General features: G+C 43.6%; 3 protein-coding genes across 4 annotated transcripts; 1 reads left to right on the top strand and 2 right to left on the bottom strand.

The window, feature by feature from the left end:
• Positions 1 to 69,018: 69,018 nt before the first annotated feature.
• Positions 69,019 to 114,115, bottom strand: PDXK (pyridoxal kinase; the record flags this gene model as incomplete). Its single annotated transcript, XM_082497594.1, has 11 exons — positions 69,019 to 69,569; positions 70,310 to 70,376; positions 70,956 to 71,092; positions 72,579 to 72,690; positions 75,998 to 76,043; positions 76,864 to 76,949; positions 79,100 to 79,146; positions 81,087 to 81,170; positions 84,134 to 84,238; positions 91,434 to 91,488; positions 114,023 to 114,115. The coding sequence occupies 11 exons, from the start codon at positions 114,113 to 114,115 to the stop codon at positions 69,457 to 69,459; spliced, it is 945 nt and encodes a 314-aa protein (XP_082353720.1). The 3' UTR covers positions 69,019 to 69,456.
• Positions 114,116 to 129,764: 15,649 nt separating this feature from the next.
• Positions 129,765 to 153,568, bottom strand: RRP1B (ribosomal RNA processing 1B). The gene is made up of 16 exons (XM_082481440.1): positions 153,421 to 153,568; positions 148,325 to 148,407; positions 147,334 to 147,391; positions 146,520 to 146,605; positions 145,336 to 145,397; positions 142,977 to 143,106; positions 141,458 to 141,522; positions 140,748 to 140,911; positions 140,125 to 140,216; positions 138,358 to 138,455; positions 137,853 to 137,872; positions 137,309 to 137,434; positions 135,778 to 136,505; positions 133,108 to 133,251; positions 132,312 to 132,378; positions 129,765 to 131,193 (listed from the first exon to the last, which is right to left on the bottom strand). Exons 1-16 carry the CDS (start codon positions 153,551 to 153,553, stop codon positions 131,003 to 131,005), a joined length of 2,247 nt encoding a protein of 748 aa, XP_082337566.1. The 5' UTR covers positions 153,554 to 153,568; the 3' UTR covers positions 129,765 to 131,002.
• A 301-nt stretch (positions 153,569 to 153,869) lies between these two features.
• HSF2BP (heat shock transcription factor 2 binding protein) lies at positions 153,870 to 190,370 on the top strand (the record flags this gene model as incomplete). 2 transcript variants are annotated; one of them, XM_082498781.1, is made up of 8 exons in its annotated part: positions 153,870 to 153,905; positions 156,288 to 156,435; positions 161,189 to 161,292; positions 165,436 to 165,585; positions 170,000 to 170,138; positions 172,268 to 172,385; positions 181,212 to 181,315; positions 190,162 to 190,370. In XM_082498781.1, the coding sequence occupies 8 exons, from the start codon at positions 153,870 to 153,872 to the stop codon at positions 190,368 to 190,370; spliced, it is 1,008 nt and encodes a 335-aa protein (XP_082354907.1). The 2 variants fall into 2 exon arrangements, with proteins under 2 accessions (XP_082354907.1, XP_082354906.1); XM_082498780.1 differs by having other exon boundaries at positions 156,285 to 156,435.
• Positions 190,371 to 264,527: the final 74,157 nt, after the last annotated feature.

The raw sequence follows: 264,527 nt of genomic DNA, 5'->3' as shown, positions 1-264,527 counted from the left end.
AATAACAGCACATATTCCCTCATGAGTGGCTTTTGGGATGAGACACAGCTCATAAGTGTTTCTGCAGGCAGCACAGCGTCAGGAGCCCTGCTATTTACAGACTTTTCACAGGCTTGGGCAATCGTGGGGCTTCCCACCAGAAACTGAGAGATTCCTGTGCCGCAGTGCGAAGCGCAGTGGCTGGTGCCACTGGGCACTGCTAGACACTCGCCTGTGCCAAGTGTGGATGCGGGGAGAGCCAGGAGACGGGAATTAAGTCCGGCCCCTTATTACCGCGCAACAGCTACCAGCACTCGGCATGCCTCGAATGGGTGCTTGGAAGTGGGAAACTGGAGACACACCCTGGGATGGGACTGGCTGTGCTGGGACCAGCCAGTGCTGGCTGCATCCTCGAGGGACGTGCAGGCATTGTGAACCCCGTGTGACAGGCTCACCACAAACCAAAGCCACCCTCGGGCTGGTGAGGTGCGGCAGTAGCTGATGGACGTGGACACTTTAGCAAACAGACCTAAGTGAACTGAGCTGCGCAAGATGTCACTCCAGACCAGCCCAAAGACTTAGGATGAAGACAGCTGCATAGTGCGCGCACTAATTAATTTCATCTGAGATTTGGAGGAGAAGAAAAATTACAGCGGTGCTTGAATTATCCATCTTGTATCATTGTAGTGCCTTGCAGTATACATTACGGGCGCTCGTCAAGGGAGAACAATATGCCATTTGTTTATGGTGCATTTAAACAATGAATATTTGTATTAAAATTTTCTCTTTTAACTAGAAGTATAAGCATTTTTGCACCATTTGTCAATGATGGGATGACATCACCATAAAAACATGGATTACTGATAAACTACTACAAAGAGAAAGTTATCATATTTAAATCAAGCCTGGAAATGTAGATGTCTCCAACAAAGCATCTTTAGAATTTGCTGCCTTCAGTGACACCAAGAGCTGAAATTTCCAAACTTGTCTCACTGACTCTATGACACTTAAAGAGTAAAAGCAGCAGCATGCTCTGGTTTTGCTGTTATTGCATTGCCATCTCAGCAAAATTTCATAAAGAGAAAATTTTTCCCATGTTAAAATTGACAGTGTCCTCAAAACATGAAACAGAGAGGGGGAAAAAAAAAAGAAACACATGGCAAGATATTAAAATCAGCAGCTGTTCAGTACTGGAATAAGTGTTGTTGAAAGTGTCGTTTACTAGGGCATGTAGTGATAGGGCGAGGGGGAATGGCTTTAACTGGAAGAGAGCAGGTTCAGATTAAACATTAGGAAGAAGCTGTTCACTTTGAGGATGGTAAGGCACTGGAACAGGTTGCCCAGAGAGATTGTTGAGGCCCCATCCCCGGAGGTGTTCAAGGCCAGGCTGGACGTGGCCTTGGGCAACCTGGTCTAGTGGGAGGTGTCCCTGCCTATGGCAGGGGGGTTGGAACTCCATGATCTTCAAGGTCCTTTCCAACTGTAAATCACTCTATGATTCTATGAAAGATTTTCTTATCCAGTGACTGAGTAAAGTCTTGACAAATTCATAAAATGTGAAGAAGTCCAATCACTTGAGCAATTAGAACATCTGAAAAATATGTTCTGAGGTTTTTAAGTTCGAGGAAAGGAGCGGGTAGTCTTTGCTTTGTTTAATAATTTAAATGCAGACAGGTACCAGTGAAGGTTCTACAGCAAATAAATCACAAATGTGAAATATTGACTTCCACATTTTTTAATGAGTTCCATTCTTTATCAAAAATGCTTGGCACAAATTAGTACCAAATCAACTTTCTTTTTTACTGACATATCACTCGGTACATCAAGAATGCAAAAATTAAGTATTTGGATAAATGTGTGTTAGACTAGGTAATTATTTTAGTAGGCACATGTACAGATTCTGTTTGCAAGAAAGAATTATGAAGCAATGTAAAACTATATATGATTGCAAAATGACCTATTGTAATAATTGTAATGCAATAATAATCAACTTCTCCAAATGAAAAGAGCAAAAAGATGAAGGAGAAGAAAAGCTTAAGATTGATCAGTGAACATCCAGCTATGCCTTGAATCATGATTGAAATGGCTACGGATTCAAACTAGAATAATTGAGTACCACAGTTTCCAATCTATGAAAAACTCTTGCCTCTAAAAGGGAGCTTTTTCTCCTCATACGGAATATGGCATGGGAATATTTCTTGCAGCAGAGCTTTTAAAACGCTAAGTGTTGAAACGCTAAAGATAGGATACAACACCTACACACACACCCCGAATGATTACACACGGGTACGTCTCACCTGGCTGGCAGCTCCTCAGTTACTCTTTGAGACAGAAAAACATACGTAGACTGGGGATGACCAAACCTCATCCCCCGCCTCGTGGGCAGCCCAGCCAGCTTCTCGCCTGCAGGCTACGAAGCACAGCCCGGGGAGCCAGCCGGGACCCAGAAACAAAGGCTGAGATGCCCACGTAGCACGACAGCCTGCCCACCTACCCCCCTACTGCCACAGGGAGCCACGGACTCGCCCGAGACTGCCTGCGCAGGTTGGGTTTGCGTCACGCATGTGACAAAGCAAGAGAGGAACGAGCCGGTGATGGCAACCTCTTGTGCCTTCCACCCGGCTCAGCAATTTCAAGTCACGGCTGAAAGCTGAGCTATGTGCCATGGCTCCTGGCAGCTGAAAGGGCATCTTAGAGGTCCAGTGCTGTGATGCCATCAGCTTCTCTCAACTTATTTAAGTGGCAATAAAACACAAGGGAGAAACAAATCCTTCTGGTCTGGATCCTGAAACTAACAAAAAAAAATCATCCTCCTAATGTCGTATATCAACCTGCTTTTGTTTCACATGTGTACAGACCAGCTTTCCAGCCTCAGCACTAACTGTTGAAAGTACTAAGGAGGTAGAGAGTAAAAGTTAACAATAAGCCTGATATTCTTTTTTTCAGATCCACAAGATATTATTTCCTTACGATAGATTCTGCCATGTAGTTTACAGAACAAGTGCTGATGATTAGCATGTTTGATAACAGTCTGAACATGGGTTTTTTGGGAAAAACAGTAGAAGTTGCTGTTTCCAACTGGGAGACAGCTCATTAAAAGACATGAGATCAGCTCAAATTCTGCCAAGAGGGAGAAACAAGAAGGCAAAAAGATCCCAAGGTAGTCTCTTACTAGTATGGATTATTTGCTTTGCTTTAAATTAAAGACATATTTAACAAAGAGGTTGTTTTCAGTTACTCTTTGGAAACTTTAAAAAGAAGTCTACTCTGCTTTCTATAATTTTTCCTTGGGTTTAATTGCCCAGGACTCCTGGGTTCTGCTGCAATAGCAGTAGATGATACACACCAATATCTCAATGCTTGTTTACCTACCTCTAAGCTTGGGATGGTCTTCCTAGTTTTCAGTGGGTGTTAATTATTTGACTGTAAAGTATAGTGGGACAACTATGCCTGAAAAATACCTCCTGTGCCATTTGATTGCCTTTCAGGTAAATTCTCCCAAGCCTCTCTAGTGTGGCAACCTCACTAGTTAAATGGAAAGGCGACCCTAAATTCACTCAAGGATGTTCAACGTACTGAACCTACCCTCCCCTGCTGCTTTTCTAGCTGCTGGTAACTGGCTTGTCTCACCAAACAGTGTTCCACAGCCGTGACCCTGTCACTGGTTCATGTAGACAGCCCTTGCTTATTGGGGAGGGGGGATACAGACACTTTCTCCCAGTGGATGTCTGCATGGAGGTGTTTTTTACCTCAATTTGCTCCTTGTGAGCCTGATTCGACACCTACTAAAGCAATAGGAACCTTCTCACTGATCAGGATTAGGAGGTGCAGCAGGTTTGGGCTGCTGGGGTTTGGGTTGTTAGTTGGCTTTCAAAGCTTCACCAGTAATGTTGGGCTGTCAAGTGCTGTACCTGTGTAGGGAGTTTCTGTCCGTCAATGTGAGGTGACACAGAAGACAGGAGGTTTGTTTAAGTTGTGCTTTGAAATGTCACCTATAAGAAAGAAGAAGTATCTACAATCTTGAATTAAAGGTTTTCTAAGCTCACCGTCTGAAGATCATATGCATTTATGATCATAGTATATAGATATACCTAACTATTGTCTTGGCGGTGTTAAATTTTATAGCTGTTGTTTTACAAAACCTGCTGTTCAAAGTAGTCTGAAATTATTAAGTCAGGAGTTTAAGGGCAGTTTTTCTCAGAAAAAAAAAGAAAACAAACCCAGCAAATGTGCCGCAGAATATTAGAAACAATTAAGACAGGCCTTAAGAAAGATTAATTCACTGTAATTGCCTTGTCAGAAAGAGGAAGAGATTGTCATGTTTGTGTCGTTTTCTTTTCCCCTAAATCAAGAAATGGAATTAAGTGAAACTGATGCAATCACAGCTCCGACTTGGCCATGATCTTGCAGCTGTGCCAACCAGTGACAGCTGTAATCTCCGCCGTGCATACGGCCATGGCGCAGCGCAGGGAGGGCTGGAGGCAGCTCCAAGGAGTCCTCTATTACAGCTCTAGCGTGAAACAGAAGGGGAGGTTGATATGATTTCCCTAAACATTTTCCCTTGAAATCGTACCTGCTGTCATTCTGAAACCTCCCTACCAGAAACTAGTGTTCTTTACAGTCCTTACAGTGAACATTTTTTTCTTTTTAAAAGCTCTAGGCAGTCATTATATGGTACAATTTCCGTAGCGCCGCTGAGGTGCCTAAGTCAATTCCTTCTTTTTCCTCCCTCTCTCCAAAGAAAATACCTTCATTTTCCCTCTTGTCCACTTGTCCCTTTCTTTCTTCTCCATGTTGTATATACTGAGCACTTTGCACATTATATTCTATAATGTGTCATTACAGTAAATACAAAGTGTGTATGGCAGTTTTCCTTGCCGTTTGCCTGAACTCATCCACTAGTTAAAATTAAGATAAAGCCTATATTAAATGGAAGGGCAAGAAATGCTGTCTGAGCATCACTGTCATCCCAAATTCAAGGCAGAAAGGAACTAGTCATGGAAAGGGGGCAGGGAGGTGGTCCTGGCAGCCAAGGGGAAGAGGCGGTATTTTGTGAGGTAAGGGGTGAACAGAGGCCCACAAGCTGTGGGAAAATAATCTGGGGAATCTGCACAGCCAGAAGACATTATTAGGAAGCAAATAGTAACTGATGAGACACTTGATCAAAGACAGTGCAGAGTGATGTGGGATAAAATTGTGGACGATTGCTCAACAGAAACCATGAAATAGTCAAGTCTGCTTTCAAAACCGCAATCCGGCTACCCAAGGCAGACAGGCAATACTTGTTGGGACGTTCAGTCTAAGAAAAAGGAAACCAACATCTTGCCCAAGACAAACACAGAGACCACAGAAGTAGTGCTCTTCCTCTCCTGGGACTGAGCCTCACAGTGTAACTCAGAGCATACCGCCTTCCAAACTTAACAGGCAACTCATTTGTAACAGCGCACAACAGCTTTAGCATCACAGCCTCACGTGACACTTAAGAAATTTCAGGAGTTTTGGGGAATTTAGGGGCTACTGAATGAAAATAATTTCTGAATTAGGAACGGGAGCGCAGCCAGCCAATGGCTCTGGAAGTGATGCACACTTAGCAAGTGTGATATGGACCGAGAGATCCAGTTTTGATGCTCCAGCTTGTATGCAGACAGAAACCTGTGCAGTCAGGGTGGCCTCATAGCAGCAGAAGGAAGACTTGTCCTCAAAGGAAGTAAACCTGACTGGTTTACTGACCATTCAGGGGGGCAACATGGTAATGACTAATGGGAAAGAAGAACCACCAAATAAGCATTGGTTTAACACAAAATCATGCCTGAAGACAAATTTAATCAAGACACCAAAGACACAACAAGAAGAATGTCTTTAGTTTCCTATATATCAGCACTTGATGACTGGTTAATAAATAAGATTTGGGATTTCTCAAGGAGCTCAACCTGTTTAGCTTAATAAGGAGAGAGCGATAATTAGATCATAGGCTGTAAATATCTATCTACATGGGAACAGAAATCTGATAAGCAAGGGCTCTTCCATCTACCAAACAAAAAAAGTCCAATTGACCAGCTGAAGCTATAAACTCAAACTAAAAAATACATGCAAAATCTGAAAGGTGAGGATAGATAACTATTGCCAAGCTATACTAATGTTGGATTTCCCATTTCTGGCAATCCATTAGAAAGCTGTAGCAATGGTTATGGTGGATTTCCTACTTCTGACAATCTTAAAATTGAAAAAACAAAAGCTGTGTTTGTTGTTTGTATGTTTGCAGTTTTGTTTGTTTTGGTTTGTGGTTGTTTAGGGGTTTTTTTGAGTGGGTTTTACCCAAAAAAGACACGGTTCTAACAAGATTTTGGGGAAGATGGATTGTGTTGTAGAGATACTCACCCTACATAATCAAAACTCCATGTGGTTTATAATCTGCAAACCCACCTTTTGTGCAAATTCATCCTTTCAATGTGCTTAGCAAGGTCTATCATGGGTTAAAGGGGTAAATTTCTGTGGGAACTGCTTGTCAAAATATTGGCAGCCCCTCACTAAAGCATCCTTATTAAATATAGCTCCCTTTGAAATTGCAAACGTGTGTGAGAAAGACCCTGAACTGTGTAGACCATCACCAGTAAAATTACAATGTTCTGTAGAGATTTTTCTCACGTGTATATAAACAGAAAGAAACATAAATCGTTCAAAAGACAAAGGAGAAGATCTGCAGTTGAAATAAACTGTCACATCCATCTAATCTATGGATGTAAACCTGGTAGTTTACCGAGAATTGCTCCCAAATTCCCACCTGTCACAAATAGATAGGCTGGGCTAAACAGACCATAATGTGAGTAACAAGAGAATAGATTAAATCAGACAGAGGGCGAAGGGAAGGCTAAAAGCTTGATAACTGGGGTTCTCGAAAAAGAAGAAAAGTTTCAGCAGAGACTGGCCAGTAGCTTAACCCGGTCCCAGTAGAGGCGAGTACAGCTCTAGCCTCCTGCAATAACGCGTGTGATGCAGTTGTGCAGTAAGATGCACATATAGCACTGCCCGGTCATGCGAAGTGGGAACATATCTGGGCTCTGCCTTAATTTGCAAAAAATCAGGGCTGAGATCCAATAAAAAGGAGTTTTCTGCCCCTGTTTTCCCCTCCCCATCCCAGGCACGTAGAAGCACGTTGCTACAGAGTCTAGAGCCCCAGCGTTTGGGCAGCCGTGGGTGACCATCGCTGGCATATGAAGTGTATCTCCACATATAAGAATAGACTACCCTGTAGGACTACCAAGATATGGACTGTGCTCCTTGGGTTATTTCTACACCTTATTTTTTGCAGCTTTTCAGAACAGTACCAGAGTTTGGCCTTTTCTCTTATATATATATATATATAAAAGGGCGTGTATAGCCCTCTTCTTAATATGGATTCAGTCAAAAGCAAACCACTCTTAATTCTGTGGGAAAGAGATTTCACATCTCAATTTTAGGCAAACTGATTTGAAATCTCAGATTTAAGTCACTTTCCATAAGATTTGCTTCCAGACTTGAGGCATTATTGATTGTGCAGCAAGGTTCAAAATCAAATTAAATACAATAATTTGCTCCCAGAAAAATTATGTACAAAAGAAGTAGCTGTTTCTCTAAGTGAGTCTCCTAAAATTTAAACAAAAAAAAAACCACCACCTCCCATTGCTTAATAAAAACTCTTCCCATCTGACAGAGTCTTTGTCTCTCTAAAGAGAATTATTTTTAGCTTTGATTGTGAAGAATACTAGTGGAACAGCTCTCGTGTGAGTCACAGCAGGTAAGCAGCAATGCTAAAAACGTAGCTAGGATTTTTGCTAGGTCGCTGGGATGGTAGTGAAGGTGATGTTGTGTCACCCAGGAAGATATAAATTATGTACTTTTTACAAATTCAGACAAAAATGTGATAGCAGTCAGATTTTGAGAAGGAACATTTCCACCGATTGTATCAAACCCAAGCTCATTTTCTACCCTAGTAGAGTCTGATATATTTTGGGATATTTTCTTACCAATCTTTTTTCACCTCTCCTAGGAATATAACAAACCAGTCAGCTTACAGCATTATACATCAGCAGCCAAGGAGAGAACAGGGAATAAGACATTTCTACCAGCTCCATTTGCAAAACTCATATTAATCAAAATCGAGCACTGTGGTACTTTTAAGCAGCCATGGCTGCTGAACCCTGGAGCTTTAACTTGTCGTTTAAACAGCAGGGATACTGCTTGAGTAAGCAGTCGTGTCTGAGCTCTCCGTAATTTAGGAAAACAAAAATGTGAAGTCAAACTCCCCTTTTATTTCCCTTATTCTGTCTCAATTAGAAAGGCTGTGATTCCCAGGGTGAGATCCTGCCGAGCAATACCGTCATGGTATTTGCTTTTCATTCAGCACAATTAATAGATGATTTGCAGCAATCCATGGTGGTGAGGGCGAGTCACAGAATGGTCAGGGTTGGAAGGGACCTCTGGAGATCATCTAGTCCAACCCCCCTGCCAGAGCAGGGTCACCTACAGCAGGTTGCACAGGACGGCATCCAGGTGGGTTTTGAATGTCTCCAGAGTGGGAGACTCCACAACCTCTCTGGGCAGCCTGTTCCAGTGCTCTGCCACCCTCAAAGTAAAGTCCCTCCTCATGTTTAGATGGAAGAGTCCTTCCCCGCTCACTGCCCAAAACCTTGTCCCAGGCACCAACCCTGTCTCTTGGGGCAGAGCATGTCCCCTGAGCCCTTGAAGAAACGCTGGCGTTAGTGTCAGAGCCATAATTCCCTAGGGATATGGGAAGCCCTGCCCCAGCCGCCACAAAATCCCTCAGCTGAGAGGGTTCCCACTGCGGGCAAGGGACAGTCTTATTTGGAGGAAGCCTCAGCAGGAGAGCATGCCTTTGGGACTGAGCGTATGTATAAAGAGAAAGAAAGGTGAATCAATGAACGCAGGTGAGATAGCTGGAGAAGGGATGTTCAAAGTGGACAGAGGAATGGGTGGATGAGGTGGGATGGCATAACTGTGACATATAAAGAGATAAAGAGGGAGGGGAAAATGCACATGGCTTTTGCGTACAACCAGCCCAAGCCCTTGGCATTTATTCCCCTTCTGTCCCAGCTCCTTTGGGCTGTAGCCCCAGCCGGGGTGGTGCGGCACAGCCAGGCAGAAGGCAATTAGACTTCCTTCTGCACACCAGTGGGGACTCTCTTTTTCGCTTTAGAAAGCACGCTCTCCAGGGCCTAAATTAAACTTTAATCTACAATTGAGCAGCACTATAGGGGCTCTGCTCTCGACTGGAGTATCTGGGAATTACTGTGATGTAAACAATAATTTCATAATATTAATGTAAGCCTGTTGTCAGATTGCAGAGTCGCATATTGCCATTTAACATTCCTGGCGTAAGGTTGCTTATGCATAGTCTTGCAGAGGGTTTAATTGGGAGGGCTAGACAGCTATGAAGGGGTTACTATGACATTTCCTCTGTGGGTAATATGGGTTCCACTGCCTACAACCCAGTAGATCTCTATGGAGGAGCCTACATTAAAATTGGCTATTGTTCAAGGCTCTTCAGAGAATTTTCCTGCTTTGCTTTTTAAATGTGGACACAAGAGAAAAGGAAAAAGTGTATCTGAAAAATGTCACTGTCATCACTTGCGGGAGTATTTTTGCTTTCATTTTGAGTAGCTACACACTATTTTGCTCCTTTGTAAAGTAGTTTTAAAAAAACACATGCTGAAAAGGGCACAGAGTGCTTATTTTCAAGTATTACTAGTTACTACAGAGAGCTTATGATTTCGATAAACTTCCCAGGTGAAACCTTGCCCTTACAGCAGTTAGTAATAACTCAGGGCTGAGTTTGTGGGGCTGAGTGGAGGGAAAGAAATCTGGTGGCCTGATATTATTGGTGTGTCCTCTTTTCCTGAGCTACTATTTCAACACAACCAGCATTGAGCAAAAATTCTAAGCAAACCTTGAATTGATTTTTGGTCTTACACTTGAAGGTCACAAGTCTCGGTTTTGTTTAGTCTGCACATGGACCTACTTCTAAAAACAGTGGACTCTTCCCACAAGTTCATCTGGTATCTTATCTCTGATGTCCAGGAAAGGAGCCTTCCCACTACTGCCATAATGCTATGTTAAGAAGGAGGTTTCGTAAGGTATTGAGAGTGAAAACTGTACATGACTTTGTTAATTAAAAAACAAAGATCTTGCACTGTGTCTATTAAACAAAAAAAACCCCAAACCCACAAAACCCCAAGAAGGCAGCATAGGTCATCCTCATGCCAAGACGCTGAAGGGCTGTGGAAATCAGAGGACTCCAGAGGGCACCAAAGCTGTCTTACTGTAAAACTGATGGATGTCAGAATTATGTACATTGACCTTTTGCTTACCTATTATGATGACTTTCTGTTGTTACCTATCACGGTGTTGCAGATATTCCCAAATTTGAGTAACAAACTAGAAATTCATGCTGAACTGCAAAGACTGCAGCAGTAATCAGTGAGATTCAATTTCCACACTTCACCTGTTTTGCATTAAACTAATTTTGCATTAAAGTCATTTCTGTGGCAGGTTAATTACTTTTTTTTTTCCTTTTTTTAATGAGTTAGTTCAACCAGCTTGCTAAATTATCTGTGCATGTTCCAAATTCTGCTTGTTTACAGCACTGAATGGACAACTCCAAAAATGCCTAGCTTAATTTTACTGTGAGTTACAACCCCCTCGCACGCGCTAGCCCTCGCTCCCCCCAAGCCTTTGACAGAGTAAACAATTGACTGTGGTTAGAAAATTATCTTTCGAGATGTCTTCCCAATCAGGAAGTGGCCAACCACACCAGGACCTTACAGTCAACAGTGAGCAGGACGTCGAGGAGCTTGACAAGACACAAAGCAGACCAGAAGTCAGGCAGAGTAAGCCCAAGAGTCTGTGCATGCAACATGACGGGTGGCTAAAAGGGGAGTCAGTGTGAGCCAGAAGTCGGGAGCTGAAGGCACAGGGCTACGAAGGGGACGGCGTCAGGAGGAGGCTGGGGGGACGAGGCAGGGGCAGAGCAGGGCAGAAGCAGGAGCCAGCCCAGAGGTTCAGGTGCAGACGCAATCGGGCACTGGGCTGAGCAGCCGCAGGCCGGGGCTGTCACCCCAACTGGCAGCTGGGCAAGCAAAGTCCTAAAAGCAAAACTCCCCGACAGCCCTCCGAAACCACACTGCACACTGGTCGCTTGGACAAGGCCTGACAGAGGCCGGTGGCTTTTATGTAGGAGGACCCCATTTCCCACCAGCTCCAAAGGCAAGTTTGTGGTCTGTAGAGGAAAAGGGGGCAGGAAGCTGGTAACAGCCCTCTAAGCCCAGCAGACCCCCTGGAGAAGAGCCCATCAGCACCATTAGCCATCCCAGATAGCACCATTAGCCATCTGGGGAGTGACAAATTCTCTTGCTGCCCATCCGCTGCTCTGAATATAAAGGTTCTCATTTCACCTTCACCATCTTCTTTCTCAGCAGAGCTTTGATAAGGGGAACCAACCTTTCTGGGGCTATGGCTGGGCAGTCCCTGCCCCACAAGCAAAGGGGACAGAGGAATCCAGGTCCTCACTTATCTTGGCCTTCCCTGCAACCACTGAGCTGGAGGACTTTCTCCTCAGAGCACGTAACTTGAATTATAGAGGGTTTTGCAAACAGGAATTTTTGTAACAGCAATCCAACAGCCCCTGGTGAAGGCCTTCAGCGTAGAGGAGACAACTCCACTGCTCTGTCCCAGCAAGAAGAGCAGCAGAGAGAAGAGGTATCCAGAGACCAAAGCTGAGGAGTGCCTTGTACACAGGCACCGGGGCTTGGACTGCGTCTAGTCACGTCTCCTCTGAAGAGCCAGAGTGAATAAAAGCTGTCCTCTCACACTCAGGAAAAAAACCATAGCATATATGCTTTGTCTGCTCGCCAGTGGAAAACAGCAACATGATCTGAATAGCTAGGAAGACTGTGGAAAGATAACCGGGGAAGAAAAGGATATAATTTGTGTTCTTCAAAAAAAGCCAGTCTCCTCACTCCCTTCTTGTGTGGTAGGTGTTAGTGGTAGACCTATAGCCACACTGCTCTGCACAAGCCCGTGAAAGTCCATCTCTTTTTCCTAATGTAGCCAGTCTCCTAAGAAAGATGAAAATGCAGTAACTTGTACCTGGGTCCAAACCCGCTATCCTACTGCAAGCAAGACAAACCTTACTCTGCAAGAGCTAGAGCAGTGTCTGTGCACTCGTAGACAAAACTTGGCAATTTTCAAGACCAAATATCTCAATTTTGCTGCGCCTCTGAGTCATAATCCTTAATGAGGTACAGGCTGTGTAGCTGCAGCTCCCTGAGCTGACATTAAGGAAAATAAACATTGCTCTGGGAGAAGCAGAGCTGAGGAAGCTTAGTTTTCTACGGGCTTGCATCCTACAACCCTACTCTGCTTTTCACACGGTATCCCCTTCTTCCTTCCTTATGTCCCCTGTGATTCACCCTTTCCCTTTTATTTCTCCAGCCCCCTTCACATCTACTAATCACTGCAGCCCATGGATGTGCACATCCTACCTCCAACCTCTTGCCATGGGCCCACAATACTAAGTCAGAGGCAGATTCTGATGTGGCCAGTCCCAAGCCACAGATGTGCTGATCACTTGGGCAGGATCCATCTGCCAACTGATTGCTCCACAGGTCAGACAAAACCAGTGACTGCTGGTGCATACCACAATCTTTCCCAAAGAGGGGCACATAAGGGAATTTCAGTATCTCTGTGTCTTGAACTCATGTCTCAGATTTGGATGATACCAGTCAGTTTTGAGAGGGGGAAGTGACAGATGGTGCAATCTCATGAGCTTAAGGACACCTGTCTAGAAAGCATAAGTAGTTTTGCCGTTGTGGTCATGCAACTGGGCGATGCCAAGGCCCAAGCCTACGTGACATTATCTAGCCAATCTCTCTGGCTTTCTTTGGCCTGTCTTCTTTAAAGATTCAGTGTCCATATCAAAACCCCCAGACCTATGAGGCCATGGTTGCACTGTCACTAGCAGCACTGCTTTAAGCTAGCTCGGTGCTCCCCAGTAGAGTTGCCCTCATCCCCCTCTTGTAACCTCTGTCGTCTTATAACATAGGAAGTTCCGTTCAAATACACGGAAAAACTTCTTTATGGTGAGGGTGACAGAGCACTGGCACAGGCTGCCCAGGGAGGTTGTGGAGTCCCTTCTCTGGAGATTTTCAAGACCCGCCTGGATGCAGTCCTGAGTAATGTGCTCTGGGCAATCCTGCTTTGGCAGGGGAGTTGGACTAGATGATCTCTAGAGGTCCCTTCCAACTCTGAAACTCCGTGATTCCATGATAACAGCCCCTCAGGCAGGGCCGACTCAAGTGTCCACACAATCGTGTGAGGAATCAAACCTGGAAGCTGATCTGACTGCAGAAAAAAAAAAAAAAAAAAAAAAGAAAGGCAAAATGAGGTAGGCACAAGTGGCCTGGGAGCAACAGAGTACATGGCAGTAATTGCTTAAGCCAAGGAGTCACTTGTCAAATGTGCCCTGAACATAGGCACCCAATCCTCAGAGGTCAGGGAGGTAAAAGCCGGCCTAATACTGGCATTGGGCATTTGCTCCAAGTAAGAAAGGATAGCAAAGGTGCCTCTGAGCTGCAAGCACCCCTGCGCTCCGACAAATCCCTTAGCTGTGAGTGGCAGGGGGCAAAGGAGCCCTGTGCAGAAGCAGCTGGCACAGCTCATCTGCCCCCTCCACACGCAACGATAGCAAAGCTCACTCTGACAAAGGCAAAGCGACAACGCCACCACATCTCAGTGACTGAAAAAATATGAAAACTCAGCATGTTAGCTGTCCTAATGCAAACCCTGTGCTGTCCCTTAGGGGGGAAGAAAAGCAGCTGCATTCCCACCTGATTTCAAAGGTTATTTCCACCCAGGGTTTTGTGCACAGAGGCAAGCAAACAGCAAGATGCTGCAAAGCCTTCATCAGCATTGCATTGTGCCCAAGCTAACAAGCCTAACCGAGAGACTGAGCATCACCCCAGGCTCATTGCTGCAGCTCAGAGCATGAGCAAACTCACCTCACATCAGTCTGCCCAAAAAAAAAAAAAAAAAAAAAAAAAAAAAAAAAGGCTGTGTAGACACACTCAAGCTTGGAAGCTCAGCTTACAGAGCCACTTCAATCACTGCTTATAACAGAGGTGATTACCCTCAACCAGGGGTAAAAAAATTGAATTGATGAACCAACAACAACAACAAAAAAACCAACACAAAAAGCCCAGGGGCTTCTTAAAACATCTACTGGAAAGTGGTAGGGAATGTCCACCACCAAGCAAAAGTTACTCCTCTGTGGAGGTCTGTAACAGAAATAAGTGTGGTCTGAATGAAAGATGATTGGAAACGTGTGTGTGAAAGCACCAGAAAAAACAGCAAAACAAGGGTTAAAAGAGCAGCCTCTGCCAGTTCCCAAGGACAAACTGACATCAATGATTTACAAAGGAAGGTGTTTATACCAAGACCAGAAGGCCTGTGCTCAGATAAAGCCACAGCTGGGATGGTTCCTCAATAGCAGATCCCACAGGAGGAAGGCAACAAAATTTCGGGATGTTGCATGGGCCGTTCCTCTTGACGGTATCTCTAAAATACCACAAGTGTGGAAGCACAGACAAAAGCACAGCAGATTTTGCTAATGTTCACGAAGGATGGAGTAAGCAAAATTCTGAGGCAAAAGGGTGAAATCATAACTCTTGGCTTCTAACGGGTATGAAAGGCCTGTCCAAACCCAATTCGCCATCACCGATGAAGAGGAACTGCTAGCCTGCATCCCTTCTTCTCCATGTTGCACACAAGTGGTCCTTGGACAGACAACTTGAGCACACCCATCTGCCTCACTGTGCGTGACTGCAATGGGGTATGAGTGTAGAGGGTGAAATCTGGCCAAGAATGAGTGTGAGTGAAATCAGGTTTTTTTTAGTATAAAATCCCTTACGTTTCCATAAGACCTCACTTTGGCCTCTGCTGCACTGGTCTCCTATACCCAAAAGTGTAAAGGCAAATAAATAAAAAGGTTCATAACTCTGAGACCAAATATGTTCACCAGCCAGCCCCCTCACTCATAGTTTTATGCTCTCCTAAATGATTACACTTACCATCTGATTTTTATATCAGCACTTATCTTAACCTATATCTGGAGTATCTGAAGAGGTAAAAAGGGTTTAAAAGTGGAAAGGGTTTAGAAGTTGGCAACTTTCCAAGTCTGTCTCTTTCATCTCCCAGGTCTTCTCTTCCTTCTGCTGCTTTACTGTAAGGGGTGGTCCATGTCCCGTGTTCCTGATTCTCCTCCCTAATCTCAACTGTAGACCACTGTGTTTGGGAACTGTCACAGCAATGGAGTAAATGATCTTTTTCTCCTAAGCATTTCCCATTTCTGCCTTCATCTGGTGACAGCAGCAAAAAAGGAGCTGCAAGAAGCCAGATTTCCATCAAGATGATTGAAGCATCAGGCTGTGACCTGTCAAATCCCTCTGAAACCTTCTTTTAATTGCCTCTCAAAACAAGCGCTTCCTGCAGTGTCCCTTCTTATGTTCAGTTCCTACTCTGTTTTGACCTGAGTCTTCCTAATGCTTACTGTAATCTCCAATATCCCGCGGTAGTTATACAGAAATCACGAACCCCATTTCTCGGGTTATCGGTCATTTCTCTCCACTTAATAGGTACAGAGTAGTCCTAGATTCAGTGGTTCCTCCCTGTTCTTCCGGAAGTCGAGATTCAAGGTCATTAGAGAACAACTACCATCTTGCTGGGCATCTTCCCATCTTTTAATGCGAGGTGTGAAAGGGCTTTTTCCACAAAGTGGTTAAAGCAGAGACATGGCATAGCTGGAACGGGACAAAGGTATTTAACAGAGCTCAGAACTTATTGAGACAAAGTGGGAGATCTCCCCACCTAGGACCCACTGTGCTGTGCCCAGCTGCTCACCAGGGTGACCCACAGCTCCCCGGGCTCTGCACAGCTCTTCCCCTCTCAACTCCCACTTTAGGATGATCCAGATTTAACCACCTGTCTCCTCTTGTTGAGACCTGCGCTGTCTCCCCCTTCCTTCCTGTTCTCTTGAAGACCTCCACGACCAGCTTGAGACCCTGCACAGTTTCCTGCCCTCTTACCTGTAAACTTAAGCTAAGGGTTTTTCTTTGCTGTCCAGTGGAATACAATAGCGGGAAGCCGAGCCAAAGACTAGGCAGAAAATCACCTATGTGACTCCTTATTTGTATGCCTGCTGGGAGATTTTCAGCCTTATATCTGCACTGCAGCTTCTTGGAGATAAAATAGTAGGAGCAGGGAAAAAAAGTCTCCTGATTCAATCCCACCTTTTCACAGTCTTGCATTGTCATTGTGTGTAATTGAACCCATCAGTGACCCCCTTTACCTACCGGTAAGAAGAAACACATAATATATGTGATATTTGGTTTGCAACCAGCATGAGCTTGCAGAAATACGAGCAGTCTGGCTAAGGAAAAGTCTGTGTAAGTGCAAACTTATGGTTCACAGTAGTCGGCGAGAAGAATTGTTTTATGGCTTTACTTGCCAGGTGCTTTGTAGAAACAAGTTCTGGCTTTGAAAATTGCTGCCTCTGCTCAATAAAAGTGGAGTATTTCTACCACAACAATCATAGGCCTTCCAAAAAGACTGGCAACTTTCTCATTTCATCTTAAATATTTATGTATGCATGATAGTACATCACTTTAGAAGAAAATTATACGTTTTATTAAATAACGGTACAGCCGGGGCTCAACTTGGCCAAGGCATTAAAGCTAATGTCTCCACAAGTGGAAGACACTTCTACCTACTTTTATCTGAACCTGTGCAAATTCTGGAATAGTTCAGCTATTCAATAGTGTTACTGAGTTCTCATAATCTGTATCACCGCAGTCATCTCTGGTAGCTAATGTACTTCTGGCTAAACAGAGCTCTTTTTCCCTCCCATATTATTCATGTTATATGGAAGAAAAAAAATAACTTTGCACTTCTCCAACAACTTTCAGAAGGTGAGAACTCCTCTGAGCTACAAAAGACAGAATCATCTTTTCAGCACTCACATTTCTGGAATAATAGGGTGGATATATTATTTCTTGCAACTGTTCTACACCATGTGTTAGCAAACCCACACAAGAGGAAGTTGCTTATTCAAAATACCAGAGACGATGCAGGCTTGCTGATACACTGGGAGGCATGTCTTCTATGTGTGAGAGGTTGTTCTTTGTTTCTTTTTTTTTAACTGCCAAGTAACGTTTGGATGCTAAATGGAAGAGGTCTGGAGGGAGTGTTTTCTGCAGCTGAGTTGTTAATAGCTTTGCAATTGTAGAAATCACAGCTGATCTGCAGCGAATGTCTACAGTAGAGGGTCAGTGACTTAGAAGAGCCAGACCACGAACATGCTCTGCCTCGTTCCTCTGCATGTGCTACAAAGAGCAACAGGCTACCCCACATAGCTTTGCAACCCAAATCAGTTTTCTCTCATTGTTGACTCACACCGGTGTTGCTCAATATTTTTTACTTAAAAAGCTTCTTCACTCTTTGGGAAGAAAAAAAAAACAACAAACAAGTACCTGGACAGGATTGCTACAAGGACTTTTGTTTCGAGCAAAACTAAAATGCACCTATTTCCCTTTCCCCCGCTTCTTTTTTCCACTTATTGGAATGCATCTTTGTGTGCATATTTTATTTTACTTCAAATAATCCAGACCCTTTCCATTAGTTTTTGTGCCACCTCAACACATTTTAACACCAACCAGTGGCCTGGGCTGAAACCACTGGTTTATGCAATTTGGCCATTTCACAGTTTGGACATTGAGACTATTAGAATATTTCTCAGAAAGAATCTCTGCAAGCCTCTTGCACTTCTCTGAAGAAATGAGTACTTGCCTCCCCCACCTGTCATCAGCATCACAGGAAACTTTCCCCTAGACCTGCTGGGTTTCATTTGTGATCAATTGAACTGGTACCTCAGTCTTCTCTTACCACAGAAAAATCATTATTCTTTGTATAATTGTATCCTCTGAAGAGAAGATAAATGTGTTTTCAGGTAAGAAAAATTAAGAGAGAAACATTACATCATCTCAGAGTGTTGTCGCCATTAAAGATAATTTTGTCTTCTTTAAAATGCATCAGAGATTAATCGAAGCCTTGAAAATTAGCATCTTTGGCATGGGGCAGGGGGACCAATCTTATTGTTTAGACTTAAAAAAAAAAAAATAAATCCTGCAGAGCAGAGGCAAATCATATGCAGTATTGCTGCCTGTTATGGAAAACCTGAGCCATTTCTGCCAGCCTCAGGATCCTGCTGAGCTGGATAACGCCAAGCAACAAAGACACCAGGCAGGAACTTTCAGACCCAGCAGGGTCGACTGCTCTGCTGTCCTATTAGCCAGGTGGGCGAAACACTAGGACTGCTTTCCTCCTCTCTGGAAAAGGAAAAAGCTGTGTTATCACATTTGCCAACATGTGAATGCAAACCATAAAACTCCACACTTTAAGTGCTCTTATGAATTGATGATGGCCTCTGTGGTGTGCAGTCTCTTCTGACAGTTATTTATTCTCCAGAGCTGCCTCAAAACGGATGAAAAGAAATCAAATGTGAAATAATGGTAAAACTTTTCTGCAAAGTTTTAAGAGTCTTGCATAAAGGATTCCTGAAGCACAATGCCCCCAAAACCTAAGGCTCTCACAAAAAATCCTACTATTTTAAAATCACTTCTGTGGGAGAAGGGAAAGAAAGACAGACAGATTTAAAATACCCTTGAATGAGAATTTTGCCAACCCTGAGCTAGGCCCAAGAGCAAAACCCTGTGAATGAGATACTAATGGGACTTAGGTGCCCAAATGTGAGTCACCTGTGACTGCAGCACTTACCTTCCTGTCATGGTTTCAGCCGGGATGGAGTTAACTTTCTTGCTAACAGCTGGTGTGGGGCCATGTTTTGGATTTGGGATGAGAGTGGTATTGATACTGCACTAATGTTTTCAGTTGTTGCTGAGCTCTCAAGGCCTTTTCTGCTCCTCACGCTGCCCCACCAGTGAGCAGGCTGGGGCTGCACAAGACGTTGGGAGAGGACACAGCCGGGACAGCTGAGCCTGACTGACTAAGGGAATATTCCATGCCATATGACTTCATGCTCAGTATATAAAGCTGGAGGAAGAAGAAGGGGGGAAATGTTTGGAGTTGTGGTGTTTGTCTTCCCAAGTAACTGTTACGTGTGATGGAGCCCTGCTTTCCTGGAGATGGCTGAGCACCTGCCTGTCCATGGGAAGCAGTGAATTAATTTCTTGTTTTGCTTTGCTTGTGTGTGTAGCTTTTGCTCTACCTATTAAACTCTCTTTGTCTCAACCCACGAGTTTTTTCTCACTTTTATTCTTCCAATTCTCTCCCCCATCCCAACCAGGGGGAGTAAGTGAGTGGCTGTGTGGTCCTAGTTGCTGGCTAGGGTTAAAACACAACACTTCTGCAGTCCCACTTGCGAGGCACAGCACCTCACTCTTCTCTGTGTGTGCCAGTCTCACAGTGAGATTTGTCCTGGGTGGATTTGTAGGAATTCTCAGGATGGACACGTAGGAGTTATTAGGAGTTAAGAAAGCATCCCTGCTTCCCCCTTCAACCCAGCCCATTGCCTCCTCCCGGCTGGTCAGTGGCTCTCCCGGCAACCCTCCTTCAGCTCCAAAGCTGCAGTTTTCTGTCTAATGCAGCATCGTACCCTGCGGCACTCCGGGTAGGCCTGCTGCCTTTCCCTCGGCTGGGGCAAACAGCCGTCTTCCCAAGACAGCTCTCTGGGTACTGCGCTATCACGTACCCGTGATGAAGGCTTTGCTATAACACCATTATGCCTCTTATCATTAAAACAAACCACCTAATGTCTTGTGCACTGTAAGGTCAGATCAATAGGTCCTTTCTTTTTGTTTTGCCTTTGCCCTGAGGCAAGATGTTCAGAGTTCGTGTGCCATTTCTTCACCCACCTCAGACACCACCGTTCCCAAGGTTTCTTGGAAATAAGCATGCTGAGCAACTTCTAATTTGCTTTCGTCTGAGAAATGATAGTCTTCTGCTACCATTCCCACTAGTCATCCTGCTTTTTCCTTATTTGTATTCCTCACTGGTTCTGCTGAGAACAAAAGCAAAATATTCATTTCATTTTGGTGACAAACTGGCTGTATTTATTTCCATCCTACCCTCACCATGTGACAGCCCCACTTCTTCACTTTCCTGATGCCTGAAGATTTTTATATTGCTTTTGCTGGGTTTTGTTTGGTTGGTTGTTTTTTTTTTTTTACTATTTCTATTAATACCCTTTGCAGCATCTATCTCAGCTTGATTGTTGGCAATTTTTACTTTTTTCCTGTGCTTCGTTAGTGTCACACCATCAGTCTTGCTGTAGGCTGTCTGTTTACCCTTAATGTCTATCCTGTGGTTCTTCTTCTCCTCTGATGACCTTAGCTTTTTCCCAAACATCTTTCCCCATTTACTTGGATCCAAACTCCGTGATGTCATTAAACCAAAGATGCAAAAATTTTCAAAGCCCACTCTGGAATTAAGCTTTTAAGCACACCAGAACAGTCAACTTCACAAAGATTGGCCCTTTAAAATAAAAAGCATTGTTTATATGCCTGTTATTCCTTTCATCTAATCTGAAGAAATCACTTGATCCAAAGTTAATTTCTAAAACCGGCAAGTTATAATATTCTTATTTTTTACCGAATCAAAACTTCAATGTATCCACACATTTAATTAGTTCAGTGGCTGTGTGGGAAAGAATAGGCCAGTTTTCACTTGCCGGAGTATCTAGATCCTACTATAATAACCAGCGTGTACTTTAATCCGGCAGGTTAGCAACAGTTCTCAGTAGTATTAATCCAGACATTGCTAGAGAGACCATTAGCTGCATCCAGGTCTAAACCTGGTGATAATTATCCTTTGGGTCTTCTCTTACAAAGCCTGAAAAGTTATTCTGACACTTTCCTGCATCCCTATAGCGATTAGGCTTCATGCACGGCATAATTTCTCGCTTCCGTACTTTCTGTCCTGTTGCAGAGTATCTGTTTTCTTCCTGTGCTCACTTTGGAAAGTGATAACATGGCACCTACACAGACAGCACCGTCCTAGTTGTTTGTTTTTCAAGCAACCCTAATTCCTGCCTCACATATGCAGATTTTTTTCAGATTCAGGTCAGACCCTTGCCAGGCCTACGAGTGCATCTTCTGAGAGTCACCGAGACTGGAAACAGTCCTGCTTGCTCAAGATTCATTTTTTGGTCGGCCTCTGAAGGTGGAACAGAAGAATAGAAAGGTTACTTTATGATGGTAGGAGCAGAAACAATTCCGCCTTTGGTCTGCAGTCCTCTTGTAGTGAACTGCAGTGAAAAAAGGAGGTTTACTATCTGTGAGTTTTGCAAAGCTATAAAGATTCTTGTTGCCCTTGAGCATACTAAAAAGACTTCCTATACTGTTATAATTGTGCTGGTATTTGCTGAAAAAAAAAAAAATCTGGGCTAGAAAAAGCTCTGAATAATGGCTCTAAACCTCATTTGAAACGGAACCGTTTCTTCACTTTACAACTACTTTTCTTTGGGAGTTCTCTGTGGGTTTGCGTATTAGATTGAAGTTCCTCTAGTTCTTATTGCATACAAGTTTGCTGATTTCTTATCATATTAGTACAACTACATCAGTTCCAGAACTGCTCTGGGGGAAAAAAAAAAATCACTGTGGCTGCAAGCACTCCCAGAGTTACTGGAGGAAAGTCTCCTTGTCGGGCTTATATTTGTTTCTGGGCATCCCACAGTTTTTACCCTAGATACAGCTGGAGTCACAGAGGTCTTAAGAGACAGAACTGAGATCTAAGAGTTCAAACCAAAACTTGGTTAAAATGATAACCTGCAGTGTAGCTTGGGAACCCATCTCTTTCTGACTGCTCTTCACTCAAGATTAGCCTGGTCAGAAAGCCAGTCAATGCCTGAAAATTTATGTTTAGGCCTGGACATGTCACAGGAATGACTTCTAAATGCTTTCAGTACTGAACGGCTCAAGTCTGCCTTTCCTTGAGCTGAAGAGAGTGTCACTCCCCAGGAAGTCGTGCTGAAATGAGTAGGCTACTGAACGAATAAGGCACTTTTTAGAGTAAGAGAAAGGAGGACAGAGAGGGGATGGATGTCGGGGGCCTCTCTCCTCCAGCACTGTTTGATCAGTCATACTTCAACACTGAAGATACCCTCCCATCACTGATTTTCATATAGTTAAATAGTTTTCCACGTACCCTAACTACATCACTCTCCTTACAGGCACTTCTTTCTGAATGGAGATATAAGGTTTCCTGCAGTAGGCAATCCCTGACCTAGAGTGCTTGTTGCACGTGAACAACAAAAATCACCTTTTTTTTCTCCCCCTAGACTTTTTTCCAGAAAAAGGAAAGGTGGTGTTTTTGTTGTTTCCCTTGTAAGCCCAGCAGCAGATTTTAAGCCTGAGAGCCACTAAGGGAGAGCCCCTACTCACTTGTCAGTACCACAGAACAGTACCTGCCTCACTTGCCCACCTACCCACGTGGTAGGGTTGGCTTTCTGGTGGGATGTCCCATCCTGACACAGGTGACAGTTCCAGCCTTGCTTCGGCACACACTTAAAGCAGCAGAGAGAGCAGGGCAGCAAAGCCGTGTAATGGTCACAGGCCGTGCAGCTTTATCGGGCATGCAACAGGAGAGCCTGCAAGATGGAAAGAGGGTTTGGAGGAACAGGACAAAAAAGGTGGACTGAATTCTGCCTTGTGCTGGAAGAGAGACGAGTGAAAACTTTCTTCCCGGTCAAGGAAATCCACTAGTCCCCTGCCGTGAGTTCAAGCCAATATCCTCTGCTACCCAGGATGCAGGACACCACCATAAAACATCCTTGCTCTTCTTAGGGCCACAAAGATGATCAGAGGGCTGGAGCACCGCTCCTATGAGGACAGGCTGAGAGAGCTGGGGTTGTTCAGCCTGGAGAAGAGATGGCTCCGGGGAGACCTTATAGTGGCTTTTCAGTATGTAAAGGGGGCCTTTAGGAAAGATGGGGAGGGACTCCTTATCAGGGAGTGTAGTGATAGGACGAGGGGTAACGGTTTTAAACTGAGAGAGGGTAGATTTAGATTAGATATTAGGAAGAAATTCTTTACTGTGAGGGTGGTGAGACGCTGGAACAGGTTGCCTAGGGAAGCTGTGGAAGCCCCATCCCTGGAGGTGTTCAAGGCCAGGCTGGATGTGGCCTTGGGCAACCTGGTCTAGTGGGAGGTGTCCCTGCCTATGGCAGGGGGATCGGAACTAGATGATCTTCAAGGTCCCTTCCAACCTAAACCATTCTATGATTCTTAGGCACCTCCAGAGAGGGGCCCACCCCAATACCCAGCTAGCCACAGGACCTGATTGTCAGCTAATTTTGCTTATTTTTTTTACAGATGGCAAAGTGAATTTCTGTGATTGGGATCCACAGTGTCTCTGTAGAAAATAAGGTTTTCATCCCTATGGACATATGTACGCTGCATGTTTCAGTGCAGCATAGATGTATACAACCTACTTTTACACTGGATAGCGTGCCCACTCACAGCACAGAGACTTGCACAGGTGGCTACACCCTGCTTTCCAGAAGAAGTTAGCTTGGGCTGCGCTCTGTGCCTTCAGGGTGTTAGATATGTTCTGGCTTGAGCTGCTTAGGTATGACCAGATCACACTGCAGTGGGCAGCGAAGACTCACTAGCTGAACCTTTTCTTCCCTCTTCTTTTCTCTCTTGGACCCTTCCTGTGAACTATCAATGAAGAGCAACGCACAACGCACAGTCCTTGCAGAGGAACAGACTTTGCAAACACAGATCCCCCACCATCAGCTGGAACAACCACTCCAAAATACTTAAAGCAACTTTTTTGTTAAGTATGTAAAAAAGTAAAAGTGTTAGGAATAAATGTTGTTATAAAGCTGATAAGCATCCTAGCCACCTGCTCAGTGTCATTCCCTCTGCAGCATATCAGCCCTCACCCATTTGCTTCTGCCCAGTTTTGAATTTATATGTATCCACACAGTCAGAGAAGCACAAAATTTAGCTTTGGATCTAAATTATGCGTTCAGACCCAAAATTTTTCATAAAGATTCAGTGGCAAGAGGAGGAGCTCAAGCCTTGAATTCAGGATTCAGAACTGCATTTGGCTCTGGCCGAGGCATGAGACAGGGCTTGATTATTGCTGTTCTTGTCCTCCTCCAACTTGCAAATCAGTCCAACCTCACTGTCTTTCAGGATTTCTGATCAATTTGCATGTATGTCGCTATTTTATTTCAAAAGTCTCAGCACTGCGCAAAAAAATCCCAATTTAGGGATGTGGGAAATGACATACAGACAGATTAAGTGGCTGTTTCTGCCACAGTCGGACTGTATGGTCTTAAACAGCGCTGTGTCTCAGCCTCTTCAAAAACCGCTGCTTACATGACAATGCTTCATCCCTTCCAACTATGGAAACCGTCATCTGATTTCAGGAGACTGAAACAGCACAGATAAAATGTTACTGAGTGGAAAAAAACCCTACAGCATGAAAAAAACAAACCCAGACCACCAAAAAGGAAACATCAACTTCATGACTACACAAGATAGCATCTACTGACCACAAATTACTTCAGCCACTCTGCTTTGCACATGATTTCAGAATAGTGTTCTTGCTTAATAAGAGTCGTAAGCCACTGAACCTTAACAGAAGCAATCAGAATAATCTCCTATTCTGTGGACAATCATCAGCAAACGTTTAAATGAAAATACTTTGGGCAGTTAGAGACTCTTCCTTAGAAAGTGTGTTCCCTCCTTACTGGGCAGAAACAGCACTGAAAATACCCAGGCAAAGCAGCAGTAGCAGCTGAAAGCTGCAGCATCACCGACCCTGTGAATCATGACTTCATGGTAGTGACAGTGCTCTGAGCAACTCAGCTGTCCTGCCTAAAGCACCGCTGAATTACAAGAAGAGGGAAAAAAAAAACCCCAAACTCATTTTCTTTGTGGTCCTGCTAGGAGCGATGGGTTAAGGTGCGTTTGGCTGGGATGCTCTCCGAGTGCACTGACGTGTGTGGCTCTCATACTTGTTTGGGGCAAAGGGCTGAGTAACTAGCTGATGTCTCTGTGAAGGGCCAGCTGCCGAACACCGGCAGAGCAAATAATCACTCCTTATTCGCTTCCTCCGTGGTGTGTTTGATGTTGCATACCTCTGTCATATCTTCTCTCTCTAGCTGTCTCTAGCAGACTGAACTGTCCCTGACTTTTTCATTTCTACCCGTACAGCAATTGCTCCGCAGCTCTCCCCAGCTTTGCCACCTTTCTCTGTCTTTTCTGGTTCTTCTTACATCTTTCCTGCGATGAGCAGGGCAACATGAACCTTTCAAAATGGCAGCGCACTGTGGGTCTACGTAATGGCAAAACACCCCGCTTTATTCTCTCATTTCTTTCCTGCTGGTTTTTAATTATCCATTTACCTTTTTGACAACTGCTGTGGATTTAGCTGAAACACCAAGATATTTTTCCTCGGTGGTAATTATTCCGGCCCCACGCCTCTGCATGGATAGTTATGTGCACTGAAGTTAAATGAACTACTCTGCGCTTGATAACTGACTGTCGGCCGCTATTTTATTCTCAAGCTATTCAGTACCATGAGATATTACTGTAACTCTTCCCAAGCGGTTTTGATTTGGATTACTCCATGTCACCCAATGTTATGGGTAAATTTTACCACCTCCAATGAAAACAAATTTTCAGGCCACTGAGGAGCTGCCCTGCAGCCACCAGGCATCCCTGTACGTCCTTGAGTGGTGACCTCGCCCTGTTGTGCAGACTGACAGGTATTCCCCCCCTCAGTTTCTTGTCTTTAAACTGGTGGCTAATCCATAGGACAACCTTCACCCTTACGATGACTTGGTTGATTTAAGGAAGAGACTTCACCCGAAGCTTTGAGGAATCCAAGTACACCGTGTTTACTGGATCAGCTTCATCTATGTGCATGCTGATTCTCGCAAAAGAAACTAACACCACATTTATCAGCCATGGTTTCCAGGCTGTGCTGACTCTTCTCCATTATTTTGTATTTCTCCATATGTCTACTAATTCTCTTCTTCATAACGCTCCTCACAAATGACCCTCAAATGAAAATCAGATTTATGAGTATGTAGTTCCTTGGGTTCTTCTAGGGACCGTTTCAGAAGTGGGCATCACATGTCCCGCTTCCTCTAACCTTGAGGCTAATTTAAGCAAAGCCAATTTAAGCAGTGGGCTATTCGCCACAGTTAATAGTTTGGCAATTTCATATCAGAGCTGCTCTGAAACTCCCGCGTGAGTGCCATCTGGTCCTATTGATCTGTTGTTATCTGTTTTATTGGTTTGTTTTAAAAAGGCTTTTAATGTCACTTCAGTTTGAGACCTTTCATCAGACTTGCCCAATTAAAGTTTTCAGTATAGCAACTCCACTGAACTCCTAAATTGGAGCAAACACCAATGCAAATAATCTGACTTTCCTGCCATTGCTTTTCCTTCCTTTTACACTTTGATCATTTATCAACTATACTGAGTTTCTACCAGCCACCTTCTGTTTCTGACATATTTGAAAGATTTCTTATTAGTTACATGCCTTTACTGTGCTGCTACCAAGAACCTTTTTATTACCTATTGCTTTGTTATGTTTTTACATTTCCTTTCCCAGAATGTGTATTCTTTTCTGTTTTTCTCATTTGTACCTTCCCCTCTATTCTGCAAGATATCTTTTTTCTTCTGGTTTCCTTTACTTTGCTCTTTACCTGTGCCAACTTTGAAAGTCTTTTTTTCCACACATAATATATCCCTACTCTGAATTTTCAATGTGTCTTTAAACGTGTCCATGACATCTGCAAGCATTTTACATTTTTAACAACTGTCCTCTTAATGTCTAAAAAGTTTTCTCATTTGTACGTTTGTGTCCTCTCTGAAGATCTACGCTGTGGTCTTTGTGATTTGGGGTTTTTTTGTTCCTGTGGACTTTCTGCATTTGAGTGCGCTGTGATCACTACGCTAAAATGCTTGGGTGATACTTCCATCGACAGCAACGCTCTTCTCATGGCTCAGGTCAAAACCAGGCGCTGTTTGTTCTCAGTTGTGCTCTCTGCCTAGCTGCTGCAACAAGCAGTTATTTATGGCATCTGCAAATATAATCCCTGCCTCATACTTTCTCGTATCATTTACCCAGGCTGCAGGACATCGCCGAGACCTCCAATCTCCTTTGTTTTCTGCCATTTCATGCTTTTTCATTACCCTTCCCATTCCTCAGTCAAGGTCACCAGCCTGGTCAGGTAGCTGAGAGCATCCCCCTGTTCGATATTCTTCCCTTTTAGGCACAGTATTTCAAACCACAGGGATTCTCCGTTACCTGTACGTCAGATGACTTATTTACATGGTTTCACTCCAGGCTCTTTTTAAACACAAAGTAGCACAACATAATCTGCAATTCCTTTATCGGTAGCAGCCCACAACTATGCTATCCTGTGGCTCAGCTTATTTTCCAAGTATTTTGCATCAATATCATCATTTAAAAGTCCGCCCATTTTAATTTTTAGCCTCTAGCCATATAAATTTTGGACTTCCAGCTTTTATAGAAAAGCCAGCATATATCTGTTCTTGGCTTTGATGATCAAGGTTTGGTTTTGGTTTTGGTTTTGGTTTCGGTTTTTTTTATTCATGACTGCTCCTTGCTGTCTCCCTCATTAAATTAATCAGCTTCAGCCCAATCTTTTTTTGTTGTTATTTCTCCCAAGTAGGGATGTAATTGAGCACTGTATATGGTCAGGAAAGATCTTCAAGTAAATTGACAGAGCTACAGGATGTTTGCTCACTGATGTCTAAAAAAAGCTGGAGAGCACTCTGCCAGTCCCTGGCTCCTGCAGTGTGAGCTGTTACAGTTTTGTACTATTACTTATTAATTAGTAGCACAGAACTGGGCAAAATCAGTCACGTCAAGAAGCAAACCAAGCAGGATAGCTTTTAAAATGCTCATGCTGTATCCTCAAAATGGGCTACTACTGAAAAATAACTAACAAAGTATAGATGTATCCCGATGTCTGAGCTCCCAGCAGCAGAGCCGAAGAAAACCTGCAGCTGCCTGACAGGGACACAAGCAGAGCCAGAGAGCTGATGGTTTGACAGGTCATCATCCTAAACCAGAGTCGCAGGGCTTGCTCTGTCAGAAAATCTCCCAGAAGTTGGGTCACCGAAAAATAGAAAGGATTAAGCTTCCAAGAAACCCCATCACAGAGCACTTTCTATCCTGCCAGGTCTCATTGCTCCAGGCTAAAAACATATTAATTACCCTTACATGACAAAACCTACAGATTTTAACAGATTACTTTCACTACGGCAGCAGGAACTAGTTTTGCGCACCATCTGTCGCATCCCCGCCTGTGTGTCAGCCTGCTGCAAGCCATCATTAACGCGTTGTCATTATTCACCTTTCAAGTAACAACAGCGGCGATGACCCTCCCACTGACCACGAGCCCACTACGACGGGGGCTGTATAAACACGAAATTATAATGTCAGCCTCCCCCTCTGCCCCTGAAGTTTGCAAACTGTGAAGTGTGTAGGCCTTTTTATGGGTCAGTGTATTGCAGGCACACAACGCTCTTCAAATTATCCAGCTCGCTAGCTGGCCTTGACCAAATTCAGCGTGGGATGCAAAAGGCCCTGAGAAACTCATCGAGTGGTCGGGGTGGTGGGACCACACGAGCGCTGCTGTGGTTATGCGCAGCACCAGCCAGCGCAGAGCTGTCTTGGTGTGGTTACGTCGCACCCAGCTGAGCGCACATGTACTCTCCAGCCAGGTGACGCTCCATGGTCACACACGGAGGCAGGGTGAGAGAGGGTCCGCGAGCATGACTGACAGTCGCCTTGGCAGACCAACGATCTGTTTCTCGTCGAGTTCATTTTCGGCAAAAGAGATTTTGCAGAACAGGGAATGGATGCGTATGTATTTGACGGGAACAATTCCTTATTGTGAGGAGAGGTATGGGGAAAACACATGAAAGGATGTGTGTTTATAAACTACTGAGATTAGGTAAAGTCTACCAGCAAGTATCAGGGCTCAAAAAAATCCATTAAAAAACTCAAAAGGTGGCAATAAGACAGTTTTCTATGGAGAAAGAAGAAGAGCTGAACCTGTACCTTAACACTTTTTTTGCCTACCAGTAACGAAGCAGTTCCTCCTTCAGGCCCAGACACTTGTGTGAGCTCCACAGCATGTGAGATTACTGTCTTTTATAGATTAAAAAAGGACAGAGGAGGAAGAGTAAGGAGGGGGAAGAAATAAAGGAGCTGAGATGAGGTCTTCTTATGCCACCCATCCCTTGATAAAAATTCCTCTGTGAAGAAAAAACACTGCCCAGGAAGATCCTGGCACAGAGCTCTTCTGGAGCTGTGTTGCCCACAGCACAGTCATGGTTTCGGGTATGGTACAGTCTGTTAAATGCTTTACTCGCTGCATTGCTGAGACCCTTATCTTGATTTACTAATGGGTTGTGAAGACTTTCTTATTGATTTCCCTTTGCCTTTTTGTTGTATTACTCTAATACAATAGTAAAAACATTAACTGTGATGGAGTTGCTAGCGCAATTAATATGCTAGCAGAGGAAAGAGAAGCCAGGCTAGAAGAAGACAAAGCAGACCTGGAGCCACCAAAGGAGCCTGTTGAGGCACCCCTATGGCTATTAGTGTTTACTTTTCAGACTCCGTGATGACAGGTGGGAGACACCACAAAGCCTGGAAGAGGACAAAATACAAAAGACGAAAAGAGAGAAGCCAGGGACTGGCCAAAACTTCACTTTACTGAAATGAGCATTGAAAGCCTGGAAAGAATGTTACAACCCTTTAAAGACAGAAAAATCAGGAGGCTGATAAAAAGAAAAGAATACATACATTTGTCCTGGTTTGAGCGACATCCTGGTTTGAGCGACACAGGATTAATTTATTTTCTAATGCTTGGGAAAACTGCACTTTTAGAAGACTCCAGTGCCTGAATTTGTGAAAATATTTACTTTATAGCCCGCTGTGGTATGTGGGTTTCAAGGTCTCAGTGTTTTTGTGTTACCCAGGTGCAGGGATGAGGAGGAGCAAGACCTGAGCACTTGACCCACGCTGGCCAACAGGATTATTTCATACCATGAACATCACATTCAAAATAAATTAGAAAGTTTGTTGCCCTTGATGGCTACGATCCAGAGAACTTCTTGCCCCGCTGCCAGACCTCTGAGGCCTTCCCTTCCTCCTGAAGCCGCAGCACTCACAGTGTCCAACATTTGCTGTCCCCTGCTGGGAGTGCACAGCATCCTGCTGATAGAATTGGCTGAGTGTAATCCTTATATGGTTTATATTGCTATTGGGCTCAATAATGGCTCTTTAGTATTATTAATGTTAATTATTTAGTCTTATCCTATTAAATCTATTTATATTTCAACCCTCATGTTTCCTTGTTGTTCCCCGATTCCCCTTCTTGGGTGTGCAGGCGTCATCGGGTGATAGAATAATTCTCCAAATGACAATAAATTGCTGCGGGTTTCTCAAACCATAACAACATTTTTAAATCTCAGAGCTTTGTATCATAGCTGTGGTTGTAGAGGAACTGTAAACCAAAAGTTTCTTAATGCCTGGGTGAATCAGTACTGCCGACACCGAGGGACAAAGTAACCTCACATTCACTATGTGCCTGGGGGGAGGTGGGCTACCAGGCTGCTTCTCTATCTCTAAGATGCCAATATAACCATCTTTTGTTGCTCAGTGAAGTCCTTTCCCATGCAGACCCTGCACAGAGCACAGGGTCAGTCTATAAATTAATTCCAAGTTCTATTCTTTTTCATTAAAATCTCCCCAAACACCACCCAGCTCTTATTCTGTGCAAAACACAGACAAAGGAAAAGGCAAGGGGACATCCCATTTGGGACAAAGGAGACAAATCTGGGGCAATTAAAATAGACGCCTTCCTCCATATGAAAGTCTAGCAGCTAATCCATACCAGCAAAGGTGGAATCGGAAAAGAGGAAGAAAGAGACTTTTAGAGGGAGACAAATAAAAATAAAGCAACATGCTGCAGTTATTGAACTATCTGACCAAATAATATCAGTTTTTCCCAGACCAATTAGTATTCTGTTCACCTCAAGTAGCAGTAAAAAAAAAAACAAACAAACAACTCTGACGTCCCCTCCACTTCAAGCTCCTTTTGGCTATTTATAGCACCTCCGTTTTCAAGAGTGCACCAATTACAACAGTCCTGCCACAGCCTTCGTATTTCGGTGAAGTCCCGAAGAAGGGAAGCCGACCAAAAGGGAGCATGAAAAATCCAGCATCTTTTGCTGGGCTTGACCTTATTAGTGGCAGGTGTATTTCATACCGGTACTTTTCTGAGATAGAGGATGCTTTGTCCACAACCTGCAACACAAAGGAGAAGAATCACAGAATCACGGAATTTTCAGAGTTGGAAGGGACCTCTAGAGATCATCTAGTCCAACTCCCCTGCCAAAGCAGGATTGCCCAGAGCACATTACTCAGGACTGCATCCGGGCGGGTCTTGAAAATCTCCAGAGAAGGGGACTCCACAACCTCCCTGGGCAGCCTGTGCCAGTGCTCTGTCACCCTCACCGTAAAGAACTGTTTCCGTGTATTTGAACGGAACTTCCTGTGTTCCAACTTGTGCCCATTGCCCCTCGTCCTGTCACTTGGAACTATTGAAAAGAGCCTGGCTCCATCCTCCTCCAAACCAACCTTGAGATACTTGTACGCCATAATAAGGTCTCCTCTCAGCCTTCTCTTCTCCAGGCTAAAGAGTCCCAGCTCTCTCAGCCTTTCCTCATAAGGGAGATGCTCCAAGCCCTTAATCATCTTAGTTGCCCTGCCAGAAGACCTGTCCACTTTGTTTTGGCTCAGACCGTGCTCTCCAGCTCTTGCTGTCCGTAGCTAAGCCCGTCTGCAGGCTGCCAAGCGCAGCTGATGGGAAGCCACGCCAAGGCAGCTGCTCTAGAAGTCTCCATGCCTCCCTGTTTCCCTTTTCACTTCGCCACACAATCCCCCCGGCGTAGGGCCAGGGCAGATGCTGTTGAAGCTTCTTTGTTAAAATAAAAATAAAAAGAGAGCTCTGAGAAAGGTGGGAATTTCTTTCTTATCCGTATATCCCCAGGCCAAGAGTTGGAAAGTGTCTCGAGAACGTAACCGAAAACAGTGCAGAGTTTTGTGAATGCAGGCATGGTGTACAGCTTCATTTCATGAGCATCTTTGTTCCTCAGAGAAAAGCAGCAGATATTGATTATGGGCAGCAACAGTTTCCACAAAGAAACATAACTTTTCCTTTTTCTGACTTTTGCATGTTTAGAACTGACTTCTGTAACTCACAGGCGACGAGCCTTGCTGTAGGACTGTGTGATTCAGGGTATACTCACTTTTTTTGCAATGTTCATTTTCACTGGGGTGGGAAACGTGCGCGTGAACACCTACAGTCTGCAGACCTGTGAAAATCAGTTGCTCATCAGCACGACATCCTGCCTGCCTTGGAGGATAAAAAGGTTTGCAACAACAGTATATGGACTATGAGGACGACTGCTGCTTCTCTCCTACCTACAGTGCCCAGAGCACCCCCAAAACCTGACTGCATTGTAGTTCATCTTTTTAATGTCAGTTTTGGGGGTGGCATCCCAGTCTTCACCCCAGGAGGCAGCTCTCCCAGGGAGCCTCAATAGAGTGAAAACCTGTAAAGATCACCACAAAATATGGAGCAGCAGTTCCCCAGATGTAGTATTTGGCAACAGACTTCTCTAGCATTTCAGCTCACTTCAGCCCAGAAAAATCGTATTCCTTTCACCAAATAATTGTTAATTTGATAGCGCTTCTTATGCTCACTTCATTCAGCATTTTGTGTGCTGTTTATTTTAGAAAGACATTCTTCTGCTCTTGGCAGATGGAGAATCCTGTAGCCGAATAGTTCTGGATGTTATCCCAGGCCTTTTTTTCTCCCTTTCTCATTCTCCTTCTTTCCTACATCTTCCCCAGATTGAAGCAGGCTTTGCACAGATTTGGAGGATTTTTAATTTCACAGTGTGTTTGAAAAATAAGAGTGACTCAGGGGATACAAAACATACGAAATAGAGTTATGACTTCAACTATAAAATTTTGAAAGCCAATGCCTTCTTATGCTCTGCCTGCATTAATTTCATTCAACAAGTTACCGGTGTTTTCCTTCCAGCTATTCCTACAGATGCCTTCCTATCACAATTCCCAAGAAGGAGCGTAAGTAAATGCATGAATTCTGAATTATTTCCTCTTCTGCATTTCCTGAGACGGCCTGTTGTCCTCCCCATCACTTCCTTTCACCCCCGTAATGGCTAACAAGACCACCCCTGGGCTCAGAGCTAAGCCTGCAGACAAGGCTTTGCCTGACTTCAGTTTCTAGTCTGGTGTTAATGCCTGTAAGGGTAGAGCACACTGCAGGTACGTAGGGGCAGTGAATTAAAAACAACTGCTGTAGCTTTAGGCTTGCTGCAGTGACAATGGCTCTAACTTCTTCATTTAATAACTTCTGCGTTAGGAGCCAGCTTCTTATCTCTTGCAAAGGGACACGTCTCTAAGGCACTCGAAGGAAAGAGTCTGGATTATCCCAACTGAGCAGCTCTGCCTGTATTTTACAGATCAGAGAAACAGCATTTTCTTCAGCTATTTTGCCCCCCTTTTGTCTCTGTAAATTTCCTTCTGGCAAACTTTCCCTCTGCCCACCTTTTTAGAGCAACTCAATATCTCACACATAAAGATATTATTGAATGTACCCGTGCCCATCTCAAATTTCCCGTGCTCATTTCCTGAGACATTCCTTCTGAATGTCTGTATTCCATGCACATTTTAAAATAAAAGAAAAAGAAAAAAGGAAAAGTGAGAAACCATTTACCCATCACTTCAACATACCTGACTTAATGCCCTTCTCACTCAGCTCACTGAGGTGAATATTCTCATCAAACTTCCTAAAGATTTACTACAGACAAAACATTTTTTTTTTCTCCAGCTAACTGACTCTCAACATAACAGCTTTTGCTTTCACGTTTTGTTACAGAGAACAGCCATGGCAAATCAACCCATCTGGAAAAAAATAAAACAAAATGGGGAGGGGGGAAGGAGAATGTCCCAGAAGGACCAAGAACCAAGACAATACCTTTTACTTGAACACACGCTATTTTTAGCAATGTGTTACTGCCGTTTGGGGTCCTCTCTGAGGGACTGCATTGTCCAGTGCCTGTTTGGCACTCCAGTGAACACAAGCAGACATGTCCTCCAGCGTCTGTAACGGGAATCTTTTGCGGTCAGCCCCTGCATCCAGGCAGGCTGATGACCCAGCAGTGTCCATGCAGTGCCCTTCCAGTGTCTCAGAGTCTTCTCCCCACCTTGAATGTCATCTGTTTCTCCAGCCCCGTGAGGGGAAGTCCCACAGACTGACCACAGGCATCAAACTGAATGCCCAGAGGCCTCCCAGAAGTTACTTTAGTGACGGTCACTTATTTGCCCCTCATAGTAGTTGACCAGACCTGACTGCAGGCTGAGTTGTGGCCATCTGGCTTGCGTGACATGACCATAATGCTGTCTGTTAAAAATCATACTGTGCAGATATTGAAAACAATCCTTTCAGCACACACGGCAGGCTCTGCAGGGGCTGTGTGATTACCACCAGCAACCTTCTCCTCCTACCTTCTACACCCCAAAGAACTCGTAAAAATAAAAGGTTTATGAAGTGAAATGAACACTATGATATCCTTTTGCAGGTAGGCGCCCTCACACACCTGCCCAGATCCCCCCTTCAGAAACAGGTTTCTTCTGAAGGGACATACACAGTTGCCCAACAGCCTGGGACAGCCAAGACCTTAGTCTGCGTTTTCCTTCTTTTCCTTATTCCCCTATATTCTCCTACAGGATAAATTAATTTCCTTTTCCTCTATCTTGTCCGTTGCGAATGCACTGTCACAAACCCATGGTATGAACAGCAAGGGGTGACTGGTCCCCTGCCCCGGGCCCTCTGTTAGGGCCTTTCTAGAGTTGCAGCAGGAGGTAGAAGAAAGGACAGAAAGCAAAGCGAGAAAAAACAATGATTCGGAAGCTACCAGTGACCATCACCTGAGGAAGAACGGGGAAATGCAGACAATCAAGTCGCTCTTCAGAGGCACACTTGTGAAGTACGTTGCGGTGGGAGCCCTGCCTAGATGCCTACAAAAGTTGGATAGGAAGGAGGGCACCACCAGGGCAAGCAATCATGAGGCATTGTGAGGACCAAAAAAAAAAATAATACCCGCATGTTTTTCGCTCTATTTTTAAATGTTCTGTTCAGTAGTCTGTAATTTTAAAAAGTGCGTGCTACGCCATAGGGCCATTGGCTGGCAGTGAGCGCCAGACACGCACTTCCGCTGGGCTCTAAGCGTCGAGGATGGCTTCGGTTGTGTCTGACTTACCAGCCACAAGGGTCACAGTAAGGAAGAGCTGCGGAGTCACAGGAAACGTACAGGTAACGCTTCGTAGAACAAGATACCGTTTACCGAGGCAGCCTATTCAAGAAGCCAGCCGAAACCTGGCAGTCCAAGATGAATAAAAGGGGTGTGTGACCCGACTCCCCGTGCGCAGCCACGGCGCGCTGGTGCAGAAGAGACAGACTAATTGGTTCGTTTATAGAAAGCCAGTGTGGATCCAAGTCCAGGGAAAGGACGTGTAGAAAATAACTTGCGACTATTTTAAACTTAATGCTCGGTTCCCCGCTTGCTGAGCAGCGCCCGGATGAAAACAACCTTACTCCTGCTGCATGCTGCCTGCTGAGGAGCACAGCGGGGGGAACCCCTGAAACCAAACAATTGTTTCCTTGAGCTCAACGTTTCATGACAAAAAGTAGCAACTTTAAACACATTGTGTAACCCTCCTGTTTATTCCTGCCTTTTAAATTTCTCCAGGCGTCTTCATCTGTGGCTACTCCATTGATTTTAATGCTGGGAAAAGGTGTCAGAAGAACAGCTCTCGAAAATTACATCCCTTCTATGACTGGAGAGCGGTACCTGTGTAGCCTCTGCCTTCCAGTGCAAGATCAATGAGCTTCCCCAAAGATGGATGAGAACCACCAGGGCTAATGAGGGTGGCTCATTCCCTCTGCTCACACGCTCCTTGACTTCTTGCCAGAGATTAAAAAGAAGAATCGCACTGCAGCTCTGATAAATGGTTTTGTTTTTTTTTTTTTTGTCACACTGCTTTGTTTGCTGATGGCTAAATGCAAGAAGCTCAGCTGCTGGAGCTTGCTGTTGTTCCAGGGAGTCAGGCCCCGGGTTTGCTTTTGGCAGCCAGGGCAGCCCGAGGGTTTTCTTTCCCAATGACGGCGTGGGAGCTTTCTGGGAACCACCTGAAATGCACATGGCATCCACTTCACCTTGCTAAGTATTTTAGTAATGGGAAAGAGTATCAAAAAAGAGCTCTTTCTGATGTTTTGTAGATTCTTCTCAGTTACTTATATAAAGATTACTTTACCTGATCAGTCAGTCTTGATCTCTCCTGCTTTAGACCAGCATCCATTGAAACAATCAGTTAGGTGGGAACACCACCAAAGCTTTGCCTTTGCCTGGAGCTGTGGTTACGGACACTCACGCAGAGTTTCTTGATCAGGTCACTGGAGAAATTCTCTCCTCCAAAAAACAAGAAAGTGCTGCTATTGAATCAGAGATTAGGAAAAGTTTCTGAAAGCATAATTTGATTTCCCATTTTGAGTATTGACATTCTTTTTTTTAAAAAAAAAAAAGTATTGCAAATATCTTCTGATGCATACTTTCAAATCTTAGAATTACAGTTACTTCAGTTACTTTTTGTTTTGGTTATCACTCACCAGGGCTGAAGTTGAATTAATAAGAATAGGATACAACATTTGCTATCCACTTATAGTTACAGTACTATAAGCAGATATCAAAAGATATCAAAAGAAAGACCAGCTGTCCAAATGAACCACATATGCACCCTTGATCAGTTCATTTTAAAGTACATGTGAAATGTAATCTATATGTTTCATAATTATTTTCCACACTGAATAGAACTTTAACATGCTTTGCATTATTTTAACACGACCTGACTTGACAAAAGGTAACTAAGTGGTTCAATATTAAAATTATGTAGACGGTATTTTCCAGCATACTTACCCACTTTCTGCTTGGTAGTGAGTACATTTGGGTTTTTTCCACAGAAAATTTTTCTTATGAAAATAACATAATTTCTTATAAAATGCTTTGAGTTACTTGTTTCATTTCAGAGAAATGTGCAGACACTGAAAATAAATGCATTAAAAGGAATACAAGTGTTAAGGTGAATATGGAAGAGTCAAGAGACATCCAGAGACCTGCATGCAGACACCATCCTAGGAAATATGAAAGGCAGTTACACAAGTGACTTAAAACTTAGAAAACTTTATAGAAAATAAAACAGTTTTTATAGCTCTCCTTAACCAGCCTAATGCCATAGGGACGCAGTGGGCCATCAGTAAATGTCATAAGGCATTTCTGGTGGTGGCGAATTTTATTTTGTTTCAGTTAGTTAGCTCTCCTCCTAAAGAAAAATGATTTTGTACATTGAAATACCTCAACAGTATTAAAATATAGCTCAGCGTTCTGGCCTCGCTAAATCCAATGGCAGATTTCCACGCCAGTTTATAATAGGACCAATATTTCATTTCCAGATAGAAAATAAAATCTCTTCCACTTTTAGCAAGCTAAAAGCACCTCTGGTTTGACTCAGACATTTTTAGGGACCTAGAAGATTAAAAAAAAAAAAAAAAAAAAAAGACCTCAGGCAGATACTAGTGCATCAGATTTATGCCACGTGGCAAAGCAGTGAACGCAGTCTGTTATGCCCGGGCCGTGTCTGAGGCTGGCGCTTGAACTGCCGTAAACTCTGCTTATTCCCTCATCCACTGATGAGGCTCCTGCAGCATCGGGGCGCTGCAGGGGTGTCCCACGGGAGAAGAGGAGGGTACCGCATCCCTGCATGACCAGCACGATGACACCCTCCTCCCTCGGACTGAGCAGCCGGAGGTTCCATGGTGGTGGGAAGGCGCTAGCAGAGAGTGGGAAAATGCGGGATAAGCAGAGGAAGATCAGAGGGGTAGGGAGGGATCGGCAAGGAAAGGCGAAAGCGCTACATATCTCGTTTGGCTGAGTAAAGATGTAAAACTCTTGCAGCTATTTAAAGCACAGGCTTGGCGGTGAGGGAGGGGAATTGCGCGTTTCACTCCGAAGGACGGAACATAAGCCAAGTCAGCTAATCATAACCAGAGTGAAACCCGGCGAAGCGTGGTGCAGGCTCCCCGGGGAAGTTTTTGGAAATACCGTTCTTCAGGAGTTAGGCAACGCCTAACTAGGCACGGCATTGGCCACCGCAGCTTTGGCAGCTTCGGCAGCTTCAGCAGCCACCAGGGAACCGCAGGGGAGAAGGGTGGGCTTGGGAGGGGGCAGGGGCATAGGCAGAAGCAGTCAAGATGAAGCCTTCACATTTGCTAGCTATCAGCCATCCGTGGGCTTCTGCATCTTTATGGTTTGCTCTGAGAGCCAACACATGGGTTGGGCTTTTAAAGAAAAAATATACCAAGAAAAAAAAACTTTTCAGTACATGAAAGAGAAGATGTGTTATTAAAATATGACCAGAGGTCACGGTAAAAGGCGTTTCGAAGCTGCCCAGGCTGTCCGGCTGTAAGAGCAGCCAGGTTTCTGCAGTGCTGCCCTTGCGACTGTGACCAAGGCACTGAGGGCCAAGCGGAGCCTCTGAAGCTCATTGTGGGCAACTTGGCAGCGACGGGCGCTTTCTGGCAGGTGAACAAAACTCTTGCGGTTGGCAGGCCTCTGTCAAGACTGTGGAAGTAGAGAATATAAAAAGAAGGCTGTTTTCGGATCAACCGGAGACGGGGGGCTGCGCTTGCAGTTGAGCCGCCGGTGGCCCATCGGTGGGGGGGGAGCTGCTTCCCTGAGGTGCTTGGCAGGGGACACCGGCAGAACCGGGCTGAGACATCCGCTCTCTGTGGAGCCAGGACGAGGTCATCACGCATTATTACCAGAAAAGTGGAAAACCGACGTGGGTCTTCCAAAGTAGCTGATGTGCCGTGAAACTAGCTATGAAAGTACTCTTCGTTTTACCTACGACTCGGCAACAAAACCTTTTACTTTAATCCTCTCATTTCAGGGTGCCTGGGGTGAAAAAATGAGCTCTCCTGAGAAAAGCTTCAGTTTAAACAGATTTTATGTCAGCTCCATTGGGCATTTAGGTCCGGTTAATTTCTTATAAGGTGAGAACATTTCCAGTGACACCTGGATTCCCTCTTTCCTCCCGCAGGCACACTGTGCCCGGTCTGTGCTCTCATAGTAAAAGTTTAGAGCAGGTTGAAAAAAAAAATCACCTGCAGACTTCTGGGAGAGGAAGCAATCAATCCTTGGTTGAAAAAAAGTATTTTCTTTTAATGGCAGCCTTTCCCCCAGCTGAACTCTGAAGCAGTTAGTGGTAGTCCTCGTCCTCAGCTGGCTCAAGAATGCCTCCTTCAGGGCTCTCATTTCCCCATGAGAAGGCTATATCATTGCCGCTACATCATTTCTCTGATGGCCATCATAGGAAAGGCTTGGGTTTTCATCACAGAGTAAAGCAGACCAGTATTAGGCTTCTGGATAGATCCAGCACCCCAGTCTTTTTTCATCTGCTGTCCTTTTTGACCAAGTGAGGTGCTCAGGTTATTCTAGTTGTGAGAAGAAACAGAGACCAGCATCAGGTGACTTTGATGTCAGCTTATTTGTTGACAAGACCACACAAAGTCCTGCTTTGACGGAGAAATCAAGTTTTCCTGCTAGCTATGCTAGATCCCCTCTAGCCAGCATCCTGGCCCCTCCCAGGACAACTCTTTGGGTCACAAAAGCTTGTTCAACCTCCTTCAAACTCCTTTTCACATACTCATATGCGTATACTTACACATCCTATCCCCGGAATAATATTTAGCTAAAAGAAAAGTCTAGCCAAGGCATTAGGTTCCTCAACATTTTCCTTGACTAAGCCCATCTTGTGGACCAAACCCAGTTTTCCCAGTAAACTCTGGATAACAGTGTTTGAATTCAGAGTCAACAAGGTATTTGATCTGTAATGACACTCAGAAGACAAAAGGTCTAAGCTCTCCTCTGAACTTCCCTGTTAATGAGCACATGCATCAAGAGGCAGAGAGGTGGCCCATGCTACCTGCCAGACTGATTGCTGCTGCTAATGAACAGCCCTGATTAAAAGCTGTTCTTTTCTGTCCATAATAGTATTCTGAAGGAAGTTCCTCTAGTAAATTAGATCTTGAATGAAATGATCATTAGAGGGTGTAGGTTGTTAAAGTATATCGTAAAGCTGCTAAAATGGGGGTAGAGTTGAAAGTACTTCTAATTAATTTAGGGCTGAATAGTCCCTGGGATGTCAAAGAGATCTGTCACTATCCCCCTCCAAATTAAACCTCCAAGAAACAGGTGAGAGAGGCATCAGGATTTAGCAGATAACAAGTGGCAGGAGGTAATTAGCTGCTCCACTTCTAAAGAAAAAGCAGCGGAGAGCAGTGTGCATGCTCACACCAGCGTGCAGAAGGTGTGCGGGTGCTGACAGCTGTGCTGCCTCCGCTCGGGCTACCATGGGCTTCTGGCTTCAAAGCCTGCCAGTCACATCCAGGGTGCCAGAAGGCTCCCAGCGGCTGACCGGGGCTCGCAGCGCTTACCAGCCCCTTGGATTGACAAGAGCGATACAAAATAAGACACTTGAAATGGTAACGAGCTGCAGACCTGACGCTATCTGTAGGTACAGTGTAGATCTAAGTAATTGAAGACAGCAGTACCGAGGAGCTGTTCAAAACAAATTCAAAGCTTTAGGAAACCGTTGGATTGGGAGACGATGCCACTATGGAGGTGAAAACCATCAGGGAAACAAGAGAGGGTTGCAGGAGAGGTCCACTCCTGCCCCAGACTGCCCCGGGTGAGCTCTTCATGCTGGAATTGTTGTAGCTGTGCTTTTCCATGGGCTGCAGAGATGGGCAAGGTCACTGCTGCCCGTAAGTGCTGACATGGCTGAGCTTTTCCCCATGGGAATTGCTCCATGAGCAAAGAACAAGGGAGATGTTGAGAGAGGCAGGAGAGGAAGAGCTGGGAGCTGCTGGTTAGCAAGGACCAGGAGGCTTCAGTGCCAGGCTCACCCCGAGGAACGTGATAAAAGCAGAATAGGGACCAGGGGGCGATTTGTGAGGCTTGGCGCAAAAGGCGGGCCGAGGCGCTGTGACAGCGTGCCGTGAGGGTTTCCGTGCGCCGAGGCATGCGGCTGAGAAAGGGTCTTTTGCTTGTAAGGGAGCCAGGTGAAGGGGGTGTCTCGTGAACTCCATGGTTGTGCAAAGGAGAGAGAATGGAAAATCAGGAACGACAACTGCCCTTCCATTCCTCAACACGGCCAACACAACCCCATCTTCTCTGTGCCGGTACCAGGGGTGAGGAGTGAGACGAGTTGGTACAGACTCCAGAAAATAAGCTCCTCATCCATCACGCGTGTTGGAGATCTGAGGCAAAAATGCCTAGATTTTTAAAGATTTGAAGAAAGTAGCTATCCTTGTATTTCAAGATAGCCTCTGGGTTACAATGGAAGCAGCTGGGAGCCTGCCTGAGTTGTTGGCACAGCATTATGTTAAGGAATGAGAAAACAGCAATATCTGTCCCACTGCAGGCAGGGAGTGCCCCTATCCTGTGGTCCTTTACCCAGATCAATCAATCCGGTTTTACAGAACAGAGGAAAGTTACTTGCCTTGCACTAATTATTTGGATATGTTAATAAGTTCCCTGTCATGGCTAGATAATTGCAGGAAGCATCCAAGACTTTAAAAACTGCATCTATAAAACCAGATGCTTAGTTAATGAGGTCTTCAAGAAACCCAGCTAACAGTAATTAAATAGATAACAAGTTTAACATTTAAAAGCACCAATTACTAATTTCTTTCCTTAGCAAATTGTTACTAAATTAGAAATTGCCATTGCTTTGCTCTGTGGATATTTTTTAGCTCAAATTAAAAACTGGGGGGAGGGGGTGAAAAAAGCAGGTCACAAAGCCTTTATTTGTCTCAGTTTTCAGTGTGGAGGCAAAGCAGGGAAAAGGGGGAGGACAAGTCAACATCACTGAATTTGAAGTAGAGTGATGAGTACCTGGACACGGAGAGGAGTATGTGGAGAAGATCAAATTAAAAACTGCAGGAAAGTATTACAGTAGATTGGGTGGTGGTGACTCGAGGAGAGCAAAATCTAAGTGCTCCTTATGGGAATTACAAGTGACTGACACCGAATGCATCAACAGGCAAAGGTGGTGCCACAAGGAGAGAAGTCTGGGACTCCTCTGAGGCTGGAGCAGCAGGGAGGACTGTTCTCTGCAAGACACAGCAGGGCATTTGGTTGGTGTCAAGGTTTCAATCCCCTGCCCCGATATACGCATTTTCCACATCACCTCCAGCAACTCACAGACCGTCTCTGACTCAAAAGGGCAGCTGTGGAAAGGGGACATAGTCCCTTCCCAGCTCACAGGGTGGTACAGCATTTTTGGGACATCCACATACCTTGGCAAAGCAGCAGGGTGGGCATGGGAGAGCAGAACTATAAAAACGAAGATTTAAAATCTTAAAATCTTAAAATATATCAACATTGCAAGAATGAAGAACAGCATTAACACTGCTCCATATTTACAGATCAAAGCAAAATCCAGGAAACACTATTTTAAAGGTTTTTTCCCCATTTTTATGATGTAACGTAACATAAGGTAACGTAAGTTAATGTAAGGGAGACCAGTGACAAGTGGCTTTTCTGAGGGGTTGGTATTGGGATCAGTGCTGTTTAACATCTTTGTCAGTGACATGAACAGTGGGATGGAATGCACCCTCAGCAAGTTTGCCAATGACACCAAGCCGTGTGGTGCGGTCAACGTGCTGGAGGGATGGGATGCCATCCAGAGGGACCTGGAGAGGTGGGCCTGTGCGAGCCTCATGAAGTTCAACAAGGCCAAGAGCAAGGTCCTGCATGTGGGTTGGGGCAATCCCAAGCACAAATACAGGCTGGGAGGAGAATGGATTGAGAGCAGCCCTGAGGAGAAGGACTTGGGGGTGTTGGTTGATGAGAAGCTCAACATGAGCCAGCAAAGTGCGCTCGCAGCCCAGAAAGCCAATCGCATCCTGGGCTGCATCAAAAGAAGCTGACTTACAACAGCGTTTCCTAAATCAAATATGCACAAACACACACATAGTTATATAGGTTAACCCATGATCAAGCTTTTTCTCTTTTTGCAAATTGTAGTAAATTATTGGCACCAAGCCATCTTTGAATCTCGTGAAATCTAACTGTAGTGAATGTCTTGCTCTTCTCCTTTGTCAGCATTTGTCAGCAGACGAACTTTGAACCCTTCTTCCTTGTTGGCACCTATCTGCAGACGATCTTTGAACCACGTGAAATTGACCCTGAGAGGTGTCCCAGTTCAGGGGGAGATACTGAATCACAGCTTGCCGTGATCCCGGAGAGCCTAAAGGGTCTCGCTTCGGATCACTATTTATAGGATCATGAGACAATTGACTTGGTCAGTGTTTTTCCATTTTGGCCACAATTCTTGTCAGGTAATTCTGGCAGTTTCCAGATCGGGCTAAAATCCAGGCAGCAGGAGTTCCAGGTAGTGTTAGGGAGTGCCTGGTCGTCCCAGCTCACTGCACTTGTAACCAAGACAAGAACACGATGTTGGCTTACCCTGACATTGCGACATGGCTCAAGGGAGGCTGCACCACCACGGGGGGACAGAGTTGTTTCTATGAAAGCATCTTGGAGAACCAGAAAAGGCTGTACCTTGCTACTGCTAGTAATAACACATTTAGAAAAAAAATCTTTGGTGAAGGAGTCTGTCTGTAGTTGTCTTCCCCTGTGTCATCAGTGGAAGCTCCTGCTGTATAAGCGTGGGGGAGCGGGGCTGCAGGGCATTAACACCTTCAGCTGGCATCGCTAAATGCCCTGCACTGCAGCAAAGCAAGAGCTGAGCTGCCCTCCTCTGTCTCCTCTGGGGGCCATCCTGGCTACCAGGAGTACCCCGTGAGCTCAGGCATGCCACCCCGCCTACCCACGCTGCCGTTTGCCATGGGCACGTGGACTTGCTGCCGCAGGCTGTTCTTACAGAGGAGACCTTCCACGCCAGAGATGCAGCTGTGGCTCCTGCTGCTGCGGCCACTGGAGTAGATGCCAGAACCTGGCATCACGCCTGCCAGCACCCGTTGCTTTCTCTGCTCCTTACTCTAAACACAGTCTCCCCTACTACAAATCTGGACTGCTGGCACCATCATCAAGCTCTCTATATCTGTGCATGTTGCCCTGTCCCAGAAGCTACATGGCCACCACCAGCTGGTTGTCTAAAGGAAAAATTTGACCTCAGGCCCCAAAAAGTACAGGAGTCATTCTCCATACCACTTCAGTGACACTAAGTGTAGACAGCTACAGCTATTTGCTAGCACAGAGCAACATGGAACCACACAAGCTCTCACCAGTAGGTGAAAACAGCAGAAAATTTAACTGGAGGGAGCTTTAGCAGGTAGACAGAAAACCTGGCGCAGGAGAGCTTGTGGATAGGATACCACTGTTAAAGCGCTTATGCTTAAAGTACTGCCTGTGGTACTGTATCGATCAGTTTAAAGTGAGAATTGTCTGGTGTTGGTGATGCTCTGCAGCACAGCAGGTCCAGGTGCTAGCGCCCAGCCATAGTCACTATAACTCAGTTATACTTATCAGCTCCCCAAGTTCTTTGTGCCATGAATAATTCTTTAAAACTGCTGGGCTTCAGTTTCCCACGGTATTGTTTAGCCCATTCCTGGCTCCTTGCTCAAGCATGGGGTTAAACATGCTCATCACCTCAGAGCACAAGAGAGCTCAACAAGGTGAGAGAGCCCTCGCTCCAATCCCAAGGTTGGTGTGAAACAGCACCTGAACCACTTGCGTGTGTTTGAGTGGGCAGTAAAAGAATAGCGGAGATTTCTGTTCACTGGGGAGCGTCATTGTAGCTCCTGAGCCGAGCTCGCTGGCTGTAGCCACAACACTTCAGAGAGGCAGCACTGGAGGTACCTTCCACGTGCATGCATAGGCATTGTCAAGATGATGCGCACTGTGGCAGTTTCTGGCTACTCCATCTTCCCTCCCTGAAGCTTATAAATGATTTCCCTAGGCTGATCCCATGGTTCTGAGGTGGGGTGGGAGCCTTCAAGAAAATGGTGAAGAAAACCCCAGTCATTCAATAATGAATTAAGACCAAAATCAATTTATAATCGTTGAGATCATGAGTTAACACCTTGAATTATGAGTAATTTTCATAATGGAAAATACCTTACACTTCTTCTTTCTCAGCCTTTCCTTGGCCTTTTGCAAGCCCACACAGTCTGTGTGGCAGCTAATTACAATGGCACTTTGGGATGCAAAAAGTATAAAAGGGCTTTCTAAAAGCCAACTTCTGTCTTGCTCCCCAGTACCCTCATGCTACGTTGCAGCTCCTGTGCTCAGGACAGCACACAGAACCGTAGTGTGTCCTCAAAGTCAGTGCTTTAGGATAAGATCCGTTAATTGCTGAATTAAAACCTGAACTTCTTGTCTACACAGCACCCTCGAGATGCACATTCCTGGACTGCCACAGTAGGCACCAGCCACGTGTTGAGATTTCCCATGTGGGCTGAAGCTTTAGACAATTAAGTGCATGCTTTACACATCAAGGTCATATTTGATACATAGGCTCACTTAAGTGAGCTTTCTCAAAGGAGGGAGGAGAACCTTTTATTTTATTCTAATTTATCCCGGTTTTCTGCATCTCTATTATACTGACAATTTGCTACAATTTGCTATTTTTAAATTAATTTTCTATAGTCTTGGGTAGCTTCCTTGTCAGCTCGTTAGAGTCCTTTTATATTTTTCCCCTCTTTGCTCCCTAGGACTGGCAGGAGACCTCCAAAGGACATGAAGAGTTTCTCAGGGTCAGATCAACACAATTAGCCTGTTCTTCTAATGATAACTCTGGATGGTAAACTCTGGGCCCAGTCAGTAACAGTTCTCCCACATGCACCAAAATTTAAAGCATTTAATTTATCACTTGCACCTGGTCCCTTAAAAATGTGCATCCACCATATATTATTGAAAGTTAAACAACAAATTGCAGTGAGAGCACCCAACCTGGTCTACAGCCAAACTCTTTCTTCTGAAACACAAGGGCCTCCAGTGCCTTAAAGAAATTTGCTGCATATGGCATGAAGGGACAATTGCCTACGCCTGCATGCATATACACGCATGTTATTGAGGTACCGGAGCATCCCAGAATCGTTAGTACAGTTATGAGAGGCAAAGTGTATTCATTTCACAGAAAATCTGAGGTCACAGAGTTGTTACAGTAGAGCAAGAGATGGCTCCAATACCGTCCTTTATGCCAAATACCCCCTTTAGCCACCTATTATGGGTAATAACAAGAAATAACAAGAGGACGGGCACAGCAGCACAGAGCAGTCCCTTCTGGCAAGCTCGTCTGGCCCGGCCCAAAACCTGTGCCCGCACAGCTGTCCTTAGTTTGCTGTTCAAGTGAGGTAGATCAAACCCTGCGGAGATGAGCATCCCAGCCCTGACAGGCCCAAGGGGGGCATCCCAGGGCTGACCAGCTCTAGTTTCTGCTCTACAGCTCAGAAAAATGCTCCCTTTGACTTCATCAGGCCCAGGAGACACCTCAGGAGCATGTTAAGGACAGCAGCAGGACTGGACCCCGTATGGGAGAAACCAAACTTGGGCCACCAGTCTGCAGTGCTCAGAGGGAGACAGTCAGCAGCTGGAGGCTCATTTCCTCTTTCCCCCACTTCTTCTGGCAGGGGAGCATAACCCACCACTGCTCCCTCTGTCCATCCGTCTGTCCCACCTCCAGCACTGTGGGGTCAGAGCCCTGCAGAGTGGCAGCAAGATGTCCATCTAGTCGGTTGTTCAGCTAAAACCTCTCTCCCCATCACCAGTGAGTTGAACTTACCTTTTCATGGCTTTTTCTCACCTGTTTCCTCTTCCAGAGCGTGACTAATGCCCCGCAACCTGCTGCCTGCTGATGGACACCTCGGTCAGTGGGAATCAAGCAGAGGGTCCTCATCTGCCTTTTCAGCAGTTGAGCAGAAAAGCAAACCGAACCTCAAGAGCTTCCTGAGCTCCCGGTGGAGGTTAGTACCCTGCCAGCAAGGGCGGGTGGACCTGCGGAGGGTGGGTGTATGGACAGCCTAAACCCCACCTCAGCATGGACAGATGTGGCCCAGCACAGGGCAGGATGGGAGAGGGATGCAGATGGGGGACAACATGTCCTGCAGTGTGCACAGAGCAGCCGGGAGGAGAGGGCAGGCAGCCCCAGCCTGAGGGCTCGCGGTGAATCTGCACAGCCATGCCACCAAACCCAAAGAGCGGGGACCTGTTTGACACCTCCTGTTCCACAGCAGACAGTGAGCACGTACCCAGCTCCGTCCTGCCTCCTGAGGAGCAATCACCGACCCTTCCCGAGTCCCCTGCAGCGACGCTGCTGTGACTAAACCTCCAAATGACTCTGGAAGTAATATAAAGGGATGGAGTAAACCCTGACCACAGGTGGCAGATTTAAGTGCCGTAACAGTCATAGGGGTGTTGGGGGGACCTTTTGTCCTTTCACGGGCTGAAGATAGGAGGATAATATCTGAACAGCTGTACGATGAAAATCACCAAAGATGGGCAAAGCCAGGATTTCCTTGAGAAAAGAGGCATCAGACTTGCTCACGGGCTCTAAAACAAAGAGGGTGAGGGATGGCACCCCGAGCATAACTTGACACCACGAATCATCCCACCGACTGCCGTGTTTGCTTGCCTGCTTGCAAATCCCTCATCTCTGTGATGTTGAAATGTCTTGCACAGAAGTGAATTTAACCCAAAGCTCTTCTTTAAAACACAGTAATATTATACCCTGTCTACAGACGCAGAAGTACATCTACATACCCAGAAGCAAGGAGGCACAGAGGCACCATTGACTGCAGAAGATCACACAACTATTACCTTCACAAAACCACCAGAGCAGGGCACCACGTCTCTGTTTGGGAAGAGGCAGGAGGACACTGAAGAGCCTCCTGTGGCACCTGGGATGCTGTGTGGTGGCTCGCAGGGGCAGCTGTGCACCTCCGGCAACAGTGTTTGGCCGTGCACCAGCCCTGCTCTGCTCACCAGCCCCTGGGCACCTGGCGAAGGGTGAGAGGAGATTGTGGTCTGAGCGCTGGGTCAAGGTGAGGTGGAAGAGGGAGAAGAGTCAACAGAGACACGCAACACAGATTAAAAAAAGAAAAGGTGGAAAAATACAGGAGGAATAAAAGAAGGAAGAAAAGAAGTAGGAGGTGGAGGGGCAGAAGGAGCTCCATCCAAAACCTGACTGATGGCTCCAGGGTGTGGTGGCATGGGAGGGAGGAGCTGGTCCCGCAAAGCGAAAGCGGGAGACACTCTATTAGTCATCACTGGTAAACATCAAATAAGTATCTGCCACTTATAAATAAATAAATAAAAGTTTTAAGAAGCAGGTTTCTTTTATGAGGAAGCTTTAAAATCCTTGCTCCTCTGAAAGCTGCTGGCAGGTCCATGCTCCCACGCCAGGCTCAGCTCACCCCACAGACACACCTGCATACCTGCTCAGCGTTGTGGTGGGGAAGAGCCACCAACTTCTCAGGGGAAAACTCACCAGCTTCAGATGAAGTACCATGTTTTTGTGAGACTTTGGGAGGGAAGAGAGAAAGGATAGGTGGGGATGACCTGGGACAGGTGGGAATGACCTGGACATACCATTTTTATCATGGATGGAAAAACCCCACTGTCCTCACCTCGCTTAGGAAGAGTCACCCAGCGGGGCTGCTCAGAGGAGAGTGGTGGCAGTGGTGTCACCAAGCACTGAGCCTGGCCATGCTGCCTTCACTCTGCGGCCTGACCAAGGTATTTCCAGCCGAGGTGCAAGTGCAGCGCTGCCACGACAGCCCAGGGAAATGCAAACTCCCTCCACTGCTTCATTTTCCAAAGCCATTAGATACACCATGATAAAGGTAATTTTCTTTTGAACACTTGGAAACAAAGCTCCAGCTTTTTTTTTTTTTATTTTAAAACTGCTTTTCTCTTTTTTCCCTTTTTTTTTTTTTTTCCCTCCTCCATTGCATTTTTGTCTGGTTAACACTGTGGAGATTTTCTTTTTTTTTCAGATTTTCCAGTGCACCGTCCCCTTGTTTCAAAAGGTTATTCCCACCCACCTCCAACAACTCTGGGTTTCCAGGTTGGGGTTATCCACAACCCTCCATCTCAGGCAATGAGAAGCACCCCTCGCCTCAGGGCTGAGCAGCCCAGTGTTTGGGGGGGCTCCCTGGGGGTCTCCGAGAAGTGGGGAGCAGAGAGGGAGAAGCTCCCCAGGCTCTCCCTGGGGCACCAGGACCAAACCAGGGAATCCATTCGCCTGCTGGGAGCTTTGCAGGGGCTGGTTAGCTCAGGTCTGGCAACCATCAGAGCACGTTGCCATGGCAAAGGTTAAGCCAAACATTTCCTACCTAGCTAATAAATCAGCGGCTGCATTATTTCTTAGCTATTGCATCATTATTATCGCATGCCTGACTCTGCTCTGCAGGAACCCATATTTAACAGGCAATAAAACAGTCCCTGGGGAGCGCAGGGGTGAGTCAGCTCCACCCAGGCTCTCTCATGATACTCCCCAAAGGCAGGACCTGGGGGACAAGTCACCTCTCTCCTCCGGGGTCACCCCAAAATCACCATGTCCCTGGTCCCAAAGGGAAAGGCGGGAACAACCCACTCCTCAGCCCTATTTATCTGCCTGTAAGAAGCGGTGGTCTCACTGTCTGTCTTCACGTGAAATGCCAGGATTGCTGCAGAAAAAGCCTTTATGCTAAGAGTCGACACCAACCACCACCACCACCACCACAAGGCCTCCCAGCGAGCTAATAAGTACCCCACAAGCAGCTGGAGGGTGAGGGACAGGCTCTCTGCTGGGTGTCCTCCTGGGCACCTCCCAGGAAAGCTCCTCAGCTTGCCCCAGTGGAGGGAAACAAGCCTCTCAGAGATGCTTTGAGGATAAGGTCCCAAGCTATTTCTTAAGTTTCTGTGGTGGATTTACTTAAAGGCCTTCATATCTGTGCTGGCTATTTTGGCTGCTGAACTATCTCCTTGCTCAGAAGGTGCAGGAGCCCAAATTGTGCCAGCGGGGTAAAAAAAACCCCAAGTCTCGAGAATTATTCATTTCCAGGGAATAACATCGGTGACCTCTAAAAGTGGGCCTTGGATTATTTTGGCACGTTTGCTCATGCTGGCAAGGGCACCTGTTCTTTTGTAGTACTAATTTAGCAAAAAATTGTTTAAAAATTAAAGGCAAAATTTTCACCTTTACTAGCATTAGTAATGGGGTTTTTCTTGCACTCGGGCAGGTTTGCTGGATCAACGGCACAGCTTAAAAACCCCAGCGGCAGGAGCCCAGGCTGGTGATACCTTGGTGGGTTAGTGCCGTGCGTACCATCACCCCTCAGCACCTGGGACCCAGCCCTGAGGCGCTGAGGACTAGTGACGGGGAGTGTTCAATTCCTGCCCGGCTTCCCTGCAGTTAAGGTATTGCTAAAAGCAGGAGATTTAATTGCCTTTGTCTTTGCAGGCGCAGCTAACGAGCATCATGAATAATGCCATGGCTTTCCGGCCCTCCTGAAGCCATTCACCAGACCTGACTCATAATTCAGCTCCATTCAAAAAGCTGTCAGTGCTGTGTATTACCCTTCTGCTCAATTTTTACACGTGTTTGCTTATTACCCAAGCTAGTCTTTGGAATAAAAAGGGGACGAGGGGGTGTGGAGGTGGTGGCAGTTTTCATTATGACCTTAAAATTCCCCTTGGTTATGTGGCCTGCAACAATCTTCTGTTGTGTTTGAAACTAACCTTACCGACCAGAGGGAAACTGGGGGGGGGGGGGAAGAGATCCACCATGTTGCTATGCCAGGGCTAACCAGCCTGCTCTGTGGAGAGGACTCGGCTTTGGGCAGCCGCGGTCTGTGGCTGGGACAGGAACAAGAGGACTCCAGCTCCTTTCACCTGCAGCAGCGCTCCTGGGGCACCAACAGGATGAGCAGAGCTCAAAGGCAGAACATGGCCTTTCTGCAGCGGTTAAACTCCCTGTTCAAAAGCGGAGTTACATCCAAAATTACTCCCTGGAGTCACACCTACCGCCTACGTCTTTTCCTCCTTTCATTTCAGGGCTTTAAACTAGATATGAGGGGGGAGGGGGGGATAACTGAGCCTGTTAGGACTAAACTCAAGGGAAACATGCCAGGGCTTGAGGGATGGTGGACTAGCATGGACTCTACCAATTCATTTCAGAGAAGTGATAGACACCTAGAAATTACAGAAACACCTGAGAGGGGCCTGGTAGGAAATGGGGCCCACACTCACAAAAAGATGTTGAAACCATTAGCTCATCTGAAGTGCATCTATACCAATGCACGCAGTATGAACAACAAACAGGGGGAGCTTGAAGCCATGATGCACCAGAAAAACTATGACATAGTGGCTATCACGGAAACATGGTGGGATGCCTCACATGACTGGAGTGCCACAATTGAAGGCTACAAACTCTTCAGGAGGGATAGACAGGAAAGGAGAGGTGGTGGAGTGGCTGTGTATGTCAGAGAATGCCATGAGAGCTCAGAAATTAAGTATAGTGATAACAGGGCCGAGAGTGTTTGGATTAGGATAAGGGTAAGTAAAGGTGATATCGCTGTGGGAGTCTGCTATAGACCTCCCAACCAAAGCAGTGAGGTGGACGAAGCCTTCTATAAGCAACTGGGACAAATATCGCAGTCGTTTGCCATTGTACTTGTGGGGGACTTTAACCTCCCCGATATCTGCTGGGAATACAACACAGCAGACAGGGAACAATCCAGGAGGTTCCTGGAATGTGTGGAGAATAACTTCCTCATGCAGCTGATAAGTGAGCTGACCAGGGAAAGTGCCCTCCTAGACCTGCTCCTTGTGAACAGGGAAGAACTTGTGGGGGAAGTAAAGGTTGGAGGCAGTCTAGGGCACAGTGATCATGAGATGAGTTCTCGATCCTTGGAGAAACAAGGAGAAGGGTTACTAAAACTGCCACCTTAGACTTCCAGAGGGCAAATTTTAATCTGTTGAGAAGACTGCTAGACAGAATCCCTTGGGAGGATGCCCTTATGGATACAAGAGTCCAGGAAGGATGGACATACTTCAAGAAAGAAGTCTTAAAGGCACAGGAGCAGGCTGTTCCCACGTGCTGAAAAACAACTAGGCGGGGAAGGAGGCCAGCCTGGCTAAACAGGGATCTTTTGCTGGATCTCAAAAAAAAAAAGAGAGTCTATGACCTTTGGAAGAGGGGGCAAGTCTCTCATGAAGACTATAAAGATGTAGTGAAGCTATGCAAGGAGAAAATAAGGAGAGCCAAAGCGCAGCTAGAGCTCAACCTGGCTGCAGCTGTTAAGGATAATAAAAAATGTTTCTATAAATTCATTAATAACAAAAAGAGGATTAGGGGAAATCTCCCTCCTTTATTGGATGCAGAGGGAAACATAGTTACAAAGGATGAGGAAAAGGCTGAGGTGCTCAATGCCTACTTTGCGTAAGTCTTTAGCAGTGGAACTAGCTGTCCCCTGGACACCCAGCCTCAAAAGCTAGGAGACAGGGAAGGGAAGCAGAATGAGAGCATCATGATTAAAGAGGAAGAGATCAGTGACCTGCTATGCTGCTTGGATGCACACAAGTCTATGGGACCGGATGGGCTACACCCAAGAGTGCTGAAAGAGTTGGCAGACGTGCTCGCCAAACCGCTTTCCATCATTTACAGGAAATCATGGCTAACTGGGGAGGTCCCAATGGACTGGAGGGTGGCAAATGTAACGCCCATCTATAAGAAAGGCAGAAAGGAGGATCCAGGTAACTATAGACCTGTCAGTCTAACCTCCATACCAGGGAAGGTCATGGAGCAGGTCATCTTGAGTGCCATCAAAACCCACATAATGGGCAACCAGGGGATCAGGCCTAGTCAGCATGGGTTTATGGAAGGCAGGTCCTGCCAGATGAACCTGATCTCCTTCTATGACAAGATAACCAGAATATTGGATGAGAGAAAGGCTGTTGATGTTGTATACCTGGACTTTTGAAAAGCATTCAATACTGTCCCCCATACGATTCTTGTGGAAAAACTGGCTTCGCACGGCCTGGATGAGCATATGATCCACTGGATCAAGCACTGTCTGACTGAAAGGTCCCAGAGTGGTGCTCAATGGATTTAAATCCAGCTGGCGGCCGGTCACAAGTGGTGTGCCTCAGGGCTCAGTGTTGGGACCATTTCTGTTCAACGTCTTTATTGATGATCTCGATAAGGACACAGGGTGTATCATCAGCAAGTTCGCAGATGACACCAAGTTAAGCAGGAGCGTTGATTCCCAGGAGGATAGAGAAGCTCTACAGAGAGACTTAGATAGATTGGATCATTGGGCCAACATCAATGGTATGAGCTTCAACAAGGGCAAGTGCCAGGTTCTGCACTTGGGCCACAATAACCCCATGCAGCGCTACAGGCTTGGGGAAGTGTGGCTGGAAAGCTGCCTGGCAGAAAGAGACCTGGGGGTTCTAATTGACAAGCGGCTGAATATGAGCCGGCAGTGTGCCCAGGTGGCCAAGAAAGCCAACAGCATCCTGGCTTGTATTAGAAATAGTGTGGCCAGCAGAAGTAGGGAGGTGATTGTGCCCCTGTACTCAGCACTGGTGAGGCCACACCTCGAGTATTGTGTCCAGTTTTGGGCACCTCAATACAAGAGAGATATCGAGGTGCTGGAGCGAGTGCAGAGGAGGGCAACGAAGCTGGTGAAGGGCCTAGCAAATAAATCATGTGAAGAGCGGTTGAAGGAGCTGGGACTGTTTAGTTTGAGGAGGAGGAGACTGACAGGAGACCTCATCACTCTCTACAACTATTTGAAAGGACACTGTAGAGAGGTTGGTGCTGGTCTCTTCTCACAGGTAATTAATGACAGAACCAGAGGGAATGGCTTCAAGATCCAACAGGGTAGATTTAGACTGAACATTAGGAAAGAATTTTTCACAGAAAGAGTGGTCGGGCATTGGAATAGACTGCCCAGGGAGGTGGTTGAGTCCCCATCCCTGGATGTGTTTAAGAGATGTTTAGATGTGGTGTTGGGGGATATGGTGTAGGGGAGAACTTTGTAGAGTAGGGTAGATGGTTGGACTATATGATCCCAAGGGTCTCTTCCAACCTAGACAATTCTATGATTCTATGTTTCATTTTGTTCCCCCTCGCTGCCTGGTCCTGACACAGCTCCTGCGTCCTGCCAGCTTCGCTGCCTCCCCCATCTTCAGACCACTCGGGTGAGGAGCGCTGCGATGGCTCAGTCTCTGTGCCATGACAGCAGCATTCAAACCCGCAGAGGAGGCACCAAGAACAGCATTTGCCACCCAACTCTTGGCTCTCCGGGCCACTGGCTGGCTCGGGGAAAGACTTGACTGCCCCGGTGACCTCCTGCACATGCATGAGATGCTCCTTTTTTCAGGAGATACTCCTTTTTGGGGGACAGGTGAGAGCCGTGTGTTTTGCATCAGCCACACAGATTCCCCAAGGCTGGCATGCCCCCCCCCCCCCCCCCCAGTGGTATTGCTGGCATGGGGGAGTGGGGTGGGGCCAGGCAATGGAGAGAGCATGTGGCAGCCCCCACCGCGGCAGAGGGACCTGCTGGAGGTTCTGCTAGATTTCCCCAGGAGGTACCACTCTTCCAAACTCTTTTCTTACTTTGCACATGCTGCAGTTCTTCTAATCAAATTGCAAAGGATAATAATATGGAAGGGCCACTACTTATGACAGAAGGGAGCTCCAGCTGGTGTGGTGCCCCATCCTTGAGGACAACAGGGCTATGAAGAGGACAACAGCTTCAGCACTTCCCCCTAAAACATTCAAATCACAGTTTCAGCCCCTTCCTCTGGTTCCCTGTCTCCGTTCCCCAAAGCCACCAGGCGCCAGGGAAAATTGGGCCGTGCTCCCTTCCCCTCCGCACTCACTCCAGCCGTCAGCTGGAGGAGCCAGCCAGGCTGGCTTGACACATATCTCTTCCAAAGGCTGTGGTGACAGCCTGCTGCTGTACTTTAGGCACAGGCTGGAGCACGGGCCAGTAGAGAAGGGCACCGTCACCCAGCGATGACAGCAGTGCCTGCAGGGGCAGCACCGGCTTTGGAGAGGGAGCATTTCAGGAGGACCCCAGGGTTAGGAAGGTTGAAATTTTCTGGCTGGCTTAGACTGGCGATAGTGTCCACGATGAACACATAAAAAGGGACTTTCTAATATGTATGTATGAGAAGTATGAAAAAGAAGTATGAGCAGTATGAGAAACAGACAAGATGAACTGGAAGCTCTGGTCAGCTCCCAGAGCTACAATATCATTGGTATTATTGGGACCTGATGGAGTGAGTCCCATGATCGGACTGCTGGGATGGAGGGCTACAGGCTGTTCAGGAGGGATAGGCAGGGCAGGAGAGGAGGAGGTGTTGCACGATATATAAGGGAGAAGTTTGATTGTAGAGCCTTTACAGTTAGTGATGATGTGGTTGAGAGCCTCTGGGTGAGGATCAGGGGGATGGAAAACAAAGGAGATGTTGTGGGTGTCTACCACCGATTGTCCAGCCAGCATGTAAGCACTGGTGAGTTATTCTATAGGCAATTGGGGGAAATTTCTGGATTGGTAGCCCTTGTCTTTATGGGAGATTTCAACTTCCCAGACATCAACTGGGAATATCACACTGCTGAGATGAGCAGGTCTTGAAGTTTGTAGCAGGTAACTTCTTGTCAGAGGTACTTAGTGAGCCAGCTAGGAAAGATGTCCTCCTAGACTAGTTATTTGTGGATAGAGAAGGACTCGTGGGGTATGTGATGGTAGGTGGCTGCCTTGGCCACAGCGATCATGAAATGGTTGAGTTTAAAATTTTCAGTGTAATTAGAAAAAAGGACAGCAGAGTTCCTACCCTGGACTTCAGGAGAGCAAAATTTAAGCTATTCAGGGAGCTATTTAGCAGAGTACCCTCGGAAACTGCTTTTGAGGGCTTAGGAGTCCATGAGTGCTGGTCAGTCTTTAAGAACCACCTGTCAGAAGCACAGGAGCAGGCAATTCTGCTGTGTCATCAAACAAGCAGAGCAAAAGACCAGCTTGGCTGAACAGGGAATTCCTCGTGGAGCTGAAGAGGAAAAACAAATTGTATGATCTCTGGAAGCTAGGTCAGACTTTGCAGGAAGATCACAGAGCTGTGGTTCATATATGCAGGGAGAAAACAAGAAAGGCCAAAGCTCAATTAGAGTTGAGACTGGCCAGTGTCTCAGATAACAAGAAGGGCTTTTTAAAATATGTTAGTAGCAAGAGGATGTCTCAAGAAAACATTAGACCAATACTTGCAGACGATGGTCACCTGACTAATAGGGATGAAGAAAAAGTGGAGGTTTTTGCCGCAGTCTTTAATAATATTGATAGACCTCAGGCTGCCTGGTCCCCTGAGTTGGAGGACCACGAGTGCAGGAACAGTGACTTTCCATTTACGGACACTGCTGTAAGGGACCAGCTGTATCAGCTGAATGTTCACAAGTTCATGGGGCCTGATGGGATTCATCTGAGAGTACTGAAGGAGCTAGCGGACGTTATGGCAGGACTCCTCTCAATCATCTACCAAAGGTCTTGGGAGTCTGGGGAGGTCCCTGCTGACTGGAAGCTACCAAACGTCATTCCAATCTACAAAAAATGCATGAGGGAAGACCCAGGGAACTACGGACCTGTTAGTCTAACCTCAGTTCCTGGAAAAAAATATGGAGAAAACTATACTGGGTACTACTGAAAGGCATTTAAAGAATAACGTAATCATCAGGTATAGTGAACATGGGTTCACAAAGGGAAAGTCCTGTTTAACTGCTTTTGATATCTTTCTGTGATAAGGTCACCCGCCCAGTGGGTGAAGGCAAGGCAGTGGATGTAGTTTTTTCTGTAAGTAAGTAAGGCTTTTGATACTGTCCCTCACAGCATCCTTCTGGACAAGTTGTCCAACTGTGGCATGAGTGGGTTCATGGTGTGCTGGGTGAGTAACTGGCTGAAGGGCAGAGCTCAAAGGGTTGTAGTGAATGAGGCTCCATGGGGCTGGCAGTCACCATCAGCGTTCCTCAGGGTTCAATGTAGGGCCAGCTCTGTTCAATGTATTTATCAACGATGTGGATGCAGGATTTGAATGCACCATTAGCAAGTTTGCTGGTGATACCAAACTGGGAGGTGCTATTGACTCTCTTGAGGGACAAGATGCCTTGCAGAGGGATCTAGACAGATTGAAGCACTGAGCTACGATTAATGAGATGAAATACAACAATCCCAGATGCCAGACCCTGCACCTAGGATGGAGTAAGGCAGGCACAAGTATAGATTGGGAGAGGAGTGGCTGGAGAGCAGCCCTGCAGAAAAGGATCTGGGGGTGCTTGTGGGTAGCAGTATGCCCTGACAGCCAAGAGGGCAAACTGCATCCTGGGGTGCATCAAACCCAGCATGACCAGCTGGTCGAAAGAGGTGATTGATTGTCCCGCTGTACTCAGCACTGGTGCAGCCTCACCTGGAATACTGTGTGCAGTTCTGGGCCCACCAGTTAAGAAGGCTGTGAAGGTCCTTGAATGCATCCAGAGGAGGACAACAAAGCTGTTGAAAGGGTTGGAAGGCATGTGCTGTGAGTGGCTGAGGATTTTGGGCTTGTCTGGTTTGGAGAAAAGGAGGCCAAGGAGCCACCTCATTGCTCTCTACAGCTTCCTGAGAAGGGGAAAAGGAGGTGCTGAGCTCTTCTCCCTGGTATACAGTGACAGCATGTGCGGGAACAGTCCAAAGTTGCACCAGGGGAGGTTTAAACTGGACATTTGGAAGCATTTCTTTCCTGAGAGGGTGTTCAAACACTGGAACAGGCTTCCTAGAGAGATAGTCGATGCCCCAAGCCTGTCAGTGTTTAAGAAGCATTTGGACAACACTCTTAATAACATTAACATTAATAACTTTAACTTGGTCAGGCCTGAAGCGGTCAGGCAGTTGCACTAGATGATCCTTCTAGGTCCCTTCCAACTGAAATATTCTATTCTATTCTATTCTATTCTATTCTATTCTATTCTATTCTATTCTATTCTATTCTATTCTATTCTGTTCTGTTCTATTCTGTTCTATTCTATTCTGTTCTAATATTTTGTTCTCTCCCATGATGATGGATGTAGTCAGATCATTAGCAGGGAGACACTTTGATCATTCAAGAGCACACCTACACCCAGAAGTAGCATTCACAAGGTGTCTGGATTAGCCATGTAAACAAAATTGAATAAATCACGGCTCAAAGACAGGATCAGGAAGGCGTTTAGCTGTCGTCACATCTCTCCTCTTGGCCTGCCATTCAGGAGACCCAACCCAGCAGCAGTCGGCAGGCTAGTCCCCCTTTTGACGCTGGCCTGAGATTTACTGCCCATTCTTACCACATAATTTACAACCAGTGAAACTTCAGCAACTGCAAACAGAGGTTATTTAAATACCTCAAATCCCCAGAGGAATCCTCACCTTATTCCTCACAGTGAGGTTTTGAAATGCCCTGGGCACAAGCAAGATTAAATACTTTCCTTCTGCGTTTTAGGTGCTCATCACAATAATTATTTGAAATTACCCAGAGCCACAGGAACTGGGGGGGCAGTTGGCAGTTTATAGCAAGGCACTGCATTGGGGAAGGAGATTTCCTTGTGCGGGATTCCCAGGAGGAAGGCTCCCATCCATCCGGCGGCAGAGGCCACTGCCGCATGCTGCAGGTGACGGAGGTGGACAACAAGCAGAGGAGAGGTAACACACAGCAGGATGTGCACAAGGCTCAACCTCTGAGTAAATCACAGGAGGCATTTGCGAGGGTGGCAAATGCCAGCATGCGAATCCCACAGTTATCATCTTCAGTAAAGCTGAGCACTCCCACTAAACTGGGGGAAGAGAAACATCATCAAAGGAAACAAAAAAAATTTAGGAAAGGAAATGTATTTTATTGAAAAAAAAAATTACATTTCACTTATACACCATGAAAATACCGAGTTGTGTGTTATTTTCATAAGAGGTTAAGACTTTCACAAGAAAACCACATTCTTTATTACAGCGTTACTCTACAAGATGAGGCTCTGGCGGCATCTGCACTGGGCATTTTCACTAAATAGTAGAGCAGGACTAAATGTGCTTTGGGCAAAAACCCTAAATATTGGCCTCTTCCAGATGCTACTCCCCGTTGCAGACATGGCATTCATTTGGTCAATGTTGATTTCTGAATTAGAGACAAATCTCAAATTTTCTCTACTGACTTAGATCTTAGGCAAATTCACAGCTATCCCTCCCCTCCATTTTTAACAATCTTGACTTGTATTTCCCATTCAGCCAGGTAAAAGCATATTAAAACGGCATATAAGCTATCACCCTCCCATCTTCCAGAAAGAAAGCAATACTGAAAGGGATATATTGCACTAACAATCACTAACAGCAAATGACAAGATCACTGGATGGTGCGAAATTCTCCAGTGTTTCCTTCCATCATCAGATCTCCAAGCAAAAGCCCTACAGTTTTCTTCCCTAGCAAGTCCTGTATCAACGTATAGCGCATATTGGGCACATGACTCCACGTGCTGTCCCGAATGCAGGCCACGGGACAGGGGTGCCTGTCTGCGGGTGGTACCCCAATGCCATTTGTCACAGGCCTATGTATCACATAAGGCGTGCTACGCTCCAAGCCAGCTGTGCCAGGCTCTATCATGTTGCTTGGCAAGGCAGCTTCTGAAAAATCCTTTATGAACGAGAGACCTTTGGTGTGGTAAGATTTAAAAATCTGTGGGCAAAAATAAATACTAATGTCCCTTAAATTCCCAGGTAACTTCCCTTACTTATTTACTTACTTACATATGTGATTTCTTCCTTACTTAAAGGGGACAGGGAGGAAAAGAGCCAGACCTGGACAATTCTGACACCATGCAAACGCTGTGAAAGTGGAGTTGAAACTTTCTCCACCTGGATCTTCCTACTATGTTCCCTAGTTAGAAAACTGCTTTATTCTACGCTATTTTCTACTCCTCTAGGCACAAGCATCACATAGATCATTAAGAATAGTCACACAAAATCTTTTAGTACTATAATGTTTTTGCGATACAGGGCATAGGGCTGGATTGAGAACACCAAACTTGGATTACTAAATCTTCTTTCAAGTACTCAGCTGACAAAGACTTGTTTTCTTTACCACTATCAGCTTTGCAACTAGGTTCTGCTCACCCAGCATCTCACTGCCAGGAAAAGAGCCAACCCCATTCTCCCCTGTTTTGTCCAGCTGCATCTTCCCACCCTCTCCCAAGCAGCAGCACAAATGCTCATGTGTTCCCAAGATGAGAAGGCCAAGGGAACTAAAGGAGATGAAAACTTCAGGGGTTTTGGCTTGATAAATTCCCCATTGGTTTTAGCTCCTTCATTTCACCCACTATGGGGACAGGCAAGTACCAGGGCCAGCACAAGTGACGGAAGAGGAAGGTTTGGGCGCAGTTTTATGGTGTAGCTGAGCCGGACAAGTTACATCTATCATAGGAGCTGATAATTCTCTGCCTTGCTTTTCCGAAGAACAAGAACTTAGCCTAAATCATCTGAATAATTCTCTTCCATGGCCTACAGATGAAGTCTAGGGAAACTACATTGCTAAACCAGGTTCCTAACCAGGGAGGAGAATGAATACCTTGCCCCTTAGACGGCAGCCAGGAAAGCAGCGTGCTGTTCATCACACACTCTGAAGTGCCTACAGAGTTGTGCTAAACCAGAGCTTTGGTACAGCACTTGGAAATGAACAGCCCAACAACTTCACACAGCCCTCATCGCCCACTTGCTCAGAATAACTCCTCCGCATTTCCCCCACGGGAGGGTGCAGGCAAAACCACCGCGGGTATATTGCGCCCACAGATTCCCAGGGGAGGAAACGCCAGGCACAGCGAAGCATGCAAAACATAGCCGTTCCCTTCCACAGCCTCTCTCCTCAACAACGCATTATTAATCTCAGTGATAGTTATCTTGCTAACTCAGCAAAGCAGAAGTACTTTTTTTAACATATGCAGAACTCAGGAACTCTTAAGAGAAAAACTTCTCATAAACTCTCCTCTACTTTTTGCAGTAGTGATTTATTCAGAAGTGCGGTGAGGATGCTGCCACATTTCTTAATAGAGACATAATAAATGATGCTCAGTTTTTCCAGATTACCAACTGTTGTGGCAGGAGCAGCAGAGGGCATTCAACAGAGGGCCATACTCCACAAACATATTTATGTTGCAGACCCTTGCACTTTCTAGAGAGCCCCTAAATGACAACGAAAAAAATAAATATGTATGGACGGTTGTGCTTTAGCCCTGGTCTCCCATCCATAAGAAACAAAGACTCAACTAAGTACAGCAAGATGAAAAAATCACGCTCTGATTTTCAAGCCTGTTAACAGCTTGCCTTTTGGCTGAATGGGATTTTGTTGGTAGCTCAACTCTTCTGAAAGCTAATGTATTTATGAATTTAAATTCAGATCACCCTACTAAAATTCTTCACATTATTATAACTGACCAAAGTACAGGGGAAAAAAAAAAAAATCTTTACTTTCTCCCCATTAGCCTACTCATCTATATCTGTTGCAGGCATTCAGCACAAGCTATGACGTTAGCTCGGCCAGGTTCATAAAATGTGAACGGCTTAGTTTTATCCCAGTGTCTTGGCTTCTCCATTTATATGTTGCTGTTAAGCACTTGTAAGTTCCCCCAGTCTTATTTAATTAAATAAACAACTGCCTTGCCTATTTTTAACCTGCCCTAGATGTATTTGATATTTTACTCCAATGCAAAATTTAAATTTCAGGCTTATGCCACAACTTACCTAATTCTGTAACAGACAAGGTAGCAATATTTAGGGTTTTCTTTTTAAACAACGGTATCTACCATCCTATTGCGTCCCTCTACAATCAAGCGTACAAGCCTTACTGCAGAAAGAATACAACACGTAACCGCCACCCAGAAAAATACACAAACACTACAAAAGCCTACAATTTCATTAGAAATTAAATCATTTGCTATTACACAGAACTTCCCTGTTTTTCTGGCATAAAAGTCATTGAATTACTACACACGCCTCAAGGACAATCATTAAGATGTGTAAACATATAACAGGTCCACCTAGTCAGTACAAAGCACCACACAAACTTGAAGTACATAGAAAGTTTGCTCATAAATATTTCTTTGTTTAACAATTCAGCACTAAAAAAATATTACTTAAAAAGGCATCTTTTATTAAGTTATTCAGTTTGTCCAGGGCTGGTGGGGTTGTACTATCCCTACTATATTACAGCCACCTGACTCTCTTTCCAAACCGTTTGACTTTTCTGGAAGAAAAGGCTATGTGTGGCTGGAACCCAAAGCTTCAGCACAATCTATAAAAATAGAATTCTTTAAGACCTTCTGCTCACATCCTGAAGGCCTACACAGCCAGCCCCCAAATTCTGTTTCCCACCCCCGCCACATTGCAAATAAAGCTTCAACATACATACACACACGCACAGAGAGTACACATATTACACTCTTCTACACACAGATTTTTTTCTAAATAGCAATGCAACCACAAGGGCTATAGGGTAAGGAGTACATGGGATTTCAGTGGTAACATATGGCACAGCCTTCTCATATTGCTGGTTTTCTCTGTCTGAATCATGTGCTGCCTTATTCACTGCCCTGCAAATTGTAGATTTATTATTATTATTTGCACTGTGGAGGCACTACATCAGGAATGCGTGCTTATTGAGGAGCATACTCAGGAGCACCCCATTTGTCTTGAGGACCATTGCTGCTGAAGTAGTAAAAGCACCAAACTGGTGGCTGGTGGTGCTGGGGCTGTCACCTGGTGAAGCAGGCGGGAGCTTTCCCAGGCTGTGGAAAGCAAAAGCACATTCTTCCCTTCTGGAAAATGTGATAACGAGCTTGGGCTCTCCTGATAAAGTGTGCTGACAATAGCAGCTCACTTGCATTCTGCATTCAACGCTCTTCATCGGGCACTTAGGGTGCACTCCTCCAGTTTCTGATTGAACCTCATGGATTTATCTTAAATCTGCTCCTGCATGCATGTACAAACTCGCTGTTTTACACATTTATTTAAAAGAGAAGAGCTATTTTCAGGGCTGTGATTGAACATCTCAAAGCTTAGTTTCCATGGTTGATGTGTCTTTAATGGACGTGGTTTAGAAAACTGTTCAGCAGTAGGCTCTCACCAGAAGTAAATGCCTTTCATGAAGAACCGCTCTCTGAATAATCTTATCCTGGGATTCTAATAGGAATTGAATGACTAGTCAATGAGCCAATAAGGCTGCAATGGGCTGTAAAAGAAGGGGTTGTGTTTCCATTTATGAAGAAATATTTTGGTTTCAGAGTGACCAAAATTTGTAACATGTCTCTGCTTCTAAAAGTATCCTTTAAATGGGCAAGGACCTTTATTCAGGAGAGGTGGCTTTCTGTAGTCTAAATATAAGCCAAACTTCTCCAGTGGGCATAAGCATAGTGACTTAGCATCTTCCCCAATAACCAGTGCACTCATGAAACTGGATACCTGCTCTCTTCCTCTTGCAACACACTGCCATAGCAGAGATGCTGTAGAGTGCTCACAGAAGTACTTGTTCTGACATGCAGGAACAATTGTTTCTTACTGGATAGTCTTGTATGCTCTAACTTATGCAGTAAGGTAAAAACTACTCTGTGAAGGGGAGCGCAGCTAAACGCTGCACAAGAAATAGACCTCAAAGTGAGCTGCGGTTCTTATTCCAAGCCCCTCTTCTCACCTTGTATGCAGGAATAAAGAGCACAACGCAGAGGCCCTGCACATGCAAGGAAGAGGCATACAAGAGCACTGGTGCAGAATGTCAGCAGTTGTCTTCCCATGAAACTTGAAAAAAAAAAAAAAATTAAGACAACAAGGATGTTACTTCTACATGCCTACTCTCTTACAATGAGATGATTACAGTCCACAAATGTGTGCTCTTCCATTAACTACCCTTTCTCTCTACTAGGATATAACTAAGGAAACCTTTAATTACATCCACCTTATTCAGCAAGACTATCAAACTGTTCTTGTTCTGTTTAATTCTGAAATGATTAACGTATTCAAAAATAGGATCTAACAATTTGTGTGTGCACGGTATATTAAATGTAGATACTTTTATTACAATCTTCCTTGCCATATATTTTAAATTAAAATAAATCAATACAATCACCGTAACAGTCTCAGACAACAAATTAACACCATCCAATCAATACACAGTTAAGATACCCAAAATGGCAGTATGAGTAGCTGGAAACCTTGGTCCTCCGGTTATTTTGTATAACACATTGATTATAGATTTCTCCCACTTATGATAAAAATCAGCAAACAAACAAACATTAATGTTAACAATTTATACTGCAGATTTCTTAAATGTTTTATATAGAGTATGAATAGCATTGACTTTAGCACAATGTCTTTATGCCCGTCTCCCAAAGAGGTACATGGGAATTTTAAGCACGTAGAGACTAATCTGGGCCCAGAATAGAGTAGATCGTCTGTAAACAACTTCTCATCTCTCCTGCATGATGGCTCCACGAATCAGTGCACTTGCAGTAATCAAAATGGCTGACCACATACACTGCCAAGTTCATTCCAGAAAAAAGGGATCTAACACAAATTACTTCCATTAAGCAAAAAGAAAGACTGGTGGAGAAGTCAACTGGACACAAACACAATGCATTCACTACTCCCATGCATACATATACTTCAGCATTAGAAGCATCCTTTGCTGCTGACTTCACACGTACACATGGGTGTACGCAGGGCACTGAAGCTGGCAGTCCCTAACTGGTGGATGCTGGAATGGGTTACAGACACCTTTCATGCTGTCATAACAGTCATGGAAGATTATCCATTAGTTATTGACTCCACTCTCTGTGCTAAAGTGCTTGTTCTTCTGTAATCAACTGGGACCTAAACTAGTTTAGACTATTTTTCTTTACCTAAGGATCTGCAAGTGGATGAGAGAACCCTGGTAAGTCTCCTCCAAGCCCTTAAATAAATAGTGGGCAGCTGTCCAATACTGAGACACTTTCCAGCTGCAACAAAAAGACTCTGAAATACAGATATTATAAGCAGGAAGAGAGGAGGGAATAAAAGATTGGACAGGACTGTGATGAGTCTTTGAATTTTGTTCTGCAAACACTATGAAAAAGCACTGTGTAACTCTGAACACATAAAAATGCACCCAAGTATGTATACCTTGACATTTAAAAACAGCCGTTAGCCTGTTGTGACTACAAAACCTTAGCTACAGAACATATTTACAGATAATTTCTCACGTTTGTTCCTGGCAAGGGATGTTAAGCCCAATTCTTCACTGAAGACATAAGCCTGACCTAATTTAGATCAGGTCAGTGGGAGTTTAAAACAGGTACCACATGAGCAACTCCCAGGGACTTAAGCAGAAGCAGGTAGCAGCCCATTGCTACAGAATCCAGCTACTGCAAAATGTGAACTTTTACAAATTCAGCACATTAGTATCTTTTTTTGTTTGTTTGTTTGTTTGTTTTTTAACACGGATATGTCACAGATTCTAAGGAAGGCCTAAATTACTGAACTGATCCATTCTTTGAAGCAGTGGGGGGGGGGGAAGAGCGGGGGGAATCACACCTGACAGGTATAAGCTGCTCCAACAAACCTATCACTTTCTTTTTTATGGCAAGATCACAGTTCATTGCCATTTACAGATAAAACCTTGATTGCAAGGTAGCTTTAAGTTTCCTAAATTCCAAGCTTCTTTATTTCAGAGAAAACCAGCCCTTGCCTTTCTCTCAATTACCTTGTGAAAGTCTTTTTTTTTTTAAGTGGCAAAAAAAATTGTGCTGTCTCACACTTACTGAAAGGGCTTTTCTGTAGTACATGCTTACAACAGGTAGTGTTTCTTTGACAACAAATTTTGACAATGCATACTTATTGCTGCTTTAAAAAAAAAAATAAAAGGCCAAATTTGAGCTTTTCTTTCCTGTTCATGCCCTGATGTGAAGAACTGAAAAACCTCAATTTTGCACTGCACTAGTACAGGGATGACCACCATATGGCTCTCAATCTGGCCCCCTGTGGCTCCCAAGCCAGGCTGTGAGGCCATGTTATGTGACTGGCAATGAAGCCACTGCTGGTGCAGGGTGCTGGGCAATCCACGGCCCTGGCTGTAGGAGACAGTGCACCAGGAGCCACTTCGAGAGCCAACTGTGCTGGTGCCGAGAGACCGTAGAAATCAAGTGTCATTTACTGCACGTGAACTGCTCCTGGGATTCATCTAATTCTTGGCAATCTGAAGGACACAGTAGAGGTCTCAAAGCTTGGCCATCTGATGATTTTTATATGTGACCCACAGGGAGCTGCAAAACTGGATACAGCTGAGTGAGGGTGTCAGGCATAATGCTGCAGTCAACCATGATATGTACAGGCAGGGAAGTTCAGTGTGTTGATCCCTTCCTCCCAAGAGGATGGTAGGGAATATATGCTTCCATGTCAAACAGTCTAGTTTTAAAAGATAAATAAACTCATAGTAATGTTGGGAATATGGTGTGCAAGACTTCTTTAACCAATGCTAGAAACAGTTAAAATCCTTTTGTGTTCAACTGTTGAAATGCATCACCAGCTACAGTATTTAAATATCTTTGCTGAAAGTAACTATCTCAAAGAAGACAATTGTATTCCTGGCACAACTGTCCAAGCAAAAAGCAGCTCATCTAAGAAGGGGGAAAATGATGGATACTGAGCTATTTCATAGCTTATATGGAAGTTCGTGTCTCAGGAAGAAAAAAAAAAAAAGTATTTGCACCAATTTAAAAATACAGCACTGCAAAGAAAGGCAACTTCTTGTACTTCACAGAATGGTTGAGGCTGGAAGGCACCTCTGTAGTGCATCTAGTCCAACCCCACTGCGCAAGCAGGGTCAAGTACAGCAGGTTGCCCAGGGCCATGTTCAGTCAGGTTTTAAGTATCTCCGAGGATGGAGACTCCACAATCTCTCTGAGCAACCTGTGCCAGTGTTTGATCACCCTCACAGTGAATTACATTTTTTTTAATGTTTAAATGGAATTTCCTGTATTTTGATTTATGCTCATTGCCTTTTATCCCTTCACTGGGCACCACAGAGATAAGCCTGGCTTCTTCTTCTTCACCGCTTCCCATCAGATATTTATAGACACTGTTAAGATAGTTCATGTCTTTTTACATGTTGGATATCAGCCATGAGCTCATCTCTGTTACTGACTGCTAATTTGAGCAACTGTTCACATCACCAAAACTATTATTGCTAGCAAGTTATTCCATGGCAGTGGTTACTAAAAAATGTGGCAGAAGAGTCATATTTTCTAGGTCATTTCTGTTTTTTTTTTCCCCCCCTTAAAATTCTCAGGTCATTTTTTTTTTTTTCATTTTTAATGCCAAATGCATGAGAGGAAATAAAATTATTATTAGTTATTGAGAGTGAAAGCCTGAAGTTTGCCTCTTACATTTACTGCAAAACGTGCTCATCTCTTAAATTTCATTTGCTTCACAGATACTGAAAATGAGGGACTTAAGTGTATTATGAAATCTTACGCTATGAAAAAAATCTATTCAGCTAAAAATTTGCTTTAAGGATAAATTACTCTTCTACTTGGTGAAACTAGCTAACTTTTACAATAGCAGAAAATTCACAAAAATGGTGGGATAAGTAAAAACTTCAGTGGCTAAAGCAATCTCCCAAATGAGCTCTTCTGGGGACTCCCAAGCTATGCAAGTGACACTATCCATTAGGCAGCTGTGACAAGGAAGATACAGGAAAGGTATCTGGGAGATACCCAAGAGTGAGTTTCCTGAGCATACTCAGGTAATCAAGAAAAACTCAGCCCTTTCCCCTAAAGCAAATTTGTTTCATGTGACTGCAACTAGAAATGCAGTTTTAAGCTCCCTGTGCAGTCTGAGATGAACAAAGCTCATCACCTGAATTTGGATTTAACAACACAATATACCTCATCTCAGCAAGAAGCTCAGTCCCACATAGAAATCATAAAGTAGTACAAATTGTCAGTACCTGTCAGCATATCTGCCCTACTGGTATAATATGTGGCTGTGATGTAAATGATGCTGAAACTAAGAATCCCATTTTGAAGCCTTATGAAGCAGAACTTTGAAATAAAGATGCATTAATAACAATGCATTTCCGTCATCTCTAATCAACATAGGCTGCAGACTTACATTATGAACAAATTAATTTTGTATGTTTCACTGCATTTCGTAAACATATGTAACTTACTAAACCAAAAATATTATTTTGACCGCATTGTGTCATTGATAAGCCTGCCAACAGTGCTCACTATTGGTAAGTGGAAGTGCCCTATGTAGTTTGTAAATACATCTACCCATGAAGAACAAACTAGCCAGCTTCCAGGGTAAGAGCTGCTTTCTCTTTTGTCCTTACAGAACGTTTGTCCTTAGTTAAAAACTAAACAAAGAATCAAACCTGGCCTTGGAGGTAGAACTACAAACTTCTAATCAGTGCTATTGAATAAAGATACTATCTTATTAATGAAGATGCTTCTGGAGCAGCTTTGGGGAAAATATCATGTGGGCGTCCACAGACATTAGAAATAAGCAGCCAATACCTGCAAAAGCTGAAACTGTGCAGCTGTTCATAGACAAGAAACAGGAGCAGTTATCAGTAACATGATTGACACCTCAAGGTCACTTCAGAGTACTTAAATGCCAAACATCTTCAAAGTACTCCTACACACAACCAGCACTTTGTGTGTAGTTTTAACCCTGCTTAGTTTCATAGCAGCTGAGATACTGAATACCAGAGTAGGTAACCAGATATCTCCAGGAAAAGGGAGCACAGAGACAGCTCCATTGGCACGAGATGCCATCTTGAAACATATTTTCCAGTCAGTCAAGCATTCCATCAGCAAATTCACATCTAAAGTCTTTGGCAAGGCAGGAACATTGTACTCTCTTGCCCTGGGTAATTACACAGACGAAGTGAATTTGACAGCCATTTTGATACCTGGTAATATGCTTCAATGCACACTAACCGTTTCATTTTTAAAACTGAGCAAGGCCAGCCCATATGTTTGAGAGTGGATATCTGCCTATGCTGGGCACTATTTCATGAAGTCAGGTTTCTGTCACAGATCTAAGGCAAATATTACAATTTACAGGAAAGAAATGAGGACATCAATACATTGTGCGTTATTGGAGACATACAGCCTTTATAACACGGTGGCTTTCACTATGATCTCTGGGTTTTCTATGTCCTTTTTGCTTTGGACCATTCTTAGTTCCAGCTGGGCTGAGTTTGGTTTGTTTCCTTCTCCAGCTTGTGCTAAAAAGATGACATCAGAATGTCATTAAAAACAGCAGCATAAAAAGAAACAACTTATATTGTTCTGTTATCACACTATTTTTCCTACCCCACTCCCCTCCCCAATATCTCTTACTACTCCCTGCTAAAGGCTTCCAAGGTGGAAGATACAGGTCAGTACTGTGATTTCTTATCATCCCTGTTCTGCACCTCTCTCCAGGAAAGAAACACAGCTCTGCTGTTATTAGAAAGTGACACAGACATGCTCTGAGAACCCACAGATCCCATCTGGATCTCCTTAATAACTGAAAGACATGGGAACTCCAAGAGGAGAGAAGCTGAAAAAAAACTGCGCCTCACATGGCCAACAGAGCAGACAGTTTATTATTAGTTGATTAACCCCTCTCAATACTGCACACATGCACTCAAAGGGAAAGTGAGTGAGCTATACTTAAAACAGAAGCTCTCTTGCATGTCAAACTCAGCATTTCCTCAAGTTCCTCCACAGTCAAGGGCAGTCAGCATGACTGTAGTCCCACTACAAGCTAAACAGTGACATCTTCAGTCGGCTGTTGTCAAAAATAGGCTTGGAGGACACAGCAAGGAACACACACTGACAAGACCAGCAAGCTCTCATTCTGTAAATTCTGGCTGCTTCTGCACGGAGGGCTGCCTTTCATCAGGAAACCCAGAAAGCTCTTTGAATGTTTCTTCTGACGCAAATCCAGACAGAACAAGGGAACAAGGCAATAATTAATTACCTTTTGCACTCTTAATGGTCCTTTGCAGAACATGTTGCATGGCTGACACAGTCTTTTCACATGCCACCTGCATTAACATAATATATTCAGGTTTTAGCAAAATTTCAGCTGCTTAGTTTAATATTATTATTTCAAAAACATTGCTATTAAGAGGCAAACATGACTGACAAGACACAAACAGGATGAAAACTATGCAATGCAGAGTTTGGGGAAAAAAATTTAGACTCTTAACTCTCCCAGAATAGGTATTAGAAACACCCATACACCCATATTGAGGACTCTATGTGTTAAGGGAAAGAAACAGAAAAATAGATCTGATGAATGATTTTCAGTGCTTATTATGAAGTGAGGGTAAAAAAAATATAATTGCAAACACGCATGCAGTCTCTCTCTTTCTCTATGGAGAGAAGAACATCTTACTTGCCAAAATTACAAAATCCATGTAACTAAAATGTGATTGTCCAAAGTTGTACAAGCTAAAATGTTTTGGAAAAAGGGAAATTAAGCTTTTTTTCCTCTGAGGTGAGGAAAAAAAAGCCAAAACAGAAGAGAGTCTTTAAATAATGTCATAGATCAGAAGTAATTAAAAAAAAAAAAAAAGAAACATAGTATGAACTTGCAGAGAGACTAATAACTCCTCCCACACCTTCAAATTGTTTGGATGCTTATGTGTCCATGCCAAAAGCATAGCAGCAAACAAGTCTCCTGTTCCAACAAAGACAGCATCCACTTTAGGAGACTCCACTCGAATTCTTTGCGTCATCTTGGTTCCATCTGCTTTAGCTACAACACAGACAGAGAGTTAAGTAACAGTCCCACCAATTAATACAATAGCATTTACTATAATTTAAAAGTGATCACCAGATCTGAATTCTTATTTGTTTGGAACACAGAGATGCTAAGGAGTATTGTAAACTTTGTACCAGCTCTTTTAAAAGGTGCGACCTTTCAAAACTTTGCCAAGTTGGGATAGCATTTACAACTTATATACTGTACATACTTCACTTAAGAAGGAGCAGGTAGCTAGCACCTTCATTTTCATGAAGTATTGAGAGCCACCTATTTTCATTTAGAGAGCAGCAGCAGCTTGCTCAGGAAACCACATATTTATGGAGACTGACGAATCCCAAACCATAATTCAGAGTATCTCTGGGTTGCATGGAGGCAGAAGATCAGCAGAGAATATCTGATCCATCTGCCGTATTGTAAACACCATTGGAACGACCAGACTTATTCCAGACCTGGCATGTACTGAGTGCTAAGACCCACTGACTGATTCTTAGTGGAATCTGTTTTAAATATCAAGACTTTTTTGATCTCTCAGCAGTCCAGAATGTGATGCCCACATTTACATCCCTTAGATGAACAATGAAACAGGATCATATACTATCCCACATAACTATGCCCTTCTCAGGTAAAAACAGCCTGCAACAGTCCAAACACACAGTGAATCTTGGTGACCATATAAAAGGGGATATGAAGAAGCACAAGGTCATTATACAACCTATCAGGGGAGGAACAATCTGCTAACAGGACAGTATAACTTTTCATAAAAGCATTCAAAACATTCAAAGTTCCTGTTTTATACCACTACTTGTCAGGGCCACTACTAGGGTCTTTAACAGCCGTGATCAACCTCACCTGGGACATCCTCCTCCCATGCAACCTTTGCCCGCTTGCCCAGGAGCTGCATGGAAGCTCAGGCGTGGGCGCAAGCATCCTTGCCTGACCTATGTTGTAGGTGTACCTGTGTACGGCCCTGCTGTCCTAACTTACTGATTGGATTTTCCAGATTAATCTCCAACCTGGCTTGTCTAACCTTTCTCTGATGATCACGGAATCACGGAGTTTCAGAGTTGGAAGGGACCTCTAGAGATCATCTAGTCCAACTCCCCTGCTAAAGCAGGATTGCCTAGAGCACATTACTCAGGACTGCATCCAGGCGGGTCACTGGACTGTCAATGGTACCTGCCTGCCATCCCCACCTCTGTTCTGCTCACCTTATTCAGATACTGTGGGCCTGTGCCCTGTTGGTGAGGGCAATGCTCTGCCTGTGCTATGATCACGCTCAGCTCCCAGCACGTCTTCCCTCATGGAGCAGCTCCATTCTTACCATTCTCTGATATTACTGTAGGAGAAGAAGTTCACTTAGGAATCTAAGCCCCTTCCATGCACTACAGATGGGTCTGATGAAACTACTACTTAGAAAGTAACTGAAAGCACAGAACAGGTTAAAAGAAAGCACAGTTAAACAAAATTCATTACTTACTTTTTCTGTGGCTTCCCAGAGCAATTAGGTAGTCATTTCCTAGAGGTGCCTGTAGATCTGAGCTTGTGATCACCACAGTCTCTGGTCCCATGGCATGGAGCATATCCATTACCTTTCCATGGGCAAAAAGGCAGGAATCAAAGACTGCAATGTGTGTTGATTAAACTTCGCGTCATTCACAGTACTGAGGATTTTTGACAAGCACTTTACTTGGCATCTTTTGTAAAGAGAAAAAACAGTTTCTACTTAAAGAATTCACTTGAGTTAGGGGAATTAATTTGAAATAGGGGAATTAAAACATCTGTATTTAAACGTACACACTTGTTAAAATATACAAGCATCTCTGTAGTATCTTTGGATGCTCCTCTGAAAAGAATATCCTGTTTCAGCTGTGATCAGAATTGCTTTTTGCATCATGTTTTCAGAACGTATTATCAAAAGAATAAGAGAACAAATACAGAGACACGTGTGCCTAACCTGGCATCTTGAAACACTTGCTAGAAAGCCAATAACTCCATGAGCCAGCAATGTGCCCTGGTGGCCAAGAAGGCCAATGGCATCCTGGGGTGCATCAAGAAGAGTGTGGCCAGCAGGTCAAGGGAGGTCATCCTCCCCCTTTACCCTGCCCTGGTGAGGCCGCATCTGGAGTACTGTGTCCAGTTCTGGGCACCCCAGTTCAAGAAAGACAGGGATCTGCTGGAGAGGGTCCAGCAAAGGGCTACATAGATAATTAGGGGATTGGAACATCTCTCCTATGAGGAAAGGCTGAGGGACTTGGGTCTTTTTAGTCTAAAGAAAAGAAGACTGAGGGGGGATCTTATTAATGCTTATAAGTACTCAAAGGGAGAGTGCCAGGGGGATGGGAACAGTCTTTTTTTCAGTGGTACCCAGTGATAGGACAAGAGGTAATGGGCACAAACTTGAACATAGGAAGTTCCATCTTAACATGAGGAGGAACTTCTTTCCTTTGAGGGTGGCAGAGCACTGGAACGGGCTGCCCAGAGAGGTTATGGAGTCTCCCACACTGGAGACATTCAAAACCCACCTGGATGCTGTCCTGTGCAACCTGCTGTAGGTGACCCCGCTCTGGCAGGGGGTTTGGACTAGATGATCTCCAGAGGTCCCTTCCAACCCTGACCATTCTGTGAACTCCAGGTCATGAAGTCTTATTTAGCTACTACTTTAAGACTTAGCAAAAATGAAGAGTTAAAGAGCTAAATCAGAGGCACAAGTGTGTCCGTCTCAATCTTTTTTCTCATTCTGTTTCAAACCCCAAATTACACCTGCAAATTATGTACCTTTGCAGGTGTATTTCTATTCCGTGTTCCTCACTTAAACTCATTAATACTCTACTTCCGACATCACAACTAGTTGCTACAGAAGTGATTTTGATTTCACAGAAGAAAGAATGACTTCAGTAATGAGTTTAGCATAAAACACACATAAAATATTAATGCTCCCACAAGAGTTTAACTAAAAATCCTCTCAGGCTAGCTATGACTCATAAGCAGCTGAATGATAAGGACTTATTTCTGCTATTTTTTAATTCTCTATTGCTTTTCTTTCTTGTCTAAGCCTCCAAGTTTCTTCAACCATCAGAACTCTTTGCACAGACATCAGTTGGGTTTTAAAGAAACAGTAAATCCACCAGCATATACTGACATAACCAACCAGTGAAGGAACATTAAACTCAATTTCATTTCTCACAGTTCACCAAGTACTTAATCAACAGTATTTCTAGTTGTAGGACTTAGCCCCTTCTACGTTAATATGACATCATATTTAACTTTTTGTTAGAAGACTATACTGTTGTCACTAGTCTTGTCAAAGAAATTAATGAAAGCATGTCACCATGGAAATTGATGACAGAATTCCTACCACCTCCCCAAAGGGGACAAATTCCAGCATAGATTATTACTCAGAAGGATAGACCTACATATGACAGGTAGCTGGGGAGACAGATTAAAGCATAATATCCTGCAAGCAACTATTTTAAAAGTGTTTCCATTCCTAAGTATAATTCCATCTCTTTAGATGAGATTTTTTTAAAACCCATCACAAATAAGAGCTATCACATGAATCAGACAGACTGTCAGAAAACTAACTTGTAAAATTGTTTAGCATATGCAACGTGTTTGCATCTGAAATACGTAAACTTAAAACTAATGGCTGCTCAGTTAACACTGTTGTTCTCAAGACTGTGATTCCACCAGTGAGGATGAGAATAGAAGAACCAAGTTGCAATTAGCAGCTAGTGGCAGGAAGCACAGTTCATCACCCTCGCCCAGCACAGTGGGGTAATGTAAAACTGGAAGGGGAGGAATTTAAAAGAGCTGAGATCTTTAGAGCTGCTTCCTGCCATGTAGAGATGGTAATCAACCCATGTTGCACGAGGTTGCTTGAGGAAAAAAAAAAAACAAACATTCGCACTGACAGACCCCAGCTACTCTCCAGGGTGCCACTGCAGCTCCTGTTTGTTTAAAGATTTCGTGTTCCATTGAAGTCCAAACCAAATTGGAAGAAATAACATCAGTCCATTATGAAAGCACTTGACTAGTCAACAAAACAAACAGTTCAGCCCTTCTCAAGACACCAATAAAACCATATTCCTATTTTGTCATTCATCACCAAGCCCTGCAGCTTTTCCTTTTCTTCAGTTTGTGTAAAAGGGTAGATTCTTACACCTCACTGCTGTATATCTGTGCTCCATCTAACATCTCTGTGTGGCGATGACAGCAGCTGTCAATGCCGTGGATTTGTGTGTCTTTCACCAGGAAGTACCTGAAGGCCATCACTCCCAGTCTGCCTTCTCAGCTATGCAATCTACCCTTTTGCAACCCAGGTCTCATCCCCTTTGTGTCAATTTAAGGAAGAGAAACAGAGCAACAGCAAACACTGTCAGGAAGAGATTCACCATGTATTCAATCAATCCTTGTTCGAGTTTGCTAGTAAGCTTTTACTTGCAACGGTCTCTATGGGAGAATAAGGAACAGCTGTCCCAACGCTTAGCATTGCTGCTGCACGACTCACATATGGACAGCAGAGGGAGCGACTCGTGCAGGTTTCCAATGCCCAGGTTCACCCGGGATTTTCACCCCAACCAGTGCATTTCCACAGCGCTGACAGCGTGTGGTTACTTGCCATGTGTTCTGCTGCTACCCTTCTTACACTGCAGGAAAAGAAGCTCACAGAGTTCTACTGTAATGCCTTTATCTGCAGTTCTTTCAGGAAGTTTCATCAGAAGTCTGACACTAGAGCACAAACTGTTTTGCGCCTGGAGTGCACAAGCTTTAATGATAAATGGAGAGAAAGGATAGAGGCCAAAGTGACTTCAAGGTTAAAGACAAATGGCAAACTGCAGCATTGCTGGGAGGAACACAGAAAGAGGATCATACACATCCTACCCCTTGCCTACTTACCTCTAAAGCTTCTTTTTCTGTGTGAATCTTTCTGCCCGTGAGTAACCTGAGAATGAAACAGAAATCTTAAAAGAGCAGAACTTCTCCAGTCAATGACTACTTTGTTTACCCTCTGAAAGAAGGAAAGCTTGGACTGCACCATACAGGCCTCAATGGTTTGTAGCTACATGCTCTGTCGTACCAGACTGCTGTCTTTACAAGTTATCTGCACACATACAAAGTTCTTCTGATGCAGACACACATCAGTCCTAACCTGCCTTCTATAGAGATCCCTATATCATAAAATTCCCTCAGAAGTGTCTTCTCTCCATCTCACATGTAGCTGCTTCCTCCCCTTAGGGGGACAGCCTGTGATGTATCACAACAGATCATCTCCTGACCAAAGAGTCACAGCTACGTAGACAGGATGGGCAGGAGGCATTTAAATTCTTAACTCCTATGAGATGTTGGCATGGTGGTATTTCTGAATCTAATTTTGGGGGTTTGAGTCAAACTATTTCAGTTTTGATATTCTGACATATAATAAAAATCTTTCTAGGAATGGGTAAGGACAGGGAAGGAAGAGTAGTTTTTCAACCTGTCCTAGATACAGGCCTCTGGAGACAACAGTAAGTAATAATGAACATGAGAGACCAGAGAAAACAAGAGAATTCCTTTCCTCACGTGACTCCCAGATTTTTTATTAGTTTCAATACGGAACAGTTGGAGGTTTGCTGAAAACCACCACTTGAAAGTAACAGCTAAAAAATGAAACCCAACACATATATACATAGGGCACTGTATTGAGACAAACAAAAGAATGGGTATCAGTCTCCCCTGCTTTTATCCCCACTCTTATTTGGCTATAAAAGGCAATAAGTACTTACTCAGCTTCAAACTGGTTAGGAGTAATTATATCAGCAACAGGTACAACTTTGTCCCTGTAGACTGGGAGGAGATCCTTGGGCACATACTAGGGGAGAAGAAACGGTACCAAATGTTGTCAGCAGCATCTGAGATGTGGGACTACAACTCTCCTTCCCTCAACTACCATTCATGCTGTCACTGAGTAACCTGACAGCTCCCTGTGTACAGCAGTAACTAAAGCGGCAGTGCATCCTTCAGCTGGTGACAGTACAACCAACAGCCCTTCTGTCACTGGAGGTGATGGAAGCACTGCTAAGCAGACAGGCCTAAACTGGCAGTATTAAAAGGAAGCAGTGCCTGGATGAAGAACTTTCAGGTGACACAGCAGCATGAGGAAATATAGTGTCCCAACACAGGGAACATGTCCTTACCTCCAAAAGAAACCACTTTATTGTTGCACCAATAGTACAGAGGCCCTTCACTACAGCAGTGTGTGCCCACATTCATTGTGTTACATCATGGGGCTTAGGAACAAGTGATGTCCATGCTATGTGTTATTTTGCCTCCTTCTATCAGTGCAGTATTTCTAGGGTGTGCTGTACATCAATACGTGTGAATGGAAATCAGATTTGTAATTTGTTTGGTGCAACTTAATCTACAAAGCAGTTCCAATACAGACATTAGAAACACTTTGCTTGTGTTGCACCCAAGTCTAACAGAAGGCTAGCATACTTCACTGCCTGCAGAATCAGCTCTTCAAGTAACGAGGGCCAATGCTCCCCTTTCTGCTTGTCTGTTCCATCTCTATCCCATCTTCATTAGCTAAATACAGCCCATCAGCAAAGGAAGACTGGTTGTCTAAGCAGGTGACATACACTAAGACATAACAGGAGCCCACCAGCCTGTATGCTCTTCAGACTCAAAGCTGAAAAGCATCAGCTGTTTTGGCACACACTCGGCTAGGAGTACAGGGGTCACCACACCTTCCTGAGTCCTGCTGTAAATCAATTTAACAAAGCCTTTTATTAAAGTTCATTGTTTACTAGTAGCTGATATTTTCCAGCAGAACCACATTTGCTAAATCAGGATTAATACCCCGTGAGTGTATGCATGTGCCCACGTGCTACTGTCTCCCATTCCAATTGTATCAGCAACAGGAACAAGCCCACCACAGTGCTGACCACTAGGTACTACCAGAAAACCCGTCATACTGATAACTGAGCTCACTCATGCAGCCATGGTGAAGTGATGATGTCACAGGGACTCTGCCTTGACACAGATACGCCAAGACTAGGTTGCGTCTAAACCAGGGCATTTTAAATAACGATTTTATTACTTTTTATAGCAGGAATGAGTTGGTAGGTTGCATGTTAAATACTCTCCTCTTCTTTCATCTACCTTATCACCCAAAAGGCATAGGCAGGCCCATGGTTATGACTTCTCCCAAGAGCTAAAGCTTTGCAAGGTGACTCTATAGCTGTTAGATCTCTGCCTTGTTAGAAAAAGCCAAGGGCAATAAATATTGCAATAGACGTAAAATGAAAGAATAGAACACAAAAGCAATGGCAAATTTATTACTAAGTGCTACTTCATGTGATGTTTTATGAGCAGGTAAACTGTAAAAAGGTACAAGGACAAAGAGGAATTCATAGTGTATGACTAGCTAAGGCAGAAGAAAACATAAAGTATCATTATTGCTGATGTCTTCCCACATTGCATTTTTACTGAAATTATTTGCTAGTTTTGATCAAAAACAAATGGTTCTTTGTTAGTATGCAGTCTGGTATTGGCACAAAGAACCTTTCTGTCACTGATCACAACCCAATGCCTAACAGCTGTTGGATCTCACACAAAATAAGTCATCTTCATTTAGGTTCAAGTGGTATGTCAATTCACACAATCACTGACAAAGCCAGCCAGGCTACCAGCCAAAACAGAGCTCCTGACAGAACATGTCTCTCCAGTGAGATGAGGAGCAGGAGCAGGGTGATATTTTCCTGTGGACAGGGTATGTATTCCACCTGTTGTCTCCGCAAGGGTTTCGAAATAATCCCAGGGCTATGCATCCCTCATTCTTCCCAGACACTAAACTCATACAAATACAGGAAAATTAAGTACAAACTTACTTGATGCTGGGATCCAAAGGCACACTTAGGTAAAGTAGCTTAGTTTTGGTGTTAAAAATTAATGATTTTTTATACGTCTTTATATAGCAAATATTCACTATACAGAGAATCCAAACAGATAAGTACTAACCATAGAGCCTTCTCCATTCCATTTGTCACCCATCACTGGATCACATACTGTAACAGAATAAATCTAGCTTTAGAAATGGGGTACAGTCATAGAGACCCTGGTGGGAGGGAAAAGTTTTAGGTAACAGTAGTGGCTATGTAACAGCACTGAGCACCTGATAGCTTATATACTCTCACAGTCCTTGCAGCACACTCAACCCGAAATTTGTAACTGGTTGCTGCAAATTCTGAAAGGGCAGGCCACGTGTCTCAAACAAAAGGTTGAAGTGACATTCTCCTGCCTGCTTCCACGTTGTTATATTTGAAGGTGATGAGGATGAGAGGGTCTGACTGCTGGGAGTAAAGGAGCTTTTGTTACTGAAAACGCAGACAGCCCTCCCCTTCACTCCCCAGCCCAAAACTCTGGAACAGGGGTACAGTGGGGAAGAAACATGGGAGAAGCTAGTAACTGTGAAGAGAGTCCTACTTTTACATTAGCATAAAAAGATACATGCCAAACATACATACCAAAATGCTGTGTATATACACTAAAAAAATATGGGTATTACAATGAAACAAGAAGAAAATTCATGCCAAAGTACATAAACTCAGATTTGGTGTAATATTATTAACATGCATTTGGCACAGATTCTGAGTCATCAGCAGTATTAACAACATATTCAAAGTGACCTCAGTTTCAAAGTGAGGATGGAAACAGTCTAGCTTTGTACCTTAAAAAGAACATTGTTCATTGTATTACAAGAGCTTTTATCAAGATAAAAAACAAATACAAATCCAAAGGTATCAAATCAATGTCCAAACAGTTTTTAAGGAAGTTTCTATGAGTAAAAAGAGGGTAATTTGTTTTAGATTTCAAAAGCATTTTCCTTACTTTATAATCTATTTATTAAACAGAAAGGATCTTAGAAGCCTAGCTGTGTTCTCACCATCTGACCACTTCCTTCCTGTTCTATACAGCTAGATGTTTCTTTCTGCTCATACTACAAGAGTATTCAGCTTTCACTTACTAGTACAAGGCTCTGGAGAACCTGACAATGCAACAGTCTTAATAGAGGCTAAAAAGCAACAAAACCCAAGCTCATAAGATATCTCTGCTAAGTTTTTCTAAATGAGAAACGTGCTTTGTTAATTTTGTCAGATATCACACTCTGCAGTATTACATGTTGCAAATCCTGCAAACCATGATAGATGTTTCCTGACCACAGTTTAATGAACCTGAAGACGACAGGCTCAACCCATCATTCACAGCTTTTTATCCCACTAAATCCCCACTGACTTTGCCCTGTCACTCAAAACATTTTGCTCAATTCAAGCCTACGCTGGTTATGTTCAAAAGTCCTGAAACAGTCAGAGAGTCAGGAAGGCAAGCGGAGAATCTTTTCTCACAGGTTTAAGCCTGATGTGACACGTTAATGACAGCAGTTTCTAGAGTCTGTTGCTCTTCAAGTGCTCCTAGGTAATCTTAGAAGAGGGGTACCAGAGTTAAAAAAGCCTTGGAGCTTAAGCTAAGTTATGAAGCTTATGAGGCACAGTAAGACACTTCTTCTGGGATGTACCATGAAACCATGGCAAGGCAACACAGGAGAGTCTATCCTGGTTTTGATTGACTCAGAAACCAAGGAGAGGCTTCAGCTATCAGCACTTACAGCCTGTGCCTCTGAACCACAAACAGCAGCAGCCAGCTGGGATTTTACAAGCCTTTCTTTGATACAGACAATCAGTCCTCAAGGCGCATTCTCCTTTGGAGCGCATAATGCAAGAAACATACTGAAAGGCATAAAATCAGAAAGATAAAAAACCAGCTCCCTCAACACTTAAGCAATGCTGAAATAAAACTTCACTGGAGCCTCAGCTGGTCCCAGCCAGATCAGAGCACAAGACGGTTGTGAAATTGCTGGGTAACATCAGAACAGCGTTTTCATCCTAGAATATGAAATGATGGGCATATACAATGATGAAACAGAAAGGACTGTGATACGCATCCTTACCATATACTAGGTTAGAATTCTGTTGTTTCAACTCCTGGACAATATCCACCACCATTGCAAGAAATGATGTGTCTCTTGTGTACCCTTTGGAAAAAAAAAAAAAAAAACCAAAAAAAAACGCTTTTGAAGTTTATTTTCATGAAGGCTTTTTTTTTATTATTTTGGATAGGAATGTTGCATACTTCTCATTCTTTGGAACAATGCATTTTTAGAACAAAGGTGTTTTATTATTTCATTCAGGAATAACAAGTAGAAGACAAATTCAGACAGTGCTTGCACAACTACGAATACAACCCTAAAAATCCATTTACTAAGTATGCTATACATGAAAGTTTCATAGAACTTCAAAATGCTTGAACATATATACAAAAAAGTCAGGCTGAAAGAAAAAAAACTTTCCTTTTCTTCAAAAAGGCAGTCTGAATCAATACTATTTATCATGTAGTAAATAAGAAATATTTTAAATTACTTTTCTCGTACTCTGGTTTGAAGCAGGTTTTTTTATTATTATTATTATTATTAATGTTGGTGCTGATACAGTCCAACACATTAATGCAATGGCAAATTAATCTTGCATATTTTAGAGCAACAGCCAATATACCAATCAAATTTCTGGTTTTAGGCTTAGCAGTGAAATAAGATGAAAATAAGTTTTATTATATCTCAAGACCCTAAATCACAATGCTAGCACCACAATATTCTTATTTAATCATTAATTTCTTTATTTTATAGATGTTTCTTTATATATATTTATTTTATGTATTTCCTTTATTTACAACATTTATTAATTAATAATTTGTTTTTCATTTATTTTAGTTCATTTAAAAGCATATTTTTGGCAAGGTAGCTTCTTCAAACCTTCACCATGCAAATGTCCACTCTACCGAATATTTTAAAATACATTTTGGAGATTTTTTATTTCTTTTTTAACCCGCAAAATGGATCAATTCTTAGATGTTGTAGAGATATGGAAAAAGCTTCCAAGATTTCTTTTGCCAAAATACTTTATGTCTATGAAATGCAGATGATCAGTCAAAAAAGCTTAGCAAAGATTTTTGTCAAAAATGACCTGTGATGGTAGACTGGTTGAAAAAAAATAGAGTATGGTTAATGTTATTGACAGAGGTGCTTAAAAAAAATTACACTGAATTGGAGTTCCTCTCTTACCTTGAGTGTTTTACTGTAAATGAAACAAATATACAAAGATCTACAAGTAATTAAGTCACAAGTGTTAACAAAGTGTTATTTTGTATAATCAGCCTAAAGGTAACCATTTCTATCTCTGCCAGGATACCTACAGTCATCAGACATACAATTACAGTTAAATCCCATCTGCTGACAAATTAATTTGTTTTCAGTTTTTGAATAATCATACCCCGGTTGTTGGAGGTACAAAGTACAGTTATGTACTATAGTGAATGGCTGCTCCTGTTTGAAGAGAAAAATCTGCCCTGAAAATACCTGAATTTTAAGTTCGGCCACAGTGCAACTGAACAGTAACACACAGAGCGTTATTAGATCTTAGGAAATTAGTGCCATTTCAACCCATGCCTTCTTTTCATTCATACACTGAACCAGATTTTTAAACAAACACAACAACACACTGACCCACTACCCAGAAATCCTATTTTAAAAGGCATGTTAATAAATATTCCTTTTTTTTCCCCTCCAAAATTTCTTTATGCTGAAGATTTCCATTTTCCTTTCTACCATTTTTAATCTCTTACATCCATTTTGCCAGTACAAGACAGTGACAGGAAAGGAGTTGGGGTCTCTTCCAAGAGTTGAAAGTAAAATAAAAAAGGAACATTTCAGCTAAAAGAATACTCACACATTATTTACAAATTTTGCATACTAACTTCTCCTGAAAAGTCCTATAATACAGTGTGCTTTTCCTGGAAATGTCCTCTGTGTGAGTTCTTTCAAGGAAGGAAAGCGTGTTTGTCTATTTCTCAATCACAAAGAACCCATTTATACTGAAATTAATTTCTTAACTTTAGTTCAGTCTAATTTCTATTTAGTTTCCTTTACTTTGGAGATATTCCCTGAAAAAGAACTGACAATAAATCTACAGACGTGCCACACCCTTCAAGCCAGAATGGGGTTATAATCCACACATAAAGTCTCCAGTTTTCTCTTTGTATAAAGCACTTTCCTACATGTGGAAGCCATGAACTCAAACAAATCTGGTGATATATTTCTGTTTACCTTTAAGAAGTCACTGTTCACTGCTATAAAAAATTGATACTGTAATCTAAACCAGATGCAGAGCTCTTACTGACATGAAACCCAATCTGTTATCTACATTTGAGAAGCAGGAATTGGATGAGAAGCAGTTTTTAATAAAAACTGCACATAGAATTTCTTATTTCTATAAAGCATTCTACAAGTAGTTCTCTTTGCCTATATTTATAAACACTTTGCACCTAGTGGCAAGCAAAGGAAAATACTGCACAGTCACTACATCCTGCAGAACGGCATCCACTCAGGAGGACCTACACATAGTAACAAGAACAAAAAAATCAAGAGATATGAGAGTCAAAACCAAAATCCAACCCTGCTTATACTTTGCTCTGTATCCAAAGCACTACCCCTTAAAGATCAAGTAGATAAACAAGGGCAGACAACTCTGCATAAAATCATGCTACTGTACTGCAGAGTACTAGTACTGCAAATTTAGTAGAAAGGGTTAAACCCAAGTCTTCATAGTAAATTTTTAAATGATACTCTGACGCTTCTCATCCTTTTTTCAGTAGAGGCACTCCCAAAACATTAATTCAGCCTGTACATGATAGGCCTGTATAAGTCTGTAAACTATACAAGAGGATCATTTTACCCACCCAATCACAACCTTCAGGCTGGAGAACACTGGCTGTTTCAAACTAAACAGCGTGAGCAGTTGAGACTATAATATACAGATGAAATCGCAGGAGGAGTCAAAGGAAGGAAAATTTAATAGCTTGGTTTGGAATAAGGAGGGATATGGCTTATATACTTTTACTTTTGCTTACATCTCATGGGAACTACAAGGAGCAAGCTCTTCTTACCTGTGAGTACATAATCATACCGGTTGACCTTGTTCAGCTTAAGTCCTTCATACAGTTCATGAAGTTCATCTGAATTTAACACCTGACCCTTCCAGTGAGCATAACCTGCAAAGTAAATGCCAGATAATTTTTCATGAGCTAGATTTTCTATTTAGGATCACACATACACTCGCAGGGACCGTAGCAGATATAAGCACCAGAAAGTACTTCCACCATCTCTTCTGTGAAACACTGTTCCCAAATAAAAGCTGCTGTCAGCAGAACAGTTAACGTGCTCAACTTCTTAGCACTGCTGTTTCCCAAAGGAACTGGAGTGACTACACTGCAGTTTGAGACTGTCCATTTATCAGCAAATCGAGCAGAGCACACACAAGGTCCTGCAAGTTTTCCCATGGAGCCTATACAACTATCCTGTGTGGAGGGGGACAAACGTATGTTTCTAGACTTCACTGGTGAAGGTTGTCAGTGTAATTTATTTCTCTTATTTTATACTAAAAAAAAAAAAAAAAAAGAAAAATATTGACAGCTAGATGACAAGCTTAAACAGGCCGGATGGATCTGTCTGGACGCAGGCATGCAGCATTGCTGCACCCATCAGATATGGCAGTCACTGGGACCTGCATGTAATGAATAGAGTGCCCACAGCAGGACGTTGCCATGAATACTCTTTAAACATACAGTCATCTGACAGATTTTCTTCCAAAAATAGCACAGTTTTAATGCTAAGGATCCTGGAAGACGCAAGTTATTATTGGAAAGACACTATATACAGACAAATAATATCCATACACTCTTACCTTTGAATGATCTCTAAGAATTACAAGCCAATATTCTTGGCTGAGAAGCGGATGGAAGGTGAACTGATTTCAGCAAACAATGGACCAAGCTCCATAAACAGTTGTTGAAAAAATTTAAGTGCATCTTGTACCTTGTTATCAAAGCCTGCCCATCTAGACGACAGCCATCACTCCCTTCTATATAAGAATGGGCCTTCCGCCAGGATAGCAGGTGAAGCACCCACAATTTAACTCTTCCAACTTCCATAAATTCAGAGTTTGTTAAAAAGCTTATCTTTTTATTGACTGGAATTAGGAAAAGCGAGATGTTAAATGAGGTACCTTCTTCCACACCACCCCCGTGTGAGGACAATGGTAGTTTGTTTATTTTAACTTCTGTTCTTGGAGTCAGAAAATTCTGTGATAAAAACTGTTGGCTCTGATTACCACTCTAAACTGTGTTATTAGAGTAACTGCCAAAAGGTGCCTAGAGCCTAGGATAAGCACATTTTTCAGTTTTCCTTCTTATGAATGCAAATACACCCACAGTAGGGTGAGCAGATGGATCATTTTGTTCTCCTCAGCTCACGAAGGCCTAGCCTCTAAAACACGACTCGCTGCCAGCTGGCTGGGGGACTGACTCACATCAGCCACTACAATTCTCTCCCTAGCAAATGCTTTTTAAAAAAGTCTCTGTGAAGAAACGGACAAAGTGAGGGATTTCTGTATCTTAGGGTTGTAGTTCCATTGCAGAACATAGTGATACTCAAAACGGCAATGCCTAACACCTGGGCACACGTGTAGCCCCAAGTATATGAGTCCTTTTTATTCCACTGTGCCCATCAATGAAACTGAGTGGAGTTTTCATCCAGAATCAAGGTCAGCTGGCAAAAGAGCAGTCATTCATCTTACACATGGCCATAAAAAATAACTATGAGAGATTGTCCAGACAATCTAGATACTCTCGGGAGCCATTCCTACAGAGGGATCCTGTACACTCACTATTTAAATAAAAGTTAACCTTCCTATGTGAAGCTGTCTTAAACAGCCAACACACAGGGTCTGCGTCACACTGAGCTTCCAATGAGGGAGGGAAATAAATATGGAAACAAACTGTTTGGTAGCAGCCCAGCTTAGCTCAGGAATTGGTAAATTACTTACATGGGGCAGGGATATTATCCAAACTCTGTAGCAATGACGTCTAAGGGTATTTAGAGGATCCTTTTTACCACCTGCTAACACACGTAACAGAACCTAAAGTCTAATCACACAATAGCTGGAGAAAAAAAAAAGCCCTAGGGAAGCTCTCGGGGAACTTCCAGCTATTCAGACTGAAGAAAAGGGGCAATGCCTTCACTGGATCTGCAGAGTACCATGATTTGACTAGGAGTTGAATTATGTTTGAGTAAGAAGAAACAAACAAAATCAAAACTGGCAGCAAGATGGAAAGCACCCTAAGCCCTTTACCCAGGGTAACTTAATGTAAGCTGATGAACACGGGGCAAATTCCACAACCCTGCACTTAACCCTGCTCTCCTGGTGGAATACGCAACCAAAAAGTAGCTTCTGTAGAGGGACAGAATAAAAAGCCAGCTACTCATGTTCAAAAAGGGTTTCACTAACTGAAGGATGGATACCTTGGGGTCCTCTTGAAAGAGGAAAGGCAAAAAATCAAGATAGATACTGTGTGGTCAAAAAAACACTGCATAGCCATGAACCCAAGGCTAAGTTAGCAGGGAATGCCAACAGCAAGCTTAAACATGTGAGGTGCAACTGCCTTTAGGGAAAAGCATGAGTGGTTGAAGTTAAGGATGATAATGAGGAATAGCTGTCTTCCTCAGCTAGACATAAGAACTTGGCTGGCAATGCGCACATTTGAAGGCCCAGAGCTGCCTTGCAACGCCTAAAAGAAAGTCAGCTTCCTAGAAATGTTATCCCTATACCTACACCACTAAATACGAATACCTGAAAAACAGTGAGAGAAAACTTAAAATCTTCTGTTTAACTGTCCACTTAGTATAACTCTTACTCTGCAGTAATATTTCCACTGTGCCACTCTACAACACATAAGTTCAAAGTCTCACAGTACCTGGCTATTTGCACACATTATACAAGAACCACAGCCAAGGAAACTAAAGAATGAGTTTCAAGTTTGTACTTGGCAAAGCAACTACATCTCATTTGGAGACTACAAAGCTGGTTAGGCATAGCAGCTGGATCAAATTATTACTCTTATCTTCAATATTAAGGTGAGATCTTGGCTTGTATTTGCTACAGAGGAAGAAAGCTGAGTCGTCTTTGTTTTGGTTATAAAACCACCAAATAATTCCCCTCAGTGCTTGACTGAGAGGGCAGAGAGACCACTGCAAATCATGATACACAGCTCTCCAAACTGCACTTGGCTCAGACTGACTGCATTAGTCTCCCAGATTTGTAATAGTTTTAAACACATAGATGAACATAAATATTTAAACATTTTATACCCTTTCTGCTTATCTGTGCTATGGCCTTTTATTGCAATTAAATGTTATATATTTACTTTTAAGGAGATAAGGGAATGAAAAACAGGTAAGATATGATGCCTCTTGTCACTTATCCCTCTAAAACGATAAACGTATTTATTAGCCTCCAAGGAAATGTCTCAGTTCATCTGTATGAAAAAGAAAAAAAAAAAAACAAAAAAACCACAACCAAGAGAGGCAGATAATACCGCACCAAAGATGAATTTACATACTTTTCTTTCTCGCCTTCCTCCACTGGTACATTTTTTTTTTCTCCTTTGGAATGCATTTATAAGCCTCTTAATTACTTTCAAAAACAAGGAAGAAAGAAAAGAACAAAAATCCCAGGCATACCAGAAGGGAAAAAGCAAAACAAAACCCAAAACAAAAAACAAACTACCATTTAAGTATAGCAAGGCATCTACGATTTCTTTGTTTTCTAAGCCAGAACATTCTGTTCTGAGGCTTGAGTTCCTCCTGTGGTGCTCCCTGCAAAACTATTCCAAGTGGCTTCAGTAACCAAGTATTTTACATGGGAAAAAGGAAGAAAGATCCAGTGTTCCAGGCACATGATGGGCAGGCAATCTGGTCCCAGCTGTGCCACAAAATTCACATGCAAACTCTGGCAGACAACCTGGCCTAAACACATGACTTCATCTTCAGCTACCAGGGGGCCTTCAACAAAACTAGAAATACAGTACTGAATTCTCCATTGGACTTTTTACAGCTGGTCAGTGTGGGAGTAAAATACTACCGGTGTTAGGCACGAGTGGAGATCTTTTCTTTTTGTCCCACACTGCACAGTTGTGAATGAGTGCATATGGGTGGTAGACTGTGAAGAATCGCATCAACGAGACATAATTATAATTTCTCATGCATTAGACCTACCAGCCAACCCAACCACCCACTACACACCCACTAAGTGGAAGTCCAAAAGTGCTTTGCTTAAAAATAAAAAGGAAGAGAAAAAAAACGCAGGCTATTTGTTCCAGAACAGTTTCAAAGGTAGGATTTGGCTGGCAAAGTAAGTACATTATATGCTTACCATTGACCTACCAATTAAAAACAAAAATGAAAATCACTGAAGAATTAAAAATGCACCCCGCAAAAAATCGATACAATAAAGAAAAAATCTACATTTTCATTTTTTGCACATCAGACAATGAGATGCTTCTGCAAACAATACAGTAAAATAGAATAAAAAGCACAGAATCTTTGTAGGTTGCATGACAGCTTCTTTTATTTGTACATGAAGCATTATGCCATTCAAGGGTGAGTCACTCTAATCATAAAAGTTCTTCACTAAGCAACACGACAAACTGTTCTCCCAGGGGGACTGATTTTTTCTGAATTTCAGGATTATCAGAGCCTAAAGAAAGCTGAATTTTCTGAGCAGGAGTCAGCAGAAATAGGCCCACGGTATCTTACTAATTTAAAAACAGGGGGAAAAAAAGCAATAATGATTCCCCAATGAAAGCCTGTTAGTCATAAATTCTCTCTGCGTTTTATCTTTTGCTGATAAGACCAGGTTTAAAGACAAGGATAAGGAAAGAAAGCAAGCCATGTCCGAAATCTCACACACTTTGCTACCTGTGCCCCCTCTAGTATGTCACATTCTTTTAGAAACTGGAGTTTACAGATTTTGAAGCAAAAATTTGCCCTTCAGCTTTAGTGATGATCACAGAAAGGGTTCTCATAAGAACCTCATAAGGAAAATCAAGTTATCTTCACCATTTCATGCAGCACGATTGCTGTGTGTTGCCGCACTGCTCCAGATGCAAGCCACAGCCCAGCACGGCAGTTTCTGTTCATTAATTATTGCAGTGGCATAGACAGCACGTACATTAATTTGCAGGTACTAATGCAAGTTTGTGTACAGGTATGCGTAAGTGTTCAAAGTGGGAAAGTCTTTGTATGAGGACACCGGATGTTCCTATGTGCCTTTCTCAAAGAGGAGGGTGCAAAGCCACTGGGCTTAAATCTATCCTTCAATTTAAGAACGGGTAGAAAGGATTTAATGGATAAACTGCAGTGTTAGAAAACTAGACCTGTCATAAAAGGGAATACATGCCCTTCCTTTCTTTTCCATTCCTTCCTCTTTCAGCCAAATGACTGGTACTTCTAAATATAATCTCCTTTTACTCACATTTGGTAAGTGCCAAACACTTCCCATATTCCCATTTTTTTCTGAAAGCTCTGCTTCCCAAAGTCATGAGGTTGTGCAAATCTTTGAGTTTTTTTAACACATTTACTAAGACAATCAAGATTACAGAAGAAAAAACATGTAACTCCTAAATATCAGGAGATAAAGTTCCATATAATTTAAATATTTTAAAGACTCATGATCTTTGAGACGTTTATGGGTGGTATGTTCCCTTAGGTTTTCTTAGAGGAAAAAAAAGTAGTCAGTAATTTGTTGTTCCCTGTACTATCTTCATTGTCTGCTAAACTTCAAATGAAGTGCTGGTAACTTTTCTTCAGCTGTGATCGAAAAAACAAATCTTCCTTCTTTCCTGTTTTAAGAACCTGATCATCCTGTTGGTAATTTCCCTACCTTCAGACACATTCAGTTTATCATCCAATAAAACCTCTATTAAGCTCTTTTAATGCCCTATAAAGCTGATTTAATCTTGAAACTGAAAGCCAACAAACGACGGGTGCTCATCCATTTTGAGCGCTCAGTTATTTCACGTGAAGAAATTTATTCATTTCTAGAAGATTACAACAGTTTTACCCATCTATCAAAAACTAAACAACAAAAAATGCCAACCTCCAAAACAAAAATACATTAAAGAAACATAAGTCACATTTAAGTATTTCTTAAAAACATGAGAGAACCTTTGTACTGTGCCAAAGGGTACAAGCAAAATAAGCAGCTTTTTGCCTGAGGCAGGAAAGACCCCCACCCCTTGTTTAATCATTACCTTTCTCGTGCCTTTCCACAACAAGCAAAGATGGCTTTCTAGCTACCTTTGAAACATTCATTTCTTCTTCCGACAGTGACACTAAATTCCTTCCATGATAGGAACATCTTATAACTTTTTGAAAGCTGCATGGAGCTCAACATAGTAAGAGAGATCAGAGGCTTCCTGGTCTGCTCTCTGTTCTGATAATTAGCAGTTTATTAATAGAGCTGTACCTGTGAGATACTAGGAAGGTATCTCAACTTTTGTCCTTTTTTTTTTTCTTTATCAGAAACAATTTTTGCTCTTTTTGAAGATGTTGAAGTCAGAATTTATTGCTGGATTATTTTAAGACACCCTTAGAATTTCTTTATCTAGAGTAGATCTCCCCTCAAACAACCTGCCACCACCATGACAGTAGACGTTCTCTACTGATTCAAAAAATAGGAAGTTACTTGGAGCTTTTTTATGGGTGAAAGGTATTGCTAAAATAAACATAAATTTCATCTTTCTTTTGAAAAATAAAATCCTCTAACACTGTGAGTGTTAGGAAGTGTGAAAGAATTATGTGAGGGCATCTTGTTCAGGTTTAGAAGCCAAGTAAAAATACACCCAAATGTATTAACACCCCATCCCCTTCCTCCCTCCAGAATGTAATTTTAGGATACTTGCTAGACATCTGGGTGGGCACATAAAGAGAGGTAACATTGCATCTAGCTCAGTATTATTCTGATGTTTGGGTTGGGAATATGATTATGAGTATCATAGGGCCATAACACATGGAAAACAGTACAGAAGAGTCCTCTGTTCACAGGCCTGCCTGTGTAGATGGCTGTATTTGTGTTATTTCACTGTCTGAGTTAATTAGATCACTGCCTAACAAAAGAAATTCACACTCTGAAGTAGCAGAACAGGATATTACCACATCATATCGTGCCCTAATCCCAAATCCAGACTTCTGTGAGACTTGAATCAATACATGAGAATTACAATATCCTGAAAATGTGAGTGAAAACGTAAGACCAATGTCGTTTCCACTGTCATGTGATAAGGTGAGCCACACGCTGAGTAGAGCTCAGTGACTGTGGAGCAGTATCTGAAGAGACATGTAAAATTTTACCTGTGTGGTTTGAAAACTGGACAGAGTTCACCGTATCAACTTCAAATCCCAAAACCTGTAACAGAACACAGGAATATTTCTTTTACTAACACAGCTTTGTTAATACATTGTCAGTATCACAAAACACAAGAAAGGATTCTTGTTTCCCAGTGCATATCTAAAAATCTTGAGCACTGTTTTAAAGTGAAAGCTGAGTCAACATACATGCAACATAAACAAACAACGCAGTACTTTCATGGAACAAAAGTGACACTGGCCACAGCACCAGAAAAACAGAGCTCTGGATCCTCAGGCTAGAGTTCATCTGGGGATAAGGATGGAGAGGCTGGTCCGGCATCAATAACTGAAGCCCTGAAGAAAGCCTTGGCTAGTCTTTCTTGGCAAGAAAAGCAGTCTAAATTTCAAGGTACTAAATTAATGCAAAATATGGAGGGAGGATGCTGCTTGTATTCCAAAAAGCCAATCTTTCTAAAACGAGGACAGAAGAATCTTAAAAGGGATCAACGTTACGAGACATACTTGGATGTCACAAGCAGCTTATTTACAACTAAAAGACAAAAGAAATCACAGAGAATTAATTTGGGGCATGATTAGGCAATCAAAGGGTGAGAGCTCTTAAAAACACAAAGCTAAAAAAGCCTAAAGCATGCTCCAAAAGCTACCTGCTACGTTGCATTACCAGCAACCCAAATATTGAAATAGCCAAGAATTTGCTAGTGCAATCAACAAACAAGGTCTTGTTGCCCAAAAAGATATATATATGGAAATAAGAGCATCAAATCAGGAGAAAACTAATGAGAAATTTTAACCTGACAGTACCTGCTTAATACAAACAGGCATTGCTGTTCAAGCCAGTTTTAGACAGTTTTATCTACCACGAAAGAAATTCTAAGGCAAGAATGACATAACAGTCTGACATTTAATATTTGTTTCCACATCCTACTTGCTCTGAGTAAGAATTCTCCTCAAAAGATGAGCTGCTATATATGGCTCAGTGAGTCATACCGGGAGATAATAGTAATGATGCATCGCTGTTTATGATCCACTTTCAGGCAATTTGCTGGGTAAAGGGGAGTGAAAAAACAAAGCTTTTGCCAGTCACGTTTTTCATCAAGATGCATGCCTCTCCCTTTTTATCACGAAGGCAACCCCTTCACATACATTAAAAATCTTTGGTGTATGGTGCCAGACATTAGGTTTTCCCTGTGCATGTACTTTCTCTCGCACATGAAAGCCGTTAAGTGATAAGCCCCTTATTTCAAACCCTGGGCTGCTACAAGATGGAGGTACGTGCTGCGATGGGTAGTTCCTTCTGCCTGCAGGCACTGTCCTTCTGTCATTTTACAGCTCAGAGTCCACAAAGGTCTTCACAGGACAAGTCTCTTCTTTCAATATATAATAAAGGTTTCTGTTCATTCCTAACCAGGAAGCAAAGTAATCTTACATGTTAATGACAGACAGACTGGTGAGCTGTCTCAGCCTGATCAAGTTAGAATTAACTTCAGCTTCTACTCTTACCCCAGTTTCTTGATTCACCTTGCTGCATTTTATTTTGAAGACCCAGGAATTAAAGGGGTGAGAACATGGCAATACTGTTACGACCTTAACCTTGATGTTTGCACATACTCATCAAAGAAATAAATGCAAATACTGCCTCTAACCAGACTGTCATCCCATATTCAATTCCTCTCCCTGTAATGAACAGACCTAAGAAGTTCTTATTTTCTTCAAACATCTTGGCAACAATTGTGAATGAATCCATTTCTGTGCAATATTTACATCACATCTCTAGAACTATTCAACACCTGACACTACAGAACACACTTACTATGATTTACTAACTAATCAGGTTTACACTTATTGCTTTAGTGAAGAAGAGCATGCACAACTGCTTGTAGGGAGGGCTGTTTTATAACACAGATAAGCACTGTACCAGCTGATGGTCACCAGAAAGAGCAGCTCTTCTTTACTGTCTCCAACAGCACTAGCGATCATTTGATTTCTCAACAAGCTTTTCTGTAGGATTAGGGGTTTTTAGTTTGTTTTGGCCAGTTAATCTGCTTCAACCAGCAGAAGGGAAAATACAAGGGAGGCCACCTCTCTTGATGACAACTCGGTGTCAGGTTAGCTTAGCTGGACATTTGGAGAAGGGTTAAATAGTGCTTTTGAATAGCTGAGGACAAGTCACAGACAGCTCAAACGCAGCAAGGAAGCTTGATATTCTCACTTTTCTCATCAGTGCAAGACAGGCTAAAAAGCCTTGAAAGGTCTCCTTAACAATCACTTAATGGTGTTACCTACTCTGTCACAGTTACTAATTTGCCCTAAAGTTTTGTTTTGAATAAACATACATGACTGTAATCCAACACACCCAATTACACAATTCTCTAGTTCTGATTCAACCCTCAAAATAAGCCATGGTTCCCCTACTCCAAGGAATTTCCTTTTACAAAGATCCTTATCAAAACAGAGAGCAATTAAAAGACATTAAATGTCATTTAAAAAACAAAGTATAATTAGAAAACATAATTAGCACTACCTTTGAAATGCGAACTACAGATGTTGAGGTCTAGGCTTAGTATAAAGTATTAAAATAATCAAAAAGAATGTTGAAGTCAAGTTCAGCCAGTATGTGTTCTACCCAAACAAAAGGTTAAATAAATCTTAAGTGAAAGTTAACTACCTAATTAGAAATACACCGTTTTCATATGTACAGACCTAGAAAACTGAGATCAGAGCAAACATACTGAATCAGACAAATTATACAAAATAAAGTCTCTCTCTCATATTTGTATACAAAAGTACCAAATATCATCCAAAATTATGCAATTAGCTGGATATCAACAATTTTTTCAATGTTATAAGCCAGTAAGAAACAACCTTCCCTTTGGAAAATGACTAGAAAGTTCAAATTCAACACAGGACTAAACTAAATTATTCATATCAAATTTCTTGCTTGTTAATATGAAACATATTTAAATTACTTATTTTAATTCATCGATTTAAAATAAATCTGCTCCAGTTATTGACGTTTTTCTACATACATAAACAAACCTCCTCATGTTTCTGAAATAAATGCATATATATACGCACCAGTTCAATTGTCACCTCAACACCTTTCCTTATTTCATAAGCAATCAAAATGTTGTAATTCAGCAAAGACTGCATGTGAAACAGTAAATAAAGTGAGACCTATACAGTAGTTTTGTGGCATTCAGTCAACAGAAAACAAATTCAAGCTGGTAATGGCTTATCATAGTTCACTGAAGTTAACAGTTGTCTCTATGCTTTGCCCAAAAAATACAGCAGAAGCCACAGGTAGCACTTTGCCGGGTCCATCCGTGTGACAAATGCCTTTATGGAGATACTGACAGCTATACTCCCTTTGCACCACTTTCCCTTTGCTTCCTGAATATCTTTGCATATTGGTCTGCTATGTTTGCAAAATAACCCAACTCTGGATGTTAAAACTGTCATTTTTCTGTGTGTGGATGCACGTACGTCTTCCTTGCACCTCTGTGTAAATACAGTGAAGGAAGTCACTCCATTTGGATTTTGCCTATGTCAGAACTAATGCCTTCAGATCCTATTTGATTAGTGTGAAGATTAAGCTTACTAAGAAATGCACAATAATGCTCTATTTATTGCTTCTCCATACCAGCTTGTATATAGCTTATTCCTGGTGTTACTTTCCCTGCCCTCTATAGAAAGGGTCCTGTGGTGACAGTCCTGCCTCTGGTTTTGGAAATGCAGGTTGCAGCAGATACTCTGCATGTGTCCAGTGCTCCAACTGCCAGAGACCACACAACTCCTACATTACCATTATCCCCTGTTTTGGATGATCTGGTCTCTTATAGGCCCTCCAGTAGAGAGCAATTCCTGGTTTCCATGCTCTCCCTCTGCTGTCATGCTACATTTGCCCACAGAACTGCAAATCTTTGACAAATCTAAACCCATAGCCAGTTTGGGTAAGGATGCTAAGCACTCTTCAAAGGAAAAAGATAACTGAGCTCATCCTAAATCTCTGGGTTTCCAGTTTAAGCACACGTCAAACAATGTTCTTCTTAAGAGCCAAACCGAGGTTGCCTATATCACATTACATTGTGACATTTACTGTGACTGAAGTCTCAGAGGAAAATGGGTAATTCCAACATATTTTTTTAGTATCTTCAAGCAAAGGAGGAAGAACTGTTACATTTCTAAAAATAAATCATAAAACATCAAAACTGGAGGAGTTTCATATTTGGAAGGCGTGGCTGGCAGGTCTGAATGACACATTTCAGAAAAACATTTGGAAGATTAAATCAAAATACACACACTGGAGCAGAACACGTTTGAAGAAACAGCTAGCATGAAACACATACGCCAACATTATGCATGAGATCAAACTGGGCTTAGTTCTTCCTCACAAATAACTGAAGGAAAGGGAGAAACGTCATATAGTTCTTCCCACAGTGCAGAAAGCGCTGTCCCAGCCTGGCAAAGAGAAGGTGCATCACCCGTGCAGGCACCTAGTCTACATAACTATTAAAATGCACATCTTCAAACTAGCAGGTGCTCAAGGGAAAAATCAACACAAAAGAAAGGATGAGACTTCAAAATACATGGGCAACCTCTAAAGGTGCTGGGTCTTTTTGGAAAACTGGACCAACAGTCTAGTTCTCGTAAAAGCACAGAAGTAATTTAAACTTATATCCAGTCACCAAACCTCAAATACGAAACAAAAAAAATGGATCTCCTTCAGGATTCAAATTTTACAAATTATACCAATTGCTCTACTAGTAGAACAACCTAAAGGCCTAGACAGACAGAAAATGTTTTGGGTTACATCAGTTGTGTATAGCACTAGATCTCAGTTCTGGTTCTCCTCTCAAAAATGCAACTTTTTGAACTTTGACAGTGTTAACATGAATTAAGAGCTTTGTTTAAAATTTACAGTCTCTCTTCCTCTCCCTTCCAGAAAACATTTTAATCATACATATACTGAAACATGCTACTTTTTCACCACAAAGAACAAGTACCTAAGGCTGTTAGAAATGAAAGATTACAAATATACATTTCCTTCAAGAGGACAGCCTAAGTTATGCCTGTTATGTAAGGCGGGGGGGGGGGGGGGGAGGTGGTTGTAAAACAACAAGATAAATAAAACTATTCCACATTATGGAAAATTGTGAGTGTAGCAACAGAGAAATTCACAGCAAGATTTTGAAGCAAATGCCACATCTTAAATTCAGTTTTAATGACTGATAAGCTTCATGTTTATATTTGTGTAATCAACTTTATGTACCAATGATCTGGAGACAAAAGTACTAATTTTTACCTCCAAATCCTATTTGGTGTCTGACTGTTAACACCACTCGAGATGGAAAACTAACTTAGCTCTGCCTCAGCATAAATATTAACATAAATTCTCATTTAATAATTTTATTCACTCTGATAAATGCTTAGAGAAATGTGAAAAGCTGTTACTGAACTGCTTCTGTTTAAAATTTGTATTGCAGTTTTACTATGCTTCTTCAGGGGAAAAAAATAAAATTTCAAAAGTATCACACACTTTCGAGTACTCAAGAAGTTCTTCTTTTTTCTTGCTTGTATCCAGTTTGGAATAAAAAGAAGGGGTTTTTTTTGGTTTTTTGTTTGTTTGTTTTTTTAAAAAGGTAAATATCTTAAATCTCCAAAGTGTGCAAGAGAAACTGCCACCTGAATTACACAAACTTCTGAACAGAACTACGTTTTATTGCTTTCCTGGGTACTAAACATTTGAAACAAAGAAGACAAACATTTTCCAATGCATTATATGTACATATTTAGAGAAAAAGAGGTTTAGAGGGGGCTGAGAGAGATGCTGTGGAATTGCTGTCCTTGGAGGTTTTCAAGACCCAAGAGGACAAAGCCTTAAGCAACCTGGTCTGAACTTAGTGCTGTCTCAGCTTTGAGCAGGAGGCTGTACTGAGGACCTCCCAAGGCCACTTCCAGCCTGGGTCACTCTGTCTACACACAAAAAGCTTGGCTTTACCCATTGTAGAAGTCCCTGTGTAAAATTACACAAAATATTATCCCCTGCTACCCATCCTAAGGTTCCAGTTATAAATATTAAAAACAGCAGCATGGTATGTTTACACTATTAATCATGCCAGCTTTGTCAGTAAAGATAATACATCCTTCACTGTTAAATGATAAGTGAACCAATTTAGCTGGAATGTTTGAGTTTGTACTTAATTTAGACAACCTTAGAGAACAATGACCTAGTTCTACAAGAATGAAATTCAATTAAAAATATCTTTCTATTCTGCAACATGGTCAGTACATATTTCCCTCATTGGGCACTGTGTTTATGTCTCTGGTGGCATTTCATTTTTAAGGTTTGAAACTAAAACCACAAAGCAGTTCTGCAGCTTAAGTTAGAGGAAAAATCTGGAACGACCACTGAAAGGCAGAGTAAGGGAAAAAAAAAAGGTAGTGTGAGGAAGAAAATAAAGAGATTGTATAAAAAACAGACTTTGTAATCTGCATATATGTTTATTCCATAGTATTTATGTCCCCTGATACATGTTCACAGGTTGCTATCTGTATTTCATGAAACAAAGCCGAGACCTCCATCCAAACTCTCCAGTTCCTTCAAAGTTCTTAAATTTGGAAAATGTTAGCTTTACCATACCAGAACACACCAAAACCAAATTTCCCAAGTGAGCCCACAAACCAAACTGTTTGTAAACCACAAATCCAGGGAAAATATCAGAGGTTGAAGTTGCAAATCAAGCTCAGCCAATCATTCATACAAATCATGTTATTGTAAACACAAGGTACCTGATTTTTTATATGCATAATTAGAGCTTCACTGTCAGGTCCGAGCTACAAATGTGCCACAGGTGAAAATCTCACTATATAATTTGTTTGTTCTGATCTCTAAAAGCTAAGTTTATCTCTAAGGGAAACAAAGTTTCTTGACAAGAAAAGGGCACTGGCTAAGAAGAAAGAAGGAACCAGATTCTGCTAACCAGGAGAAGAGAGTATTTGAGAGTCCACTTCTGAAAGCAGGATTTCACTTTTATGCATCTAGCTCTCCCCCAAATAAATGCAGCATTGTATTATAACACTTAACTTCCTTGCACTTCCAACTCTTCTGCTCTGTAGCAAGATACTCACTTTCTAAACAAAGTTTATGGAAAAGGGATGACTCAGTTTCAAATTAATATTCAAATGATGAACCATCCAAGCCATGTATGTCCTGTCCTCCAGACTGATGAATTAGAGCAACATAGCAGTAAATATTAAGAATAGTGAGAAGAAGGCTAACACAACTAGACAAGTGAACCGAAACCATCCAGGCAGAGCCTAAAAAGGCAGTATGGTGAATTAGGCGCAGGATTCCAAATCAAGGATTCAGGTATGTAAACTCAGCTGTGCTATTGATTCTTTTTCCTTTAGTAGGCAAGATCAACACACAGGTATATTTTCAAAAACAATCACTGATTTCAGCTGCTTTCCTACTTAATGACTAAATTGTGTTGCCTAGGAATGATTCACAGTGTCATGAAACCCAGGCAGATCTCACTGCTTTCACTTAGAAGTCATTATTGCAAGCTGGCTCAGACTCTGACCTACGCTCCACCAAAATCTCTTTCCTGAGTTTAGAGCAATTGTCTCTGCAGAGAAAACATGTCCTTGTGGAGAGCCTGAGAACCAAGGAACCATGACAGATATTAGGATGTTGCTTAAAATCAGGTCTAAAACAGCATATTACCCTCATACCTTTTAATGTATGCACTCATCCTCCTGGTAAAAACAAGCAGTTAGTGCTACTGAAGGATTTCTCAGCTAGCTTCACTCTCAAACAAGATACGTAGTTCTAAAACACAAGATCATCATAGTCTGACCTCCAGATCATTTTGTATTTCCAAACCCTTTCCAACCATTGTGCTGCCATTTAAAGAAGTAGAAGGCAGGCATCTGGAGAACATGGTCTATCATCCTGCTATCTTAAACATAGCAGTACTACAGATTTCAGTGACATAAGTTGTAAAAAATAAATGCTGTTTTCATTACTGCACATCTGCCTCCTTAATGCATTAAAAATACAAGTCTTCATAGAGCCGTGTGAACTGGACAAGTGTTATGCTCATGTGAAACCATATTATCAGTAAACAGTGACAAAGACAGGACACCATTACTCTGCAAAGCATTGCACTTAAACTAGTATCACTTGAACTCAGATGTAAAAGCCAATGTCCTGTTGCTCACACACACCATAAGAATACAGCTAGGAACAAGACACTGGTCCTTCCCCAGCTGCCAAAGAACAGCTTAAGGAATTTATGATGTGCAGAGTCAATTATACTGCATTATATGTACTCTGTGTGCTGCCATGATCTGTACAGTACTGTGTAATATGTGTGGTCTTGTACTTTGTTTTTCAGAACACAGACCATGCCACCTGCTGCTGCAACAACTACAACACACTCAAAATACCTCTGTTTTTCTCAACAAATTAATGGGTTTTTATGGAAGCCTTCCAATATATTCAAAACAAAATGCAGTGTTTAATTTTCAAGTTAATGGAAGCACATGACAAGCCTAGGGGATCTACAGAAAGGAAAGAAAAAGTCTAAGTTTCAAGAGCCAGTCAAGCTTTCCAAGTAATAGGGAAGTGCTTTGATTTATTACTTTTAAAGCATGCAGTAGCATTTTAAAAACAGAGGTGAACATTTAAGAGCAAATCCTGTATCTCCAGTATATACACAAAAAATACAAATAAATACAATTTTTTATTAAGCTTATGAACATATGAAGTTTATCCCTCCACAAACATCTTAACTGTGACTATGAATTCTAATTTAACATACTTAATAGTTGCCTAATTACGGCCTCCTCTGCCTCCACAAACACCATTAACATAAGGAAATTCAAGAAGGTGAGTTGGCGTAAGGCACTTGAATAAATGGATCTAGGCCAAAAAAAGAAGCTAAAAGCAGACAGGTATACTAACAGAGTGTATCCAGTGCCCCACGCAAGGGGAAAGCATCTCAAAAGTATTAACCATAGCCCACCAGAGCCACGATGTTTGTACTGAAAGCAAAATGGTTGCCCTGCTCAGGACTGCACAAGGCACACTGATTAACTTCAGAGGGCCTTTATGTGAGAATACATGACAGCAACGCAAAGCCAAAGGCTTGAAGAGCCCCACTATATGATCGTATTTTCCTCCAGAAGCCCTCCCTCCTCATCCAAATTTAGATCACAGCTAGCTTTATTGCTGTTAACAGGACATATATGTGGTAGGTCCTACATGAACAGGAAAATTGCTCTTGTAGCACTGACAATGACAGACATCAGTCATAGGACAAAGTTTTATAGCGTAAAGATATAAGCAACGGGGGTTACAGAGACTTAAAAAGACACAATTTATGAAAAATTTTCAAGAAATCTTGTGGTAAGTCCCCAAACTGCTGACTTTTAACAGAACATGTGCATAATCCAAACTGAATTAGCCAGTAATACCTGTATTTGTCTACAATTATCACCATATCACATAAACCAAAACCATTCCATCCCTTCCAGGGTTTTTTTTTTTTTAATATATTAAAAATGAGCATAATTGAAAGTCATTAACAGAATTAACTTTAATGCCACAGTTAAAATTACACTGTCAAACAAGGTATTTTGAGTTTTGGGGGTTTGGGGTTTTTTTTGCTAAGCAATGGCATCACTACTATCCAAAAAGAAAGTCTCTGTATCAGACCATGAAACACTCTATGTACCCAATGCATTACAATTGGTCTGCTTGTACGTGCTGATGTTTATGTACGACAGTTTGGGATTTTACCTTACCCAGACATCACTCTAGTTCCAGTGAACATCATTGCTCCACTGTATTCCTCTGGACACAGAACAGAAACATATTTTAAAAGGCTGAATTTTTGTAATCAAACTAATTTAGAGGGGGAGAAAGAGAAAGCATTTTGCAGTTGCAGCTTGCGCCTCTCACCATGTGACAGCTCTGTCACTTAACTGCATCTCCTCCTATTTGATACGGAATCAAAAAATATACCTTGTACTGGGCGTAGAAAATTAGAACACAAATTCAGTTTGAGAAAAGGGACTTTGGAAAAAGAAAAGGCATGTCCTGGCAATTAGTGAAGCAGGCATAATTGCTGGCGTGGGTTGATAAACCGAACTGAAGCTGCTATTGACTAACCCTATCTCTTTTTTTCTCTTTCTTTTAATAAACCGTACCAAGTAGATAATGAGAACACTGTACATATAGCTGCATTTTAGTGCAGCATTTGACAAAGCACTGCAAAGAAAAATCATTAAGATACTGGAGATATTGTGCCAGGGTAGAAATACAAAGACAAATAAAGTAGCTTAGGAACAGGGATGCTGGAGGTATTGTTGGTGATTCATTAATCTGGAGTCAGGTGCCAAATAGGCCACTTCAAATTCAGAGGTTAGAATTATACAATTACAAAACAGACCGTAAAAAAAATACAGCAGATGACCTTGAGATAAAAAAAAAAGTTATTTCACCAGTGCCAAAGACAGACACAGGAAAGGTTGTAACAGATACAAAAGAATAGTATTTGGATAGTACCTGATACTTTTTAAAAATGAGAGAACTTTATACTCTTTAAAAAAACTACGAAATACACTATATGAAGACTATACAAACAATACACACATACACAAAAAGATAAATCAAAAACATACAAACAAACTACCTGGTTAGAACAGTTCAACCTCACACTGGAGAAAAAAAAAAAAAAAAAAAAAAAGAAAACCCATCAAAAAACCCACCCTGACAAACCACAAACCGCCATGTCTTTCCCTACCTGAACGTAGCTTTCAACTCAACTTGTACTCTCAAGTCAGACTCCACACATCTCTTAAACTGTTTTCTTTCCTTCCCAACTTAGCTTTCCAGTTAGAAAAGAACATACATGAGAAGAAGCTAGGCGTGGAGGAGTCTGGGATATTCTGTATGTGCTGTAGCCACATTTATTTGATGCTTCATGGATGCTCTATGGCCACAAGTTCTCAGACCCAACAACAACTAGCCCCACATCAGCAAAAACAATACAAGATGATCACCTCAGGTAGCCTAATGCCTGTTTCTTGAGTGACACTCCATTTTCACCTCTGATCAACTGCATACTCATTTTCAGGATTTACAAGCCGATTTCAGCACTGGACACCACAGAGGACATACTAAAGACTGGAGCAGAAACCAAATGCCTCTCTCTTCTGCAAGAACAGATAGCAATTTTTGTCAAAGTGCTCTGGCAAAATTGGTACTTTGTGAGAATTTGCAGATGGGCTGATCTAGATGTAACATCATGACCATCTGAACAGAAAAGACTAGAACAGCTTGAGACTGCAGTTAATTTGTTCTCAAATAGTTTATTTCTTGATTTTCTGAAAAGGCTTGCAATAGAAGTACACATCTGAAACGCAGTTAGGCCAATTTCAAAATTGGAATAAAAGTGCCTTAAAGACACTCCCCCTTGGAGCCACAGAGACACAGAAATGCTTCAGAGCAAGTACCACCAGGTCACCCAGTTTTACCTACCACCCTGACAGACTGACTGGTATGCACTGCTAACTATTCAATGCAAGATACTAAGATGACATAAAATACACGCCTTTATCAAAATTCCCTCTAAGGTGTTTTGTTTAGCACTAAGAAATTCCTTGTTATAGATTCATATAATGGTTTAGGTTGGAAGGGACATTGAAGATCATCTAGTTCCAACCCCTCTGCCATAGGCAGGGACACCTCCCACTAGACCAGGTTGCTCAAAGCCCCATCAAACCTGGCCTTGAAAACTTCCAGGGATGGGGCATCCACAACTTCTCTGGGCAACCTGTTCCAGAGCCTTACAACCCACACAGTGAAAAATTTCTTCCAAACATCCAATCTAAATTGACCCTCTTCCAGTTTGAAACCATTACCCTTCATCCTGTCACTACATGCCCTTGTAAAAGGTCCCTCTCCAGCTTTCTTGTATGCCCCCCTTCAGATATTGGAAGGCTGCTGTAAGGTCTTCCCGGAGCCTTCTCTTCTCCAGGCTAAACAAGCCCAACTCTTTCAGCCTGTCTTCACAGGAGAGGTACTCCAGCCCTCTGATCATTTTCGTGGCCCTCCTCTGGACCCTCTCCAACAGGTACACATCCTTCTTATGTTGGGGGCCCCAAAGCTGGATGCAGTACTTCATATGGGGTCTCATGAGAGTGCAGTAGAGGGGCAGAATCCCCTCCCTTGACCTGCTGGCCATACTTCTTTTGATGCAGCCCAGGATGCAGTCGGCCTTCTGAGCTGTGAGCACACATAGCCAGCTCACGTTGAGCTTCTCATCAACCAGGCTACATTATTGTTCTACATCATCGGCATTTTTTCATAGGCTACTCAAACAAACAGCCTCTTATGTCTGCAAGACGCAGATGCTCATCAATATTACTCCATGTGTTACACCAGTTCAGTTCCAGATCAACCTGATTAGAATCAAAAGATTTGTGGTACAGCTGCTCTATTAACCTTCCTATGGGCAGGAGGTCATTCCCTCCATCTGAGGTGGGAATCAAGTGACAGATCTGCAAGACACTGATTTATAAGGGCTAAGGTAATGAAGGACAAGCAAACAACAGCTTCCGTTTCCCCTTTCATTCCTCCCACTAAAGTACAAACACAAGAAAAAAATAAAAATGAGGTGGTGCTGTGGGTGTCTGTCTGCCTTCCACCCAAGAAATACAATTTCCCCCCTACCCTGAGACTTTGTTTACCAATAAGTAAGAGTGACTTCAGATACTAATTTCAGATGGAGGAGTTACAGTTCACATATTCTTTTGAAGAGTTATAAAATCTGCAGGTTCACTGCAAATCTCCAATCTATCTTCTTCATGCTGCTTCCTTCTACACTTAGATGTAATTTGACAAAAACACTATACTTGTCACTGCAAACTCCTGCCAACTGGAATCATGTGCAGTGCTACACAAGTAAGTTTACAGACACTGATTAGGAGAGGCAGACACACACAGCAGCAATCGGTCCAATAGGCATGGACTTAATCTCATGTTTATTTTAGTGAATGAAATGGGTGAGGGGGGAAATCCCACAACACACTCTTTTCCTTTCATTTTTATTTTATTTTGAATCCTGTTGTTAATATTTTGGATAGCTAGCTCTCTAACCTCCAGCCTATTAGCAAGGTGTAGCACCACATTATGTACATCTGGTGGTTAGATAGAGTTATCCTACATGAAGGAGATTTGTTTTATCCAACGCAGATGCTTCATTTGGCCTTCTTAGGTAGACAACGAATGGATCCCACTCTCCTACCAAGGCTTTAGATGTTGAATTGCAAGATAACAGATGCTTGTAAAACCAGAACAGGAAATAACTCCCTGAAAGAGGCACCACCTTGTGTGAAGATCACAACAAGGCCCCAGCAGGGAAAGAATGAAGCTTCTAGAGAACAGTTAAATGTCTCACCAATTCCTTCAGAGCAAGGAAATGTCTTAGATAAGAGCACACTTCGAGAAATGTTTCCTTCAGTGGATGCCAGGTACAGGAGCCTGAGGCTTGCTCCTGCTCTGGCACCTCAGTTGCACCAAAAGAGCTGTCTGCAGGGCTGTGTAGGGAACTAGATCAGGAAACTGACTCACAAGATAATCAAACATTTTCTTCTTTTCCCTCTTTGTCAACTTATTTATAACCTGGATGGCTTCAGAGCAATTTACCACATGGCCTCACAAAATGACCTTCCTCGAAGAGTTGAAGTGGACAGCAAAATAGTGCAGGTGGAAAAATTGTGCTCTAGGCAATCCTGCTTTAGCAGGGGAGTTGGACTAGATGATCTCTAGAGGTCCCTTCCAACTCTGATGATTCTGTGATTCTGTGAAGAACCAGCTGGTGGTGGTAAGGTCAGAACAAGTTTCTCAAGCTGGCTTTGCTACTGAAACTATACCCTAGAGGATAGGTGACAATTTAAAAATATCTCAAATTTAAACACTAAGTTGCCATACATTTGTTTGGTTGTTGTGTGAATGAGCAGAGGCACAATGTTACTTCCACTAACTACAGTGAGAACAGAAACAACCATCCCCAATATAAAGCTACCATCAATATTTGACTACAAAAGGAATGAGCTGTGACACAGGCTGTTAGCTTGTGCGGGTCCACAAACAGCAACAACAAATAATTAACGTGATGCAGGAAATACTATCCCTGCTGGCCACAGTTTTAACCATTTTTTAAACCTTTTTTTCCTATTTCTGTTAGCTACTCAGAGTGTCTGATAGTTTCCACAGGTAACTAGGTGCCCACCCCTACGAGCCAGTGGCTGTATTCTGTGAGAAAAGCGAGAGTAACCACAGTGAAGAGCTGGATAGATAGAAAAAGAGTTTTTCTTCAGCCTAAACTTCTTCAGTGTTACTCATCACCCAAAACAAATGCTATAAATACATGAAGATACACAGATTCATAAAAAATACATATTTTATTAGATTTAGGCCAAAAATTACTAAATACATCACCATAAACTCCAGTGTATAGTTCTGCAAAAATAATATCAAATTTTGAGAATTTAGCCAACATTTTCTGTTATAACTTATTTTCTTTTTCTTTCTTCTTCCAGAATATGGGGACAGAATTACCTCGTACAGGAGCTGTGAACAAACACAGTGAAATTCAGGAAGAAAACAAATAATTTAGTGTTAAAAATAAATAAACAATAAAGTAGAGAACTATTAAAGGGAGTATGAAAGAAAAGATACTTGGCTTTATTAGCCAGCAATCTGCCAAGCTAAGTAAGAGAAAAAAGCTTGCCTTGTTCCAATATTGTGATATGCTATTCTTGAAGATTCTCCCCTTCAACTTATTAATGTCATTGATAGCTGTGTCATCCTTGCTTGAGATTTCCACACAGCTCCTCTACTGAGAAGTAAAACATGACTGGACCCCACAGTGGGGAAAAGGGAAGCAGTTGTGAGAAGACTGGAAAAGGTTTTGCTGGTCAGAAAAACCATTTACTTCTGTTTTTGGGAATAACTGCATCTACAGATCAGAAAGTAACTCTCCAGCTTTCACTTTGCCACAGGGGAGAGACTTACTATTTTCCAGTATGTGCTCTAGCACCTCCTCAATCCCACACATCCCTCTGACAAGAGGTGCTTTGCATTCCCAAGACAGCAAAGTTAAATCACCATGGAAGGATTTCTACTCAGCCCAAACTAGTCCATATGCTTAAAATTTACAGAGGATGACAGAAGGTGAAGTGAGGTTTGGGGGGGGGGGGGGGGGATGGTTGGTTGTTTTCTTTTTTTTTTTTTTTTTTAAAAAAAAAAAAAAAGTTTTGGTATTGCAGTTCTCTCTCCTGGTCTGTGGATAATTATTCCAGATGTTAAGGGAACTGGAGCTCAGAGGTGTCACAGATGAATTAGCATCAACAAATGAGAGTCCTGAACAAAGGCCTGAAAAAAATCAGGTAGCTCAGCATAGCCAAATTTCAGTTCAGTAATACTTTTTGCTATGACAAGCTACCCCACTGCTGCCAAGCCACAAGATGAACTAGCCTGGCTTCTGTTGGGGCACGTATTATCAATCAACATGGATCAGCTTGGCATGTTTCAAATTTTACTGTCATCAATTATTTTTTTCCCCCTCTGTAGATTACTATACAGCTGCATACTCTATCATACACAGTAATTTCAGAAGAATGGACATTTTATGTACCAGGACTAATGTCCGACTGCTCACATTAACCTTGCTTCATCAACTCAAGCCTGTTTTCCACACAACACAAGCAACTGAAGTGGAACTTCCACTTGCATCTTCTCAGCCTAAATAGGCTAAAAATACCTGCCTGGCATGTGTTCAGTCAGCCATGGATAATGTTGTATCCCATACCTAAAATGGGTAAGTACGCTCTTCAAGGAAAGGTGACCATCATTTTTAGATATAAATAGAGAAAATGCAAAGTAAGAGACAAAAGTAAGACACAACACTCTACTAAAAGGCAGATTTTAGAGAAGTATCAGTAGCTTTGTATGTCACCAGTTTTTCCTCAAGTGCATGTCTGTACCTCATACATACAATTAAAGATTCATTTTAATATTTCAAGTTATACTTTTAATACATTTCAGTACATTTTTATATATATGAAATTAACTTGAAGCTCTTTTTTTTCCAGAAATCATTATTGACTTTGTTATCTGTCCTTTGTTTATATAGAAAGAAAATACTGTCTCAACTGTTTCATTTGGAGCAGAAATAAAACATAACAACTGCAAGAACTCAAAAAATAAATTAAAAAAAACCCTTAAGAATTAAAGATAGAACATAAGGCCATTTCCTAATAAAAAAAAGCCTTAAGCAAGTAAACGCTTGCTACTGAGCCTCTTGAGTAGCTGATATTCTCCACACAAACAGTGCAAATCCACCTTTAGGCAAAGTTTTCCATTCCTTTAATAAGATTTGCAATCTGTTGACAACTTTTTTTTTTTTTTTCCCCAAAGAAAATGGGTGGATCAGGGTAAGGCAGTTTTGCTTGTTCTACAGTCAAATATTCGCACATACTTGAAGACATCAAATGGGATCCTCCTTAATCTTTCCACTTTGCTGTGTTGTGTTAAATCAAAAGATTACATTTATGTCAAAAAAAGTGTGCTACTATTTCTTCACTACAGCACACACTCCAGTGTAACTATGATGTGAAATATCGGCCTATGCATCTGCATAGTTCCAATTTTCATAATGTACTATGAAAACATTAGCAAATTATAATGATAAATGTTTACAGTGAATAATGATCATCATCTTTCTAAAAAGTTTAAAATGTCAACTGGCTCCATACACACACTGCAAAATAAATTTTAATGCATCTTACAATGCTTTTTTCAGCTTTTCAACTGTCATATACAACCAACCTGTGGGAACATTTCTCAGCACTTCTGTATTTTCATGACTATTTTTTGTAATTTCATTACAAAAGCTTATTTAACAACTTGTTATAATTAAAGTGACTTGTAGGAACAGCTATGGATAGTACTGTCACACACTTAGACTCGACCTCAGATGATGATGGTTCAGCCAGCCCCGCTCCCTGTTTACTAGAGACTCTGCCCAGTCCTGTGATTTAGAGTCCATAGCACATCAGCAGTCCTAGCTGCACCTCTCTTAGGCAGATTGAAATTAATTTTTCAAATTGAGTATTTTGCATTAGTAGTTGAAAAGATTTCTGTAAAAAGTTTGTAAAGAAATTTGGGATCTCTTAGTTTACAGCGCTACACAAACATAAACTACTATTGTTAAGTAAAAGTGAGATTCCAGTATTTTTCCCAGTTCTTTACCTCAGTTTAATCTGTCTTCAAGCAATGTTAAGAACTCAGTGACACACTTTTTTTTTCTTTTGAGGAATATTCCACTTTCTTGTCCTCTCTCTCTCTCAGTCCTTTCCTGCTCGCCTTCCAGCTTACCATACAGGTCAAAGGTCCATCTCCTACAATCTTCTCAGAAGTTCAAAGTTCTCACAACACATCCTAGAGAGCCAAAGCTATCCTTTCTTCATAGGTGGGTTAATCTGGACAAGCACTTCTGGAAAGTTTTGGTACAGCTTTTCCCTAGAAACCCAGATTGCCAGGTGGGGAACCACCTTATTGTAATCCAGAAGGTCCTGAGTCTTTTTCAGGGCCTCACCTTGCACAAGGTATCCATCAGACTTTTGCAACTACATATACTGACATCCACATAATAAGAAAGTGCTGTTTAAATAGCTATGAATAAGCCTTCCAAGAGGGGTTGCGAGTTGTTTTTGTTTGGTTTTTGTTGTTGTTGTTTGTTTGTTTTTTTAAATAACTTGTTTACATTTCTTACAAGAACAAAAACAGGGGCAAGGAAAAAAAACCACACTTCTGCAAGCTTCATTTGAAGTAAGAACCTAGAGCCACAATTCTTGTTTCATATACGTAATTTAGAACAATCTTTGGATGCTACAGAGAGCAAATACATTCTTTTATCTTTGTATTTATTTTTTGTTTAAGGGTTAGGCTTTTTCAGCCTTTGACCTGTAACAAAAATAAGGGTTAGCCAGTAGGAACATCTCTCACTGTGATTCTGTAAAGACTTTTGATTGATTCATCCTTCTTCTGACTCGTGTAATGAACACAGTAGAAGTAGGTTTTGCAAAACAGAGCATGCAGTCACTTTAAATAAAAGATGCTCTTTATGTATCTTTCTGTACAATACTTAATCCATTTGACTACATCGTTCAACAAAAGAAAGAAAAAAAAAAAGCCTTAAACTTTTTTTTTTGCTAGGGCAGCAGATAATCATTAAAGATAGGTTGATACTGGGTTTGGTCTCAGCATATCAAAACAAATGATATTCTTGGCTGAACAATGCAGTTCAAGATTATTCTTAAACATCAAAGAAATTACTGTCTCTGCTGACCAAAGTTGTTTTCCCATCTTTTTTACAATTAAGAAGGAGCTAAAAACATAGACTTACTGTTTCTTTGGCAGAAGAGAATTGCTGAGGAATAGTCTAAGAATAAGAATCATCTGCCATTTTTTAATACCTGAACAGACAACTATTTCCATTCAGCAAAAAAAAAAAAAAAAATAAAAAATCATTCCAACAGATTTCAAAAGGCCATCTTATCCTGTATTGTAGAAGCTGTTTGATTCATTCTCCAGACCCAAATAATTAATGGTATTTGTCCATACTTTTAGCTCCATCTCCAAGGTAAGCAGATATAAAAGGAAGTCAAGAATTAAATACTCAAACCCGAGAGATTTTCTTAAATTCTGTCAGTGTTAGGGCAGACAAAGAAAAAAAAACAAAAACAAACAAACGAACAACACACCATAATCACGTTCCATTAGCATTATCAAACAAGGTAAGAACAGAAAGTACACAACTCTGGATCTCATTGTTACCTATACATAAACAAAGATCAACAGTCTCTGGCTTGGAGACAAGAGTATAACCTAGTCTAGGGGCAACCAAATGCTAACGTCCAGTGCCCAGGTGACATTGGCTGGGATTTTCTCCTGTCCCTTCCTTGTACTTTTAAACCTCTTTCTTGGAAATTCATAGACAAACAACTGAACAGACAAACCAAAATACTCATTCACAAGAGCTGGTATTATGATAGGTATCGCAGGTGTATCTTAAATCTATCCGCCTATCAAAGTTTTCCTGATGGTCAGAATTAAGTACTTCTGCAGAACAGAAATGAGCTTATGCTTGTGTATTCACTCTGTGGTTTGAGAAGGACTGTAACTCTCTGCTTGCCAGTACTGCACCCTTTACTTATCGCCACATTCTACCTACCTAGAAGGTGGGGCAGGAAAGGTAAGTTAAAGTGATATTTAAAATTAACAAGTAAGAGATCCCTCTAAGGAAGAGGACGTATATGATAAAAGTAATGTTGAATGGCATGGTGAAAACATACATTTTTATCTTATATCACAAGAACTATGACAACTGAGTCAAGTAGGAGAAACATTCTTTGGTGTTTTAAAACAATTTATCTGACTGACAGTGGCAACTCCCTAAGTTAACGTACATCCTACCACTCTTCCTCTCTTAAATGCTGGACAATCCTAAACCATTTGCTGATACCAAAAGCTGCTCAGGTTACACAATTGTGAAATAACTTATGACTGTTTTAAAAATAATTTAAAACCACCTTCAGAACTTTTGAAAAGATAGTAAAACCATGTAAGTAAAAACTTTAAACTCTCGACAAGGCAGAATTCAAAGTACAGCTGAGGACAGTTCACTTCCTGGCATTTTGCTACCTGGAAAATCCAGGTGTGCATCTCCTCTAAGACCTATTAGTTAATCTAGAAGCTCAAACTACTTAAACAAATGTATTTTAGGCTGCCCAGGGAGGTGGTGGAGTCGCCATCCCTGGAGGTGTTTAAAAAAAGGGTAGATGTGGTACTTGGGGACATGGTTTAGAAGTGGTTTTGTTAAGGTAATGGTTGGACCTGATGATCTTAAAGGTCCCTTCCAACCTCAGCAATTCTATGATTCTATGAAAGGGTTCTAACATTTCTCACTCAGCTACATTACTTACACTATTATAACTGCTGTAATATATGGTTTAACTCTCTTTTGCTGTGTTTGCTATATAGCAAACATTTACCACATACTTCACAGAGAAAGTGCTTCCACACACCTACTTTTAAAATACTTTTTAAATACTTTAGCTTTTAGTGTAATGGAAGCCTGACACAGCAAAACCAACTGGTTAAAAAAAAAAAAAAAAAAAACACACTAAAGAGTTCTCTGCTGTGCACAGTGCTATGCTGGCTACCTCAAATAATAATAATGTCACAGACATACACCAAAGATCATTCAAACATGACTGATGTTTTTGCAGAAGTCTGCAAACAGCAGGTGAAACCATGTCTGGTTTTCTATTTGGATGCTGCTGTCCAAATGCAGATTCCTGAACTGTTCTGTCAGGATTTCAGCCCATCGGACCTTACATGTGCACACACATACACACACACACGTATCTATATACATCTTGCCTTGCAAACTCAATACCGATAAGCTCAGAAGGAAGCCTCATTTAACTGTTATTGGTTCAGAAGACCAAAGTAAAAAAGAGAATAGGAAATAACATAAGCATGCCAGATTTGCACCCACCCTCAAGACTAGCATCAGGTTCCATTTTCACTTATACAAAAAAAATAAAAAAATGAAGAAACTCGGGTTTGTAATTCCTTTCCTTGTTTCAAGAAAACATTAAAAAGGAAAGTTTCACTTGGTGGCACTCACTACGTCTGATGTTCTAGCAAAACCAGGGTTGAAATAACTTTTTAGCAAGCACAGCTTCATTCAGGGTTGCCTACATTGGATTCAAGTGCAGCCTGTAGTGATAGGAATTCAGTTATTCCCCAACTATCTTTCCCCCCCCACCCCAGCAACTTCTTTTTATGCTATACACTGAGCAACATGACACAGTGCGAGTGCGACAGCCTCCTAAACAGAGCCCAGCTAAAACATCAGTAGGACTTTTTAACTACAATAGTATTTTATCGTGTCATAGTCAAGGAACTAAAGACATTTCACAGTAACCAATCTGCCAAGTCATACGAGACACCCATACAGAGGCTCATATGCCACAGAAAGGTTGAGTTACAGAAGAGTAAAGAGAACCTCCGACACAGAATTAAAATGAAGACAACAGTTCAAGAGACCAGAGATTTCTGGAACAAGTACTACTGCATGCCCTTCTGCTACCACAAAAATAGCTGGCGGGGGGAAGGAGGCGGGGCGGGGGCACAATTTAGAGATCATTCTGTTAGGAAAGGAGGAACAGTTGGCCTGCAGATCATGACAGCTTTTCAGGCACTGGTCTCCACATACAAAATCCATGCATTGTGGAAAAAATCTGTGTAAGTACATCACCCTTCACCACATATTAATTTTTAAGAGAGACTTAGTTACATTATAACTGGATGGTGATAAGGGGGTGTGATGTTAGCTTATTGCAGGCCTGGTCTCAAGTGCATCATTTATCAGAGTACACCATCTCTCATGTCTAGTCAAGCGAGATTACACCATCGTTTGTTAAGCATGTACCGAGATAACCAATCTCACAACACACTGTGCTCTGGCAATGGGATTCTTAGACAGCAAGCTTCGTACAGCCACACATGTGTCAAGGAACAAAGACTTCTTGTCTTGGCCACAAATTAGCCCTTTATGATACAGGCACCTCACAAGAGAGAACAGCGAGACGTATAAAGGCTCACCCAAAGCACACCGATGTTTTCCCCCCATCAGCTAGACCTTAGCAAGCAACTCTGGAGTCAGCACATGACAGGCATGAAGGCCAAGATCCAATTATACCCTCAAGCCCCGGGCCATGTAAGCTAGTTTCTCTGGCCCAGCCTTGTACAGTCATTAAGTGGTCCTTATACTCTACTACCTCCTCCCTACACCCTCAGAAACCGAGGGTTGGGGAGGGGGGTTTCCCCAGCTCCACCACCCACGAGCACTAGCAGGGCTTCCCTTCGCACCAGCACAAGGCCACCGCTCCGCCAAGCCACTCGCCCAGCTGCCCGTCCTCAGCGCGGGACACCCAAACCCCCGCCCGCACCCGTTAACGGCAGCGCCGACAGCCCGAGGCAGGAGCCGGGGCACGCGCCACGCCGACGAGCACGGGCGCCCGCAGAGCAGGGCGGCGCGCAGCCCGGCAAAGCCGCCCCCCCCCATTAAGCCCGCTCGCCGTACCACAGCCTCAAGCCAACTGGGAGAAGACATGATGTTTAGCGGGAGCGCCGGGCCGTGCGTGCGCGGAGGCGGCGGAAGGCGCAGCCGCACCGGCCCCAGCTCGCCGGGGTGCGCGGAGCCCCGGGACGGTCACCGCCGCCGGCTGCCCCCGCTCTGGCACCTGAGAGGGCGCCTGGGCGGGCTGCTCTCGGCCGTCCCCTGACCTTACCCCGCCTGGCAGGAGGCGCCCGCCGGGCAGCCCCGCCGTCACACCACCTGCCCGGCTCCCCTCGCCGCCCCGCAGAGGAGGCACAACAGCAGGGCGGGCGAGCAGCGGAGGGGCCGCCCGCGCCCACTCACCTGTAGGGGGAAGGTGGCCGCCTTGTTGCCCACGTAGCCGCGGACGACGTGGCTCTGGATGGATAGCACCCGACACTCGCGCTCCGGCTCCATGGCCGTTCCGCTCCGCCCGCGCCGGGCCGAGGTGGCGGCGCCGGCAGTAGGAGCTTGTGAGGAAAGGGGGGAGGGAAGGGGCGGGGCGGAGCGCGGCAGGCGTCACGCGCTCACCCTCCCCTCCTGTCACACACACACACACACACACACCGCCTCCCGGCGCGCGGGGAGGCGGGGAGCGCGCGGTCCCGCGGCCGCGCTGAGGCCGTGGGGGTGGAGGCCCTAATGGCCGCCTCCGCTGTCACTGCCCCGGGGGAGGCAGCAGCGGCAGCCACCGCGGCGGGGGGGGGTCGTGGCGCCCACCGGCGGCACCTAACGCCACTCCCCTCCCTTTCCCTTCCTCCGGTGCTCTCACTGGAAGTCCCGCCGCGGCTTCCCCCCCCGTGCTGTCACGCGCCTCAACGGCCGCCCCTGCCGCGGGCGCCGTTGCCGCCACAGGCGCCATCCCGCAGGGAGAAGCGGGCCCAGCGCCTGCAGGGCTAAGCCCTCCTGCCCCCGGGTCGCCGCCTCAGCCTCCTCCGGCGAGCAGGGTGCCGCGTCCCCTCGCTGATCGTTCGCAGCGGGAAGGCTGTTGTGTCGTGAGTGTACCGTCTCGGCCCCCGCCCCCGCCCCCCCCCCCGGTACTGGTGCCCCCGGCCGGCCCTGCGCTGAGGCGCTGCCAGACACCCACAGAGGCACTGCTCCGGTGTCGCCCACCCCTCCCCAGCACAGGGCCCCTGGTACCGCGGGTACCGCAGCCGCCTTGTACGTGCTGGTGGTCCCCGGGCCAGGCCCCACGCCCCTTCCAAGCACCACGTAGCCACGGCTCACTGTAAGGGTGTGCTTCCCCTCCCCTTTTTGCCCCCGGCGCCAACCTGACCTTTATCTCCCATAACCTTGCTCAAGCAAGAACCACTCATGGTGGTCACAGTGGTCACGATGAGTGCATCTTGTTGTGGTGGCTCTGTCCATCTCAACGTGGGTGGTTTCAGGGAGACAGATAACACATTAGCCAAGGGCTAACTTGAGCAATGCTGGTACTGTGGCCCATATGCAAATATGACTGTAGGTCAATCATCTTACTCTATAAATAGTGGACAGCCCAGTGCCCATGGAGCTCTCCTGCATGGCAGCAAGCTGCATGCCAGGATCTCCCCTTGAGCAGGGACACCTCTCAAGGTTACTTCTCAAGATTCAGAGATTCCTTGCCACAACAGATCCTTGGTAAGTGACTAATAGCGTGCTAAACTTTGAAATCTCAGTTAAGCGATATAAAGGATTGATTGCGCATATATAATCTGTTAGACATATTTAGACCATTGACCAAGTCTGGGACTAGGATTGGATCTGCCTAGACTCCTCTCTGAGAAGGAGTTTAGAAATCAAGGGGGTCCTTTCTGAATTTTGACTCAACAGGAGGATCTCCCTGACAGTTCTGTCTGACCCTGTCCTTTGTGCAGGAAATAGCCAAATGTGCCTTGCTGTCAAATCTTGTTAAAACACTGTAACATTTACCGTCAAACTTTGTTAAATCCCTGTTTTATATCAATAAATGTATTGCTGCTCCTCTTTACGATTGAAGTGCATCACTCCATCTGCAACACCCACACACATGGACCCCCCTCGGCCCACTCTCACATGTCACACCATCTGCCACCGTTGCCTTTCTCCTGCCCTCACTGGAAAACACCATAGCACCTGACACCTCAAAGCACACTTCCAGCGCCCATAGGTATGTCCAAATGTTGGCCAATACACACAGCATCAGCCACCCAACCCTCCCATGCCACCTATCCTGTGTGATAACCACCATTTGCCATCCATGCTCCCCCACACCACAGTGCCACCATACCTGCCCCTCTGTGTACTGGAAAGCCAAGAGTAGTGCACACATCCTGACAGTGCTACAGCTTCCCCCCATCAGGTGTCCAGAAAGCCCTGTGGAGCCATGGACGCCACAGGCAGCCCCATGCAATGTCCTGTGGTGGCACACTGGCCCAAGCTGCAGGCGCCCTGACAGAGCACCGCCCTCGCAGTCAGGTTTTGAAGTGAATACAATTGTATGTTATTGACACACAAAAAAAACCCTTCAGAGGGCTGCCAAAGAATAAAAGAAGATGTGTTGGCTGGCAAGTGCTACGATACATCAAAACTCTGCGGAGATATGACTTCATAACGTGTTTGGGAATTTCATCTTCCTCTGGCCATTTGTCATTATTGACCATCACAGGTTCAGTCAAAGATTCCTTCAAAACAAGAAATCATGCCCAATGCCTCTTGTTCTTTTTAGTGGATAGCTTTAAATTGACTCTAGAAATAGCGTGATTATTTCTCAGCAATGTGAAAGCGTATTTTCCTCATCATAAGTAATCTGTTGGAAAATGAGGGAACATACTGTTCTCTTTTCTGTCATCACCCCAGTCACAAAACTTAGGGCTTGTTCTAGGCTGGCCTTACTACTAACAGTTTTTCCATCACCCATAAAGGTAGGTATTTTTTTGAATTGTAGAAATTGGTGCATCTCCTTGAAGTACAGCCAGGGTCAGAACAATGAATGTTCTGCACTATGTATGTTGGGAATGATCTCCACCATGTATGCTCCAGATCCAGCAGTCTGGGAAAACATTACAAAAGAGCATTTAACACAAGGAGGTTATCTCAAGGGGACACAGGTCTGGATGGCAGGATAAGCCAGAAGAATTAGAGCAGAGGCGTATATTGGGATATGATCTTCCTCAGTTTCTGGTCACCTGTCTCCATTCTCCAGCTGCAGGCTCCTTGCCTGCTCTACTCCACTGAGTCACTTGCCACATCCCTCAACCTGCAGGGTTCCAAGTCCTAATTTTCCTCCTTTCACAATCTTAGAATTCTTAGAGCCAAAGCTGCTTGCCACGTCTGTTACCTGTTTCATATTCCTCACGTCTCTAACTTTTTGTGCCAGTCTTCCCTCTTATTTTTCCTCTGACTTGAGCTATTCTGTTTCTCTCCCCAATAACTCCACCATCTATCCCCAGCAACTCCGCCACCTGTTCTTTCTTTCCATATTTCTCAAGTCCATGTCCTTGACTGTCCAGTCTCAGTTTCCAATCATTGCTCTTAACATAGTGTCATTTGTCTCACCTTCCTCTCCCGCTTCAAATTCCTTGACCCATTCCCACTTACCACTCTTCCCACCAATACATCTTGCTCTCGTCCAAATCAATCAACCTGATTGAGGTCGACGTTTTCTGAATGCACGAGGGAGGACAAGACAAGGCTCCCTGCTTCCATTTGCAGTGCTGAGAACAGGCAGGATACAGTCCAGACTGGCATCTGCAGGTCAAATCTAAAGAAGACAAAACTTTGAAGAATGTAAAGAACTAACAAATCTTAATAGAGCATAGACAATTACATTTTTTTTTCTTTTCCTCACAAAGGCTAACAGAAACGGGTTGCATTTGGGGCTGCTTTTTGTATAAAGAAAAACGTATGCATGCAGCAAGCCATACGTCACATCCATATGCCGCTCCTGTGATGCACATCCAAAGGACACAGCCTGTTGTGTAATATGTACCAGTACCAGATACACACTGCAAGCAGTTAACATGAAACCTGCTTACAACTTGTTCATTCAGCCTAAAGTCCTACCACTGTTTTTCATTTAATAGCAATTGCTGCCTGTGTCCTGTGCATTTCAAGGGAGTGGCTACTGCATATTATTTGGGAGAGAAGGCATCTGTGCCTCCATTTTGCTGCTCTTAAAGCCTCCACAAACATGATGCAACAAATGCTGAAATGCTATTATCCCGTGCTTTTCCGTACCTCTTGACATGCTGAAGAATAAAGTTTCTTTGGCCTTCCTGTAGCTTGGAGGGCAATTGTTGGAATACAGATGTTGTCCTTTTTTCCTGCTTTTCCTCCCTTCCCCAGCAATAGGGCTTAATGCTCCACTTTGACCTTGTAAGCATATAATATGTACATACTGCGATATGTTCCTTTTGGGGATGACTCAAGAAGATCTGTTTTGTGGGTTTCACAGCATTGTCAGGTGAAGCTGGGCCTCAATTAAGATAGTTGTGCAATGACATTAATGGTTTGTCTCTGTAGTGCCTATGCCAACTGTCTCTTTCCCTTCCTGATAATAATATACTGTCCAAAGAAGATGCCAGGAAGTGCTCTGGAAGTCTCACATTGCAGAGCACAGCTGATACCAGACTGCTTGTACACCTAAGTGAGAAAACTACAACATGGGTAGCAATCATAGAATCGAACAGACCTTTAAGATCATCAAGTCCAGTCGTTAACCCAACACTGCTAAGTCCAGCACGAAACCATGTCCCTCCCTAAGCACCACATCTATACCTCTTTTAAATACTTTCAGGGATGGTGACTCCACCACTTCCCTGGGCAGCCTGTTCCAGTGCTTGACAACCCTTTTGGTGAAGAAATTTTTCCTAATATCCAATCTAAATCTCCCCTGGTGCAACTTGAGGCCATTTCCTCTTGTCCTGTCACTTGTTACTTGGGAGAAGACACTGCCCCCCACCTTGCTACAACCTCCTTTTGGGTAGTTGTAGATAATGACAAGGTCTTTGAGAGCAATAATGCTGAGGCCCTTTGTAGGAAGGCAGGGAGTGTGCAAATGGAGAGCTCTGCCTTCCTCTGCAGCTGCCATCAGTGAGAGTATTTGTTATAAGGGAACACATGCTGTTTCTCCAACCCAGTGGAGAAACCCATTCTATGCGGGATTGCTACCTTCTTCCTAATGTTCTGAAAGGTCCAACAAAGGCAAGTACGCCTAGCAATCCTTACGCTTACCCCAGAGGAACATCTGATGTCTCCCTTTATACTCTAAGCTGTGACATTTGAAGTCTTTTTCATGGATTAAGGTATAGAATGTCCATACAAAACCAAAAGTAAGCAAGGGGGTGACTCAACACTATCAAGCCCCACCATTTTTCAAAAATGGGGGAACCTATATGTCTATATGCTAAAGAAGTTGCCACAAGCAAAATAAAGACCATAAAACAATTCTTGTTCCCTTCCAGAAAGCAGCTCATCTAAATGTGAGCACCCAGTTTCTGAGCAATGTTTTTTAACAAGCTTTGCCCTATTTATTCTTTAAGAAGTCAGGCCCCTCCCTCATAAAAATGAGTGTGTGTCTCAGAAAAAAAGTGAAGCTAGACTTCAACTCCATAATCATCATGCATTCTACTATGCTGTCCTTCTCTGGGCTGTTCTGTTTGAAAAAAAAAAAAAAAATTAACTCCCAGGTACTCCCCCAAATCTGGGGGTCAGGAGGACTATTGAAAGAGCAAATAACCATTCAATATGTCACAAAGGGCTTCATTAGGAAAAAAAGAAAAAGGCAGACCTGGTTAGATCAAATGTAGGCAATAGAGAAGCTGTCCTGGGATTCCTACTGCAGCTGCTTCTGTAGTACTACTGGGATGATACCTTCTCAAGCTCCTGACCTTGTAATTGGATGGTGCGTGCAGTTTTATGGTTTATTTCTTAAGGTAACCTGACCTCTTAAACCAGTTCTCCTCAGTCAGAGCAGAATATTTTCTGAAAATCATGAATTTTGAATAGAAGATTATCATAATCCACTCCTGGAAGTGTTCAAGGCCAGGTTGGATGAGGCTTTCAGCAGCCTGGTCTAGTAGAAGGTGTCCCTGCCCTTGGCAGCAGGGTTGGAACTAGATGATCTTTAAGGTCCCTTCCAACCCAAACCATTCTATGATTCTATAATTTGATCAAGAGAGAGGATAGTCAGAAAGACCACAGTTTATTAACAACTGACAATGTTTCTTCCACAAATGTTCCTTGTTCCTCCTTTGCTCACTCCTTCTACAACTCCCTTAAATCCTTCTCGCATCTCCCCCATTTGTCTGCTCAGCCTGTCAGTGCACCAAAAAGCAATATACCTTGTGGCAGACCTGGGGCAATAATGCACATGACAGTCAGCCAGCCAGCAATCTTTACCTACTTTCTTTGCTCCTGGACAGACAGGACAAACATCTTTACAGGCCATTTGTTGCACAGGCTGTTGCCTTCCTAGGTCTGTGTTGTTACCCTTTGGAATTCCATCTCCCTATGCATGAAGAAATCATAAGATTACAGTGAATAACAAGCTTAACATGGGTCAACAATGTCACAATACTGCAATAAAGGTAATCAATCACCTTTTGGACTGCACAAACAACAATATAGCCGGCAAGACATATGAAGTAATCCTTGCACCACATTCAGCTCTGGTAGGGTCTCTGGTGGAGTTCTGCCAAGTTTTTGGAACATTTCATGAAAAAACAATGCGAAATGTCATAAGAAGGATGCAAGGCTTAGGACACACAACCTAGAAGGAAATGGTTTCTTTAGCTTAATGAAAGCTCAATTCGAGTAACAGTCTACAAATACATAGAACAGTTCTATGAAGGAGCAGAAGGGAATAAACTGATGTCCATAATGGAGGGCTTACCTCCATTAGGCAAAGGATTATGAAAAGCACAGGAAGAGATTGTTTTGGAAGACTGATCAGTTTTTATCTTCAGTTAGTTTGTTTTTCATAACTAGTGGAAGAAATATTTTTATAAATATTGATCGCTATATTTAAGTTTGTCTTGGAACGAGGGACAGACTGCACTAACCACCAAGGTCTCTTGATGTCCAGATTTTCTACATGAGCACAACAGAAAAGATACGAGGCTGCCAAGAATACGACACAGTCAGCTTGATAAAAGATGCATAGAGGATCTTAAATCAGATTCTATAAATTGTATATGGATTCTCTAAATCATCATAGGCATCACAGAAAATAAAAGTTCAAGGTTATGTAAAAGTTGTGTCAATAGCCTTTCCTTTTCTCAACAAGTCTTCAAGACAGCAGAATTGGACCATTAGAGAGGAATAATTGTGCACTCCCCAATCAGAAGACCATCTGTATTTACGATACTGATTTTTGCTGGTCAGTTGAATGTTGGCTAAGACAGACTGTAAAGTACCGATTTATTATTGTAATAGTAATAATAAAGTATGAGCAGCATTTGATGAAGGAGGGGTGTGTTGTTCCTGTTTCAGACCAAATTTTCACTTGGCCTATATTAAAATGATTAATTTTGTCAGGAATTGTCAATAATGGCAGAGAAGGAGCCATTTTCTCAGCAAAGAAAAGCAGATTATTGAAAACTGATCTTGCCATCAAAGCTCTTCTGCATGGCAGAATTATAACGGCCATTCTAAACCCTTTGACAGGCAGGTGAGGCTGCTGTCTCTAGTATGAAAAGAGCACCCATCAGTGCTGTTTCTCCAAAACCTAGCATGAAATAGAACTGCAAACTAGCAAGGTTGACACGCTCTCAACTTTGGTGAAAAAACAGCCTGCAGAAAAATTGTTGGACTTAAATTTATATTGACTCCACTAGCAATTATAATGCTGAGAACGGTAGTCGTAGATGCATTGGAAGAAACAGTCCTCATAACAGTCCTCATAATGAACATGGTACATGTAGTTCTGTACTCCAGATCCAATCATGCATACTGCTGGGTACTCCCTTCTCTTACAGCCTTTGAAACTTGCAGAACAAGGGCCTGTACGATCTTTCCCACATCCCAAAGCAGCCTGGCATTATAGCCATTTAGAAAAAAAAGAAGTCTTTTCATATATTAAGAGATAACACGATCAGAAGAGTAACAGTGGGCTATCCATTCCCTTACACCTCTGACTAAAACTTGTTCTCTATCACTGACTTGCCAAAACTCCATATATTCTGTGCATTTTTGCAAAATGGGGCCTCAGGGAGGAGATCATGCAACGTGTCAGCCTCCAAGTGTCAGGCCCAGTCTTGCAATCCTCATGTCAATTGTTTTATTGCAGTAAATGGAACTGCTCCTGTGAAAAACACGCAAGGGGCCGGGAGTCAAGCTGAGAAACAGGCCAGTGATAACAAAGTTGTTTTAAAATGCCGTATCACTGTCACAGGTTATCATAGTTGAACAGCACAGTATAGCATGGCATTCTTGATCCTCATCTCCTTCAGAAACCTAAAACCCCTCCTCTTTTTAAAACAATGCAAGACCCCTCTACTGTGAAATTCTAAGCAGAAACACCCCTTATATTAGTACAATTCTCATTAACTGTACACAAATATTTTGGTTGGTGCTGATGCCTGCATGTTTTGGTTCCAGTGTCCATTTAACAAAATGGTTGAAGTTGATGGAAAGGAAGCAGAAGGCCTCCCTTGGTTGTCTAAGGGAGCTACAGTGCATAGATAGGATCAGCTTGCAGTTTTGTCCCGAATGCTCATGCTGATGCCCTCAGGATCCAGTCCTAGCTATTGTCTATTACCTAATATTGGGAAAAACTAACTCATCATTATCAGGAGTTTAACCCCAGTTACCCCTTTTTGTCCTTGAATAACCATTCACCAGCATTAAAGGGGTAGCAGAGTAAGCGCACATGCCTCTGCCAACCAATGTATTTCTAGCAGCAGACCAAAACCCTGCCCCGGCAAGCAAAGAGGCAGGAGATGCAAGCAGTTTGGTGTGATACAGCACAACGTGGCACGTGGTCATGATAACAGCTTTAGAGAAATGCACACAAATGTTTTTATTTTGCTTTTGTTTCATTTTGAAGGCATCTGGGGGAGAAAGAGGCAAGAAATCAGTGTTATTTCATTGCTTTTAATATTTTGATTTTGTAGACACTTCTGCACCTAGTTTTTAATATTTAACCTTGAAAATTGTTTGATACAGATTTCAGATCTGAAATGCCACACTATGTATATTTGTTTTATAAGACGTGGTAACAGCTGGAAAAGAACAAGGCCTTTCCTGGCAGTAGGAATAAACCCCTCGGTCATGAACTGCATCTCTCAGCAGTCTGTCCTGTGCGTGTCTTGCATCACATGCTGTCGTCTTGCAGTCATGAGTCACTTGCTTCAGCTCCCACTGCTCGGGGAAATCAGCTTGGCAAAGCTACCTCGCTACACAGCTTATTCCCTGGGGAAATGTGCACACAAAGCAGTGGGAAGTCGGGCCACTGCTGCGCTCAAAACAGAACGGATTTGCATTTGAGCTCAAGCTGTAGGGAGTACACACTAAATTGACTAATACCACATCTATTTCTAGTCCTGTTACCTGGGTAATGGTAATTTCATTTTGTTATTTTCCTTCAGTGGTTACAAAAAGATTTTCTACTTTAAATTAACCTTTAAAAATCTGAATGAAGTTCAGTAAGTTCACAAACTCTGTATTTCCATTTAGTGTCATTTCACTAATTACCAAAATAGAGGACAGATTTCAGGAGTCTGAGAGATGTTAGTTCTGTTCCAGGCTGGAAATTCCTTTCTAATTTGCTCTTGAGTTTGCCTGTGCTGTTACGGAACAATTTTCTGCACTATTGTAGCTTTGACCATGGTGAATAGCAGCAACAGCTAACCTAGGTAGTTCTGAAGGTCTCCTGGTTTTTCTTCTTAGTACAAAGCGATAGGATGAGGGGGAACAGCTTCAAACTGGAAGAGGTTAGATTAAGAATAGATATTAGGAAGACATTTTTTCACTCTGAGGGCGGTGAGGCACTGGAATAAACTGCCCAGAGAAATTGTGGATGCCCCATCCCTGGAGGTGTTCAAGGCCAGGCTGGATGGGGCTTTGCGCAACCTGGTCTAGTGAGAGGTGTCCCTGCCTATGGGCAGCGGGGTTGGAACGAGATGATCTTTAAGGTCCCTTCCAACCTAAACCATTCTATGACTTGATGAAAAACATAATGGCAGAGCAAAATTAGAAGACATTAGTGGGACCACGATTTCATACCAAACTTTCATCAGGAGTTTCAGAATAAGCCTAGGTTTGCTAGATATAGCATTTACTAGTAAAGTAAAAAAAAAAAAAAAAAAAAAAAAAAAGAGAGAAGCCTAAGCCCCTCATACACTCCTCCAGAACTGTAATTCACATGACTAGCCAAAGTTACAAAAATTAAGAGTAAATTAATCATTAGCTTCCATGCTTGGAACATGAATAATGAACAATTCTTTTCTGGAACCCAGCTTAAGACCCTCTCAGTGAACAGCAGCAATCCAAAGGCAGTCCCCCAAAACTCTATCAAAAGTAAAAGGGATAAAATGAGAGCGTAAGACTACGGACCATTAGCATAACATGAGCAGCGCAATTATGTGCAAACCACAGAATCCGGACTTGGGCTTCTGGAAAGGGACGGTCAGAAAACAATGTTGTTTTGGACTCCTTTCAGTCTCTCACCTAAGAGAAAGCAAGATGCTTCATACAAGTTTATTTCTTATGAGGACCTTTCATCTTCCCAGACTTGGTACCCTGGGACTAAAGGAAAGAAAACTTTTTGCATAAATTACTAAAACCACATAGTGAAAAACAGCCAGCAAGATACCGGTAGGTTTGATAGCAAAGATATTTCTCCAGGGCACCTAACAACCTCTATATTTAAATAAGCTAAACTGATACAGAAAAGATATGAAGATTGCATGAGATAAATGGACAAGAACTAAAAGCTGCCATCTGGCCCTGGCAGATACATGAGCCGCCTATCATTATCAGCAGCAATGGTTGGCTCCTCAGCCAATTAACATCGTTCTCCATGGCTGCTTAGAAATAATCACCAAAAATGTCTGTATGATGTGGAAGCCCTAAAAATGCCGAGGGTAAACTGCAAATTCCGGTGCCTGGCATTACAATACAATATAATACTTCCTATTCTCGGAAAATAACTGTGTTGGAGTTCAGGCCCTCAGTGGCCAATTTTGCAGCCCGTGAACATCAAACAGCAATTTCTTCCCCTCTTGCTGTAAAGGGCTCCTGAATGGATTTCTAAGAAAGAAACAGTGGGCACCCTCTCTGCTCTGTCAGTCTATTTGAAGGCAGTGCAGATCTCGTGACTGATTCCCGTTCTTCCTTTCAAAGGGATTAATGACGGGGAAAGACTTGAGGGCTTTCTTTTCAGAAACGAAATTACTCCATGGCAATACTCTGCAGAGACAAGTACATGTTATTGGATTATACAAATGTTTACAGTTTCAGCCTTCGTTTTATGGCAGATGTCTCCCAGATGTTTACCATAGTGGCAAAGCCTATGAAAATGTGGCTCAAGACTGGAATGAGATCTGCTGCCTAAAAAATTAAGATCGTGGAATTCACTTCCCTGGAGAGCCTTGGCACTTCCACTTTTTTTATAAATCTGTGTCAAAGAGCTAGGATTTAATCAGGGATTCTCACTACATACCCACTAGTTTGAAAAGAGCAGAATTTCCTCGCCAAGCACTATTTTACTATTGTATCTCCCTCTGAGCAGTATCACAGAGAATGATGCAGACTGGAGCCTGACCAAGCCTTGATTAAACTAAAGCTTTCAATGGCAGAAAAATTCTAAGAAATTGTGAGCCCAGAAATCTTGCTGGACTTTGGGGAGAAGTCTGGCTTTTCTGTTATTAAGAAGGTCTTGAACTCCAGTTTCTGTCTTTTTCCCTTCTGTTTTAATTCTATGTCTTTCTGACCTTGTATGCATATTTTTTGTGCTGAGTCTTACATTCACCATCGTGTTAGTCCTGTTAGTCTTCAGGGAAGGTGGACCACAGAAACAGTGACAGCAGCTTTTCAGCAACAAACATTGCAGGAATGCAAACAACAGACAGTTTCCAAGACTGCAGAACTTGTACACAGAGTCAAAACCACACAGTGTGCAGAATTCAAACCTTCCACGGCTTTACTTTGATTATGCAAGGCAAACATCTGAAAGAGAAATGTAAATAAGAAAGGGTTTAGCCTAGGAACTGTGTAATTGCACTGGGTTACATGTTCTATGTGGAGCATTGTAAAATCCTTGTGCTGAAGCTACTGGAGTGTTTGTGGGTTTTTGTTTTTTGTTTTTTTTTTTTTTTTTAAACAAGTCTAAAATTGGCTACTATCTGCTGGTGTCAAATCCAAAATGTGATATTTCAAAAGAATGGCATACAAATCCTGAAGGAATGATGTTACTAAAAAGTGTTCTTCTCTGTTTAGCTCTCCAAAAGGACTCAGCACACAACTGATTGTAGGAAGGATTTTAAGACTATGCCTTAAAGCTCTTCTCCAAGAAGAAATGTCCAAAAGACTTCTTATGTAGGAAAGAATCTAACAAATGCCTCCTTTAACATTTGCATATTTTTTCTCACCCCACCCACCCCCCCCCCCCCCGGGATAAAAGAGAAAAAAATTCTTTCAACTCCTCTTACCCAAGTTACATTTTGTATCATCTGGGATGCAGCCATTACAGATGCCTGACTGCAGCACAGTGGTCAAATATGCTGAATTTATTTTAGAGATAACAGAATTATCATGCTAATAATTGTATCTGTCCAAAATATCATGACAACTGTTGCAGTGTTATGTTGAAGTAACAAAATCCACATGCTTTTTTTTTTTTTCTTAATAGAAGCTTCTCCCCAGGAAGGGTTGTTCATATTGTTCAACTTCTAGTTCTGCGACAGACTACATTAATTTTGAAAGAAGCACTATTCTCCTTGATTTGCATGGTGGGAATAAAATGTAAAATATGTTTGTGTTACCGTGCAGACTGTTGTGCAGACAGACATTTTCTGCCTTCTTGGAAACGCCAGCCAGTATGGGTCACTGAAATGCCACTCCAGGTCCAACCTGCTTGCATGGATCCCATGAGGAACAATGAGGGGCACTGAATCCTACCACGACCGACTGGAGTGTGTTCAGGGCAGGCACCACAAGTTTTGCTGTACAGCGCTCCACCAGAGTGACCGAGACCCTACACAGCACAAAGGTGGCATAAGGTACTGCAGTAAGTCATATCTTGGCCCTGTGGCTAAACTACAAATGGGGATTTCCATCTGACACCTTGTATAATAAAAACACATGCAGCACTTAATTTAATTTAGTATGCTATCCCTACGGTCTTCAACACTGTCAACACATACTGCCATCTAGAAACTTAGATGTGTGAATTATTTTAAACATATAACAAGAATGTAACTTTTACAAGACTTTGTTCTGAAGGAAATCTGTTTTCATTTCACCTGAGGATTTGTTTTAATTTTACTAGTGCCACTGCTGTGGATAGGTCACTTTCCTTTGTCTGAATAAAGTTTTTTGCATTCCTGAAAATTCTTTGCCTATCAAGAGAACATGATTAATTTTTTAATTGATCCTGTGCCTGTCAGTACCCAAGATGGAGATGCAGTACTCCATGTGGGATTTCTGCACGTACGTAACTCTATGTGGTGAGCTGCTGCTAACAAATAAGCAAACAGCTTTCAGACTGTCCACCTCTTACCTACTACCTACTGTGGCATTTGCACAATTATATCTTTGAAGTACGCATCTCACTGCATTATCACCTCAATTAACAATTTTAATTGTCGAGGAATGATAGCATGTGATCTACTTGTTTCTCCTGAGCGATCTTTCAGCTGCTGGTATCTACTTTATGGCCCAATTACAAAGGTCAGAAGCACAAGCTGCATGAACAGGTGCGTCCCATCACAACTCTACCGACTTTTGACATGCATCCCAGTCTTCATCAGGTTTGGCTATTTATACAATTAAAATAAAATAAAATAAAATAAAATAAAATAAAATAAAATAAAATAAAATAAAATAAAATAAAATAAAATAAAATGAGAGAGAGAGAGCACATGCACGTATGCAAGCACTTTGTACTTTCAAGTGGCCCCCCGGACGCTACCCTCCCATCTCCCACCCCCTAAATTTACAGATTTCCCCAAAATACAATGTCCACAAAAAAAGATGGTTTATTGGGCTAGACTAAATGATGTAATGCTTAGACACTGTATTTGTATTAACAATGCTGTTGCAGAGGTACATAAAATGACAGACGGATTTTTATTTTCTACCTGTGATTAAGTCTAAGCACAGGAAATAAATGACAAAAAAGGCATTTGATGCTTTCCAAGTCACATAGCTTTGATAGGCTATAAAAAATCTCGTATACCACATAATTTAAATATAATTTCAACTTTTTACCTTGCTGAATTAATTTTGTGCTTTTGAGTTCTCTTGAAGCTATAAAGAATTATAAACTATTAGAGCTTGAGAAGTACAAAGTTGATCAGATTCATAACAAAAATGTAGAGACAATCATTACAAAATACTGTCTTTTAAAAGGTATGCCACATTAACTTACTTTGACTCACAGCATGACTGGCAGCTGCAGAGCTCGAATAACACTGTGAAAAAACCTATGGAGCGATATCAAACAGGTTGGATCATTTTTTCTTTTCTCTGTTCCTATTGATACATCTCTCCGTACAGTACCACTGTATCTGTGCAGTGGATAGCCCAGATGTCACATTTATCTCTCATTTTTTTTGTGTTCAACATTTATTGGAATTGTCACTATCCAAACATTTCGGGTAATGTATTCAATTTAACCCAACAATGCCAATTAAACTGCATTGACAGTGTTTGGCTTTTGTTTGTAAAGTTGTCCTGAATGAAATTCCAGACACCACTGAAGACAATACACATGACATACATACATTTACAAAACATTCCACCAGTTTCATGGCACAGACGGATTATGCATGAATCCCAACAAGCAATCACACCACTAAAATTTTTTGATAAAAAAAATGGCTGCCATTTGTGCCCTCTCCATTTAGCGCTGTGGACAACAAAATATTTGGACAAGCAACAGGTTCAATGGATCCACAGCCAATAGAAAAAGATTTAAATACAACCATTTAAATACATTTCTATAACAGGTTATATGTATTAAAAACAAAACCAAACAAAGCCAAACCTCAATGCATTCCGATCCTCTATTTTTCTGTGCACACCAGATCCACCTACTGATTGTTTGCATCTATATCCTTGGAGGAATATGGCATCTTCAACTTAATGCATTAACAACCATGCACATACAAATGCTTTGATGCGTATTCCACAAGAACTTCTTACCCACAGTACAAGATAAACAGTACAACATATTGAACAGCCTTTGTTAAATCCTAATTACCATTGTCTTGTCAAAAAAATGCATTATGCTAATATACAATGAGATTTTTTATAAAAAAAAAATAAATGAACAATTGCTCAAACAGCAAGTATCAGATGTATTCTCCAGAGTTCTTTACTGATCAAATGAATACAAATTAAAACAAAACCAAATAAAATTCAGTCCTTTATTTTAAATGAGAACAGATGAGCAAAATGACCTTCTGGCAGTACCACAAACCATGGACTGTCACAAACTCAGTGCAAGAACTGGCACGGATAAGAACTGAGCAACTGAGAGCAACCAGCAATCTACAAGTACACCAGTATTTTGAAGAAATTCCAGATGAGTCATGAAAGAGCAGTTTCACTCCGGTTGCTTACAGGGAGCGATCTGGCAGAGGTCAGCATCAAAGACTGGTAAAAAGTAGTACTGAAGTATGCAAATACATTTTGTCACAAAATTTAATTTTGCTGGCTGAAGTAGCCAACTGTTCACCAGTTATCATAAGACAAGGTAAGGAAGCAGACCTACCTTCTCTATTATGGGATCACAGAAGTAACCGGTGGGAAGCTTCATGAGTAGCTTTGCTTTGGCACCAGGTTGTGCTTTGAAGCTGAGCTCTAATGTAGAGTTCTGCTGCAAAGGCTCTGCCTTATTCACATAAGCAAAAACTCTCAAAGAAAGATTTAACATCTTCCAACCGTATAAAAAATGTTTTTATTTTCATTTGCTCTCCCCTTCCTCACAGTTCCCCCTCAGAATACATTAATGGTCTCTCACAGAAGTACACCGCATTCTTTACTAAAGAAGCAAAGAAGAAACAAAACATGCACAGTAGCAACAAAATATCCAAGTAAAAACTTAACGCAAGGAAATGCTGCAGAAAGAATTCTTCTGGTTCTACATCAAAACCAAAACCAAGCTGTCTGGGCTGTAAAGTTTTACCCTGTCTTGAGAGGCACCAAAGCTTTTAGAGAGAGACGTGTGTCCTAACCAAAGATGCACTACACCGACTGAGCTCTCTTCAGGACAATCAGAGGTTCATTCACTGAATGATATCTGAGTTCTCGTAAAATGTGGTGACACCAGCTGCTAAAGTAGAAAACGAGGCGTCTTGTCAGACCTTCAGGAAAGACAGCAGCGGGGGTGGGGGGAAGACATGCAAATATCAAAGATTTCTCCTGTGCAAGAGCATTATTTCACTTACAGTAAATAGAAGAAGCCAGCTTACGACATGACAAGCGTAAGCCAGCTTTGGCACTTGTGTTACTGAAAATAATGTGGTGACTGTTCCCAACTCAGCAGGCAACCAGCTGTGAAGGTTTATTTGCAACAGTGACCACTTGAGCAGCTAGGCATTTCTTATCCCAGGGAAAGCTTGCTTACCCAAGTCCAGCTGTTATTAAACAGGGACACGAGGTAATCATTATTTCCAGAAGAAGGATTAACAGGATGCCAAGGGTGACACATGAAAAATGACGGGGTAAAATTTTAAAATACACTAACAACTAGGAGGTTTAAAATCTACATTGTGTTTTTCCATTTTAAGCCCTGTCCAATGAAAAACAGTTTAATAACATGAAGTGCAAGTTCTCTTTAACTGGCTCAAAAAAAAAATAAATCACCGGAACAATCAAACCCTGAACATTCCTTAATTAAATGAACAAGTCTCTCTGGAATGACATGGGCGGAGACCATACTTTTTGTAGACCAAACCTGAGCAGAGATCAGATTTTGTTTCTTTTCTGTAAATATACAAAACAGGTATTTCAAGATACAGCTGAAGTGGTGTCAAAATTGCAATGACCCAGGTCACAACCAGAATTTTGTATATACAATTCGTATTAACTTAAAAAAATAATGAAGTTCAAAATACCTCCAGAGAACATTCTAGGTTAGCAAAATGTCCTGTACAAAAGTAGGCCACATCTGTTGGTTTAAAAGAAGTCCATAGCAGTTGGTCTCTTCTTAGCTGATATAGTAGATGGTTTCTTCATTTGAGGCTCTCCTGCTGGGGTACCTGTGGGTGACTTTAGCACCCCATGACGGGGTTTCTGTGCAGGATTAAAAGCCACACGGGAAGGTCCTTCTGGGCTCACTAATATACTTTTGTCAGTCTTCTTAAACTCTGTTGAAAACCAAGCAAACAAGTTAAAAGAAATATAACTGCTGGAATAACTGGGCTTCTCAATCAATTGTGGAATTGCCCAACCCCGCAAGTCTGCCCTAGATCTCTAAGTCCATCACTAAGGATCAGAAGCCTAAGACTGCAGAAAAAAAGGAGAGATGGTGGAAAAGCACATCCCTTAGCAGAGTCACTTTGAGAATGGGTTCTGTTGCACAGAGGGGCTGTGAACCATTCCTCATGTTTTAACAGGCAACCAGAGACTCTGGGCTTACTTCTCAGAAACAAATATTCCAGCTATCCTGAAGATCACCACACTTTAGTTTAAAAGATGACGATGGGTAAGAAGTGGGTCTACTCTGACTGTTAAAACAGCATTGCTCTAGAGACTATTTGTTATCCCTTCTGCTGGCGGGTAGGCATTTTTTTCTCTTTGTGCAGCTGTGCTACGTTAAGATAAAGATACATAACTAAACCCACTATTGTCCATTTGAACTTGGCCTATAGCACGCCTCAGAGAGTTAAAAAAAAAAAAAGGCAAAAATGAATACATGGAATAAACTTTTATGCTATGGAGTGAGACATTTATTTAACAGGGAAAACACTGTCTGCTTACAAGTGGGATCCAGAAAAGAACTGACGTTTATCTACTCATTACCATTAATAAACCACAGGCAGCCAAGCTGAAACTGAAACTTTGCTATTAAACAGCCTGAACTCATCAGCACCTTTGTCCTGGGAAACAAAAGTGAGCAATGAAGACTGTGAAGTGCATTTATTTCCCTAAGAGGTGCCCTACAGAACAGGCAGCTCAGGAAGGAGAGTCTGTCGCTCTGCTGCACTGTTTTCTATCCATAAGGCTCCTTCTGCAAGTCAGTAATGCAGCGCCCTGGAAACATGCAAGTCTAGCTCTTGGGACAAATGTCCTAAACTTTATCATCTCCTCTGGACAGGAACTTGAGGATGGTTTATAAATTATATACAAACACTGAGACAAAAAAGGATCAGAATCATCCTGTTTCAGAGAGGTGAAGAGTATAGGTGTGTATCAGTGCATACAGCTTCCCCCTTCCTCGGCGACAAGAAAGACTGTGGAGACACACAGACATATTTAGACTCACCAGCAGTCATGTTTTTATTCAAGCCAAACGTGACTTTTTTTGAGCTGGTCGACTGCAGCTTGTTCAGCTATAAAGTAAAATAAAGACATGATATAAAATAAGATTTCTGGGTCCATGCTACAAGTTCTTTTACCTGCATCCCATCAAAACCAATGCAAAGCAGCCTACTTCCTTCATTTGATTTAGAACCCCCACAATCTTCTAGCAGTGACCCCTGCGAAGACAGCACTGTTTTTCTAGCCAAAAGCAAACACATTCCATTTGTAGAGAAATCACGTATTTTCCTTAACATCATTACGTAATTCAAAAACAAACAAGAAGACATTTGTGTATTAAATACACTGGCCCCACTGCGCTCAGGCCTCAAAGTCCAAAGAGGGCTTGAAAAGATATTATATGTTAAAAAGTTTTAGAAAAGAGGGGAGTCTTTTGAAGCCCTGTACTCTTGCCAGCCTCCACAAGTGGGAAGAAATGGAGGCTCAAAGTCCCTTAGCAAGTCTGAAAGTCAGCTTATGCTTTTGATTTCTTTTGTCCTTTCAACAAGAAGGTATTTCTGAAAGCAGGGGAGAAGAAGATATTTTAAAGATGCCTACGACTCATTTTCTGAAACTCTGGAGCCATGCGTGACTCTGTCTACAAGGAAATGCAACAGCATTTCCAGTTTTATCTGCCTGTTTTAGGAAACTAATGCAGAGTGGAAAAGACAGCATGAGAGAGGTCACGTCCTTTGCCAGGGCAGGTAGCTTGGGAAGAGACCCGTTCCCAGACTTGGCTGCTGTCTGTGAGATCACATTACCTGCATGGATGCCCTGGTGGAAGAGATGGTGCTTCTGGCTTTCCTGAAGAATACTGCCTTTGGTACATTTTTTTCAAATTTTACAAAATCACTTCCTGGTTTTGCTTTCTTTTTCTTTAATGGTGATAGAGCAGTGCTGCTTTCCTATAAAGGAGGGAAAGGAAAAAATGCTCTCAGTACAAAAATACTGTAGTTAACTATACCTAGTACAGTGACCAGCGTGCAGAGCTTACCACATGTGGCTTCTGTAAATATTGGTACAGCTGAGAGACAGCTAGTTGGTACTCACATAAGCTAATCATCATGGTTAACTCTCAGGAGTTAGTTTTGCAGTCAGGATGACTGAAAACAGAAGTTTTAGCAGGCTCTGTGCTGAACTAGGAAGGCCATTGCAAAAGAAAGAAAGAAGAACTTGTAATGCATTTGCCTGGCTTGTAAGAGTGCAAAGAAAGATATTTTCTTCATGATCATGAGGCTGCCTTACTATTGACCCAGCTCTTCTGCACACAAGTGCTGATTTTTTTTTTCTTTGCCCTTAAGCAAAATCTCTTCTGTGGAACCTCTGGATGCATAAGAAACACAACTAATGAACAAGCCCAGCTTTAGGCTAAGATGGATACTGGAGAAAAAAAAGTGGAGTATGAAGTTTGTCTATACTATCAGAAATCCAGCTATCGCGAATTTCTACTAATTTGCTGCCTCACATTCATATGGAGGATTGTCATTTAAAGCAATCCTCTCCAGCACAAGGCAATTCTCAGGACCTGTAGTGGCAGCGCCGCTAATGAAGTGCACCACTCCAGAGCTTTCCAACCTGTTGTCTATGGGCCACAGATATCTGTGGGCTACTGTTGAGGGGAAGTTCAGCTATGCTTCACAGCAACCTCCAGATGTGAAATTCCAAAAGCATTTCGCAGTTGTGCTGTGGAAAATGCCCAGGGGATATGGTCCCTTTTGATTTGACAATCATTTCTATTTTAAATAAAGTAAAAAAGCAGAAGTCTTTTAGCTTTCTGAATTCTGGAGACAACTGGGAAATAATGCTGAACTTGTCTGATTTTTCCCCTTCTCCCCCTCCTCCTTCCTCTCGATAATTGAAGGTAATTCTTTGGAAGTGTGTGTTGTCTTTGAAATCAAGAATCAAAACACACCCCTCATGATTTCTGGGCACAAGACCAGTATTACATAATTAAAACCAGGAAATAAAACAACATGTTATTTTTCAAGCAATGAAAACAAAATTAGCAAGCCAATTCCCTCCACGTTTGTGCATTTTTTTCTTTACCCTGCCCTCTTCTTTCTTATACCAATACTCTCATTCTCCTGACTTGACTCCCAAATTTCTCTCCTTGTTTCCATTCCCCCCCTCCCGCTCAACACACACATGTACACACAGCTACCTGGATTGGACAAGAAATAGCAAATGCTATAGTTTCTTTGGAATTACACTTGGGAAGAGTGGCCCACTAGCCCATGCGCTGACTGGTCAGCCAGCCAACAGACAAGTGCTGGTGTCATGCTGCTGCCTTTCCTTCAGCGGCTACGCTAATTTGCGCCAACAACTCATTTCCCTGAAGCTTGCAGGAACTTCATCTTGAATCTATTGCACATCTTTGAACCTGTTGATCAGTTGGAGCAGAGTTTTACAAAGAGAGATGGGGGTGGCATAATCATATTTTCTTAGAAACTAAGCTTTTACAGAGAAAGAAAGACAAGGTATGCAAAAATGAATATTTAGGTAACAGGAGAAAAAGCAGAAAATGAGCAGTTAAAAGAATTTCAGTGGCAGGAGAGGGAAGAACCCCTGCACCCTCTCTCTTAGCCACAATCCCAAAACTATATAGTACAAAATGCTTCCTGTTTCTCAAATCGCTAAGCAAAATCAACACTATTCTATTTATTGCCAAGAAGAAAACGGGGGTGGGAGGTAAAGGGGAAAAAAATAGCTTGTTCCAAAATTGCAAGACATAGATTTTTGAAGATGACTACAATCAGACCTTCCTAGCAAAAAACCACAGTATTGTCTTTATAAGAAACTGGACCATTCATAAATGTGATCATACAGCCATTGATGACATTGAAGGTCACAGTGTCATATTCTCTGTTCATTCTTTCCCCAAATACTTTCCCCATACAGCACTAACAATTTGTTTAAGATTTAAGAGAAGTGAGCCAGCGAAAGAAGACACCATTGGAATTACTGTGGGCAATTTCACAAGGAGCTTATATTAAACTAAGCATGTGCTGCTGCTGCTGAAAAAGGGATGTTCCATCTTCCCATTCTCATCCTTTTGCCAAAATACACCCTTTGTGAACATGCTGTAAACTCATCTAGAGACCCAATGCAAAAGAATAATTAACCCAGGGACCGAAAAAAAGAAAGAAGAAAAAAAGACAACCCCATATCCTAACAACCTAAGTTTCAGCTAGATGAGGTCCTTCAGCTGAATAGATGGCTCAGGCTTTAGTGTTGCTGCACAGGAGGGCATAAAACCATGGTGGTGGGTGTGGATTTCTGGGGAATTGAGTTCTTTTTGGTGACAATGCATGACGACATCAGCACACAACCTGCCCATGAAGCTCCACAATCAGAAAGCTAAAGCCAAATTTGAAAACGAGCCTGGCAGTTCATGAAAAAAAAGGCAGAGGAAAAGAATGAGATATACGTACCCCCTTCCTGCTTTTCTTGCATGCGGTCTCCAGAACTCCATTGGCTTCGACAGAGTTTAGCACCTCTTTTACTTGTCTCTTCTTTTTCAAGGTTGCTGCTTTCTGGCTGGAGACTTTCATCCCTTCCAAACCAATTAGCTTTGTCTTTGTCTTCAATTTGACCTGTCTTGAGGGCGCAGATTCAGAGCCTGCATCTCCTGACAGGGTCCCCTTGTTGGATTTCATGCCAGTTTGTTGCAAAAGACGATCCCCATTCACCAAGACAGCCCCTGCTTTCCGTTTCTTTTTCACAACCTTTGGAGTTAATGGTGTGACAGATGGGCTGACATCCTTTGTTTCACTGGCATTAACTGGTCCATTCCGACATGCTGGTTTTACAGGAATATTTTGCACTTTTGGATTCATTTTCTTCAGCTGACTCTTCTTACTCTGTTCTGCGTCTGTCAGGCTGTTCTGTGCAGAGATGCTGTGATTTTCTCTGGTGTCAGTTGCTACGTTTGTGGTCTCATTTGCCTCATTTACTAGCAATTTCTTTTTCTTCCTTTCCTTGTTATTTTCTGGCACCTTTCCCTGGCTAAAAACATTAGATCCAGATGTTTCAGCTATTCCCTCTCCACAATTTCCATCAGCTGTTCCAGAATCAGCACTTGGGCTGTCCCTCTTCCTTTTTTTCCTCTTCTTCTGGGAAACTGATGCCTCCTTCGCACTTGACATCTCCTTTTCATCCTCTAAATCCACCCCAAAAAGAATGCCATATAACACAGATGTGAAACACAACAGTACTTACAACAACTGAATTCTATTCTATTTTTTTCTTTTTCCGTTCTTTTAAAATAGGTATACCATTTTCCTGCTATCAGCCAGCACAACAGTTTTACTCTTACGGCTGGTCATGACATTGCATTCCTCTGACACCTGGCCTAATTAAGATTTTGCTGATCTTGCCTTCTCACAGCTAACATCTAAGACGTTCCCTGTGGTAACCCTGTTTTGTATAGCAATATTGCTAGAAAAAGCTGTTATTGACCACCTGTTAAGCCCATCAGAGGGGCAACTCAGGGGTTCAGTAGTTAGGTGAGGTATTTTGGGGTATGATTGGGCTTATGCCATGTCAATATAAGCCGTGATGCCAGAGATTGATACTTGCACCTGGTTCTCAGTAACTCTCTTCACCTTTCCATAAACACCCCCAAATTCCTATATTTCTAACAGTCATCCTATTTTAAGGAGATTGAAATGTTTCTGTTTTCCTGCAGTAAATGGAACTGCTCAATGGAGCAATGCAAACAACTGCTTCCAGTTCTGCTTTTGACTGAAATTCTTGTGGTGACACTTGCTGCAAAATTCATAACAAAATTCCCACCATTTTCAGAGACCTTAATTTCACATTTAAACTTCATAGCAACATGATACAAATCAGCACATTCTAAACAACAGGTTTGCCTTCTTCAGAACATCTTGTATCTGATACTTCACCAAGATACACAAGCGACTGCAGATTGTCCTCTTCCAAAGGTTGACCTTGCCTTACCTTTTACTTTTTCTAACTTGTCTTTCTCCCAAGGCTTGACAGCTTTTTTCTTTCGCCTTCCCCTGCTGAATTCATCATCATCTTCATCTGTAGAAACGTCTTCGGGAAAATCTTGGGGGAAGATTCCTGTTGAGGAAGAAGGATAAGGTATCTGAAAACTAATAGTTCTATTTCTGTGAACAGTTACGCTGTTCATATACAGTGTAACTCCTACAGAAAGAAAATCAACTTCTTGTTCCCGACTCAATCCAAAACAAAATCATGAGTGATTCCTATTTAAGTAAAAAAAATCCTCTTTTATTTAAGGATAAAATACAGGGTTGCTCAAATATTGAAGGGGATTTGGCCATCTCACCAAAAACATGTAATATGTCTTAATGATTTGAAAAAAAAAAAAAACAAACCACAACTCCCCCCCCAAAGTATTCTTGAAACACACATTAAAAAAAAAAAAAAAAAAGATTTGCAATACACATTATACGGGAACATTATATATCCTTTAACTGAAAGAAACTGCTATCTCTGTATGCTGCTCAGTCCTTACCTTCTGCTAAGTCCTGGAATCTGGAGGTGGGGAGGAAGGGAGAGAAGGAAAAACAAAACAGTATTACTGGTTTAGTACCAATAACAACACTAGCAGCACTATACTTATTATGGTTTTGTCAAAATAGAAACAACATATTTTGCACAGAAATTTACAAAGAGCTTATCCCAGAAAAGATCTGCCTCAGAAATTCAAAAACTCAAACCAAATCACTGAAAGTATTGAGAAAAGAGCAATTTAATACTTCTCCCATATCTGTAACTTGCATCACACACCATCTAATGTCACATCCTGCAGTACAAATCCACCCAGTGTAGACACACCTCAGCTAGTTGCAATGAGGAATGGTAGCACAGGCTTCAGGCACCTTATGCATGTTATGCAGGGCTGAGACAAGCCTCCTCTCGTGACATTGTCACCAAGACAAGCAAGGGCAGAGAGAAAGCAAAGTAAAAGTTGCTTAGGACAAGGTGGCACATGCAAGGTGTACTTCAACAGAACTCACTTTTTGACCAGCTTGTACAGACGCTTTCTGTTAAGGGAAGGCGTATTTTTCTTGCTCGCCAATTCAAAGAGTTTGTCAGCAACAGCCTTATAATCAAACTGTTGGAGGAAAGTATGATGTGACTCGTTATCAACAATTCAAGTAGCATACACATCCTTTAAACAGTCATTTCCTTTAAACCCGAAGTATTTTTTTCTCTGTTGAATTTTACACCCCCTTCACACATGTATACTGACTTCTACAGATCATAGAATGGTTTAGGTTGGAAGGGACATTGAAGATCAAGTTCCAACCCCCCTGCCATAGGCAGGGATACCTCCCACTAGACGAGGTTACTCAAAGCCCCATCCAGCCTGGCCTTCAACGCTTCCAGGGATGGGTCATCCACAACCTCTCTGGGCAACCTGTTCCACTGTCTCAACACCCTCACAGTGAAAAATTTCTTCTGATATCTAATCTAAATCTACTCTCTTCCAATTTAAAGCCATTACTCCTTGTCCTGTCACTATATGCCCTTGTAAAAAGTCCTTCCTTAGCTTTCTTGTAGGCCCCTTCAGATATTGGAAGGCTGCTATAAGGTCTCCCTGGATCCTTCTCTTCTCCAGGCTGAACAAGCCCAACTCTCTCAGCCTGTCTTCACAGGAGAGGTGCTCCAGCCCTCTGATCATCTTCATGGCCCTCCTCTGGACCTGCTCCAACAGGTCCATGTCCTTCTTATGTTGTTGGCCTCAGAGCTGGACACAGTACTCCAGGTGGGGTCTCATGAGAGTGAAGTAGAGGGGGAGAATCACCTCCCTCAACCTGCTGGCCACTCTTCTTCTGATACAGCCCAGGATGTGGTTGGCTTTGTGGGTTGCAAGTGCACATCGCTGGCTCATATTAAGCTTCTCATCAACCAACACCCTGAAGTCCTTCTCCTCAGGGCTGCTCTCAATCCATCCTCCAACCAGCCTGTATTTGTGCATGGGATTGCCCCGATCCAGGTACAGGACCTTGCTCTTGGCCTTGTTGAACTTCATGAGGTTGGCATAGGCTAACCTCTCAAGCCTGTCAAGGTCCCTCTGGATGGCATCCCTTCCCTCCAGCGTGTCAACCGTGCCACACAGATGGTTGCTTCATTAACAGAACTGTTGAACTCAATATCACTTTCTCAAACATTCCTAACCTTAATTCTTACTCAAGAGATAAGACAATCATCTTCAAAACCCCCGCAAATATTTAGCTAAATACCAGATTTGAAGTGTGTCATGTCCTAATTCTTGCTTAAAAGCCACAGATGCGTGAAGCATATCTACCTGCATGTGTGTTTGATGGGTGGATCTGTCAAAGACACTACACTGCACTGGAAGTGGGTCTACAAACAACCCAAATCTCAACATTTTACTCTCTCTCCGATGTATCCCATCATCCATTACTTTTGCTCTTATTGTCAATGAAACTTATGCTGATTGCTTTACCACCCACAGTGACTTGGCTTTTACCATACATTTTTGAACTCTTGAAACAGGAAGGGAGGAGCAGAAAAAAGAAGGCATGGGAAAGAGGAAAGAAGAATTCAGAATGGAATTATTTTCTTATATGGATTTGTTTTCTTATAAACTACTCACAGAGTATGCATCACATAAATACCACCTCACATTAGAGCAGGAGATTAAAATTTTGTAACATGTTTATCTGATTAACATCTTTTACTTCTATACCTCTTGAAAGGGACCAGAAAAAAGAAAAGAGGGGGAGTATCAGTAACAGAGCAAGTAAGCCACAAACCTGCAGAACAGTCCCGATACCATCATCAGCATTTTCATTAATATCCTCTCTTTCTTCAGAGCTCTGAGCTGATTTTCTTGACAAACATCTGTCTTTTATTATAAAAAAAAAAAAGAAAAGACTGAATATTAATGTTTAGTTTGTAAAAACTGAGATAGCACACACTACTCTGACAGATAGAAGATCAGGTGCATTTTTCTGCATACAATCTTGTGAGCCTAGACTGATTTAACTACTTTATGTCACCAGTATGCAATACACAACCGTGGCATTATCTCAGCACCTTTTAAAAAATTGCCTTTGTACAAGAGTATATCTGGATTGAAAACCTTCCCTCTCAGCTTTTTTTCTTTCTTTTTTTTTTTTTTTTTAATTTAAAACTCCCACAGAATGCTAAAACCTCATCTTCTTCAAAAATGTTATGGACATCTGAGAGCCAAAAGCCAGACTGAGACTACTGATTTTTGTGACATGTTCTTTTGGAGTCACTTTGTTTAAGCACAATTACCCTTACAACACCTGGAACATGTGTTTGACTGGTTCAGAGCAGAAATGTGTTTCTAAGAAACAAATTTTCAAATCCTAGCAAGTGCTACCAAGGCTATTTAGAACTTCCTCCTCACCTTTAGTTTTAGGCACCTCTTCATTTCCCTGTTTGTCTTCTTCTGATGCATCCTCCTTATCACTGTTGCTACCCAGTTCTTTCATTAGGTCCTCGATGGCATAGGGGGACTGATCCACAATGAGCTCAAAGATACCAGTGGCTACAGCATGCAGCATACATCGACTGTGTTACAAGAGAGCAGGGATGAGAGTCGAAAGGCAGAATCATTTGCATCCCCCCCCTCCCCTTAAAAAAATGGAAATTTGAGGGACACGGGGAAAATGGGTAAGAAAGAAGAAAATGGAAGAGCATCTAGCTCTCCAGATGAGGAAAGTGAACCTGTTACTTCCTAAGCAGAAGTCCTTTAATCCAAACAGCGTCCTGCCAATGTTCCCTCTTAAATTTCACTGTCTTTATATACTGCTCTATATTACACTACAACAACAAAGAATCTAACCAGCTCAGCTGTTCTATGCATGTTAAAAAAAAAAGACAAAACCAACCAACAGATGTTGATATAATTCTTATAAATCCATGAAGACTATCTATAGCTTTGATAAACACAAGTTATCTTCAAATGACTGTGTACATAGGTAATAAAATATCCTTCTTTCTCTACACTCTGAAGTTATACTGTGACTCTTCAATCCATTTATTACCATGTGGAATGGTATATGCAGAATTTCTTAATTCTAAAAAAAAAACCATTTATCCTTTCATTAAACTTACTCCTTTGATTTGGCAGCAATTTTGCAGAAAGGCTCAATGAACTTGAGATTCTGGTCTGCTGTAAGCTATATGATTAGGAAGAAAAAAATAATTAGTACAGTAAATATTGTATGCGTACACTCAAACTGCTTGGATATTCGGTGTAGGGGGATCTTCTTTAAGAACATAAATCAATGTCTTTCAGTATACTACCTAATTCCAACTGACAGGAGTATCCAGCGACTCTTTGCTACCACTAACTTCCAGATATTCCCTGGAAGCATTATGAAAATGTTGACTGCTTCACAGGCTTTAATCTACTGAGTAAAGAAATACAACAAAGCTGCTTATTTTAGATATGAAAACATGAAGCAACAAAAGCTTAAATAATTACGTGCACTTTCACAAAGAAGGTCTGTAGCAGACATGAATAAGATGTGGGTTTCTCTTAACTGGACCACTTGGACGAAAACACTGCCAGCTACAGTAGCACTAAGGATAAAAATCCCTCCCTAAATTAAATTTATAAGCATCAACTTTGATTTCACATAGTCTAGGGGACTAATTCCCCATGCTTCCTGTGAGTGACTTAACCACAGATTTGTGACTGTGGAGCTGCAGAAATTATTTGGGCTCCAAGTGCAGGCAATTCTCTTGTGCAGACATCTTCTCTCACACCCCACAATTCAGAACCACAAAAGCTGCAGGCAGGATTGCTTTCAATACTGACTGCAAAGAATACACATGGGAAATTGTTAACAGCTTCGTCTATTGCAAGGAGATATATCAGATGCCAGAAACAAGAGGAGGTAAACGAGCAGAAGCCTGTAACGAAGTGTGGGGCAGCGGGCAGCTCGCCCTAGTGGAGTAACAGGAGCAATACCCTGGAAGAAGTTCAGCAGCGACAGCTGCACTAACAGGCTTTCAGTTGCTGCAAAAACTCTGCATCATGGTAACGTCAACCAAAATTAAGGGCAACTGAAACAGCAATATACAGCAGGGAAAAACAGATGTCATCAACAAAGTGAACAACTGGATGTAGAGGGTGAATTGCTCAATGCACAGGCAACAACGTTTGAAGCCAACAATAAACAAATAATAGACAACTTTGAAAGTTCACTTTCCTCCTCTATTTAGGTAGATTATACAGTCAGGCAAGAGCAGGCTTTATGTCAGTTTTTGCAAAAGCAAAGACTTGCAAACATGTTCACACAAGGGAAAAGATGTTAAATCCTTTCTGTTTAAACAAACAAATGAGAATAGTATAACTTCTCTATCGCTATTTCCAACCACAATTTGGAGCAGTATACCAGTACTCAGGAACTTGACAGAAACTACTATATTCTCACTGTCTACACTAAGACATGAACAAAAGTAAAATCATAACTTTTAATAAGTCATTTTCTTCATGCTTACTTAATGTTGCTATGTTACATTTAAAACTGTTAAACATACATAATCTAAAAATTATATTTATTCTAAAATGCTGTATGTCACAGTTAACATTAACCAGTAAAAAAAATACAACGTATTTTCTAACCTCTTTTGCACCAACTTTAGCCAATTCATCCAGATAGATATCAATGAAATGTAACCTTATCCCAGTGGGAGCAGTGCTGTTTGGGTCCATAACTTCTTTCATTAGTAGCGGCAGGAATAGTTCAATTAGACTGAAAAAAAGAATAGAGGGAAAAAAACAACAACAAGATATTAATATTTAATTGCGCACATTCTATTTGCTTTGAAAACAAAATCTAGTTGTTCGCAGGTTTACCCGTTCTTTATGAGGGCTGTTCAACACTCATAAGAAATAAATCCAATGAGCAATTTTCAGATCTTTAAACAAAATTTTTAAGAATCCATCCACAATCAGAACTTTTTACAGTCTAGATGATTTTGTAGCATTGGACGATCCACTTAATGCAGTTTGTTACAGTGAAAATCACTGGTTTAAAATTCACACCTTAATTTGGACTGAAGTTTATTATGCCATATGATTGATAGGGATGATGGGTAGGAGCAATTCTGCGATTTGAGCAGGACACTCTGAAGACACAGCTGTCACATTCATCCATCCTTGATGGGCAACACCTTGTACCCTTCCATTTTATGAGATGATTTTCATTTTGGTGCACACCCAAGTATTAAATTTAATACTGATCCTTTTCAAACTCATTTCAACTGTGCAGACTTTGCCTTCATTAAAGCATGCTATCCACTGACCCTTGGAGCAAAACAATGACACTGAATAGCAGATTGAGGGCTAAACTAGGCATAAAAAAAAAAAAATCATCATCTCAGTAGCTCAAACCAGATGTGAATGAGCTGTATACAAGTAGGACTGTGGTTCTGTTCAGTTACTGATTTCTGGACTACTACCAAATACTGCTGGAGTGACATGGCTCAAAGAGACATGCGGTCATTGCTGCATCTAAGCAGCACTTGGGACATTTTTTTCTTTTTTTTTTTTTTTTTTTTTCTTTTTCTGAGGCCTATCCTTGCCACCTTTCAGGAAAGCGAAGCTTTGTATATTCTACACTTTCTCCCCTAGTGTTCTGCAATTTTGCCCAGAACAAACGTTTCCAGTTCCAAAGAGAATTTAAAGCATTCTAAACCCATAAAGAGTATTTCAGTTTTACTGTAGTACTTTCTTCAAAAGCGTTTTAACAGAAATGAGAAATGGAAGACATGCTAGGCAGTTTTTAGGCTCCACCTAGGAGGGAAAGGCAGCTCTTGAGCTCCCTCACTCTGCAAAGAAAGGAACTATGATCTTCTCTTCCCACACTGCATCCTATGGGGGTGAAGGGCCTCCAGACCATCTCTCCAGTGAAGCTGGAAAAAGGGAGGCCAAAGCTGTAAGAAAACTTCTCAGCAATCAGTTTGGGTGACCATGCCTCTGACATGGGACTGTGTGTGTGGAAGAAGGGCTTCGGCTTTATCAAACCTCCTCTCACACTTTCTGTTCCTGTCAAGGAGCATTTTCATCTCTTCAACCTGTGGGTATTTAGCCAATGCAAAATTAAGGTAGAACAGAGGGGATGGGGCGTTCCCTTCTATTTCTGCAAAAACATGCCTATACACATTCCACATTTCAGAAGGCAAGAGAGAGAAAGCATAACCTCAACACTAGGTTATCAAGCACTCCTACTTAGAAGATGTAAAGCTCTTCATCATTTTAAACACAGAGCAAGCTTAGAAGTGGCACAAGAGCTCTAGGCAGAACAAGATGACCACAATTACTTGCCATTTGATAGAATACGGAAGAACTGCAAACAAAACCACTTATGTATACAACAAACAGGAAGCCAGTTTACAAATAAGGAGTTCTGTCTTATCAAAAGACAAGTCACCATGATTAAACACAGTAAAATAAAAACAAACAAAAAAAAAAGCCACAGCCAAGCAGAAAAACAACACAACCAAAAAAAATTCCTTTTCTGTATTTTCTGGGATGCAGGTTCCCTGTCTAACCTCTCCACAAGTGATATTCCACTAATAGCTCTCCTGACTAAATCAGTCAGATCTAGCATACTCCATTAAAAATCCAGAGCTCTCAGATTTCACGACTGCTTGGAATACTATTCGACAAGCTTCTATGTTCAGGTTTTGCATAAACACATATGAATTACTTTCTCAAATCTCTTTCTGTGAAACACGCACTAAATGGCTTAGGTGAATGTAAATGTAATCAATTGCAGTGTGTATTTAACTTAAAGAAGTGTAACACCTAACTTTGTTTCTAAACTACATATTGTAAGTGATCTGGAGAACAAATTAATGTTAAGACTTCATGACAGCACCATCTATGGAGAACAACGATCTATTAAATGAAAATATAGTTGATAAATGTAAATCAGGCAACTTCTTTATGATGCAACTACATTCAGAAAACTGCTCACCTTTCATCCCATTCATTTCTTTTCAGCACTTCAAAGGATTGCCTCAAAATCCTACGCATTAGCTGCAAAGTACAAAATTTGTTACACATGTTGTTCATGAAAACAGATAAGGGATTTACTGTGACTGTAATATGAATAGACTTCTTAGTAAACCTCCTCATAGCACAACAAGGTGGAAAGCTTCTTCATCTGAACATTTTGACAGACTTGTCTATCATGTCAAGCAACAGAAGGATGCTGTGAAGCTCAAAAGACAATAAACTATTTTCACAGAGTCACAGAATAGTCAGGGTTGGAAGGGACCTCTGGAGATCATCTAGTCGAACCGCCCTGCCAGAGCAGGGTCACCTTCATATCCCAAGCCCTGAAAAATCCACGACCATTTCTACTATACAGCTTCCTCCTGCTCCATCACCCTGATTTCTTCATTAAGTACTGCCAAATCTGAAAAAACCCACAGCTTAAACTGGAGACAACAATACAGGACAGATGATAACAATAATTTAATTTACTTTAAACTTGCACTAAGAGACAGCCATATGTAAAATAGGCCCAAACTGGCCGAAAACACTTCACTTACTGAAACACTTGGTTTCTGTTAATATTGAGAAACAAAAACCATCAGTGTATGTGCCTGCAATTAACTTATTTCAAAGAAGATAACCATGATTTTGTTCTTTACAAAGGTAGGCCTTTTAAGAATCTTCTCTCACTGATTTTACTAATGATTTGATATAGTATTTCCTATAGAAAGAATTCTGATAGCTGAATGTATTACAGTGGATACTTCAGTGGTGGAAAGTTGGGGTTCTAGTGACAACTATTTTACACAGAGACATAAAGTAATCTTTAAACAGTCTGATCTTCTAAATAACTGAAGTTGATGCAGTATCCTCTGAGACAGTATTTATATTCCATATATAAATCAATGAGAAACATCCCTACGTTATAAAGGAAGGCAAACAAGAAAGCACTTGCGGCCTGACATAAACTGTAATGGCTTTTAGATTTGAAGTGGTGAGTGAAAGCCTTTAAAGCAAGTATCTCTTTGCAATGCATCAAGAAGATAGTCACTTGTCTTCTCTTACAATATATATACATGCATGTGGAGACAAAGCTGCCTTCCAGCACACCACCATCACATCTTTTCTTGCAGAAAAGATCTACAAGAGAGTTAGTATTACCATATAATACTTATCAAGACGCAGATTGTCTATTCCATTCCATTCACGGTTCATAGTTTGCCAAAATGTCTGAATGAACAGGTGTCCTGTAAGAGAGTAAGAAAAAATATCTGCATGTCTGGCACAATGGTTTATTTTGCTAACCTAAAAGGATCTCAAGAAATCACTTCAATGTGAGAAAGGGATGCAATTCCCTAGGGATTTGCCTAGTGATGGGGACAGAGCTATGGGAAGACATGCTTGAGACGGGTACAAGGACGCAAGTCAATTAAACTTCAGAACAACACAACAAAAGGCACACAGCTACTTAAAACACAAGTGTAATTACAGGGACAGCTTTGTATCCATTTTGTGTTATATACACACAAGTTAAAGCAAAATAGCCATTCTGCACTCATTTCTACCCATCCGAGTTTTGGCATTAACTGAGCACTCTATTTCAAGCACATTTTGAAAACTGGGTGCTTAAGAGCTCATGAAACAAGGTTGGTTTTGAGTAGAAAATACACAGAACAAGTAAGTCTAGGCAGAATGGCAAAGTAAGGGGACAAGTTTACTTTGCTACCCACCTTGTAAAATCTCACCTTTATCACACTGGACATACAACTCTTCCCCTGCAACAGCCAGAAACAAACTGCATCTCATGCTTCCCTTAATGCAATCACACATACCAGTTGGACAAAAAGCAAAAACGAAAAACAAAGCAGCACCCCTCCCTATCCAGCTGCCTCTATTCTGGCACTGTGATAGTGGCCTCAAGATCGCCAAAGATGAAAATACCTTACAAAGAATTAGATCATGAAATAGTACTTACGAGCCTCTGTATTCTGAATCACATGGATAAGCTGTGAGATATTGTCTGCAAGTTCCTCCTAAAAGTAAATAAATACAGTTAGTATAGCATGTTTCAGAGCTTGGTCTCCTCATTTAACACGCAACCAGAAAACAGCAAGAAGTATGAATATCATGAAACATCCCTCAAAATTTAAAACATTCTCTTAACAGCTGCTTTAGTACTGCAGTTATCTTCCCATTGGGATTAGGTCAGTTATAAGAGAGGATTCAAGAGTGTCAAGCCCAGTTTATTTCACCAGATGTCTACGCAAATCATCTTTTTGACAGCAGACAAAATTAAATTAGGATGAGAAAAATCCCTTGTATTTAAATTAACAAATGATGTAAAACTTTAGGGGTACTGTTTTCATAAAGCTTAATTATAGGTGGATCTCCCTTTGCTATATGAGATAAACCTTGTTCATGAAAACAGACAAGTGATTTGAAAATTGATTAAGTGAGGTTACTAAGATTTGGTAGTAGGGAAAGATTTGGTAGTAGGGAGACAAACTAGTAGTAGTTGACAAAAGTCAGTAGTAGAGACAAAGTTAGTAGTAGAAGTGCCACAGAACTAAAAAGAAAAGGAAGGGTGAAACTTTGAAACAAGGCTAACTAAAGGTTGCAGATACATTGTAGTTGCAATTAAGGGCAACCTGCTGTTACTGCTTTAGTTCCACCAAATCAATGCACTTCATAACAGTATATATTTTAGTTCTGGTTTTGGAAGGTAAACAGCTACACCTGCCACTCAGAGAGAGACTCCAAACATGATACCAAATAGGCTTCTGTTCATGTGGTGAGGATCACTGAGTTACAGTCACCTCTTCTACACATGCCACGTGTGAGCAGCAGAGGGGGAAAAAAAGGTGAGCAAAACTCACTAAGGTCATCTTTGTTATTCTAAATTGTAAGTCCCTATAGCGTATTTTAGAAGACACTCACTCAAGCAAATATAAAACCAGTTACTATACCTGTAGCAGAGGTTTATCCTGCATCCACATACAATAGAACAGGCCCTTCCATATTTTTAGCAGTTCTTCCTGGCTGAAGCCACCTACGGTACAGAAGAAGTCTGAATGAAAACGAAAAATCTTCCACCAAAAGATTTTCATGCAGTTCCCTCTGTTCCCTGCTTTCTTGTTTGTTTTTGTTATATTCTCTTGAGCAAACCTTGCTTCCTACTGTAAGCATGCTAACTGGAAGGCAACTTAGCATAGTTCAGTGATTCCATGACAGTAAGCTTCTATCTTGTACCAAAGAAACAAAGATTTCAAAGAAATCACAGATGAGATGAGATGAATTCTGATAAATCCCTCTGGCATATTTTTAGCACCAAGTCTGAGAGATATTTTTAATGAGGGCATCATGGCTAATTTTGCAACAGAAGTGATGTGCAAATCCTCAAACATAACTGACAAGGATCTTGGGGTTTGGTTTCTTTTTTTTTGTCTTTTTTTTTAATAAAGCCTTACTTTACCAATAGTTTTTTTTTTTCCTTACTAGGGGCTTATTTTGATAGAATAATGATCTAGCAGTCAACAAATTTATTTACAACGTATAATCAAAAAGTCTGAGCAACCATGATGAAAATACTTTCCTTACAGTTAGTCTTGAGGTACAGTGTCATCTGAATTTTAACAGCAAAGAATATTTTCACTATTGCCAGTATAAAAATTCACATTCTAGTCAAAAATCACACATTACAGAAGGGAAGTACTACACAGAAAATCAAATTTTACAATCAGTAATAGTTGTTCAAGAATGTTTTAAAAACTGGATTATTCATGACATCAAACACATTTCCGGAAAGCAAAATTATAATGGCATACTGTTACAAGGTAGCTACAACAACCTACCTACAGCTATTTTCAAACTATAGCCTATTAAGTACTCTCAAGTAATTTCAAGGAAAATCACATTAAAAAGGTAATCATCTTCAGTAAACTCAAATTTGCTCCAAAAAGATCACTGTCACTTTTGAAAAATTTTCAGGAGACTGCACTCAAAAAGCCTGAGACCCAGTGCTAGGTCTAAATTAAGTACCTCTTCCTGGGACCAAATTGTTTGAAAGCAGTTATCACTACTGCACCATTCTCCACCCAGAAAAAAAATCGTAAACATGTTAGTTAAATCATCTATAGTCATGCTTGGTTAAAAAGAAAAAAAAGTAGAGCTGAGCAAAAGAAGTATACAAAAATGCTATGTAGGAAGCAATATGTCTAGTAATATTAAGCATTAATTATTAATTTAACTTAAAGATTTGTCAGTAATATTAAGATTAAATATGAAACAGTTTGATTCACTGATTTAATATTCATTGAAATATTAAAATTCATAATATATCTTAACACTATATACGTAGCAGTAAGAAGCAGGCTTAACCTCACACACAGCACTAACTCTACAGAGGAATCAAACACTGGGCTTATGTCCAGGGGATCTCAGCTGCTACCTACAAAGATGGCTCAGGTGTTCTTCCTTGTCTAGGGAACACAGACTTCCATGGGGCTGCTTTTCATACACAGAGGGCTTTTTAAAGTGTCGTAGGCAGTCCCTTGTCCATTTGACAAAGGACCCTGATCAAAATCTTTTAGAGCTAGTTTCTCATCCTTGTCACTCAAAAAGAACTTCCAAGGTTGGGTTTTCCACTTTCGGTGCCCTGCCATCACCATCCACAGCTGGCAAATAATAACCATTCAAGCAAGGTATTTTAAAACCTTAATCTATTATATCAGCAACCACACCATGCAAAACTGAAGGCTTTTACCTGAAAGCTACCTGGAGAAAGATTTTGGTTTCAGGGCTTGGATTGTAACTCTGTACAGATGTACAGTGCGGAAGCTTGGATTAGTAATGTTACAACCACTCACTGAAGACATGCTACTCCAATGCAAGCCTTGTTAGCATTTCTGTTTGGGAGTTATACTGTTTTGACATTGCTATCACTAAAATTGCTGTCGTTTTTCCTGTTCTAGATCATCTCCAAGGACCACATCCACATGGGCTCATTTCAGCGGAAATGACATAAGTCCTTTATAGATGTGGGCCCAAGTAAGTGCAGCTCTGTCAGATAGGAAAACCACTCCACAATCTTTCCTCTTGTACTAAAAGTTACTTTTATTTGCTATTCTTTCACCAATTCATTTACCAATTGTCTCCATAAAGATACCTTCCTATTATCAGCCCAGTACAGCATGCTCTTCTTCTCTTTCAAGGTAAGGACTTTAAGAAGAATGAGTTAATAAGAAAAAAAAGGTCTACTTCCAAGGAATAATGTGCTCATCAAAATTCATCCTGCACACATGATGACTTCAGAGCTTCAGTAGTTCTGTGCCTTCTGTAGAGTTTAACTTCTCGTTGAAAATTAAAAGCTGTAGTTTTTTGAAGAAGTTTCCCCAGTATGACCTGTAATTCAGCCTTAGCACAGACCACACTGAGCCATCCTGTCAACCTATGAAACACGTGACTGAGGTGAGCGTCAGGCAAACTCCACCACCATTTTCAAAAGTTAGCATGTTCTCAGCTGTTCAAGTTAGGGTATCTAGCTGGGTTATCTAACCTATGAGCCTCATCTCTCTCAGAATGCTGGATGGATGTAAGAATGCTAATTAATAAATAACTTTAAAGAAAAGTCTCTCCTGAACGTAACACATTCTTTTCGAGTCCAAAGAAGTTAACCTTTGTTTAAATATTACTAGCTTGATTAGCATGTAACAGTAAGTAAATCTGAGAGCTCTGGAAATTAGTCACTCTTGTTTCCTACTCATTTACATTTCATAGTGGGCTGAATTTAACATGCAAAAGGTTGACTTCCCAACTGACAATTTCCCTGCGGTGGTTTCCTAGTATCTTAAGGCATTAGCTTAACCTGCAACCTTTTCCCTCTGTTAGAGCACTCCTGCCCATCTGTCAGGCTACTTCCACAAACTTAAATGAATCTGCACTTTGTGATGAGATGCACAGAGCACTACTGAACACAGAAAAGCCATGTCCAGCTTAGGAAGTCTCCAGAGCTAAAAATAGCTGGAGGTTCTCAGAAAGTACTAGGGAGGAACACAATGTACACTCACTTGCTCTTACTAGTCCCCAGGCAACCCCTAGACCTATGGCAACCATCAGAAACAGGATAATGAGCTATTTGGCTCTCTGACCTGACCCTGTAAGGCTGTTATTATGTGCTCTTCCCACTGTCAAATGTGGCTAATGGGTCAAATACTACTTGGAAAGGGAAGCGGGTAAAGGGAAGAAACAACATCTATTCCCCAGTGTCTTTTCAAGGAATTAACTCAGGTTGAACCAGCATTCCAGTTTCAGTTTAGCTCTTGGGGTGCCAGGTCTAGGCTGGCTTCCTGAAAGCCAAAGGAATACGTATGCATAAAACTCTGTACTAGTTTCTCAAATGCTGTGGGAAGGTTTCCTAGGTCAGACACAGTGCTCTGCAAATGCTCATGACCAGTTTCCCTCCCGCGTTGTGTCCAGCTTGCAACACAGTGTGCTAGAAAAAGCAGTCCAGAAACATCACAGAATCTCTTGGACATCTCCACACCGTGCTCATTGCTCCAACGGGAAGGTTTACTGAACTGGATCCATGCATTCACACAATGCTATGACTGACCTTGTAAGTGTCCTATAACCTGCATCCATGAGGACAGGGTGCACAGGAGGCACCTTCAGGTGCAGGCAGCTTCAGACAGGCATTATGAGACACAAGCTGTCTCCAGGAACACCACTGAAGTGCCCATGCACTGGACTCTTGGTTCCAAGATGGCAGTACACAGGTCCAAGTACAATAATAAACCTTGTTGGAAAAAAAGCTTTTGAAACCATGAACGTGGAGGTAACAGGTAACCCAGATAATCTGAATGGGTAACAGAGAATCGACTGCAATTACACAAGTGGTGAAACACTCCTGAGCATTCCTCAATTCCCTCCAATGCTCCTGAATATCAGTCATGGAAACAGGCAGCCACCACCTCACCAGACAGCACATCAGAAAATAAAACTATATGCTTGTCCTTGTTTCAGCTGGGACAGAGTTAGTTTTCTTTCTAGTAAGTGCTGTGTTTTGGATTTAGTATGAGAATAATGTCGATAACACATATTGGTTTAGTTGTTGCTAAGTGATATTTACATTAGTCAAGAACTTTTTCAGCTTCCCATAGAAGCTGAGAGGAAGCACAGACAAGACAAGCTGGCCAAAATAATATTCCATACCACAGACCTCATGCTCAGTACATAAATTGGAGTTGGCCAGGGGACAGGGATCCGAGATCGCCGCTTGGGAGGGGATGGGCAATTGATCATTGGGTGGTTTGAGTGACTTGTGCTGTATGTTCTTTTACCATTATTATTGCTATATTCCTTTTCCTTTACTGTTCTATTAAACTGCTTTTATCTCAACCCGTGAGATTTTTCCTTTCCCCTTCTTTCCCCCTCTTCTCCCTCCCCTACTGGGGGTGAGCAAGCTGCCGCGTGGTCCCAGTTGCCGGCTGGGGTTAAACCACGGCAATGCTCCATATGCCGGCGTGGGTTCAGTCTGGGTCAGCTCAGTGCCTTTCCATGCTTTTCCTGGGAATGAGCACGTGAGCTGCGCCGCTCTGCCGCCAGCAGGGTTCCCCCCAGGGCCATGCAGACCCTCCCGGAGCCCTCCAGCCCCCTCAGCCGGCGCCGGGCCCCGGCCTGCCCGCGGGGAAACCGGACGGGGCGAGGATCCGAAAAGCCCTGCGCTCCGCTAAGGGCTGCTGGCGCCTTGTGACGGAACATATGCGTAAAAGTAAAAAACTAAAACCAGAAAAGAACAACAACAAAAAAAAAAACCAAAACCAAAAGACGCCACAGCCGGCGGCCCCGCGGTGAGGGCCGGGGCCGGCTCCGCGCCACACGTGCTTCCCCACCGCCTGCCAGCCGGCCCGGGCCGCCGCTTCTCCCGCCCCGCTGACTGCCCCGGCCCCGGCCGCGGCCACCGGCCTCATCCCGGTCCCCACCGCTACAGCCCCGCCGCCCCCGGGCGGCGCCGGGCCGGACCGTGCCGAGCCGCCCCGCCGTGCCGTGTCGTGTCGGGCCCTACCGGCCGGGCGCTGGGTGCGGACGCCGATGTACCCCCGCAGCTTCTTCAGGGCGCGGTCCCGGATGCGCTTCTCGTTGGCGGCCAACCGCTGCGCGAACTGGATCTCTGGCGGCTGCACGGCGGCAGGAGCCATGGCCTGTCCCCGGCCCGGCCCGGCCCCTCCGGGATCGGCCCGTCCGCACCGTGCAGAGCCGGGCACCCCCCGATGGCGTCACCGACATCCCCGTCGCCCGCCTTCGGCGTCATCACAGGGCAGACGCCGCCGCGGCAGCACTGAGGGAGCGGGTAGCTGAGCTGGCTCCAGGCCGCGCCCATCCCGCCGGCGGGGGCGGGAGGGGCTACGGTGAGAGGCGGGGCCAATGACGTGGCGTCACGCCAGCGGCGCGCTCTTCCCGCCTTCGCTCCTTCCTGCGAGGTTGGGGGCGGCGGCGGTGGCAGCTGTTAGCGCCATGTGGCGCCGCGCCGGCTTCGCTGGCGACGCGCAGGTAGTGCGCGCGGCCCCCTCCGGCCTGGGCCTGGGCCTGGGCCTGGGCCTGGGCCCGGGCCCGGGCCCGGCCCGGGCTGAGGACCCGCTCCTGCCCGCCCTGGGGTCTCGGGGGACCCCGCCGCGGGCGTCGGCTCCCAGGACGAGGAGCAGCAGGAGGAGGAGGGGGAAGGCGGGACGGCGTGGCGGTCGGCGCTGCCCGCTGGGCCTTGCGGGGCCCTGAGGTGGCGATGGCGGGGCGGGTTGCACCGGGCAGGGCTAGCGGCGGGGGAAGCTGGCTGTGAGGAGCAGGCGGGAGCTGGGTGGGCTCCTGCCCGCAGCGTTGGCTGGTAACACACCTGCGGGCGAGGGTGAGGGACCCTCTGCCTTGCAAGGGGGTATGGCGGTGAGGGCTGTGTAGGGGGGTGGTAGAGACACCCTGGGCTGGTTGTGGTTCCTCTGCTGGGTGCTCATTGCCAGCTGGGATGTCTGGCTGGTTGAGCCCCCTGCCAGGCATGGAACTGGGATTCACATCATGTAGGTCGTGAGCTGAGGTACGTAACTAAGTAACTGGGCTGTTGTGTGAGAGGTCTGCGAGGACTGAAGTCAAATTTCCTACATCCAGTCACCTGCCATTACTGTAAGGGGTTAGACAGAAGGCTACTGTTATCTGTTGTCTGTATTTGCTTTTAACTTACTAATTTAGTGGGGGGAGATGTTGAGTAGCTGCTTAAGCAGAGAAAATAAAGCTTGTCTGTTGGAACTGCAAAGATCTGAGTCTACAGTGGGGACTGTAAATGAGGATTTTCTCCTTATTGTATATTTCGTATCTCAATCCCAGTACTTCAGTAGTTTTATTTTGTTTGGATTTAGCTTCTGCTAGTGAATACAGCTATTTTTATGTCTGTACCATACAAATATGTACCTGTGCTCCATAATTTGAGCAATACTGAATTGTCTCTGTCCTTCCTGGTTGCTGATATGCAGATGGTATTCTTCTGTAGAGTCCTGTTGCCATATGTTTATTCCATACCTTCTTGAGACCTAAAGGAGTTATATTTTTCTTGAATTGTGTAATGTGGTGGTACTTGGCCATACTAACTTTGCCATGAGCACTTCCTAAGTGCAGCTTAGAGCATAAAATTCTGGTTAAAAGTAGAATCTTCCATACCTTTGCTGTGGCTTTGATGCCTCTGAACCAGGAAAGCTGGAACTGGCCTGTTCTTTCCCTACAAATGTCTGGGTTTGAAAGACAGCTGTGAAAGAAATAAGAGTAGGAAGCAAAACTGAAAGGAAATGTTTAACCTGAGGAATTAGGAAGTGGTTGGAAAGGATAGAAGTGCCAGAGTAGCATTGTCTGTACCAGTGATAATGATTTCCATTTGTCTTGTGCAGCTGAATTCAAGAAGACTGTGGGGATGATGTTTTCTACCTGTAGGAGATAGTTTCTTGTGGTGTTCTGTAGTAACCTATTCCTTCTGAACTAAGATACAGTACATAAAGGATCTCATTTTTTCTGCACCTTTCTCAACATATCTTAGTACTGTTTTGCACTGCATTAAGATTTTGCTTTGGGAAAGCATATTAGATGATTAATGTTTCAGGCAAAGGACGTTGAACCTTTCTTATGTCAGTGTGTACATGGTAGCCTTTTTAAGATGCAGCAGTGTGCATGTGTACATATATCAGAAATTGGAATTTAGGAGTTTTTTGGTACAGAAATTTCTCTATAATTTTAAAATTAATGCACATTTTCTGGCACTGTGGAATTAAAGTTATTTTATAGCATAAGCTTGGCAGAAGAGGAAACTAATAAATTGTTTTTATGTGGGATTGGGTTGCAAATAGTTGCAAATCTTTTTTGCTCCTCACAAAAGATGAATTCTTCTGGAAAAAATACAAATTCCTCAAAAAGAGCTGTTGTAATTTAGCAAGGTGACTGAGGATCTTGCAAATATTTGAGTTAATTAAAAAACTGAGTTATTGTGTCATTTACAACAGTCTCAAAACAATAGCTTAGCGTATGCATATCTGCTCGCATTATTAAAATGTGAATGTTAATTTTTACAGCATTCTGAGGTACATTGCACACATTTTAGGTGAAGAAATGGATGCAGAGCGGTAACATGATTTCCTTTAGGCCAGAGTGGCAAAAAATAGATTACAAAGAGTCCATCTCAGACTTTTGGGTTTAGTTATTACTGGGTAGTTTTCTTTTTAAAAGTTAAGAATTTCTGAAGTGATGTAATATAGAGTAATACTTTTGTCCAAGAGAAGGAATTCAAACCGAAAAGAACTGCAAGGCTGTAACAGTCTGTTTGGTTGCTTGTGGGTTTGTTTTCTTGTTTGTGGGGTTTTTATTTTGTGTTTGTTTTTTTTTAATTTTTATTTTTTATTTCAGAAGGCTGAGACCAAAGAGGAATTTGTTAAAGTTAGAAGGAGGGATTTGGAAAGGCTGACAACTGAGGTTATGCAATTGCGGGATTTCTTACCCAAAATAGTAAATGGGGATATTCTGGGGACATTCCAGAAACTGGATGCTATTGAATCAAGTGAGTAGTACCACGTTACAAACTCTTATACTTTCTGCCAAAACTACTTAGAACAAACTGTCGTGCCCCTATGAATAGTGGGTTTGTGGAGGTATTCCAGATTAAACTATGACGTTCAATGAATGTTTCAGTAAATTAATGTGTTTGTAATGAAGGAAATTACAAACAGCATTAGAAATAATTAGATATGTCAAATGAATCTTTAAAAATATTTTACTGTAGATAAAAACGTACTTAGTTCAGGCAGTAAGGGAAGTTATATCAGGAAAAAAGTGATTCCTCTTTGAGAAAAAGCGAAAACATTCTGTTTTTCAAAATGTCACTTTAAATGCAGAGCAAAAAACCTTATGGTAAATAGCTGTGGATAAAAACTTAAATTTAAAGGAAGAGATAATATCATGGTATTTAGCCCATCTTGTTTTTTAGCTTGTATGCTTTTATTGCCATAAATATTAATAATAAAAAAAAACATGTTGAAGACTCTGTGTTATAAAGGTCTTTTTACTGCTGTCCCCGAAGTCCGGTTTTTCAGTGTTATGATTCTCTGTGTATTATTTTTTTCAACAATTGCACCACTCCCAACGTGCCATCAGGACCAAATCTGAGAGAGCTCCATCCCTATCCTGTAGCTTACATGCAACAGTATAATTCACCTGTTCTTCTAGGAACTGGTTTTGTCTGGAAAGACATGGGACAAGCACTGAGTCAGGTTATAGATATCAAGTGACTAATTGAAAATTAATTTGCAACAGAAAGAGTAAGGTAGAGCCTCAAGGCCTGTCTCCAATACCAAGTAATATATTGGGGCAGAGCTTTGAGCTGCCTCAACGATCTACTCTTTGGAAAGATTTGTCCATGCCATCAAATCCTGACACAGGTGAGAAGAATGTACCACCTCTACTGATGCCAGTCAAAATATCATCCATGTCAGAAGAAGTGATGTAGGATCTGGAAATGTTCTCTTTATGCTATTGCAAGGCATCAAGAGCTGTTTTCAGTTGCATTAAGTGTTCAGGATCCTCAACTAGTCAGATCCTTGTTTTAACTGCTTTCATCAGTGCTCAGTCTCAAGATTTCTCTTACAGATCCTTGTGCCACGCATCAAGGAGACGCTGTCAGGGCCTTCCAACAGCAGGTTTGGGGCATCAATCTGGGGATTTTAAGACTTTCTTCAAATGTTCTGCTGGCTGGCCAGCATTCTCTGGGTCCTTTGGAAGAGTACCTGAAGCTGAGTCAGCCTTCGAACTCTCATATCCCTGCAGTGGAGATCTGTCTTGCCATTAATGAGGTCTTGTGAACATCTATTCAGACTCTTGCCATTGTTTGCCCCTTTAGCTGGACAAGTCAAGCAGTCATTTTTGCTACTCTGACCTGCTCCTACTTCTGCAGCATGCAATAAGACAGACTGAAAGGAGGCTTTGGAGCATATGGTTCACAAAAGGTTGGATGTCACAAGGAGATAAGCAGTCTTCAGTCTCAGAATGGTGAGCTCTCTAGCGCTGTTTACTAAATATAGTCTCTTGGCATATGAAACTTACAGTTACTGTCAGTTACTAGAGATGCGTTTTTACGTTCTTACAGAAGCCTGATGGGTGATTTGTACACCTCTCTAGACTTTCATCAGCTATTGCAGTTTTTCTAAGTATTGCAAACAGGAAGTGGTCAGCAGGTTCTCATGCTCTTCAAGAAGTGCAGATTAGTCAGAGACTTTCAACGCTTCTGGCCCATTCACTTGTGAGAAACCTGGAGATCTTTGCATGTTTCACTTGTATATCTAGGTCAATAGGATACCCATTTGCTATGGGAGCATCCGTGTGCTCCATATGTGAGATCTGAGCTGGCAATAGTCAATGCAACCGCCATCTGCTTTTTTGGGCTGGTGTCAGGGCCTTCACTAAGGCTTTTGCCAAGGTAATGGTTCATTTCAAAAAGAAAGGTCTGTTTTGTTCTTACTGCCCTCGTCAGGAAGAGTGTTTGGCTCCAGGAATCTTAGAAAAATAGCTACAGCAAATTTTCTCTATTATTATGCATATATTTAGTGGAACTCACCGCACTGGGGAAATGATAAAAATTGCTTTTGACACTGATCTAGCATTTGGATCAGTAGAATTTGAATTCCATCACTTGTTGGCATTCATCGTAATTGTACTTACTTCTCCACCTCCCAGAGCTTAGGTTTCCAGTCCAGAAAGTCTCCTGGTGTGACCTACAACATGGATGAGACCTACAACATGGATGAGAATGAGCCCTCTTGAGAAGGCCTGAAATGTGGGCCTCCTCTCTTTTGTTGTGCTCATTGCCTTGTTCTGCTTTTAAGTCTGCTGTCTCTCTCAGGGGCAAATGCTACTTCTTCCTAGAGTCTTGATTCCCCACTGCAGGGATAAAGTTACATATTTCTTGTTTGTGTAAGGATGCTGTTTAATATTTCTTGCTCATCCAAGTAGGTAGCAAAAGCTGCTTCTTCACTTGGTGGAGATAGACAGTCTGAGCCTCAAGATTTTAGTGTCAAGATGGAAGGAACTTTATTACTGGGGGTTGGGACTTGCAGCCAGTGGGAGAACCTGTTGGGCTTCCCTGTGTTCTGCTCAGGACCATGGTGTGCAGGAGTCGGCAGCACAGCTGCAGTCTTTGGTGTCAGCAAAATGGCTGCCGCCGTGTGTCAGGAGGCTGTCAAATGTCAGGACTGGCGCATGCGGCCTTGAATTCACTTTCAGAGCAGAGGTGCGCACATCTGGGAAAGCTGACTGGATGTAATAGGGTGGGTTTCCAGGAATGACACACAGCTAGAAGTAGATCTCTCTTCATCAGCTTCCAGCATTACCCATTTTTTTCCCCTCTAGAATGAACCTAGTTTCCCTTGACCTAAAACATCGTGATACCTTAGACACATCCATCTTCTATCCGGAGGAATTCAAAAGATACAGGTGGCATTGTATTAACGCTCAGTAAATACTGTTCCCCTTCTGGCTCAGTTTTGCTTCCAAGACCTTTGAAGTCTGCTAGTGAAGCATGTGGCATCATTGTGTGTTTGCTGGCTGTGCTGATACTGGATTTGGGGTGGATCCATCCTCTTGAAGGCTGGAAGTGATTCTTCTCATTCAGGAGAGCTTGTTTCCTTCCAGTGAGAGAGATTTTCACTGGGAGTTGCGTTCCACTGGGTGGGCTTACCTCGCAAGTTCTTGGTCTCCCACTGATAAGCAGAGCATGCCCTACTCTGGCACAAGACATCTTTCTGTCAAGTACTTAAGACTAACACCCACATAGTAATAGGTCCCTGGGACTGAATTTTCTTTACTTGACAGAAGGAAAGAAAGTTTCCTACTCCTCATCAGAGTTATTCCTCAAAAGCTCGATGAATCCATTCCCCCGTTAATTCTTTTCCTTTGGATTGTAGGTTGAAAAGAACTGAATGCTTGGAGAGCATGCCCTGGCACATACATGTTTCCTAGGAGTGGACCCTTGCCTGGACTCTTTGGTTTCTGTTAAAAACTCTCAGTATTAATGGCTTAGAAACACACAAGGGCTGAGTGGAAATATGTTTCACCTCTTTAGAAAAGCTGTTTGTGTCTAGATCATCTTCTTTTATACCTACTACTCAAAACAATGTGTGTATATCTGAGGTGATAACGGTTTGTCAATTAGGACCAAAAAAGGAAGGAGTTTATTTCCAAATAATGTAGAATTGCTAAATAAAATGCCAAAGGGTAATAAGGACTGCTTCTTTTAATGATATTATCTTTTTATGATTGAATTTGATATGCTTTTTGGTAAATACATTCAAAAATACTGACCATGTGTAAGGGGAAGTATCTGAAGTGTGTTAAGCTACAGAGCATACTCATGATCAAGGGTATGGCACTCGAAGTGGGGTCTAACTTGTTTTTTAAGCTAATCAGAATTACAGTCTCAATGCTGTTGAGACATTACTTTTTGGAATTACTTAAATGTGTTTCCTTTTTTCCAGTATAAATACTAAGCATCCAGAACGATGTTTTTTAAAGTAAAATACAATACACAACAATTGTTAAAAATATCCTTCAAAGTGATTTTTTTTTTTTTTTTTAAAGCAGGCATAATGATCATGAAATATAGTACTTTTAACTTCATTTCCCTTCACTAAAATAAAGCATCTAAATTGGAATGTATTTCTGATAACATTGGAGATTAATTTTTTTAAAGGAATTGTAAAATTTGCTAGTTGCTGACATAATGTTTAAGTAGTTTAAAATGTCTTCTAATAATTTATAAATATCAATTTAAAATGTTTTGAGTATTTGCATTTCATTCTTACTATTCATATAATTTGTACGTTGTATGTTGAAACACTTTCGACTGATCTTCATATTCTTTTTCTTGGATTTTCACTGTACTCGCTGAATTTCAAAGATACTAGGGATGAAAAACATAATGAAAACAAATGAACAAACACAAGTAGAAAATTGAGTAAATTTTTAAAAATCCCTGAGGAGCTGAAGCTCAGTTCCAGGGTGACATCTTTTCGGCACATGGTATTTAACAGCTAGATGTGATTCTTTTGGTTTTAAATCAGAAACATCATGTTTGTTTAGTTTCTTTTAAGAACTGTGGAAATGTGGCAAATTGCGATATACCAGTTTAGCCACGAGGAGGTGATCTAACACAAGCAAATATTTAAAGCACCTCATTAAGTTGCGCCTCGTGGATTCTTTTTTCTTTAGAGTAAGCCCGTTGGTCGTAAGTTATTACTTTGTTTATCTGATTTATTCTATCGCAGACATGGAGAAAAAGGAGCAGGAAATAGAGCAGCTGAAAATGGACTGTGAACACTTCAGAGCCCGTCTGGAAACAGCCCAGGCAGATTGCATGAGAGAGAAGAAGGTAGACTTGCTGTCAGAATATTGGTATCTGTATGCTTGAGTTTTAATAACAAAAGTCGTAATGATCAATTTTTCATGTTCATGTCACAAAATACATCCTCAGCCTAAAAAACAATCTAGGATTTCTATTCATATAGTCAGGTGATGGGTAAACTACTTACCTATAAGTTCATGACTGATGTGTTTTTCCCCTGGATATTTCTAGAGCAAAAAGGTCAATATTATAACTAGACAAAATATAAGATGCAGTACCAAAAAGTATTCTGTGTGTACAAATAGAGGTAGCAACTGACAGTCGACCTCCCACTTCAGTACATAAGTTTTGCATAACCGCATGATTCTCTCAAGTTCCATACTGGGTGAGGAGCAGTTGTGGGGGGTTGTGTTACGGGCTCCTTGGCAGGGTTCATTGTGGTGTATGTAAAGTTAAAAATCAAACATTAGCGTTTTGTTTATATTAACGTGTTGAAGTAAAACATTGGGTATTTGGGAAGATTGTGGTGTAGCTGGCATCAAAAGATCCTTCGCAGAATCAGTTCTGAGTTTAATGTAGCTATAACATATTTTTAAAGAGGAAAACAGAAGATAATGTAAGCAATGCAATGTACAAAATGAAACTGGCCTCTCTTTTGTCTTGCTGTAAGCTGTGTACCTCTGTTTAGTTTTAATAGTCTTTCTCAATGCACCTATTGATCCAATCGCCAGGTACAGCTGTGAGTCAAAGAACAATTACAGGGCTCCTTTTGCTCTGTCAATAATGTATTTAGTGATTATGAGAGGGGAGATTCTGAACAACGAAGGAATAGAAAAGACCATGACTTCTCAGACTGTGGGTCTTCTGTGAAGCCATCGGGGTTCAAATAGGATCATACAGACTAGCGGCTTAATTTCTCAGAGGTGTGAGAATTGGTTGTGATTATTTGCTGCAAAAGTGAATTTCCTTGGAGCTGATAGCTATCTTCAGTAGTCAGCAGAAGCTCAGTTTGTTGGAGTTCTGGAGTTAGCATCTGCCAGCCTTGGGATTGCACAAGGGCAGATGAATCTACAGAAACTATTTCATTTTTGAAAACGAATAAATGAAGAGTTCAGACATGCAGTTTTAGGGCATATCTGCTTGGACAAGTCATTCTGGAATGGGGTTTGATATGAATGTTAAAGTATGATGGACTAGTTGTCTATCTGGATACTCCGTACTTCAAAATAACTATCTTCTGGGATAGCTATTGCAGTTTGGCAATAGGTACTCATTTATTTTTGTGGTGCACCCAGGTCTTTAGTTGTATAAGCATCCAGGACGAAGTCTCTGTAAGATTTAATGGTGCTGCTTTACATATTAATGAAGTGGGTCCCACTCTTTGTTCTTGTTAATATTACAAAATAAATGGCAAGTGGTTTAGGTTTGTGATTTCTTTTGGATGAAAGTTTTACTTAAAGCATGGATAGCTTACTAAGAGTAGTTGTTGTCTTGGCGTTCCTGCTCAAAGCTCTTATCTTCGTATCTTTGCTGTTGTGCAGTATGCACTGGTTTTCTAAATGGCTTCTGTTGCATGCCACAGAGGTGTATTTGTCTGTGGATTGTGCTTAGGTACACTGTGAAATCCTTAACTCTTTGGGATAAAAGAAGATGGTGTATGCATATGTATGATTTTTGTTCCTAATAATCACTTTCTGTGATGTTTTCCATTTGGTTGCTATCCTGCCATAGGCATCCTTGCGTATAGTCTCTAAATTATTTTCTACATATTTATATTCTGAAGGAAGAGGAAATAATTCACTGAAATAAACATAAAATAAATGCATTTTCAAGTTGACCAGTGCCATTTTCTTAGGGTATCATAAATCAACATTTTGCATTCCAAAATTGCTGTACAGTGCTGTATCACTGATTAGGGAATTGCTGTCCTTTCTGGACGTGAGCAAGACTTGAAGTGCACATGTTATTCTTGGCTAATGTCTTCTTTGTCTGTCTTTTCATACTTGTGTCCTTAAGCACTGCTATATTTTTGTGCCTTGACCCTTTCCTGAAGATGGTAGTGTTGCATAGCACAGTGATTGCTTCATGATGTGAACTCTCAGGAGTGCTGCTTCCAGCTAGGTTATTTGCTTTTGCAGGCTCCGTTTATTTTCCTGGCTCTTTAATGTACTATTTTGTTTTCCTTGCTTCGTACCTTTGTTCTGATGTTGCTTTTGATCTATTTAAAAATTCTGGGATTTCTTGTGCTGGCTTTGCATTCTTGTTGGGGAATCTAGCTTTGGTATTACAGAGTTTTATGTCTTACTATTCAATATTAGCATCCAAATGCAAAAAAAAAAAAAAAGTATTAAAAGATACATTTTCCTAAGACAGGGACAATATAGGGATTCGACAGGAAGATGGCTGATGCACATGGTGGCAGAAAAGCTGATAGGTCTGGGAGTGAGTTATGTAAAAAATAAAATTTGGCTAACGTGCTGAAAAATGATCAAAGCATTAAGAAATAAGAGACTTTTCCTGGGACTTCTGTGCCTAGGGAATCAGCAGCAAGTGTCAGTGTTTTGCATATATTAAACTGTAAGGTGAAAGAGACTCCAGAGAGTAAATATGCATGGAAATCTGCTTGATAAATTTAATCTGAACTTTACAAATCCTAGCCTGCGTGTTCCATCAGCAGCATGATAAAGCAATGCAAATCAGGGTGTCAGGTGTGATACAGGAGGCTAGGCTGGTAATTGATGACAGAGTACAGGCAGCTTTGTACTGGCTGATACCATGTTACGTATGTTTTCAGATGAGTTTGTTTCTATTCTTTCCAAACCCTCAACACAAAGCATTGAGGTGAACCCCTAAAATGACAAGATACTTATTTTAAAATTTTTGTGGGAATACACGCTTGAAAGTTCTTTGCTGTTTACTTGCTTTCAAAATTGTCATAGAAGATTCCTTCTCGTTTCCCCAGATTCATCCTGATGGCTAAAAACAGGGGGGAGGCTGGGCTGAGGAGGGTGCTTTCTGTGATGAAGTCTGAAAATCCCATGCCCACAAAATGGACAGAGCAAGATACTTCTGTTTGGCGTTGTGTGATCTGTGATTCTCTCTCTCTTAATACTTGAGTTAGCATCATTTTTCTTGATTGGCCTTTATCTTTCCCTGTGGCACTGTCTAATACCACCCCACAATTAGCAGGGAGCCGCCACCCACCCTGAGAGACCACAGAATGCAGAAGCCCTGCCATCATCTCACAGTTCGCACTAGCTCTAAGTTGACAAGTGCGGCAGCTTTGCTATCCCTGTGGCAATTGGTAGGAAGCAGTGAGACCCAGAATCATACCTGATCTCATGGTATTCTTCTGGCCAGCTTCCCATGTGATTGGAAAAAAATACTGTCAAATTGAAACTGGGTCCTTATTGTGTTGGATTGCTCTGTTCTCTCTTTATGTTTTGTGGCAAGGACCACTGAGCAGCTCACTTAGGTGATGGATGCACCATGGTGCCTGGGCTTTCTTGGTATGAAAGACCCTCCAAACTTCAAACCTTAGGTGTGTTTTTCCAGGGACTCTGTCTTACTTTGCCACTGCTGATCAGGAATATACCAACAGAAGAAATTTGGAAGAGACAACAGTATTTATCCTAGGTACGCAGCAACTCTACTGTGTTGGCTAAGGCAGAAGTCTGTTTTGGGAAAAAAAAACAAAAAACAAACAAACAAACAAAAAACAACCAAAAAAACAAACCAACAAAAAAAAAACCCAAAACAACCCTCCCTTCCTAAAAGATGTTTCCAGTATCTTTTGTAAGGTGTCTGGAAAGGCTGACCTCTGATACTGAAATCCCTTCTCTCTTGAAGAGATGTGTAGCTGTTTGCTTAGGAGGGGTAGAGTCTCCTGTCAGGCTTCTGTAGGTGCCACTCAGTCTCGGTGGGTCACTTGGCCTGACCTTGTGGACAGGCTTCTGGTTACTGTCAGCCTCCACGATGTACTTGCTACTTAGATATAGCTCAGGAGGGAAGGTATGTATCTGCAACTGCTGTGAGTTTGCCACCCCATCCCCCACCCTCTTCTCCCCATTTCATGTATGTCTGTGTTGCTGTTTCTTGTTCTGTCCCTTAGCCTAGAAATGTGTTTTGGCTGACATGAAGTGCAACCAAAATTTCCTTATGTTATTTCAGGAGAAACTAGACCTCCGCCAGCAGCTGAACGAGGCCAAGCAGCAGCTCCTGCAGCAAGCAGAATATTGCACAGAAATGGGTGCAGCGGTGTGCACATTGTTGTGGGGTGTATCTAGCAATGAGGAAGCTGTTAAAACCATTCTAGGAGGAGTAAGTATGGCAGGTGAATACTTATCAGTGGTAATGCTGTTAGGCCTTTCAAATAAGGACCTTGCTCTGTAACACACTTTAAGGATTTATTTCAGAAACTGTTTGGACTGTGAAATTGTTTTCTGAATTGCATATTCTTTGGGAACCATCCATTCTTATTTAAGAAGTGTTGGAACTAAAGTGTTATGAAGCACTTTGGGAATAAATGCAGTAATTAATTCTACAGGCAGTTCCCATGCCTGTAGAGAGCTTGGAGGAGCTATTTCCATGGAAGGAAGACAGATCCATCAATTCTCAACTTCTTTAAATCTTTGTGCTGCCTTAATACTTGCATGAGTCTTGGAAATTGGAAATTTAGAGATCCTAGCTGCTTTGGGTCTGAATCTTACTAAAACTTCAATGTTAAATGTGGACAAGTAGCTTATTTGAAAAAAAAAAAAAAGAAAAAAAAACCAAAACAAAAACAACCCCAAACCAACAGTTAAAGACAACAGTAGTATTACAGCTAACACAGTTTCATTGCCAAGTGTAGCTGATGGAATTAGGGATCAGAGGAACAGGCCTATAAAAAAATATGATTTTTCAGTCTTGTCACAGCCAATGTGAGAAGAAATTGTTGTATTTAATCTGAGTGAATTGATGCCACAGTTTCTTCTGGCTTGATTTTTCAGCAGCGTGATGAACAGCTGAGTGAATAGCATTAGTTCATTATAGTAACTGGTAAACTGGTGTGTTTGTAAGAGGCTTTTCAGGTTGGGTGCACCAAAATATGATTATAACTTTATATTGGCTATTAGAAAGCTGTACAGTGATAACTGTTGGTGATAATTTCTGATGATTCAAGACCCAAGCAGCAGCAGTTACTAAGGAAAAAAAAAAAATATGCAAAACCACTGTATAAAGCAGTTAAAAAAAAAAAAAATGGCAGGTGGGTACTAAAGAGCCCCCACATAGCAACAAAACCAGTATAAAATTACATTACCTATTTTCAGAACAGTTTATAACTGAGTCAGCAGTATTTAGTGACTAGCCACTGTTATTTGACTTGTGAAATAGTAATGAAATGGTATGTTTCCCACAAAGAAAACACTAGCAGTGATGAAAATTACCATATTTCTACAAGATGAGAGTAAAATTAGTAGAAGCCTTGTTGAAAGCAGTCTTAAGTATCAAAATTAAGTAGAATTAGGTAAATCCAAAACTGTTGCCCAACTGTGAAGATGCAATACTCTAGTTTCTAGGTTTGTTTGAAATGCAAAATAGAATCATAGAATGGCTAGAGTTGGAAGATGCCTTAAAGATCATCTAGTTCCAACCTTCCAACCCTCCTGTCATGGGCAGGGACACCTTCCACTAGAACAGGTTGCTCAAAGCCCCATCCAACCTGGCTTTGAACACCTCCAGGGATGGAGCATCCACAACTTCGCTGAGCAACCTGTTGCAGTGTCTCACCACTCTGAGTAAAGGATTTCTTCCTAATATTGAATCTAAATCTACCCTCTTTCAGTTTAAAACCGTTACCCCTTGTCCTATCACTATACACCCTGATAAGGAGTCCCTCCCCATCTTTCCTGTAGGCACCCTTTTAGGTACTGGAAGGTTGGAATACTTCTACTATAGTTATTCCCAGCAATCATTAGAGCCCATTGACCTGCCATACTTCTGGTGAAGGTTATAGCAACATTTTTTGGGATTGTTTTCTTGTGATGGTGCACATAACATAAGAAATGTGCCTGGATATGCAACAAGACCACTAGGAAAAAAATGAATGGATTATGTGGCATTGCATCAACCACACATTACAACTGGCAATGAGTCAGGTTATTAAAAGATGATGGATATTTGTTATACAAAGATTTTGGTTTGGGTTATTTTTTGACAAGTTATATAGCATGTAGCATCTTCCTCCCTCCCCTGAGAAAGTGCTATGAACTACAGAAATGTATAAGAACATCAAGAGTGCTTTGAAACTGTTGCTCGTATTTAAGCATGTGGGGAGGGTGGCATAAATTCAAAATCACTTCATGCTTTACGGAACAATGCTCAAGATTTTTTCAGTCTTTGCACAGACCTGGAGGTAGGTCTTTCATGCAGTTCTGTAATGCAGATTGATTGAAATGATGTTTGGGAACAATATAACTTGTGTCCATACGGGTTGGGAAAGTCAAAACTTGAGAAGCAAATTTGAAATGTAACACGGTAGTTTTCAAGGCAATGGGGGGGAGGTGCTTACTGTTCCTGCCCGTGTGTAACATTTCTGCAGAGAACTTGAAGAGACATCCAGAGAAGCAGCATGAGAGAGAGTTTTCAAGGATGCCTAACTGCATGTGCCAAAGAAGAAGTAAATTAATTCTCATGAGATTGTCTTAGATGTCTTTCAAAAAATTTCAACCAGATAGCCACATGACAGGGCTCGCACATGGGAATGCAAGCTGAAGGTTTGATTTCAGAACAACATCACAACATCAAAGCTTGCTTCAACTTGAGAAATTTTGGATCCTGCAAGGTGGTCTGCTACTTCAGTTATCTGTTGTGGTGACAAACGGCTTTATATAATATGGCAGCAATTTTGCGCATTGACTGGTGTTTTCACACAGGAGTTACTTGGACAGCAAAGGGTTCATTGCAGCATCTGAGCTCAAGCACCTTAATGGCTGCTCTCAGAACTGTCCTTATCACAATGTCGGTGGGTGAGACATTCTTCAGTCCCATGAAAATACTGTCAAGCTAGTAAGAGTCTGCACAGAGTATGTAATGTTTGCTATTTATAAATCTGATTGGTCTATGCTGCAGCTCCTCAGACCTCACCACTAGTTAATTAATGGCTATTTGGAAAGAAGGCTCAGCAGAGAGAATGCCAGCAACATGTCAAGAGACTAGCAAACAGAAGTTTTTGCTTGTTTTCTGTGCAACATACCAACTACTTGGTTTGCTTAGTACTCGTATTCCCACGTTAATATATATCTTCGTAAGAGCTTATACTAGTCTGCTGTAGTAGGCTCTCTTCATTTTCTCTCACGCCCTCTGCTTCTGGAACTATAGTCACTGCTTATGCTAAAATTGCCGTCTTTGAGGTGTGGTGTCTATATAAGTATAAAAAGTACATCCAGCACGTGCAGAAATGCACGTTTTTCCATTCTGTTTCCCCACGATCCCTTCATTCCTGTTATCCTGGGACCACAGTATCATTTGTGAAGATCCTGAGTACTGGCTGACCCCACTTTTTATGCCCTGTTGCTGGAGTCACCCCGCAGGAACTGTGCGTCTTTGTGAATGTGCAGCAGTGGAGGGATCAATAAATATTACCAGTAGCTTTGCACATACTGTGAAACGGTAGTTTTGACAAAATACTAAAATTTTCAGTCACTTTGCAAAATGAATGAAAGTTCAGGCATTTCTTGGGCTGTCCCATTGGGTTGTTGCTGGGAATGACTAAAAGTTTCAGCTGCTTCATGAAACAACTGGAAAACCTGGCATTATGGCCTCTCTGCTATGCTATTTTTGTTACGGAACCCAGCATCCTTTGTGTGGAATAGTGTCCAAGCAATGTTTTACAGGTCAGAATTATTAGTAAACAGAAACAGTTATCTCTATCCTTCTTTGTGGTCTCTGCCTGCACCTCGGACCAGGCTCTTTTGACCTGCTCTGAGCTTTGTACCAGGTGGCTGCTTCCTCAGCCAAGATATCCCAAAATGGAGGAGTGTTCCAGCTTAGGGGAGAAGACTGCATAACGTAATTACGCATTGTACTCCTCTTTGTATGCTCTGGTGTGATGATTGTCTTTCTCAAGTGACATTGCTGAATTAAATTCAGCCTGTGACCCAGGAGAGACCTCAGTTTCCTTTTCTAAAGAGCTTCTACCTAGCCTGTTGTTCTTTATCCTGTATTGAGCAATTAATGAATCCTCTTAGGATCCAATTGAATTCTTTTTTTCTGGCTATTTTATTGGTTTTCTTAGGAAATTCATGGCAAGTCATTATGTCAGGCTGCTCTCCAATCTTCAGCTGGGTAGAGTTTTGATAAAAGCTGCTGTAGTAGCCCAAGTAAATGTGAAACATCTGGTGCAGCTATTGGAATGCAATGAGGTAATATCCTCACTTTTGAAAATAAGCTTTAATTCTGCAGTTTGATATATATTATTGTGTGTTTAGGAGGTAAATACGCAATGGTTTAGTTTTATAAATAAATGTAGCATTGAGTAGTTTCCCATTTTCTCCTGAGGTAATGATTTCAAATATTAGGGGAATCAAACATGTCATTTAGTGCATGCCTGGTATTTTCTGTTGTTATTTGAAGTAACTGGATGTTTGAGTAATTTTGAAGATTGTCCAGTTTTACTGTAGCATCTAACAATTGTAGTTGCTGTAGTGTGTATAATCTTTTTTTTTTTTTTTTTTCTCCTCCGCACTTGCAGAGTAAAGCAGTAAAGTTTTTCACAATCACGGCACAGACCATGGAGAGCTTTGTGAAATCATTAAGTGAAGACATGAAACAGCAGGATTTGGATTCTGATGAAAATCAGTTTGTATTAGCTTTGGCAGGGATTGTAACAAGTAAGTGAACATTGTCTCTCAGAATAGCGTTCCACATGTACTGGGAATTTCTATGTTGCCTTATATGTGTTGCAGTAAATACAGCTTTTCCAAGTCAGGTATTTAGTCAATGTTGATATCTTGGGTGACTTCCTAGTCTTACAAAGTTCTAGCAGATTTTTGTCATTGACACTTCTGTAAGGCATTGTACTGTCTGTGACACAGTTCAGGATTAGACAGGTAAGAGCCAATGAGTTCTGAAATTCCCTAACATGTCTGTTCAATCTGGAGTAAACCAAGGACCATTCTAGTAGTCTTGTGTACTCACCTTAGTTTGTCAAGCAGTTTACTTTCTGCATCACCAGTAGTGCTAACATCTTCAAGATGTTTAAGTTGCAGATGATGTGTGTAGATCAGCCCCATCTTAAGGTATGTGCTTAAAATTTTAAAGCTGCTTAAGAATTTTGTTGCTGTCAGATGAACCCCACCTTCACTGTCATGAGTCCATAGTGCTAAGAGAAGTAAAAGATAATAAACCTGACTTTGATACTAAATGTTTCTTTTTAGGGTCAGAAAATAAGTAGAAAGCCACAGATCTAGCTTAGTATGCTGCCCTTGGCTTGGAAGGCTGTGAGAAATGGGGTTGATATGTCATGCTTGTGAAACTGCAGCTGTCAAAATGACACTAGTGACATGACGGAAGATAGATGAAACAGTGGGTATTTATACAAATAAGTGAAATCTTGCATTAGCAGCTTTTTTGAATATGTGATTTTAGGTGTTGTGGTGCCATTAAAGACTGTAATAAAAAATGTGATGCATTATGCCACTGTACCAAGGCAGAATCCAGTTCTTTCCAATTGCTTCACTGAAAAAAATATAAAAAGCATAGCAAAAGTAAAGTCTGAACAAAGAAAGTGTTTAAAGGCGGGGGGGGGGGAGGGGTTGGGCTTCTGCCTGAGAAGGAATCAGGATGGTGGAATGAAGTCTTGCTTCACTGAAACTGATTAAATTTTTCCAGTGGAGCTGATATTACCAAGATTTCTCTCTTTGTCTCTGTGATTTGGGAAAGGAGGCTGCTGAAACTTACGTGATAAAGGATACAGTCAGATACATGATGTAGAAATTTAATCCTTCTAGTTACGCTGTAAGTAGTATTACACTAGAAAGCGGTATTAAAAGAACACTAAGGAGGTGTTCATGAAGTGCCAAGTATTCAGAAGTTAGAAAACACCGGAACAGAAGTTCTCAGTGCAGTCTTAACGCAGTCCAGTGTGCACAAACATTGCAATAACAGTCTTTAATGACAAACTGTGTCCATATTACAAACTGTGTCCATATTACCTCTGCTTATTCTGAGGCTTAAAAAAAAAAAGGCATCATGATGTAAGTGCTTAGGAGAGAGAACCTGAGGCTGCATGGAAGTGGAAGAACTGTATCATGCAGCACATCCCCAAACTTGCCCTGAATGGGAGGCCAGGGAACCAGGTTCTGTCACTAGTTATATACACCGTGCTTTGCACGTTTGGAGGAGGCTTGGCCACGCGCACAGTACAAAGAAGCTCAGTTTGCTGGAAGATACCTCTTGCACATAAGGATGCCTTGAAGTACGGGGCAAGCGTAGGGGAAAATACTAAAGGAAAGTCTCCTTTGGAGCAGTAGTCTTTGGAAATGTTTTTGCCTTTTGGTTTGTGCATGAATAATGCAGCTCTTGCAGGGAGGTAGGAAAGGAGCTTTTGAGTAGGTGTCCGCAAGGGTTTTGGTTGTGTAATGTGCCAGGTGTATTGGATTGAGTGATTGTAAAACAATGTGCACTCTCTTTTCTTTGAAGTGGGACCTGTAATGGTCAGCTCTGCTGCAGTCCCACATTATTTGTGGATGAATCCAACCTTTTGTTTCATAATTCACTGTTTTACTATTAGGATACTGGCCACTCTGAATAAATATTTTCAAAGCAGAATTATGAAGGAGTTTGACCAGTATAATGTGCTGCTTCAGTATTTGCTGTGTAGATGAATATAGTTTGAAGTTTATATAGATGTCATAGTTTATTCTTCACAGCTGACATATCTTTTTAGTGAACCTGATAACTAGTGTAAAGTTTTGTTGGAAGCATGATTTTTATTTTGATGTTTTGTGTTCTCTCACAGATGTGGCTGCGCTGGCATGTGGCCGTGAGTTCTTGGTTAGTTCAAGTCGTGAATTACTGGACACTATGATGCACCTTCTGGGAGACATGAAGCCAGGACTCTGTACGAAATTTAAAGTGTATGATGACGGTTTTTTTTGTCCTTTCAAATGACATGTGTTATCTTGCAGTATATGTCACAGTGATGACAGTAGTTTTCCCACTTTCCCATTATTGCCTTTCCTGGAGAGGAAACACAATTTTTAGAAACTTATTTCACAGTAGCATTCCTTGCAGATATATCAGGTTTGGCTGCAAGGCTAGCTTCATCTAGGTTTTGTGTCTTCAGAAGTCTCTTAATCACCATAATATTGTAGAGATGAGCAGGGAGGTACTCTTCTACCTTAGGAGGGGCTCGTGAGTTGAGGGTTAGATAAGGAAGGTGTGAGGTCAAGTTTTAAAACAGAGGATGTGGGAAATGTGGACTCATATTTATTCCCTTCCAATAGGAAGACTGTAAAATGCTACATCTGCATAGTGAAGAAAGTGAGCTAAGAGCAAAAATTAAATTAGTTTATGCTACTTAGTAGCCAGAAGCACCAAGGACTTATGTTTGTAAAAGGTAATGCCTGTAAAGGGATCTTGTGATACAGCGTTGTAAAGAAAAGGCCATGTTACGCAGTTCAGATGCTGGAAAAGTTGTACTTTCCAGCTGATAGGGAGACTTAATAGACTATCATCTTTGCCTTTTTCTCAGAGCTGTTACAAGCTGAGGATATATGGCCTTGACCAAGAAAATTACTGTGGCTTAACGAGTACTTGCTCACCGGCTAAGCTGTAGGCACTTACCCCATACACCTGGATAATTTGTTCATGAAGATGGCTTAAGACAGTGTTGTGGTTTTTTTTCATAAATGGGACACACGCATGCACGCACACACACGCACAAAGAATTTATACCCAAGCCAGCTGTCATAGCTCAGCTGACAAACAGCAACCCTGTCAGCCACAGTAACTTGACTGTGTCCATGCACGCATTTAGGCGGGTTGTATGTGATAGGCGTGAAATCAGGCTTGGTCTTAACTCTGCATGGGTTTTATCTTGCCTAACCTCAGCTATCGGAAAGGTAGATGTCAAGTGTCTGCTAACTGTCTGGGCTCCTTCCCACAGTCAGTGGATGGAGGTGGTGCTGTCAGATGATCGCGCTTTCAGCCTGTGTTAGGGGGAACGAGTTGCCCCCTGAAGAAGCTTGCCTTTCCCCATTGGGTAGCGAGGGGGAAGCTGAATAGCCTGTGCTGTAGGTAGTGGTTAGATACTTTGATGTCAGTTATTTACTGTGTTTCTCAAGTGTTGGGCTTGAAGGTCAGCACTCAAACCAGGGTAGTTAACCCTTGCAACAGGGGGGTGGGTTGTAAAGTCCCAACTAAAAGATTTCTCTGAGAATCTTAAGAATGAAAACTTAAGAATGAAAAGGTATTTTTTGCCTTCATGTATATAACAAATAAAAAAAAAAACCAACAAAAAAACCCCACAACAACAACAACCCAAAACTGAAAAGAGGACCTATACTGTTTCAAAATCTGTACAGAAAAAAAAAAAAAAACCAAACAAACAAGAGAGTCCTAAACACACGCACACAAACACACACTCTGAATTTCAAGTGAATGTGTGTCTATGGGTCCAGATATATTATTTTTGATCATTTCAGATTATATTAATGTAATTAGACAATGTAATTGGATTTGAGGGCCTTTCTTTTGAATTGATGTTTTGGGTGTTTTTTTTAACTATATTTCAAAATCTGCCTGCTTTGCAGAAGAATTACACACGGTGATATAAACTTGGCTGCCATACAGCAATACTGATAAAATATACATAAAGCAATCCCATGAAGTGGGTAGGGATTCAGCAGAGGCCACCTCTTAGGCTAACAAATTGAGTGAAGCCTGAAAAAAAAAAAAAAAAAAAAAAGGTTGCGCAAGGTATTTGATAAGTGGGAAATGTTGAGCGTATGTTACAATAGGTTGAATTTAGTGCCGTGATAAAGTTGGATGTTCCACAGAACCAATATTTTTTTTTTTCTTACTTTGAGCTTTCCATTTGATAAAAAAAATTGCTGTGTTATGACATTAGAACAAATGCCAGAACAGAGATTTCTTCATGGCCTTGTCATGGTACAAGGGATCCTAATTTGCTCGAACGTTTTAGTGCAAAATGTTTCCCCTGTGTTTGTCTTTCGTGTCCGTGCTAAGGTTTCCCTTTTGTCTGTGAGCTCCCTGCATGTCTTGTCACTGTTCAGTTCTTAAAACCCATTACTAACACTGGATATCTTTCCTGTCCTTGTGGGGGATTTTCCACTCTCCTAGCCCAGCAAAGAAGGGTTTTGGAGTTGGGTTGGTCTGTTTGTTTTTTAAAAAACTGTTCCCTGCATGTGAGTTTTTTTAGCTGCTTGTTAATCTTAGATCTGCTTATGAAAATGTTGATAATTTATCAGAACTCCCTTTTCTCCCTACTGTAGGGAACATAAGGCAGTACAAAATGAAAAACAATTGTGAGATGGATATGATTGCTAACAGAAATTGTAGTGAAATTTCAAAGTTATGTATATAGGAACTCTGGAGTCATTACATGACTCTACAGAGGGATCTGGACAGGTTGCATTGATGGGCTGAGGCCAGTGGTATGAGGTTCAACAAGGCCAAGTGCCTGGTCCTGTGCCTGGGTCACAACAACCCCGTGCAGTGCTACAGTCTCGGGGAAAAGTGGCTGGAAAGCTGCCTGGCAGAAAAGGGCCTGGGGGTGTTGGTGGACAGCTGGCTGAGTGTGAGCCAGCAGTGTGCCCAGGTGGCCAAGAAGGCCAACACCATCCTGGCCTGTATCGGGAATACTGTGGCCAGCAGGACTAGGGAAGTGATCGTCCCCCTGTGCTCGGCACTGGTGAGGCCCCACCTCGAGTCCTGTGTTCAGTTTTGGGCCCCTCACTACAAGAAAGACATGGACGTGCTGGAGCGTATCCAGAGAAGGGCAACGAAGCTGGTGAGGGGTCTGGAGAACAAGTCTTATGAGGAGCAGCTGAGGGAACTGAGGTTTTTTAGCCTGGAGAAAAGGAGGCTTAGGGGAAACCTTATTGCTCTCTACTGAAACTACCTGAAAGGAGGCTGTAGCGAGGTGGGTGTCAGACTCTTCTCCCAAGTAACAAGCGATAGGACAAGAGGAAACGGCTTCAGGCTGTACCGGGGGAGGTTTAGGATGGATATTAGGAAAAATTTCTTCACTGAAAAGGTAATCAAACATTGGAACAGGCTGCCCAGGGAAGTGGTGGAATAGCCACCCTGGAGGTATTTAAAAGACAGGTAGACATGGTGCCTAGGTCGGTTAGTGGTGTGTTTAGACAGTGTTAGGTTGATGGTTGGACTCGATGATCTTAAAGGTCCCTTCCAACCTAGATGATTCTATGATTATAAATAATGCTTACACACACATGAAAATGTCTGTATATTATTTTAGAAAGACAATGTGTTTTTCTCAAAACATCACCATGGTATTACATGGAAGGACGCCATCAACATAAATTTAATCAGTTAAAGAAAAAATTTGGCTTATTATTTTTGAGGATATGTTTGTCTTTTGCTCAGGTTTGAGATTTTACAATTCTTTTCTAGTTTTTATTTTCCAAAATACTTTTCTTTAGTGTGTGACAAATCAGGAAAAACTGGGTTTAATTCTACACACAGCAGTATCAAACAAAGCAAGGTGATAAAGAGAGGACTTCTCTTTCCTCTTCTAGCTATAGCAATCCTGTGTTTTACTTGTACTGGTATATAACTAAAAAATTTACAGGGGAAAAGCTGTAATTTATTCCAGCACTGCTACAATATCTATTGTAGTCCACGAATACGTAATAAGTATATCCAAGGCATGTACATGAGTGCTGGGACTGAAATCTCATGGGTGTCTTTGCCTTTCTGAAATAGCAGTGGTGTGAAAGACTTCAGGTTTTTATCTCATTGGCGTAGGGTTTTTTCAACATTTGTAATTGTTAGGCAGTCAATAAACATTTACACAATTATTCATAGCTGTAATTAAATTGTTAGGAATCTTCAACTTTACTTACGTTGCAGTTGAAAGTAGCTAGTAAATATGTGTAATTTAGTACATATTAGTACATTTTGTGTACTTATCTTGTGTATTAAGCAGACATGAAGGGGCTTTAGCTGTGCTTGAAGTTCTAGATTTTAAAGACAGGATTGACAGATCTAGTAGTATAAGACGTTGTCCTGGTTTGAGGTAAAACAGAACCAATTTTGTTCAGTAACTTTGCTTCTTAGCTGGGCCTCTTCTAACTACTGAAATTAACTGCATATTGTGCAGACACTGTTCGCTCTCTGAATGATAAGACCTATGTTTATAGCTGATGCCCAGGCATGGGATGCAGAGAGGCTCCTGCTTATACTTATTGCTACAACACCTAAGGGCAACCAACTTTATTTGCCCCGTTAGAGGGTTGGAAGCGGAAAAGCATAGTGGGGTCCCACCTGCAGGGAGGAGTGGACAGGACAGGTGACCCAAAACTGACCAACAGGGTATTCCATCCCATCTGCCTCATGCTCAGTATAAAAGCTGAGGGATCACAAGGTCAGCCCTCTTCCTTCAATGGCTGATGTCTGAGGAGGACTCTGTTTGTCTGCCTGTGATCCCGATCCTGAATCCAGATCCGCAATCCAGTTCCTGTCCATCACTGAGTCCAGCCTGGGACTGCCCCAGTGCCAGCCGGTGTCGTGACTGTCGTCTCAGGAGCTTGATACGTTTTTGTATATATTTCATTATTTCTTTTTATTTTATTCTTTATTTCATTAAAGTAGTTTAGTTCCTTTTAAACTCATAAGTCTCTTTTTCCTCCTCTGCCCCTCTCTTTGAAGAGGGGTAGAGGGGAGCATCTGTTGGTCCCATCTGGGGTCCCCCAGGTCCCCAGTAGCCACTTTGGCCTAAACCGTGACAGACGTTAATTAAATTTGGCTTGCCTAAATAGGAAGACTATGAAGTGCTGAATTAAAAAACCCTCCACATTAAAAATAAAAATCAGAAAGTGTTGTTTATTCAGTAGTTGTATGTGTCAGGTTTGCTTCAATAAGCACTTTTGCAATAGTTATTGCAAAAAATACTTAATTAGAATGTGTGAGTACTAGAGGTTAAGGTGCTATAAAGGGCTTGGAAATGCTTTGATGTTATGCTCAGCTGAGCGTGTTTAGTAATAATATGCTACTGCATTGGCTTGTGGGGTGGGTTATATCTTCTTCTGACACTCCAAAACCACAGCACTTTCCTGGATCACCACTACCAGTCTCTTTTGTCTGCACAAAGCAAACAAGTGAAATAAAAATACAAACATAGCAGTATCTTTTTACGTCACTTTATTTCTAACTGCAAATGTCAGACAGATTAAGGATGAAAGACATTGTCAAGAAATGTTAACACTTTCCATTAGAAGATACTGTGTTGTTGACCATTTTCATTCTGGGCCTTTGGGCTTGGGTTCCGGAAGCCAAGTAAGAGCTGCAGAGGCTGTATGAAAACAGGCGTACTGGCTTTACAAGCTGCACTTTCAAGTTCCACAGCACCCCTCACTGCTTGTCGGTGGCCACTGATGCAGCAAATTCAATAGTCTGCTACTTCTTCTTCCTACTGCTTATGAGCCTAGGTGATCAAACTCACAATGGTGTAGTGCGTAATATAAGTTACGCCTTTTACAACTCGGTTTAAATGATTACTCTCAATGCAATGGATTAATTTCCTTTCCTGATTCCAGAAGGTATGCAAGGAGACTGTCTGAAAGTCTGCTGGTGGCATAGTAGCTTAAGCCATGAGAGCTCGTTTGAGAATAGGATGTAAGGTGTGAAGTCCATTCAGAATTATATTATTTCCTTTTGGTTTGGAAATGGTGGCAGTGCAGTGACATGCAGGTTTATTGCAGTCATGTGAGATAGCAGTTGCCGAGCTGGCCCTAGAGTGGAGGAGAACATTCCAGCCTCTTCCTGTTTCTCTGTTGTTGTTTTGTATGCAGCCCAGCACCCCACTGTGAGTGAGTATGATGACATGTTTCATAAATGTTATAGGAGCCCTGCTCATTTTTCTTCTCTGTTCATTGTCCAGGAAATTGACTTGCATGTTACCATCTTTGAAAAGAAAAAAAATAAAAAGTAATAGCATCCATGATAGCACATCATAAAGTGTACTAATGCCCTCTCCCCCCAGCTGCTCCATAGCTGTAAAGATGATCTGCATAAAAGGAAGGACAGGAGAACATCGCTAGAAGGGTGAAATAATTTTTGTATGACACCTTTTGACTCCAGAGTATAGCTCTTTTTCCAGGCACGTCAGGGACCTCTTGGGTTGAAATTCATAGTACAGCAGTGATCTGATTTTGTAAGAGGTAGAGAGCGTTAGTTTGTCCTGTTAATACCAGTGGGCTTTTTTTCTGGATGTTTTCTGCTTTTGAGTATCAGGTCCCATTCCTACTGCAGCTTAGAGAGAAATTGAGATAATTTGCATTAAGCCCACTGAGACTCTGCTTTGCTGAAGAAGAGTTTTGTCCACCAAACCCATAAAAACTTGTATCAGCAATGTGGAAAACAGCGTAACAACATCAAATGTTTGAAAGCAGAATGCAGTTCAGCAGAAACTACAGACGATTTAATCCCAATGAAATGCTCTGCATTGAGTACTAGCGATTGTTCTGGATAGCTTTGGAAAGGGAGACTCACTTTGATCCCCAGGTTACCATACTTGTCTGACAGTTGAAAGCAGCTGAAAGTAAATTTTGGCCCAGGCACTTTATCTGCATAAAGAGGTAAAGCTGCCATTTCTGCATGCAGGTTCCCGTACCTTAAAACATTACCTCAGCTCTGTCATGGCCAAGGCTGAGGGGGTACCTGTAATCAAACCCTCTTTCCCTGATGGGTGTCAGATGTTGCAAGTTACTGATGAAACTGAAGCTTTTCATCTTTGCAGTAACTTCAGTGTGAGCCGCTGTGGGAGAAGCTGGTGGGATTGGCAGGCTAGAGCAGTCCTTTTACAATGCAGAGCCTTCTCCAGCCTACCTGTTTTTCTCTCTGTAGAGAAGTTGAGACTTTGGTTTAATTTATAACTTGTGATGTATGCAGCCCCAAAATGACCAATGAATTTTATTTTAGGAGGCTGATAAACTAGGAAGTCCTAGGTTTGGAAGCTTTTGAAAATTTGGCTGAAATGAACATATACTTACTATGTGTATTTTTATTTTGTTGTTTACACACTGACATGCAAGGGACAGTCTGGTTTCAGTTTGTCAGAGATGTCATCTTAGGTTTTTTCCAGTGCTCTATTAGGGAAATGTTTTCTAGCTGCCAGGCCATAGACCTTCTCCGTTACGTGGAAGACAGGATATGGGTTCTGTCCTCCTTGAACATCAATGACCACAATAAAAGACCTAAAGAAATCACCTTCTGGACAAAAAAAAAAAAAAAAAGTTATTTGGAAACAGTTTTGTAGAGGTGCAGGTGGGATCACTGTTTGGCCTGTCTTGTCTAGTGTTGATCTACACTAAGACAAGAGCACAGCCAAATTGAATTCCAGTGTTATTGACTTAAAGAAAAAAAAAAAAAATTCCATGTGTACGTTGAACATAATCAATCTGGGGTCCTGAAGGCAGAGTAAATAGGAAAGTCCATGATGACATTTTAAGAGACAAGCAGTCATTTTTTTCACAGCAGGGTCTTACTTGATGGCCCAGATCGTATGGCCCTGCCTGACTGGGAGGGGCTGGAGAGCAGGCAGAGCAAGCCGGTCCTCTGCCTTGCACCCATAGCAGAAGGGACGAGTCTCACTTAGGAGGGAGCATGCTAAACTGAGCTGGGACTATTAATACCTCCCTTTTCCGTCCTTCAGGCTCGTCCCCTTCTTCCAAATGCTTCTGTAGGCGTAGTAACTTCTCCTGCCAGTGGAGAGAGACTACATTGGTGTTTGCTGTATGGTGGCTGTATATTGCATCTGTTCCCATTTGCCGGAGGAACAGGGGGATGTGTGAAAGAGGATGGCATAAGCAATGTGTCTGTTTCAGCTGACTGGAGGGTCAGTGTACAGAAAGGCCAGTGTTGCACAACCGATGCAGCAGAGACTTCCTTTGACGTTACTAGTACTCAGTATAGTCTTGCTTTCTGTGTTTGCTAGCTGCCCTTTTATTTGTCAGGGCAAACAGCTTATTTGAAACGATCGTCTACGCAGTAGGGATTGTCACCACAAAAGTTCTCTTTTATAGGTTGTGTGGTCACATAATGCCAAGTCCTGGTTTTCCACATCTCACGTAACGAATCTCATGGATTTTGATGAGAATTTCTTACTCTTGCATGGGATATTTTTCCATGTGTGTGAAATAAGTGATTTAACAGTAGAAACAAGGTTTTGCACAACATTGATTATATATAATTTGAGACTTGTCTCTTTTATCAAAATATAAATTATTAGAATAGGCTTCTGCATCAGGACATGCTTGGCATAAATAGCAAAACGTGCTAAAATGTGCAAAGAAATCAAAGGGCATCATCTCTTCTATGATATCATCTATTGTATTAGTGGCCTTCCAGTACCTAAGGGGGCCTACAGGAAAGATGGGGAGGGACTCTTTATCAGGGAATGCAGTGATAGGACAAGGGGCAACGGTTTTAAACTGAAAGAGGGTAGATTTAGGTTTGATATTAGGAAGAAATCCTTTACCCTGAGGGTGATGAGACATTGGAACAGGTTGCCCAGGGAAGCTGTGGAGGCCCCATCCCTGGAGGTGTTCAAGGCCAGGCTGGATGGGGCTTTGAGCAACCTGGTCTAGTGGGAGGTGTCCCTGCCTATGGTGGGGAGGTTGGAACTAGATTGTCCTTAAGGTCCCTTTCAACCCAAACCATTCTATGATTCTATCATCTCTTTCTTTCAATTCTAGGCTAATGCTAATGTCACTTTACAATGTGAGTATCAACTTGAAAGGCTTGAAGTACATCAGTGAAAATCCAGGTTTTATTCCTTTGCTTTGGTGGCTATTGAATGGTAAGTTGCTCTAAGAACCTTGTAAAGTGTGACTTTGGGGATTGTAGACTGACAATGGGTGTTGCAAATAACAAAACAGAAATTTATGTCTGTAACCTGGATATGTATAGCGTTTGTCAGATTGAAAGTAAACAAAAAGGGCAAATAGAGGGAGATGATGTGTATTTCCTGCAACATTTTTGGCACTGTATGTAATATTCCCTTAATATAAAATCTCTGGATGGTAGAATTAAAAATAGGGAATGGAGAAATTTGATGAAATAGATTAAAAAAAGCCACCTGTATTTTCACATCCCAACTTTTGAAATAAATCCTGAGGTGAAAGTATGTATCAGTTCACTACCATTTAACTACCATAAAAGAAAACATAACTGTGTTCTGACACATTTTGGGGAAAGAAGCCAGCCTCTGTAACTACACTCACCCATGACAAAAGTGACCCTGTCTACAGCTGAAGAGAGGCCTTGTATCCTAATAGGGTTAGGGCTTGCAGGGCTTGAGTACTATTCCCAGCTTTGCCTTTGGGCCAGTGCAGGTCTTCAAGGACATCAAGGATTTCTGTTGCCACTGTCAGGTACATGAGAGACATCAAAGTTCTGCTCCTTCAGAGGCTTCAAATCCCTGCATAGGAGCCAGCAGAGATTGATGTTGCCAGTGCATGTTGGACTTGGCTGGCAGCTGTCTGCACAGCTTGTAAGGAACAGTCAGCAGTAAGGACGGAGCCGGGACACTGTCCTGCCTATCAGCTGCTCCTAGAGTTGCTCTGTCTTGGCTTTCTGAAGTCTTTGTGGCTTGTCTGTGAGAAGATTTTGTGTGCAGTTCATAGGACTGGGGAGGTTAGTCATCCCAGCACTCTGTGCTGCTATGCAAAACCCTGCTAAAATAAAACTAGTAAATGCTAACAGCAACTGAAGTGAGAGAGGTTGCATCTGATTTTCAAGGAATTAATTTGATACTGAAATTTTGGAAAAGCTTTGATTTGGGCTGGGAAGCTGAAAGCTACTTGTATTGCTCATAGTTCCCTCAACTATTTTACAGAAAATGTAGGTACTGGTGCTTTTCACCAAATAATTTCCTGCTTTGCAATGCCATAGACTCTCTCTTCTGGGATCTCAGAAAATTAAGTAATCCTTGTAAGACTGTTGGAAAACACCAGTTTTGTAGGTTTTTTTTTAATATAATTTGAGAAAAATTGTATTCTCGGACAACTCTGAATGCATGGTCCTTTGTTCTATTGTGCTTAGAAATTGAACATGTTAGTCCAGATTTTCCTTTTACTTTATGTTTTGCTAATATATACATGAGCTGTTGTTTTAGGGGAAAAAAAAAAAAAAAAAAAAAAAAAAACCAAAACCCAAAACCAAACCAAAAAATAAAAACAAACAAAAAAAAACCCCAAACCCCAAAACACCCTCAAAACCCCTAAGTATGAGTTTCCAAATGTGCTGTTCTAAATGTTGTGATAAAACAAAGAAGCTAATTGTTTGATGCAGTCTGTTTGAAGAAGGCTCCTAGGTCATATAAGAGGATGAAATGGGGCACAGTTATAATTAATTTCAGTTGCTAAGGGAAATAAGAAATGGAAAGGCATGCTACTCTGCCTTTGAGAGTGTGAATTGTATATGGCTGAGTTGGAGAAGGAATAGCAGGCATGGCTAATTCCTTCACTTTTTCACAGAATCACAGAATTATCAGAGTTGGAAGGGACCTCTAGAGATCATCTAGTCCAACTCTCCTGCTAAAGCAGGATTGCCTAGAGCACATTACTCAGGACTGCATCCAGGCATTTTGATAATAAAGTTCTCCAGTTACAGCAAAGGAGGAAGACTCTTAGATAAACCACATTTGCTGGTTTAGATTTCCGACTTTGGAGGAATTCTGTTTACTGTCAAGGGAGAGGGCTGTCTAGTTTGTATATCAGATGAGAGGTCAGATCCAAGACCTGATCTTGTTCCCATCACTTTGGATGAGATTTCTTTAGTTTTCTCTACATTTAATCTATTTCTAAGTGTTTCTACTTGCAAAACCGAGTAGCTTCCTCCCACTCTTGCTTCTCTTCTGTTTCCATGGCCAGCATCTTCAGCTTCTGCTAGCCATGATTCAGCTTATAAACACCTGGAGCTGCTACAGCATAAAGTCTTAACAGTTTTTTCCATGCAAGAGAGTAGAGTGCTACGCTCTGCTGGCAGGGTATCCTGTATATGCTGCCTTCCTGCAGGAATGTTCTTCAAAGAGTGTTTTGATTAAGGCTTATGAGATGATTCAGCTTTCCACAGTTCTGTAAGCTTTTATCTGTATTCCCATTAAGAGAGGCCCCAGAAATCATCCTCTGACTTTTTTTTTTTTTTAATTATTATTATTTTCAGAGAACCATCCTGTTTGCTTTTCCATCATCAATTTACAAGTGTCTGGGACCTCAGCCCATACATCAAGGCTGGTTTTCTCCCATTGGCTTGTACACAACTGATGAATCCCTTGAATTCCTTCTCTGAATTCTCAGTCTCGGCCCAGTCTTCATGTCCCCTGAAAAAGAATGTCCTTCATAGAATCATAGGGTTGGAAGAGACCTCTGGAGATCATCTAGTCCAACCCCCCCATTAAGTGAAGAGAGCAAATAATCAACTTGATTCTCTATTCTGCTATGTTGTACCTGAAGCAAAGAGGGATTTGATTAGGGTTGTCTAGCAGGCTTTTTGAAGAGACAGAAATATGCCTTGACATTGAATACATGAAGAAGAAAAAGGAGGAAAAATCTAATAAAGACTTCTTGTGGAGTAAGAATGTTAACAACAAACTGGGTTCATCTGTCCTACCGTCTTTGAAAAATTTGGATGAGCCAGTATGACTTCACGCTCGCTAACAAGAATTCTTAATAGTTTGTTCTGCTGGAGGCTATACTGATAATAGGAGAAAAACAAACGTTTGACACACTTTTTGAAGGTAATGCAGATCTTTGTAGGTTTAGCACTTTTTGAAGTGGGCTATTTTTTTTTCTGCCTTTTAAAATACAGTCTAAAAGATGGGCACGCTTTAATAAGCAACACTGTTCACTGAAATAGGTACCCTGATAGCTTATGTAGCTGTTGTATTTTTGCTTATGTATCAGCTATGCCTACCTCTACCTTCCCAGCGTAAAACACGTGAATGATGACTCAGATTTCTGGCTGTGGAGCAGCTTGTGGGATCAGTAGAGTTTTCTTGTGGAGCACCGTTTGTTTGCAGAGCAGCTGTTCCCGTCTTGGAGAAAATAGGCAGCTTTACTTTTCTCAATCAGTTGCTGTCCCTGGGTTGATGTCTTGGCTAAGGGTTTTGCATAACTTTCAGATTTAAAGAAGCCCTGTCCTCAGCAATAGAAAAAGAAGTTACATAATTTTGGGTAGAAATCCACCTGAGATTTGTCAATATTTTTTTCTGGTGCTTTACATCTGTAGATGCAATAAGACTTCCATTCTGTAATTCCCAAAGAGATAGACTGGGACTTTTCTCTGCCAAGGATCTTCTGAAGAATAAGAAGACACAGTCAGCTCAGGTATTAATAAAGACTAGATTTATGTTTTTCATTTTTGATCATACAGAACATCTACCAATGAGTGCTGGAGAAAACGGGTCTAGACTCTTTGTGTGGTGGTTTTTTTTGTGTTTTGTTATTGTTTTTACTATCCTATATCTTTATTTTGGTTTCCCCCACTTTACGTTTCTTTGAATGGAGTTAAAAAAGCTGCTCTCTTTGGATACATGAGAAAGTGTGGAATTCAGAGAGACTATGTCAGTGGCATTTCTCGTCTATGGCTGGGAAATTGCTCCAGGTACTTCATTAAACAAAAGACAACATGAGAAGTATGACTAATTTTAGATCTTGCCCTTCAGTTTTCTCCACCACAGTTCCACACGGAAATCTAACCCTGTTTATCCAAATTCTTTGCAAATGACGGTCTCTATTGTAAATGCCTGTATGAAGCACATTCTCATTTTGCTAATGCTGCCTGCAACCTTCAATATTTGCTTTTCATGACTAACCCTGAAGGTTTCTAATGCCTTGCTTTTGTGTTTGAATTGGTTATGGCTGTGAGAGGTTTTGAAAATTCAGGTTATTTGCATGGCAGTATGTTATTTAAAAGACATCTGGACAAACAGTACCCCCCTATTTATAAACCGATGTCTGTATTAAAACAAATTTTTGTTCGTAAATCAAAACCTCTGTTACCAGTCTTTCAAGTGCTCAACAGTTTCATACTCTTCAGGCTGTGAAACTAATCTTCCACAGAGTCTTGCCCTTCTTGCCCTTTAAGACCATATCCATTTTCTTAAATGCAAACATGTCAGCTCTGACGCAGAACGTCCCTGAACCACATTTAGCCGAGAGGCTGGTAGAGTGGCCAGGGGAAGTCCGCTGAACGCTTGCCCTTTTCCATGCTCTTGCTAAGCAGCTGCTGCAAATGACGCTTGCCCAGATGGAGGGCCGGCTGGGCGCGGTGTGGCTGTCCTCGCCATCTGAGCGGGAGTTTCTTGACAAGGTCCTTGCCCTGCCTAACAGCAGACTCATGCAAACTGCTGTTCTTCTGAGGAGCACAGTGTTTCTCCATTTGTAAATACACGTGAGAAACCTTACTTCTGGTAAACGCATCTGTCACTGTAAAGCTTTGGTTTGTTCTTACGTTGTTACTCTCCTTCAGTAGCTGTTGTGGGAATCCTCAGAAACCCAAGCTAGGATTAATGGGAGCTGGACAATGTATCTAACAGCTCACCCACAAACCTGCCAGCTGCTGAGCGATGTCTGTGCAAGCTCTTTTTCACTCAGTAGCAGTCAGGCAAATTGGGACCAAATTGCTGCTTCAATCTGGACCCTGGGAGTCTCTCAAGGGTTTCCCTGATAAAAGCATGACAAGTATGTGTCTGTAGGAGAGTAGGGAGTTCTGGTTAGCTGAACCCCATGTGAGAGCAGTCACCTGGCCAAGGAGGAGACTGAAGCAAACCGAGCTGTTATACAGGAGCTGGGGCAAATATGTTGCAGAGAGAAAGTGCATTTGCATCCGTAGGAATTGCAGCAGCAAAGCTCAGTCTTTTTTCTGCCATGGTTTCTCCCTGCTCCTTCCCCACGTGGTGTCTTTATTGCAACACTTCTTGTCTCCTCAGACCTATCAGCATTATGAAAATGTCCGGAAAACTCTTTGCCGCTGCAGATACTGGCTCAGCTCTGCCAGCATTGGCAATGCAGAGATCTCACATGGGGCAAGCTGTGGCCCTCAGTCTCTCTCCATTAGACATGCTGCATATGTAGGTAGTCTGACAGGTTCATAAAAAGGAAAGGGGAGTGGCAGGTCGCCCCTTCATACTAGAATCAGACAGTAATTGAATTGAATGACATTTAAAACAGCGGTGGGAAGCTTTTGAAATACTGCTCTTGTACACAGACACAGCTGTAAACAGCTTGCTGGTAATAAATCTTGACTTCAGGTGACCAGGGAATGGTATGGGCACATGTAAATCGAGTTCACACAACTCGGAGCCAATTGTAGATAAGCTGTTTAGCATTGATGTAATGCAATTACTTAAACCCTGCTGTAGGGAACAGTTTGTCTGAGAGCATGGTGCTAATGACAGATGTGACTAAAATCTGTCCACGTTATCAGTTGCTTTTGTCAGTGACTGAAAGCCAGTGACATCAAACGGTAGTGCTGGCAGCTAGCAGAACGTCAGCAAACTCCAGCAGTTTGATACCTTGTTAAAATTGCATCAGCGTTTTATGATGGTGGTAGTCTTATGCTACGCTTGTGATCCCCGACAGAGGCAAGCAGCTTGATTTCTTTCCCAGTTCCCCAGAAATAATGATTGTAGTTTTGAAATTTTAGTTGAAGAGGTGTGTGTGCTAGTTGTTGGGAAGGTACGATGCAGTGATTTGATTACAGCTAAAGGATTTTTTTTGATCTTGTACAATCAAAATGTCACTCAGCTAGTGTAGAAATTACTAAATCTAGAAGCTATTGAAATAAATATAATGCTGAATAGTGAAGATTCCTTACATTTCTTCTGATTATTCTTAGACAGGGTTTTCAGAAAAAAATCGCTAATGGTATTGAAGAGACAAGAGAAAGACTTCTAGGGTATTTTTTTTTTAAATCCTCTTAGAAAATATGATTATCCGTAATAAGTAGTATTCTCAAAACCACATGTAATCCTAAGGGAGTATATTTTAAGGCATATGTATTTATTTAACTCGAAGCATCTCAAAATACATGCAAAACAATGGCAATCAGAGGTTAAATGCGTATTAAGTCGTCTTCTGGTGGAGGATCATTTCCTTCCTTTGCTGTATGCCTGAGTGCCTAATCTGTTCTTCATTTGAGTGACTCAAGCCGTTGAGCTTCCCTGGCTGCTGCTGGAGATTCTTACTAGAACCTCTTTGCTCTTACTGGAAAATGTTCTTGCTTGTCAAGCTGGAAATCATTTCCTGATCTCCTACAGATCCTAATTTTGTTAGCTCCCCTGCTAATGCTTCTTCCCTGATCAATTCTTTACTTTCTGCAGCCTTTAAACACTTGCAGATAATGTAGATGCCTGTAACAGTATTAATAACAAAGCACTGTTCATCCAGGGATTTTAAACATCTTGCATATATGAAGCTTCCCAGCAGTATTGCAAGCCATTAAAAGTATTAATGGCTTTATTTCATGGAGGAGTAATGTCACACGGGGGAAGATTGTAGTGAATTACATAGGTTTCGCTCCCCAAAGCTTCTTTCTTCTTATGTATTCGGGCTCTGGTTTGTTGCTGCTATTGCCGGTGAATAAATGTAGAATATCTAAGTACAGGGAAAGGGGCCAGGTGATACGTGCAGAGTTTGAACGTTATATCTGGGGAAAAAAAAAAAAAAGGAATTAAAAAAACCCTCTGGCAGGCACGAAGACAAAAATGGAAGGAATGAGAGGATGAATTGAAGGCTTTTAGTTATATTTTGATTAAGTCAGAATAAATCTGAAAACCAAAGCTTGCACTCAGGTGTTTTCAAAAAGATTCACTGAAGTGTTGCTGCCCAAGAAATTGCACATAGAGTCTTGCTGTCTGTGAGGCTGATTTGCAGCATTTCTCCATGAGTTACGACTGCTCATCACTCAGAAAATTGCACCAACAGGTACTGCTGGAGATGATGATAGCCTTCAGCCCAGGAGGCAGCAATAGGAGTGGCTGTGCTATGGGTGTGGCCACTTCTGTGGGGTGTGCAGCACTAATAATTTTTTTTAATGCTGATTTGAATGTCTAAAGTTGTCCAGTATGCCCAATAGCTAAGATTCTCCTTGCACAGAAAATCAGAAAATGCATGTTATCATTTGGCTGTAGACAATTCGTGTGTCTTCAAGTTATACCCCGCTCTGCTAGTTTCCCAGGAGAAAGTAGAATTCCTTTAAGAGGTTTACACTTTAGATAGGGAAGAAGGCATGGTAGAGAAGACCTACATATCTCATTTATGATGGAAAATGGAGGAAGAGAGAGATAGTGCCTGGCTCGTGGATATAGATCAGATGTCACAGTCTTTAATACTGTACTTCAGCTATGTGCTAGTTGGAATTACTTAAAAATTCCCATCTCAACAGTCAGTTTCATGCTTAAATCCATGCTTTTTCAGTGTCCATCACATTCTGTTTTCTCCCCTGGGTGCTTTCAACATTTCCCCTTGTGCTTTAATGAATAATTCTCCGTAGTCCTTTTTCAGGTCACCAGTATTAGGTATTAAATAAGCCAGGAAAGGAATGAACTTGCTTCAGCCCACCAAATGCTTCCTTCAAACTCAGTATAGTGTGGTTTATTGCTGCACTGCATTTATGCTTCTTCAGTGAGATTTTGGTCTCTGGTGATTTTGTGCGCAAAGTGATCTGAATTAATTTTTCTCAACATTTCTGCACAACACTATCAAAAGCTTGCTGAAGACTAGGTATGCTAATGATAAGCACATTAAAAATGCATGGCACGTGGAACAAATAACTACTTCAGCCATAAAAATATATTATACGTTTTCATTTGGAACAAGCAGAATAGAGAAGTGCAAAAATGGGACTTTCTACCAGATGCTTTTGATAAAGCTATAAACAACTAAATGCAAATGGACTGTTGTGAATGATTAAAATATAATACTCCTAATGTTTTAGTAATTAAAAATGCATCCTGTGTTCTTAACAGTAGAGTTATTATATGTCTTCCTAGCTTGACTCAGTCAAAGGTCTTTGCTACATTTCTCTGACGCATTCCTAAGCAGCAGTGCTTGGCTTCAGTACCCATTTCAATTTTGTGTAAATTGAATTAAACACTTGGAAGGTTGATACATGGTTGCCAGAGAGTTTTATAAAGATTAATATTTTATTGAGCTTTGAAGAAATCTGAAGGATTGTATAAAAAAGAAATTAAAGAAAAGTCTAGTGATTTACTGACTTACTGCAGATTTGATTAGTTGGTCTGTTTGTTTTTTAAGTCTGAATAGTCATGGGATATAGCTTGTTCTGCTCTTAAATTGGATTGCATCCACCAGTACATCTTTGCTACTGACTGGATAAATTCAAGTTGATAAATTCCCTGACTTACATCATTATCAACATTTGGAAAACAAGAGAAGGGTTCCTGCTTATCTCTCCCTCCCAAACACTGCTGAGCACAAGCTGCTGAGGAGGGCAAAGGTGTTGTTTTCGGGTTCCTTCTAGAGCCAGCCAGCCAGCACCAAATGGCAGCTGTGAATTGTGAAACTTCAGTTATTCCCTGTCTGCCTGGTGGGTTGTGAGGAATGGCACTGTAGAGCTTTAATGCTACTTTTTGGGATTCGCTTCTAATAAGCACCGGATTTTTTCCTCCCCCACTTTTAGACCCAGATACAGAAGTTTGTCTTCATGCTCTGCGGCTCCTCCAGTCTGTGATTCTGGAGCCAGAAGTATTATCCAAATCAGCCTCTGAGATGCGTGATACTCTGCCATTTCAGCGTATCATTGCACTGTCAAAGAGCCGCAATGCAGATCTGCAAGCACTTGCAAAAGAACTACTTGAAGATCTTAAAATACTTGAGTATGAAGCATAGAAGAGCTCTTTGACACCAACTGCTTATTTCTTTCCTGTATTTTTATGCTGCAAGAGTTGTTGGAGATGGGCTTGACTGAAAAAAAACTCTAAGTTCCTCTGACAAAATCCTTTCCGGAAATTAGGTAACCCAACTAAAATAATACTTGGGAAAACGTGTTGGGTTTTAGCTGCCCAATTACAATCTTAGGTGATCTGGTAGAGATAGGGCAGACTTAATTTCTTTGAGCAGGATTTTGTTGATAATGGGTTTCAAAAATGATCCAGGTTATGTTGTCTGTTTACCGTGTATAGGGAGCAAAGCAGTCATCTCGATAATACATAGTTTGTTGCAGTGGTAAATAATCCTGTTGGTCCATCCTTAAGAATTAGTGTACTGTGAGGAAAACTTTGTTGCTTTTCATAACTCTTCTGTGTCAGAATGCATCCCGTGTTCCAGTTTTATTGCTGTTACTTCTCACCTCTCTTTTTCTGTTCGAATAAAAGAAAACTTAAATTCTGTAGTGTGTAATGGATTCTACTTTGACATTCAGATTCACTCAAACTGCAAGTCGACTTGATCTATGGCTGTCTGGCATGCTAGAAGCTGAGCCACTGTTTTTTCAAAAGCCTTGAAAAAAGAAAATTAATTACTCTTGTCTGTGGTACCTAGTTGTGCGCTGAAGAGGCTAAAATTAACTGGTTCTCTATCGTAAGCATCATTGCATTCCCTCACATCTGGTGCGTTTGTTAGAGCTTCTGTGTACAGCTTGCTTACCTCAGTGATAGATGCAAACATTTGCATGCTTTGTATTGGTATAATTTACACATTTTTTTGGGGAAAAAAAAAAAAGCATCCATATCTGTCATGACAGAAACACAGCCAGTTGGGTGTTGTGGTTTGGGCTGGCCACCGAAACAAATGGCAGATGCTCTCCCCCACCTCTCTCTCCAAGGAGAGGAGGGACAGAGAGAAAGACTTATGAGCTTAGGGAAAAAAACTAAACTACTTTAATGAAAATTAATAACTTAATAAAAAAATGAAGTCTGTACAATAGACACAAAACCGTATCCAGCTCCCAGGATGACAGTCACATCACCGGCTGGCACTGGGGAAGTCCCAGACTGGACTCGGCAATGGACGGGAGCTGGATTCCGGATCTGGATTCAGGATTGGGATCAAAGGCAGGCAAACAAACACAGTCCTCCTCAGATGCTGGCCATCTATTAAAGAGAGCAGACCCTTTGATCCGTCAGCTTTTATACTGAGTGTGAGGCAGATGGGATGGAATACCCTGTTGGTCAGTTTTGGGTCAGCTGTTCTGTCCGCTCTTCCCCACAGGTGTGACCCCTCTATGCTTTTCCACTTCCGACCCTCCAGTGGGGCACACGACAAAGTTATCTGCCCTTGGGTGTTGTAGCAATAAGCAAGAGCATCTCTGCCTACCATGTCTTGGCATAAATTATAAGTAATCAGGTTTTATCACTCTGGGAGCAGACCGCAGTCTTAAAAATACACCATTAATTTCAGAGACTTCAGTTAGTTAGAAGAGGCTTAGCTAAAAAGCAAAATTACTGAACAGTAAATTAGCTGTAGTTTACCTCAAACCAGGACATTAGGTGATGCTATTCAAGGGAACAGCAAATGTGAAATGCAATGCCGTGGCAGCAACTTTTTCCATACTGAGGTTGTGGTACCTCAGCTATGAACCCAACGTATTATCAAAATACAATATGGACTTCTAATCCAAATGTACAGAAAACAAGAAGTAAACTTTGTAGGATTTAAATATTGTGATTGACAAACAGTTTTAGAGGAAGACCATTGTAAAATGTGTAAGTTAAAGTGTAGGTCGTCTCCCATTGGGCTGTTTGCAGAATGATGAATGTTCAAAGTTAGAAATGTAATAAATCAGCTTAAAATGACTTCAAATAATTGGCTGAAATGCTACAAACAGTAGCAGTCTGATTTGGGACTGTCTAAAATGAATGATGATAAGATACAGATCTCATATGTGAAAGGGTTGTGTGGTGTTCTGCTGTGTCTGATTCAACACTACATTGAACTTGCCAAGTGAAGGTTTTTGGAAGGCTTTAGATCTTCTTTAAAGCATGCTCTCTTTGGATTTGTTTTCTTATCTTGCTATCCTAGTTAAACCTCCTAGGGTTTAATCCTAAAGGAATCAAAATGATAATCGGTACTTTCCTGGAATTTCAACTTAGGAAAGTGTTCAATTTTAAGAAACACTAAAGGGCCTCCACTTTCCATTTAATGGGTATCTGCTTGTGAAGGTCTTTCATCAAACTTTTGGAAGCCATTAAATAACGAGAAAAGAAAAAAGAAGGAGTTCTGTGAGCAGAAGAGCCGGTGAAGCCTCATGTTCTGTGGATTTGAGGTATTTCTTGACAATTTCCCTGTCCTTCCCAGCCCTTCCCCTTGAAACCAAGTCCACCCAAGGGGCAGCATGGAGTGCACAAGCTGAGAGTGACATGGCTGCTCGTGGCCAGGTTAGTAAGTTGTGGTGATGGGCTGGTTAGCTGCTGCCAAGCAGGGTGTATGCCACTCTGCCAGCTTTGCCCTCGTGAAGGTTTTAATTTAGGTCTTTTCTGCTGTTACCCTAGCTGCTCATGGAGCTTGAGGGAGCTTAATTATCTTTGAGAAGTCTTCTCCCTCTGTCAAGTTTGGTGAGAGCTGACTGACAGATTCAACATTATGAGAGGGACTGGCAATGCAATTGCACCTCATTTCCATATGAAATCGGGGAAACAAAACACTCAGGACTTTTCATTTTAATTGTGTGACAACTGGCAGGGTCAGCACTTCAGCTGGGCTAAAATAGGTGATTTGAGACACTACAGTTTGTTTTTCCCCAACAAGCTGCTGAGATCTGATGATAAGTCTTTAAACATCTCCCAGATGATTTTATTTTCAGGTGTAGCTCACCAGGACTGTTTCTTCAGAATCAAGCCATCAGTGAGGCACTGACCCTGAGAAAGTCTTTTTTCTATACTAAGTGTTTCACTATGCAAGATTGATAAATAAGAAAAAGTCACCCCGTCTGTGAAACACAGTGTATCTTCAAAAATACCGGAGAGCAAAAATATCAGAAGCATCAGAGAGAACCTGCGGCAAACAGGCCTCTAGGAAAGTCTTTTAAGTTTTCCCTAAATTTACTTTCTCTGGGGGTTTGCAATTAATGCTATAGCTTTGATTCTTTATTTGGGTTTATGGAAAAGAAAACATTTGAGGGGAACTTGTTATCACAGGGAAGCAAATTCATAATACTTTTTGGTTTGGAAATAAAAGAAAAGGGGTCACTGGAGTCAAATTGTGCTGAAGTAAGGCAAGTGGATAGAAGCCAGGGATAAGCCTGACCCTTTAACATTTGAGAGTGTTTGAAATTTCATTAAGGTTTCTCATACTTAAATATGGTAGTAAAATAAGTTGGACATTACTAGTTGCAGGCTGCGTTATGAGCTGTTATATCGTTGCTGTTTTTCACAGTCCTATATTCCCCAGTCCCCCCTTTGATGGAGCCAGGGACCAGCCCCCTCCTCCTGCTCCTCTACGGGTCCAGGGCTGCGTTGCAATTAGTTGCACTTTTTGCTGTGGCCTGCAGCTTTCCATACGGGCGTCTGCTATACCCCATGCATACTGTTGGAAGTTTCACGGTGGGATCCTCCCAGACCTTGGCATCTATCATAAACTAATGATCTGCACTCTCCAATCAGTGGCATTGATGCCTTTATTATTTCTTTCTCCATGCAAAAATTGGTGGGAGTCTCATGCCATTGGCGGTAGAGGAAACTCCAGTGACTTGCTGAGACAAGGTGCTGACTGTTTAGTTTAGATGGCTAAAATCAGGTGAGATGGGTCCTACCCTTTGGTGTCTATTTTGCAATAAAAGATACGGAGCAAGTTTTCAGGTTCCCCTACTGTTCACAGGCAGCATTTTAGAATCCTGTTTGTTGATCAGCTTGAGAAATCCCTGTTTGGAGAAGAGCATTGAAAGCCTTAATTTGTCTTCATGGGGCTAGTGCCAAAAATTAGGCTGCTAAGTAACTGTGGGTCTCCTTTGAGTTTCCCTCTCCCCTGAAACACATATTTTTTGACATTTTATGAATAAAAGAAAGTCTATGAGTAACAGGTGGCGCTCCAAAAACTTAGAGTATATCAAAGCTTTCTTTACAAAATTAAACAATGGGTGATATACAGAACACAATATGACACTATAAGGTGCTGCTGTGGTGAAAAGCTGGTTAACATGCATTATAAATCTCTGGTTTTGCTTTGCTGTGAAGTTTTGCCTCAGTCTGAAACTGTGGGCTGTTAGGAAGTTTTACTGGTCTAAAATCAAGAGTTCAGTGTACAATTTGGAAAACACCTGCTTTAAAACGTTGCTTTTTCTGGATCCTGTTGAAAAGTTTGGGATTCTTGTGTGTAGTAATTGTTTAATTGCATTACTAGCTTGCAGGAGAAAAGGTGGTTCACAGAGTCAAAGCACTGTTTTCACTAGCCATGTTCAAAGTGTGGAGTTACTCTGTTGTTGCCATTTCCTCTGTTGCACAGTTTCAGAGTTTCAGTGAAGAAGAAAATGTGAGTTTGGTGTTGCTTTGAGACTATCAGTTACTCGAGATTTATGCCCATATAGCTGAAAGCAGAATTTGACTCTTATGCTAAGCCATCTCAAAAGATGAAAAATCTGTTTTAAAAATCCTGAGAAGAAAGCGCCTGTTTACTTCACAGTATCAGCTGCACTATTAAAATTGAACTTTACTCCCTTCTGTTTTATATACTGCGTACAGAGCTGCTGAAATGACGTCAGTTTGTTGACACTCCTGGGAAATACTGGCTTTTCACATTTGATGCTGGTGATCAATTTGATGCTGATGATCAATTAGATGCAAAGACAAAATAAATGAGGATCGCCTAAATGTATTTCCTGTAACTGAAGAAGTTTAGCTCTGTAATGTACTGCCCCACCAGTTCTTCACGTGGTATCTTAGGTTGATGTTTGGCCTGGACTATAAGCTGGCCGAAAAGAAACTGGAAAACCTCAGTAGGAGAAAATAAGGCCCAGCGTGAAGGCAGACCTTCCCTGGTGGCGCTGTGTCCCATGCTGAGTGGCAGGCATGGCAGCATGGGTGGCCTGGCACCTCTGAAGGGGACTGTGAGATCTTGGATGAGAAGGGCAACCAGCTGCCCAGCTCCTGAGGGAAGCCAGTGTTTGGTTGCATGCCGACGCTGGCACACTTCCAGGAGCTCGTGACAAGGGTGGTGAACGAGACTTCAAGACACATCATCCTGTTATGGTTGTTTAAGAGAGGGAAGTAAGTTGGAGGAAGAATGGGAGAGTGTGGTGATTTGGTCATATGACCACGAGTGAACTTTCAGATGATTCAATTTCAGCTGGTTGCACCGGTCATTTAGCTGCTCCTTTGGGTTAACGTTTGCACTTGTGATATGCGCTGATTAGCACAAATTGGACTTCAGAATTGATAAGATTTTACAAGTCTTGCAAATGTTGTATGATTCATCTCGTCTATTGCTTCCAGTCCTGCAAAGATGCTGGAGGTGAGGAGAAAGGACTTTTACTGGGGAATAAAGAACCTCTGTTTCCTCTGTTATCCCTGCCCAATGCGTGCACTACAAGTTAAGGGGTATGCAAAGCATGGCTGCCCCTTCCCTTCCCTTCCCTTCATAGTGTCTAACTTGAAGCTGCATCTGGCCATGTTGGTTTTGTTCTCTAGGTAATTTTCCTGATTTGTATGCAGGAAGTTCTGCAACTACTAGTTGCTTCTCGCATATGTGAGTTACAAGTTACAGCTGATAAAAAGTAATCAGAAAACTCTTGAGGTCATACAGATTTTAACTTCTCCAGTGCTTTATGATGACCTTTACAATCTACAGCTTGCTTGGTCGGAAACCTTAAAAAGACTTTGACCAAATTACAGTTCCGCATGTAATTTATAGGACTATAATTTTTACTGTGGGCGCGACTGCAGTTAAAGCACTTCTGATGCCAGGTGCTCGGTCTTTTTGAAGGCGTGTGTTTTTCATTTTCTGTGTTGTTGGGCTGCTGTCACGAGAGGCAGCAATAGCTGAGGGCAAGGCTGGTGTGGGGCTGGGGAAGGGCAAGGTGGCGTGTGACCTGGGTGGTTCTGCCAGCTGGATGGGGAAGGTCAGGTGTGACTGAGCTGCGTGAGTGGCTTTCATCCCACCTGGGTCTGAGGCAGAGGAATGGGTTGGGTGTTAGAAAATCAAGTGAGGTGTTTGAAGGTCTCTGCAGAGGGATAAATGCCTCCTTTCTTCTGTAGCTGTATCGCCACCGGGGTCAAATAAAGTGCAGCAGTCACCCTGTATTCGCACAAAACAGAAAATGTAGGACATAGGAAAAAAAAAAGCCCAGTTCTTATGTCTGCACCCCTTCCTCCTGAGCAGCATCTGCGGTGTCCAGAATCAATTTCAAGGGCACTTTGGCTTAGCCACGCCATGTGTGAGGACTGGTCAATGCAACCAGCCCCTCGCTGCTTGCCAGTGTACTGCAGCTGTACTGGAGGACTTGCCACTGTGGTTCTTGGCATTTTTACAGCTCTCGTGGGGCTTGTGGGGGCTTTCAGTGGAGCACAAGGATAGGTCTTCAGGAGGGCTTCTGCCATGTGCCCTGTCTGTGGCTTTCCAGGAACTGCTGGCATGGGGAAGAAGGTGATGGGCATTCAGAGGCCAAGGAGAGTCAGGGCCTGCTGCTAGGGTCAGAAGTCCTCTAAGTCAGTGTGATGGGAGTCTGGATCTGTGTCCGTACTCCAAGGCATGTGCCAGAACATTTAATTAGAGGTGGGAGATCCACGAGGTGACGCCATGGTGATGGCAAGGAAAGAGAAACGTGGGGGACGGGTCTTCAGGCAGGTCTGAGGGGGGAGCAGAGCACCAGGGTGCTGAGGGCAGGGGGTGGCCGGAGCAGTGTTGTTCCTGCCAACAGGCCTGTCAAGCTCCCCGTGGGGCTTTGCTGGCCCTGGCACGAGGGGAGCAATAAATGGGGAAGAGATTGATTTTGGGTGGGTGGGTGGAAGGCAGCTTCTGCTGAAAGGGAGGTTTCCACAGAGCCAACCTGCTGGTGGGGAGCAGAGCTGAGCTGCTGCCTCAGCCCCACAGCAGGCCTGGGAGGGAGCTGTAGCACGGTGACCACGAGTTGGCACGCATGGCTCCGCAGACCCACTGGGCCTTGCTCCATTTCCATGTGCGTCCTCAGCCACTTTTAAACATGGCTGATGGCACCCTGGGACCAGGCTGAGAGGGTGTCAGCCGGCTTTGATGTACTGAGGGCAGTGCCTCCACCGTTGTTGATGGCACTGAGAAGAAACATCAGGGAGGTTTTCTGGTGAAAGGACCTCTTTGCACATGGGAGAGCTGTCTGAAGCTTTTCAAGCTGAGCGTCTCTTGCCTCCCCAGCACGAATGGCTGTGAAAGAGGGTTAAGATGAGCCTTAATCGGCCCAGCAGAGCCCTGGGAAGCCCTCAGTCAGCAGCCAGGCACCCCAGCCACCATGCCAGCCTGTGGCTGGACCCTACTACTTGAAAGCAAGCCGGGTGCCAGTGATAAGAGGGAGCGAAGTCTCTGAGGAGGCAACCGGCAGGGCAGGGCAGAACAGCCAAGCTGAGTGGGGGCAGAGATGCCCAGGATTTCACAGAATCACAGAATGGTAGGGGTTGGAAGGGACCTTCGGAGATCATCTAGTCCAACCCCCCTGCCAGAGCAGGGTCACCTACAGCAGGTTGCACAGGACAGCATCCAGGTGGGTTTTGAATGTCTCCAGAGTGGGAGACTCCACAACCTCTCTGGGCAGCCTGTTCCAGTGCTCTGCCACTCTCTAAGTAAAGAAGTTTTATCTCGTGTTGAGATGGGATTTCCTGTGTTCCAGTCTGTGCCTGTTGCCCCTTGTCCTGTCGCCGGGCACCAATGAAAAGAGTCTGGTCCCATCCTCTTGACATCTGCCCTTTAGATGTTTATAAACATTGATGAGATCCCCTCTCAGTCTTCTCTTCTCCAGGCTAAACAGACCTAAGCATCACAGCCTTTCCTCATAAGAGAGATGCTCCATTCCCTCGATCATCTTTGTAGCCCTCTGCTGGACTCTAGTAGTTCCTTGCCTTTCTTGAACTGGGCAGCCCAGAACTGGACACAGTACTCCAGATGTGGCCTCCCCAGGGCAGAGTAGGGGGGGAGGATAACCTCCCTCGACCTGCTGGCCATGCTTTTTTTAATGCACCCAGGATACCATTGGCCCTCTTGGCCACAAGGGCACATTCCTGGCTCATCGTCAACTTGTTGTCCGCCAGGACTCCCAGGTCCCTCTCTGCAGAGCTGTTTTCCACCAGGTCAGCCCCTAGCCTCTGCTGGTGCATGGGGTTATTCCTCCCTAGGTGGAGGACCCTACACTTGCCCTTTTTGAACTTCATTAGGTTCCTCTCTGCCCAACCTATCCAGGTCTTGCTGAATGGCAGCACAGCCTTCTGGTGTGTCAGCCACTCCTCCCAGTTTTGTGTCATCAGCAAACTTGCTGAGGGTACACTCTGTGTATCAGGTCATTGATGAATATGTTGAATAAGACTGGACCCAGTACTGATCCTTGGGGAACACCACTAAGTACAGGCCTCCAGCTAGACTCTGATCACAACCCTCTGAGCTCTGCCATTCAGCCAGTTCTCAATCCAACTCACTGTACCCTCATCTAACCCACACTTCCTAAGCTTACCTATGAGGATATTACAGGAGGCAGCGTCAAAAGCCTTGCTGAAGTTAAGGTAGACAACATCTACTGCTCTCCCTTCATCTACCCAGCCAGTCATGCCATCACAGAAGGCTATCAGATTGATAAAGCATGATTTCCCCTTGGTGAATCCATGTTGACCACTCCCGATAACCTTCTTTTCCTCTACATGCTTAGAGATGACATCCAGAATGTCATTCCATCACCTTTCTAGGGGTGGAGGTGAGGCTGACTGGTCTGTAGTTTCCCGGGTCCTCCTTCTTGCCCTTTTTGAAGACTGGCATGACATCATTGGCTTTCCTGCAGTCCTCAGGCACCTCTCCTGTTCTCCGGGACCTTTCAAAGATGATGGAGACTGGCGTAGCAATAACATCTGCAAGCTTCCTCAGCACTTGCGGCTGCATCCCATCAGAGCCCATGGATTTCTGGGTGTCGAATTTGCCTAAATGATTTCTAACCTGATCCTTCTCGACCAAGGGAAAGACTTCCTTTCTCCAAGCTCTCTCTTACCTCCAGGGTCTGGGATTCCTGAGGCCTGGCCAGAGCAGTAAAGACTGGAGCAAAGAAGGCATTCAGTAACTCCACCTTCTCTGCATTCTCTGTTCACCAGGGCACCCACCTCATTGAGCAGCGGGCCCACATTTTCCCTGGTCTTCCTTTTGCTACTGATGTACTTCAAGAAGCCCTTCTTATGGTCCTTGACATCCCTTGCCAGGTTTAATTCCAAGTGAGCCTTAGCCTTCCTCATTTCATCCCTGCATACTCTGACAACGTTCCTCCTGAGTGGCCAGTCCCTTTTTTCACATTCTGTAAACTTCCTTCTTCCATTTGAGATTTTCTAGAAGCTCCTTGCTCATTCATGTGGGTCTCCTGACTCTTTTGCCTGATTTCTTACTCATATGGATGCACTGATCTTGAGCTTGCAGGAAGTGGTGCTTGAATATTAACCAGCTCTCTTGCACCTCCCCTTCCTTCTAGAGCCTTAGCCCATGGGATTCCTCTAAGTAGGTCTTTGAAAAGGCAAAAGTCAGCTCTCCTGAAGTCCAGTGTTGTAATTCTACTTTTTACCCTGCTTCTTCCACTCAGGATCCTGAACTCCACCATCTTACGGTCACTGCAGCCAAGGCTACCCCGAACCTTCACAACCCTACCTAGTCCTTCTTTGTCAGCACAAAGTCCAGCAGCACACCTCTCCTTGTTGGTTCCTCTGCCACCTGTGTCAAAAAGTTATCAGTTATTTGAGCCATGCTCCGGGCTCTTCTCCCAGCAGCAGGGCAGGCGTGTTTCTGCCCAGGTCAGGGGCCTGGGCACATGCAATCCTGAATGAGTTTTGAGTTTCCTGAAATGCCTTACTTTGGGGGGGGTAGCTGAAAGCACCAGGGCCTTGCCTGTGCCAGAAAGTGGCGCTAGCATTATGCGGAATGCCTTTTCCCAGTCATGAACCTGGGGTGAAGGACAGGGTGGCCAAGCTGAAGGTCAGACAGACATTGTAAACTCAAGCGCTGGTGAGCAAAAGTTCTCCTGCTGGCCTCCCTGCACGTCCCCTGCATGCCCCGGCAGATCTTGCTGGCACTGGAGGTGTGACGGAAGAGCTGCTCACAGGGAAAACAGGGCTTCTGGAGGATCTGTAATGCATAATGGGCCCAATAGTGACACCACCGGTGTAGCAGATGGGCAGGTGGTTACCTCTGCTTTGCATGTGTAGGCTTGCCATAGTGCTTACAAGATCCTCAGCATGCACAAACAGAAATACATATGCTCTTGTGATCGTCTTTTGCATTTCACAGCTTGGCTGGGTGCAGCTGCATTTTGGAAAATGCAGCGGACGCTTTATCCTGTGCCTGACACAAAGAAGCGCAGAGCTCTCCATGCACTCGGAAATTGTTCAGCAGCAAGAAGCTACCGACAGCAATTGCTGCTCTTCCCAAACGTATCCTTTCTCTTCTTTTTATTCCAGTAAGTGTTTATTCCTTCAGAGCGATTTTCACGAACATCATTACTATCCTGTCGCAGCAGAAGCTTAATCTCTCTGAAACAAGAGCAGCTGAGTAGGAGTGAGTCACCCTCGTTCCAGTAAGGAAGCCCCTTCAGGAAGCCTCTCTAGCAATGATGTCCTGCGCAGCCCTGATCCGTCGCCGAGCTATTCAGCTTTAACAATGCTGACAGTGTGTAATACTGCCCCGGAAACCTTCAGAGATTGCTTGTCAGACATAGCCAGCGTCTCCAGTGCCCAGGCAGCTAATCTAGCAGCAGACAGATCTCGGGTAAGGAAGCCAAGGGAAAGGAGGTACCCTCTTGGCTGTAGATGGCAAGGGACCAAAAGGTGTGGGAGTCGTTTCATAAGAACCGATGGCAACCTGGAACACAGTCAGAAAAAAAGGGACTGCCGCCGGGGATCTTCAAGTCAGCTGAAAAGCTGAACTGCTAAAAACAATAGCGCTGCTGTAAGTGGCCTAGGGAGAGGGGAGGCTTCAAGGGCAGATTACAAGCATGAGAGCACAGTGAAACTGATGTGGACGCTGCCACAGAGGAGGCAGCTTTTGAGCGATGTAGTGAGCTTGTAACAGAAAGAGCTTGGTACCCCACAAGCCTTTGGCCCCGGAATGATACACATTTTTGAGGGTGGAGAAAAGGAGAAAGTGCATTTGCCATTAATTTTTAATTATAATGGAGTGTTCTGCAGTGATAGGTAGTTTGTACTGTATAGACTGTCTACAGCAGGGGGTGGCCCACTGGCAACCTTCTCACTGATAAGACTGTCACAAGAGCAGCATGGAGGAAGGGACTGGAAAATGTTTCTAAACCACTGCTATAATTTCACAAAAAATAAAACTTAGCATTTCCATTGAAATGCTCTGCTGCTACTAAATTATACTTTCTTAGACTTGCTTTTCAGTTTCTTTGGGCACAAGATGATTGTACAGCTTGTGCTTCACTGGTGGCCAGGAGGTATTGTCTCTATGGTTCCTGCTGGGGCCTTAGATGCAGCCCTCCAGGATGAGGTAGGGCATAGCTGCTGGGGTGATCATCTGGGACTCGGGGGATGGGGACTTGGTTCCTTGTGCAGTCACAGGCCTCCTGTGTGCCCAGATAAGCCACATGGAGCAAATCTGCCGAGGGGCTGAGCTTCTTTTGCAGTGTTCATGATTTCAGAGGGAGTATGCTGGAGGGTTCAGTCCTACAAATTAGATTTCTGCTTTGGTTCTCTTTTCTTGTGACTCCCTTCCTTTCTGCCTTAGTCTGACCACTTTTATTTGGGTTGCACAAGTCTTTGGGATAAGTATTTAAAGTGTCTGGCAGACGCAAAGGGGCTGTCGTCTCACTTGGCTAGTACTGCAGTCCAAGTAGTAGGTGGCAGAGGGAAGGAGAAGAGGGAGCCTGAGGTGTTGATACCCAGGCTACTGCTCCTAGCCTCCAGCTGGCTCCTGGCTCAGTTGGTTGTGTATACCTGTGACACGGCCTCTCTGCTGACCTGATAGTCCACTCATGGGTAATGAGTGAGATATGCAAGCTGCTGAGAAGACCCGTCTTTGCAAAGTCTTGTGAGTCCTTTCCAGCCCAGGAGGTGTTGCTCCTGCCAGGCGGCAAAGAAGGCCCTGCGCACGCTGCTCCTGCCTGTCAGCTTACACACAGCAGTCTGGATTTGGGCAGCGTGAGCTCTCTTGGGCTCATGCTGTGAAAGCAGGATGCGGGTGCCAAGAGGAGCAGCTCCTATATTGTAGGGAGGGCTAAAACTGGTGTTCCTGCTGTCACCGCTATAGATTACGGGAGGGAAAAGTACTCCAGCCCTGTGCTTTTCTGCCCCTCCAGATAGAAGACTGCTAAGATCGTAAATGAGGATCCTAAGATCCTAAATGAGATGCTAAGATCCTAAATGAGAACGAAGCAATGCTTTCTGGATACTTTGAGGGAAGACAAAAGGACAAAGGGTATTCTGGCACCAAGGGGAAGAGAAAAAAGAAACTTGCTTCCAAGGATTCAACCCTTAAGCACAGTGACGTAGAAAGAAGGAGATTCTGTTTACGGAGGAAGTGAGAAAGGAAATTAAAGAGTAGGGAAGGAAGAAGCAGCTTGCCAATGAAAGCTTCTCCTTTGGGGCAGGGCAAAGAGGTAGTTCTGTTCCCTGGGGAGCTTGTCTTCCAGAAGCAGAAACCACCATCTGTGGCTGCATTGCCCGCGGCACCGGTGTGCTGCTGTTTGTGGGCCAGGCTTTGAGGAGGCCCATGTGTGCACTTGTTCATGCTACAGCACAGCTGATCCTGGCTCCCTTCCCTCCCCTGGGTGGGGTCAGGGCAGGATGCTTTTTGAGTGTTGAATCTGTTCATTCTTGAAGAGCTCGACTTCCTTGGAAAGTAAAAGATACAGTTAGGGAGCGGGCAACCTAAGTCTTGCAGTATGTCTTGGAAACTGGAAAATGTCCCGTGTGTTTTGTTCCTGGTGCTAGCAGGAGCCTGGAGAAGCTGGTTGGGTCTATGGCATTGTTCTGGCTGTGGATCAGCAAATCTCCCAGACCTTCAGCCAAGCATATGTTAGTGCTGTCCCTGCAGTCCCCATCTCCCTATCGGGTCTCAAAAAATTCCTTCTTTCGTTTTATAAGGTCTTAGAGTAACCTCCCCATACCACTGAGCCTGCTGGTAGCTTTGGACAGTGTATCTAATAAGCTGACAGCAGGGTAGCTGCAGTGATGCTGTCCCCGAGGGGCTGCAAATCCTGCCTTAACCAAGCAGGCTGATACTTCAGCTCCTCTGCATCAGCAACGAGCCTGGGATTGCTGCAGGGGATAAAGCAGAATTGAGAAGGGAAAACCGCAGCAGCAGCCGTGATCAGAGTGCTGTATAAAGTTACCTGGTCTGTCCTGAGGAACCGAGCCAGGGCACCAGGAGCTGCCCAGCTGCGGCAGGGTGCCGCCTTCTGTCTGCTCCATGGCCACAACCTGCAGAGAGAGGAAGGGAGGCAGAGAGGTAGGTGCCGTGACTTTTTGTTTATTCTGACCCTCTCCCAAGGGCTCTCTGTGGTTCCCTTCCTTCCTCTGCCCTGCAGGGGATGCTTTGTTTTTCACTTTGAAAATCTCACTGTCCTTGAATTCAGAATAGCAGCCAAGGCCAAGGATGCAACAACAGGGACAGGGCAGAAGGTCTCCTAGGTGTCTGTGACTGACAATGGGAATCTTTTTCCATTTCTTGCCCTTTTTACTCCTTTCCACAAAGATAGGCACCTTCCTCTATTCTGCCCTCTTTCCTCTTCTGGGCATTAAGCACTAGAAAATGCATATGGCCTTTATATTGAAAAAGGCTGAAAACTGCTGTAGTGGCTGGGATATAGCTGTTTCTTGTCAGCAGCACTGGACCTGATGCTTGTCTGATTTGGACGTGAGTAAATGGGCATGCAGAAAGCACCTTCAGTATCATGCAGATAATGCTATCAACTGCAGGGCTTCAGGTGCCTGCGCCACGGTGGGAGGGGACAAGGACAACATCAGCAACAAACAGTGCTGCAGAAGTAGCACCTATTATGTATTGTTTAACAGATTTTCTGCACAAGGCCAGAACTGATTTGCAGTTGAACAGCAGAGGAGTCGTCTGCAGGCAGCTGGCTGGATTCAGAGGTGACTCAGCTTGCTAAGCATGTGTTCCCTCAGATCTAGTCATTTCCCTCCTCCTGCTTGACTTTCCTATCTTACAAAAATATTTGAAAAACTAACTGAAAGTATGTGCTCAACAGTATGATACAGGGTATGGGTTTCCCTGAACATCCTGGGTTTTCTCTTGAGAAAAGCAATATGGAAAGTTTAAAAAAGAGTTGGATTAGTTTTTATTCTTTCTCTTTGTTTTCCTTTGTGGGGTAAGACTTACAATATGGAGCAAAAGCAACAGTACAAAAGGACAGAAATGGGAGTTTGCCAGTAGAGAACTGAAGCAAATTGTAATCTCAGCATTGATGATGTAAGTTTTCAGATGAGAACCACTGAAAGGCATTCCTAAACCATTACAAATGCTCTGCTCCTTACCTATCATGTATGCAGAGTAAACCCCATGTGTGAGCACTGCTACGCAAATCTCCACCTGCGTTCCTGCAGTACCAATGTTTCTGCATTTGCCCGTGTATGCCTAGAGCATTATTTTGTGGCTCTTTGGGCTTAGGTGCTCTAGAGTTCTTTCCCAGGCAGTTAAAAGGAAACTCGTCTGTCCTTCTAGGAAAAGATCAGGGAAAGTAGTGGGAGATTATGAACACTGATTGATTTCTTTCCGCACCTTCTCTGTGCATACAGGCAGCTCAGGACATAACCTTTGCCCTTGGACACACCAGCTAGCAGAAGTTTCCCGGGCCAGAGTCCTGTGTGGAAAGGTAGTGGGGTAAGAATGAAAATTGTGTGACTGCAGAGAAGACAGTTACTGATCATAAAACCACCCAGATGGCCAGTGTGATTTTTCACAAGAGCTGCCTCTTTGAGTTTTCCATAGTAGGTAAAAATATGTCGCTGTCTGATGAGTGCAAATGGGCTTCTTGTACCTGTAAGATGCTCTCTTCCTGCAGGTTAGGAAGAATTTGAAAGCTTCTGTAGTATATACCAACATCTCAGTAGGGAAGTTCCACTGATCTTTGCTCCAGCAGAATTAATATTTGCTTAATCTATTTTGAGATGAATAGGAAATTCCAGCAGCTGCCATCTCAGAGGAATACTGCAGAAGGGTATGGTTAAAATCCAGCATTATGTTGAACTCCTGGGATTGCTGGGTAAGGCATCTCTCTACTAATGATGACATTTTTAAAAACACTCTGAAGGTTTGATCTTGGTCCCATTGGGCGTTTTGCCATAGATCTTAATGGCTCTGTGGCTGATCTCTTAATCTCTAATGCACCTGTGCAAACTTGACAGTTTATTGCAATTTCATGCTTTTTGGAAATCATCTCACACTAATGCCATCAGAGAGACCAATTTTTAAGGTCATTAGCTCAGGACATAACAAATAAATAGTGAGAGAAAACAATCTGTAAATGTCATATTTGTTTAACACACAGAGTAGCTCCTGAAGAGCAGTTATCCTTATGTCTTGAGACAGCATGAAAATTACATTCTGTGGCTTGAAAATGTGGATCTGTTGGAAGTGAGAAGAGTATAACATGGCTGTTTATCTTCTCTACTCTGTTCTCTATCTCCTCATTGTTCCCCATGCATCTGTGTTTGACTTATTCACCAATATCCTTAAATTCTTGGACTACAGACCAGAACTCAAAGCATAACTAAAGAGCTTCAGTGGGGTTTGGTCTGAGGATAAATAATAATTTTTAGCTGCTATTCACATTAAAAGGAATTGGGGTGAGTGGGTAGTGCTATCCCTTCTCCATATCAGTAGAAAACACAAGGCCCACCAATGTAACCTGATGTAAATGGTCGCTGAACAAAAAAAAAAAGGCAGAAACAGGTGGAAACCTTTATCACTTGAATCAAGTCTGTTCCATCAATAACTACACTTAAAACTGACTTCCAGGTTTGCCAGTGTTTTGCTTTTGGAGGCAAACCTGAACCCATGGCCACAAATGGGCATTAGGAGTGGAAAATCAGTAAAAAGACACAGATACATGGTTTGCTACGGATTAGATTGGGAGAACAAGAGGAATGTGGGTGATGGGACTGTAAGCCTCCTGTCCTCCTATGTCCCCATGGTAACTCTGCCTTATGGGGTGCATTTGCCATGTGGTGTGATGGGGAGAGGCGACCCAGCCCAACCGCTGCTGGAACATCATCATCTGCCTGGCTGTTTGCCCCAAGTATTTTGTGGCCACCACAGTTTCAGTGCATAGCGTGATTATGCCAGTAAAACCTTCTGCTGTGGTCCATATTGGTCCATTCCAAAAAGGTAGGGTGTCCCCACCATGAAAAGATTTGGGGGCACCGGCACGCTCTTAATGGTCTGTGAAGGTGGTCTTAAGACAGGATTTCTTCTGCTTTTTCCTGGGTGCATGAAAGCAGGGCATGGTATTGTGTTGTGATTCCCCAAATAAGAGGCCTTGTCCTCTCTGTCACCATTTACCCTTCCTCTCCCCTATTCTCAGCAGAGGATACACTCTCCAGCAGTAGTGGAGCATCTGCTTGTGGGAGAGCTTCTGCTGGTGGGGCAGCACAGATTCATAGATTTAAAAGAAACCCTGACTTCTTTCTGGGTAATTTTCACAAGATTTGTGGGAATTCACTTACAGTGACTTTCCCATTGGTGAAACTGTAAGCAGGAGACCAAAGCCTCTGCTCCTGAGATGGGTATTTAGTAAGCACTCACCCTGCCCGACTTTAGGCATCTGAGCTGATAGATGTGTCAGCTCTGCGAAGACTGACTCTAGCCCCAAGTGAGTCATTCAAAGCACCCAAGTGTTTCTTGGTTTATACTGAGCGTACAAGCAATTGAGCCTCCTAAGGCGATGGGTGGATTAAATACGCATGGTGTCCAAGATAAATGGAGTGAAATGCACATTTCTTTATGTGCTACAGGAACACCAGGCTATCAGCAAACCCAGATAAGCTTCAGTAATGGGTAATTATTACAAGGTATTGTGTCACACTTAGGTTAAGCATGACAAGAATTTCCCCAGTGTAAGAAGATGTCAACGTTTGCTGGAAGTATGTGCATTTTTTTTTTGCTTGCTTAAAGTATTTGTTTGTTCATTCTGGAAAAATTTAACACTGTAAATTTACATTTTACAATGTAAACATTAGTCTGCTATCTAGTTTTCCTTTTTGGCCAGGTTTCTTTAAATATTAGCGACATGTTTAATGGTTGCTTCATTCATTACAGTTTTATACACTCCTTTAATTAATCTTTTCACTCAGCGGGGTGGTGGAGGCCTGAATTGGGGCTTCACTCCCATTATGATGACGTCTGTTTGCTTTTATCAAGCGCAGTGACTCAGTTTCAATTGATCTGTACATCCAGAGTTTCAGCCACGCTAGGGTGTAGATGCAATTTCAAATAAAGAGAGGCAAACTAAAGTGAATACAGAATTGTTGTCAGTTTTGTCATGCTAGAGGATTTGGTGTCTTTGAAAATTCAGCTTCTGTAAAGGGCTTAAAGTTTTGTCCAGTGGAAATGTGAAATGCCAGGATTTGCTGTCCAAGTGGCAGGTGCAAGATGTCAAAACCTTCTGGATGCTTAATGACCTGACACTCTGCCATAACTCACATCAGCAGCAATCCAGACATTCCCGCCCAAAATGTGCAGTCGATCAGCACTAAAGAAACAGCAAGAACTGCATCTTCCGCAGACAGGTTGTTTCCACTGTGGTTGGGACTATGCAAAGACAGTGGCAGCTGTATCGGGCAAAATCACAACCTGTAAGACAGAATCCTGTCTCCAGCAGGGAACACCACAGATGCTCTCAAGGAAAATGCTGAAAGTCTGGGGAATAGATGCATTTCTTAGGAGGAGGAAAGGGATGGAAGACTTCTTCCTGAGCCCCCTTGTTTGCTCTGATCTGTACTCTGAAGAATGAGCTGGCCCCTTGGCCTTCACCACGCGTTCCTTGGCCACTACCTTGAGCTCTGGCAGGAGCAGGCACTGCAGCGTCTGTTCTGCCCCATAACAACCCCTAAAATTGTGCCCGATGCGAGGGATCAGCCTGACCCATGGTCTGTGCCGCATTGCCCTCAGCAGGGTCTTGTTGAGACACACGTGTGCTGGGAGGCACACGCTCTGTGCCTGGGCCCTCCTCCATCACACTGCCAGGCGGTCCCATTCCATGACCTGGTGGTGGAGCAGCTCGCTCCCTTACAGGGGTATTGTACATACTGAAGAAGCTTGTGTGGATCCAAGAGGAGGTTAGACAAGTTTGTGGAGGAAAATCCACTGAGCGTCACCAGAAGGGTTAGAAACATCGCAGCTGGCTCAGGAAATCCCTGAAACACAGGCAGTTGTAGGCTGGAAAGGCATTCAGGAGAGGCATTGTGTACAGTTGCCCTGTTCATGGAGAGCCAGGGGAGCTCAGCCAGGGTGTGCTTTCACACTGCTGTGTCTTTGGCAGCACCTCTGGCTTCGGCAGTGGATGCCCTTGGCTATTCACCTTTGCCTTGCTGTGGGGCTCGCCTGCCTTCTGTTGTGTTGCCAACCTACCTTTGGCCAGTGCTGTCAAGCAGGTGAGTCCCCTGAGCTGGGTCAAAACCCAAGGATTCTATGTTGAGGGTTTTTTCTTAATTACTTTTCTGCTGGATCCGTTCCCTAAGCCAGTTATCAAAACTTGGCCCCACAGAGAACGGCATTGGTAGTGTGAAGGGATGACAGAGGGGGCAAGAAGAGAGGGCAATGTTAATTGCCTGAGCCAGTGGTGCTACTGTTGGCTTTGTATTGTGAAACCATAGCCCGTTAGTCCTGGTGTTACTATGTCCACAGGAACCTTTGCAGCTAAAACCTCAGCCGATGGCAACAGCTCTCTGGTAGAGTTAGGAGAAGTGTGCTAATTTGCAGCAGCAACAAGTAATTTTAGAGAATATCCCGTGGCTCCAAATACTGCACATCAATCCTACCCAGCCTGTGAACGCATTGCTGTCCTGGGGCAATGAGTTCTGCAGGCTGCCAGACCTGTGCTGCAGTCTTTGTAGTTGTACAAAGATACAGGTACAGATCTGAAAAAATATTTTCTCTTTCTCACAGTTCACTTTAATAAAGCTAACAAAACTGTCTCCAGCATATCCACTACTGCCATTTTCCCAGGTTTGAATCTAAGCTTTTAAAAATCCCTGTGGTGTTTTTCTTGTATTTCTCTATTAGGAAAAAAAAACAACCAACCTATATCTGTATATGCGTATGTATGTATGTATACTGAGAAGAGTAAGTCCTGCTATCCTAACAATTTTAAGCAAGAAAAGGTTCTACAAAAAGCAAAGAACACATCAGCCAAAGAAACACTGGTATAAAATAATTGCGGCAGATTCCTCTGTGTGCTGTGATTGCTGTGCAGCTTTCCAGGAATTCAATATAGCCATAAACCCAGCTTATGGATTGCAGCTTATGGCTCAGAGCAGTGGCTCTGAGTGTGTAGTTGGATCAGTAAATTTGTCCCTATATAACAGAGATTTTTCTGCATTTAAATGCAGAGAGCAGTCCCCTACTGCTTGTGAAGCCTTCCTATGTGTCCTGTGAAGGCCGCAGCTGTCAATACATGACACGTGACAGCAATCGTATATTGATTGTGTATCTTGTCTATTGTATATTGCATATATTGTCTATTGTGTATCTCCCCTTTTGCAGCCTGACATCCCACGATTTGTTGACCTTTTGGGGCAAAATATCCCGTCGGAAGCGGAGCAGCCTTCTGTGTCTCCAAAATCACCGGTCACTCTGGAAACCTGAGAAGTAGCTCAGTGAAGAAAACACAAATGTAGGTCTGACATATTTTTTACACCTGAAAACCCCAAACCAAGCAGCCACTTGCTGGCTTGCTGTAACAGCAGTGGGCCCAGCGTAGGGGGACGGGGTGGGACTTACTTCCTGGCGGTACATTCCTTGCTGAATTATGGGCCTAAGGCAGAGACCTCATTTTCTCCAGATGACTCTCAGGAAATACCCTCCCCATCAGCTATTATTGCCTAAATAATAGGGAGGGAAGTGCAACAGACTTGAGCAATATCTGAGGTGCTCCATAGGGCACATCCCAAATCTGGTGTAGGGCAAGGCTGCTAAGGCAACTGATTATAATGTCACTCGGTGGGCGTATACGGTTCTCTTTTTGCCCCAGAGTCATGAGGTCGTGTGGAAAAATACGGATACTTGTTTAGAAATAGGTAACTTGCTGAAAAGAAACATTACAAAATCTCTTCCTAAGCACAGGCCTGTCCTGCCAACATTCGTGCATAGATTTAACTTCAATAATGGGGCCTCTAGGTAGGAAAACATTTGTACAAATGTTTGCAGGATTAGAATCTTAAATGTTAAGTTTCCAGAAAGTCCAGTCCAGGAAGGGAAAAGCCTGTTGAGGGAGAGGTCTGCTGGGATTTGATTTATGAACAGGACATCCTGCTTAGTTCCAAGATCTTGCAGATATGATTCTAGTGAGACTGCTGGGTTATTGTGATGGCAAAGAAAAGGAGCTCACCCTCTCCCTTGTCTGCAAAAGACACTCAAACCTGTCTGGGCATCGTATCAGTGCTAAACATTTGGCATTCTTTATCATGTTTCATCGCCACTGTTTACTAAGCAATGTTAAAAATGTACAGCATGTGTGCAGCTCCATGCAAGCAGACTGACATGTTTGTCGTTAATTAGCGAGTTGCATGCTGTCATTTGTGCAATTAAGCTCAGGGTTGATTCCATAACCTAGCTACAGAAGACGACTGTCCAGAAAACTGGGGCAAAAGGCAGAGGAGAGGTAGAGCTCTTAGACAGATGTGAGGAGAGGTAGACCTCTTAAAAAGACATTTCCCTGTTCTTCTTCTGGATCCCTGCAGCTGCATCTACATTTTCCACAAGATGTGGCATGGGTCTAGCTCAGCCTGTGTGCTCAGGTTTCCTTTGTGTGGAAACTAGGGTGCAATGGGGGTGAGAGAAAGGATGTTTCACTCCTACGTCATTCTCTAGTGGGAGATAAGAGACATCCAAGACATGCTCTGGGGCAGTGATGTTGACACATCTTCTGTTACTTGAGTGAGTCAATCACAACAAAGAGGCTTTAGAAAGCTGCTTTGTCTTGTTGCCTCTGATTCTGGTGCTCAGCTTGAACCACTGAAAGGTGGCTGCCTGAAACTGTTCCCTGGTTTTAGCTGGAATTGCAGTACTTCAGCACCTCAAGCTACTTCTCCGTTCCTTAATTAAATGGTGCCAGGGCACATTCCCAGACATTAAGACTGAGACATCTATACTGTTAAATTGTTAGGATGTCCAAAGCATGCACGTGTGTGGTCCTTCGGATGTCTCCCAGGCATGGCTTGGAAGCCAGCAGAGCCTGGAGACCATTCTTGCTAGACATTTGAGATGAAACTGCCTTGTTTTGGCAGATAAGAAAGTTCAGTAGTCTGGAAGTGAAGTATCTCAGGCTGGCTGGCCTTAGTGCCGGAGGACAGACCTGGACATGTCTTATACACTGTTATGGATGTAGCCTAGGTGTCTCTAGCTGCCTGTCCTTAGGATAGAAGGCTCTTTTATTTACAGGGGGGGTTACAAAGGATTGTATAGTGCTTTAAAGGTCAGTGCTGGAGCTGGCGGTTCAACTAAATATAATACAGTGTAGCTTGGTGCGAGCTGGTAAGGAAGGAGGTGGGTAAAGTCACTTGTCTGGCTGCTTCCTCATACGTGAAGGAAGGAAGCGTCTGAATTAGAAATGGGTAAGCTGTGTTTACCTGTGTTTCCTTCTCGGTATGCCACCAACAAAGCTAACTTTCTACCTTGTTTTATTCCTGATATGTCACTTATTCACCTCATTCCTTGATCTGGCCCCACGTCGCCATAAACTAGTGCTTAATCTCATGCTTTGTTGGACAAAGCAGAAAATGTCAAGCCCACCCTATTGTCAGTGGACAATGTGTGCATATGTAATATCCACAATGTGTGCATATTATCAGGAGCAGTAATTCATCCATCTGCAGATTAAGAGAAGAGTCCTCCAGGCAGAGTTTCCTCCCTGCCTCATTCATTACTTTGTCACTGGCTGAATATCTGCAGTTCATCTTAGTACTTTGCCAGTTTACTGGGAGTCATGGCACGCCACTTTTACCTCCAGACAAAGGAAAACCAACTCAGAAACCCAGGCAGATGACCCACAGCCATCTCGTGGAGCTGTCTGTGTCTTCCAGTTGCTGATGTCCAGTTAGCTGCGTCATCTCCAGAATGAAGCAGCTCTGGGTGGGTCTGGCTGCCCATGGCTTTCACTTGGAAACCCCCCCTTTCTGACCTTGTAAGTAGCCCTGAAGGTATGTGGGGCTGCTAAAATTAAAACAGTCTGACCCCTGGAATGGGGCGGATGATGTGACAGCTGCGTGGCCTTTGAATCAGTTGTTAATCTAATGAGGGGTGACTTAGCTCCGCAAGTCACACATATACGTTGCAGCTGCAGCAGTGCCTATTGGAGATGTGATCAGAGAGCCACCCTACTGCATAGGCATCCCTGCTCCCCCATCCCCTGGGCTGTCTCCAGCATGGCCACAGCCCCTGCTGCAGGGCCATGTGTCCAGGAGGTGGCAAATCTGTGTTTAGAGTGCTTTGTCCTGGGTGAAAGAACACTGCAGCCATTTGACACAAAGTGCTTAAGAGGAATAACATTTCCTGGCTAAATCAGAGAGGTGTGGAAAATTCAAGCTGGTGTGTTGCGCTGCTCTGTGCCTCCACAGCTCTTGACTCTTCCCCAGGATTTTGCTCAGTCGTCCTCTCTCCTTTCCCTTCTCAGTTCTCCAGAGCCATGGCCCCAGGTGTGACCCCTCTCTTTCAAGCAGGTTTGTGCTTATACACACCTTCTTTCACTCAGATGCTCCCCTGATTTGGATAATTCCTTGCTGCCAGCTGTCTTGTGCCAGCCTCCTCCACAGCCAGCAACTTGGCTTGTCGACACTGAGCAGAGCCCCAGCACCCAGCCTACTCTCCTGCCACTTGGCCTCATTATACCCAAACTCTGGAAAAGTGTCTGCTCTGAGAAAGCGAATGCAGGCACAGGTGTGCAACTCACCTTTGCTTTTTAAGCTCTGAACAGCATTTCAGGCAGTGAAGTGGGATGGGGCAGGTCCTACCAGGGGGGCAACAAGAAAACCCCTCTGTCCTCAAAAGCTAATGCACCAGACAGAGGGTGGATGAGAGGACAAGCCACACTGTCAGCATCAGAGACGGTCAACTGAGACACAGAGGGCTCAACTGTCTTCCCTAATCTTATGCAGGGAGTCCATAACAAATTTAAACACCAACTCAGACTTCCTGTGTCTGGGCCCCAGCCACATAAAAGCAGCTTTTGGTATGATAAATGAGGAGAAACCCCAGCATGTGTGGCTTATCAGCAAGCTCTGTCTGGGATCGGGTGGTGAGGCTGGATCCGGTCCCACGCGGGGCATCCTGGAGGAGTGTGGGTGAGAGCTGGTGTGGGCTGGGTGGGAGGCAGCGGGCACTGGGAGAGACGCATGTGACTGGTGACAAGCAGAGGAGCTGCCCCCTTTTTGCTCTCAAGCAATTTCAAGGTGACTTTGAAGTGGTCTGCCAAATTTTGAGCAGTTTTGACCAGCTTCTGAGAGGAAACTTAGTGTCTGCCAGTGGAGACTCCAGAAGTGAGATAACATGTCTGAAAGAAAACCTCATGAGACAGATCCTCTATGGGTGTAAATCAGCACCGTTCCCTTGATCCCATTTAGAGCTACACTGGCTTACAGCCCATGCTCCCAGCTGTCCTCCCAGGTGCTAAGAAGTACTGGAACAAATTCAGGTGTAATTGCTTCTCGCAGCAAAAAAAAAAAAAAAAACAAAAAACCAACCTATAAGGAAAGGCAGCTCTCTTAGTGAGGATAAATCTAGGTCTCATTGTTTTCTTTTCCTTGAAGGAAAGCAGAGTTATGATGCAAAGGCAGAAAGACAGGAATGCCATAAAGCAAGCAAACAAGCGTGGAAAGGTTTGCCATCTCATGGCCTTTTTTTCCTACATCCTCCTACCACATAGCAGCTAGCAAAATGGACTTGAAGAAAACCTGAGAGAATGGCTGCATGAACAGCCTTTTAAAGAGCCTGGGCTAGTTCTTGTCGTTACGTTGGTTTTTTTTCACCGGTGCCACTCCATTGATTTTCAGTGCAGCGACACAGCTGTAAAACAGGTTTAATGTAGTGGAGAATCAGACCTTATGTATCTAAATTTGTTTTTCAGAACCGTGCTTTTCTTACAGGGAAAAAGAAGCGCCTCAAGTTTAAAGGTAAGCTCCAAATCTTTACTGCACCATGAAGATTTGCAGATATAAATCCTGTTTAGATGACTTTATAAAACATTGCAGTACTCCACAGCATCAGGATTTAACCTTGGGATGTTCACTTGCTGTAATGCGATTAATGAGCCTTTCCCCATGCATAGCAGATATCTAAGCAATTTTTTGTGTATGGAAGTGGAGCAATTGTCCAGCTTTACGCAAATGAGGAGCTACTTCAGTATTTGCCCTGTGAAGAGACTTCAGTTTCAATGGGCTTCAAGATTGCACTTTTGTGTTAAGTGGAACTGTGATCTTTTCCAATGAGTGTTGCTATGCAGGGCCAATTTGTGACGTCCATTATTCTAAAATAAGTAACTTCTGCACAGCAGAAATATGCTCCACTTGCACTGCTAATCTGTCTCTCACACAAAGGCATGTTTGGAAGAAAAGTTATTTATTGCAAGTAATAAATGCAGGTTCTCAAAAGCATTTATAACTTAGCTTCCAGAGTCAGAGCACTCCAGTTTGAAATAATTTCCTTTCAATTTTCTATATTTTCAATCTCTTTCCTGGCTGTTTTAGACCATATATCGCATACTTAATTATTCTCCGAAGGAGAATCTCAGCCACTGAAAATGGAATATACTTAGCAAAATTCTTCATGCAAGACTCTGTTCTTCAGGTATCAACTATTGCCTGTTATAAGAGAGGAAACCTGAGCTCTCTTAAAGAAGCACGATATGTTGAAGTCTCCTGCCTCACCTGTGCAAATGGTTATAGATCTTAGCTGTGTAGTTTATGAGCTCTTCTCAGTCATCGGTATAACAGTCCTTTGAATGTCCTCTGGTGGAAAATGGAAACTGTAGTTAACGCTTACCCAGTTTGTCTGAAATCACAGAGGAGAGCTGTGGTGCAGTGGGATTTGAAACCAGCTCGTCTGTGTTTTTACACGGTATCTTTCCTTCTAGATAAGCTGCATCACTGTAAGAGCAGAGAGCAGAGCAGTTTAAATTCTTCCCAAAAGGACCCAGAAACCTTAATTTCATTAGAAACCATATGAGTTACTAGCTATTGAGGACTCCACTTACTTGAAGAGTTCATATGGTTTTTTGAGACACTTCTCAAGAAGGTAAAATGAAAACCTGTCAATATTTGGAAGGGCTCGTAGGGTTAGTTTGGCATTTCTTTGTGGTTTTGGCCATCAGGTACCGAGGGACTGGGAAGTGCAACTGAGTAACTCCTTGGCAGCAAAAAAAAAAAAGAGTGGTTTGCACTCCTGTTTTATTCCTGTGTGAGGCTGGCTAAGGGATCCTGACCCTTGCCCTCCCCTAGCAGCAGCTGGCTGTGGCTATGCAGCTGCACAGCCCTTGCAGCAGGACAAGGGCTCACTCCATCCTTGTGCAAATTTATAGCCATCTAAATAGGTATGTGAATAATTAGCAAAGTAGAAAAGAATGTTTATAGCAAATAATTAAGTCTGCTTAAAATCCCTACCTGTCTGGTGCGTTAGACTTACTGATGCCCTTATAGAGTGGGAGGAGCTGCAGGGCATTCCCGTCATCTCTCTGCCTTTGGAGGAAGGGAGAAGTTATGGTTCAAAGGGGAGTTAAACTACTGTCCCAAGGTCGCACAGAATTTCTGTGGCAGTACTGGAAATACCCACATTTCCCTCCCATTTTCAAAATCCTTCCAGGATTTCATCCTTGCTGGCTGACTGCGTTAGTCAAAAGAGGTTTCTCCTGTTTTCTGAAAGACCTTCTGCTTGACAGCTCTGTCCTCTGAGGAAACATTTCTTCATAACGAATTTGCCTTGTATCAGTTTGACTTGATTTTAATTTTTTCTTACAGCCCACAGCAAAACTTGTACCCCAGTGTAACTAGTTTCCACAAACATCCCTACAAAATACAGGGCAAGCTGTGTTGGCTGCTTCCCGCAGGAGTGGAAAATGAAAGGCACAGTTGCATCAGCCAGTCCCTTAGCAAAGCGTAAAGCCTGGGTGGGACCCTCGTTCGCCAACTGAGTTCACTGAGCATAAGGAACCCACACACAGATCAGGCACCAGGCTATGTGCAAGGAGCTATACGTAGCAGACCGTAGAATATGAGTTTGTATGTGCAGCCATTTCTGAGGCATTGGGGCATTGCTGCTTCAGCCCGTTTCAACTGTGTGACATGTTGCATGGCTGGCATTTGTTATCGCCAAGTTATACTTACATTGCTTATGGAGGCTGCTAAGTTCCTCTGGAAGACAGAGCTTTCTGGGGATCTTTCTCTCCTCAGCAGTCAGGCTGCTCTAACCACTGTTTAAAGGGAGACTGCGAAAAGCTGTGAGCTGATCTGTAAAGTCAAGGCTCACTTCTCTTTCACTTTCCTCCTCAGGACATGTCTCCAATATGAAGCTGATACTTATGTATATGTAATGCCCGTGCCCTGGGGGAGGCACTCCTAAGTGAGTCAGGAATTTGTTGTCTGCCCAGTTAGCACACTGCAGCCGTGCCTGCTCAGTCCTGCCACCCTCAATTTCCATCTATGCCACTGGGAAGAGAGAAGAAAGCTCTTCCCCTGGTGCTGTCACAACTAATGTGCTGACCAGACTGGCTGTGTCCAGGAAGACAGGGGATGCCACCCCTTCCCAAGCCTTGTGCCGTCTCCTGGGGTGCCAGTCAGTGCCCCTGCTGACATGCGCACCTGGGAATGACACACAAGGCAAACCTCACTGGGGTAACTGGAAAAAACCTCGCCACTTTAGGCATCATACTGTGGTCACTGATTGTTTCAGGAGTGGTTTGAAGCCAGCGAGAGGAGGCTCTACACTCCCCCATGAATATCTGCAGAGCTGTTGAATTCTCTCATGCTTACGAAGTTTGTAGATAACTCACCAGAACATTTTTGGGCTTGTTCTGGAGGCTGGCAATCCAGCTGCGCTTCCAGAAAGCTTGAGCTCTTACTTTGGGGTTGAGCTAGCAAGTATAAATGAGGGTTCAAGTTAGTTTACTGATCCATAAAAGAGGTGCTTTATTTTTTACAGCTATATATGCCTGCGTGTGCGCGCGCGGGCCCATATCTATAAAGAAGAAATACGGGCTGTTCCCTTGGCCTCATCCCACTTTCCATGAAAAGCAGTGTTCCCCTGGAAGCTGTAGCCTTTCATGTCTCACAATCTGCCACCTGTCAAAGCAATTTGAGATTTACTAGTGACAACTGAGTGCTAATGTCTGCCATCCTTGCCCTGCAAATAGCCGATGCATTCCAAGTCCCACGGCTCTTGCGTCAACTCTCCTCCCCAAGATTAGTTCAAATGCAGCCAGTCACCCAGTGGCCATTTGGAGTGATTCACTCTTAGAAGTACATATCTTCGACACTCACTAAAAATTCAGGGGGAAAATGAGTCATTTCACATTATAGAAAGTCATATCTTGCCCTTGGTATTTCTATGTATACATGAGTGATAATCATTTATTTTTAGATAAGTTTCTCCAGTATAAATGGTGCTTCCTTTGATAAAGGTCGTCTTGAGAGCTACATGCTAATATTCTGCTTATTGCACAAATGCTATAGGAGATTATTTATTTATTCATGCATTTGCAGCAGTGCAGTCGAATGACAGGGAGCTATAGCAGTAGCTGATTGTTGGGAGTCAGCCTGCAGTCAGGGTCCCTGTTGCTAGGCTTATCTGTCAAACGTGCGTTCAATGATGCAGTGAAATCATCCCTTTCTGGCATTTGCTCGCTGTTTCAATCACTTGGGCCTGCCTCCTAGACCGTCCAGCGATGACTGTTTTCAGGACGCAGAAAACCCTGGCTTTGCAGGGGAAGCCATTAGACAAGGTATTTGTCACAGCGTCCTGGAGGAGATCTCGGCACTGGCAAACCAAGACCAAACAAATAGACAGAGAAAAGCCTCGGGCCTTAATTCTCATCACCATCCCAACAAACCTAACCATTCAGCTTGTGGGTGGAAGTGGTTTTCGTCCAAGTGTGGTGTCGTGCCTGTGCCACCCACAGCAGATCTGTGTTGGGACCTGTGGCAGTTTTGGGACCTGCCAACCCTGATATTGTACCCAAGTACTTCAGCGGCAGCACCCTCTGGATAACAGCCTCACTTTTTTTGTACAAAAGGCAGCAGCACTCCTGCCTTGGGGTCAACCTGGTCTCACCTCACCCAGTTTCACCTGTGGCAGGTCCATCTCCTGCTGAGCCTGCGTGAGGTGGGCATGAGTCCCCCAGCAGTTCCTGAGGGGCTCCGGCTCTTGAGCAAGCACAAAACCTCCACCGCCTTCTTGAGACAACTGCAGAGAAAGGCAGGGAGTATCATCTGGCCATGAGAGGCATTTCAAGGTCCTGCCTGAAGGGAAGTGGGACAACTTTCTACCACACTTAAATGTCTTTAAAAGTCTCTTGAGATTTATATACAGAATCACAGGATCTCCTAGATTGGAAAAGACCTGTAAGATCACCTAGTCTGATCATTAACCTAACACTGACAAGCCCACCACTAAACCATGTCCCTGAGCACTGTATCTACACAACCCTTAAATACCTCCAGGGACGGGGACGCAACCACTACTCTGGGTAACGCATGCCAATGCCTGATGACCCTTTCAGTAAAGAAATTCTTCCTAATATCCAATCTAAACTTCCTCTGGCGCAACTTGAAGCCGTTTCCTCTTGTTCTATCTATACATATGTGTGCAAATGTATGCTTATGTTATAGATAATGTGCAAATTGATATTTAAAAATCCAAATGCATAGTTATGTGTCCCAGAGGGGAAATTTGCAAATTGTTGAAATTTTGTTCACTGCCCCCTCTCATTGAAGATGATTTGGATAGAATCCCTTACTGAAGTAGCCTTCAGCCCAGTCATTAATGAATCCAAAATAACAGCAACCTTTACATCGGGGGCTGTGTGTGGCTCAATAGCCAGATGCTGAACACCTGGGGGTGTTCAATTCCCCCCATGTCCAGTTGGCCCCTCAGCAGCCTCTCTGGAAGCAGGGTTCAGTCCTGCCAGCTGTGGTGGCAGGACCCCGTTTTGCAGCCTGCAGCAGGGGACATGGTCTCACAGTTTTGAATCGTGGACCCCCGGGTTTGGGGCTATATCCCTTGCAGAGGAGATGCATGGTGTCCTTTGGCATGGAGGGAGGGAGCAGGAGAGGAAGCTGAGCAGTGCAGGCAGCGTGCATCGCCTGTGGAGCCATTCCCATCTCCTCCCGGGGCCGGGCGGTCGGTCAAGCTGCCTCGCATGCCAAGCTTGGCCCGAGCCTTTCTCATTTGAGCCTCCTGCCCTGTAGCATACATTTTGGGGGAAAATCCCAAGTGCCTTTGCCTTTCTGTACAGACATGTTTTTCCCTCCCTGCTCCTCTTCTGCCTCTCCTCTGGCCTCCAAGGCCAGAGTTCGTCCCCACTCGCCAGATCTTGTTCCCCAGGACGGGTATCCAAGAGGCAGTTCCCAATGCACCAAATAAAACCTGGTCCAAACTGTGACTCTCCCTCCTTCCCATCCTCCAACAGTTAAATGTAATTTTGGATATAAACTATCCAGATTAAAGAGATATCTGAGATATTTTACTATCATGCTGGCTCCTAAGTTAAATAAACATTATAAATTGTGGAGCCAGATTCAGCTCTGACTGAACTTTCACATCAAGTTTTAGTTTGATGTTGAAATAAGGTGACATACCGATTTCAAGAGTACTGACTTATCCCCTATTGGTGTTTATGTAAAGAGAGTTCAGCTCATGGACTTCTCCCTGCATCATGGAGATAGTGCCAAATGTTACTCAAAATGGTGTTTTCCTGCTCTGTCTTGCACTGCTCACCAAATATTCAGAGGGAAAACGGGTCTCAGACAGCATCTGTGTAGAAACTGCTTGACCACAGATGTTATATCGTTTTGGCTCAGGGTGACAGAACATAATTATCAGAAAACATTTCTAAGCAATAGGCTCATTGTCTGCTCTATTTAAAATCACTTCTGGCAAACGGACATATCACAGGCAAAAGACCAGCCATCTTCTTGTAGCAGAATAGATCTGTGTAATGAATATGCATGGTAACGATATGGGACCTCGGTAAAAGTCAAGTCTGCAAGATGTCTGTCTACTTAAAATGAAGCTTTCTTGCTGCCTTACAGAGAACAGAAGGAAACCCAAGGGAAAAGACAGACTATGTATGATGGAACATGTATTCCCCAAATGTGACGTTCGGTGGATTGACCATTTTTACTGCACGAGCAAAACATTCTCAGCCGCCTTAGCAGAGGAAGTAAGGCAAGTACTTTGCATGCCTCCATTAGGACATATTTATGTTTTATGTGACTGGATGACATAAACCAGTGGTTCTCATCTCTTTCTGTAGCTGTGAAAGCTGGCTGTGTCCATGCTTCATTAGGCCTGCTGGAGACAACAGATCAGTGAGGATCTCTGTTGTTTGGCAACCATGCCCATAGAAATTACCAAACGAGACAGAGCAGTGTAGTCTTTCTCGGTATTTTCCCTGCCTGCAGTCCAGCTGCAGAGCACACTCTCCCATTCTGCTTCTCCTACATTTTGACAGAGGCAAAAGCTTCTCAAATCTTTTAAATGATTGCATTCATAGTCTTCATTGTTTTAAAATCCTTTGTGATCACCTTGCGTGACCTTTATATGACGGAGGACTTCGAACTTTAATCCTCCAGTTCTTAAAATCAAGCACAACAGTTTGGTTGAACAGTGTCTGTTACAAAAGTTTTGCCAGTCTAGGTGTAAAGGCATCAAGTCACGGGGATTGCATGGTGTCCCGTGGTAATGAGTCTCTTGATTAATACTCTCAGTATTAGACATCTGCTAGCATAACACTTTCCTGAATTCAGTTTCCTTACTCGTCTTACCACTCCCTTGCCTGCTTTGTTAAAGAACCATCTCCACTTCATACTGCTTCCTTGGCAAGGCACCTGGACGCTTCCCTTTGGTGACCTGAGTAGAGATCTTGACTGAGCTCTTAATCCATGACAGCCTTCGACAGGGACCTATTCCCATTGCAGCTTGACAGATCAGGGAGTGCACCTGCAAACTGGAATCATGCAGAAGGCCCCGTGGCCATGCATAGGCTTGTGCTCTTAGGTCTGGCCCCTGTGAGGTGCTTACCATGTCTGTGTGATGCTGAACGCTTACCTCCCGTCAGAATCTTTGCTGGTGGAGCACATTCAGCACCTCTCAGGCAACCTGGGCACCTTGGATGAGCAACTGGTGTAAATGGAGTTTACCGGCACCTGGGAGTTCCTGTCCCTGCCAAGCAAAAGGCTGTTGCATTGAAGCAGCCGCACTAGGGCTTGCCTCTTGGCCAGCCAGCAGCCTCTTTGAAGGTAATTGGGGAATCCTGGGCATATTGCAGATGATTTGTTGGGGCTGTTGTAATGGAGTTATATGAGGGAAGTGGAAGGAAAGAAAAAGGACAATATGTACTTAGAAATTATTCGTGTTATTTATTTATTTCTGGTTTGTTTGTTGGTTTGTTGTTTTGGTGTTTGGTTGGTCTTTTTGTTTGTCTTAAAGCAACCCCTGACAGGCTTTTATTTGCAAAGAAACACGATGTACTTATCAACAGTAGGAACACAGAACTGTTTGTTGAGCTGTGGCATTTTTAGCTTCTGCTCCCTTGAGCTGCTGATGAGACATTGAGAAATACTTGTTTAGTGGCCTTAGAGTTGTGTAAATCATTTTAGTCAACAAACTTGGCTGCTCTTTCAAGTTAATGTGCCCTTAAAATGTAACAACATTAGACTATTTGTTTTTGCAATGTTAATGTAAGTACTTTTGCTTATAAACAAGAAGCATCTATAAAAAGGACTCTGCAAAGCAACAGTCAGTCCAGGGTGTGCAATAGTGCTCCTTCCACAGTGCCAGCTCTTTCCAGAGAGTGAGCTAAATCACCGTCCTGCTGAAGCCCGTGGAAGTGTTTCCATTCACTTCAACATAATCAAGATTTGGCACACTAAGAAAACAAGCTCTGGGTGTCAACATATTCTACCTCTCCCAGATGCCCAGACATGCATTTTGACTCTCTTGACAGTGTACGTTTTAGTTAGGCACCGGTTTATTAATGTAAATCCCAAACGATTCCTTAAGTCCATAAACAGAAAATGAAGATGCAAATGATAAAGCTCTTCCATTAGGTCAGAATCTCCCTTTTCCCATCAATGACAGTTGCCTATGCCATGGAAGAATGTCAGCAGCTTTCCTGCTGTACAGATTATATCCTGTATTTTGCAGCTTAAACTTCAGTCTTTTTCCCTATTAAAGCCCTGCTGGGAGTGTTCAGTCGTGCAAAGTCATTAAAGGCAGTGGTGAGGATTCTTACTGACTTCAGTGGAGTTTGGATCAGGGCCATATAATTAAGCCACAGAAAAGGCTGTTTTGCTGTAGTATCTTTTTCTGGTTTAACAGTGCTACCTGGATAGGATCATATAATCTCCATCCTGTATGGCTAATAACAACGGCACCAAATACTGAATAGCCAGTAAGTTGCTGAAAGGTTGTTGCTGTTATTATTGAATTATGTGTTGCCACTTTAACCTATTTTTTCCTCCTTTTTTTTTTTTGTATTGGCAAAACATTCTATAACTTTCCCTTTTAACTTAGGTGATTGAGTTTTGCCAGCTGATGTCCCAGCTACATGGACGGTATTAATATACCTCTGAAAGAAAGGTCTTTGGGTGAGCTGTAAGAAAGAGGAGTGTGTTAAGTTCCCTATCCATCTTCCAGCTCCGTTTTGCACATCGGACTTTGACGACGACAGCCACGAAGAGGCTGGTATCGACATGCTTAAGTGGTGTGACAGCCTGTTTTGATGTGCTCACTCTCAGGGACTCTCTCCTGCTCCGGAGGCTTTAACTGTTCAGGAAAGCAGAGCTGCTGCTTGGATAAGAAAGGGTCTGATCTTGAGGGTGGTCTCAGCCCTTCCCTGAGGACATGGGATGAAAGCTCCTGACCCTGATGTAAAAAAGCATGTCGCCTCATGCATTGTAGCTGTCGGCTATCAATCACTGTGTGGTTCATCCGTAGTAATAACAACCAGCTTCTGATTTGGGGACTCAAATGTTTCAAAGGAGCCCCAGCTCCTCTCTGAAAGACGCTTAGTATGATTCACTCCTCCTGTGGTGCTCATCCCAGGTGTTTCTGAGCTCCCGGACACCGGAGCAGAGGCAGCCTGAGTAAGAAACCCTCAGGGTCCCCAACCCTACGGCTAGGCTCACGAGCAGAGGGCTGCAGGAAGAGAAGGGGAAGGGAAAGGACCTGGAGGACTGAAGGACTGTGATGTCCTTTCCTTTCTTGGAGAGGTTGGAAAAAACAAGGGTTGTAAGTACAAGAAACCTGCCTATAGAGTTGTTGCAATGTGCTAAATAGTGTGTGTAATGTTGCAAATAATGATTCTTTTGGTTACACCATGGTGTGAGAGGCGGCGTTTTTTGCCCTAACTCAGCTGCCTTGCTGGGGAGAAGGGAGGCAGCTGCCCGCAGACCTGAGCAGCGTGTCTGGGAGCACCAGGGAGGGAATGGTCTCCTCCCTTCCTTGTTCCTGCACCTCGTGCAGGAGCTCTGCTTAGGGCTGTCTCCTGAGTCAGCCTCAACAGCACAAGGTGCAGAGAGGCTTTTGGAGAGGCTTTGACTTCGTGTCTCCACCCTCCGAGAGCGGCCAGGCCTCCTTCCTTCCTTTGGAGCTGCCTCTGAAGGAGGAGGAGGAGAACAAGGAGGAGGAGAAGGAGGAGGAGGAGGTCTCAGGACACCAGTGGCCAGAGCAGAGAAACAAAAGCAAAAACAAAACAGGGGAATCTATTTCCCATGGAAAATTATCAAAATGAAAGGTTGCCAAGCCCATCCCTGCTGCATCCACAGTGACTGTACAGATGAGGATAAGGTAGCTACTTTCATAGCAGGGCGAGGGGAGGAAGGCCAGAAGCTTGGGAGGACATTTGAGGAAGACATTCAAATAAAGAGCAGGTGGGGGAAAGGGGTGGGCACCATCATCAATAATGCAGACTCCAGAGAAAGGAGAGAGAGAAAATTCAGAGAGAAGGTAACAGGAGTGACTGAGGGTGGAAATGCCCAAACCATGGAGCACTGGGGATGGATGTGGGGAAGGATAGTGAACAACCCCTGTGAAGGAAACAGCAAGAAGTGGATTAGCGGTGAGCTGGATGCGAAGGGGTGACTCAGTAATGATGCCTTCATTACAAGAGCGGCTGAGGAGGAGTCTTGAAATGCTAGTGTAGGGAGGAAGAGGCCAGGTATAGATGCAAGAAAGGAGGAGAGAGAAAATACAATAAAACCTTCTGATGAAAAAAAAAAAATCTCCCTGCCTTAAGCTGTAAGCAAATGAATTCAGAGCTGTTTGTGGCACTGACTTCAATTCTTTGTAATGGGAATAAGGGGAGAAAGTGGGAGGAAAAAGAGGAAATGGAGGAAATTAATTTTTGGCAGTAAAATTTATCAGGAGCACTTAGGTACTTCTGGAAATGTTATTCCAAATTTCCCAAGTAGCAGAGGCCGTGGCTCAATGAGATAGTAAATCAACTTTCAGGGCACTTAGCGCTGACCCAAATCCATTGCAACCATATAACACGAAACAGCGAGCTGCTATTTTGAATCCCCTTGCTGCTTCTTATTCACTGGACAGCATGTTTTTGGATGAGTTAACGTTATTACAGCAGCTTTCATGCTAGATCAGGTGCTACACGTCCTCCTGAAGCTGGCACGAGCCCAGGGTGACAGAATAAAGCTGCGCAGACGTGGGGCCATGTGTTGTGGCTAATTGAATGAAGAGGCAACTGTGTGAGCGTGACTGCTCAGGCTCAGCTTTGTCCTGCCAGGTGACCTGCTAGTGCGGAGAGCTGATGCTGACCATGGCTGACCCGCAGCCTTCAGGGCCAAAATTATGCTGGTGAGTGATGCCAGCGGCTCTCAAAGGCCAGGTGTGCAATGAGGTCCGGGTGTCAGGGGGAGCAACAGGGCTTTGGGAAGCCCCTTGGTCCCCAACTTCCATTGAAATAAATGCGTTGGGAGATTGGGATCTTTTGAAAACCCTGCTGGGGTGCCTTTATAAATGTGCCTCCGGGTGCCTAATTCTCACCAGAAAACGCTCAAATTGTAAAGTTTCTCTATCGCTTTTGCAGACTCAAATATCACCTTACCCCGCGGCCATGCTTCCCCAGGCTGGGCTGACCTGCTGGTCCTCACCTCCTGGGGATGCCTTTGGCTGGCAGTTTGGAAGACGCCATCAAGAAAGTTTAGGACTTGTCCAGTTCACAAGGGCTCTGAATGGTCCTTCTCCTCTGAGGATTTCCCTCGTTGCAAGGATGAGGAACTCGGGGAAGCCGCAGCAGCCGCGCTGCCTGAACACCAGCCCTTTCTGGACCAAGGCCAAGGCTGTAGTGTACAGGAAAGGCCTCATTGACAGAGCCTGAGATCAGATGTGACCCTTCAGCCTGGGAGAAGCACTGCGGAGCCTGATGGCAGCTCGCAAGGGGAAAGCGGTGCCTCTGATACCTGGCAGGATGTGGGCAGCTTCCAGCTTTCCTTCAGCAATCCACAGTTCTTGGAAAATGGCAGTATATACTTTGGAGCACTGTGCAGAGCAATGGTATGATCAAAGGCACCTTAGCATAGGGACTCGGTTGCCACGAGAAGCTCCAAGCATAGTGCGGCACAGAGAGAAAGTACCTCCTTTTGAAGAATTTCCTATCATGAAGCTGAAAGGTTTTATACTTCAACAAGCTGAGGACCTTAAAAGGAGAGTTTCAAGGCAGGAAGAGAAAGCCCTTGTAAATTGCTGTGGGAGGTGAGCTCAGGTCCATGAGAGACATTACCAGTGCTATGTCAACATGACAGTGATGCAAGGTCGGGTGAAGTTAGCTCTAATGGCACACAGCTAACAGGATGCCTGGGGAGCTGACGTGAAAGGGACGCTCCAAGTTGCTAATGCCTTCATCTGGGTCAGCAACTAATAGTCGGACACTGATTCACAGCACTTCCCTTCCTTGAGAGGTCCTGTAAATATATGTATTTTTTTAAACAGTGAGCAAATGAATGGCCATGCTGAGGATTAAGTGCTCCTCACGTCTGACCTCAGGCATGCTGGCTTTACCCCAGCCCGAGCCGTCTGCTGCTGAGGTACTCCTCTCCGGCTTTCTCCACGTTTTTCCCTCACCCTTTACCCCGCTCCCTTCTCCTCCCTCCTCTCCCTGTGTTGGGGCCATCCAAAGTTGAGTTCCTGCTCTGGCATGGAGTGGGGAACAAGTGTCGAAATCCTTATTTTTGTTTTGTTTGGTTGGTTTTTTTTTTCTGCGAAATGCAATTCTTGCTCACTGAGTGTCTTATTCTCAGTATATCCCCTGCTGGACCCCTCACCCCTTTCCCCGCTCCCAGCTGTGCACAGCTGCACAAAGATGTCGGTGACATTGCAAGAACAGCCTCCCCCAGAGGCTTGGTCTGGCTCTGAAGGCACCTCACTGGTGCCAGCTCCCGGGCTCAGGAGACCTCTGCTTGCCACAGCTCGAACTGGCTGGCACAGAGGCTGGCTAGAGCCCACTCACACCCACCACTGGGAGCTATAGCCAGCTCGTGCCCTGCGCTACACACGTGCACACCATAAATCTTCACAGGGCTTCTGGGAAAACCCTTCAATTGAAGAAATGTTGTTATTCACTTTTTGGGGGGGCTATTCCTGTTCAGACTTTAAGTACTGAAACAAATACCTCAACAAATTTCAGCAGGATCCTTTAATCTGGGTCTCTTGGCTTCCTTCTCATCCCCAATTGCTCTGTCATCCAAAGCTTGGCCATTTCTGAAAAGGACATGTCCTTCAGGGCAACATTTTATGCCTTTCTTGATGTCTTTTGTTTGTCCTCTAATGTAAACTCTGTGACAGGCTTTTAGCATGACTTTTTCTGTGATAAGCTGTTGAGCTGTTTTTCCTTTGGGTTTTGTCTGTAACAAAAATGCTTCACCATTGGGAAGCCTTTCCTTGCCTGTTTTTTATCCCAAATTTCCTGTCTCTTGTCATCTTTATATTTCATTTCTCCTAGGCTGCCCTCTTTATGTGCATTTGCCGCTGCATCGGTCTCCTCAGTCAAGCTGATGTTCTGAAGTTTTTCTAGGGAAAAGAGATTATTTCCCAAACCAGGTTAGGTAGGTCAGGAAAACCTGCCGAGAAAGCAGAATTTAGACCAGCAGAAGAACACAGCTTATTTTATTCAGGGAGGACATTAAGATAAATCTTCCAAATCACCCCCTTCCAAATATAAGCTTAGTCTGCTTTAGGAGACACTGCTGACATATATCAGCCAGCTTAGCTGCTGGTAAAGGCTTTGTAGTGTAGACGAGTGCTCCTAAGTGAAGCTGACTGAAGCGCCGGTGGTTTGACTCAATTGCTGTACGTCAGATAGGTAAGGTCACCGCTTTATTCATGCAGCGTTTCTGCAGATTCATGTAGACCCCCGAGGGAGTGACGCTCTGCAGCGAACCTTTTTGCATTTGTTATTTTCACGTCTTGGGTGTCTTCTGGCAGTCATCATGTGCATCACTGCTCTATTCCAGCCTCTCGTGTTCTCAGGTCTCCTTTACAAGCAGGGTGGCATCTGGCTTGTGGAGCTCGGGGTTGTCTGGGCTTGAGTGAAGTGAATCATACTTCCAGAGTAATCTCCATTCTCCACCAACGCTGAACTGCAGCATGCCGTTCCTATTCAGCAAAGCACATAAGCCAATTTTTGGCTCCCTTTCTATTCAGCAGAACGTTTAACCGTGAGTTTAAAGTTAAACTCATGCTTAAATCCCATGGCTTATTATTGGATTTAGGTGAATGTCCACACTACATCACTGAATGAGAAGAAGGGGATTAATTACCAGCTGGGGGGAGCTTTGCTGGGTTCAGGCAGAAGAGTGGTGCACTCCTGCCCCAAGGCTTCACCCCTTCACCAGTTGTGCATCCAATAGTTCATTCCCAGGGCACAGTGTTGATATTTTAGTGTTGCTCACCAAGGGACATTTTTGTAGCGTAGGATTTTCCACGTGAAATGACCTGTGGGGTTGCTCAAGACTTTGGTGAGCATCTCAGTCTTGCTGTGTGGGAAGGGTGATTGCCATGCAGCGTGCAGAGGGTATCCGTCTACACAGTTTTTCTCATCTCTGGCTTCAGACGGCGGAGATGGAGGAGGCACGCGAAGCACAGTCGGCTGATCTGACTGCTTTTCCATAGCAGATTTCACACAAGCTCAGAAGGGTAGAAATTGAAATACTTGGTTGCTGCAGTGTGTTTTCAGAAGGGAGGAGGTGACAGCTCCATTTGTATACTGTGCAAGAGCTGTTGGGCAGGGCACCACGTGTCTGCTGGTCTCTGTGAGGGGCTTCTTGTGTTCTGTAAAGGAGATTCCTTCCTCCCTGTTTACTCCTTGTAGAAAATGCTAAACTGAATATGTTTTTAGAAGCATATCGTCTTCACTAAGTCTTATGATTTAGACAGATCTCTTCCTCTAAGGCAGGAGATGACATTATATTCATGAAATGTTTTGCACAACCCCGTCTTGTCCTTATCTACTTGCCATAAAACATGCTAATCCCTTACAGAGCTGCATTTTTGTCCCAGTTGCAGCTAAGATGAACACAGCCCAGTGTCATGATAAAACACTGTTGTACCAGTCCCTAAAGGTAGACCTCAGAGCTGAGCAGGGTGCAGTATGAGAGACGGGGCAGCTAGCCCACACAGAAGGGAGTACAGGTGGAGCTGTTATGAAGGTCACGCTGTTGGGATTTGATCAGTTAAAACTGGATGCGAGGTAAAGCAGCTCTTCTGCAAGCTGTCTTGAGCCCTGAGCAAAAGCTGGACACTGCATAAAGATTGATGCTGTCAATCCCTGAGTGCTGACGAAAAGCCCAAATCTGTGGGCACAGACCAAGCTTTCAGTCTTTGCACCTCACTTTCCCACCCTCTACGATGGGAATAATAATAGTTGCTAACCTCCCAGCAGTGTGGCATTGGCTGTGTTTAAACAATGCTTTAAACAGAAAGTCTGAGCACACTTGGTGAAACTCCATTTAATTGCTTATGAACTTAAATGTAGCAATTGCTTTTTTTCCAGGGTTCCCATTGTATCCATTAGCCCAAGAAATCTCCACCCCCTTCTGACACGCAGTGGCAGTAGGGGACTGATCTGTGACCTCCAAGGGTGCAAATCAGAAGCCTTCCCTTCAACTCAGCGGAGGTGTGCCATTGCTGGGCTGTGGTAAGTGAGAGGACGTCCACCGCAGACTGTTATGATTTGTAGAGAAAAAAGCATAGAGCTTAGTCATCAAAACCAGGAGTTAGTCATCAAAAACAATCTACCTTCCTCTTAAAATATAAAAAAGCTTAAAAGTTTGGTAAGGTTTAGAGGGCATTAAAAAAACACCGCTATGACAATTGCCGGCATTAATTCCCATCAGGTAGCCTTCCTTCCCCATTTGATGCAGAGACTTAGAGCTTCATGTCTGTTGCCAAATGCTTTAGCCCTGGTGCCCATAAAAGGTTTCTGCTGTAACTGTCTTGTTATCAGACCATCAATGTCCTGACACTTCCTAGTGATTAATCCTGTGTTGAAATGAAATTAAGTTTCCATATATTTGGCAGAATGACCCCAGGACTTCCTATTTGGGGAATACGAAGAATAAAGCATCTGCAGCCTACAGGAAGCCAGAGTCTCTGATTTCCTGCAGAGGCAGAACAAGAACAAACAGGGAACACATATTTCACAGCAGCAGTCGAAAGCGCACGTAAGAGCCCTGGCGGCCCCCCTGATGAAAACAATTAGAAGGGGGAACATCCCTGGTCCCAAAATTATTTGTGGGTGTTTTGTTACATACACAATATGCCATTAGAAAATAGATGTAACTCAAGATAATGTATTTTCCAGGTGACTGTTAAACTTTCCCTTGGCATATGTCTTTTGGTTTACATCAGCAAGATTGTACGTGTAAAGAAAGTGAGTTTTACACTGCTATTTACTACGCTGGGCTCTCTAAATCCATTTACGCTTAGGAAAACACAATGACATTTTCTTTGATGGGTTTGTTTAAATGAGCCAGGCCAGGTTCAGGCTGATGTAAACTCCAGTGAAAGGGGCAGGAGGAGGTGATAAGGCAGCAAATCCTACTCGCAGCCGAGCTCTGGCTTGCGGTGAAAGGCACATGGGGAATTGGAGGCACCAGCCTGTGTTCTGGGCTGTGCAGCACACGCTCCCTAAGAGAGAGCCATTGCTGCCTCCACAATGCAATTTAGCAGCTCTACACCCACAAAAGGAAATGCTTCCAAGTGCTTCCAAATTGCTGGCTACGCCTTGCGCTAATGGACATCATCAGCTTAAAATTAGACCTCTGTCTGAATAATGCTTCTACCTGAATATATATACATATGCATATATATGTATACACAGATGTGCGTGTGTATATGTATAGACAGAGAAAAACCTGTTCTGTTTATCTGCCACATTGTTGGGATTATCTTGGTTGTTGTAGTGTATTTACTTATCTTTGTCAGATGGCCCTCACTCCACCACGGCCAGTTTTGCTAGCGTCAATGGTTCTGATGCTGCTGGTTCTGTCAAACGAAATTGTCTTATTTCTGTCCGGCAAAGGTACTGTATTACCAAAACCACTGTGCCTAAGAATATCTTGTTTCCTACAGTTTATACAGTCAAGCATCTTTCAGTGCTTCCTAACCCAAACTGGAGTGAAAGCGGGGAAGACCTAGGTGCTGCAGGATGTTAGGCTTGGTGTGCTTCCATGGAGAAAGGTCTGACCGGTGGCTGGTTAATACAGCTGTCCTTCAGCAGGCAGAAATGGGGCTAGTGTGATTCCCTGGAAAGTTGCTTGTCTTGGAATTTTTACTTAAATGGCTGTTTAGAAACAAAATGCAAAGTGTTGCTCTCCTTTAAACCATGACTCCATATGGGGAACTGGTTTTGAAGCTCCAGACGTGAAAGAAGACTTGAAGTGTCCAACCATTATATTTTGCTGAAAGGGCATTTTAACTTGTTTTTTGAGATGTTAGCCTTAGAGTGGATATTTCTTAGCCCTGAAAGTATCAAATGCATGAGGAACACAGGATGTGGCTCACAGGCCCTTACTGTGGTGACACTGAGAAGATAATGTTATATCAAACAAGTCCCAAGAGGGCCGCGGAGAACTGTGAGTGAACTAAGGACAAGTTTACACCACAAAACACCACTTGCCTCTGGAACACCAGAGGCAGTGGGAACCAAAGCTGGTTTGCCCACATGGCACAGGGAGCATTTACTGGATGCAGTCTAGACACATTGACTTGGCGACTGCCTGGAGTTAATAAGCCCTTTTACTTAGTTCGTGCTCTTGTCACATGGATTTTGTTTCCCCTGCAGTTTGGTAAAAGGCTCAAGGAGTACCTCTGTGTGCTGAAATCTGCAGGGATGTGGGGATGCAGCAGGGAACAAGGGCATTCACAGAGAGAGACTAGATCTGCAAGACCCTCAGGCTGCAATTCTGTGTCTGCAGGGAGTTGGGCTACGCTACCTTTTCACTTTGTTCTCTGCTCTGAGTTTTACAAGGCATCATGTGTCCCTGTCTCTGCCAGTGGGCTGGTTAAGTCTCTCCCAGTTATTCTAGGATGAGTAACGTACAGACGAATTTACGCAGTGCTGCCAGCTCTTGGTGATTTTGTAAGTCTTGCAATATTTGCTTTTTGTTCTCTCGGCTTTTGCTCCCAGATTAATGCAATGGAATTCCTCTTCCCATTAGCAAACAAGAGGAAGGGGAAAAAAAAGCACTCCAGGTGTCCAGTCTACCTGGCAGGAAAGGAAAGCCAGGACCTGTGACACAAGAACCCCCTGGCTGTTAGAACTGGGCTCAGACGTGTCACCCCCACAAAAGCTGCAGCTCCATCGCTGCACTGTGGATATTGTTGTAAATAACCCCTGCTCGATAAATCGGACTATCAAATGACTGCTTTTCTCTCTCACTGCCGCCCACGCCCATCCATGCATTATCTCATCGGTCTTTTCTCTTACAACAATTGCGCTTTCCTGCTGAGAGCTTCGGGTGGTTTTCCACTCTTCCAGGGGAAAGCCTCCAGGGAGAGTGCGCCCTTCCCCATGCGAAGGTGCCCGCAGCCAGAGGCAGCAGGGCCCAGACTGAGCCTCAACAGCCAGGGCAGGAGACCAGCCAAGGCAGACCTCTTAAAAACAGGCAGCTGCCCTCCTTGGCAGCTCTGGCCTGAAGACAGCCCAGTGCAGAGGCCAGGGATGCCCTGCAGCGTCTTTTCTCAGCAAACGTGGGGTGGTGGACGGGCCTCCCCAGGGTGGATGGGTGCCGCGGGTGGGAGCTGCTGCTGCATGTCCCATCCTGCACAGGAACTGCAGACCTCTGCTGTTTTGAGCAACGGAGGCCCCTCGCCCATCAGTCAGGGCTAAGCCTCTCAGCCAACCCTTTCCAACACAGATTTCCTATATTATACTGTCAAACGCTACATCCTGTATGAGAGGCACATGGGACACAGCTTTTCTTGTATGCTTTTGCCATCTGGCCTTTGCTTGCAGCAGAGGCTCTCTATGCACGGGTGACTTAGCAGTCCAGATGTCCCCCGTTTGCAAACCCTTTGGGCAGCCCCGTGACCGAGCACGCCTCCCTGGCCTACCCTGAGCATGGCGCGCTTTCTTCCACAGCCTCCAGGCTAATCCTTATGGCAGCAACACTTCAGTTTTGGTCAAAGGGAGCATTAACTGTTGTTGGGGCACCTTGATCTAAAGACCTTCATCTAAAGATCTAAAGACCTTCATCTAAAGATCTAAAGAAAGATCTTGCTTTAAGGCAAAGATAGCTAGATTGCAAAGGTTGCTATATACAGACTCAGATTATCTTCTTCAATGAGTTTGTACTGTTATTCTTCTCATTCTATTGTTAAAACCCACAATCGTGAGTGAATAAGTGAATTGTAGACATGATGCATATCTGGAGATGGAGAGTCGCTCTGCTGCTGCTTCTGTTGGTCAAACCCTGTTCCTCCTGTGAGCACATCTGGTATAAGCATCCCCTTCCCTTTCCCTCTCACCGACACCAAGCTCTCCTGGCTGTGGCTCTCAGGCTTCACATGATGAGAAGCCGTAGTTACCTGTGGCACCTCTGTGACTGCCAGTGTTTGTTTTCTAAGCTGTAATGTAGTAAAACACCTCAAGATACTGTTTCCGTGTGAGCGACTGGAAATAACTGTAAAGCTATGTGTTGCCTTGACAAAAATGCAGGCATCTGAGCTCTGCTGCTTCACTTCTGCACAGGGATGACGCCATGGATGTCATCATCGCTGATATTGAACATGCACTGCAGGTGGAAAATGCTGCCGTTTTTTTCAGTGGTGTAACTTTCCTGGTGTAATCATTACCTAAGGATTTCATCAAAATCACTGTTGTGTTACAAAGCTGTCAGTGAAGAGAGAATCCGCCTCATATGTCAGAAGTGATAACATTTTCCTGATACAGCACATAAATTGCCAAGCAAGTGTTCTCTTCATTTACATCGCTTTTACCCCAACATAACTCCATTAATTTGACAATTACAGGAGGGGTGTGGATCTCCTGGGAGGAAGCTCACCTTTACAGTTCTTGAAATTGATGACATGTGGGTTTCCAGCAGCTTAGCTGTGATTGTTCAGCAAAAATTAGCTCTACACAGAGCTGATGAAACAGCACGCACCAGGGTCATTAACAGGCAATAAGCAACCAAGTCTTGTTTGCATCGTTTCAGAGACTGTTTAGAGTTGGAAACCCATAAATGAGAGATAAGATCCTTTGAGGAAAGAGAGTGTTAAACTTTCTATCGTTAGCCCGTCTGTAGCCTGAGTAGGGACAGCCGTGGCAAGAAACTTTGGGATGTCGCCAGTCCATCCCTTGCTCAGTGGCAGAGAGGAGATCAGCTCAGAGGGAGGTCTGACCCTGACCTCTTATCCTATCCCCCTTGCAACACCAGGCAAGGGACATTTTTGCCTTACCTTTTGACGGTGTGACCATATCTCTTGGATTCACTTTCATGTCCCTTGGGTCTGAAAAAGAGTTGGGATTTTTTGCTTACAGTTTGTAATGTGTAGACCACTTTAAAGCTTTTATCCTAGGAAAAAAAAAAAAGCACTCTAGGAGCAAAATATGTCTCTGGATCTTGTGTAAGGTTGCATGTAGTTTATACAATGCCTGATGCAAATTGAAAAACTTTGACGTTTGAATAGGGAAACTTCTGGTCTGCACTGTAGGTCTGGCTGATAGAGAGCCCTTCTGTGCTTCAAAGCTTTTCTAAGATGTCAAACATTTTCAGTTAATTAGGGTTAGGAGCTGTTTCACTGTTTGAATTTGTGACAGCGGAGAGTTAAATAAAGCTTTGCTTACAAAGTCTCTCACTTGAAATACACACAAAGCTGTTCAGTGTTAATTCCCAAGTTTGCTTTCAGGTTTTTCGGGTAAACATTTTCTCTCCTCTCAGTCTCTGTGAAGGAGCTCTTCCAGGTCTTTATTTGCCTTCCTTTCATAGCAGAGTTTGTCTAGGCTTGATGGGGATTGTGCTAACTTTGCCATCAAGTTTGCAGGAAGACAGTTAAAACACTTTCTACTTGTGCGCCAGCTCTTCAGGATGATTGCTAACAGAGGGCTGGAGATTCAAATTTAATAGCAGTACTGATATGATGAGCTAAGAGTTTACAGATGACTTCTGACAGAGCGTGCAGAGTATTAAGGGAGGTTTGCTGATTTCAAGTTGAGAAAAGCATCCAAGACTGTGACTTGAGCTAAATGATGGTGACTTGGTTATGTTTATTTGTGAAATTTTCACTAGGTCTATAAGAATTTTACAGAGGAGATCTGTAGTCCTTCTTTATTCTTAGGGGGAAGACACTAAAACACGAAAAGAAAATTTACCCTGGAGTGATGTGAGCAAACTCACTTCTCTATGCCATCTAAAGGGTTAATCAGAATATCTTGGGCCTCTAAGACAGATACGAAACCTTTGGTTTCCCAGGGCCTGACATTTGGGGCTGTAGAAAGGCAGGTCTCACCCCCACCTTATGAGATGAGACCGAAGGAAATCACTTTGCCGATCCCAGTTGGTGTCCCTCACTCCACCAGGAATCTATGGGACTGCAGCCCAACACCTTTCAGTAAGCCTCCTCGAGGTAGTCCCCATCTGCTCTGGCGGCTTCTCCTCTGTCCCCTGACCATGTGCCACCATGTGGCCTTTTGCACAAGCGATTGTCACTCATCTGTGCCTGGAGAAGGAGCTCCCCTGTCCCTGCACCCTGCTGTGATTGCTACAGTGCAGAGTTTCCACCAGGCAGGCCACGTGTCCTACTGCTGGAGACTGGAGTCCAAGGTTTCCTGGTGGCTGAGAGCCATACTGCAGCCCCCAAACCTTGCCAACCCATGTCCCCGGTGCCACTAACGGCTTATCTACCGGTTGCAACTGCTTAGGAGGTACAAGCAAATTTGTATGTGTCTCCTGCAAGACATCTTGACCCAAGGCACTCCCTTGGATGGGTGGGAGCCCCTGGCTGCAACCTGTCGTCTCCCACTGACTGACTGGAGGCATCCATCCTGCCCCACCACGTGAGAGGCCGTTCCCCATCATGTTTTTATCAGACATGCCAGAGGCATTCTGGGTGGATAGAATGTGAGACAGAACTGGGGGACCACACCAGCTGTGAGTCACACTGGGGATAGTTGAAGCAGTTGAGCTCTCCTCACTTACGTATCCTCGGGGGGAGGGTGGGGTGAGGGGTATGTTCAGCTCTTCACAAAGCATTTGTCCCACAGTAAGGCAGAGGAATAAACTGCGGACACCTTGCCTTATCAGCCTTAGCCTTTTCATTAAGGATGAAATAGCTAAATGGTGTTTTCTAAGCAGCAGCTGATTTCGGCAAAAATTTGCTGGAAGCCTGGCCCAGAAATGAGAAGTCACTTTCAAAGATGCGGCAAAGTGAATGGGTTGTCCGCAAGTTAAGACCATTTATAGTTGTAATATCCACTACTAGTTCTTAAGATACTTGAATGGCATTTCAGGGCTAGAGGTTAGGATTTTGTTAGGATGTAGAACATTCTTCCTCTGTTTGCCTTTTTATTTAAGTATTCACTGAATGAGATAAATGAAGGTCTTGTCTACACTGGAAAAAATGCAGTAAAATGTTTAATATCAGAAAATCAAAGCAGGCAGCTTCATGCAGACACTACTATGTGACATTAGAGTCTCTTATTGATTTCACTTATGCCTCTTGGGAACAGCTCACATTTAAAGTTAAATATAAAAGGTCATTTGTATACTGGAATAGGGGTATTTACATAGGGAAGACATCATGGTGTAACTGCACTGTATACATGGCTGCTAACGCTATACCTAACTACAGAACTTATGTTATAGGTAACTGCTAACACTTCAATGAGTAGACAAGGTCTTTGAGATTGCATGAGGGAGTAATTCCAGATCTAAATTTTGGCGCAAAGACAGGCTTGAGGCTTATTCATATACATCAGGGTTCAGGCCCTCAACTGGGGTAAGCTGGTGCCACTTTATTGATTTCAGAAAAGCTAAACCAATTTACAGCAGATGAGAATCTGCTCCAGATTTCCCAGCTGCCCTATCAAAAATCTTCTCAGAGCATCGACTGAGGAAAGAAAAAAGGTCTCAGCCTGATTTCAAAGAACATAATAGACCTTTAATTTAATTGACTTAATTTTATTGGCAGCTATTGTATGATGAAATGAAAACAGATGATCTCGATGAACAAGAAAAGGTTAGATGGGAGTAACCCATTAGCAAATATCAGGGTATTGTCCTCATTTAATAAAGGAACGGGTCAGTAAGTATAATCATAAACATTTTTACATTTTAGTAAAGATTTATTTGACATAATTACTAGTGGAGAGATGGATTCTTGGAAAAGCAAATGATTAAATAGTCTAGCAGACAAGAAGCTAGCTCCTTTATCTGGCATAAAATGGCACAGCTCTACAGATTGACCTGTTTAATTTCACCTTTTATAGCAGCTGAGCTATTACTTTGGACTGCAGTGGGATTTTTTTTTTCACTTTTCTTTGACAATTTTTCTTTACTTACAGCTTCTCTTGCCTGTCCTTAATGTCTTAAGCAATCTCTGCATAGATGTAACTTGATATACATTCTACCTGAGAGAGAAAGACTTGGAGAGGGAGTTGAATTTCTTCTCAGTGCTCGATCATGGGTAAAGCTTCAGGTCCAACGCTTATGAACATTTAGCATCCAACTGCATCGGTGCTTGGAACAGCACAGGATGCAGCTCAGCTCTGGCATGGCCTTTCCTTGGCCTACTAGTGAGCATGGCTGCTGCCAGGATGCCCATAGGCATTTCATCGAACTGCATTGTCGGGGCCACCATCCCTTCCTCTACCCCAGGTCTTCCACCTTCCTTCCCCCAGCCCTGGGCATTGCCCCTGGGTGCTGCCAACTTCTGCCAATTTGCCATTGTGCTTGCTGACTCTTCAGAGCCAACAGGGCCCTCATGAACATGCTGCGATGGCTGGGCCATGAAGGTGGGCAATTTGGATATGGGTCTCTATGGAGTGGGCCAACAAAGCAGGTTCCCTGCAGCCCTCCAGGCCCACAAGAGAAGGGAAGGGGTGGGCTGCTTTGGAAACCTGCCCACCACATGTGAGACCTTGTCTGAAGAAGCAGCTTTTCCCCATGCCTGCTCCATGTACCACATACCAAATGGTCCTATCTTGCACGCTGTGCAACCAAGCTTTCAGCTGTCTGAGGCTTGCTGGAAGTCCATCCAAACAGGATTTGAGCAACACTAAAAATCTCATCCAAGGACAAGAGTACCCTGAGGGAGAGAATATCATACAATGCCAAATGGAGAAAATTCAGATCAGATGCAGGGAAACCAGACATGATTCCTCACTTAATTCTTTGCTCATATAACTTGCCAGGGGTAGGTGCCACTTGTGCAGGAGAAAAATAAGTTTTAACAAAAGGCTGTCCAGACCAACCTTGAAAATAGCTTTTGTGAATCTCTACCTATAAATAAAAAATTAAAAAAAAAAAAGAAAGAAAAGCTTAGAGTTTTCTTCATTTTGGCTGGACTCAGTTAGAATTAATACTGCAGGAGTGCAGCTTTATTTCGAGTTTACATATGCTGAGGTTTGATTTGCCCCTGTAGGTGCAAGGTCTGCAGACTCAGCCTTCTAGCAAAGATGGGACCGGCTGCCCCGACCTGGAGCTCCCTGCTGGGGAACACCAGCCTCATGCTCCATCACTGGCAGCTGCCTGAGGGCTGCCCCACTCCCCTCACTTGTAGAGACTCAGCCAAATCGTACATGAGCACCCTGGGCACTCAGGAGGTCAAAACTCCTGGATTATGCTTTGCCATGTCCCAGACCAGCTCCATCAGTTAGTGCCAGTTTCTGTCCCCACATGCCTACCCCAGCGCTTTGCTGAAGATTTCTGCCTCCATGACAAAGGCAGCGGGAAGAGCTACATGTCCTCCAAGTGGGATGCTGGGTGCTACCGTCATATCAGTGGGGGTCCTTGTCCCTGTCAGAGCACCCCTATGGGTCTGCTGTGGAGGAACACTTAAGCCACGGTGGTTTCTGCCCTGATTTTCTTCTCCTCCCTCTCCCCAACTCCACTAAATAGCTCAAATCCAGCTCTGTGCTTTCAAGGCACCATCCCCAGCCGAGCCTGAGGGGCAGAAAGTGTTAATGCCAATATTACCAACATGGCAATCCAGCGACCCCGTACAAGCTGGGCTGGACCACTGCAGAGCTAATTACACAGCAGCCGCTTATTTTTACAGTGCTCCTGCCCTTTCTCCCAGGGCGCTCCCCTCAAGTTTAATGAGCAGAGCCCTCACAGGCTTTGCTGTGCGCTTGCTCACAGAGAGCTCACTCCAAAATCAGCGTTCGTTCTCAGGTGCCGTGACCAGGAGTGAGGAGAGGATGCTGGGGGCTCTGCTTTTGGGAACAGATGCTGGTGGCTTGTCTCAGAGCAGAGGCAAATTACAGGCATGTCCTCTCCTCCTGGGGGTACGAGAGTCCTGAGGGCAGAGTTACGTGACGCTAGGGTGGTCCTTCTAATATCACGTTCCCACAGGGTGAAGCCCTAACCACTGCAGAATGCGCCTGCTGCTGTGAGGCCACGTGTCCGAGCGAGCAGGCACACACTGGTATTTCCCCATGGAATAGCTGCCTTTCTGATGGAAAAACTGAAAACTAACCATTTTCACCTGAAAATCCAAACACTTTCTCCAAAGAAAACACCAAATCCAACCCCTTCCTACCCAGTTTCAAATATTTTAGTTTTCAGGTCTGCTCTTTTCAACAACAACAACAAAGTGAAAAAAAATCAAGGTTTTCCCGGGAAACTGATTCTTAGTGAAATTTTTCGGTTTGGTCCGTAACAGAAGATCTTGTAGCTGACCTCCCTGTTTGAATCCCAGGAGTAGCTCAAGCCGTTGATGCAGGATCAGGCCTCCTTTGCCTCTCTCCCAGGGCTCTCACCGTCTGGCTATGCACCACAAACTATGCCTGACGCAGGGTGGGCTCCGCAGAGGAGGGCTGTTCCCCGCACTGCTCCGTTACGGAAGAAAAGCAGTTTTAACACGTCTCTCCTGGCAGGCATTTCAAAGGCTTCTCCTCCAAATCAGGGCTGCAGGCACTGCCTGCATTTCCTTTATTTGCAGAAATTGGCAGGTTGAGCTATGCAAAATTCCCTAATCCTGTTTATCTGCTGCCTCCTTCCCAAGAGGCACAAGGCTCCCGTGGCCTCTCCGAGCTTTCCTCTATGCCGTTGCTGGAGTTATATTTGCCCGTTTGAAGGCCAAACACAGGCAGGGTGAGAGAAAGGCCACCTCGGGCCCTCGGCATGGCAGAATTTGGGATTTCAGTGTGCAGTAAGGCAGACAAGTGCAATGGCACCGTGCCCCTTTAGCCTTTCCTGCAATAATAAACTCCACAGCAAATGACTTGTGTCCAGAGCAGGTGCTGGGCACATAAAAATAATCATAGAATTAAAGAATCATAGAATTGCTGAGGTTGGAAGGGACCTTTAAGATCATCAAGTCCAACCATTAACCTACCCTGACAAAACCACTTCTAAACCATGTCCCCAAGTACCACATCTACCCTTTTTTAAATACCTCCAGGGATGGCGAATCCACCACCTCCCTGGGCAGCCTATTCCAATGTTTAATAACCCTTTCAGTGAAAAAAAATTTCCTACTATCCAGTCTAAACCTCGTCTGACATAAAATCCATTGCCCATGGCTACAAGCAGCAAAACGATGACCTTAAGGAAGGAGTGGTGGGGTGGGTCGCACTCCCCCTTGCCTTTTCCCTACTGCCCTGCAGTCCTGGTGGGGCAGGAGGAGGGTGTGTTGAGGCTGCGGGCAGGGGAGTCCAGGTTACCTGTCTTCTGGCCCAAAATCTTGATCTCAGTGCCCCGAGCCACTGGATGCGGGGATGCTACTCTGTGCTGCCGAGCAGCTGAACTTTGTAACCCCGAGGGTAAGGAGAAAATAAATCAGCTCTGTCCTTAAACTTTGCACAGGGAAATTAACTGCTGCGCTTGCCAGGCAGAAGTGCTGCTCTGGTCCTGAGGTTTCTGCTCGAGGCCAGGTGTGGTGGCTGGGCTAGTGTGGGGTGACCGTGGGGATAGAGGACGAACTGGGGGGGCTGACCAGGGGCCGAGGTGGGGTGGTGGCAGTGGGTCAGGCTGCAGAGGTACAAAGTGAGGTGCTGACAGGGTGGAGGAGGAGGAAGAGCTCAGGCAAGGTCGGCATGAAGGAGGAGGAAAGAGGAAAGGTCTCACTTTTGGGGAATGGCATGAGCCCAGTGCCACTAGGAGCGATGCTCACCTCCTCGGCCAGGAGCGCAGATCGCCAAACCTCCATGCAGCTGCTGTGGACGAAGGTGTGTGAAAGCCCTTGGGGTGCTCGTGTCTCACCCCTCTCCCCTCCTGGCCTACAGATGGTCCATGAAGGCATCCCTTACTCCACGAGGTCCACACCAGGGGTCCGGGTGGTGAACTTTGAGGTCCAAATCCTGCTGATGAGCAATATGAGGGCTGGCACACCACCGCAGGGTGCCCCCAAAACACGGCTGGTGGCACACACACACGCATGCAGTGCTCAGTGAGCTTTGGTACAAAATCTCAACTTTGCAACCTTAGCACTGTTTTAGCAAAGTTTTTGTGTGGGTATTGGCTGAGCAGGGATCCTGTCTGGATATGATTCACCTTCCTTCCCCCTCAAGGGAGGTACATTTGGGAACCTATCACCAGGCTGGCAGCAGCTCTGTGAAACACTCTCTTCTTGTGGGGCTAAGCAGGGAGGCCACCTCAAGTACATTTCTAAAATCAGCCTCTTTCTGTTATTTACGACATTATTTTGCGTAATGAGCGTTGCTCGTGAGCCTGTTCTCTGGGATGGCATACTGAAGGACCATATGCCATGGTTTGGACTGCCAACACATCAACATTGCAGTCGTTTGCAGACTGTTTTATATTTCTTTGATTTGGGAATCTGTGTAATTAGCTCCCCAGAACAGCCGGGTAGAGGAAACGCAGTCTGTTATTTAGGCAGAATTAACATCCTTGTTCTCTGTATTGTGATCCTTAGTTTCCTAGCGCTGCTGCCAGAGCAGTGGAGAGACCAGTGCGGAGACAGTCATTCCTTGAACCTGCCTTCTTTGCAAAACTATTTCTTCTCCTTTGCTGGGCTGTCCTGAGGACCCATGGACTGGTACAAGATGTGCCGATGCCATAATTAGTAAATACTCACTGCAAGTGGCAGCAAAAGATTTATAGCCACTATTGGAGGTTTCAGCAAGAGGAAAAGCACCAAAGCACTTACGCTCCCCACCAGCACAATAATTTGCTGCTGTTTACTGCATTTTTCTCCGGCCTCCCAGCAGGTCCAGCTCGCATTTCCTACCCTTTGTGCCGCAGACCTGGTAAATAAATCTTTACTGACCTGTTATGGCAGAAGTCATGTATGAGTGTGCCGGTGGGGAAAGAGTTATGTTATTTTAGTAGGATAACGAGCCTGTATTGGCTTCTTCACTGTCAGCATTTGGCCTGCTACCAGGCATATGATCATTCTGTTACGCTTTCTGTTCCTATTCCGGTGGTTTATGCAGGTTGATTTTTAGCACTGCCTATATACCACCAAAAAGGAGGAGGAGAGCACCCGTGTCGAATGACTTCCCACTCGCCTGTAGGTGGGAGCTTCATGCTTGTGCTTTGGAGGCGTGAAAGGGCTCTGCCCCCAGGTAGAAAGGGCAAGCAGGTGCCCGCAGGTGGGTAGTTAGGGGTTAGGGCAGTGCTCCCCCAACCTCAGCATGAGCGCCAACCCTACCTGAGGGCATCATTTGGAAGCTGTGATGCACATGCAAGCAAAAGGAGAGCTTGTTTTGAGCCATTGCAAGTAGCACCTCTCCCAAACACGTTACCAGCAAGACAGTATCTCTAGTGCTTGATTGGTCTCGATGTCTAAGACCACATGAGCTTGGCCAGAGCTGTTCCTGGTGTTTGTACACCTCTCTGCCTCTTTCTTCTTCAGCCCTGCAAAGGCATGCGCGCACATTGATTCTCTGTTGCTTGGTAAATGTTGAGTTTATACCAGTCTCTCAAGGCCAAGTAGGATAAATTCTCTTCTCTGCCTGGCCGGGGCAACTCTTATGGGACTAAATTCATCTTTGTTATCATTGCCTCTCAGTAAATTTAATCAAAATCAGCCAATAAGTTCAAAAGTTATTAAAGTCAGGAAGGAGGGGATTGGAGAGAGCACTTTGTTTCCATAGGAAAACAGGCAGAAAGGTATGCGTGTTACAGAGGAGAAATGGAAATTACTATTTATGATCTTAGCATGTCAGAATTTATCCCCCTTTCCATTTTCTTCTCTTCCACATGTAATACAAACATTTTAACTGATCATTATTTCACAGCACAGACAACCTCCTCGGGTCATTTCAAATGCTTTCCTCTTCTCATCTGCTTCTCCTTGGGAGACGTGTCCTGGCTGTGCTGGGAGGGATGCGCTTGGCTCCTCAGCTACAAATGCAGCAGACTCAGAGCAGGGGTAGTTTGCCAGGTACTAACTCATGCCCCCTGGCTCATGCCACAAAGGCTGTACTCTTCCAGTGACCCTCCTGTCCCACTGAAAGGTGCCATGGACCCACCGGATGGTTTGACATAGTGCTGGGAGCGATAACAGGAGGCGTAGCCAAAGTTAGGTCTGCTGGATGTGCTGGAACATGTGCCCCCTGGGAACTGCCTGATTGGGTTGCAGTGGCTGGCCTGTAGCTGACCCTTGGACTCATGGCGTCTCAGCCAGGGGGATGCTATTTTGGCACTGCTTCTGCAGATTTAATGTCATTTTGGCCTTGCTCCCACTGATGTTGTGGCCGGAGCTCCGGGCCCTGTGCATCAGCTGGCCCCAGCCTCTCCTTTTGCTCATCTTCTCTCTGCCGCATTTTGCCTCGCTGTGCTCAGCCCTGGGTTGAAAGCTCTGCCTTCTCTGGGGAAGGGCTCAACAAACTGCTTCTGCCTTTGGCTCCCTTCCTCTCCCTCATGTTGCCTACTGTGGTTCCTAACCTCAAGGTGTTTCAAACTTCAAGGTACCTTTTTTTAATTTACTCCCGTTTCCAGAGGTGTTTTGGGGAGCTCGAGGCAATCATCCCTACTGCTTAGTATGATTCCCTCCCTGGGTCACCATCCTGGTTTCAGGCCATTCCTTTTCCATTTGGCTGCCACTTGACCCCACAAATATTTTGGGTAGCTCTAGTGGTATAACCAGGCAAGAATCTGACTACTAAAAAGGCTTTGGAAAGAATTGGACTCTGGGTTTGTTGGGAACTGGGTTGATCAGCATAACAGGAACAGGAATTATTTGCTCTGACCCAGAAGATGACATTGTGTTTGTAAATTGGGTGAAAGGCAAGAAGCACTCATGATGTGTTAATTTGTTTGATCAGAATCCACATGGAAGCTAGAGAGGTTTTGGTAAGGTTTTAGTGAACGAAGCTGCCATTAATACCTACTTGTAGGTCACCATGACCCTGCAGGTTTCTGCAAAGGCGTTTGCAAAGTCATTGTGATTCTGTGAACATACACGCAAATGAATTTATATTTTCCCAATGATAAAAGGCCAACTCCAACACGTTGCAGAATATTTGCAAGTGAATGTAGAAAATAGATATTTGGGGTCATAAAAAGGGCACGCCTGAGAGATTGTTTCTGGGGCTTTTCCCAGGAGGACACTCTTGGGCTGCCAAGCAAAGGAGGCTGTGAGCATGGAGCAGATAACAACTCACTAATAAGGTTTGTTTTGTAAAAAGACCCGGTTGAGTTAGCAGTTAAAATGCTCTCTCTTCCATTGACTTCTGCTGGAGTAAGCCTGTGACTTTCTGTAATAATCTTTATCTGTGTGTCGAGAATTTAACCTAGAAAGCATAACTGGACTGCATTAATTAAGCCTTATCTAATCTCCAGCTAAACTGACAGTCAACAAGCAAACAGGGCTTTCTCAGGATGGATACGCCTTGCACTTACATGATCCTCAGCATAGTTTTTCCTCCTGGGCAGAAAGATCTTCCCAAGTCATTTTGTGGTGCACTTTCTGGGAGGAATGAATCCCCTCCTTACAGCTTGTTTGTGTCAACCATAAAATCATAGAATCATAGAATGGTTTAGGTTGGAAGGGATCATCTAGTTCCTTGAAGATCATCGAGTTCCAACCCCCCTGCCATAGGCAGGGACACCTCCCACTAGACCAGGTTGCCCAAGGCCACATCCAGGCTGGCCTTGAACACCTCCAGGGATGGGGCCTCAACAACCTCTCTGGGCAACCTCTTCCAGTGCCTTACCACCCTCAAAGTGAAAAATTTCTTCCTAATATTTAATCCAAACCTGCCCTCTTCCAGTTTAAAGCCATTCCCCCTCGTCCTATCGCTACATGCCCTAGTAAAAAGTCCTTCCCCAGCTCTCCTGTAGCCCCCTTTAGGTACTGGAAGGCCACAATAAGGTCTCCCTGGAGCCTTCTCTTCTTCAGGCTGAACAACCCCAACTCTCTCAGCCTCTCCTCATAGGAGAGGTGCTCCAGCCCTTGGATCATCTTCGTGGCCCTCCTCTACACCTGCTCCAATATCTCTAAGCTGCTTCTCCCAGGAAACATGGGTGCCAGAAGAGGTCTGTTCGGCCAGCACAGTATCCTCCAAGCATTCACAGGCTCTGACACCTAAAGTGCTTGTTTTGTAAAATCCAGTCTTACTTTCAATTGTTATATTTCCCTCCTCGCTGTATCCACTTGCCCAACCTAGTGCCTCTTTGAAGATGGTATGGATTTCCATTTCCATCATATCCAAGCTGGAAAATATTACTTAACCCACGTCTTCCACAGCATTGTTTACAGAGTTGTGGGTACATCTCCAGGACTGATCAAGACTGCAATTAGTTTGCTGTGTTGCCAGCAACGTAGGCCAGATGGGCATTTTGAAATGGAATTGAATGAAAGACAAGAAATGATGTAGTGACTATATATATATATATAGTGAGTGCCTGTGGATGTGTTTTCAAGGAATATCGAGCTGCTACCACAATTGTTTTCATTAAAACTAAACCCACCAGGACATTACGTTGTCACAATAGGATTCTTTGGGTTCTTTTCTCTCTGAGGCAATCTCACTGTTGTTCACATCTGAACATGAATATGCCATTCCAGCCTGATTTTAGTTCAGAGGGAGAGTCATGAAAGATCTGATTAACTCAGGTCTTCTCATTGCTTCTGAGTTTTGGTGAGGCAAAGGCATCTGGTCTTCCCCTGGCTCCAGAGCTAGAACTGAGCAGCCCTGCTCCAGGGAAGAGGGAAATGTGCAATAGTAGGGCCCATGGGCGCTAAGAGAGCTATGAGGGAACCTGAAACCAGAAATGAAAAATTCCTCCAGGCTCGGGAGGAGGTGCATCACCTCCTTTCAATGTGTTTTCACCCTTGAAACCTTCCATGGGAAGAAATGCAGAATGAAAAACCTTTTTTGCTTGTACATAACAGGATGCCAGCAAGTGGCAGCAGCTCCCTGCCTGACAGAAACTGTCCACATCTGACATCAGCTGCCTGCTCCATTGTTTATCTGAAAACAGAGCAACAAAAAAACCATACACATCACACACTCTTCTGACACTGCTGCAATAGCTTAGCCCAGTACCGACTTGGGGGGCTGCAAGAGGTGAACTGGAAGCTGGGGGAAGAGTCCTGCTCCCACCCCCTTGTGAAGAGGTCGGAGGGGACCGAGCAGCGTGGAGGAAAGGAGAAATATGGGGTTTAGGAAATACGGAATTCCTTTTTTTGCAGGAGGAGCTCCCGTTGCTATTCTGGTTTCTGTGTCTTCAATCATCAAATGCAGCTTTTGTCTTTTGATAGGGCAAGGAGGAAAGTGTTGTACAATAGCTGTTCTGACAGCCCGGCACACCCCACTTCAGTGGTTTAAAGCTTTCTTTGTGCTGAATTTGTTCTTGTAGTGCTAATGACCAGATTGCCATAAATAGGCACTAAATAGGTCTGGACACGGTAAAGGAAAGTGAAGGTCAACGTTAGCTCTTATGTTGTGTTTTAGATCTCTTTATCAAAGAGCTTCATAAGGAAGGGGAAGGTGCATTTTCAACTTGGGCTTCCTTTTAGATACAGAGGGGGAAACTGAGGCATGAAGAAGTTGCTTGTCAGAGCAGGATGGGAACCAGAGTGGATGTGGGCTCTGCCTGATGTCCTGCAGGGTCGCTGCCAAACAGCAAGTCATTACCATACAGGGCAAAACTAACTCCTCACTGAAACCAAAGGTAAAGCGGCTATTGACTTCAGTAGAGGCAGGAAATCATCCGCAGCCCAGCTCGAGCAGTCCAAGCTTTGAGCCAAGTATCCCAGTCTAAATTTCCAGTATGCGAAAGACACATGTATTTGGGATGCTGGGGTGCAGGTGCTCTGCTGGCCACAGTGGCTGCATGAGGAAGGATGAAAGGAGATGTGGAAGGTGCTTGTGTGTGAAAGCAGAGGCTAGACTGCATGACCCATATAGAGCTGATATCTCATTTTAGCATCGCAGCAACTGACAGTGTGTCTTCTTGATGGCTTGGTCACTGAGCCTGGCACTCTGCCAGGGCATCACCCTTTGCATGGGTGCCAGATGGGTGAGAAACATGCCCCCGTGAGAAGCTCAAGTGCCCTCCCTCTCTGCCCCACTGACTGACAGCTGTAAATGACTGTGTTGCACCTTATGTGGGGAAGCAACTTACAGGGGCATTTTTAAAGATGGGGAGCACGAGTACTTTAGCGGCCACATTTCCTCTACCTGCCCTAAGCCAGGCTTTGGGTGTTACAGCTTGAGCACTGAACCACGCCGCTCCTTGGATGTACCAGATCTCATCGCTAGCCACACGAGCCCTATTATGTCCCAAAACCTAGGGGAATTTAGGATGTGCTTCCCTTTCCAGCCTGCTGCAGCAGGGAGACCATCAGGTCTACAAGCATCCAAAACGGTAGGCATTTTAATAAATGGGGATAAGGCAGAGCCTAGCTTGGATGCAATCCCTTAGTAAGACTCTGGTGGCACAAAACTGACAAATTAGGCAGGGCAGAGTCCCTCTCAGGTTGGAAATGCACTCCTCTGGGTACGGATGGTTGGATGTGTGGGAGGGCAAGGCACAGCATGGCATCACCAGGGGACACCAGCTCAGCTCCCAGCGGCAGTCGCTGCCATGTGTGCCAGAGGGTGCCTGGATCTCTCGTGCAAAATCAAGGCCAGTTCCTGCCTAAGAACGTTGCTTTTCACTTCAAGACTGTGCAAGACCATTCTGGGTTGGCAGTGCTGGCCTGTGCCCTGCAGCCACGCTTCGGGGACCACAGTGCCCACCATTCCCCAGGGGTTTGTGGGGCCGGGCAGGAACCAGCTTTGCTGCTGGTTAACGGGTGGGTGAGAGACAGGGAGCCATCTCATGGAGAGCTGGTGCCTGCAAGGGCATAGCTCGCTGCTTTATAACATGGTGACACACAGCAATTCGTATCAGGTGAGGAGGATACATTATATTAATGGGGGTGTTGCCAGACTGCTAGCATCTGCTAGGACCTGTGGGTCTGTTTAGCTTGCAGTGGCTCAGGAAATATCCCAAAAGGGAGAAAGAGAGGGAGAAGTTGTCCTGCAAGGGAGGCTGTCAGCTGCAGTTGTCCTAAGAGGGTCAAGCTCCTTTCTGGGCATCTCTCAGCAGCCACGTCAGTTCGTGTAGGTATGGGGTTTGTGAAACACCCTGTACCAGCTGGCCAGACCCAGAGTGACCTGTTCCTCTTCTCTTTCTAAGAAACAAGCCCTCCCTTTTGACTCCCTTGTTTTTCCCTGCGCCTGCTCCAAGATCCTCTGCCAGGCATCAGCTGCTGTCAGGGGCTCGGGTGGCATCTGCCCGCAGCCCTGCGGGAAGCTGAGCCTGAGCAGGCGTTTTCCAGAACAAGGCAGCCAGCGCCGGGTACAAAAAGCCGCTTTCCAAGTGGGGCAGGCTGGGTGGGAGCCCAGGGTGTGACCTTTTCTGCGTGGCATGCTCCTGTGTAATGTGACCTGATGTCATTCTGCTGCCACGCGGTGTTGCGACAGGGCTTGCTGGCCCCTGCATTGTGCAGGCGGGACGCTGCATTCCTCTCCCGAACCCGGGGACCGCTGGTAAACCACACAGGATGCCAACCCAGTTTTGCTATTCTTCATTTTACATTGCTTAGGATGAAAGTATTTGACCTTAAATTACTCTTCTTTTTGAAAAGAGAGCTTGTTTCTTAGGAAAGATGGATTTGATTCTTAGGTTTTGGAATAAATCTGTTATGAATCCGCCCATTGTTTGGTGCTGCTTGTCCTTCCCACCCAAACAGGGAAACCACTGTCGTGGCTGGCGTTAGACGCCTGTTGGTCAGGTAGGGAGTCTGAACCATGCTCTGTGCTCTCCGACTGTGTTTCAGGCAGCAGTCCAGGAGCGGGGACACTTCTGGTCACAGCGCGATGCGGGCTGTGTACCCAGTGTAAATTGAGTTTACCGCACACAGGTAAACAGCTCTGTTCTCTAACGCCTCAGATCAAGCAGGAGTCAATCCAGTGTGAAACGCTTGCATTAAGATGAAATCACTTCTCTTCCACTGTCTCACTTCATCCTAATCCTAATCGTCCTGGTTTGAGCCCGCGCTACTCTGTAGAGAGGGTGAAATGCAAAGAGGTGGAAAATTGGCTCTGAATCTGCCGCTGCAAAAATCAACTCCCTGGCTTCTCATCTTCAGCAGACTTCTTGCTACTGGTGCAAAATGTAACATGTCTTCCTCCTAATTCCACTACCTGCACTTCGGACTGTAACAAAGGAGGTTTATTTTGCTTTGGGCATTAGAGAAACAAGATGGAAAAGACAGAGAGCTTTGATAGAAATGTAAAAACAGGAATATCTAGAAAAGGGACAGAGTAAGTCAAAATTCAAAACTGCCTTCCAGAGGATTGCACCCAAGAATTTACGATTTGTAATTCCTCCAGTCAAAGATAAGTCTGTGTCCTCAATACAAAAAATGTGGTAGGGACCAGCTGGACAAAATAACACAATGTTTGGAAACCAGGCAGTCAAATAATAGGATTCAGTCTTAGCATTCTGATCTAAAAGAAATCAATGAATAAATTGCTCATTTTACTTAGATGACCAATTTCTACTATTTATGTGTCTTACTTTCCGAAGCCAGCACAGCTATCAGCAAAAGAATTATTTGTTGCTTTTTTTTTCAATTTTTGCTTCACATTGCGTAAATTCTATCTGCAGCTTTTTAGTTACTGGTGCTAATAATGGATCTGTAAGCAACCTGGCTTGACTCTGGGAATGCAGGCAGGGTATGCAGCGGTAGCACTTTAGAAGACTTTCCTTTTGACCTCCTGATGCAAAATTAGCCATGGTCTCACTGAGAGACTTATTGTGCACAGAGCATCCCCTCTGAGTACAGCTGCAATGAACAAGCAGAAATTTCTGAGACAGCACAAACTTGTAAACCCTTCCACAAGATTATCAAATGACAGCAGGTTGAAAGTATGTAATGAGAAGCACGGGTTCACTGACTAAGCATCCCTAAAGGGACTGATGCTTAATCCTTTCATAGACGGTGCCCTCTTACCCCACTCTGAAGAAGGAGGAGGAGGCAAATGCGCTCTAGCGAAATGACACAATTAAGATTAAGGTTGATCTACTGCTAAATGTGAGTAATATGGCATTTGCCTTCTTACTGACCTGCCTAGAGCAGGACAGTCTATCAGTCAGGCCCTTGCCCATAGTCCTTGATTTGTCCCTAACCCCTTGCCCCTGCTTCTCTCTTTTGGGAGGCCAGCGAGGGCTCCTACTCAGCACATGATAGTAAAGGCTCACAGTCGCAGAGCCGTTGAGGCTGACAATCTCAAGTGTTGCCTTGGTCCTGTGCCAGCTCTGTCCTCCCCTATTCATACACATGCTGAGATGTCTTAGGAGGTACCTCTGCTTCCGTATAGTTGCAATACTGAAGTCTTAACTCTAAACCAAAGTTGGACTAAGGAGCTAGAAGTCTGTTGTAAATCACTGCACAAACTAACGTTCCCTTGGCTGCAACAGCTAATTCCTGCTGCTACAGAGTACTAGGTACAGCCCGGGCTGAAAGGGGTGCAGGGTAGCCAGCTACAAGAAGACCAAACCCATCATTATTCATCTCTGCAAATCCTTCCCTTGAAGCAATCAGGGCAGCGAGAACAGAGTTCCTGTGCTTATGCATGACCATTTCTCTCATTATTAGCAGCTCCGGCTATCACAGCTCTGCAGTAGGACATGCATATTACTGTATTAAGGAAACCCTGAGGGCTTGCCATCTACAGAGCACATGCACAGCTAGCAGGGAAGAGGGAACAGTTTGAGTGCCAGTGCCCTGCACAAGTTTGTACAATCCCTGCTAATGCAGGCTGTGTTAGTGTTTCACTGATACTTTTATCCCGGCGAGGCCTTGGGACACCAACCTGTCTGTATGTACTTACATCACAACTCCTGACTGCACCTACAGGCAGCAGCACCCTGACATCACCCCGGTACCTCCCTGCAGTCTCCCTGACATCACCCTGACATCACCTCTGCATCACCCCTGCATCACCCTGGCATCCCGGTGACTGCAGATGACTGCATTATCTCCCTGACTGATGGGGATGTACTGAGAGCTGAATAACTGGCAGCTGGTGTGGGATACTGCGAATTCCTGGTGCTAATGTCCTCTTCTGCATCCCCCCTGCCTCGCCTCCCCCCTGCCTCTGCCTTTTCTGCTCTTGCTCTACGTCAAGGGGGCTACATAGCAGAGGAAGCATCATACGGATTTGTCTGGTGGGTTTGTAATGAGAGGGGTGTGATGACCCTGCACATTCACCAGATGCCTGTTTTCAGCCTGGACCCATCTGTGATGTTTTGGTTTTTGTTTTGTTTTTTTTTTTTCCTCCCTCTGCTCGGCTCAGGCTGCTTCGGGAGAAGTGGCACGTAGGCACATACGTCCTTGCGCACACTATACTTGTATAAACTCCATCAGGAAGTCATCTGGCCAAACTTTCCAGAGCTGTGCTTTTAACTCTTCCCTAGGCAGGCTGTACTGGCATCCTGGGGATTTACAAGGAGCGTGGACATGTGCATTCATCCTCCCATTCTGTTTATTGATTCCCACCACTCTCCTTCCTATAAGCCCCATGCACGTGGCGGTGCAGCTTTTGCACTCATCCTGCTCCGAGTTCCCATCAGAAAGAAGTCCTCTTCAGCTGCAGACATGCACACGTGCACCCACAGGCACATGCAGGGCTTTGCAATAAAATGCTGCCTTGGCTTTCCGGGGGGATGAAGTGGCAAAAGTCAGTTACCGAGAAGTGCCGCAGCAGAGGCTGCCCCGGTGGGGCAGGAGGAAGGAGCATGGGGGCAATTCTCCCTTGCGGTTGTTATTTCAGAAGTGTGTCCTCACCAGGCTCACGAGTAGCAAAGGAAGTTCTCACAGCCCTTAAATGTTTGCTGCAGTTGGGGAAAGATTGGAAAAAAAAAACCCAACCTCTTCATGAGTGACTCTGTCTTCAATGAAGACGTGTCCCACTGTATGTCCCACTCTGCACAGAGGCACGATTACACACCCACATAAGCACATCAGCGTGCACACAGACATTTTAAAAGGCTGAGAAAAACTCTGTGAGACTGTTCACGTAGGAGACAGGCTGCTGTTCCTCCCCATGACATGTGAGGATTAATAGTTCTCCTAATTGTTAAATGCAAAATAACAGTCATACCATGTTGTTGGTGCCTGTTAACTGCCCGTTGCCAGATTTCAATGGCTCTTACAAGATTTTGGAGTCTACTGCATGGCAGTGAATAAATGGAATTGCTGGAAGTGTTATCCTCCGTGAGCGGGTACAGAGCAGGGATATCCCAGCTCGTTTGCTGTTTGGCCAACGGTGCTGGCCGTTTTTGCTCCTGCTTACCTTGGTGTGAGTATGAACGTGTGTCAGACCAGCAGGTCTCCGCTGGAGAGGTGCCACCAGTGGTAAAGCTGTCTCTCTTGACTCACTGTAAAACAGCCCAGAATTTAACTATTTATCTATGAATTTGTTCAGAGACATTTGTCCGTGGTTTGGTGTGTATTCATTAATCTTTAGTGTTACAAAACCGTGACATGATGAAATGGATTTAGCGTACAGGTCTTGATTGTTCTTATGGGTCCACCAGTGTAAATCAGAAAAAGTAACTTCATGAAAGTTAAATCAGTTAGCCTGGTGTTAATTTTGCCTTCTCTATCAGATTTACAGGCCGAGATTGATGGGGGGGGGGGGGGGAGGGTTGCACTCAGCCTTGCTTTACACCACAGTTGTGGTATAGAAGGGATTCAACTGCCAGAAATTCCAAAAAATCTGGCATGACTTTTACGGCAGGCTCATCCGCTGCAGAGATGTTTCTCCTCTCAAACAGCTGTTCATGTGCCATAAACAGCAAAGAAGCCTTCTGTTTCTGTCAGACTCCCACTGAAACTCATGAGATGCAAACCACGACTGCTCACCGCTTGGAGCCGGAGGTATTAATAGTGTTCCCCGATCGCCTCCTCTCCTGCAGTCAGAGGAATCAGTCAAGCTCTTGCTGTCCCTCAAGGAGGTGGAGAAGCTCTGAGAGCTGAGGAACATGCATGCTTTTGACCATGCATGCCATTTTCCTTTGCTCTTAATTTCACGGAATCACAGAGTTTTCAGAGTTGGAAGGGACCCCTAGAGATCATCTAGTCCAACTCCCCTGCCAAAGCAGGATCGCCCAGAACACATTACTCAGGACTGCATCCAGACGGGTCTTGAAAATCTCCAGAGAAGGGACTCCACAACCTCCTGGGGCAGCCTGTGCCAGTGCTCTGTCACCCTCACTGCAAAGAAGTTTTTCCGTGTATTTGAATGGTACTTCCTGTGTTCTAACTTGTGCCCATTACCCCTCGTCCTGTCACTGGGAACCATTGAAAAGAGCCTGGCTCCATCCTCCTTCAGCCCACCCTTTAGACACTTGTAAGTATTAATAAGGTCTCCCTCAGCCTTCTCTTCTCCAGGCTAAAGAGTCCCAGCTCTCTCAGCCTTTCCTCATAAGGGAGATGCTCCAATCCCTTAATCATCTTAGTTGCCCTAATTTGTTTCTTCAGATCTTTTGTCAACGCAGGTTATTCCTCTGTCTCCTCAACTGGGGGATCACAAGGGTAACTTTTGCCCCAAAATCTAGACTCAGCTCTCCCATCCTGACAATTCATTGTAGCCTGAGCTTCTGCATGGTGAGTGGGGCACATGCAGAGGTACCCTTACAGAAAGGGTTCCTATGCATCTGTGTGTCATGGTTAAGGGGCCACCATGAACACCCATCATGGGGTGGTGTTCAACATCAAATGTTTTTTGCTCTGTGCAAGTAATTCCCACCAGGGTATTAAAGAAGGAAGCTACCACTTGTCCTGCTCAGTTCTTTGGTTTTCTGCCTGTCAGTGGTGGAGGACAGTGGGTTTCCTGAGGATGAACTGACCACAGAGACTCAGCTCCGTGTGTGCTGGCATAAAGGGTGGGCTTGCTCCATCTTTGCCAAGTGCTTCCCCAAGCTGGCTGGGGCTTTGCTTACTAAGGCTGCCCCTCTCAAACAGCAACGGCAGACACAGATTTGTCTCCTAAGACAACTTACTGCTACTGCTGTGACACCACATAGCACCTGAACCTTCCTCCTGGGAGCAGTGGAGGGAAGGGAGGCATAGCCTCCTTGGCACGCAGAACACCTATAATGCACTGGAAATGGTTGATGTTGTTCAACGAGGCCCTAATTTTTGTCTGATGGGCTAGAGCACAGAAACTATTGAACGCCTAAAATCATAACACCTCCTTCTGCCAGCTTAGGTAAACCAACACTCGTCCACTGACAAGCCAAAGGCAGTGGAGATTTGCCTTCCAGTTTTAGTGAGCTGAAAATTACTTAGGTGTAACTCCTGTGTGGTTGTTCTCAAAATGTCCAGCAAAAGAGACAGCCCTGTATGCCGTGGGGAACTGGAGCAGGGCTGTGAGTTGACAAGGACACCTTGTGCAGCCCCTGGCCAGAGCTGGGACCACCACCCAGGTCACTCCAGGGTCTGATTTCCTTTGCCTGTCTCAGAAGTCCCAGGGATAGGTCAGAGCAAGGATAAATCCCTTCTCACCAAGCTTTAAATGTAAACCTAAAGCAGGAAGAAAATGGCTCGTTTCTGCTTGAAATCCTACATAAACTCATCCTTACGCTGCAGACCTCCGGGAAGGCTTCCAGAGAAGGCTTCCCATGCGTCTGCCGGGTTTTGCGCACAGAAGCAACCTTACAGGCAGACTGGAGAGAAGGTATCCTTGTAGGTGCATTTCCACCACCGTGACAGAGCCTTTGGGATTAAGTGTCCGATATTTAGGAAGCAAAGGGATGTACAGTGCTCAGCCCTGACCTTGCCATAACCTGTGGAGAAACAACAAAGCTTCCCTTTAACCATGTACGGCGTAAACAGCGAGCAGCACGCACGTAACAAACTTAGAAAGGAATCTAATAGATAGCCCCGAAGATAAATGCCACTTTAGGCAATGTTGCTTTAAACTGTTGACAGAAGCACCATTCAGAGAGGAACTGTGAGATTTAAGTGCTTCTTTGCTTCTGGGTGGGAGAAGGTGTCATGTAAAATGCGTTTTGTGTTTTTGTTTCATCTCTCTCTCTTCGCTCTTCTCCAATGAGAGTGTATACACCGAAAGCATTAAAAACAGACTGCGGCAAGTTTGCTTCACTAACACATCTCCACATCAAAGGCATTGCTGGAATCTATTGATTCTGGCAGAATTGCAGAAACCGGTCATGTTTTCAGTGAGAAATCATGCACTTCTCAGTTGATTTCGGGAAAGAAAAAAAAAAAAAAGAAAAAAGCTCCACCGTATGCAAATATTCACCCTACAGAAAGGCTGATAAGCGGCAAAATGTTTCAGCTGTCTCCCTCAGTGCCAGTAAACACTCAAGGATGCCTTTATTGACAGACAGCAGAGCTTTAGCTTACATGATGTTAGAAAAAACTGGCCTATTTAAGTTTTGTTTTCACTGTTTGTGAATAACGTGACAGTTCTTATCTGAACTATTGTTTACTTCCTACTTCTGAAGTCAATGCACTCTATGCCAGTGAACAGCGTTGGCACACAGCCCCACAACATCTCAGAAAGCCTGGAGATTATCCATGACTCCAGGTCAGAACCACAAGGCAGATTGCTGCTATGCTTTGCAGGTCCTCCAGGAAGATTCACCTCCAATGTAGGTGTACCTTAATGGCAGTCTCATTGGAAAATCTACTTCTGATCAAAAGATCCATCAGCTATATTGGCCAAAAATACATTTCCTTTTAATTTTGCCTCATAGATATGAAACCATTATATTTGTATATGGCTTTAACTGAAACTACTCAGTTTCTACCGAAAATGTCTGTGTGCTGTAGGACCTATATTAACCTTGTGATTCAGAGAAAAATCTGAAAAGGACATAGATCAAACCACATAGTGGGAGGAATTGTTTTGCCCTGCTCTGTTTTCAGGGCTTTAAGATTTGTAGGACTCTCTGATGCTACTTTGTTTGCATCCTGCACATGAAGGACTTCCAAAATGTAAAAGCATTAAGGTGTTTTCAAAAGGTGGCTAAGCGCAGCTAGAGGGTGTGATTAATGCGGGCTACATCTATACTACAGACCTGCTGGGTTAAACTGGGTTATAAAGAGGTGTGATCCTCACCAGGACAGTTTGCAAACTCCCTAAGCAAAAGCACAGTGACCACCAGTTTGCTGCAATAGTTCGCTCAGCTTTGCCCAGTGTGGCTCCATTATGTTGGCCCAAAGCACAGTACAAGCCCTGTGCCTTGCCAATATTGTTGAACCCAGGTTGGTAAAATACTCCTGTTGCACATATAATGGCTCATATAACGGCTTCATAAACACTGTTGAAAAGTCACACCCAGAGTCACAATGCCAGAGGAGCCTTTTCCTTAGAAACATCCTACTTGAGGTCTTCCCAGTCCCAACCAGTGATCTCCAATGAACAGTAACTCTCTCAGAGAAGTCTCCTCCCCCTTGCACTCACTGTGCTTTTCAAACACAGCCTCTAAACACAAGCCAGCACCGGCAGTCCTCAGGTGTGGGCTCTGCTGGTGGCACTGCTCTTACTGCCAGCTGCTGCTTGGCCTGGGCAGTGCTCTCCCTCTGCTTACCAAGGCAATGGTGTCTTCTCCTCCCGCCTTGCCCACCAGCCCTAGTCTTGACCTGTAGGACACTGTGACAATCCAGCCTCACCTCCTCAGGGGGAAAGAGTATCTGCCTGAGCATCTAATTATAGCGAGATGGAAAAACATCCACTAAAGGATGAGGGTAAGTTTTCCAATACGTAGCACAACAGTAATCAATACTTGCATCAATACTTAATTTATCTATGTCAAGCGGAACAGCTTCAGCAGGAGGGAATGAGATCATCTCTTCCGACCCTGCCGTGCTATGCAGTGTCACATAGGATGGGAAATGTGGGTTTAAATCCCTTTACTCAGAGGTCTGAATTCTCAAACCTTTGGATACAAAGGCACTGCCGCCAGGAGGGATCCACCCTTAGCTCATGAACAGAAGTAACATCTTAATCCCTCTGCAAACCCAACCCCAGACCCTTAACCCCTGAGTAAAAACCCACTGGGATCAGCATAAGTATCCCTTGATCTCGGGGAATGTTTTGGCTGGCCTCTGATGAAAGGCATTTACCTCATGACCACTGAGTCAAGCCCCTGGAGGACCCTTGTTTCTTCTTATAAAGAGCTGCAGTTTCAGTAAGAGACTGTAGCATTATCCAAATATGAGCCCCCATGAATATGTACTCCCTTGCGCCGCAGCGGCTGTTCAGCCAAGGTATTTGCAATGTTCTCCGTGAGATACTAATTTTTGGGCACCTCCCCGCAGGGACATCAATGGTGTGACTCAGTGACACGGAAAGCTTGCTGGGAAGTGGGGGAGAGCTGTCTGCCACGCACATAGTGGTGACATAAGTGGTGGGCAAGAAAAAAACAACAACTCCTCTGTTGCAACAGGAGGTGAAGGTTTCAGCTCTCCGTGAATGGTTCCCCTAATGGTGACTAAGCTCTTCCCTCCATCCAGCTAACGGAGAGACCGTGCTAGGCACTGCGTATTCCTGTAAACCAGACGGCTTTGGGTCATCCCATTTCAAGGCTTCTCAGAAGGGATCTCTCAACGTGCTGGTTTCATGCAATATGCTGAATGCAGATTAAGTTAGATTTCAGTCACTCTTTCCTTTCTCATTAAGCGCTTTCCATAGGGGTTGCAGCCCCTTGGTTTAGCTAACAGGACGGCAAGCATGTCTCACCCTAACTTCTGTCCATACTTATATTCGTAGCTTGGGTCTTGCTTCTGAACTGTGGTGTGTCTTATTACCCCTTTGCCTGCAATACAAGGTGAGCGTGAACATTTCCAGGACGCTCTTGGTTTTTACAGGACCCTGTCCACACAGAAAGTCTATCTGGTATCAGCAACAGCTGTGAATTTAAAGCACAGTATCTACTCCTGGGTGCCTCCACCGAAATGGATGAACTGAGTCACATGTGTACTCTGGGACAGGGGTGCTGGCACACAGGCTTGTCCAGGAAAAGCGATCCCAGAACAGTTCCAGGAATCACTGAGGAAAACTGAAGAGCCTCAGTCGGTCCCAGTGGTCTATGTGGGTTCAACAAACACCCTAGATTACAGGGAGAGCTACCAAACCAACAGACAACCCTTCTTCAAGGGTTTCTAAACTTCAATGGACCACAAGTGGTCCTTTTTCATGACTACCTTGGGTTGTTAGACCCTATGCTGAACGCCTATAATAGGACTATCTTGTTATCTGATAAATGGTGTCCAGCACTTGAGCGAGTGCCTCCCACTGTCCAAGCAATCGGGTAGGCTGACGCTTCGCTTTTTGGGGAGAGGACATGAGAACGAACATGCCAAATGTTCATCAGATAGCCGAGTGCATTACCGGAAGGGGCTCAGACATTGTCATGGTAAGTAAATACAAAAGCCTACTCAGAACACAATAGAGGCTTCAGTTTATTCCTAAATTATTAATCATCCCTGAGGAGCGGCTTTATAATGCTGACCTGGGCACTGTGGGAACACGGCCTCTTCCCAGCGAGGGTGGTGGGTTCCTCCCCACAGTATCTCCTGGTGGGATCACAGCAGAGCTTGGTCCGTCCCAGACAGCTTATTCGAGGGGGCAGGACATGACTTACGGTGCCGGCTGGGAGAGGACATCTCTAGCATGAGGTGGCTTTCTACTGTGGGTGGTAAATATCTCCCCTGGTTAGTGGGCTGGCAGCACCTTTCCCAATAGAAAATCACATAGTTCACTGCCTTGGGGTTTGTGAGGGGGCTTTTCATAACCACTTCTTCAACTCTCTGTTGTCTGCTACCTACATGGGGCAACGACAAGTCAGGACTTGGGCTCCTTAGCCCCACAGACTATGTTTCTGCTGCAGGCTGTAAAGGGATACCCCTTAAAGGCTTTTAAAGGCATTTCCATTCAGTCTTACTGGAGCCTGGTGAAAATCTCAGAGCGCCCGAGCGAGGAGGCAAGCTGTAGGGTGCTGCACACAGTGTCCTGTGCAGACCATGGTGGGGGGACAGGAGGTGGTGGTGAGCCCCTACTCATTTGAGCCTGAGGCTGAGAGGGGTGAGGGACATGCCATGGACAGTCAGCTGGGACAAAGGATGTGGGGTGAGCTGTAGGAGGAGGCACTCTGTGGAAGAAGTAAGCTCACAGCCGAAAGAAAAGGGTAGCTGCATGCATGACTGTCTTATATACATATGCATGGCATGTATGTGTTTGTGCTGGTGGTATGTCCCTAAAAGTGAAAGGATTCTTTCAGAAGAAGAATCCCCCAAATCCTTTCTCCACTGAGGCAGCCAGTGATCCTTCAGGAGGAAACAGAAAAGGTGGGATGCAACGCCGCAAGAGAAAGCAAGGATGGAGAAATGAAGGACTGCAGTCACACTGGGACATTCTAGCAAGTACTCATAGCAACAACGGCTGTCTGTCGCCAAACCATTTTTGCCCTTTTCTCACTGGAACATGTCAAATATGCCTGGCTGCATCATTCGCCTTGACAGACATCATCGGAGACACTTTGGAGCACATGGGGGTTGCCTGAGAGGCTGCAGATGGTTGGAGCCAGCCTGGAGCTCTCAGAAGTCAGCCTTTTGAAGAAGTTCAACCCCCCAGCTGTTTTCCAAGCAATCCAGCTACCTCCACCCTCACACAGGAGCTGTGCCTCTCCCCAGGTAGCACAGCACAGCCACCCCTCCCCGGGCACCCCCAGGCCTGGGTGCCAGGCTCCGGCGAGGCACGTGCCTGCCAGGGAGTGAGAATGGCACAAAGTGGTCACAGTGGGGGGGATGCCCTCTGACAGGTCCTGATGCTTATCATGGCTGTGAAGGGGTCCTGGCTTGGCTGCCGGAAAAATGGGTGTTACCAGGGAAAGTTCCTCTGTACCTTGGGGAATCATTGCTAAAGCTAACGGGGAGTAAACAGCAACTTAAAATGTACCTCTTCCACCATGAGAAACAGTGGCAGCCACAGCCTGGTAAGAGAGAGGAATAAGTGAATCCCAACAGACAGGACCTGGGACGAGCTCAAGAGAGTGGGGGAAGAGAAGAGATGGGGACAAGGTAATGAGACAGCCTCTACGCTGTTTCACTTCTCCTTTTTTCAGTCATGTGGCAATGCCATTCATTAGGAAACATGAATTGATGGCATTTCCCTGCTGCATGCTCCCCGGGGAGCCATTGCAGTTCTCCGCGAGACCTCGTATTTCTCAACCGGTTTCTCCCTGCTCCCGCACTTGAGGGCTGCGGCGATGGAGCGACCGAGTGCTGGCCCTGGCAGTGTTTTCTCCCCTGGCCACAGGCTGACCCCTGAGGTTATCTGACATGCCTTTCATCAGACGTCAGCAGGAGCAAGGATTGGCATGGCGATAGCGCTCCGACACGGGAAGTCATTGCACTCATGCATCTCGCCCGGCAAAGGTGGGGAGAAGGCGGCCCTGGCATTTACAGCGTCTCAAAGGCACGCGCGGTTTGGGCGCTGCCTGACAGCCTAAGAGTCATTGCTGCCATAAAACCGTGTAATGGCTCCCTGGTTCCTCGATTCCTGCTCTGGGGGGACACAACGGCTTCCTGGGAAGGGTTGATTTACGCTGACCCCGGCTGTACACAGTGAAGCGTGGATGCATTTGGGTCTGGAGACATCCGTCACAAGTCCAGATCCTCATTTCAATGCAGAGTGCCGTAAGAGCTTCAGCCTCGGTGATTTTGCAGCAAGGTGTTGTCTCACCAGCATGGGTGCTGAACCCGTCCGTCTCATCTGGACACGGCAGGCCATTGCAAAATGTGATGTAGGACATTTTGTAGTAGATAGGGGGGTTGTCCTCCTTGGGCACTTTCCAAAACGAGGCTGCCCCAGGCAGACTGGGCACTCGGGTGTTAGCTTTGAAGGTGGGTGACAGTCCCACAGAAGAAGGAAAACCATGACCAAGGGCATTGATTTCAACAGCAAATGGCACAAAGCTAGTGGGGAAAAAGGATTGTGCCCTCTGGAGCCATTGGCTTACTTCTAATGCCCTCGAGGGCAAGCATCCCCCAGAGGAAGAGGAGGGCGCCTCCACAGCGCTCCCAGTCCCCATGATTCCCACCACTTTGTGGGTGGGTAGAAATACCACACCACTTGGTGCCACCTCCAGGAGCCCCTGTGTTCTCAGCACAGCCTGGCGGTGGCTGCAGCCACCAGCCTTGTGGTGCTGCAGGACCGTCCCCGCAGGTCACACTCTCGCCCAGCATTAGGGTTCCACAGGGTTTGGTGTGGCTGCCGAGGCTGCTGGAAAATGAAATTTCAGTCCTGCTGGCAGCCTTCCAATTTCAACATTTTTTCTTCCTTCCTTGAAAGAAGGCAAAGGGGGAAGCGAGGCCAAGGGGGTCAAAACAGAGGCAGGAGGAGCTCAAACCAGTGGGTTCTGACACTTTGTTTTTAGGCTTCTCAGAAACACTTGTTTGGGAATGGGGTATTTTAAAATATCCTACTTAGATGGAAAGTGCCTTATCTAGTAATAATAGTTAACCTTCTTCTAGTCTGAGACGCGCAAAAAAAATTCACTTGGCTTCCTTCCACGCAGCTGACGGACGACCCCATTCCAGCCCTGCGTCTGCGTGCTGGCTGCACTGCCTCCTATCACAGGCACTGCGTGGGGACACGGGCTCATCCCCCTGTGCCCTGGGGCAGCAGCCAGGATCCTTGTTGGTGGTCCTGCTTCACTTCCTGGGGTGCTGAGGGAATGGGTGCTGCCAGGTGTGTGGGGCAGCACAGAGCTCGCTACTGCCTCTGGCTCACCATCCAGACGACTGGTCCAGCTGTATCAGTCTGCAGAAGACAGGAGAACTTTAGTTAAAGGTCACTGACTTTTCCATTGATCATAGTCACCACAGTCTGCTCCATCTCCATCATCTCCATCTCCATTTCCACCTCCACCTCTACCTCCACCTCCATCTCCATCTCCATGGCAAGTCCCTTCCTTCCAGGAGCGCAGCCATGTCCCCCACTTCCTTTCAGTGCCACCCCTCGGGGACGGGGTTGCAAACTGGCTGTCCTCTCTTATCAGTGCAATGACTGCTACAGTCCTCTGGTTGCCTGTCCTCAGCTTGCTTTTGGTCCCCCTCTCATAGTTCTGTCTGGTGGGGGTTCAAAGAAAGCTCCAGGTAGTCATGGGGAGCGCAGCATCTCTTCTAGCCATGAACCATCACATTAGCAGGTCACCTAGATGGGCAGGGGGACCAGCCAGGCTTGGGAAGGGTCTGATCCATGTGTGCAAGTGCAGTGTGGTCCCTGCTGACGGGAAGAATAAAGGACTTTCTGCAATTACCCTGCATGTTTTGGAAACCAGGATTTCAAAGCAGCAATCAAGCCCTGATTGATTAAATGCTCACCGCGTTCCCGGGACCGAGCCACTGCCCGTCAAATAAATGGGAATAAGTCACAGGCAATTAGCAATTTGCCTGAGGTGCTTCTGTACATTGGCAACATCTGGACTCAGACTCCTTTGGCCTTGTTAGTCATTAGACCACACATCCTCTGTCCCCTCTGGGTGGCATCCCAACAGCCCTGCCAGGGTGGAAAGAGCAAAATAATCTAACTTCACGTTTATCTAGGAAAAAGTTTCCCACAGTCTCTTCTGGCTCTTTTTGTTTTGATTCTGAGGTTTTGTTTTTCCGAAAAGTTAAAATAAATCTCCAACTGCAACTGCAGAGCTTTTTTGAACACAGAGCTTGTTGCTAGATGATCTTTTGAGGGAAACATATTAAAAAGTAGTACAGTGCATTTATTGCCAGAGCCGAGCTGGCTGAACAAGGCTGAACAAGAATTTTAAACGCAGTGTGACATTTATGCGTTGCAGAAAGCAGTTGTGCTGTGTCTGAGCTTGCGACCACTCTTTCTCTTCCTTCTGGACAGGAACCATTTCTTACAGCCTTTCTCTCCACCCCTTTGCTTTGCTATGCAATAACAGAGCCTGACTTTGATCCTGCTTACTCTATGCTGCTCCCAAAGTGCAGGGGGGGGGACCAGGGGACATTTCCCACCCCATGCTACCCACTGGCATCTGACCATCTCTTTTGGCCACATCAGCAGTGCTAAGGGCAACTTTCAGTCGGTCTCAGTATCTGACAAGTACTGAATCACATCTGTTGTCCCCGTGCCCAGCCCACAATTTGGGAATCAGTGCAGAAGCGTTTGTTCTTTCACGCTTTTTTTCCCTTTAAAGCTGTTTTAAAGCAAATGCTGCTTTCTTTAAGAATGTGGTATTTTTGAAAAGCTTTTAAGACTGTTTTTATCTTTCTCTTTTACCCTTTGCTATTCAGTACTATCAAAAGTGACTGGAG

This window comes from Vanellus vanellus (genome assembly GCF_965231255.1).
Source record: "Vanellus vanellus genome assembly, chromosome: 1".
Classification (NCBI taxonomy): Eukaryota; Metazoa; Chordata; class Aves; order Charadriiformes; family Charadriidae; genus Vanellus; species Vanellus vanellus.
Note: the sequence above shows the minus strand (reverse complement) of the source record. Positions and strands in the feature narration are given on the sequence as shown.

Excerpts from the sequence above, each read along its gene's own strand:
- RRP1B (XM_082481440.1), bottom strand. The coding sequence starts at position 153,553 with ATGGCTCCTGCCGCCGTGCAGCCGCCAGAGATCCAGTTCGCGCAGCGG. Across the intron at positions 148,408-153,420 it reads CCGCACCCAGCGCCCGGCCG|GTGGCTTCAGCCAGGAAGAA; the intron begins GTAGGGCCCGAC and ends TCTGTACCGTAG. Across the intron at positions 146,606-147,333 it reads GATTCAGAATACAGAGGCTC|GACACCTGTTCATTCAGACA; the intron begins GTAAGTACTATT and ends ACTCTCTTACAG.